Source organism: Muntiacus reevesi, chromosome 14 (assembly GCF_963930625.1).
Source record: "Muntiacus reevesi chromosome 14, mMunRee1.1, whole genome shotgun sequence".
Lineage (NCBI taxonomy): Eukaryota > Metazoa > Chordata > Mammalia > Artiodactyla > Cervidae > Muntiacus > Muntiacus reevesi.
This window is the reverse complement of record NC_089262.1, coordinates 64,185,534-64,473,891: the sequence shown is the minus strand read 5'-3', so window position 1 is coordinate 64,473,891 and position 288,358 is coordinate 64,185,534. Positions and strand designations below refer to the sequence as shown.

The 288,358-nt window shown below is 42.7% G+C and overlaps 1 protein-coding gene, 1 long non-coding RNA gene and 1 pseudogene across 6 annotated transcripts; 1 reads left to right on the top strand and 2 right to left on the bottom strand.

The window, feature by feature from the left end:
* Positions 1-91,149: 91,149 nt before the first annotated feature.
* On the bottom strand, positions 91,150-104,982 carry LOC136146435 (pyruvate dehydrogenase (acetyl-transferring) kinase isozyme 3, mitochondrial pseudogene; annotated as a pseudogene).
* A 24,108-nt stretch (positions 104,983-129,090) lies between these two features.
* On the bottom strand, positions 129,091-255,227 carry FBXW11 (F-box and WD repeat domain containing 11). 5 transcript variants are annotated; one of them, XM_065905133.1, is made up of 14 exons: positions 255,034-255,227; positions 217,101-217,202; positions 169,844-169,906; positions 166,570-166,795; positions 157,185-157,371; positions 156,248-156,338; positions 149,074-149,211; positions 146,978-147,096; positions 145,083-145,332; positions 142,126-142,244; positions 140,321-140,431; positions 139,402-139,480; positions 138,154-138,339; positions 129,091-131,531 (listed from the first exon to the last, which is right to left on the bottom strand). In XM_065905133.1, the coding sequence occupies exons 1-13, from the start codon at positions 255,076-255,078 to the stop codon at positions 138,178-138,180; spliced, it is 1,692 nt and encodes a 563-aa protein (XP_065761205.1). In that variant the 5' UTR covers positions 255,079-255,227; the 3' UTR covers positions 129,091-131,531; positions 138,154-138,177. The 5 variants fall into 5 exon arrangements, with proteins under 5 accessions (XP_065761205.1, XP_065761208.1, XP_065761206.1 ...); XM_065905136.1 differs by lacking the exon at positions 217,101-217,202 and adding an exon at positions 246,370-246,531 and having other exon boundaries at positions 255,034-255,220; XM_065905134.1 differs by lacking the exon at positions 169,844-169,906.
* Positions 255,228-255,524: 297 nt separating this feature from the next.
* LOC136146326 (uncharacterized) lies at positions 255,525-262,650 on the top strand. Its single transcript, XR_010658978.1, has 3 exons — positions 255,525-255,693; positions 260,846-260,966; positions 262,292-262,650. It is a non-coding gene; the product is annotated as an uncharacterized lncRNA (long non-coding RNA).
* Positions 262,651-288,358: the final 25,708 nt, after the last annotated feature.

Sequence of the window (288,358 nt, the reverse complement as noted above, 5' to 3'; positions counted from 1 at the left end):
ATCAAATACTGAAAAAAAAAGATTAAAAATCTAGAGGTTAGACTCTTAAAAATACAATATTAAAAACAAAAACACAAAAAATTTAAGAACTACATATGAAGTTTGCTTGAAAAATAGGGTCTTTTTTTTTTTTGCAAGGTTATAGTGAAATGAAAATGAAAATTAAGGAGTAATAGAGGAGTAGTAGAGGACTTTAAAAGAAAATAAAAAAATTTAATTAAAAAAATAGTAAAAATATTAAATCACAGCAGAATCCTCTATGACCCACCTCCCAGAATATTGGAAATAAAAGCAAAAATAAACAAATGGGACCTAATGAAACTTAAAAGCTTTTGCACAACAAAGGAAACTATAAGCAAGGTGAAAAGACAGCTCTCAGATTGGGAGAAAATAATAGCAAATGAAACAACAAAGGATTAACCTCAAAAATATACAAGCAACTCCTGTAGCTCAATTCCAGAAAAATAAATGACCCAATCAAAATAATGGGCCAAAGAACTAAATAGACATTTTTCCAAAGGAGACATACAGATGACTGACAAACACATGAAAAGATGCTCAACATCTCTCATTATCAGAGAAATGCAAATCAAAACCTCAATGAGGTACCATTACACAGCAGTCAGGATGGCTGCTATCCAAAAGTCTACAAGCAATAACTGCTGGAGAGGGTGTGGAGAAAAGGAAACCCTCTTACACTGTTGGTGGGAATGCAAACTAGTACAGCCGCTATGGAGAATAGCATGGAGATTCCTTAAAAAACTGGATAGAACTGCCATATGACCCAGCAATCCCACTCCTGGGCATACACACCGAGGAAACCAGATCTGAAAGAGACATGTGCACCCCAATGTTCATCACAGCACTGTTTATAATAGCCAGGACATGGAGGCAACCTAGATGTCCATCAGCAGATGAATGGATAAGGAAGCTGTGGTACATACACACCAAGGAATATTACTCAGCCATTAAAAAGAATTCATTTGAATCAGTTCTAATGAGATGGATGAAACTGGAGCCCATTATACAGAGTGAAGTAAGCCAGAAAGATAAAGACCAATACAGTATACTAACACATATATATGGAATTTTAAAAGATGGTAATGATAACCCTATATGCAAAACAGAAAAAGAGACACAGATATACAGAACAGACTTTTGGGCTCTGAGGGAGAAGGCGAGGGTGGGATGTTTCGAGAGAACAGCATCGAAACATCTATATTATCTATGGTGAAACAGATCACCAGCCCAGGTTGGATGCAGGAGACAAGTGCTCAGGCCTGGTGCACTGGAAAGACCCAGAGGGATCGGGTAGAGAGCGAGGTGGGAGGGGGGATCGGGATGGGGAATACATGTAAATCCATGGCTGATTCATGTCAATGTATGACAAAAACCACTATAATATTGTAAAGTAACTAGCCTCCAACTAATAAAAATAAATGAAAAAAATAGTAAAAATATGAGAATGAAACTGAAAATTAAGGAGTAATAGAGGAGCAATCGAAGACTTTAAAAGAAGATAAAAGAAAAAAAGGAAAAAAAAATTTTAATTAAAAAATAGTAAAAATATATGAAAATGAAAAGGAGTAATATAACAGTAATAGGGAATTTTAAAAGAATATAAAAGAAAAAAATTTAACAAGAAAAAAGAAAAGAAAAAAATTTTTTTAATTAAAATTTTTTAGAAAAGTAAAAATACATCTAGGAATTTCTCTGGAGCTGTTGCGGGCAGTGTGGTTTCGGTTCAGTTTCAGATAGCTCCTTGTTCCAGCTTACACTTCTCAATATCTATAGGCCCCTTCCGGTGTAGTCGCTGTTACCTGTTGCTGCTGCTGCTAAGTCGCTTCAGTCGTGTCCGACTCTGTGCGACCCCACAGACAGCAGCCCACCAGGCTCCACCATCCCTGGGATTCTCCAGGCAAGAACACTGGAGTGCGTTGCCATTTCCTTCTCCAATGCATGAAAGTGAAAAGTGAAAGTGAAGTCGCTCAGTAGTGTCTGACTCTTAGCGACCCCATGGACTGCAGCCCACCAGGCTCCTCCGTCCATGGGATTCTCCAGACAAGAGTACTGGAGAGGGGTACCATTGCCTTCTCTGCAGTGTTACCTACAGGGATTTTGATCTGTTGCACCAGTCACTTCTGAAGCGGTTCCCTTTGTTTATTTGGCTTCTGTTTGCCGGTCTCTTCAGTGTCTAATTTCCGCCCTGACACAGGCGGGTGGAGGTGTCTCTTGTTTAGGTTCGCTGGTTCAGTCCTGCTGCGGGGAGGGAGGGGCACTGCAGACAGGTATCGCTGTGTGTGGGGAGCACTCACAGTGTTCCGGCCACACTGGGTTTGCCCCCGCACGCGGCGTGTGCTTTCCCCGTCTACACTGCTCGGGCTCCAGGCTGCTCTACAGGGGGCGGGTCCTGCGTTGCGTGAGGTTCCAGTTTTTGGGTACTCCACAAAGATGCAGCCTCGGTTGGGCCTGTGTTTTGTGCCTTCCCCGGCCGGAGCAGCTCAGGCAGCCAGGAGCTTGTAGGGCGCACTCTCCCCGGGTATGGTGCGCCTTATCCCCTCCGCGGTCCCAGCCTCAGTTTCCGGGCGCGCTAGTTGGGTGCGCCTTGTGTCTGTTCTGGGGAGCCGGCCTCTAGCCGCGGCCCTCCCGACGGATGTCAACCATCCAGAATCTCAGGAAGTCTTTGGTTGGAGACTGGAGGCCTGTTTGCAGTTTGGTAGGGGTGCTGTCTCTGGGGCCGAGTTTACCCCTTTCCCCTCTCCCCTGCCTCCTGCCTCCGGCGGGGGATGGGCCAGTCCGCTGCCGGCTAGCTCTTCTCTGGAATTGCTCAGTCTTTCTTTTGTTCTGTCAACGGCAGGCAGTGTTCGGATAGCGCGCATTTCGCCGGTTAATTTTCTCTCTCTCTCTTGCGCTATCCCACAGTTGAAGTTGCCATCTCAAGTCTGCTCCCTCCGATTGCCCTCAGGGCACTCAGGCCGGGTCCTTACCCTGAGCAGTGCCGCCCGCTCCTCTCCGCTCAGTCGCCACTTACTGGTGGCGAATGCGGGCGTCTGGGGTACTTTTCTGCTGGGAGTTGCTTTTAGGCATGTAATCTGTGGGTTTTATTTATTTTTCCTCCCAGTTAGATTGCCCTCCGAGATTTGAAAACCCCCAGACCCGCCAGTGAGAGGGTTTCCTGGTGTTTGGAAACTTCCTCTATCACGACTCCCTTCCCAGGACGGGTCTCCGTCCCTAGCTCTTTTGTCTCTCTTTTTATCTTTTATATATTTTCCTACCTCCTTTCGAAGATGATGAGCTGCTTTTCTGGGCGCCTGATGTCCTCTGCTAGTGATCAGAAGCTGTTTTGCGCAGTTTGCTCAGCGTCCAAATGTTCTTTTGATGAGTTTGTAGGGGAGGAAGTGGTCTCCCCGTCCTATTCCTCCGCCATCTTGGCTCCTCCCTGTACATCTTTTTCTAGTCGACAGAGAGAAGGCAAGGAAGTTTTCGCCTTCAGCGTTCATATCCAGCTCATTACTGTAAGTCTTCACTTGGTCGATAGGGCGAGGAAAAAAGTAATGAGAGATAAAAAGATGGGAAAGAAACAGAATAATCTGCACTCAAAGATGGCATAATTATTTCTGAGGAAAACCCTAAGGGATACATAGAGTAACGATGAGAATTATAAGTGAAGTTAGAAAGGTCATATAACATACAGTCAGGGAAGCTTACGGTGACTGTCGGGTTTGTGGCCTCCTGAGGAGACAGTTTCGATCCAGGGCCAGAGATGAGGCTTGACCAGTCAGAGCTTTTGTGTAGCAGACTTTTATTAAAGTATAAAAGGAACAGAGAAAGCTTCTGCCACAGACATCAGAAGGGGGCAGAGTGCCGTGCTCATTAGTTTGGGTGGGGCTCTGTGTATTTATTCAATTGGTTACTCACTACAGAAAGGTCTAACCAGATCCACTCCCACAGCATTCATCTTAGGGTAACAGGATTAGTCAGAAGGCTCCTGTTAAGGAGAAACAGGTCCTCAAGCAAGATATTGTAATATAATTACTAGTACAGAGCTTAAGAAAAAACACACCCTTAAGCAAGGTGGGTTCTGTTGTGTAATCATTAGATCTGGACTTAAATAAGGTTAGTCTTAAAGACTGTTGTCATAACAACTCAGAGTTTAAGAAAAAAAAAAACAAACTTAATTTGACTAAGAGGAAGGAATGTAGGAAAAACAAGTTCGTCCCTTTCTCCTCCTGGGGTGCCCTGGACCCCTTTCTCCTCCTTGAGGACCCCGGACCCCTTATCAACCTACCTAAGAACTAACTCTCTCATTAGTATCCAAAAATCAATTAATTGCATTTCTATATATAGGAAGGAAAGCTGTGATAAACCTAGAGAATATGTTAAAATGAAGAGACGTTACTTTGCCAACAAAGGTCTGTATAGCTAAAGCTATGGTTTTTCCACTAGTCATGTACAGATGTGAGAGTTGGGCCATGAAGAAGCCTGAGCACTGAAGAACTGATGTTTTCTAAATGTGGCGCTGGAGAAGACTCCTGAGAGTCCCTCGGGCTGCAAGGAGATCAAACCAGTGAATCCTAAAGGAAGTCAGTTCTGAGTGTTAACTGAAAGAATTAATGGTGAAGCTGAAGCTCCAATAGTTTGGCCACCTGATGTGAACAGCTGATTCATTGGAAAAGACCCTGATACTGGAAAAGATTGAAGGCAAAAGGAGAAAGTGGCAGCGGAGCATGAGATGGTTGGAACAGCATCATCCACTCAATGAATATGAGTCTGAACAAACTCCAGGAGATAGGGAACGATAGGGAAATCTGGTGTGCTACAATCCATGGGGTCACATAGAGTTGAACACGACTTAGCAACTGAATAACAACAATATTGGAGAAAAATATTTGAAAATGAAATTTAGAGAATCCTCATACAATAATATCAAAAATAGTTTAGCAATAAATTCAATAAAAGGTGTATACAATCTTTACATTGAAACCTACAAAATGTTGCTAAGAGAAATATTAACCAAATAATGGAGTGATATACTATGATTATGGAATGGAAGACTCAGTATTATTAAAAGAGGTCAGTTCTTCCTCAATAGATCTACAGATTCATTGTAATTCCAGTCACAATCTCATCTTTTTCAGGCTGCATTAATTCATTTATTGTCAAGAGATTACCTCCAACCATAACAAGGCACAAAAATTTCACTGTAAATTTTTCACGTTCTACGTAGAAATAATTTTAAACTTACAGAAAAGTTGCAGAACTGGAAAGAATATATAGAACATTCATGTACGCTTTACCCACTCTTAGTCCCATTTGCTTTACCACTTACTTTATCATGTGTTCCCTCTCATTCCCACTCCCAAGATATTTCCTTAAAACACCATAGTTTAGTTACCAACTTCAGTACATTTTAAATTGATATGATAATTTTATCTAATCCAATTTTTATCTAATTTAACATTGATACAAAATTTTATCCAATTCTAATTTTGTCAATTTTGACTCAATAATGTGCTATGTAGAATTTGTTCTCTTTATTTTAGAATCCAATCTGGGATCAGATATTGAATTTAGCTGTCATAACTTTTCAGTTTCCTTTGGGCTTCCCAGGTGGCACAGTGGTAAAGAATCCACCTGCCGATGCAGGAGACTCTGGTTTGATCCCCAGGTCAGGAATATCTCCTGGAAAAGGAAATGGCCACCCATTCTTGCCTGGGGAATTCCGTGCACAGAGAAGCCTGGCAGGCTACAGTCCATGGGGTCACACTCAGACATGACTGAGTACTGCTCACTGCACTGATTCAGTCTCCTTTAATTTGGAATAAATCCCCAACCTTCTGCCTTATACAGCACTGATATTTTTAAGGAATTTGGTTCCTTCTTTTCTAAAATAGACTTTCCCCCTGCAATCTCCTTATAGTTAGATTCAACTTTTGTATTCCAGGCTGTGTTGCTGTGTCCTTCTCAGGTCACTGCTTCTGAAGGTAAACAACATCCATCTACCCCTCAAAGTCGATGTGAATTTTGATCATACGAAGAAGGTATTCCCCAACTTCTCTATTGTATAGTTACTATTTTTCACTTTCAATTAATACTTATCTGTGGAAAGACATCATGCAAATTTACCACTCCTCATCAAAATCCTCTCCTGGACTTAGCATCTGTTGAGTAAGTATGCTTGCCTGAATCATTTTTGCAATGATGGTTGCAGAATAATTTTTTAACTCTAGCATTCTTCATATTAATCAATCAGTCAACAGTTTTCTGCTGCAAGTCAGAGTTCTCCTTTCTTACCTATTTATTTATTATCAGTATGACATCATGAATCACTGTTTTTCCGTGTCTTATGGTTAATTGTTGCCCTTAATTATCTTGCTACTCAGATTGTCCCTTATTTGACCAGCAAGAGCCCCTTCAAGCTGGCTACAATGCTTTGTGACTTGTCCCATCATTTTGCTTTCCAGCATAACAGACTATTTCAGGCTTATCTTGTATTCACTCTACTTCAACCATGAAATCAGCCATTTCTTTGAGGATCCCTGGTTCCTTTTAGGAAATCAAGATCTGGACACAAGGTGTGCTCACTGCTCCAGCAGAATATTTTACAGAAATCAAGAGGGTGGTTCTAAAAATTCATGTGAAACTTCAAAGGGCATGAAAAAACCAAATATTGAAAGAAAAGAACAAAACTGAAGGACTTAATACTACCTGACTTCAAGACTTACTATATGTAGTAATACATACAATAATCATTAGGCTATAGGAATGGCAAAAAGATGATTCAATGGAAGAGAACCAAAGTTCAGAAACAGAACTACACATGTACAATCAATAGGTTTTCTTTCTTCAAAAATAAAGCAACAAAGCAATTGGGAAATAGAAAGAGTTTTTGATAAATGATGCTAAAACAACTAGATGTCCAAATTTTACAAAATAAAAACAAACAAAAACCCCATAACACCTACCTTCCACCATATGTAAAAACTAATTTAAGATGAATTACATACCTACACATAAAAGTTAAATCTATAAAGTCTCTAGATGAAAAAAGTAGAATATCTTCCTGAACCTGGGGAAAGCAAAAATTACTTAGAGCTCAGAAAGCAAAAACAATAAAAGAAAAAGTTGACAAATTAGAGTCCATCAAAATTAACACTTCTGCTTATCAGAAGACACCATCACAGCATGTGAATTAAGCAAGTGACAGACTAGGAGAAAACATTTGCAAAACATGTATCTGACAAAGGATTTGTACCCAGAATATGTAACACACTCCCACAACCCCAAAACAAAAATATCTAAATTACTTGGTTGTCAAAAGCTTTGAACAAACATTTCACAAAGAACATGCTAATGACCCTTGAGAATACAGCAAAGTCCTCAACATCATTTGTCATCAGATAAATGAAAATTAAAACTACAATGAGATACCTCCACATAGCCACTAACTAGGATAGCTAAACACCAGCAATTTTAAATGTTGGGTAAGATGTGAAGCGATAGAAATTCTCATACATTATTATTGGAAATATGAAATAGTACAATAACTTCAGAAAACCATCTGGCTATTTCCTATAAAGTTAATTATCAGTGAATTGTAATCAATAAAGTTGTTTACCAACCCCCCCAAAAAATATTAAAAAGATTCAATATATACATACCCTATAATCCCTGGTGGTTCAGATGGTAAAGAATCTGCCAGCAATGCGAGAGACCCAGGTTTGATCCCTGGGTCAGAAAGATCCTCTGAAGAAGGGAATGGCTATCCACTCCAGTATTCTTGCCTGGAGAATTCGATGGACAGAGGGGCCTGGTGGGCTACAGTCCATGGGGTCACATAGAGTCGGACATGACTGAGTGACAACACTTCCTTCCCTAACTCTTTCATCACTTACCTTATCATTTTATTTTTAATTTTTACCCCTTTGTAATTTTTACCCCAGCAATTTTACTTTTAGGTATTTATCCAAAAGGAATGAAAACACATGTTCACAAAAGCACATTTACAGGAGCCCTCAAAGCAGTTGTATTCCTTATAGCTTTAAACTGAAAACAACCCAAATGCCCATCAGGAGGACAGTGAGTAAACAAACTGAGCTATATTCACAAAGTGGAGTACTGCTTAGCAAAGAGAAGGAACAAAAGAACCCAGACACAAAATAATACATACTGTATGATTCCATTTCTGTGAAAATCTAGGATAGGCAAAATCTACAACACGAACCTACAAAGAAAAAAATCAGAAAAGTTTTTGAAGAAATAGATATACATATACTTCCAATGTTGATAGGTCTATACTCATATAGTTTACATAACCATCACTCTCTCTGCTATATTTGTAAAGACACTGATCAAGACCTTTTAAGTAAACAGTAACAGAAAATTCAAACTAGAATGGGCTGAAATAATAGGGAATATATGTAAATAAACAGTCCAGGATCAGACTGGGTTCACACATGGCTTGATTCAGTATCTCAGACTCTGGAATCTATTCTGTGCCTCAGTATTCCACTTTGCTCTTTGGGGCCTGCAGGTTTCCTCCACAGATGAGTGGATAAAGATGTGGTATGTATATATACAGTGGAATACATCTACAGCAACATGGATGAACCTAGAGAGCTTCACACTACGTGAAGTAAGTCAGAAAATAAACAAATACTATATGATATCACTTATATGTAGAGTCTAAAATATGACACACATGAATTTATCTATGAAACGGAAACAGACTCACACACAAGAGAACAGACTTGTGACTACCAAGGGGGAAAGGAGCGGGAGTTTGGGATTGCAGATGCAAACTATTACATGTAGAATGGATAAACAACAAGGTTCTACTATGCAGCACAGGCAACCGCAGTCAACATCCTACAATAAACCATAATGGAAAAGAATATGAAAAAGAATGTATATATAAGGTATAACTGAGTCACTTCTCTGTATGCTAGAAATTAACACAACATTGTAAATCAAGTATACTTCAATAAAATAAATTTAAAAAAATAAAAGTGAAGATTAAAGACAAAAGGAAAAGGTAGAGCCTCCGTCACCTTTCCTTGATTCTAGGCTGAGTTTGTGACTTGCTTTGGACAAGAGAATGCAGCAGAAGCCATGGTATACAGCTCTCAGACTCGGGCTCTAAGGCTGCAAGTGCCACCAACTCCTTCTTGCTTGCTTCCTGGCTTCTCCATGAGAACAGGACTGGGCTGGCCTGTTGGAGAATGAGGCACACAGAACAGAGCCCAGCCAACCCGTTTGTGCCTGGTGAGGTCTAAACATGTGAGAAAGCCCATTCAAGATTCACAAAGCCACCCAGCTACCCAAAGCTGACACAGATGCACACGTGAGTCCTGCCAAGCTCAGCTCAGCTCAGCTCAGACCACCAAACCACCCAGCAACCCACTGACTAGTACACAACAGCAAATGTTTATTGTTACTCAGCACTGAGGTGTCAATGATTGTTATGCAGCATTACTATGGTAATAGATAACTGATACACTCTCCCAAAGAACAGCAGAGATTCCCAGAGATGGCAACCATGAAGGATGGTGCTAAATTTGTAGAGTCATGGAGATGGGATCGGAAGTAGTGCCAAAATCTTGGTGCAAGCCAACGTTGTGGAGAGACAGAAACCACAAGAAGGCGGAAAGGCTGGTCTGTTGCCTCTCAGAGAGAAACAGATGCCACGCGGCACCACAAAGGGAGAAATGGGAAGAGGAGTTGCCAGACCACTTTCCAGTTCCCAAAGGCCAGCTGCACTCTGCACTTTCTTTCCATGAGAATCCCTTTTATTAATCACCCTTTCATCTGAGCTATTTTAAATGGATTTCTCTTCCTTACAGCCAGCCTTTTCCACTGCAGAGTAGATAAGTCTCAATGGTCACAATTCCACTGAAAACTAATATACATTCGTTCACATATACACGTGGGACCAAACTTTGCCCAGAGCTTGGCTAATGACCAGAAATATCAGGATATAATTGTAGGATTTATACCTATTCCCATGATTCAAAATCACTGGGGCTTCCAGATGGGCACCCTCTTCATTCTGCCCTACTTCATCTTCACCAAGCCACATGGATAGTTTGCCATCTGCTCCTCCAGACCCCTTAATCTCCAGATGTGTACAGTTAAGGCAGCCCCTTAAGCCTGAACCAAAAGTCATGACTCCTGAGAAATCTGAGATTCTGTCCTAAAGTATGACCATGCCCAAGAAAAAGTGTAGAACCTTCCAAATCTGTGATAGCAGAGTGGTTGGTCAGTTTAGCAACGAAACACGAATTCTGCATCCAGTTGATGGATGCACATGTTCTCTTTGAGTCTGAATTTCTGCACTTCCATTAGCAGGAGACCACATGACGTCGTTTCTTTTCCCTTAATTCTCAACTACAGATTCACCCACATGGCTGTTCTTCTCATCATTAAGAAAGTACAGTCTTGACGAGGCAGTAGGGTGGCTGGGTGGGGGGAGTCAACACGTCAGGTCTCTCCAATCCCAAACTTCTTGAATCTGAAAAACCCCAAACTTTCCCCCGAGGAAGCTGCATGAAACAAAATGGATTCCTTAAACACAGCTCAAACTTCCTTTAAATATCCCAGCAAACTCACAATAGAGAAGGTACAGATATTTACAGAATTGCAGCTTCCATGGATTTCTTCCTCTCTCAAATCTTAAAATGCATCTCGGCAGCGAAGTTCCCTCAGAACTTTCTGACAGTCGAGGAATGCAAGGAGAGTGTGGTGGTATCCTTTTCTGACTCAAGGTAAGGGTTAAAGCCTTTTCTCCCTCTCTCTGCGGGTGCCCCCTCTGGGGTAAGTGAACTCAGCTTTTCCGTGTTTAGACCAAACGCCTCAAATTTCTTCCTGGCAGGTGTTCATGGGTGTGAGCAAATTAGATTTTGAAAGTATTTTTGCCACGAGTCTCAGGCCCGCAATATAGGTTATATGTTGGAAGGCCGGGGCCAGCCAGTACCACCTCTCTGAGACACTGGAAATCGGGGCTGATAAAAAGGAAAGTTAATAAATTGTGGAGTCCAGAATCAGGAAAACCTGAGTTTGAATTCAAGGGCTGCGTCTCCCCAGCCGTGCGACCGTGGGCATGTGACTGCCTCTCCCTGAACCGCCCCATCCTCCCCTGGACAGCAGGTGTCCCCACACTTCTCTCACTGCGGCGTTCGGGAATCCGACAAGACGTCACATGTAAACCGTCTGGCCCGTGCTTAGAGTTTACTAAACAGTTACGTATTAGTCAGGGTTCTTGATTACAAGCTGTGTGGTAATCAAATGGAATTCATTGGAAGGCTATCAGGGGCTCAGAGAATTGGCAGAGAGTAGTGATGAAGTCTGGAACGCGGCCAGAAGCCAGGAGATTGCTGGAGGCTTAAGCAACAGGGCCTTGGTAAGGTCATGGGAAGAGACGGCCGGCACGCCACCGCGGCCCTGACTGGGGTGCCCCCAGCCCTGCCTCCCCGCTCTGCACCACTCACTTAAGGTGCCGGGCCTGAGAGAACACCTGGGTGCCCCCACCTGGATCCCACGCCCACCCCCTGGGTGCAGCTGGAGCAGATGGAGCGAGAACCGTGGAGGCCGTGGGGGCAACCGCACCCCCCAACCACGACAACACACGAGGGCAGGAGGGCGAGCCTCTCTGGGGAAATGAGGGGCTATTAGAGGGCAGGCTGGCTGCCGAAGAGCCCCAAGCCCACAAATGCTCGCTGCAGGTGCGACTATTTAAACCCAGGAGAGAAGGCAGAAGCTTCTCCACGTGACCAGGGGCAGAAGTCATGTGGCATGGAGGGAGGGTGTAGGCTTGGGTTTCCCACCAACTCCCTCTCCAGGGGTCATAGTGACCCGAGGAAGCTGAGAGGGGTAGTACGCAAGCCTCCCTTGATCTCATCTGTGACCTTGAGCAAGCAACTTCACCTGTCTGAGCGTCTACTCTGAGCAGGAAAAAGCCATGAGAGTCCAAAGAGACAGTCCACCCGGAACGAGAGCGGGCACACGTGGCAAACCCAGTAAGAGCCAGCGTGGTGATGCCAGTGCCTTCTGCACAGGCCTCCCGGCCCCCGAGCAGAGAAGCAGCGGGGCACGCTCACCGCCTCTGTGATACGGGCACGTTGCTGATGTGGGCTGGGGACAGGGCACAGTCACCCACTAAGGCTGCCAAGTCCAGCCTCCTGTGGAGCCTCCAACAACAACACATGGATATTAATGACTCCAGGAGCCTGGGCTGTGCATTTCTTTCCTAACATAAAGATGCCTTCGCACCTAAAGCAACACTCAGTTCTGTCCTCAGAGGTTTTCCAGGGACATTGAGCAACTTACCTATTTTGCAGCCCAGAGCTTCCTATCCCACCCACACGTGACTCTGCTGAAATGTCAGAGAAACCCCGGCCCAGCTCCGTGTAACCTGAGAGTTGCCCAGGGCAGCCACCCTACGGAAAGAGAATCTGGTTCAGTGAAAACATTCGAGACAGAGCAGACATACACATCTCTCTTTTTCTTTCTTCTGGAAGATGATTTTCCACAGTTAGCCACAAGATCCATTTTCTAAATGAGAAAATAATGGCTTGTATGTCGCCACTGGGAGCCAAAGCATTTATCATTGATGAACTCGGCAGCGTTTATTAAGTACCTATTCTATATGGAGCGCTCCATTACATGCCTTTAAGGGATGGCTGGGGAAGGCATGACAAACAGGATGTGCTCTGCCGCTCACTTTCTCCTGGTTTCCAGGTTTCCCACCCTCGTTCTTTGCTTCCAAAATAACACAGTGATGACTTTGTCACATCCTTGCTGGAAATCCTTTATGACTTTCAGAAACCTCTTTGCACAATTTGCAGTCTTTCAGGACCTGACTCCTGCCTGCTTCTCCAGCTTTTCTGCCTTCCCTGTCCCTCATGACTTCTACCTGCATCTACTTATTCACTGATTTCCCATCCGTTCATTCCCCAGGTACTTACTGGGCAGTCACTCAAAATCTGATACTCTGTCAGCTGCTAGGGATGCAGCTGGGGGAGACAAAAAAGTGAGATCCTTCTCTTAGGAAGCTCACCTTCTAGTGCAGCATAGATGCCAGCGAGAGAAAGAAAGAAGTAGGAGGGTTGCAGACTGTGCAAAGTGCCACACACGCAATTCCCTGGTTGTCCAGTGGTTAGAACGCTGTGCTTTCACTGCCAAGGGCCCAGGTTCACTCCCTGGTTGGGGAGCTAAGATCGCACAGCTCAGCGGAAAAAAAAAAAAAAGAAGTATCAAACAATCAAACACACACACAAAATAACACAAGAGGGTGGTGTGATAGAAAGTGACGGGGAAGGACCGGGCGCATTTAGATCCTGTGGTCAGCAAGGCAGCCATATGTGAGTGGAGAACCAGCCCATACAAAACACGTGCAGTTCCGTGGTTGTCCAACACGTGGTCCCTCCCCTGCGCACGTGCTCATGAATGCATGAGCTCTGCCTCCTCCAAGATGCCCTCTTCACCCCACCTCCCCAGTTCCTCTTCTGCCCGTAGGCTGACTCGGTATCATCTCTACAGGGACGCCAAGGACCAGCCTGAGCACCCCTTCTCTCTGCTCCCCGGATGCTCTGAGCTTCTCTCCAGCTTAACTCCGCTCCGCTGCGACACACCTTCTCCACCCCGCTGACGCCCAGCATCCTGGGAGCAGGGCCCAGCAGTCACCCCTGCCTCTTGGGGAGAACCAGGGAGGGAGGAAAAAGCTGGAGGGGACTGAGGGGGGGACCCAGATGGGGTCTGAGCTTGGTGAACATCAACCATTTTTCCAGCATTTTTTGTTTGATTAAATCCCAAAGGACATTTTTTTTTCTCCAACTCCTTTTTCCTTTAACTTTTAAGCCATATGGTTCTGATTCATTTATACTTAACTAATTACAACATTGGTTTTGTAAGAGCTATTTGATGTCCATGAGTCTTCTGAGCCCTTTCATACAATTTTCTAACCCTTTTTACTGTGAAACCCAAAGTGGTCGTTCGCCAGCAGTAAACAGCGTCCAGTGCCAGAAGGTTACGGTTTGGTCTTGGTTTGGTCACAGGGACTAGGCCTTGTGGTTACACGACCTCGGAATTTGGCAAAATGTGTTTTTCGACTCCCAGTGAAATTCTAAAAAGGTTTCTCAGTGAAATAATGAGAAGAGAACACATAAATAAGAAAAGCAGCTCTTAAAAAGCAAGGCCTTTCCCTTCAGAGAAGCCCTCCTGTGGCCACGGCTTCCTTCAGCCTTGCCCTAGAACAGCGGCCAGGAGCTGGATTGCTCAAGAAAGTCTGGAGGCGTTTGCCATTTTCGATCCTGCCCTGCCTCTTAGGATCTTAGAAAGTGGCATTTGTGTAAACAGGTAGGGTTTTTATGGGGATGCCAGTGTTCTAGCCAACTTGGCAGCCAAGCCACTCTATTTTTGTTATAGGAGATGAAAGGAACTAAAACCAGCTGAGGGCCCACTGGATGCCAGTGCTCCACCATGCCAAGGGCAGACAAAGAGGAAAAAATGCAGCCCTTGCTTGCAAGGAGTTTTGCATCCAAAGCTCCAATAATGTGCGAGGGCAATTACTATTGGTTGACCTCTTATAATACACCAGGCACTATCTTGAGTGTTTCCAGAACATTGTGTGTGTGTATGTGTGAGTCGCTCAGTTGTGTCCAACTCTTTGTGACCCCATGGACTTTGTGACCCACCAGGCTCCTCTGTCCATGGGATTTCCCAGGCAAAAATACTGGAGTGGGTTGCCATGCCCTTCTCCAGGGGATCTTCCTGACCCAGTGATCAAACCTGGGTCTCCCGTATTGCAAGCGGATTCTTTACCACCTGAGCCACCAGGAAAGCCCTTCAGAACATTATTTCAGTTGATACTTGGGATAACTTGGGAGGCTGGGGCTTTTCATATCTCCACCAGCACACGAGGAGAGTCAGTCTCTGTGAGTGTAAGTAACACGGCTGGTAAGCAGTAGAATTGGTATTGGAACCCAAGTCAGTCTAACCCCAAAGACCATAGTTCGTGAATTACAGAAAGATGTTTATAGGGAGGCCCATGGATTCTGAGAAGGTGCATGCTGGAAATCGGGCCGAAGGCCATCACTGTAAAAAGCAAAGCATGAGGCATGGCTGGGGGAGGTGGCCTGATGGAAAGACATGACCTAATGCTGCTGAAGGCCTACCAGCTGCCCAGGCCCAACGGCCTCAGGGCCCCAATCAGTCCTGTCTATACCCTCATTTTCTACAGGAAGAAACTGAGGCTCGCCGTACAGCAAGAGAAGAGAAACGCTAGAATTTGGACCCCATTCCGCTTGGCTCCAAGGTGCTCTCCATCACCAGCTCATCCTTCCAGATGTGGTGAGATTTCTCTCCCGCCAGGTTGATGATCAAATCACCATCATCTGCATTCAGCTAAAATCTATGTAAAGTGGGACGGCCCAGGAGAAATCTAAATAAGACCTGTGCAAGACAACTGAAATAAATGTTGAACAGGGAAAGGAGCTCGGCCCTGAGAGAGGGATGAAATCATGGAAACCGGATTTGGAATGATTAACAATGGGAAAGATGTATGAAATGCAATCACTCCACATGGTACGTGTGCAAAGTTCTCAACAAAAGAATGAGGAGGGAGCAGACATGAGCCAAATTTGGATGCAAGCTAAGTGAACAGAAAAGTAAAACTGTAAGACCAAATGTGTCTAGGTTGGTCAAAAGAGAAAGGACTTTCCGGGTGAGTGACAATTTGTGGTTTCTTTTAGAAAGGAAAACCTTTACAGAAGTCTGCCAAGGCCCAGCCATTTTCAAGTAGGTTTATCTCATTTCACACATTTTCTCAGTTAATCTTTATAGGCTCCTTCAAAAAGTCACCTGATTCTCATCTACATCTTACAGAGGAGAAAAATACAAGCTCAGAGACCTAATGGCTTTCCCAAGGTCACAGACCTTGAAAGCATAAACTGGATCATGTCATTGTTCTGTATAAAAGCCTCTGGCTTCCTCCCATTGTTCCTAAATAAAGCATAGACATGGCACCAGGTCCTATAAAAATTGGGCTCCTGTGGGCTTCTCTGGTGGCTCAGCTGGTAAAGCATCTGCCTGCAATGCGGGAGACCTGGGTTCGATCCCTGGGTTGGAAAGATCCCCTGGAGAAGGGAAAGGCTACCTACGCCAGTATTCTGGCCTGGAGAACTCCATGGACTGGACTGTATAGTCCATGGAGTTGCAAAGAGTTGGACATGACTGAGCGACCTTCACTGACATCTCTGATGTATCTAAAACACCTCCTCCCTCACTCTGAACAGTCCAGGTCCAAGTTCATTTTTAGTTTCTTGACTACATTGCTTTATTTTCCATTTGGGACCATTAGATATGTTCTTTCAATGCCCTCAAGAATGTTCTTCCTCTACCTCTTGATCTGTCTGGACGCTTGGGTTGTTTAAGCTTCATCTCAAGTGACTTTTCCTCCAAGGAGCTTTTCCTTGACTGCACAGTCCATGGAGGGTCCTCCCACTGCTCTCTTGGACAGAGGCCCATCTTTCATCACAGACTGTGTGACCAGTTTTATGCTGGGGAGTTTGTCGTTTCCAGGAGCTCCACAAAAGTCCCAGGATCATTAGATGACTTGTGCACTTGGCCTTGAACTTTAGTCCAGTGGAAGGAATGCTCTGATTGGTCAAGACCAGATCAAATGATCATCCCTGACACACAGATGTGGAAGGGAGGATGAGGGAAAGGAGCAGAGTCAGTCTCCCTAGACACATGGACTAAGAGTTGAGGTAGTTCCCCCAAAGGAAAACAGGGGGTGCCACTAAAAGTGTGGGTGCTGAAGATGCAGAAACTCCAGATGCCCTCCTGTGAGAGTCTAATCCACTCGAGGCAGGGGCTGCTTGAGGAGAAGACCCCTGTTCTCTTCCTCCTCAGGAGTATAATCTGATTATAAAAGGAAACTTGTAGCAACTGAACCTGCACAAAAGATTTTCCTAGCCCTGGTCCTTGGGATCCCAGCTTCCTGACCCCAGGGTGTATTTATATGAGGAAGAAGGACTCAACCTTGAGAAGCATCTGAAACAACTGAAGGGGTGGGGTGATTTCTAAACAAGACAGATCCTGGGCTAAAGTTCTGATCTTCACTCCATCACATGTCTTCTGCATGATCCTGGGCAAATCCTCTCTGAGCCTCAAGCTCCTAAGGAGTAGATATATGTCAGTAAAAATACCCACTTTGCAGGTTTACTCTGAGAATTCAATCAGTTTACATAGTAGAGGACTCCAGGTAGTGATGAGTACAACATAACACTCAGGAGACAATGATGCTGGTGATGCTGGAGAAGAAGACAATGACAGAGGAGAAAGTGGAGATCATGATGATACTGGGGCTAGACTCCAATCTTCAGATTCACGGAAAGGACCTTTGAAAGTCATCTGAGTCATTTAACTCCTATAGGTCTCTTATACAAAACCCTAAGAGATAGGATTTGATTTTGACCAGATTGGGGAAACTGAGGTTCAGAAGGAAGAAGACCTTGCCCAAGAAGCTCTTGGGCAGAGATGGGCATGAAACCCAACTCAGTTAACTTGGGTTTCTCTACCAAGAGCCTGCTACCACCCAGTAGTCTGAGGGATTCTTTCAGTCTAGCAAAGTGTAAGCAGTACCTCCACACAAGCACACCCATGAATTTGTGAGTTTATATCCGTGCACTAGAGGAGGGGCCGCTGCATTATGGGACCTTCATCTCTTTCTCTTTGGGCTTTTTTCTACCTTCTGTGAGCACCAGACAGAAGATTCTATTTAAAAAGAAAACACACACAAATTGTAAAAACCACCCATATTTCAAAAGCAATTTCACATCTGCACTGAAATTCCTCTACTTACAAACATTCACAGATAAGAACAAAGCCATGCACTAAAGAAAAAGTAGGCCAACTCTGCCTGCTCCCCACAGATGGTGTGAAGCAGTCATGCGCATCCATTTTAGTCTTGGCCATCGCGTTATTCATTAGTGTTGGCTCATGAGCTGTTTAAAGAAGTGTCTTCTTACCATGAAAAGAAGAAAGTCAAAGTAAAAACATCTTTGGATATATTTTTGAAGAGCTGAAAAGAACCAAGTAGAGCTAGAATCAATGCCAGCATATCACTGGTTCTTTTGTAAACCTCAATTTTACACAGACACATACACTGCAGAGACATATATAATGTCTCTTTGGACTGAGAAAGAAATGGAACTAGACACCACCTTTTGGACATGTGTTTGTACCTGGCTGCTTTCTGAATTTCTATCGGCAGCAATACCACTGAGCATCACCTTATTTTAACAAGACAAATAATGGTACTGTCCAGAGATAACCAAGCTTAATAGCTCACTATGGCAGACACTGTCACCTGTGTAGCAGCCATTCCCCACCACTTCCTTCCTTCCTAGTGACGGCTCTCCCTAACAACAGAAGTTGGAAATGGCAGATATTTTCTTAGATTCTCTTGCACATATAGTTCTGACCAATGAAATGTAAGAAGAACTCTCTAAGGAACACCTTGATAATAAGAAACAGATGTAGGAGGAGAGGCCTTGTGCTTCCTGCTTTGGATATTACCCCATGAAGATGTGAAGCCTGGAGCAGCCATTCTGGAACCATGAAGTCACAAAAAACCCTAATGCTGGGAAAGACTGAAGGCAAAAGCAGAAGGGGGCAGCAGAGAATGAGATGGTTAGATAGCATCACTGACTCAATGGACATGAATTTGAGCAAATTCAGGGAGATAGTGGAGGACAGAGGAGCCTGGTGGGCTGCAGTCCACGGGGTCACAAATAGTGAGACACAACTCAGTGATTGCACAACAACAAAAGACAAAAATTAACAGGCTAAAGATGGCAGAGCTGAAGGATAGAAAGATGCTGGCTTCTTGGTGACAAAGTTGAACTGTAAACCAAGATCCTGGGATGTTGGTGCCTGAGCTAGAGTAGATCTCCCATCTGCAGGCTTGCTGCTGTACCCTGCTGCCTCCACAAGCCAAAACTAATGTTAATTGAGCATTTACTAAGTGCCAGACGTTCTTCTGAAGCACTTCACATGTGTTACATTGAAATCTCACAGCAATCCTATGAGATAGATCCTAACTAACCCCATTCTCCAGAAGAGGAAATTTAAGCATCTTGCCTAAAACCACACAGCCAGTGTGTGACTGAGCCAGGATTTAAACTCCAGAGCTCAAACCTGTAACCACTTTGCTTTACTGTCTCATCCTCCTATTCCTTCTCTCCACTTTAACCTCTAAGTAGACTGACAAATCATCTAGATGTTTTTGGTAGGTACACCCGAACTGTTTCCTGACTTGCTATTGCCCACATAATGCCTTGTATATGCTTGGGAGCCCAGATGCTTGAGCTACTAACTGCCTGAGAAATCCAAGAAGTCTTCCAGGAAGAGGTTTTTTTTTTTGAGTAGACTGTTTTAAAAGATAAGTTTGAATTTGCCAAACAAATGGAACGAAGAGGGACTGTGTACTAGTCTGAGTTCATAGTTACAAGAACAGATTATGACTTTCGCTCTTTTAAACAGGAAAAGAATTCATGAAGAGGTTGCTAGGAGCTCACAGAACTACTGGGAGGAATGGAGAACCACACTCTAAGCCACAGGGCCAAGAGGTTTGCCATAAATCATGTCACTAATGAAGACCTCTAATGAAGACCTCACAATCATTGCCCCCGCCCAGCACCACAGCTCCACCACCAGGCTGGAGACGGTTCTGCAGGTCCCTTCTGCTCTGGGGAGTGGCCCCTGATCTCAAGGCCTGGTCAAGTGCATCTGACTGGCAGAGCCTGTGTCACATGCCATGACCTAGCTGCAAGGGAGGCTGGGAAAGGAGCTGTTGGCGTTCTCAGCTCCTATTCTGGAAAAGGGCCTCTGCAGCCACCAAAACTCAGAGGAAGGGCATTCAGCAGCTGGATGGCCAAAGACACTGTCAAGCTGTTTTGTGTCCACAGCAGGGGGGCATTTAAGGCAAAGGGAACAGATCTTTCAAAGGCACAGAAAGCGTGTGCCTGTCTTGGCTCACAACAATGAGATGGACGCTGTGCTCCTTAGAGCATATATTTAGTGCTGAATTATGCCTCCAGAGTTGCTCTTTGGACAGCTTGCCTTTGCATGTCAGTGTCTTCTGTCTGCAAGGGCAGACTTTGTTCTTGACGGATCTCAGAAGGCCTGGAGGGGTGCCAAGCATTCCAGAAAGATTCAACTGCTCTAAGAGGAAAAAGGAGGTAACAGTAGTAGAAGGACACAACCACAGTGCCGGATCCTTTTGTCCAAGGCCCAGCTCCCAGGAGAGGCAATTCACAAAGGATCCTGGAACATAAAACTGCCCTTTCAGAAGACAGCAGAGCCCTGCAATTCTTCTTAAAGGGCCAGCTGCTGCCTGCCGAGTCCTTTCACCCCAAAACCTTCTCCACCTGCTCAGAGCTCAGAGGGGTGGGGGTAATGTCTTCTCTAGGTCTTTCTCCCTCTCCCAGCCAATGACAACCTGGGATAGCCTTCACCCTTCAAACAGGAACTAGAAATCCTGCTCCAGGTTCTGGTCCTGGAGCCAATAAAGTCACAATGAATGAGTGTCAGACAGTAGCAAAAGCATAGCCGGAATCAGAGTTCCCTGTTGGAAAGGCACGAGGCTTCTCTGGCCAGAGCGGCGACCCATCCTGTCTGCACTCACTCTCCTGCCTTCGAGAGCAGCAGCTGTGGAAACCTATTCTCGGAGATGTTGAGGGGACATATTCCAGACAGACCAGGGAAAGCAGAAGTGATGGGAGGATCTTGACCTCCCTTATTCCCACTCAGCCAAAGTGACCCCTCGTCCAGACCCCCTTTCTTCACTCCCAGATTGGAAATCTGTGTGGCAGCCCCAGCCTGACACCTACAGTCACTCTCTGCCCCTCCCTCTTTCAAATCCAAACAGCAGCTCCAGGATACCTCCCAGACACATCACCTCTCTCCAGAATAAGCCCAAAGGTTCCCTTAATGGGACCCTGGTCCCTAGTCTTACCCTCTCTAAAGTATTGCCCCAGCGTGATGGACAATGTTTCTTGTGGTCCTAGTAAAATGCTCTTGCACAAGAAAGTACCCCTTTGTTCACCTTAAGGCTTCAGTTCTCCATCTAACGCAGCTCTCACCCCCTCAGTTGCCATTCAGCAAAGTCTGAAGACTTTTCCAGTTGTCACAACATGGGCCAGGGGGATGTTACTGGCATCTAGTAAGGAGATACCAGAGATACTGATAAGCACCTACTAAGACACTGCTAAACATCCTGCAATGCACCAAACAGCCCCCACAATGGAGGATTATCCAACACCCCAAATGTCAAGGGGGTCCAGGTTGAGAAACTCTACGTTAAGGTGAAGCTGCACAACCCAGCTTCTGACGGCCCCTCTAAGCCTCCCATGGTCCACCACAAAGGCTTGCCCACCACAGCTTCATTCACCTTGACCTCCATCCCTGAATGCCCTGTCTGTGTTCTTGTATATGATTTCAGGAGCACAGATGCCCCAGCCCCCAGCTCCCCTGCCTCAGTTCCTGAGGACGGGCTCCCTGCAGGCCTTAGAGTGCCGTGGCAATCCTCCCAGCAGAACCAGGGAGACACAAGTTCCAGTAACCCTCTCACCATTCAGAGGGTTTCTCTTTCCCAAGAGACTGGAGAGGAGCCTTCACTGGTGCCAAGAGGGAGAGATGGGCAAGTGCCCCTCTCAGGAATCACTCTGCTTTGGAGGAAAAAACACGCTAAATAGCAACAAGGCTTCAGCCACACCTCCTGCCCCGGGGCCCCATGTCACTCTTCTTGCCAGGAAGGTTAGCCAAGGTTGGGGCCCACATGGCTGTATTTCAGTTCAGTGGAGGGAACTGGGACAAAGATGGCCTGAGCCATTGTCTGGTTCAACACGCTCCTGGCCACAGCTCCCCTTCAGGCTGAGTGCCCCAGTCAAGTGGCCGACCCCTAGCCAGACCTTTCTGCCTCTGTGCTCACACTGGACTCCCTCTCTGGAAGGTGTTTCCCCTGCTAACTCTACATGCCCAGGCCTCCTATTAGCTGCTGCCCAGAAGCATCCTTTATCCCACTGTTAGAACAATTCAAAGAATTGATGCATTCAAATTGTGGGGCTGGAGAAGACTCTTGAGAGTCCCTTAGACAGCAAGGAGGTCAAATCAGTCCATCCTAAAGGAAATCAATCCTTAATATTCACTGGAAGGACTATTACTGAAGCTGGAGCTCCAATACTTCGGCTGCTTGATGCAAAGAGCCAACTCAATGGAAAAAGACCCTGATGATGCTGGGAAAGATTAAAGGCAAAAGGAGAGGGGGGGTGTGCAGCAGAGGATGAGGTGGTTAGATAGGGTCACCAACTCAATGGACATGAATTTGAGCAAACTCCTGAAGCTAACAGAGGACAGATGAGCCTGGCATGTGGGGTCCAGTCGGATCTGACTTAGCAACTAAAGAACAACAACAAGAACCATCATAGCATTTTGAAACATATTTCCAGTTGGTTTCTAGTCCTAAATTCTTCATACTAATGGATAGTGACTTTCCCGAGGGCAGTAGATCACCATTCCCCTTGAAACCCTCAGTGCCTGGCACAGGGCTGAGCCCCAGTAAATGAACAGCTAACGGAATAAATAAGCCATCTCTGCCATGATCTCTCTTCCTCTTTGCTTTCTCACAGGTTGTTCCTTCAGTCTGGGACACCCTTCCCCCCACCCATTGCATGGCCCATCTCCCCACACTAGGACGTCACCCCAGTATGGCTTCACAGAGTCACTTCACCCAAGAGGCAATTCCGATCCTGGGCCCTGGTGTGTGCCCTGCCATATGGACCAATAACAGCTGTCATCTTTTCTCACAGCCTTTCCCAGGCTTCTGCAGATGCTCTTCTAATCAGCCTCTGCTTAATCAACTCCTGGATTGAGAGATGCTCTCCACTCCTCCTTCTGTAAGAAACACAATTGATGTCCAGAGCAAGCTGTCAGGAAAGTGCCCTTCACTTTAGGCTGCCATCCTGACACTTATTCCACTTCTCTTCATCCTTTCTAGCAGAGCCCACATGCCTTTAAGAGGTTGAAGACGCCAGTCACCTGCTTTCCTAGTCTGCTCTGCGGGGTCATAGGCACAATCCTGGCCAATGTGAGCAGAGCAAGTGTTGGCTGGAGGTTTCTGGGAAAAGTTTCCTCTCTCTCTTCCTTGCTGGGTGAAGTTGTGGGTGCATGAAACTACTGCCAGATGTGGGAGCGATTCTGCACCATGAGATGTTACTAATCCTCTGCAGATGGTAGGAAGAAATCTCTGTGACCTGAGGACACTGCTGGCTCCCTGACTCTAGACTCCTGCTTATGTGAGATAATACATGTTTTCACTAGTTAACCCAGTGGTTTTCACACTGTGGGCTGTACCCCTTAATAAGGCGTGGGATTATTTTAGTGGGTCATGGCCAGCATTTTCTTTTAATGGGATAGAAAAGAATCAACTAGAATAGAAAACGTTAGATAGCATCCCACAAAGTAAAAGTAAGTCATGTTTTTGAAAATGTGTTTCAGTTCATATTCTATGCACTTGTATGTGTGGGTATACTGAGTGACAATGAAAAATGTGTTTTCTTACTATGTACTGAAGGATTATTAAAAGCAAAACTGAAAAGCTAGTTTTAGTGAGAGTCTGTTACTTGCAGCCAAATGCATCATATCCCATTCAACCACTCTTTAGCATGCCTGTGAACTTCTGCTTACAACTTGAGTTGTTTGTTGAATATGGATGGAGGTGAGAAGAAAATTCCACAATTGGAGACAATACCACGAAATTCTAGAAGGATTATATACTTGTATTAATTCAAAATATATTGCTTCTCATTTAAAAAAAAAAGTGTTTTAATGAAAAAAATTATAGAACTCCAGTCTGCAAATTCAGATCCCCCTAAAAAGACTTTTCTACATCAAAACATTGGCAAATGAGCATATATGTATATGATTTGGGCTAAAACAAAATGTTGATGGCATATACATATCATTTTGATACCATAATTTCTTATAGTAATCAAACGTTTTTTTAATTGACTGGGTACCATTCTCTATCACACTGCACAGGGAGCTTCTAGAGTATTGTTTAATATCTATATTCTATAATTGATCATAAACCATGAGAGGAGAAAACATGACCATTCCATACATCACTTTATGCCCAAGCACAGTACCAAGTACACAGGAAATCCTTAATAGGTATTATTTCAGTGGATAAATAACTTAACAAATGAACAAACAAAACCATTGATTTATTTTATTGGTTCATTTGATCCCCCACAAAAGCCTTGTGAGATAGAGGGGGCTTATATATTTTTATTCTAATATTGGTGATGAATTAATTGCGGTTCACAAGCGCTAACTGCCTTAAGCCACACACCAGTACTGAGAGCCAAGTTAAGGCCCCAGAACTCTTAACTCACGGGGTTACTCAGCTGCAAGAGGGTTATGATGTGAGGCCATCCCATTACCAGAGATCCTTCCTTACATTCCACTTCCAGAGCTTTGATTTTGTGATTGATTCAGAATGCTGAAGAGAATTCTTTTGTTTTGTGAGTCCTGTTAACATTTGGAGGGCTATTGGTGAAGTTTTATTAGGGAATTGGCTTTTTTAAGTGGGAGCCTACAGCCAGAGGCCAACATTTGTTCCCCCCAAAGGGAATGTTTCCAATTTTATAATAGCAGTTGACGGGAAAAGATTGTTTCTGACAGAAATTCACTTTACAGTTGACTTTGTTGGGTCACATCTATTCAGTCAAGTAAAAGATTCCTGATCCTGAATAGTCAACCAGTTGCTATTAAAAATCTTTATATCTTTGGTTTAGCTTATGCTTCAGTTTCCTTGAGCATCTACTTTTTTTTATTCTAGGACATGCATGGTTGCTTATAAAAGAGCACATATAAAGTCTTCTTATTCAGGACTTCCCAGGTGGCCCAGTGGTAAAGAATCTGCCTTCCAAAGCAGGGGATGCTGGTCCAATCCATGGTCAGGGAACTAAGGTTCCACATGCCAGAGGGCAACTAAGCCCGTGTGCCACAACAAAGACCTGATGCTACCAAAGAAGTTAAAGACGTTTTTAAGTCTTCTTTTTCATGTGTGTATGCTCTATGCTCAAAAATGTGGAAAGGGGCAGGCATGAGGAAGTCTTCTTGGGTGTGGAGCAAGTTCTAGATCTTGATCTAGGTATGGTTTCCCAGTGTGCACATGAAAAGGTCAAGTCCTTTAAGACCTGAGTACTTTTCTGTATAAGATACACTTAAAAAGTTTTTTTTTAATATGCCTGGTTTTAATTTTATAAAGAGCTAGAACATGGGGAATGGAACTAGCACATCCTAGAGCAAACCAGTTCAAGTTTACAAACATTTATTAAGTGCTTACTGTGTACAGGGCTTCCCAGTGGCAAAGTGGTGAAGAATCTGCCTGCCGATGCAGGAGACACAAAAGCCATGGGTTTGATCCCTGGGTCGGGAAGATTCCCTGGAGAAGAAAATGGCAACCCACTTCAGTATTCTTGCCTGGAAAATTCCGTGGACAGAGGAGCCTGGAGGGCTATAGTCCATGGGGTCAAAAGAGTCAGACACGACTGGGTGACTGAGCACACATACTATGTACAAGGCAGAGTGCCAGACCCTGGATGAGACAGATTACAATGATCACACTAATCATAAATAGTCCTTGACACAAGGTGGGGCCTCAAGAAACAGCTGTGAAATTAATCTATGAGTTAATTAATAGCTAGCACAGAGGAGTTTCCCCCCAGGTGGCATTAGTGGTAAAGAACCCGCCTGCCAAGGCAGGTGATAAAAGAGATGTGGGTTTGATTCCTGGGTCAGGAAGATCCCCTGGAGGAGGGCATGGCAACCCACTCCAGTATTTATGCCTGGAAAATCCCATGGACAGAGGAGCTTGGCATGCTACAGTCCACGCGGTCACAAAGAGTCAAACATGACTGAGGCGACTTAGCATGCACGCACGCACGCACGCACAGAGGAGTTAGTTTAAAAAGGGAACAGAGATGTACTGTCCCCTGATCCAGGAAGAAGGAAGACAAAACTGAATGAGCATACTGGTCCATGGAGATGATCAATCCCCATATAAAAATTTGGTTTTGATTCGAGAACATCAGCAGTCAGTCATTTCTGTGGAAAAGATTAACTTGTACCTGCTCTGTTCCACACCTCAAGCCAGACAATGGCAACAGCAAGCTGTTCACTGCAGGAAATGAGAAAAGAGAAATCTGAGGTTGCTCCTGTAGGGCATGAGGAAGTTACTGGACACCTCTCCAAGGAAGGGTGGGAGAGAGCAGAAATAAGAACTCAGAAGGCTGAGCAGGAAGTGCAAAGGGCAGACATCGAACCACAGTCATAGACTTCTCTTTTGAAAAATTTGTACGAGAAGCAGAAAAATATTAGACAGTACCTGAAAATGGACAATGAGACAAAGATTATTTTATTATAAGCAGACTTGACTATGTATGTAGACTGAGGAGAAAGACTAAAGGATTGAAAACATTGGGGGGAAGTGAGGCAATGGCTGCCGAATTAAAGTCTTGAATAGGGACTTCCCTGGTGGTTAAGAATCTGCCTGTCAATGCAGAGGACACGGGTCTGATTCCTGGTCCAGGAAGATCCCACATGCCTTGGAGCAACTAAGACTGCAACTACTAAGTCTGAGCACCACAACTGAAGAGTCTGTGAGCCGCAATGAAGAGCCTATGTGCTGAGACCCAACTCAGCCAGATAAATTAAACAAATAAAGTGTTGGATAAAATGGGAGAAGAAGGGAGGAAGAGCCTTTTGGAAAGGTTTCTGTCAGCTCTCAGCAATTGCAACAGACTCCTCAGTGGATCCCTGTTCTCACTCCCACCTCTCCTATTCCTGCTTCCCACTCAGCCATGGTGATCTTCCTGAAATGCAAATCTAATCACGCAACATTCCTATTTACAGCCGCCAAAACCTTCTTAATCCACGTACAAAACTCCTTGCCGTAAGCCTTGCACTGGATGACTCCAGCCTCCTTTTCTAAGCTCATCTCTCCAGTTCCCCCTTCCTCACTTCGAACCACCATGCTGGCCCATCCTCAGCTCCTGCCACAGGCCCATTTCCTTCCTGCCTCGAGACTCCTGCACATGCCAGTCTCTCTTTCTGAAATGCTGCTCTCCCCCAACCTCACATGGTTGCCTCATTCTTATCTTTTGGGCCTTAGGATTCTGGTCACCAGTTCTGATGTGTGGCACACCAGCTAGGTGTGGTACAATTCAACTCGATTCTGACCGTATCAACCCAGAGGTAGATAGTGTCAGAACCCACAGGTTAAGGACTCAGTCCTACAAAACTGCCCCCTCCCACACACATGCCACAGATGTCAATTGCAAGCCCAGGTTGTTAACCTGTGCTTCTGACTCACTAGCTTCAGATAGAAGATTTTCATGACCCCCTCCTTGAGTTTGATTAATTGGCTAGAATAGCTCATAGAGAAATATATTGCTTACTTACTGGATTACTACTTTATCATAAATGGATAAAACACAGGAACAGTCAGATGGAAGAGATGCACAGGACAAGGTATGGGAAAGGAATACGGAGATTCTATGACCCCTCCTATGTCCATAACCCTCACATCTTCACATGTTCACTAGCCTGGAAGCTCTCCAAACCTGACAGGCTGGGCTTTTATGGAGGCTTCATTACATAGGCATGATTGATTAAATCACTGACTGCTGCATGAGTCGCTCAGTCATGTCCAACTCACTGTGACTCCAAGGACTGTAGCCCTCCACACTTCCCTGTCCACAGGCTCTTTCAGCCAAGAATACTGGAATGGGTTGCCATTTCCTCTTCCAGTGAGTCTTCGCGGCCCAGGGACCAAACCCTTGTCTCCTGTGTCTCCTGCATTGCTGGAGGATTCTTTACCGGCTGAGCTGTCACTAGCCACTGGTAATTGAACTCAGTCTCCATCCTGTCTCCCCTCTCTGGGACTCAGGGTGGGAGGGGTGCAACTGAAAATTCCAACCCCATGAATTGGGGTTCCTCTAGTGGCCAGTGCCCATTCTTAGGTGATCTAGTTCAGTCACTTAGTTGTGTCCGACTCTTTGAGACCCCATGCCAGGCTTCCCTGTCCATCACCAACTCCCAGAGCTTGCTCAAACTCATGTCCATCAACTCGGTGATGCCATTCAACCATCTCATCCTCTGTCATCCCCTTCTCTTCCTGCCTTCAATCTTTCCAGCATCAGGGTCTTTTCCAATGAGTCAGTTCTTCACATCAAGTGGCCAAAGTGTGGGCATAAGTCCTTCCAAAGAATATTCAGGACTAATTTCCTTTAGGATGGACTGGTTGGACCTCCTTGCAGTCGAAGGGACTCTCAAGAGTCTTCTCCAACACCACAGTTCAAAAGCATCAATTCTTTGGTGCTCAGCTTTCTTTACAATTCACCTATCACATCCATACTTGACTACCAGAAAAACCATAGCTTTGACTAGACAGACCTTGGTCAGCAAAGTAATGTCTCTGCTTTTTAATATGCTGTCTAGGAAGGTGATAGCTTTTCTTCCAAGAAGCAAGTGTCTTTTAATTTCATGGCTGCAGTCACCATCTGCAATGATTTTGGAGCCCAAGAAAGTAAAATCTCTCACTGTTTCCATTCAGTTCAGTTCAGTTCAGTTGCTCAGTCATTTCTGACTCTTTGCGACCCCATGGACTATAGCATGCCAGGCCTCCCTGTCCATCACCACCTCCCAGAGTTTACTCAAACTCATGTCCATTGAGTTGGTGATGCCAACCAACCATCTCATCCTGTCATCCCCTTCTTCTCCTGCTTTCAGTGTTTCCCATCATCAGGATATTTTCAAAAGAGTCAGTTCTTCGCATTGGGTGGCCAAAGTATTGAACTTGCAGCTTCAACATCAGTCCTTCCAATGAACACCCAGGACTGATTTCCTTTAGGATGGACTGGTTGGATCTCCTTGAAATCCAAGGGACTCTCAAGAGTCTTCTCCAACACTACAGTTCAAAAGCATCAATTCATCTGCACTCAACTTTCTTTATAGTCCAGCTCTCACATCTATACATGACTATTGGAGAAACCATAGCTTTGACTAGATAGACCTTGTTGGGAAAGTAATCTCTCTGCTTTTTAATATGCTGTCTAGGTTGGTCATAACTTTTCTTCCAAGGAGCAAGTGTCTTTTAATGTCATGGCTGCAGTCACCATCTGCAGTGATTTTGGAGCCCCAAAACATAAAATCTGTCACTGTTTCCACTGTTTACCCATCTATTTGCCATGAAGTGATGGGACCGGATGCCATGATCTTAGTTTTCTGAATTCTGAATTTTAAGCCAACTTTTTCATTCTCCTCTTTCACTTTCATCAAGAGGCTCTTTAGTTCTTCTTCACTTTCTGCCATAAGGGTGGTGTCATCTGCACATCTGAGGTTATTGATATTTTTCCCGGCAATCTTGATTTCAGATTGTGCTTTCTCCAGCCCAACATTTCTCATGGTGTACTCTGCATATAAGTTAAACAAGCAGGGTGACAATATACAGCCCTGATGTAGTCCTTTCCCAACTTGGAACCAGTCTGTTTTTCCATGTCCAGTTCTAACTGTTGCTTCCTGACCTGCATACAGATTTCTCAGAAGGCAGGTCAGGTGGTCTGGTATGCCCATCTCTTTAAGAATTTTCCAGAGTTTGTTGTGGCCCACACAGTCAAAAGCTTTGGCATAGTCAATAAAGCAGAAGTAGATGTTTTTCTGGAACTCTCTCGTGTTTTCGATGATCCAACGGGTGTTGGCAATTTGATCTCTGGTTCCTCTGCCTTTTCTAAAACCAGTTTGAACATCTGGAAGTTCACAGTTCACGTATTGTTGAAGCCTGGCTTGGAGAATTTTGAGCATTACTTTGCTAGCACGTGAGATGAGTGCAATCATGCGATAGTTTGAGCATTCTTTGGGATTGGAATGAAAACTGACCTTTTCCAGTCCTGTGGCCACTGCTGAGTTCTCCAAATTTGCTGGCATATTGAGTGCAGCACTTTCACAGCATCATCTTTCAGGATTTGAAATAGCTCAATTGGAATTCCATCACATCCACTAGCTTTGTTTGTAGTGATGCTTCCTAAGGCCCATTTGAATTCGCATTCCAGGATGTCTGGCTCGAGGTGAGTGATCACACCTTCGTGATTATCTGGGTCATGAAGATCTTTTTTGTATAGTTCTCCTGGGTATTCTTGCCATCTCTTCTTAATATCTTCTGCTTCTGTTAGATCCCTACCATTTCTGTCCTTTATTGAGCCCATCTTTGCATGAAATATTCCCTTGGTATCTGTAATTTTCTTGAAGAGATCTCTAGTCTTTCCCATTCTATTGTTTTCCTCTATTTCTTTGCATTGATTGCTGAGGAAGGCTTTCTTATCTCTCCTTGCTTTTCTTTGGAACTCTGCATTCAATTGGGTGTATCTTTCCTTTTTTCCTTTGCCTTTCACTTATCTTCTATTCATAGCTATTTGTAAGGGCTCCTCAGAAAACCATTTGGTCTTTTTGCATTTCTTTTCCTTGGGGATGGTCTTGATTCCTGTCTCCTGTACAATGTTACGAACCTCCATCCATAGTTCTTCAGGCACTCTATCAGATCTAATCCCTTGAATTTATTTGTCACTTGCACTGTGTAATCATAAGGGATTTGATTTAGGTCATACTTGAATGGTCTAGCGGTTTTCCCTACTTTCTTCAATTTAAGTCTGAATTTGGCAATAAGGAGTTCATTATCTGAGCCACAGTCAGCTCCTGGTCTTGTTTTTGCTGACTGTATAGAGCTTCTCCATCTTTGGCTGCAAAGAATATAATCAATCTGACTCTGGTGACGTCCATGTGTAGAGTCTTCTCTTGTGTTGTTGGAAGAGGGTGTTTGCTATGACCACTGTGTTCTCTTCGCAAAACTCTATTCACCTTTGCCTTGCTTCATTCTGTACTCCAAGGCCAAATTTGCCTGTTACTCCAAGTATTTCTTGACTTCCTACTTTTGCATTCCAGACCCCTATAATGAAAAGGACATCTTTTTTGGTTTTTTACTAACACCCAAAAGGTCTTATAGGTCTCCAAAGAACCATTCAACTTCAGCTTCTTCAGCATTACTGCTTGGAGCATAGACTTGTATGACTGTGATAAGTGAATGATTTGCCTTGGAAACGAACAGAGATCATTCTGTCGTTTTTGAGATTGCATTCAAATACTGCATTTTGGACTCTTTTGTTGACTATGATGGCTACTCCATTTCTTCTAGGGAATTCTTGCCCACAGTAGTAGATATAATGGTCATCTGAGTTAAATTCACCCATTCCAGTCCATTTCAGTTCACTGATTCCTAAAATGTCGACGTTCACTCTTGCCATCTCCTGTTTGACCACTTCCAATTTGCCTCGATTCATGGACATAACATTCCAGGTTCCTATGCAGTACTGCTCTTTGCAGCACTGGACTTTACTTCTATCACCAGTCACATCCACAGCTGGGCGCTGTTTTTGCTTTGGCTCCATTGTTCCCCATCTATTTGTCATGAAGAGATGGGACCGGATGTCATGATCTTTGCTTTTTGAATGTTGAGTTTAAGCCAGCTTTTTCACTCTCCACTTTCACTTTCATCAAGAGGCTCTTTAGCTCCTCTATGCTTTCTGCCATAAGGGTGGTGTTATCTGCATATCTGAGGTTATTGATATTTCTCTCAGCAATCTTGATTTCAGCTTGTGCTTTGTCCAGCTGGCATTTCTCATGATGTATGTTGCAAGTAAGTTAAACAAGCAGGGTGACAATATACAGCCTTGACAGTAAACAAAATGAAAACCATAATCACAGAAAAGTAACCAAACTGATTGCGTGGATCACAGCCTCATCTAACTCAATGAACAATGAGCCATGTTGTGTAGGGCCATCCAAGACAGACAGGTCATGGTGGAGAGTTCTGACAAACATGGTCCACTGGAGAAGGGAATGGCAAGCCACTTCAGCATTCTTGCCTTGAGAACCTCATGCACTGTATGAAAAGGTGATCTAGGGGCATTCCAAAAGTCACCTCATTAACATAACAGAAGATACGTTTATTGCTCTCATCACTTAGGAAATTCTAAGGGTTTCAGGAGTTCTGTGCCAAGCATGTGGTCAAAGGCCAAATACCTATTTCTTATTATAAATCACAATATCACAGGACTCAACTAAAATGTTATCTTCCCAGCAATGACCTCCATAACTAACCGCTATAAAGTAAGCTTCCTAAGGCCTCCTTGGTAGGATGTTGCAAGTAGAGACAGGCTACAGTTTTTACTGCAACAACAACCAACAAATGGGTAATGTACAAAAATCATCTTAAAGACATTGTAGAACTCTGAAAGCAAAGAGGACTAGATGAGCTAAGTTCTTAATTAGGAAGAGCCCTTTCTATGTGACTGAGGTGGCCAGCCATTTTCTTACCTGGTCATATTGACAAATATGGCATTGGTTATGGATTAGGTTTTCCATTGGCAAAGAGAAATGAAAAAACAGTGAAATTGTTTTGAATCCTACTAAAACAATTTAAATGTAAATTATAGTCTATTAACACTTCTGGAATAATCGAGTAAGGGACTTCAAAAATCTGCTACACTAAAAAAGCAATAAGAACACTGGCAAAGATTGTCAAAACTAACATTTCCAGAACTCTGGAAGTTACCAAAGGCTTGCAACAATCCAAGAAGAGAATCTTGAAAGCAGAAAGAAAGCAATGACACATCCTGAACAAGGAATCCTTAATGAGTTTAACAGATGAGTTCCTATGAGAATCTATGGAACCAGAAGATATGAGAAATGGGATAATACATTTAAAGTGCTTAAGGAAAAAAACTGACCAACAACCAAGAATTCTATATTTGGCACAAATATTTAAAAACAAGGGGCAAATTAAGGAATTCCCATATAAACAAAAGTATAAGGAGTTTGTTACTACTAGGGCCTTTCCTGCAAGAAATGTCCTTTAGGTTGAAATGAAAGGTAACTAGATAGTAACTTGAAGCTATAAAAAAGGTCAATAATAAAGATAAATATTAATACAATAACAAATATAAAACCCAGTATTGTTGTATTTTCATTTGTAAGTCCATTTATTTCCTACAGGATTTGAAAATAAAGACATAAAAATAATTAATAAATCTATGTTATTGGGAAGACAATGAATAAAGATGTAATTTGTGACAACATAGTGTGTAGGGAATAGTGGAGAGTGCTACTAGATATAAAAACGGAATTCAGCAAAGTTGCAGGGTATAAGATCAACATGCAAAAATCAGTTACGTTTCTATACACTTCCAGTATATAATATGAAAAGGAAATTAAGAAAACAATCCCATTTAAAACAGCATCTAAAAGAATAAAATATCTAGGAATAAATCTAACATAATGGGTGAAAGTCTTGTATACTGAAAACACAAAATATTGTTGAAAGAAATTAAACGAGACCTGCAGAGACATTACTTTGCCAACAAAAGTCCGTCTAGTCAAGGCTATGGTTTTTCCAGTCGTCATGTATGGATGTGAGAGTTGGACTATAAAGAAAGTTGAGCACCAAAGAATTGATGCTTTTGAACTGTGGTGTTGGAGAAGACTCTTGAGAGTCCCTTGGACTGCAAGGAGATCCAACCAGTTCATCCTAAAGGAGATCAGTCCTGGATGTTCATTGGAAGGACGGATGCTGAAGCTGAAACTCCAATACTTTGGCCACCTGATGAGAAGAGCTGACTCATTGGAAAAGACCCTGATGCTGGAAGGGATTGGGGGCAGGAGGAGAAGGGGATGACAGAGGTTGAGATGGTTGGATGGCATCACCGACTCGATGGACATGGGTTTGGGTGGACTCCGGGAGCTGGTGATGGACAGGAAGGCCTGGTGTGCTGCGGTCCATGGGGTTGCAAAGATTCGGACACGACTGAGCTGAACTGCACTGCACTGCAGCATGCCAGGCTTCCAGGTCCCAGTGAGCATACCAGTCTCTCAACTGGAAATCCTAGAGGACTGTGCCCTGGGAGCAGGAGGAAACCAGAGTTACATGGAGTTTTCCCAAAACTGCAACCCAGACTCAGCTCAGTTTGATCAGGTTAAGACGATTAGTATCTATCAATGGAGGAAAAGATGACTAACCCTTCTCTGAAGAAAGACAACGTCACCCAGACACTTACAACTTTTTAAGCACAATGTCTGATATTTAATCAGTATGCCAACAGACAAGATCATATGACTGAAACAAAGTTTTAAAAAAATAGAAACCTGGTATGAACCAATACACTTCCTTTTGTTTAAACCATTTTGAAGTGGAGTTCTGTCAGACACCATAGAAATATTGTTATCTAATAAACTCAGAGGCCTTCATTGCCCTTTCCAGTCCATTAACATCATGGTACCCACAGCAGAATTTATACCACAGTTTTCCCTTCTACTTTATCCAAGTTTGAACTAGACAGAACACTTAAGACCAAAAGGTTCTGATTTTTCACTAAGACATTCTTGGGTTTCCACAACAAAAGTTGTTATAGACTTACATTCCCTGTCTTTTAGCAGCATTAGCAATCATGGCTATCAATCTGTGCGGCGCTTTCTCATTTATGAAACACTTCACAAACATTACCAAGAGTCACGGGAGTATTTAAAGTAAATATATTAGCTACTCTATTGGTAGATGACTAAACCTGAGTATATGGTTATATCTTGGGTGAAGATGAAAAAGCTAAAGGCTAGAGAGTTTAATGACTTTCCCAAGGTCACACGGAAGTAAGTGGCAGAGTGGTGTCTTGAACCTAAGCTTCCTGATTCCGTGGACAATGGGTCCAGTAGCCCTGCATTCTAGTCCTATTTCTAGTATTCATTGGCTGTAACTTTGAGACAGTCACTTAAACTCTCTGTGCCTCAGCATGTATCTGATGTGCAAGGCTGTATGTGTTGCCCTTGACCTTCCCTAACATTTTTCTAAATGCATCTAGTCCATATCCCCAACTTTAAGAACAAAAAGAACTTACTATGAGGTTCCTGGATCCCCATTGAGGTGAATCCATTCACGCCATGAAATTATGAATAAATTTTGTGTGAATGTACATTTTGTCAGGGCACATCAGAGCTCTATGACTCCAAAAGTTTAAGAATTTTGTCTTAGTGCCATGCTGGATGAGCAGCTACATACAACATGCCTTAACATGTTTCCTCCTCTCTGGTTGGATTTGCAGTTGAACATGAACTTTCAAAGCCTAACCCAAGGCAACGATAAAAGTCAGTTACAGACATCAGGGCAGGGCCATTTCAAAGGACAGTTTAGGGTGGAAAGCTTTTGCTTCCCTCAATAAAAATAACACTCATAAAGATAGTGCCTCTAGCACTTATCACTGATACCTCTATTTGGGCTTTGAGTTTCATTAATAATTCTGTCTTTAAGAAGGGAACAGATGTAATGATACCACGTGGCATGGTTCCATGCAGTTCAGATTCAACAGTGAGTGCCTCGACCCTTCTTTTCTTTTCTTCAGAGGATTTGAAATTGGGAGTTTCTGAAATTTAGACTGCGGGCCATGTGGGTTTCTTATTCCTCTCTGGGGTGGAATCAGTGCAGTGAGAAGGGGACAGAATTCTAAGAACATTTCTTCCCCACACCCCTTTCCTGTCTTCTAAAGCCCAGACTCAACAGGCAGCCCACGCATCACCCCTCCCAAGACAGTATTCCCAAGGCACAGAGGGATAGCAAAAGTAGCCAGGATCCACAGCATGGTGTTAACAAATCACATTTTCTTAATAACGCACTGTCCCCTCAGTCACATGCATGTATGTGGCATGCTGGAGATTACTAACCAAGTGCAGCTGGCCTCCAGCTGATGGCCAGGACACACATGTGTGAGTGTATGCACACACGCGCACACGCGCGCACACATACACACACACACATTTAGAGGATGCCTGCTGCCAATTTCTTGCCTGGCAAACCAGAAATATTCAGTGGTTTATAAATAAGATCCCAATCCGTCTTGGGACACTTCTCAGGTTCAGGCCCATCTGGGTCAGGGGCTCACAGGGCTCTGAGCTCCTCTCCATTCACACCCATACTCCACCCCAGCACGCCTTCCACTTCCCATAATGCACAGAGAACGCATCAGCGCCAGAGAAACATCTGAACTGGACAATTTCACAGGCTGCATCAGTGGTGTCTTGATTTGTTCTTTTTTCTCTCATGCTATTGAAATGTTATTTTTTTTCCGCTCACATACTGTCACCTCTCACCCCTCCCAAATCAACCTGTTGGAAAAGATGTTTATTTTACTTTTTCCTTGGCAAAATTTAATATCAGACAAGTGCATCTCTGATGCAGACAGTATATTCCTGGGGCATCCATTTGAGATTCTGGTTAATTAGAATTACAAATTTGTCATGCAATCCTGACATCATGTTTATGTCCTTTTGGCCTTGCCAGCAGTTGCTAGGATTGTTGTGGTGGAGGGAGGGAGTCGCTTTTCTCAGCTATAAGTTAGGATTTCATAAATAACTGGCAGTGCCTTAAAAGAAGCCTGCTCTTTACCATGAGATAATGTATGTTTTCTTTCTACTTTCTTGGAATGGGTCGTATTGGGAGCCACCCAAGTTCACTTTTAAATCATTTCTCTGCATGCCAGACGCAGCTTTTGAAGTCGTCTGCCCCAGCCCCCAGGGAAGCCAGGGCCCTGGCCTCTACCCGTGGCCCCACTATGTGCCCCGCCGCCCATAACAGGAAGTGTGTCAGAGCAGGGTGGGCACGGGGTGGCTGGGGCGGGCCCACAGGGTTCCGTTCCCCCAGACGGAAAATCCTCTGACGTGGCCTCAGTGTGCGCGTCTGGAGCTCCAGCAGGTCAGATGTCACCGCTGCCTCCAAGTCTCAACACCCCTTTGTGTCCGCCCCGCTGGCCTTCAGATGTAGCACATGGCGTAACAGCAGGCCTTTTCAAAGTGCAGGCCACAGGAAATCACATCTGAAGTGCCTGGCATGGAGGGTGTTTTTATACTGTTCACTTTTTCCTTTTTCTTTTCATCTGTTTTCTGCATTTTTTTTTTCAGTTTGCTTTTTCTCCTTGATTTATTGTTGTATTATTCTATTTTTAAACCAAGACATACTTTCCCATCAGACTCTTTAATGTAACTCATATGAAAATTAGTGATGGGTGGACCTCAAGACGGTGCAGGGGCTGAATCCAGTAGGAACTGACTTCCGAAAGTGCAGATGCTTATCTGAATCCACACTGGCTGCTGTGGTCCAGGGGAGCAGAGTGAGGAGGAGAAACAACCCTCTCACCAACCCCCTCACTAACCAATCTGATGCTCAATCATGTGGGCTCCGGCCCCTTCTGCTTGAACTTGTAGCAAATACTGTCCTTGTCCCAGTTCGTCCCCCTTCCATGGGAAAACATGGATATTCCAGAAAGGATTATGGAAGCCCCAACATCGGGAGGAAGAAAACCAGTCTGATCCAACCTAGTGTGTTCATTTGGGGATCAGTCCTTGAGAGCTGGATTTCAGAGCAAGAATGGTTGCTCTGAATGGATGCTGGTTTAAGGGTCACACTCAGGCCTCTTTGAAGCTCCCCCACGTCTCAAGGAGACCACCTCGGCACCAAAGCCAGAGAGCCCTCAGCGGAGATTCCTGCCAGCGCTGTGGTCAGGGGTGAACCTCTAATGATCTGCGCCTCAGTTAGAATCTGAATGCTTTCCTTCTAGTGTTGTAAAAACTAGAGCAACGGTTTGTCAAGGAAATGGCAGGGGCTCAGTAAAGTGGTAGCTGTTCTTACGATTCACAGGTTTGTTTCTATCTCTTCATTTAGTCTGAACTCATCTCCCTTTCCCCCGAATTCCTGCTGAGAACTTCAGTCTCCCTTTTATTTGCTTTTTATGTATCTTATGGGTCTCTCCTCCCTCTGCCCAAATCGGAGACGATAAGAAGGGTAAGGACTGTACTCCATGTGACTTGGCAGCTAAAACACAAACTTTAGCGACAGTAGTCTGTCTTCACTGCTCATGAGTGAGCCCAATCATCCATTCAGCACAGATGATTAAGTTCTTGCAAGTGCTAAGGATTCTGCAAAGAGCAGTAAAATCCTGGTTCCCACAGCAAGCACCCTGGTTCTCCCTATTTTATTTCAGCCCCAGTCGCAGCAGACATTTCAAGTGCAAAATGGCCTCACGCTGGCAGCACATCTGTTAGGTGACACTCTACTTCCTGTTCCAAGACATTTTCTGACATCTAAATGGCCTGTTTGGACCTTATGCAAATGCAGCGCAGGAGTATGAGGTTAACACGCCGGGGGTTCCCCACAGCCACCGGGAAACAGTGCCAGTGGAGGTCCCCTGCAGCCTCCTGTCCTTCAAGTAGACAGTGCTGGGAGACCTCCATACACTTGTCCAAAGTGCTAGGGGGATGGGCCCCTGTGGCCCACAGGATGATCTTCATAGTGCTCCGCAACCCCTGCTGACTTCTCTTCTCTCTCCTACTCCTCCTGCTCCCTCCCTTCTGCTTCCTCCCAAACCCTTGACCTGAATCCTTGACTCAGACTCTGCTTTCAGGAGGACCAAAGCTAAGACAATTTGTGCTCTCATAATGTTTGAAATTTAATGAGTGTAGAGAGACAATAAGTTAACAATCAACAAAGAAATAAGATAGTGTTGTCCAGAGAATTAAAATAGGCTGATGTCACAGAGAATGATGAAGGGTCTACTTTATGTTGGGTGGTCAAGAAAGGTCTCTCTGAAGCCATAAGAAAGAGCCACCCTTATGATATCCAAGAAGAGCATCCCGTGCAGCCAAACAGCTGAGATGAGAATGATGGTGGCAGAGTCTGAACACCTGAAGAAGGTCAGGGTGGTTAAAGCATGTGGATGGAAAAGAGAATGGTCTAAGATAGGATCAGAGAAGGAAACAGAGCCAGATCAAGTAGGTTTTGTATAAACCAGGACAAAGATTTTAAATCTTACTCCTAGTAGATGAGGGAATCATTGGAGGGTATTAAGCCAGCTAGTGGGACAATACCTGATTGACATTCATCAACCTCTTTGAATCTCACTTTGTTCCTCTAATTATTCATAATGCTGGTGGTAATGAAGTTTTAATGAGATCACATGTCTGAGGTGCTCCGTACAAAACCTGAAATATATGTACTCCATACGAATGTTCACTATAGCTATTATTCCTGTTCTGTGTCCAGGGCCCAAAACAAAACAGATATTTACATATTTGCTGGATGTTTAAAAATATGAATGATGGTCAGGGAAGCCATCTCATGATAGAGAATTATAGGATTCCATGGATTCAGATTCCAGCTGTGCCACTTAGTCGCTTCCCTCTTCGAAGACTCACCTCCTCTGCAAAAGAGGGAAATTTGTGTCTATCCCGTGGGACTGTTGTGAGCTAATGCATTTAACACATACAGTAGATGTGGCTTCCGGTGGGCAGAAAGGGGGCGAGGGTGTGAAATGGCGACTGAAGCAGTTTTAGGTTTCTCAAAACTCCATATGAAAACAGTTAGAGCAACTAGAGAGCAAAATCCAAAGCTTATGTACAACATTTACAACTAAACTAAGTCAAAGTGAATACCCTAAATACCAACAGCCTTAAGATCTATGTCATTGCCATCTGTGAGAGAGAAAGTAGGAGGAAGTAACAGCATCTTATGGCCCTGAGTACAGAAGAACCCCCACAACAGCCTAGAAATATTCATGAGAAGGACTTCCCAGATGGTGCTATGGTAAAGAACCTGCCTGCCAGTGTGGGAGACATAAGAGACACAGGTTTGATCCCTGGAGGAGGGCATGGCAATCCACTCCAGTATTCTTGCCTGGAGAATCCCATGGACAGAGGAGCCTGGCAGGCTGCAGTTCATAGGGTCACAAAGACTCAGACACATCTGAAGCGACTTATTATGCATGCATGCACACATTCATGAGAAAGTGCAACAGGCCAATTTGAAAACAAGTTTTCAAAACAAGTTTCAGGCAACTGAAACTAGTAGAGATTTTGCTAAATATAAGAGCATGAGTGGTATCAATAAGGGGCTTCCCAGAGAGCACTAGTGGTAAAGAATTCGTCTGCCAAGCAGGAGACCCTGGTTTGATATCTGGGTCAGGAAGATTCCCCTGGAAGAGGGCATGGTAAACCACTCCAGTATTCTTGCCTGGAGAATCTCATGGACAGAGGAACCTGGCCAGCTACAGTTCATAGGGCCCCAAAGCATTGGCCATGACTGCAGCGACTTAGCACAATGCCCATGTGTTATCAGTGAGGCCTAAAGAGACTGGTGTAGTTTAGTCCCTACAAATTCTCAAAATGGACCCACAGGGCTCCTTCCTAAGACAGGACTCCATGCCAAGGAGAAACTGCTGGATATGGAAGCAAAGTTAAACAGAACAAGAAAACACAGAGACAGGAATGAAAACACACAGATAAAGCAGGGGACAAGAGAGTCAGGAGATCTCAAACACAAAACACCCAGATAGCTTGAAGCTATCAAAGTCTGCTAAAGTTGTATCAAAAAGAAAAAGGAGTCAATGTGAAGAGATTCCCATTTGCCAAAGACAGGACAATTTGAGCAAGGCTAAATGTGGTAACGTACTGAAATCCATGAATCTGTCATTATATATTTAAAAAATTAATTGGTTGATGGGTCTAGAGATGATCAAGCAAAGTGAATTAAGTCAGAAAGAGAAAGGCAAACACCATATGATATCACTGATATGTGGGAATCTAAAATATGACACAAATGAAATAGATTCACAGAGACCGAAAAATACTATGGTTACCAAAGGGAAAAGGGGTGGGAGGAGGGGTAAATTAGGGGTTTGGATTAGAAGACACAGTCTACTACATAAAGAATAGATAAACAGCAAGGTCCTGCTGTGTGGCACAGGGAACTTTATTCAGTATCCCGTAATAAACCACAATGGAGGAGAGCATGACAATATATGACATCATACATATAAATAATATGAGAGTGTGATAATACACATACAGAACTGAATCACTTTGCTGCATACCAGAAACTAACGGGTTGCTTTTTGTGGATGAGAGAGAGGGATCCCACTTACTGTCTTGCAAACTAGACAAATAAAAGGAAACAATCAACAGTTAACCTGTCTCTCCTGTATACACTTACCAATCTGTAGATCAGGGAGGCATCTCCTTAAAATTTATTCCAGGAAATATGTAATGACAAAATGATAGTACTAGGTTATCACTGCTTTTGCAAATCCCTGGTGAATTAATGGACATGGCAGTGCCAGCATCACAAAAAGCAAAACCAGACCAAGTACTCACCACCACCTGCAGTGCTCCCAAACAGATTAAACCTGAGGCTGATGATCCAGCCTCCACCAGCTGCCAGTTTGTGGGAAATACAGGGAACAAAGAAACACATTAAACTGCACTCAGAGAAGGCAGACAGCAAAGTTCTAGTGCTGAGGAGCACACAGGTGAGCAGATCCTGGCTCCTGAGCATGTAACTTACAGGGAGGAAAGGGGGTATCGGGGAACCCATACATTAAAAGGGAAAGCATCCAGTACAGAGCAGGCACTCAAAGAACGTTTGCCCCTGGTGGTTGGATGGATGACACGTTGGTCAAACGGCTGGATGAGTAAGTGAGCTTCTCCAAAGTGTGGACCTCATCTGCCTTTGGGCACTGCTGCCTCCCCCACACCAGCACAGCACCTGGTAAACAGTAAGTGCTCAATAAATACAAGGTGAGGGGACGGACAGCTCTGTCTGCAGTGTGTTTCACCTGCACATAAGGTGAGCATCCCACTTATTCTCACAACATTCCCCATTCAGAACCCCCACGCTTCCTGCTCTCTGGGTGTCAACTATGCTGATGACACAAACTGTATTCCTTCTTTCTCTTCAAATATGCCCACTTCAACTTCTCTAGAAACTCTCCCTGATCAGCAGAGTACGCCTGGAGCTCTCCTCTCTCTGAACCATGAATTCCAGCCATATTTACTGCTCATCTTTTATATGGTAGGCTCTTCTCCCCTGGTGGCTCAGATGGTAAAGAATCTGCCCACAATGCAGGTTCAATCCCTGGGTCAGGAAGATCCCCTGGAATAGGAAATGGCAACCCTCTCCAGTATGCTTGCCTGGAGAATTATGTGGACAGAGGAACCTGGCAGGCTACAGTCTATGGGGTTGGAAAGAGTCGGACATGACTGAACCACTAACACTTCCGCTTTCACTTGTCATATTTCACCAAGGCCATCCTGATGGCCTTCCTGTGTACAACCTGAGCTGCCCAAGCCGACATCCAGGGTCCATCATGATCTGATCTCCGCCATGGCGCTCCTGTAGCCCAGTAAGTCCACCTGATGTGCACTTGTGGTCCCCCTGCCCGTGCCACTCTCCCCACTCCTTCCTCTATGAGTGAGTTCCTTTATGATTTAACTCCTGAAGAAGCCTTCTTTGGAGGCCCTCTCCGAGTTTCAGGCTGAGATGCTCTTCCACCTTCCTTGGTATCTTTTATTAAGACTTAAACTATAGTGTGATGGTCTGCCTACAGGCTGCGTCCCTCAGCAGACTTACAGCTCCCCGAAGTTCATTTGAAGTTTATTTGAGTCGTTTGCCCCCACATCCCTAGTGCCCAACAGAGCATCTCAAACCTCGTCTTCCAAGTCCCCATCAGTATCCTTTCCAATGTCCCCTGTTGAGACACAGTGAGACACACTCGGAGCACTGCTCTCCCTTGCTCGGCCAGTTTAATAAACTCAGTTTCTCGGCTGGTCTTTGTATGATCAAGAGAACCTAAGGCAGTGTCTGGCATTAGTGGGTACTTGGAAAAAATATTTGTAGGAAGGAGAGAAGAAAGGAAGGAAGGAGATGGAGGGATGGAGGGGTTATAAATGCAGATGGAGTATTGTGGACTGGGCACAAATAATGGATCAAAACTTTGGCATTTTGTTATTATTAATGATTTTTCATAAGAGCACAGAGAAGGGTAATTTGGGTTGACAAGTACATATTTATCTTTACCTTGGAGATAGTCAACCTCTTCCAGTTTACACTATTATTTCAAAGGCAGAAAAAAAAGCTTGCTTATCCTGACTTGAATTGAAAATTTACTTGAAAAAGCATTATTTTTTTATTCATCCACTCAAACACACACACACAACTCCCTTCTCCCTTTGGTAGTATAGCCTCTAACATTTTAAAAATGGTCGTTCCTTTCCACTAGAAAGGCTGTATTAGCTATTCAGGGAATACTAGCCCTTTCCTTGGACTCAAAACAGTATTTTATCCATTAAAATCTAACCAGGGTGTAGTAATCATAAAATCCAGCCACTCTGTTAGGAAGACGGATATCCTCAAAGATTTATGTCTGGCCGTCTCAAAGAAAATGTGTAAGATGGAGTTTTCTCAGAGACTTCCTGGCTGCACTCCACCCCACACATAATTTCTGTTTGTATAAACCTCAGATCAAAACTCAGGAAGGGTTAAGGGAAACCTTTCTGAACCACAGGTTATGTCTGCTCACCATCCTCGGTTGACCGTTTGGAATGAATTAACCAGTCCCTAACCAGCACCCACAACTGGTGCTTCATGGAACTAACCAAGCTCTTCAGTCCAAATGCTCAGACCATCTGGGGTCTCAGGTTCCATCCAGATTCGAGGCGAGGGTCTATTCAAAGTCATCTGCATGTCCCTATAATTGTGGTGGGAGATAATGAAAACACACCACATGATTAGTCTCCAGGATATGGTGGAGACCATTGGAAACATCAGAATTCGGGAAGGGGTGGAGAAGGGGGTGTGACTATTTTGAATGAACCTGAAAGAAAATACTTCCCGAACCTTCTTTCAGAAGGCGATTTCAGTTCCAATTTTTCATAAGGTTGGAAAAAGTTAAGCAAACGAGAACTATAGACACTTGTTTATAGAAGGTTTTTCTCTTTAATTGCTGTTTTTGTTTCATGAAAGAAAAGTCCCATAAAATAAAAGCTCATTTCTGGCTCAGTGAGGCAGTGAGACTCCTGAAAATGCCACAAAAGGGCTGACTTGACTCTGGCCAGCCGAGGAGTCCCGAGGACTTGAGCGTCTATATATTTCCATAGCAAGGTATGCGCCTTTCCCACCCTCCACCCTAAAGGTCTCTCCATACATTTGAGACAGTTTTTAAAATCTGAACTGTGGGACCGTCTGGTTGCTGGCAGGCATTCCAGACAAGTGGTTTTCTAAGAAGCCAAGTTCTGGTTTGACTCTTTGATTGGAAAAGTATCTATTTCACTAAGGGTGATAGGCCCCTGGATGCATTCTCACCAAAAAACCCATAAAGCAATACTTGAAATGCCAGCAGTGAATTGTAGGGAATTCTTTTGGTTTGCCTTCAAGGACACAAAACATCGCAAAGGTCTTCTCTTTGGCAGAGAGGGGGCCTGGCAATAGAGAGCGGGCCCAGGGTGTGTATGGAAAGAGTCAGACGTGGGAGTCAACAGACCTAGGTTCGAATCCGGAATCCGCCACCAGCGAGCCAGTCTGGCTTCAGTGGGCCTCCTGACCGCTCCTGAGTCTGACTTTCCTCTTCTGTAAAACAGGGACACTGCCCTCAGTCTCGGAGAGATGGTGGGGGCTCAGGGAGATGACATCTATGTGATTCCTTCCACCATGCTTGGTATGCAGTAGGTGCTTCATAAGAATGGGTTTGAAATCCACCAGCCCACCATTCCAGGAGAGTGATGGAGATATGCAGCCTCAGTGAGGTCATTGAGTCCCTTCCAAGACCTCCATCTGGGGTCTTCGAAGAAAAGAGAGCTTTTCACCTGCTTTCATTAGTCCAATTAACAGACTCATAAGTCATGGGGCTGGTATAAGAGCCCAGACAGCAGGGATTCTAAAGATGGAGAAGAAGTCTCTCCCCTTGGAGCTGATGCCAACAAGACGTTGACCAAAAAGTGCATACGAAGTCTTTGCTATTAATTCAATTAGACAACTAAAGAGAGAGTCAGATGCACCAAGCCACATGCCTTCAGGGCCAGGCAGGTAGCCTGCCACACCTGGTGACAGCAGGAGGGTCCAGGTCCCGTCTGAAGGCAGCTGCCAGCACCAGGGAAGTGTCATCTCGCAGGGACGTGGGCCAGTGGGGCCAGACTGCTCATTCTTCAAGAAAAGACAGAAACCTGGATTTGTATGCACAGGCTTCTAAGTTTTTAATATTGACAAGCTTTTTAAAATTTAAACCTCTGTCTGCAGGCCAGATGAGTAGGGGGATCACTGTGGTTTGAGGGTTTGACCAAGAAAGTGGGGCTCATGCCAGATCTCGAATAGAGTGTGGAATTTAGACTCGCTTATTTGGGTATTTACTGTGTGGACACTTCTTGGGAGGTGGTGTAGCTGGGTGGTTATGGACTGGGTGTCTGATTCCTCATCTGCAAAATAAGAAAAGTGAAGTCTATTCGGAGAGTGATTGGGAGGATCAAGTGAGATCAAGCTCGTTAGATTCTGCACAATCAAGAGCTTGGTTGTATTAGCCCCTTCTGATCCAATCACAATGGCTGTTGTTGTTGCTATTGTTACCAAGAGCAGGGACAGAGGGCATACACAGACCTGACACTCTTGGTCCTAGTTCACTCCATTTAGAGTGAACCTGCCTTCACACAATGGTCCTGTGGAAGAAATGATACTCCCATTTTACAGATGAGGAAACCGAGGCAGCACAGAAAAGTGACGAACCCACAAGGATTACCCAGAGAGTAATCTTCTGGAGCAAAGATGGGAAAATGGGTCTCCTGGCTCCACAGCTCACCTTCCACCTGCTCCACCCACGCCTACAGGAGCTGCTCCATGGAGTGTGTCCTGGATTCCAGGATCTCCACACCCTTCAAGGTTCTTGTGGGTTCATCTCACATAGACCCATGACACAACGTCCTTACCCTGCCCAGCCCCGCCATCCAACCCCATCAAAGGCTTCTTTGAACTGGGTTGCAATGCCCATCCCCAAAGCCCAGGAACTGTCTTGGACACAGAAAAGAGTTTCACGGTGTTCCTTATAAAAGCACAACCTGACAGGCAACTATTGTGTCAATGATCCCTCTAGTCATAATTGCCAAAAACCCAAAATATCTTAAAAAGAAACTGACTCCAGGTCTGCAGGAGCCTCGTTTCAGGCCCTGTCTACGTGGTCACTCTGTTTTTATTAACTTAGCCCGAGACCCCCAACCCACAGGTCTGGGGCGGGTCTCCTGTGCCCCCAGCTCTCCTCAAAAACCCCCTGGGGAGGGGTCACTGGGGCCGTGGGTTCAGGGGTGAGGGCAGCCTGAACTGGGGCAGCACTCTCTGCCCACAAACATCCCAGACGGATGTTTTGGTCTCATCTTGAAGCCGTTTCCACCCGAGGCGCGGTTCAGAGGGCTGATTGCCAACCCCGGACACTCATCCTCGGCCACACTCATCTGACAGACGCTGTGTGCCAGGAGTGCCGTGTATTTGTAGCATCTTTACTGGGTCTTCGCATTCATGTACCCTTGGCCATCTACCTCACTCAAATTCAAATATGCACAGTCAGAGAAGGGAAAAACACAGCCCGAACACATCCAAACAGTGTTGCCCTCCCTATAGAGCACTTGGGACTGTACCTCGGAGGCTAACTGTACTGTTTGAAAGGCTCTTTGAGCCCCATATGGTCCCGTAACAATTTCGACTTGTGCTTGAATGAGACACAGCAGTCTTCCCCATCACCATAGGGAAAGGAGACTGCACTGGGCTTTCCAACAGACATGTCTCATCTTACTTTAAACCATACGTTTTTGCTATAAGTGATTCTCTTTAAGACCCTAATCTTCATATAAGACAGTAGAACTCGGAACTCGGGCTCTGGAGGTAAATAGGCCATAACTCATATCCTATTTGTGGGACCTTAGGTGAGCCTCTTAATCTCCCTCAGTCTCAGTTGCTGCTGCTGCATCGCTTCAGTCGTGTCCGATGCTGTGCGACCCCATAGATGGCACCCCACCAGGCTCCCCCGTCCCTGGGATTTTCCAGGCAAGAACACTGGAGTGGGTTGCCATTGCCTTCTCTGCAGTATCAGGTGACCAATCTGTAAAACAGAGAGTGGGCTTCCCAGGGGGCTCAGTAGTAAAGAATCCACCTGCCAATGCAGGAGACACGGGTTCAATACCCGGATCGGGAAGATCCCCTGGAGAAGGAAATAGCAACCCACTCCAGTATTCTTGCCTGGAAAATCCCATGGACAGAGGAGTCTGGCAGGCTACAGTCCATGGGGTTCCAAAAGAGACTGACGTGACTTAGCGGAAAAAAAGAAAAAACAGAGAGTGAACGCAAAGGGCTTAATTCGACAACTGATAGTAAACCTGCAACCAAAGGGAGCAATTACCATAATTACCAAGGATCGAGAGTTTCAGGGACTTCCCTGGTGGTCTGTGAGTAAGACTTCGCCTTCCAGTGCAGGGGGTGTGCGCTCAGTGATGCCTGGTCAGGGAATTAAGATCCCACAGGCCTCAGGGCCAAAAGCCAAAACATAAAACAGAAGCAATGCTGTAACAAATTCAGTAAAGACTTTAAAAATGGTCCACATCAGAAAATCTTTTTGAAAGAAGAGTTTCACAAGGATTATCTTATGTTCCTTTCAAGAAAACTGTGAGGCAGTTATTTTTGTCCCCACTTAACAGATGAGGACACTGAGGCCTACAAGGTTGAGTGTACAGCCCAAGGTATCCAGTGCGTGAATGACGAAGGTAAGATCTATTCTCAGGACCCCTTGGCTCCAAAGCCTGGGACCCTAACCACTTCCCCATCATGGCTTCTTTAAGGGAAGCCCAATGGTAAGCATAGTCACATACAGTCACATACGGTCACATTCATGGTCACATATGGTCCTCATCCTAGGCAACTTTTTTTGGCTAGAGCAGAGTTAAACCCATCCTCCTCTTTCCTGCCTCCGCAGAAGCCCCTCTGTCTGCCAAAACCCCAGGTTCAACCAGGACTTCCAGGAAGAGCGAAGTCACAGATTTTACACTGACACCCAACGGCATCTCTCATGGCAAAGGAGATGCTCACCCTTCTGGCCCTAGAAAGACCACTTACAGGGTTCGGGGATGCCTCTAGATCATCTCTACACCTGTCCCCAGGGCCCTCCTCATATCTAGCATCCTACTGCTGCTCCTGAAACGAGTGGCTGAGCTGTCACATCTCAGAATTCTATTCCTAGGTCCATTTCCGTGGACTCCGGAGCATGAAGCCTTAGGAATTTAACACCCCCACCCCAGAATTTCTCCCTCATCCTCCAACCCAAGCCCCAATTTAACACACAACTAATGGAGGTGTGCCCTCCACACTGGGATCTGTCCCAGCTCTGTTCCTGCAGGTGGCGGCTGAAGTCATGTGCGGAAGGACCCAGGTGTCTGAGCAATTTTCAGAGCCCCGTCCTTAATTCATTTGTCTGCAGACATTATCTAGACTCCACGTCTCCCAGACAGGCCACGACAGAGTGCATTACGAGGTGAGCCTGCCTTAGTTTTCCCTCTAGCTTCCCCCCCCCCCCACACTTTTTTTTTTTTCCTTCTTGGACTCAGGGCCCAACGTCTTCTGGACATATTTTTCATTTTTCCAAATATCAATTGCTCTTTTATTCCCTCTTCGAAGCAGTGAGTAATAAGAGTTGTGTCTGGTCCTGAAATTCCGACTGAAATAAATTAGCCCAATGACCAACAGGAGGTGCCTAGAACAATAACGGCGGAATATTTGGCATATTACAAAAGAGCCCCTGGATGTCGAAGTACAGTAAGTCTAGAAGCACATTACAGAGCGACGTTGCCAAAACGGGTATGCAATGAGCCATCCAGGCAGCAGAACGCCTCATAAATTAATCCCACTTTTTTTTTCCTCTTTGGTCCACTGTTCACAGTTCTTCTAGCCCTCTGGTTAATGGGGCATGCAGAGGGGTATTTTTGGTGTGGCTGACATCCCCAGCAAGCAAGCATATGCCAAAGCTGTGAGTAAATGTATACTTTTGTCCCCTTACTCGTCTGGCATCCCAGGTGCCACTTGCTGCAGTAACAGGAGCCGAGAGAGACACAAATTTGGAGGCATCAAGCTGTGAACAAATACAGAGCTCCTACTAGGTGCCAGGCATTAGACCAAGTTCTGGGGTTCCTGCAGAGGATGGCACAGAGATCCCTGCCCTCACTAGTCCATCCGAGCTAGGTCTCCATCTCAGAGCAGATGGGAGCAGCGAGTAATAGTTTGATCTGCATCCCAATCCCTCTTTTCCTTGAAAGGATCCCCCACGCGCGAGCCTGGGCAGGAGTGGGGGCAGGACACAGCCCTGTCCCTCACTGCAGAAGCAACAGAAGGCCAGACCCTCCTCCCACCTCTTGGTAGCCAGGGGCCAGGCCTGTGACAAGGCCCAGCCTAGAGCTTTGAATCTTTAGGGAATGTCCCAGACACTGCAGTGGGCTGGAATAAGTTCCCCAAAGAAATCCATGTCCTAATTCCTGGGATCTGTGACTGTTACTTTATACCGTAGAAAAGGACACTGCAGATGTCATTAAATTCAGGATTTTGAGATAATGAGATTATCCTGGATTATCTGGGTAAGCTCCCATGCAATCCATGTATCCTTATAAGAGGAAGATTTCACACACACAGAATTTCACACACACAGAAGAGGAAGCAATGTGACCGTGGAAGCAGAGATTGGAGTGATGCGGATACCAGCCAAGGAATGCTGGCAGCCGCCACAAACTGGAAGAGACAAGGAAGGGATTCTCCTCCAGGGCCTCCAGAGGGCATGCAGCCAGCCTGATGCCTTAATTTCAGCCCAGAGATATGAACTTTGGACTTTTGGTCTCCAGAACTGTGAGAAACTTAAATTTTGTTCTTTTAGTCACCTAGTTTGTGGCAATTTGTTACAGAAGACACAGGTAACTAATGCAGACACCAAGAGAATTTTGAATTCTTTCATGGCTTTGGGATCCAACATTTGCCCCACACTGTTCTGGGTTCAGACTATTCCTGTGACATGCCCTGGCCTGGGGTTCCAATACCTACTCCTGTCCCTGGATCTCAGCCTCTCCATCTATTACTCCAGGAGCTCCCTTTGGTCCTCCCTGCCAAACTTACCTTTTCTAAATTTAGTGAGCAGTAAAGTCTTCTATTCCCTGCCTTCACAGGTAAGAACCCCGAACAGAAAGGCTGTTATGAAAATTAGGGACAAGCCATGTTTGGGCCCAGCAGAGTGCCTGTCACAGAGCAGACACACAATAAGTCAGGGTCCATAAACCAGTGGCCTGTGTTTCACCCATTCAGTGCTTTTCCCCCTAAAGTTGAATTTGTTACCAATATTTATGAGTCAGGAGATATTACATGAAGGACTAAATTTCTAGCTTCTCTTAAAAAACAAAGAAACAGAAGATCTTGCAACACTGGATCTTACATAGCCTTGGCAACAATTGGCTGGTCCTTCTAGAGGCTGTTGTTTACTCACTAAGTTTTGTCCGACTCTTTGCAACCCCACGGACTGGAGCCCACCAGGTTCCTCTGTCCATGGGATTCTCCAGGCAAGAATACTGGGGTGGGTAGCCATTTCCTTCTGCAGGGGATCTTTCCAACCCAGGGACTGAACGCGGGTCTCCTGCATGGCAGGCAGATTACAGCCTGAGCCACCCAGGAAGCCCGCCTCCTAGACATGCATGTTATAACTTGCCACAGTCCCCACCAAGCCTGTTCACTGTACACCCGGCCCACTCCCCTCATTTTATTCATTGTACAGTGCCTCCACGCCTCTGAATTTGTAAGCCTTGTTACACAAACAAGTCAGACCCCAGGCTCGGAGTGGGGGCGGTTCCAGTGGAAGACCCAGGTTGGGAGGTCTTTGCCCATGATTTTTCCCAAGGTCCGGTTTCTTCTACCCTCCAGCTAGCCAAAACGGCCTCCTCCTTTATGGAGCCATCCTGTCATTCTTCTCCACAGCCCATTAGGTCCCTCCCACTGCCATCCACGCTTGCCTATTAGACCATGTGGATCAGTTTTCTGGACAGATTTTTCATAGGAAGTCTTTGCCTTCTGAAACTACTAGAGGAGACTTGCACTGAGTTAGCAGAGAAGCTGACTCAATAAACACTGGAGAAGTACGGAAGAAAAAGGCGAGGGCAAAGGAGCGGGGAGGAGAGAGGGCGCGAGGGGGACTAACCGGGTCCCTACTTTGAACCAGACCCTATTGGGTCAGGTCATCCCAGCTGGTCCTCTCAGTAACCCCACAGGACGTACACTAGTACTGGTCTCGTTTTTCAGACAGCTGAGACTCGGAGACACCGTGACACCAGGATCTGAGCTCAGACGTGCTTGGGAGAGAGTACAGAGCACTGCTTGGTGTCCGCCTGTGCGCACGGGGCAGATTGCTCGCTTCACACAGTGTAATTTTTCCATTAGGGATTTGCCTGGAACTCTTTTTTTCACCTACACTTTTTCCATTCATATCCCCCTCCTTCCCCCCATTCATTCCCACATTCACTCAGGAAGCCTAATTCCCCAGTCCACGGCCCCTCCCTCTTTTCTCATCCCCTCCCTCTTCCTGCACTGGGTGACCCAGCGCTGGCTGGCAGGGGAGATGGGGAGACACCTCGCCCAGCACCCACCCTGCCCGAGCCTCCTGCACAACCAGCTTCTGGGCATGCGCGCTGAGGGCCGGGAGAGATGCCTGGCTTTCCTCTCTTTTCTGCCTGCCGCAGAAAATGACCCTCAGAACTAATCCCAGAAGCTCCCCAACTCATCACTGCTCTTCAGAGCAGTTTCCTGGAAGAAGTCACTGGGTTTCTAGGAAAATGTTTCCGGTTGCCTTCTCTTAACATGAATGTAATTCATTACATTCAATATGCCATAATTAGTTTAATGGGCAGTACTTGAGTGTCTGCATATTATATTTGAAACATTTCCTGGAGGTAAAACCCCAGAGGCCAGTAGCTGCCCATGAGCAAGACCATGGAGATGACACAGGTGGCCTTGTCAAGAGTTCCCAAGTGGGAGCAAGAGGTTTGAGACCTGATCCCTTTTTTTCCAATTGGCTTAGGTAGACCCCTTTCTTCTTGTCTTGAGTTTTTCCATGGAAAGGGCAGTATCTCATGGCACTCAAAACTCTGGAAGCTGGAATCAGCTCCTCAGAGTTCAGATCTCAGCCCTGCTTCTCACTAACTGTGTAACTTTGAGAAAGTTGACTTAACCACTGTGAGTCTTAGTCTCCTCATCTGTAAAATGGGGATAATAATATTATTTACCATCCAGAGTTGAAACAGCAATACAATGAGTCAATACATATGAAGCATTTCACATAGAGTCCTGAACTCAGTAATTTCTTGACTCATCTTAATTATGGATGATAAGAAGAAGAAGAATATGCTGAAGAAGGCGGAAGAAGAAGGGGTAGAGATTGTTTGACATTTCTGGATGCCAAACTGGGATGGTCATGGAGTTGAAGAAGTAAGAAGGAATATAGCTACTTTTGATATTTCAAAAAATTTCATGGGACTCCCACATCTGCTCACCCACAATAAAATCACAAAGGATAACAAGAATGGCAACCTTCTCTGCTTTTAGCTGAAATGACATTAACCCCTTGAGGTAAACTAAAAGACTTCGGAGTTAAACAGACCTGCACTCAGACTCCTAGCAGAGTGCAGGATCTTGACTACAGAGAGTAACGTCCAGACAGACTGCTGGCACCCATCTTGCAGGGCAGTTATGAGGATGAGATGAGATAATGTATGGACAGCACTTAGCATGGGCTCTGGGACAGAGTCGACACCCACTACAGCTAATATCCTTCCTTGGCTGCCCTGGGCCTCAGCTTCTTCACTGGTGAAATTAAAATCATACCACCTGCTTTTCTCATTCGACAAATATTTTCTGACCCAAGCACTATGAATACTTCACCAGACATAGCTCAGGGCCTCTCAGAAGCCACAGTTTGAAGTTGCTCATTTTTCATCCATTCAACAGATATTTTTACTGAACATGTAGTATGTAACAGGCTGCATGATGGGATTTAGAGATAACAATGGCTAATAAAACAGACTTCATTCCCAAATACCTATAGAATTATAGCCTGGAGAAGATGTAATAAAATAAAGCTAATGAAATACCTAGCATACAGTAGATGCTCAATGAATAAAAGTTATCTGGGTGCTAATCAGAAACTTTGTATGTGTCACTTTGGGAAAGTTAGATAATCAAAATGTTGACAATTAATGATGTCTTAACACATGGAATTTCTTTGGTAAATGGAGTTTTTTTAAAATATGAAGGGAATCCAAAGTGAAATATTTAAATATACACTTAAAATATGTATAGGACCTGTATGCTAAAACTTATAAAATGCTGATCGGAGAAAACCTCAGTGGTGAGGCATACCATGTCCATAGATTGGAAGATACAACATCGTAAAGATGACAGTCCTCCCCCAAGAGATCTGTAGGTTTAATGCAATTCCTGTCAAAATGGCAGCTAGTAAGTTTTTTTTTTTTTTTTTTAAGACAGACGTCTTATTCTAAAGTTTATATGGAAAGGCTCAGGCCATAGAAGTGCTGAAAATGATCTTGACAAAGAACAGAGTGGAGAAATCACTCTACTCAAGATTAAGGCTTACTGTATAGCTACAATCAAGACAGTTGGTGTTGGTATGGGGATCAATACATAGGTCAGTGGGACGAAGCAGAGAACAAGAAATAGACCCACTCAAATATGCACAATTTATTTTTGACAAAGATGCAAAAGAAATTCAAAAGAGAAATGAAAGCATTTTTCAAAAACGATGCTGGAGCAAATGGACATCCACAGGCAAAAAAAAAATTAGAAACAGAGAACAGATCAGTGGTTGCCAGTCATCAGAGACAGTGAGAGAAAGGGGCGCAGGAGGAGGTAGGCATCGAAGGGCAGCACAGGACCATTCTTCTGAATGGTGGTGACTATAGTGGTGGATGCACAAATCTAGCCATGTGACAGAATTATCTAGAATTTAAATACACACATAAATGGATACAACGAAACTGGGGAGACTAATAAGATTGGTAGGTTGTATCCATGGCAAGAGCCTATCAGAGGAACTCTGATCGGAGGATGGAACAGTCTCAGAGGAAACTGAGTAAAGGGTGTCCAGGATCTCCTACACTCTTTCTTACAACTGCATGTGAGTCTATAGTTATCTCAATATATATTTCAGTTAAAAAATTTATCATTTTTGAATTTAAAGACTTGCATTTTATTAAAGATTTGAAAATACAGAAGAAAAGGATCAGAAAAATCACCATCCTGAAATATAATCTTCCAGTGTGTTTCTCTTTCCAGTCTGTGTTTTTATATTTATGTGGAAACCAAGTCTGGGCTAGCCATCAGCATGGCGCAGGATGGGGGCCTGGCCGTCCCCTCCTTCTGTGACATCAGAACTCACAGCCTGAGAGATGCTTGGCGACCAGAAGCCAGGGAGGTGGGGGTCCCCTCTTCTACCCAGGCAGCCTGACCTGAGGCCATGGCGGTCCACCAGGTGGGCAGCAGGGGCCGAATGGCAGCCGAGAGAAGGGGGAGTCGCTGCGAGGACAGGAAGCAGGTGAGGCCAGACCGGGGGACAGGGCTCTCCTCCCATCGGGGCCCCCTTGGGCGCTCCAGGCAGACGGTGAGGCCCTCGGAGTCAGAGACAGGCTTTCAGCCTGACTCCCCCTAGAGCCCAACCTGATGAAACACAGTACGGGGACTCAGGAGCTGCTTCTAGAAGCCGTTACTGACACCTTGTCAGTTCTCCCACCACTAGCAGAAGGGATGCCCCGGAAGGACGCGGGAGTCTTGGTTAGCTTCCCGTTGTATTCCGAGGGCCTAGGTTAGTGCTTGGTGCATGACAGGTACTGAATGAGCGAATAAATGACCCGAAATAAACAGGATAGCATACGTAAGTTGGGGAGGTCCTGGAGCTGAAATTCAAAACTCAGAGAGGACTTTGTCACACGGAAAATGTTAGCACTTGTGTGCACAGTCTGGGGTGCACGGCCTGGTGCCTCTACTCCTCCCTCTTGCATGTCTTGGCATTCCCGAGAGGCAAATTTACAAATGGGTACAGTGAGACTGGAAGGGCCAGACGGCAGAGACACAGTGGGATTTGAAACCAGGTCCACCTGCTTCCAGAACCCGTAGCAAGGTGACGCTGCACTGCACCGCCTGCCAGGTGGGGAAGCGCGGGGAAGACAGACAAGGCGGCGGGGGTCAGCTGGGCTCCGCACACGGCAGACAGGGGCAGGATTTATTCCGAGGTTGCTAAGCAGCCATTGCAGGGTTTAAGCAGAGCAATACATGACTGATCTATACATGTTTTCAAAAGATTTGCTCATTTATATACTTAATACACCTTTTGACTTCTTTACTCTGGACCTCACTGCAAGATGGAGGCCATGTGGGGCTCTGGCTGTGCTGCAGTTTTTGCTAAAAAGTGTCCCTCTCATAACCTTAGGAATGCTCCTTCTAGAACAGTCACGTAAGCTCTGTGGTTCGGGGCAGGCTGACACTCTCATTGTCCTCCGAGAGCGTCACACAGCCCCTTCCCATAATAAAGGCTCCGGTGAGTCCTGCATCAAGGAGACCCACGTAACCTTGCCACAGTGTTTCCCAAACCAATTCAACTACAGAGGCCCCGCTTTTGCGTTCTTGAAAGACCTTATAGTATATATCAAATTCCATTTTACAGGGACTTTTGTAGGGGATGTGGGTTCAACCCCTGGTCGGGGAACAGATCCCACATGCTAAGTGGTGCAGTCCAAAAACAAGCCAAAAAAAATCCATTTTACAAATGAATAAACTGAGGCTCAGAGAGAAGAAATGATTTGACTCAGACTCCACAACAGTACAAGAGAAGGACTAAAACTTAATCTTAGTCCATTTTCCCTGCTTTTGACTTCACTCAGTACAAAAAACAACCAAACAAAAAGCCAACTTAGCAGCAAGCATGCAGATCAAGACATCATCCTGTAAAGCACATTGACAGAGGAATAGTTAAAGACATAGAAGAATGCCCAGACCACAGAATGTCCATCAGCCATTATAAAGAATGAACCAGTCTATGTTCTTAGATAGGGTTTCTTTGGTGCCTCAGTGGTAAGGAATTCACCTGCAATGTAGGAGACATAAGTTTGATCCCTGGATTGGGAAGATCCCCTGGAGAAGGAACTGGCAACCCACTCCAGTATTCTTGCCTGGGAAATCTCATGACAGAGGAACTTGGCAGGCTATAGTCCAAGGATTTGCGAAAAAGTCAGATACAACTTAGCAAGTAAACAACAACAACATGTTCTTAGATAGTCTCAGGGAATATTGTTAAGAAAAGAAAAAAGTGCCCTAATCTACAATGATTTCACATTGGGTGTCCACACCCAGGCAGTTCCTACCCAGATCAAAGTACAGAGCATTTCCAAAACTCCTCCAAGGCCCCTCCCAGCTCATACTCCATAACCAAGGTTTTGAGTTCTAGAATCACAAATGAGTTTTGCACGTCCCTGAATTTCATGAATTCACAGAGTAGAATCAGTGTGCCGCTTCATGTTTGGCTTTTTTCACTTCTAGTGTGTCTGTGAGATTCGGTCACATTGTTACTATGCAAATTTATTTTTATTTTTAAAGTTAACAGCAATTACAATGTTGCTAGTATATATATTTTTTAAAACTATCCAGGAAAGAAACAAGTTATGCAAATCTCTGTATCTTCTTTGTTTGTGGTGGCCAGTCTAAATCTTACTTTACAAACTGAGGTACATAAGAAACGTATTATTTCAAGTCAAATTAAATCTGATTCAACCCACATCTAGTGAGTTGGGAGGAAAGTCAATGTCGGTCACTACTGTCTCTGCCTGAATCCTCTCTCCACTTCTGTTTGCCTCACTTGGTCACTATCCCAACTCACACTGTCTGTTGAAAGCAGGAGTCTCTAGATATCCTGTGCTGAGACCTCCCAGCCACACCAGGAGGCCATGAGGAGAGGGTGCCAGGCCCCTCCCTGACTCAGACTCCCCTTCCACCTTCGCCCACCTCTCCAAAAGGCTCTCACTTTTCTCCCTCCCTGATCCTGGCATGCCCACCAAAATCTCCTAAATTATCTTGGACTGACCCAAGTGTCAGGGAGCAACGTTGTCTTCAGGGAAGCCATTTCATTCCTGCACCAAAGCCCCAAGGGGTAGACTTTCATTTCCAGCCTTCATACAGTAACTGGGGCCAAACTGGCCCTCACAGTCATTGTAAGCAGCCATAAAATTGACAAAAATATACAAAGCAACTATTTTCAGGTGAGGGCAAAGGACAGTACAAATGTACAATCGCTGAGGGAAAAAAAAAAAAAGAGGGTTGCATCAAGTCTTCCTCCACAATGGTGCGCCAAGAGCTAGCGGGCATGCCGAGCCCAGCATTCCAGCTGAGCAGCAGAGTCCGGGCGGGCGGAGCTGCCGGCCTCTGGATGACAAGGCCTTGGAGAGGAAGAAGGGCTGTGTGCTGACGGCACCCCGGCCCAGGTGGGGGTCGCCACGCTCCTCGGCTGTGGGTCAGGATGTGCACGCAAAGGATTACCTTACCCATGGCTTACCAAGGGGGTAGCTGCTCTGGGGCTGACAGCAGAGATACTGGAAACCCACTTGTGCTAGGGGTAGATGGAGTTCTGAGCCAGCTAGAACCAAGAAACTCCTTCACACCACAGGCATCCATTTGAGAGCACGCATATCACACACGTACCTGTACGCACACACACATTCTATATTCATACACTACAATGTTACTCATCAATAACCCCAAACCGCAAAACAGGCAGATGTATCAGAAGCATTATGTTGAGTAAAAGCAGCTCAACAAAAAAGAATGTGATGTGTGACTGCACAGATGTGAGGTTACAGGACAGACAAACTGGGTGGCAGAGAGCAGATGAGCTGTTCCTTGCTTCAGGGTCGGAGGAGGAGGAAGTTGGCCACAAAAGCTCATAAAAGAATTTTCTAGGATGATGGAAATGTTCTGTATCTTCACTGGGGTGATACTCCACATGTATGTGGTAGTAGGTGTGTGTTCAGTCATGTCCCAACTCTTTGCAACCCCCATGGACTGCCAGGCTCCTCTGTTCATGGGATTTTCCAGGCAAGGATACTGGAGTGGGTTGCCATTTCCTTCGCCAGAGGACCTTCCTAACCCAGGAATCGAATCTGTATCTCTTGCATTGGCTAGTGGATTCTTTACCTCTGAGCCACCTGGAAAGCCCACAAGTACAGACATAGTTCAGCCACTAAGTCACTCCGATTGTCTGCAACCCCATGGGCTGAGTACAGACGTTATGATGCATGTAAAACATGCATTTTATCATATGTGAATTACACAACAATAACATTGACTTTTTTAAAGAGCATTTAGAACAAACAAACAAAAATAAATAAATGGCAAAAGTGAGGCAAATAATGGAAAAAAAGGTAAGCCTTCCTTCTCACCAGGGACAAAGGAGGGAAAATACTGATGAAATGTCAGCGGGTCGCCCTGTTATCTAACCCCGTGGTGTCGCAGGTTTTGTAGCAAGCACATGTGACTCAGATAAATAGAAAAAGTGGATCCCCATTCCTAGCCCTCTGTGAGGGAGGCAGGGGTGCTCATCTACCCTCGAGGATCTCACCTCCTCCTCTTCTTGCCCCCAGACGCTGTTGGCATTGCTGGTCCTGGTGCTCTATGTGGGCACAGGAATATCAGGTGAGCCCTGTGGAGTCGGAGGAGGGAGGAGCCAAGAGCACACAGAGTCGGAGCGTAATCCGAAGCTGGCTGACACCGAGGGGACCTCCGCAGCTTGCCTCTCCCACCCTCTTCATCCCCCTGGGATGACCAGCCAAATGTATTCCAACTCCTGCTACTTTACCTTAGTAAGAGGTGGTGTTTGTACCTGTTTCAGGAAGAAGTTGGGAGGTGTCAGAAAGGATCAGAGAATGTAACTACCCCCAGAATCCTGTGACTTCCCAGGTAACACATTCAATAAGGGACCTTAAGCTTGGCTGAGGAAGTCTGAGAAGGCTTTCTGTAGGTGTCGTTGATGAACTGGGTCTTGAAGGCTAGGTAGGAGTGGGTCTGGTAGAGAAGGTGGGGATGCGTACTTGGGGCAGAAGGAAAGCACGACAAAGGCTCGGGGAGCTTGTAGAAACCAGCACAGTGAGAGAGGTCTACAGGAGAACGTTCAGGATACAACCTTGGTGTCTGCCTTTCAGGTGTTCGAATACCAGACCAGCGACTCCCCAGAAGAGCCGATCAAGGTCATGAGGACCTGGTTGAAAGAGAACTTGCATGTTTTCTTGGAGAAGCTAGAGAAAGAGGTGCAAGAGCTGGAGCGGCTGGTACAGGACCTGGAGGAATGGCTGGATGCCCTCCTGGGAGAGGGGCACCCGGAGGACCTCTGCTCCACCGTCAGAAATCACCTGTGAGGGCAAGGGCTGGGACCTAGGCAGGAGGCCAAGTGGAGAAGGGAGTGAATATTCCAGGAGTTCCTCTAAGGAGTGGCACTTGAAGTTCAAGGCAGCCAAGAAAATAAAACAGTTGAGACAAGAAAAACCGTTGGCACCACTGCAGGTCCATGAGGTGGCGCTAGTGGTGAAGAACCCGCCTGCCAATGCGGGGGACAGAAGAGACGGGGGTTCGATCCCCAGGGCGGGAAGATCCTCTGGAGGAGGACATGGCAACCCACTCCAGTATTCTTGCCTGGAAAATGCCATGGACGGAGGAGCCTGGCAGGCTACAGGCCCTGGGGTCGCACGGAGTCGGATGGGGCTGAGCAGCAGGGCTGAGGCACGCAAGCTAGGACCAGGTGAGACACCCTCCCGCGGGGCAGGGCTCTGGCACAGCAGCCTCAGGGCCAGCCACACGGGCAGGACCCTCCTCCCCTTCCCTGAGTCACCGCACAACATTCCTCCGCCTCTCTGAGACCACATTGTCTCATTGTAAGAATCCAGGAAACAAACTGCTTCACAGGGTTCCAGTGAGGATGAAACGTGAGTCTATACTGCGTGTTTGCCACACAATAGGTGCCTGGCAAACGGTTCTTCCTTTTTCACGCTCCTTTTCCTTCCTCCTTAGAAGTTAGCAGGAGGATGCTGATCTGGAGTACAGAGATAGTATATGGCAACTCAACCTTCTGACACTACCGGTAAAAGCATAAGTTTTCGGAGCCCTTCTGGAGAGCAAACTGGTGAGAGCTATCAATTTCACAGACGCATTTATCCCTTGACCCAGCCATCACTTCAGGGATGTATCACATATATATATGTGCACATTGTGAAACTGCACACTTCATTTCTAAAACCAAACAAACAAAAAAAAGGAACAGCCCAAATGAAAATGATATCGTCAGGGCACTGGCAAGTAACAGACATCCAAACACTGAGATCCGCTATAGCTATGAAAGAGAATGGGGAGGCTTTCCTACTGATGTGGAAATGCATGCAAGATATGTCATTAAATTAAAGAAATAAGGATCTATATTTTATTGTTGATGATGACGCAGTTGTGATTGAATACGGACAAAAATTCTAGATGGATACCACGGAGGGGGAGGCTGGAGGGAGCTGAATCGAGGCAAATGCCTGACAAGAAAGGCACAGCACTTTCCATTGCTTACTCTCACTTTCCAGTTTTCAAGCTATGTGAATGCTTTGCCCATTCAAATATTTCTTAAATAAAATTATCTACTATTTTGCTTGCAGACAAGGACTGGAATACAGGGTGTATATGCAAAAATAGTGATATCACTGGGCTTCCCAAGTGGCTCAGTGGTAAAGAATCCACCTGCCAATGCAGGAGACCCGGGTTCAATCCCTGGGTTGGGAAGATCCCCTAGTAAAGGAAACTGCAACCCACTCCAGTATTCTTGCCTGGAGAATCCCATGGACAGAATGGACTGGCAGGCTACAGCCCATGGGATTGCAAAGGAGTGAGACATGGCAGCGACTGAACAACAACAATAGCGCCATGATAAAATTATGGGTGACTTTAAATTTTTTTTTGTCTGTGCCCCACAGCCCAGCTTGCAGGATCCTAGCTCCCGAACCAGGGATCGAACCCAGGCCCCCTGCATTGGAAGCGCAGAGTCCTAACTGCTGGACTGCCAGGGAATTTCCTATTTTTTTAAAGTAGTGCCATGAGAGAACCTCTGCCTTTTGAATATTTTGATTAAGCAATGAGAATGTTTGTCTAAGATTTTCCCTTTTTCTCTTGACTTCCAGGAAGCTCAGAGGTTAGTGTCTTTTAATGGAATTATTACTGCCTTACTTTTTTTAGGTTATTTATTTCCCTCTTCTTATGTCTTTTTATTTTAATGGAATTGTTATATATCTGCCAATTACTGGGACCACCTCAAATTGTTGGGAAGTCATAAGGGTTCCAATTAAAATAATCTCAGAGGATATCTGACTTACAAGAAAAGACATAGCAATCCATATGCCGGAGGGAATGAATCAACTGTCATCTGGGTTGGGAAAAGTCTTTGCAAATTATGGTCACAGGGTGGCTGGGGATGAGAACCAGAATTTGTGTTTTCTCATTGCAGCTATTTCATCCAGAGTTGTACGTGAAAGAGCTGATTGATATTTCCTTTCATTTATGTTTACTATTACCATACAAGTTGTAGTTACAGATCAAAATTATGTACGTTCTCCGTGTACTTTAAAGGGTTCTCAGGTATAAATTTTACTACATAGAGATTTAGCCTGGAGGCTCCCCAGGTAGCTCAGTGGTGCCAACGCAGGAGACACGAGAGATGTGGGTTCAATCCCTGCATCAGGAAGATCCCCTGGAGGAGGAAATGTCAACCCACTCCAGTATTCTTGCCTGGAGCATCCCCATGGACAGAGAAGCCTGGTGAGCTACAGTCCATAGGGTCACAAAGAGTCACACAGGACTTAGCAACTAAACAACAACTAATTTCAGCCTAAGGCATATTTTAGATTCTAGCCCCTAACCAAGTTGTAATTCTATTAAATATTGCATCTGTAATATATATGTGTATATACAGAGATGCATATGTTTATATGATATTTATAAATGTATTTATATATAAAAGATAGGTTAGATGTTTGTGTATGTGATTTGGGGGATATGTGGGAAAAAAAAGTAAACAGATCCTGGTGATGGCCTTAGTCGATAAGTCATATCCAACCCTTGCAGCCCTATGGACTGTATCCTGTCAGGCTCCTCTCTCCATGGGATTTTCCTGACCCAGGGATCTAACCCAGGTCTCCTGCACTGCAGGCAGATTCTTTACCAACTGAGCCACCAGGAAGGCCAACGTATACACACTACTGTATATGAAACAGATAACTGATGAGGACCCACGGTCCAGCATGGGAACTCTACTCAGTATTTTGTCATAACCTATACGGGAAAAGAATCTAAAAAAGAATGGAGATATATATATATATATATATATATATATATATATATATATCTGATTCATTTTGCTGTACCCCTGAAACTAACACAACATTGTAAATCAACTATATTCCAATAAAAATTTCTTTAAAAAGAAACAAATATTGATTGGACCATGCATCCACCAGGCACTGGTGAATGAGATGTTTAAAGCTAATGGTGAAAACAAATGAAAAAACAAATCAGAAAAGTCAGTACAAGGCAATTTCAGAGAATAGTAAATATGAGTGGAAACAAAACCACATAGCAAATCACTGTAGTTCCAGGTGGAAATGAAGATTTGGCGTGGGGGAGAAGTGCCCAGAATCAGGATGCATTCTGAAAGTGTGATCAGCAGGACGTGCTGATGGATGAGAGTGTGGGAAAAGGTCTAGTTAGCTGCTTGCCAGGCCTGAGGACTGCCTCTCTTTTCAGCAGAAGGACCTGAGCCATGAGTCAGGGCAAGAGGGAAGAGACAGGCTCGGTCTGGTTAAAGGGAAAGTAGCCAGTTGGAAAAATGTCATGCCACTTAAGTACCCACATTTCTTCCCTTTGTCTCAGACACCTGGAAAATGAGGTCAGCATCACAAGAATTAAAAGCTTTTAATTAATTTTAATTGATGGTTCTCCCCTCCATCTCTCTTTTACTCAATAGATTTGGCAGCCTTCCTCACGTTCCCCCAGGCTCTTCTCTTTGGCTAACACTGATTCATTCTACTTTTTTAATTGATTTGTCTTACTGGTTTTGGTCATCTTCTTTTTTGTTCTTTCACTTTATGTATATTATATAATGGGAAAGGAAAACCACAGTCACTCAGATAGTTCATGTTTCAAAGATAAGAATCTGATCATCTGGACAAAAAGTCGATAAGGTAAAGTCCACCTGTGCGTTAGCCACAAGTATTTCATAAGCATGTTGTGATGATTAGGAAGCAATAAGAAAATTGTGATAGTTGACATTTAGAAAATACTTCCTCTATTCCTGTTTTAGGGGCTTGATCAAATGCTATTGTTATTTCTAGTTTATAGGAGGGGAAATTGAGGCAGGGAGAGATTACATCATTGTCAAAGTAGTATCACCAATAAATGGGGAGCCAGGATTCAAGCCCACGCTGTCTGGCATTAAAGCCCCCACACTAACCCAATGGTCTTCACAGCCTCCCTGCCACTAAGCCCAGCCAAGATAATGTCTTCTCTCTCTTAAAAAGTTACCATTTTATTGTTAAGGAATCATATGCCAATTAAATATATAAGGCAGTAAATATTCACTGCATGCTACTACATGTCAGGTACATACATAGAGAAGTAGAAATCTCATTTCTTGCCCACATACAGTTAGTCTGTCTACCATGAAGTGAAGAAACAAAGATGGAGAAAATTGAAATATCTACCTTGTTTTCAAAGCTACTGGGTGAAGTGTCAAGGGCACCTAACTAATTATCAAATGAGTTATATATTTATTGACCTAAGAGTTCAGAGAAAGGATGGAGTACTTGAATTGGCACTGACATGAAAATCTGTTAGTCCAGTTACAGAATAATGCTGAAACTTAAATTAGGCTATGGCCAAGAGGAAATCATGGGAGGAATGGGAGAAATGATAAATGATGGGTGGGGAGAGAGAGAGACCCTTCTCTCTAGAATGGGATGGGTACTTCAGCCTGAACTAAACCCAAAGGTCAGATCCCAGGTCTCAGGTAAGCTTTGGAGGCAGCTTCCTAGAGGTCTTTGTAAGAATAATTTTTTTTTTTAAAAAGCCCTTAAGAAGGAAGGACTCAGTCTCCATTAAAATTATTACAAGACCAGGAAGGTTCATTTCCAGTCTGCATGTCATATTTTTGATGATGTCAAATAAAAATGTGGATTTAATTTGTTTCCTTAATCCACAAATTTGTTCAACAAAATTGTGAAATGCACTAAATCCAATTTGGTCCAAATCTGGCTGTCAGAAGGATAATTGAGGGATGGAGCCAAAGAAGACGCCTTCAGGGGCTTCCGAATCCTCTCTGTTATACCCCCTTCCAGGAGGAGGAGCGTCCTTGCCCGAGGACAGCGTCAGGGCTTTCATCCAACAGTGTGAATATCCTTCTGAGTTGAGTGGCTGAGCCTTCAGCAGACGGCCCTCAGTCACCTGAGCGCACCTCGTCACTCAGAGCCTCAGTTTCCCGCTCTGTCGTAAGCTGCGACTGCACCGCTTTGGAGAGGCTGCCGGGACACTAAGAGGACATGATGCCAGTGAAGCACAGTGCTAGGAAGCTTGTAGGCGCTTAGAAAAGGAAGCATAGCAGAAAAGTCCAGGCAGAGCCAAACTCAAGGGCACTGGGCTTTCCTCCCACCGCCCTGTCTGTCTCTCCTCCCTCCCTCCCTCCCTCTTCCCTCCCGACCACTCTCTCCACCTCTCAGCCCCACTTGCCTTTGGGTTGGCCCCATTCTCTGGCAGGCTGTCCCCACCGTGGCAGCCACGTGGCTCCTGCAACTCCAGGCCCTATCACATCCTCTGCATCGCCCCAGGAGAGAAGAAATGCCTCTTCCCTGAGAGCCGTGCTCCGGGTCCTGCAGGTGAGCCTGGCGGCCCTCGGACCACCGCTCCTGAGCTTCCCCTCACGGCTAAGGCGAGGCAGTGCTCACATTGGCCAGACTTGCTCACATGCTCATCTCCTCTAGCCGACGATTATCCTAAGCACAGACTGAGGGGTGGGGAGCTGTGGTTCCCCAAGGGAAATCAAGGCACTATCACCAGAATGGGAGAAATCCATGCTAGGAAAAAAACTGAGGTGCTTTGTCAAAGTACCCATGACAACAATTTGTCATTTTCCTCACACTCCAGCAGGGCATAAAGTGTTTTCTCAGCTACCCCACCTCATGTAGATCTATCTGAGCTCTAGACAAGACGAGTGATCTTTTATAACACCCTTGTACACAGCCAGCAGAATTCACTTCTCCTGCCTGTGAACCCAGGCAAAGCGCACATCAGTGGAGGTGGCATGGAGAAGCTGAAAGAGCAGGACTTTGGGGTCAAACAGAGGCGGCCCAAGCGCTGCAACCCCACCCCTCCCCTGCATCGTGCCCCCAGACTGCTCACTCCACCCTTCAGAGATGCCCATAAAACGGGGCTTGTCTCCATATCTCCAGGGCCTTTTGAGAGGATTAAGTAATAACAGCCAACTTTTAATTAGTGTTTACTATGCTCCAGGCATGGTTCTAAGTGCTTTATGGGCAGCATAAAGATTTAATCATCACAACACATCCTTTCTGTGTCTTCCTTGCATAAGTAAGGTAACCAGGACCCAGGATGCAGAACCATTCCAGGGTCACAGAGTGCGTGGCGGAGCAGGGATGCAAACCCAGACAGGCAAACTCTGGGACCACGTGCTGCGACCCCACCCTGTGCTCCTTCCGGATTAAATGAGGTAATGCGCACACAAGAGCTGTGTAAACTGTAACACGCTATATAAATGTCACTCACTGTTACTTCTCTCCTCCCGCCCTGGTCATTAAGGCCAGGAGGGACCTCATGAATCTACCGTTCAGGTATTTTCTCACAGTGCTAGACGTGGTCCCTCAGCTGCACTTCCTCCCTGCCTGCCTTTGACTCTGAAGCTACACCTAGAAACCCACCTCATTCTTTTCATTCTCCAGCCCCAGCAAAGTGGCCTCTTGCACCCAGGCATTCATTTCCTCTGCAACCCTTAATGAACCACAGGGATGAGCTATGGCTACACTGGGGAGAGCGAGAACCTCTGCCCACATGGAGCCCCCAGAAGGCTGGGCAGTCAGAGAAAACGGCACCTGGGGAAGAGCTTCACAGATAAGTGGGACATAATATCAGAACCTGGCTGCTGGGTGGTGGTGAGATAGATATTCCAGAGGAACCGTGCAAGAAGAGCACTGAGCACAGTCAGGGCTGAACATACTCAGCTGTGGTCACGAAAGGAATTCTACTGCCTCATGCCCTCTGACACAGAGCTTACGACTCAATTCAGTACAACTCCCTTGGTCCCCTCGCTATGCATCCTCTGTTATTCTTGGTCTCTGCTTTATTTCTCATATCAAAACACATACTCATTAGTGGAGATGCAGTAAAAATAAAACAAATGTACATTTTTTAAAAATAACAGGCGTATAAAGACAAAAAGCAGGTGAGTGGTTGCCAGGCGCTGGTAGGAGAAGGGAATGGAGTGAATGCTTAATAGGCACGGGGTTTCCATTTGGGGTGATGAAAAAGCTCTGGAACTAGGCCACGGTGATAGTTGAACAACACTATAAGTGTGCTTAATGCCACTGAGTTGTACACTTTAAAATGGTGCAGACAATAAGCAAGAGGAAGGTACTCACATCACTGTTCATCAAGGACACGTGTTATAATCACAGTGGGACACCAGAAGAGACAGCCCACATGGGTGAGAACACTACAAATCTCATCAGCTGCTGAGGGGGTACAATATCATGCAAGCCACTTTGGAAATCAATTTGACAGTTCATTATAAACATATGTATACACTGTGTCCTGGTGATTCCATTTTAAGTATTTACCCAAGAGAATGAAAAGAATGGGCCACACACATACATGCACACACATACCACAAACACAAGACCTTGCAAAAAAAAAAGTACAGAGCAGCTTTATTCATAAAAGATAACAACTAAGGCACTTCCTTGGTGGTCCAGTGGCTAAGACTCCACGTTTCCAATGCAGGGGCCCCAAGTTCTATCCCTGGTCAGGGAACTAGATCCCACAAGCTACAATTAAGAGTTCATATGCCACAACTAAAGATCCCACATGCCACACTAAGACTGGCACAACCAAATAAATAAATTTTTTTAAAAAGATAGCAACTGGAAGTAATTCAAATGCCCATAAATAAATTGTGATTATATTCATATAGCAAAAACTACTCATAAATAAAAGAATAAACTACTAATTCAGAATAAACTACTGGAATACCAGACCATCTGACCTGCCTCTTGAGAAACCCGTATGCAGGTCAGGAAGCAACAGTTAGAACTGGACATGGAACAACAGAGTGGTTCCAAATAGGAAAAGGAGTACATGAAGGCTGTATATTGTCACCCTGCTTATTTAACTTATATGCAGAGTACATCATGAGAAATGCTGGGCTGGATGAAGCACAAACTGGAATCAAGATTGCCAGGAGAAATATCAATAACCTCAGATATGCAGATGACACCACCCTTATGGCAGAAAGTGAAGCAGAACTGAAGAGCCTCTTGATGAAAGTGAAAGAGGAGAGTGACAAAGTCGGCTTAAAGCTCAACATTCAGAAAACTAAGATCATGCATCTGGTCCCATCACTTCATGGGAAGTAGATGGGGAAACAGTGACAGACTTTATTTTTTTGGGCCCCAAAATCACTGCAGATGGTGACTGCAGCCATGAAATTAAAAGACGCTTACTCCTTGGAAGAAAAGTTATGACCAACCTAGACAACATATTAAAAAAACAGAGACATTACTTTGTCTACAAAGGTCCATCTTGTCAAGGCTATGGTTTTTCCAATAGTCATGGATGGATGTGAGAGTTGGACTATAAAGAAAGCTGAGCATCGAAGAATTGATGCTTTTGAACTGAGGTGTTGGAAAAGACTCTTGAGAGTCCCTTGGACTGCAAGGAAATCCAACCAGTCCATCCTAAAGGAAATCTGTCCTGGGTGTTCATTGGAAGGACTGATGATGAAGAAATTCCAATACTTTGGCCACCTGATGTGAAGAGCTGATGCTGGGAAAGACCTGATGCTGGGAAAGATTGAAGGCGGGAAGAGAAGGGGATAACAGAGGGTGAGATGGTTGGATGGCATCACCGACTCGATGGACATGGGTTTGAGTAAACTCCAGGAGTTTGTGATGGACAGGGAGGCCTGGTGTGCTTCAGTCCATGGGGTCACAGAGTCAGACACGACTAAGCGAGTGAACTGAATTGAACTGATTCATAGAACAGCCTGGGTGAGTCTCAAAAGCATTATCTTGCATGACATAAACAATATATAAGAATATATATTGTCTGATTCCAAGGATAATTAAACTAGGGTCACAGAAAACAGGTCAGCATTTCAGGGGAGGAGTACAAGGAAACTATCTGGAGTGTCAAGAATAGAGTGTATCTTAATATGACGTGGTGGTTACATGGGTGTTTGCATTTGTTGTAATTTATCAAACTATCTCTTTATTTATTGTATATAAATTATGCCTCAAAAACATTAAAAATAATAAAACTGTACACCATCTCTATGACTCAACAATTTTATTCCTAGATGTTTATCCAAGAAAAGAGCACGTGCTCACAAAAAGTCATGTATAAAAATATTCATTACAAGTTTGTTCATAAGAGACAAAAACTATAAATGGATTAAATATTTCAATTAAAACATAAAGATGATTAATCTTCATCTTTTAAAATGCACATTGCTAAAAAAATAGGGAAATGTAAAATGTACATTGCTTATAAGAGACACAAATATAAGGACCCAAAAAGGTTGAAATAAAAGCGTGAGAAAACATACCCATAAAAACATCAAAAACAAGTGTATTAAAAAGCAGTTATAAGTCTATTAATAACAGATCAAATAGATATTAAGACCTGAAGTATTATTACACATAAAGAATAACAATTCGTAATTATAGGAGCATTAATTCAATAGGAATATATAACAATCTTAAATTCAAATGAGTCTAATCATGGAGCCTCAAACACTGTTAAGAAATAAAATCCCATAATCAGAGCACAATGTTTAGAAATATCTCTCAGTAATTGATAACAGATATAAAATCAACACAGCTATATTAAGATTAAATAACATGAATAATAAATTTGATCAGACTCAAACCTATTCAGTCATCTGGCTTATGGCAAACATACCATTAAAAGATAGTGGGAGCAAAGTGTCTTGTCAATAAATGGTGCTAGATAAATTGCACAAATTTATGGAAAATACAGACATTGACTCTTACCTCATACTACATACAAGATTCTATTTCAGGTGAATCATAGACCTACATATGAAAAGTAAAACAAGAAGCTGCTAGAATAAAACACGGGTAAATATTTATGACTATGGATAGACAAAGATTTCTTAAAATATAAAGAACACTAAACATAAAGGAAAACATTAGTAAATTAGACTATTTTAAAATTAAGAACTGTGTTTGTATGTGTTCAGTCACTCAGTTGTGTCTGACTCTTTGTGACCTCACGGACTGAAGTCCATCAGGCTCCTCTGTCCATGGGATTTCCCAGGCAAGAATAATGGAGTGGGTTGCCATTTCCTCCTCCAGGGGATCTTCCCAACCCAGGGATTGAACCCACATCTCCTGCATCTCCTACACTGGCAGGCTGATTCTTTACCACTGAGCCACCCGGGACGCCCAAAAGTAAGAACTACTATTCATCAGAAGACGTTATTAGAAGAGTAAAAGAACAAACACAAGGGTTTTTCTTTTTTTGCGAAGATATCTGCAATGCGTATCTCCTATAAAGAACCTGTATACTGAAGATATAAAGAACTTCTACACATCAGTAAGAAAAAGAGACACTACCCCCCCCTTCCCATGGGAAAAGTTTTGAACAGGCACTCCACAGAAGGATGTACCCAAGTGGTCAATTAGTTATTCATGAAAAGCTAGTTAAAACCACAATGAGGCACCATCACCTACCGTCAGAATGTCTACACTTTTTTAAACTGATACCAAGTGTTGCCAGGATATAGAGCTCCTGGCATTCTCACATACTTCTGTGGGAGGTTAAATTTGCACAACTGCTCTGGAAAGCTGTTAGCAGGGCCTGCTGAAGTTGAACACATATATATTTTATGAACACAAAATTCTACTTCAAATGTAGATTCTCAGAAGTATGTGTGTGTATTGAAAGTCATGCCGCAAAATAACATAGAACATTATTTTTAATACTTAGAAACTAGAAACCATTCAAGAGCTCATCAACAGTAGAATGGATAAATAAATAGTATTCCATTCATACACAGATATAATGTGACTGAAAGTCAGGTACAGTTCTCTGTGACTCTATTTATATGAACTTTGGAATCAGGCAAAATTAATCTATAGTGATACAAGTCAGAATATTGGTTTCTGTTACAGGGTAATGACCAGAAGACAATACAAAAGAGACACTTGAGATGTTGGTAATTCTCTATATCTTGATATGGAAGATGGGTACCTACGTATATTCACTTTATAAAAAATTGTCAGGCTCTGCACTTAAGGTTCACGCATGAAGCTATATCATGTTATTCTTCAGTTTAAGTTCAGCAAAACATAACATACGAATAGTGCTAAAGTTTATGATAGCTAATGCCAAATTGCATTTGAGTAACTTTGCACCAATTTCCACCAGCATCCTTGTGTCCCAAACAAAGCCTCCCAAATTGTGAGCATTATAATCTTCAAAGACATTTTTTAGTTTCATTTTAACTTGATTTTATCCAGCAAACCAGCAAATACAAGCTACAATGAATCTGGATAAACGGTTTCACTTTCTTTCTACTCCTTCCTTCCCCCCAACCAAGGTGGTAGGAAGGGACAAGAAGGGAAGCTTGAGCTAAATATAATAGGGAGTACAGTTGTTCCTCAGTGTCTGTGGGGGATTGGTTCCAGGACACCCCTGCAGATACTAAAATCCATGAAGGGCCTTTGCTGGTGGTCCAGTGGTTAAAACTTCGCCTTCCAATGCAGAAGGTGAGGGCTGGATTCCTGGTCAGGCAGCTAAGATTCCACAAGCCTTCCAGGAAAAAAACAGAACATAAACAACAGAAGCAATACTGTAACAAGTTCAATGAAGACTTTAAAAATGGCCCACATAAAAAAAAGTCTTAAAAAATAAGATCCATGGATACTCAAGTCCCTTATAATACAAAATGACACGGTATAATTGGCCCCCATATCTATGGTTGCAAAATGCAGATTTTGGATTGCAAATTGTAACTGCAGATGTTGGAGGACTAACTGTACCAACAGGACTTACCACAGAGTGTGTCTGCATGGTACTCAAATGTCTTCCCTAAAGTAGCCTTGAAAGAAATTGGGGTTGGAGGCTCCTACAGACATGTGACCTGGAGAAGAGTCTCAGGCAGGAGTTAAGGGGTCTTGGTTTTAGCCCAGCTCTGCCTCTAGTTCATGGTGACCTTGGGCATGTCCCTTCCCCCTCTTTCTTCAAATGTATCTCTTCCTTCAAATGTAAATGAAGAGTTAGATTAGCAGATCTCTGAGCCCTTTTCCAGTTAGAATTGGTTATGATCACATATGATTCTGTGGGTCTGTATACATACTGTTTTAAGTGCTCTGTGAGGCACCTATGGGTACACTTAATATATGAGCTGAACATTGTATTCACCAGAATTCTTAAAGAAAAATGTATTTGTTGGGGGATGTCAGCCTCCATGGCTCCAGGTGGCTCAGTGGTAAAGAATTCATCTGCCAGTGCAGGAGACGCAGGTTCCACCCCTGAGTCAGGAAGATCCCCTGGAGAAGGGAATGGCCACCCACTCCAGTATTCTTGCCTGGAAAATTCTATGGACAGAAGAGCCTAGTGGGTTACAGTCCATGGGATTGCAAAGAGTCAGACACATACACATCAGCCTCTGAATACACAAGGAAGCAGTGTTCTTGTCAGAGGAAAGGAGATAACTTTGCTTATTTTTCCAGAGAAAAGAGGAAAGGGAAGCCATGACAGACCCACAGGATGCTGGGAGGCTGTGTGGGTTTGTAGAGCAACCCTTCCCATAGCTTTGCTGTCAGTGACATCACTAAGCACATGGCAGGCTTGGGAGCAGATTTTCTTGTGAAAATTGGGGAAAGCCTCAAGCTCCCTGCACGGACCCACGTCAGCCAGTCAGTCCCAAGACAGTACCGGCAAATGCAGGGGCCAGGCGGGAGAGGCATATCGGGGAGCACGCACTCCACTTTCACACCAAGGGCAGGGAACGGGGGCTTCAGTTTCACTGACCCCAATCTCCAGGATGCAGGAGAGAGCCCTAGCTGACAGACACAGTGTATCTTCTATAACATGTGGAAGACCGCTAAGGCCATGTACTGCCTGCATGAGACAACCGTGGGGGCAGACGCGGCTCTCCCCTCCTTCCTAACTGGAATCCTGCTCCGGAACTGGGTCTGCAGCCGCGGCCTCTCGTTGACACCCCCACCCCACCCCCCCTCCGTGGGAGGGCGCCCCCAACCACAGGCTGGATGAGTCGCTGAGTCTGGCAGTGGGTGTTCTGGCCACACGGCCCTCTCTACCCACTGCATCGGCTTTGCACGCTGGAAACCATTTCCCCCTCCCCTGATTGAAAACAAGGTTGAATTCATAATTTTACAATTTTTCAAAACTGCCTAACTCCAAGCGGGGGTGGGGGGGTGAGGGGGCGGAGAAGGGAGCTTTCAGTAACCCCTATCCGGTAGCCAAGAATTAGCAAGGAAAACACTGTTTCCCACTCTCTAATTGATGCCTCTGCCAAGGGCCCCAGGTATGCCGGCTCCTGAACACACGTCTTTGGGGAATTAGTCTCAGGAAACATATCCCCTAGGCCATGTGCACTTCCTGTCGCCTGCAGGACTCCCTGAGGCCTTCTTGATGCTAATTTTCTTAATACAAAACCATTCCTTTTTTTGAAATGAAAAATGACTTGTTAAACCCCTCTCAGGTCCCCTTTTTTCTCTGTCCTCCCAGAGAAACACATTAAAGTAAACAAACTTGAGATGTAAAATGAAAACAGGGGCCCCTGTAGCACCTGCAGGGTTTTACCAGCTCACATTACAAAGCCCTGTCTGAAGTGGCCCGAGAACTGTTTCCATTACAAATAGCCAGTTTCTCTTGAAAGTCAGGCAAAAGCCAAATTAGGCAGATTACATCAGGATCTATTTTCCTGTAGCATAAGTTCTTTGGAAACACCTGCCTGACATATTTCAGACGTGTGCCGAGGCGAGCCAGGCCCTCGGTGGTTTCCAGGGCTCGTCAGAGTCTCAACAAAAATGGGTGTTTGGGTTTCACCGAGTAAAACTGGGTGAGATGCCTGCATGGAATCTGAGTTGCTGCAGACTGACTTTCTGGCGCCTCTGAGGAGGCGTTTTAACCAGCTCTGTCCCTGCCACACTTGGTGTGGCCAAGCGAGCCCTGGCACCCAGGCAACCTGTCTCCGAACCTCTGCTGGGTGCCTGGGGGAGAAACGCTGGGGATGTGTGGTCAGGGCCCAGGTGGAGTCGGGGTGTGTCTTCACTCGGTGGGAAATGCTGAAATGAGAGGAGAGAGCAGAGCCCACAGCCTGCCGGGGAGCCGAAAGAAGCACTGATGCAGGCAGGTGCTGCTCGCGTCAAAGCCTGCTGGTGGCGGGGGCAGTGAGGGAGACAGGACCCCACACACCTCCTGGCTTTCCCTAAGCCCTAATTAACATTCTGCCCTCGACAACCCTCTCCCCATGGAGACTTTTTTATACATTTTTTTACTACCCAGTAATTGTGAATAATTGAGTTTTTTAAATGATCAGCATTGCTTAGAAAGTGTCCGGTCAAGTGGGTTAATTACAATTATGGTAAATCCAAAGTGGAATACAATCTAGCCACTCCAGTGAGTCAGGGAGAATGACAGAGATTTTTGTGGAAAAACCTCTAAGGTATACCTACCTAATGAGAAAAACAGAGGTGTAAAACAATAGAAATAAGATGAGGCCACTTATTTAAAAGGGTGTTGTGCAGGGAGCAAAGGTATGTACACAAAAATGCACAGAAAGTGGACCAGGAAAAAGGATAGTAGACTGTTAACAGTGATTACCACTGGGGGAGGAATTGGTGGGGGATAAAAGAGAGGAGAGGGAGGCTGTCATAGTCTCTTCAGAATATGCTTGAAATGTTTACAAGGAGAGCAGAGTCATGTAATACTTGTGTAAAGAGAATGTGCTTAATGAAATAATACAAAAAGTACTCCAATAAAAATTAATTAAAAAAAAAAAAAACGGTGACTTAAGACAGGACGGAAATTTAAAAAGAAATATACAGCTGACTCACTTTGGGGTACAGCAGGACCTAACACAACATCGCAAAGCAACGACACTCCAATAAAAACTAATTTTAAAAAGTACATGTACACACTACCATATATAAAATAGATAGGACCTACTGTGCCGCACAGGGAACTATACTCAATATTTGATGATAACCTCTAAGAGGAAAGAATCTGGAAAAAAATAGATATATGTGTAGGTATACAGCTTCCCTGGTGGTTCAGAAGGTAAATAATCCACATGCAATGCCAGAGACCTGAGTTCAGTCCCTGGGTTGGGAAGATCCCCTGGAGAAGGAAATGGCTACCCACTCCAGTATTCTTGCCTGGAGAATCCCATGGACGGAGGAGCCTGGTGGGTACAGCCTACGGGTTCACAGAGTCAGACACGACTAAGCACACACAAGCACACACGCGTGTGTGTAACTGGATCACTTTGCTGCACGCCTGAAACTAACACAGCATTGTAAATCAATTATATTTCAGTAAAAAAAAACTGTGTGTTGGGGGCAGTGAGTCAGCACTCCCATTGAGTTCCTAAACCCCAAAGACTAAAGAACCTATAACTGCAAGTGTGCAATGGGCCCGGGGCATTACTGGATGTTCTTGCACCCTGACTGGTCAAACACTGATGCGCGTGGGAAGCACGCGGGCCGGGGAAACCGTCCATCAGCAATGAGAATGTATCTAATGGCACGTGAGGATAGAAGCACTAAGACCCACTGGCCTGGACTGACACCCTGACTCGGCCATCCCCACGCAATAGGACCTGGGACACGTCCCTTGACCTCTCTGGGCCTCATTGTCTCAGCCATAAAATGGGGTGAGAATGGAAGTCATCTGATAAAGTGGTGGTGGGGATTAGAATAGAGAAATCAAGTGGAAGCACTTAGCGCAGGAAACGGAGCACAGTGAATAAAATATGAGCTACTGTTGAGATTGGACACATTGTAAAGTTTCTTCTTACATTTATATGTTCTAAACGAATACATGATGAGATCCAATGCAACAGAATTGGAACATTTCCCCTTAAATTAAGGATGTGGATTAATGCTGCCACTGGCAGAGTAGGACCACACAAGCATCCCATGTCTGAATGGAGCAGAACTGGGTCCTTTCATACTCATCAGAGAGCTCTTTACTCTGTAGGGAGAGACCCAAGATATGCAGACACAAGACTCCAGTGTGCCTCGGGTGAAATATTCCAACAGGTCACCCAGAAGGCCAAGAGCAGACAGCAAAGCCAGAGGAAGGCGCTGATCAGGACTCCGAAGGCCGGGGGTGTAGGTCATCTGGCAGCTGGGAGTAGCGACCTCGAGGTTTTCGAAGGAGCATGGGGAGGGGCAGAGAGGCGCTTCACCCAGCCGGGGCATCTTGCCAGGGTGCACCAGCTGTGTAAGGAGACCAGGGTTGAACTAAACAGTCAGACTTGCTTAAAGCCAGGAAATTACTGACCTGGAGAGCAACTGTAGATGACTGTCAAACACAGCGCGTGTCAGCTCCAACCTGCCTCCTCTCCCAACCAGCAGGAATCTGAACTCTGCAAACTCTGAAATCAGCCCCCTGGACTCCTTTGTCTCACACACCCCAGCCCAGATCGTCAGCACAATTCCCCCGGTAGGGCTTTTATGACTGGTGATGATGTAAGGAGGCAGAGAAAACACAGCTGGGCCTGCATGCAATTTACAGAGAGGACGCTGGGGGAACGTGTGCCTGTCCCCAGACAGCGGCCATACAGCTGCTCAGCTCCCCCCACGATGCTGAAAGTCCCCACCACCTCTCACAGAAGGAAACACGTGGTTCAGACCAACGAGACATAGCTTTCAGTTTTTAAAAAATCAGATGTAGGCATTTTAAAAGCACTGCAATGTTTGGGGTTCTCCTTCCTTGCCCCCAACATCAGTGAGTTTTCATTCTTGCCAAACTGACCCATTAAATACCACTCTCAAATCCGTCACTTTCTCGAATCCTCCATACCATCTCCTGAGTTGGGCTGCATCATCTCTCACTTAGAGTCTATAACCACCTTCTAACTATTCTTCCTGCCTTCAGTCTTGGTTCCTCTAATCGGTATCCACCACATAGCCAGAGAGATTCTCTCAAAAAATCTCATCTGTCTCTCTCTTATTAAAACCTTCAATGGCTCCCTATTGCTGCCAGAATAAAGCTTAAACTCCTCTATATGGGTGCAGTCCATTCTTGTTACTCACAGAAGTCCTGTTCTATACTCACCACCAATAGTTAACACAGAACCATCGCTCTTAGAGGAAACACAAATTTAAAGTTTTACGAGCTTTTTGTTGTCGTCGTCATCGCTGTTGTTAACCAATAAATGAATAACCTTGTATGTTTTTCTCTTTAACTGTAATATATATTTAACATATATTGCTGATTCATCATTAACACTGAACCACAGGACCATAACTCATGCCTCAATAAGCTTTTCCAAAGCAAGTATTTTCTGCATAAGACACAGGATATGATCACCCTTCTGGAGCTAGGAAAAGTAAATGGCACTACAGGACAATGCTTGGGGGCCACTTGAAACAGAAAAATCGCCATCAAAAATGGGACAAGTGAAAGTGAAGTCAGTCTCAGTCATGTCTGACTCTTTGTGACCCCACAGACTGCAGCACACCAGGGTTGCCTGTCCATCACCAACTCCTGGAGCTTACTCAAACTCAATGTCCGTTGAGTGGGTGATGCCATCCAACCATCTCATCCTCTGTTGTTCCTTTCTCCTCCCACCTTCAGTCTTTCCCAGCATCGGGGTCTTTTCCAAGAAGTCAGCTCTTAGCATCAGGTGGCCAAAGTATTGGAGTTTCAGCTTCAACATCAGTCCTTCCAATGAATATTCAGGACTGATTTCCTTTAGGATTGACTGGTTTGATCTCCTTGCAGTACCGGTTTGATCTTCTTGCAGTCCAAGGGACTCTCAAGAATCTTCTCCAACATGACAGTTCAAAAGCATCAGTCTTCAGCGCTCAGCTTTCTTTATGGTCCAACTACATGACTACTGGAAAAACCATAGCTTTGACTACACTAATGTCTCTGCTTTTTAATATGCTGTCTAGGTGGGTCATAGCTTTTCTTCCAAGGAGCAAGTGTCTTTTACTTTTTTGGCTGCAGTCACCACCTGCAGTGATTTTAGAGCCCCCCCAAAAAAGTGAAGTCAAAATCGCTCACTCATATCCAACTCTTTGTGACCCTATGGAGTGTAGCCCACCAGGCTCCTCTGTCTATGGAATTCTCTAGGCAAGAATACTGGAGTGGGCAGCCATTCCCTTCTCCAGGGGATCTTCCTGACCCAGGGATCGAACCTGGGTCTCCTGCATTGCAGGTCATGTCTTTACCATCTGAGCCACCAGGGAAGCCGTCAGAATGGTACTAACGTGGCACTAAACAGACCAGAGGAAGGACACTTATTTATAGTGCGAGAGCTGAAACCACGGGGCAGAGTGTTGCCGTGTTAGTTCTCAGCCATGAATGTGACCAGTGGACGACTCACATTTTTCATTGCTCTCTGCTGCTGCTGCGTCGCTTCAGTCGTGTCTGACTCTGTGCGACCCCACAGATGGCAGCCCACAAGGCTCCCCAGTCCCTGGGATTCTCCAGGCAAGAACACTGGAGTGGGTTGCCATTTCCTTCTCCAATGCGTGAAAGTGAAAAGTGAAAGTGAAGTCGCTCAGTCATGTCCTACTCTTAGCGACCCCATGGACTGCAGCCCACCAGGCTCCTCTGTCCATGGGATTTTCCAGGCAAGAGTACTGGAGTGGGGTGCCATTCCCTTCTCCGTCATTGCTCTCTACATGTCCATAAATGTCACAGAAGCACTGTGAGTATTAATTTTGAGGTTGCAAATAAATTTTGAGTAAGTAAATTTGTAAATATGAAATCCACAAATAACGGAGATGAATGGCATTTTTTACCATTGCTTGCTCAACACCTCTTTATCCTGTTTCCATCTGGAGCAGAGTGAACATTAAAGGTGAGCACACAACTGCACGTTCGGTCCCACTGTCCTGCGGGCTTGGCTTCAGTGACCGGTCCAGAGCACAGCACGTGGCCGGAGCACAGTCAGTCAGAGCCCTCTCCTGGGAGTTTTCTACTGGAAGTGGGAGGGAAAAGTCTTGGATTTGGGGGAAAGACTTGGAAGAATGTGACTCTGGGCTGCTGCTGACCATGTTCCTTTTTATGTTGGCTCCCGGTGGTGGGGAAGCATATAACTGAGGTAGGGAGAGCATGAGGGAAAGAGACCAGGAATTGTTGAGTCTGATTTTCCTTTACCTCTTCCCTCAAGTCCCCAGAATCCTTCAACAAACCCTCTTTCTTGCCTCTTACAACAAAGAGTCCCTACTAACACTAACAGGAGGGTCCACCCCGGCCAGGCTCCATCCCCCTTAGTTTCTGTCATGCTCTTATTTCAGAAGGGACATCCCACGACAGAAACGCTCAGAGTTCCCTGCACGTGCTCTGCAGCTCCTTACCCCCGCACTGGCTCCAGCTCTTCCCTCTGCCTAGAACCCACTTCCTTCACTTCCAACTCCCACTTCCATCATCCTGTCCTTCTCTGACCTCTCAGGCCAGGCTGTCGGCCTCTCTCTTCAGGGGCTCTGTTGGACCCAGACCAGAGTTCCATCTCTTTGGGTTTCCTGCAAAGCCCAGACCCAGCTCCTCTCCTAGTTCAACACATGACCTTGAACTTACCAATTTATAGAACTTGAGCTCCCTGAGGGCAAAACTAGTTCATTCATCATGTAGCTGGGGCCCAGTGCCCTGAGGACCCCCAGTGGAAGTGTGGCGAACTGTTGAATTTGGGGCCTGAAGTGCTAAATCCAAGACTGTTGCTACTTCTTTCCTGAGGCTAAGTGAATGCTGCCGAATTAGACCCTCATAAAACCCCTCATATCTGAGCAACAACTTGCAGCTCAGAAAGCCGTTCCACACGCATGATTTCGTACAAGGGTCATGAGAGCCCTGGGAGGCAGCTGTACCGTTCTCTCCCTTTAAGAAACAGACTCACAGAAAGAGAGTCCTGCTGTCCAGGACGCGTAACTAACCGGTAACGGGGCAAGACATGGAATGCAGGCTTCCGGCTCTAAGGCCAGTGGGTTCTGGACCATGATGAGAAGTCAGACCCTTCTTTGATTGACTGTTTGATTGATTGACTGATGTGTCTGTCAACTCCATCTCACGTGGATGAAGAATTGAGGGAAACGTGCCACATGTGGGAGAGGAGAGTGGCCTGTCCTATGCTAGGGAAACGCATGGTATCTTGGAGAAAGGAGCACCTCTTTTTTACTAGCCCCAGTCAACAGGTACTTGGTCAAAAACTCAACATAAAATAATATATTCAGCCTTTAGGGAATATTTTTCACATGTCTTAAATACCTGCAGGCCCTGTCCCATTTAGTCCTCACCGCCTTGGTGACCAGCTCATGGTTTCGCCAAGAATGTCCCAGGTTTCAAAGTCAAAGTCCTGATACTTCCCTAGTGATCCAGTAGTCAGGAATCTGCCTGCCAGTGCAGGGAACATGGGTTCGATCCCTGGTCCAGGATGATCCCACATGCCACAGAGCAACTAAGTCCATGGGCCACAGCTACTGAGCCCATCCTCCAGAGCCCATGAGCTGCAACTACTGAAGCCTGCGGACCTAGAGCCCATGCTCTGCAACAAGACAGGTCCCTGCAGTAAGAACAACACACTGCAGCAAGAAGTAGCCCCTGCTCAGAGCAACTAGAGAGAGCCCCCACAAAGCAACGAAGACCCAGCACACGCCAAAATTTTGTTTAATAAAAAAAACTAAAAGCCCTACATCTCAGGAACTCCTTCAACCATGGGCAAACCAGGAGGGTTAGGTGGTCCTCACACCTCGTAACAATGACCTCCAGGGAAGTTGTTGCTCCCAAGTTACAGATGAGGCGACTGAGGCTTAGAAGGGAAACTGGCTGCAAAGGTCACACAAGTACTGAGCAGAGGAGCCAAGGTACAAGCCAACATCCCTCTGATTCTAGAGCACTTCCCAACCCTCAGCAAGGCCTCTCCTATCAACGATGTAACCAACCAGTCAGTCATCAGGAATGGATTAGCAAAATTGAGGCGTCATGCAGGAAGAGTGGGTGTCAGGCCGCAAACATGACACAGTGTGTAAAAAGGGAAACAGTGCATCTAACCACCATTCCTTGGGCGTACATTTCTCATCTGATCTTCACTACAGTTGTGTCTCCACAGGGCTTCCAGATCAGCTAGAGGAACAACAAGTTTGACAGATGTTTTCCCCACTGAATTGGCCCATGATTTGACTGTAACTGTGTCTGTACCCGATGCCAAAACAACAGGCCAATTAATCCAACTCCATTGGCCAATACGGTGGAAAGAGAAAATAAACAAAGACGGTCGTCTCAGTGAGATGACCCAGTTGAGGACTGAATCTGGCTCGTTAATTCCCCACACTGACCAGCAGACTCAGTTGTATCAGGTCACCCTAAGGCCCTTGGCAGACTCATTTGAACTATTTGAATTAATCAGTCCTGTTGGCAAGATCTATCAGTGGCCCCTACCTTCTCAACTGTAAAAGACTAGATCAGCTTGATGATGGGAGTTGTACGCTTTCCACGTTATGTAAGGACTGCCCATGCTAAATGCTTGCTGGGAATCATTACTTTCAAAGTTCATTATGTAAGGCACTAGCTCATGCGAGCAGACCAGGGCAAAAATGACATTTAAGATATTGCACAAGTTTTAGAACTAGTGGCTCTACAAATAAACAGTGATTTTTAAAAGAAATGGGGAAAAAAGAATTTATAAACCCAATAAAGATGCAACAGGGGCCAGTGAAGATGAAAGGAAAAAATTTAAAGCTGTGGTAAGCCACCTTCTGAAGCCCTCAGAACACTCAAATCCAGAATAATTCCTCACACAGAAGAATGAAGGGTATATTCTTAGAAATGCCAACCAACAACTTACCCTCTCCTCCTGCCCCACCCATCACCACCACTGAGCTGTTTGGGTTTCATGTGTGAAGTAAGATGAAGACAGCAAAAAATTTCACTGAAGAGGAACCCAACTGTCCATTCCTTCTCTGGCCTTTTAAGCAGACTCCACCCAGATACTTATCCCAGCTGCCTGGGGCATATTATACATCTTCCTTGTTTGCTGCACACCCAGATCACACCAGCTTACCCATTAGAATAGCCAATGATGGGTAAGTTGTATTAAGCACTGACCATACACCAAGCCCTGTTCTAAGCACTTTGTATACATTATCCTACATAATCCTCACCAAATTTCAAGATAACTGCTATGATCAAACTCAATTTAAAATTGAGGCACAGAGAAATGAAATGCCATTTCCCATGGTCTCAGAGTGGTGAAGTTGGGATTTGAAACCCAAGATCTGATTCTAGAATTTTTTGTTGTGAACACCTGTTCCCCACCCCCTGGACTTTCCAGTCATTGGTGCCATATCTGGCTCCCACTTTCTGCCCTAGGTTCTCCTCATTTGGGGAGTCCTAGTTGGGAGAATGAGCTGGGACTGAGTGTGCCAGTGTGACCACAGGGTCAGCTGGGTCAATAGCTGCAAGAGAGAGGAGGTTTTTGTAAACAGCAGAGAATCAAGGCTCAGGGGTTTGCATCTGTTTCCTTTCAAGAGAGAAGCTAAAGACAGAAGCCAAAAAGAGCTAGGTATATATGTCAAATGCTTCAGAGAGCAAATAAAAGAAAACCCAATTCAAATCAGCTTGAGATAGTCATTTTATCAGTTCATATAAGAGCCTGCTCCTTGGAAGGTAAGTTATGACAAACCTAGACAGTGTACTAAAAAGCAGAGACATCCAAGGTCTCTACAGTCAAGGCTGTGGTTTTTCCAGTAGTTATGTATGGATGTGAGTTGGACCATAAAGAAGGCTGAGCACCGAAGAATTGATGCTTTCAAATTGTGGTGCTGGAGAAGACTCTTGAGAGCCCCCGGGACTGCAAGGTGATCCAACCAGTCAATTCAAAAGGAAATCAACTCTGAGTATTCACTGGAAGGACTGATGCTAAACCTGAGATGGCTCCAATACTTGGCCACCTGATGTGAAGAACCAACTCATTGGAAAAGACCCTGATGCTGGGAAAGATTAAAGCAGAAGGAAAAGGAAACGACATAGAATGAGTTGGTTAGATAGCATCACCAACTCAATGGATGTGAGTTCGAGCAAATCCAGGAGACAGTGAAGGACAGAGGAGCCTGGCAAGCTGCAGTCCATGAGGTTGCAAAGACTCAGACTCAACAACCGAATAACAAGAACAAATAAGAGCAAGTGTTGTGGAGGGTGTGGGGTGGGTATTTCAAGTTCACTTGATTCAGTGACTCAACATATCATCAAGAACTTGGGGTCTTTCAGTCTTTCCATCTACCATCCACAGTGTCAACTTCATCCTCAGGCTGGCTCTCCTGTGTCTATGAAAAGACTGTCAGCAGCAGGCAAAGCTATCACATCCTCACGAGGTTTGCTAGGAGAGGAAGAGAGCCTGCCTCCCTATGACCCTCTCAAAACAGTAAGAAACCTTTTTTTCTTAGAACAAACCCTCTGTACTCTGCCTGGAATGCATCCTGGCCCAAACACAGAGTGAACCCCCAAGGAACATTGACTGGATTGGCCCCATGAAGGTCTTTGGCTATGGGAGCTCACAAGATGCTAGGTCATCATGCAAACATCTTGAGCACATAGAGGTCATCAGTGGCACTGATGCTGGCCATGCACCTGCTCGAGTAGGATTTTGGGACAACAAATATTACTAAAGGATCAAAAGAATCATCTAAAAGAACTGCTTGTGTGTTCACACAAGACACCCCAGGGGATTCCCAGAAATAAGCAGGGAGACATTGAGGAGCCCAATGTCCTACACTGTGTGATTGTAATAAAAGTCTATGAAAATTGAATGCATTTGCACTATGAAACTGGAAAGCCCCAGAGAAAAATTAGGTTCCATTTGCTTTAATGACCCTTTGGGATCCACTTGTACCCCTCTACCTGACCCTCAGCCCTCTCCCAGATGTATTTGTCCCCTCTGGCTCTTTGCATCAGAGCACTGGGCAAGAGACGCCCTCCACTGGCATGACCTGTTCCAGATGGTCAATTATCTTGGCTACCAAGGCAGGGGAGAGGCTCAGACATCAATCAACTCAATTTATTCATTAACTTGAACAGCCCAAGTAGTGTAAAAGGAAGTTGGCTTAAGTAAATAAGTTTCTAGTCTGGCTCCAGTCATTCCAAAAAACTCCATTTCCTCTCCCTTCAGCCTAACAGTCCTCTGCTTGGATCTACTCAGGTAGCACTTATTAGGGAAAAGTGAAGCCCAGAAAATGACGCTTGTCCTCAAAATAGGTCAACCTCCCTGCATGTTTCTTGACAATCAGTCAACAGGTAAGGAGAACCTCAGCATCAGACAATGGTAGATTTGATGCTGTCTCAACACTAAGGCACTCACTCCTACACTTGCTGATGGCTCACAACTGAGAACACCCTGGGAGTTTCCCTTGACAAAGACTCTTTTTGACCAAACTTTAGTTAGCTCCTGTAAACCCCCCTCTAGACTAGACCTAAGCTTTGGGCCTCCATGTACATCCATGCCGAGTCTAGTCTTAGCAATAATCCTGCTAAATCAGTTAGCAAGAATCTGCCCCCCCAACCTGGCACTCAATACCTGATCACCCTTGATATCTGCTCAAATCCCTCATCCTTCACTTTGGTGTATATAAGTCTTTGGCCTGGTCTAGCAAGAATCCTTCTAGGAGAGTTTAGCAAGAATCTTCTCACCCTTGATGTCTCCTCTTGGTCACTTTCCATCCACTAACCTCCTTACCTTCTCCTGGGCTATAAACCCTCATTTGTTCTTATATTCAGAGTTAAGCCTGATCTCTCTCCTATTGCAAGTCTTGAAAATCTTCTTTGCCTTATAAAAAAACCTCAGAATAATGTTTTTCTTTACCACATTGAGCTAAAGGAGACTGCTTTATCCAGTTACACCCCCTCTGCCCAGAAGCCCACATTAAATGGTTGGTAGATTCAGGGCTGCCAAGGCCCAACACCCATGCCTCAATTCAGGATGCCTCTGAAGGGTCATCTCAGCTTCAGAGTCCCCAGAGGGATCAGTTGAATCCTCTTTTGCACATACATCAAAGTTCATCTTTTCATCCATCCAGTCCTGCTTCCCTCTCTCTACAGGTGCCTACTAAGGGTAGAAAGGGACTGTACTCTGAAGGAGCCAACATGGGCAAGAAGGGATCACACACTGGATGAAGGGGACAGGATATAATTGAAAAGGGGAGAGTTTATCAATATGCTCACATGCCCTTAATATACAGGATTTAACACCCTGGCAAGGATCCCAGGAGAAAGCACTAAACATGCTGCTCAACTGCTTTTAGAATGGCTGACTCTTAGTAAAGTAGAAATGCTAGAGCTGCCATCATAGATAATGGGAAAGGGGATCAAAGGACTTGGAAACATGGGCTGGATGTGTTCTCCAACCTCTTCTGCAGGTGAGCCTAGAGGATGCATCTACTGATGCAAGAAGTAATGTACTGGTGATTACAGTATCATTAGGGAGCACAGTATCATTGAAGTTCAGGGTGGCTGTTCTCCCCAGGGCCAGGGCTGATGGGAGGAGATGCCGTTGCAGGGCTCCGTGAGAGCAAGTGGTTTACAAAGTAATCAAGGCCAAGTTGTGGTGCTCCACCGGCCGAAGCCAGGTTGGAGCAACATAGTAATGAGTGGCAGGATGTGGTGGCAGCCAAGGGGGCTGGCCCCCAAGATCTCAGGCAAATAGAAAATAGAATCAGTGCCCCAGGGGCAAAAGAGATGGATCCCTGTATACTTAAAAGAAATTAAGGATGATTGATCAGGAAACCAAGGGAAGCTACATCAATAAAAAGTCACAAGCTATTGCCCAGTATTCAGACCTGAAAGCTGTCACCTAAAGGTGAGACCTCATCCTCAGGAGGAAGGACCCAGGCACATGGCAGCAAGCACAGAAGTAATTAATTCCCCAACCATTCCCCGGAGGGAACTGTAGCCATTAACTTGGTAAAATATCCAGACATTTCAAAGACCATGAGGCACCAGATCGGAGTTGCAGCCGCATCATAGTCCCCAGTGAGAGTGGGGGGCAGACGGGAGCCAGGTCACCAGAGGAGGCCCAGTCCAGGTCAGGTTGACAGTGAACCCACCTAGTGGTCATCTTCCTGGTCCTCAAGTGTTAAGCAGAATGGATACTCATTGCAGTTAGGTGAATACCCACATTGATTCCTTGATGTGTGGAGCCATCCTAGAGGAGAAATCCTCTAAAATTTCCCCCATCCCATTGCCAAGATATTAAATCACAAACAATATTACATCTCAAGCAGAGTCTTTCCAGGAGACACCCTTAATGACCTAAAAGAGCAGGTGTGGTGGTCCCCAAAATGCCTCCATTTAATTTACCAATCTGACTCCACTCCTACAGAAACCAGACAGACTCTAGAGGATGACAGTGGACCAAACTCAATCAAGTAGTAGCTACCATAGCTGCTGGCCCGGTATGGTATCTTTGCTAGAGACGACTAACACAGTTCCGATTCATAGTACACAACCCAGCTCCAGTAAATGGATTCTCTTCCCTCCCTATCAAGAAAGAGTATCAAAAGCAGACTGCATTCCCATGGAACAGTCAACAGCAGAAATTTACAGTCTTACTCTAGGACTATGTTAACTCTCTCATCCTTTTTCATAAAACAGTCCCAAGGGACCTGGAGACTCTGCAGAGCATCCCACTTATCAATGATGGACATGGCAGATATCATTGTATCAGTGACATCGTGTTGATCAAACTGGACGAGCAAAAAGCGACACATATGTTGGAGGCCTTGACAGGACCTATAAGCTCCAGACTGTGGGAAAGAAAACTTGCAAAAATTCAGAGACCCTCTACATCATTGAGCTTGTTAAGTCTTGTGGCTTAAAGCAGGCAAGAGTAGATACACTACATAAGGGATCATCCCACCCAAAATAAAAAATGGCTGCAAAGCTCACCTGAGCCCCTGACATTGAGCAGAAAGATGCATCAAGGAAATGCATCCAGCCATCCACTCATTCATTTATTTATTCATTCGTCCACCAAAAACTTGTTGACAACTACTCTGGGCGACCTGCCCTGGGCCTGAGGTTGAGATGGGGTAAATTGGGAATTTTTGATGGTGTCCCCACCTGGGCCCCAAAAGTGCTTGGATCCTGCCTTTACTACCACCACCCTCCCCCAGAGGGAACCCAAGGAGCAGAAGCGGATGAGAAACAGAGGAATCATTTGAGAAACAGCATCCCAGGTGACTCTACGAAATGCAGAGCATGATAGACTAAGTTCAAGGTCAAAGTAAGGCCACCTCTCCTTCTCCAAATTCTTTTAGTTACCTATGCCCTTCAAAATGCCCTCCTGGAAACACAGGGAACACTCAATAAAAACTCAGACTGTCTTGCAGGACAGAGGGTTTCCTGAGGGAGATATATATATATTTATATATAAATATATAAATTTATATATATATATATAAATCATGAGAGCTTATGAAGGCAGGTTGGGGATTTTCCCCTGAGTGGTGGATATTTTTGAAGCTGGTTTGTGGTGTGCACACACCCTGTCCTCTCAGGCTGCTCGGCCCCCGAGCGCTCTGCACTCTCTCCATGGGTTCTGCTCGGCGGCCACTGAAACAACAAACATCCCTCCGCTTGTACACGGTGAGCTAGAGACAGGCCAACTCCAATGGGGCTCTGCTGCTTCCAAAGCTATCCAGCAAGGCTAGTGGCGCTGGTCCACGTTCTTCCAGGTTTCAGTGGGGACAGAGGCTGAAAATTGGTCTCTTGAAGCACCCTTGGCTGAACTGAGTGAGTTCATGAAAAGAAAAAAAAAAAAACCTGGAAGAACTGCTCCAAAAAAAATTCCCACTGGGCAGCAGTGTGTCACTTCATCCGACCTTTTCCAAAGTAGGGTGACCGTCTTTACGGAGTAAAATGCCCCAAAGCAAGGGAACACTATGTGGTATAATGGAAAGTACGGAGACTTTGGTGTCAGAAGGAGCCAAATTCAAATCCTAGCTCCGTCTCTGTGTGGTCTTAAGCTATAAGAGCCTCAGTTTTCACATCTGTAAAGCAGGAATCCTAATTGACTTCTCTGATGGATCAGAGGAGCGTGCAGCCGTGAGGTGCCTGGAGCCAGTGGATTGTCTTGGAATCCCTTTACCAAAACTGGATCGGCTTTCATGGGATCAGAGTTTGTCAGAGCTGGAGAGGACCAGGCTGAGCTTCAGCTGAATATTTAATTCTTACAGCCCCCGGGGCTTCTGTCTTATGGCTGACCTCATCCAGAACGGGTAGAGAGGTCTCAAGAAAAGAAACCAAGATAATATTTTATTCAGAAGAAAAATGTGAGAAGGTGTCTTCTCCCACCACAGTTTCTGAGATTCTGCCATCACCCGTGCTTGTGTGTGCGTCTGACACATGGACCGTGGCAGGAGAGCGTGACAGAGGAAGGTGGAGAGGCTGGCCCTTGGCAGCCACGCAAGGGTCCGTGACCTCCCCCATGTGTTCCCCTGGGCCCACTGCAGGGGTGTTACTCAGAGGCTGCAGCTGCAAGATGGTCTGGAAATGCTTCCAAGGAGAAGAACATGGTGGAAGCAGTAGCTCTCTAAATCACTTAGGAACAGCTCATTCCCAAGTAACACAAAACTCATGAATTAAGAGAGCATATTAGCCCCTGAAACTGAGAAGTCCAGTGGCAGGGTAAGTTTCAGCAAACTTAGTTAGCAGCTCAGTGGTGAATTCAAGAAGCTTGTTTCTTTCCATCTCTTCCCTCTGCCTTCTGCCCAAGGCTGCCTCCGCTCAAGGTTTCCTCCCTTCTCGGCCACAAGGTGGCTGCTAGTAGTGGTGGCAAGGACATCCTAGTCCACTGAAAAAAAGAGAGCTCCTTCAAGGGAGCCTCTGTGAAAGAACAAACAAAAAGTGGGGGAGAAGCGTTCTTCTCAGAAGGCCCTAGCAGATGCTCCCCTGGGACACTTGCCAATCACAAAGTCCAGGGTACTGAGCTATGAACACATGCCAGGGTCCACCTCTGGGAGTGAGGGCTAGGGCTGCTTTCCCTTGAAGTACAAGAGATATGTGTGGACAGCACCCAGTTGAAAACTGGCGAAAACAAGATCAAAGGGGAGTGAAAGTTGGGACGCCAACAGCAGCAAATGTGCCGGACACCATCAAAAGCTTTGCCTATCCCAGATAAGGGCTTTCCAGGTGGCATAATGGTGAAGAATCCACTTGCCAATGCAGGAGACACAACAGATGTGGGTTTGATCCCTGGGTTGGGAAATTCCCTTGGAGAAGGAAATGGCAACCCTCTCCAGTATCCTTCCCTGGAAAATCCCATGGACAGAGGAGCCTGGCAGGCTACAGTTCACAGGGTCATGAAGAGCTGGACCTGACTGAGCATAACACAACAGCAGCAGCCCAGAGAGACATCAGTTCTGATTCTTCCAGCACGTCCACTGCTCTCCATTCTCCTGAAGGTAGATGAGTGAATCTGATAAGATCATCTTTCTCCAGCATAAACACGGCTCCTTGATTGACTAATGTCTTAGTTGAAAAAGGCTGTGGTCACTCAACTCCCTGGAATCACTGGTTTCCAAACTTTTTATCAAAGAGCACTTTTGTCCATGGAGCCTAGGGATGAAGAATGCTGAACAAGCTAGGTTCGGGATCACCCTCTTCTATTCTAACCTCACACATATAACCCTGGCACCACTTAAAATGAGTTTCTAATACCTGTTATTATTTGCAGACTTGATCTTGGTCTTTGACCCTGCCCCACATCCTACGTAAATGTCAAAGCCTTCAACCTCTGCCTTCACAAGTTCAGCTTCCTTGAACTTTCCTGTGGTCCAGTGGTTAAGAATCCACCTTCTAATACTTTGATCCCTGGTTGGGGAACTAAGATCCCACATCCCCTGGGGCAAGTACTGAGCCTGCCAGTCACAATAAGAGGAAAGCCCACATGCCACAAATAAGACCCAGTGCCTGCCTCTGCCATACCCCAGCTGTGTAACCTTGGGGAGACCACTTTACCTCTCCTAGCCTCAGTTTTCTCCTCTACTAAATTGCAAGAACAAGCCACAATTTAGACCAACAAAAATGCAGCCTATTAGGGCACTGGGTTGACTGTTGCATTTGTAGAATCTCTCTACTTACTATCCATAATGGCTGGAAATGCTTGACCTGCTCAACACTCATGTTAACTGAAAAAAAAAGCTCTTCTAAAGGGAATTAGAGGCCCTAACTGGACTATGAGTGGCCCCAGGCTGGTTCCCCAGAGCTCCATAATTTTCTACAGACTCTCCAAATAGGATGCTTAAAGCTAAGTTCCTACTCCAAAGCTGGGTCTGCTTACAAACATGCCTGCCCCTCAGAACTGGATTCTGTGACTGCTGCTGAAGCAGCTTTAAAAGCTGACTAAGATGTGCAGGCCTGGGTCTTCTCATTGCTCCTTCAACCTCCTGACTTTGGAAGCCTGGTTGGTAGACTCCACCAAGGCCCTGACAATGAGCAGAAAGCTGCTTTAAGAAAATGCATCCAGCCATTCTCTCACTCATTCATTCACTAAAAACTGTTGAAAGGCACTCTGGGCAACCTCCCCTGGGTCTGAGGTTGGTGGGGGTGAGGAGGGTATAAATTGGAAACTATTTGATGGTATCAACAGGGGGGCCCTAGGAAAACCTGGGCCACCAGGTTTTCCTTTTATCACCACCATCACCACCCTCCCCCTGAGGAAACCCAAGGAGCAAGAACAGAAGACAAACCAAGGAAGCATTTCAGAAACAGTATCTCAGATGACTCTTATAAAAGGCAGAGCACTCTAGACAAAATCTGAGCTCAAAGTAAGGCCACTGATCTCTACTCCAAATCTTTTTGTTGTTGTTGTTGTCAATTTTTGGAATGCTTTAATCGGCAGAATGGACATGTACAAATGAATTTCAAAATGAAATCAATGCACCTAAGAGGGAAATCTAACATGAGAGTACCTACAGCTCACAATGAGGAACCGGTCTGATGGAAGAAGGCCAGAGTCCAAAGCAGAGAGTGAGGAGGGATGCATAAGAGAGAGGAAGGGCCCTGGGATCAGAATATCAAGACATGCTCAGCTGACGTCTTCAACTTCCAGACGCCCCAAGGCCTTAGTTGTTGGTTTGGGACCAACATGGTATTTGGTCACAAAGAGCAGCAGTAGAGATCGGCTGTATCTGGAATGGGGAGGGAGGTGAGAGATCTGGGGAGGCTGCAGACAGTCTATGATAAAGCAGACGGAAGTATGAGGGCGCGGGTGCTAAAAAGGCTCTGTGTCCCCTTATGACAGGCGCCAACCAAACCGCAGCAATGTACTATCAAAAATAACTCAAGATACTACTTTAGTGGAAGCTATGAAGTAGCTACAGGAAACTTCTGTGGAAAAGGTCCAGTTTCTATGGAGAAAAATACGCATTCGAGCACTGGATGATCTATAGCGCCACATTCAGAGTTGGTGGAGGAAAGGAGCTCTTTCTGGGTGACTTGCAGAAGGCCATCTTTTCTTCACGGAGAGGACTGGAGCATTCAGTTCTTTACAAAGTTCTGTCAGCTTTCATCTTGTCCTGTTTTGCCTTGTATTCGGAAGCGTCCCTGGGCTCACGGCTGGGGTTGCGCCAATCATCAGCTTCATCTGTGCTCTTATAAGGGCGCCATGTGGACTTGTTAAAAGCCAGAAGTCTCTCAAGTGCTTCACTCGAAAGGGCATTGAAATAAACGACAGCATCAGTAACCACACCTTCTATAGAATAGAGTTTTAGATCTCCTTGAAAATATCTAGCATACAGACGAGAAATTGGCAAGCCATAACCAAATCCAACCAATGGGGCGGCTCGGGTAAGCTCCAGGCTAGGTCTCAGAGTAGTTGAATACATGTAGTGAAATAGGCGATCTATTTTTCGGAGTGGAACCCACCACCTATAGGTCACTTATCTTAGTGGATAAGTCTTTACCAGAGTAACCAGGGTTTTAACAGTTGGTACCCTCTTTTCTATCTTCATACGGTTTGACTGTTGCTCTCATTGAATTCTTGAACAACTCAAAGAGCATGGGAAAGAGGTGTGAGGGCACATAAACTACCTGAATAGGTTTGTTTGGAGCTTTGGCACTGAATTCTTCAACTTCCAGTTCTGGAGGTACCAGATAACACTGTTCACAAAGCGTCTTGGCAGTTTCACACACATCTTTCACAACATCAATGACGCTGCAGGTGGGATCAATATTTCCGATGTGTTTTGAACGTGCAGGATTGGTGTCACCGCCAAACAGAAGTGTGTGCTGGTTAATAAGCATGTGAAAGAGAAGCGGTTGGTATAAAATCAGTCCAGAAAATACTGGGTGTTACTGCTAATGAATGGATCAAACCCAAACTTCTTGTACTCAATCACTCCTTGGGCCATTGTAGGGGCCACATCATTATGTTTATTTCTGACTTTAATTAGGACTTGTAGAAAGTTATCCAAGACCCGTGGATCTTCAGGGCTCTTATTTTCTTATTTTAGAAGTTCAAAAAAAAACTCTGCATATACCAGCTCTGAACCAATCCCACCAAAGGGTGGTTAAGCAAGTCCTCCTGCAGAAGGTTAACTTCTCTCACTGTGTTAGCCAGGGGCACAGGAAGCACCTTTCGTAGGAACATGTATGAAGCTTTCTCACACACATCGTCTCTCCCTTGGGGATGCAAGCTCCAGAGCACCAGCAGTGGAAATCTCCTGGAACCTCCTGATCGGCAGGATGTGGGCCTCTTACCATCCCTAGGCCCAGGCTGTCCTGGAAACCCAGCCAGGCTGCAGAGCACCACCCAAGGCCTCAGAGTCCACAGCTGATGGATGAGGACCCCCAGAGCAGCAAGCCCACCTAATGCCAACTCTGAGGTGGGTGGGAGGGTGGGCAGGTAACTTCCTGAGAGACTGTCCTTGTCACCAGATGAACCATACCCAGCCACCCTGGCCCACACGATAGGTGTCTTGCCCTACTCCAAATCTTAATATTAAAATAATTATACTGCGGACTTCCCTGGCAGTCCAGTGGTTAAGACTTTGCCTTCCAATGCAGAGGGTGAGGGTTTCAATCCCTTCTCAGGGAGCTAAGACCCCACATGTCTCATGGACTAAATATATGTATATAACAGAAGCAATACTGTAACAAATTCAATGAAGACCTCAAAAAATTTCCACATCAAAAAATCTTAAGATAAAATAAAATCATCATATCAATGTATACTGAGAATAAATAGAAGAAAGAGAGGGGAAGATGGAGGGAGGGAGAAAAAGAGAGAAACCATGAGAGAGAACCAGGCACCAAGTAAGGCCCCAAAGCGTCCTTACCACTCACAGGGATGGAGAGGAAAAAAAAAGAAAAGTAAGAACACCCTTGATCTTGACAGCCAAGCCTTGCTCATTCAGAAAGGAAGAGATGGACTCGACCTGGAGGACAGGCAAAGAAGAGCACTTTAGGCTCACAGAATGTGTGTGTACAGATACCACGGGTGAAAAATCAAGGCAGGCCCAGGAGACTCAGAAGGTCTGGGGTGGCTGCAGCAGAGGTGCCAGAGGGAAGAAGCGGTGGGAGGAGGAGGTCTGCAGGGGCCAGACTGCAGAGGATATATTATAAACCCTACTTCTGCTGTGGCCCTCAGAGTGCGCGTTCCTGTCCCTACACTTTGGGTTTAGCCATGTGACTTGCTTTGACCTGTGGATGCTAGCAGATACGAAGAGGGCCAAGGCAAGACGTGTGCTTCCAAGATTAGGACTGCCCCCCTTATACCCTGGCCTGTCACCATATCAAGAATATGCTCTAAGCAATAGGTGATCTAAGAAGGCAGAGACATATGGAACAGACCTGGGACTCAACATACAGCCTGGAGTCAAGCCCAGTTGGGCCCAGGCAACATCTGCCACATCCCAGCCAACCCACAGATGCAAGAGCAAGACCGATCAATTCTTACTGTGGTATACCAGTGAGAATTTGTGGCTATTTGTCACACAGCAAACGCTACCCAAACAAGCCTTGTGTATCAGGGAAGACACTTGGAATTCAGCCTACATGCAGAAGTCATTCAATAATCTTATGCAGATGATCCTCTCACAACCTTCCCTGCTAAAATATGGAGTATGAAACTTATTCCCCTTAGTTCCTAGGGCAGGGCTGGACCTGTGGAACATACACACTGAATCTTGGCTGGGAAGCTGACAGGATCATGTGCTTTGGGTAATGCAGATTCCTCTGTCTGAGAAAACTTTGCCCATCTCAGCCACTTAGCCAATACATTTTTTCTATTTCAAGAACTTCGTTCAGAACCTTCCCTGAGCTGGATTAGAAGCTCCAGAAGACAAGTGCACATGGAACAAGCTCTAGAATGGACCATATACTAGGACACAAAGCAAGTCTCAATCGATTTAAGAGTATAGAAATAATTTCAAGCATCTTTTCTGATCACAATGGCATGAAACTAGAAATCAACCACAAAAAATAAATGAGAAGAAAAAGATCCAGCAGAAATTACATTATTGATTGGGCTTCTCCTTTTCTAGACTGAAAGTCCCTTTGGAGTGGGGTCGATGTCTTTTCTCTTATGTCCCCAGAATCTAGGACATGGTCTGAATGCAGTCAGTGACTGGTCAGTGTTTACTGAGTGAATGGACAAGTGACTTCCTAACAGCTCCCAGCACAAAGCCAGGCCAGTGGCCCTCATGCAACGAATGCCTGGCTGCCTGGCTGCCAGTGTTTGCCCCAATTAGTTCTCTCGCCTGTTATTTCTTTCTTTTCTCATTTAGAATCACAAACTCCCTCCTGTGTGCTACTCAGTTTCTGGTACAGTAACCTCTTTATTCCATTTTAATAATACCTAGACTATGGACAGAGTGACATAAAGGAAACCCGTGAGTCAAAACATCTATGGTAGGAAAAATACAGGTGACCTATAAAGTACTTCACCAACTTTCCTGAAGACTTCATGTTTGGACCTTATAAATCATGGGCGCCTGTCCCGCACAGGCTAAGCCAGCCGTATTGCAGCAAGCTGCCCATCTTTAAGAGGCCTGGTGACACAATGCCTTGTTGATGCAGAGTATTTATACAGAATTTCCCACATCAGTCTTGGTGTAAAAAAGGAGGTGATGTCATCAAGCTGTGAAACAACTATCATCTGTAGAAAATCCTAGGCAGTCTCTGGGACAGAGTCATGGTTGCTTATTTATTCAAGAGTGTAGGAACTGTAAGATGAACACTGAAGCTATGCTATAAAGACCAGGAGCTGCATAAATAGTCCTCCCCTATGACCCAGGAACCATTCCCCTTCTAGGAATCTATCCTAATAAAATCATCAGGGAGGTGCAAAGAAAGATGCACAAAAATTTATGTTCATAGTTTGATTCCTGGAATGGCATTTAGAAAAAAATACAAATACCCTCTATTTAGTACTATAGGGAGGTGGTTAAGCACACTAGATCACAGACACAAACATAGTGTTTTGCAGCCATTAAAAATGGCCACTGGTTCCTCTCCCTTTTTCCTCTGTCCTCGATTAATTCTGTCTAGAAGCCATTGGCTGCAGTTGAACAAGGTAGGCATCTTCAGAAGGTGAGAGCGGGGAGTTCCAGAATCCGAGTGAGGTGAGAGGTGTCTATGCAGAGTGGTGGCAGCAGCAGTGGGCCTGCCCAGCATGTTGAAGCGTGTAGGAGGGTGGGCTGGCATAGGCTGTCTCACCAGGCAGGTGAGAAGTGGGAGCAGCCTGGCATGGGGTTCAGAGCTTGGGTGAGTGGAGGAGAATGTCCTCAGAAGCAGCGGCAGGGGCAGTGGGCCAGCACGGGGCATCGGAGCCTGATCAGAGGGGCAGGGGAGGGGAGACACACCCCAGCACACCAGGTTAGAGCCAGAGCGATCAGGAGGTTGCCCACATGACTGGAGGGTGAGTAGCAGTGGCAGTGACAAGACTGCAGGAGCATGAAGAAAATAAGCTAAAGTGAAATATCTTACATTTCTCATTACTAGAGAAGAACATCATAAATATGGAAAGGCAGAAATCTGGAATCAATCTGTGGTATTGGATTAGAGATATCAGTGTGAACTTATGGAGAAAGAAAGGTAGATAGATAGATGACAGATGATTAGATAGGCAGATGACAGATAGATAATTAAGCATAAATGTGTGTTATGTATGCACATATATTCCCAACTCTGTCTTCCGAGAGCACCTAAGAGTAAAAATAGCTCAAGACAATGAGCACACCCAGCAAACAGATCTTGGTTTCTAAACACCACTTGCCATTAAAAGGTCTGTGCAGAAATGGCTGTTCGAAGACATAATTTGCTATAGGCCTGAGCATCGCTGGATATTCTTAACTTGCTGTGCTAAGAATGAAAGGATCTGGCCTGACCACTCCTTTCCGGGCCCATCTCAGAGTTGTGTTTGCAGTGAACAATCTTCAGAAGGAATAATGTCTACCTCCAGGGTGAAGAGAAGTCTTGCTTAGTACTTGCTATAAAAGCAGTGGATTTCCCAAGCTCAGTGTTCTTCAGCTGTAATGCAAATGCCATGCATCTATCTGGGCCATTTCACGTTGCTTCAGTTGGACTTGGGGGCAGGAAAATGGATTCAACTATGCTGATGCTCATGTTACTTCCTGTGTCATGAGTAATAAAGTCCTTTGTCTCTGACTCAGGCGTCTCATGTACTCTGCCAGTATCCATGAAAGAGAAACAGGCTGTCATTACTTGAAAGTAAGGTAAAATCAAATCCCAGACCCAATGATTACTGATTCCAAGGCTGGGCCAGGGAAAGTATGAGACATGCCTGGAATATCTTTTACCAGTGAAAGTGAGAGGATACTCAGAGAAAGACCGCAGCACATCAAAAGGATACAAAATGTAGTCAAAGGAGTTCTTCTTGGTCAAATCTGGGACAATTTAAACATCAAAACAAATAATGATAGTAACAGATTATAACCTATGGAACAAGATAGGAACCCATGACTTTATACTGATATAAGTAAACAAAACAGACAAAAGATGTAAGGAAGTGTTAGATGACTTGTGCAAAATGCTCCTCCCTTTATATAGAATAGAAGATAGGAACTCTTTGGTTTGCTTGCTTTTAAGAAACTATTCTCCATTTCCCAATATTTTGAGGGAAAAATATATAACCTCCTTCCTTAGATTGTGAGGTCTGGATGAGAATCTCTGTTTCAGGTATGGAGCACATGATGCATTCCTGGCCCATCAAAGCAGGCCATGCTTTTGGCCACTGGAACTAATTCAGAAACGGGCACTTGACCTAGCCTGTTCAATCAAAGTGAACCTCAAAAGGCTGTGAGAAAAAAAAATTCTTGCTTTTCCCCATTGGGCTTGAATTTGAAACAGTGGGATTTTGGAGCTTCTCAGCCATCTGGTCACCATAAAGGAAGACCCTGGAACTCTTGAGGAAACCATTCTGAATCTGTGAATGAATGAACGCTGTTGCCGTGTCTGGAGGCCCAGTAACTGGTGAGCATCCTTGATATATATTTATGTTTTTTTTCCATGCCACCAAGCAATTAACTACATTCAGTCCTGACACTATAAATCTGGTGAGAGCATCAGATCCCACAAATGAAGGGCTCAGTCCTACAAAATGGCCCCAGTTCTAATGCCATTTTCAAGTCCAGGCTGTTAACTGTTTCTGACTAACTGACTGTAAATCAGAGTTTCCCATGATGCCCTCCTCAGGTTCCAATGATTGGCTAGAGTGGTTCACAAAACTCAAAGGAATATTCACTTGCATTTACCAGTTTATTATTAAAGGATACAGCTCACTAACAGTCAGAGAGAAGAAATGCATAGGACAAAGTGTGTATGCGGGAAGGGCACTGTCCTTCCATAGCCTCTCTGAGTGCATCACTCTTCCAGCATCTCCACAAATTTAGCGACCTAGAAGCTCTCCAAACCATCCTGTAGAGTTTTTATGGCGGCTTCATTATATAGGAATTTGATTAAATTATATAGGTTTGTAAATCATTGGCCATTTGGTAATGGAACTGAATCTTCAGCCCCTCTATTCTTTGGAGCTCAAGGGATGGGAAAGTTCTAACCCTTTAATCTCCTGGTTGGTTCCTCTGGGCAACCTGCCTCCATCCCTACTGACCTAAATGCCACGTGCTCAGTCATGTCCAGCTCCATGGACTGTAGCCTTGCAGGTTCCTCTGTCCACTGAATTCTCCAGGCAAGAATACTGGAGTGGGTTACCATTTCCTCATCTGGGGGATCTTCCCACTCAGGGATCAAACTGTCTTTGGGGCCTTTCCACAAATCACTCATTAACATAACAAAAGACGTCTTTTCAATTTCTCCTTTAGGAAATTTCAAGGGTTTTAGGAGCTCTGTGCCAGAAATGGGGGGGAAGATCAAAAACATATTTCTTATTATGAATCACAATATCCCAATATGTTTTTGGACTCTTCATCCTTATGAAGTCTTCCTACAGGAGAATTCAGAAAACTTGCTTCTCCAGCCTCTTTGCACCTAGTCACAGGCCTATATTCTCCGTGCCACCAATAAAAAGTATTTATGCAGATTTTGAATATAAAGTAGCCAACCTAGGCAGAGAAGGTTGTTCAAAACACACTTTTCTGGTAAAGGTAGCAGCAGAGGCCTCTGGTTGCCTGATGGTTGAAAAGTCACATTACTGGCACCGTAAGAGCATCAGTACTGGTAGAAGCATTAGCTACACTGAATTTGAAACCCTGACAGCAATGCATGCTATAGCACTCACCACTTGGTCATCCCAGTGGCAACAGTTTTCTCATCATATTGATTCCCCAGAACTTTGAGGACATTATTTCTGGCAACTTAGCCTTGACCCCAATTCTTCCCCCTTGCGACAATTCTAAATTTCCCAGTACCCTTTAGTTAATCTCCTTTTCTGCTTAAGAAGATGCATTCAATCTCTGCTGCACACAACTGAAAGTCCTGCCTGATTCTTTTTTAAATATCGTTACCAGGAGTGGGGTAATGACAGTAACAGAACGTGAAACTCAGGAGACGAAGGACCTGATCGTTAGTGACTGAAGCAGATGACTTTTTATGCAGTGGCTAACATCTGGTCAACTTGTCTGCTCTACCATAACACTTTATGCCAATTGAGGTTATAGAGACAGAAGAAATAGTAGGAAAATTCCAGAACAGTCATCCATACTGACTGCTTCTTGCCATTTTTAACAAAATCCTAAAAGAGAGAGATGATCTCAGACAAGGGCGAGCCTGTCTGCAAGCAGGTGAAAGGGATACAGCTTTGCTGAGAAAGGCACTGTCTGACTGTGACCCAAAATCTCAACTGACCAAGAATCCCATAACTTGAAGCTTTTTAAGTGGAAAAAGTCCAAGTAACAACAGTGAAACTGCAGTGTTAGCAGAAGGCTAGATCAGGGTCTCAGGTGATTGTCTAGGCCTTCCCTGGTGGCTCAGCTGGTGAAGAACCTGCCTGCAATGCGGGACGCCTGGGTGCAGTTCCTGGGTCAGGAAGATCCCCTGGAGAAGGGAAGGGCTGCCCAGTCCAGTACTCTGGTCTGGAGGATCCCCTGGACTGTCCAGTCCACGGGGTCACAAAGAGTTGGTCACACTGAGCAATGTTCACCTTCAGGTTCCCGTCTAGACCCTCTCCTTAACACTTCTCTGTCAAATAAAGGAGGGGTGTGTGTGTGTGTGCGTGTGTGTGTGTGTGTACGTGCGTGTGTGTGTGTGTGTGTGTGTGTGCGCGTGCGCGTGCAGGCACTCGCTCAACTGTGCCCAACTCTTTGCAACCCCATGAACTGTATCCCTTCAGGTTCCTCTGTCCATGGCAAGAATACTGGAGTGGGTTGCCATTTCCTACTTGAGGGGATCTTTCCCACCCAGAGGTTGAGCCTGCGTCTCTTGTATCTCCTGCATTGGCAGGCAGATTCTTTACCATGCGCCCCCTGGGAAGCCCTTGAAGGAGGAGCATTGACCAACACACAAGGATCAAACAAGAGGAGGTGTCTCTCCACCCAATATTACTATTTTTAATATTGATTTATTTGGCTGCAGCAGGTCTTAGTTGCAAACTGTGGGATGTTCACTGCCTTGTGCGGGACCTTTGGCTATGGCATGTGAACCCTTAGTTGTGGCATGTGGGATCTAGTTGCCTGACCAGTGATATGATCCTGGGCCCCCTGCATTGGAAGCAGAGTCTTAGCCACTGGACCAGAGAAGTCCCAAGATTACTACTTTTAATGGCCCCGAACACCCAATGAATTTAGGACTAGAGGGTTAGGCAGAATACAGACAAAGAATGGGTAAGAGATGGGACTATTAAGGCTTACATGCTACATCTAGATGAAATCTTTGCTGTGGTTACTTACACAAATCAAAGACTGGATTTCTACCACATTTTTAAAATTAATTAATTTATTTTAATTGAGGCTAATTACTTTACAATATTGTAGTGGTTTTGCCATATACTGACATGAATCAGCCATGGGTGTACATGTGTTCCCCATCCTGAACCCCCCTCCCACCTCCCTCCCCATCCCATCCCTCAGGCTCATCCCAGTGCACCAGCCCTGAGCGCCTTGTCTCATGCATCAAACCTGGACTGGCGATCTATTTCATGATAATATACATGTTTCAATGCTCTCCTCTCAAATCACTCCAGCCTCGCCTTCTCCCACAGAGTCCAAGAGACTGTTCTTTACATCTGTGTCTCTTCTGCTGTCTCGCATATAGGGTCATTGTTACCATCTTTCTAAATTCCATATATATGCGTTAATATGCTGTATTGGTGTTTTTCTTTCTGACATTGTTGACGGATGCATATTTTCAAAACAATCTGAGTCTGGCCCTATGATAACCTGGAACTGTTAAACTCTAAAAATAATCTCTGGAAGTCAAACTCACACAAGAAGAAATAAGCCACTAAAGCTGTGAAGCCCCCAGAAAAGACACCCATCTCAGTGCCTGCCTCAGATGTAACTGAGATAATAGGCAGCCTCCTCTCACAACTGGACCAGATGAGTGGGAGGCACATAATCACTTGGATTCCTGGACTTCGAGATGGATGCAGTAATTGACTTTGAACTTTGGATAAAATATATAGAGTATATGTCCAGAAAGAAAGGTATGTGTGGAGGTTGGGTAACTAAAAGGATGAGCTACAGCAGATATTTTTAACTGGCCACTCAACAGAGGCTGACAACTCTCTTCCTCTTCATGTCCCCCTCGGGGCACAGCTGAAAACTATTCACCTTTCCAATCTCTTTCGCAGTTAAGGGTGGCCATGTGACCCAGCTCTGACCACTACAAGGTAAGGGAAATCGTTGGACGGAGATTCCAGGGATGATTTTTAAAAGAGACAGGCTCAGCGGATATAAGTAAGGCAATTTAACTTTTTCTTTCAAAAAAATATCAAAAATATTACATACAAAATTAAAGTCTCCTTTGACCATCCCTCAACTTTTGCCTCTTACCCTCCCCTCCTCTCCTGTTATCCGGTTGGTAAACCCCCTGCCAGACCATCCTCATGCATTTGAATATATTTGTATTTGTATATATTCAATATATATATGTGTGTGGGTATGTAATTGTGTGTATGTTGTTGTTGTTGTTTAGTCCCTAAATTGTGTCCGACTCTTTTGCAATCCCATGGACTGTAGCTTTCCAGGCTCCTCTGTGCATAGGATTTCCCAGGCAAGGATACTGGAGCAGGTTGCCGTTTCCTTCTCCAGGGGATCTTCACGACCGAGGGATTGAACCTGCATCTCCTGCACTGGCAAATGGATTCTTTATTCCTGAACCACCTGGGAAGCCCCTTAATAGTGTATAAATAAAATATAATATTGCTGGGGTTACATACATGGAATCATATTGACAGTATCATTGTATATCTTGTCTTTCTCATTCAACAATATGCGTTATAGATATTTCCTTGCCATACTTATAGATCTACCTCATTCTCTTTACCTGCTTCATAATTTTCCATAGTACAGATGCTCCACAATTTATTTAGCCATTTTTTTTTTACTGATGGACATTGAAACCATTGAGACCATTTCCAATGTCACTATTTACTTCTTAGAAACAACACTGAAATGAAAATTCTTGCCCAAGGCTCTTCATGCACATGTGCAAGTATTTCTCCAGGGTAGATACTCAGAAGTGTAATTGCGGGGTCATAGGCTATGCACATAGGCTATGCACATTTTTTATTTTTATGTCCTTTTAAAATTTTAATAGATCCTGCCAAATTTCCCTCCAAAGTGGCAGTACAAATTTATAGTCTCTCAGCTGTGCATGAGAATTCCCCACACTCTCAACAACTTTAATTTTTGTTTCTAATCTGATGGGTAAGAAATAGCTTCTGGTGTGTTCCCTTGCAATTTTCTGATGAGTAGTGAGCTCAGCTTTGTTTTCTTGATTCTTATCACAACAGGGGCTTGTTCTGGCCCCAGAAGCTCAGTGGGTGTAGGTCAAGGATCTGCATTATGTAAAGGAAGGGTATTAGGAGAGGAAAGCACCAGTCAGGTTCTCGCGTCTTTGCTGCAGGAACTCAGGGAAGTTCTTGTATCTTCCTGGTTCAAAGAGCGTGTGTGCATGCTAAGTGGCTTCAGTCAGGTCCGACTCTTCGCGACCCTGTGGACTGTAGACTGCCAGGCTCCTCTGTCCAGGCAAGAATACTGGAGTGGGTTGCCACTCCATTCTCCAGGTTCAAAGAGCAGTGTGGCAATTACATGAGACAACACACAGAAGGGATTTAGCCCAGGGGCTGGCACAGCAGCAGCAGCCACGAAATGGTAGCTACCGTTGTTAGCATCATGACCACCATCTCCACTCTACTGATGCGTGACAGGTGGCTACTGACATGGCTTCTGGTGGTCCCGCACCTCCTGGTATTCAAACCCCCCACCTCCACCCCATATAATCACTTCGTCCTGAGTGTAGGCTGAACCTAGCGAATCTTTGCACTTACTGCAAAGATTACAGCAGAACTGATGGGACATCACACCCATGACTAGGTTACAAAAGACTATGGTTCCCATCTTACTAACATACTCCTACTGCCTTCTTCCTTTGTACACTTCGATGAAGCAAGCATCCATGCGGGAGGGCCCCCGTGACAAGGACGGAGGGCCCCTCCAGCTGTCAGCCATGAGACAGAAACCGACAGCCCTTGGGGAACTGAAAGCTGCCAACGACCATGTCAGTCAGCTTGGAAGGAGACTGTTTCCCAGCCATTCCTTCTGATGACTTCAGTCGTCGATAACACCCTGACTGCTAGTCTGTGAGGGACCCCGAGCCAGAGGACCCTGCTAAGTTGCACCCAGACTGCTGAACTGTAGAAACTAAGAGGCAGTGGATGCTGTGCTTCTAAGACACTGAGTTTGGGGGTAATTTGTTACACAGCAGCAGATAACTGATACATGGCATTAGTTTCTTGAGGACTGCCTTTCTTGATCAGCAGCCTCTCTCCTAAAAACATGACAGTCATATACCCTTAACTGCAAATAAACCTGCTCAATAGTTCTCTAAAGCAGGAAGATGTTGTGAGCTATTTCAAAGACAAAGCTTCTGGGTATGTTCATAGCTGTTAACTTGATTTACCACTCCATGCTTACGAAGGTGGGAGGTGATGCACTGTGACAGAGCAAGACAGTCAGACGGACCTGCCTTTCAAGTTCAACTCGACTGCTTCCTCGCTGGGCCGTCTTGGGGCATGTCACTTCTCCTCTCTAAGCCTCCATTTCCTCAACCATCAAGAGGTTTCAAAAAAAACCCTCTTTTACCATGGGGATGCAGAGATACATGAGGCTACCAAGCAGCCAACACACAGTAGGCACAGAATCATCACCCTTTTCTCCTGAGACTTTTGACCTTGAAATGTCTGCCCCTTCATACCCAGGGGAAACACTGGAAAATATGTCACTGTAATGGTCAAATCCCAGCTCTGCTGAGAAGGGAAGCCCAGGTTTTTCATCACAGGATTAAGAATAAAAGTAGGTGAGGTGTGGGAATCCATTCGAGAATGGACAGTATTGTAAGAGAGTGTTATCAAAATGTTCAGCCCCAAAGAGAAAAAGAGAAGGGTTTGGAGTATTACCTAGAAGGCTGAGAGTTGATTTTTTCTTTCAACTTTCCAGTTAATCTTTTCACTCACCTTCTAGGTAATTAAGGGCTGAAAAGTAAAAGCCTGCTGGCCTTGGAGGGACCCTATCTGGGGCACTTTCCTTTATTTTTTTCCAAAAGAAATACTCTCTCTAAAACCACAAACCTGCACCTGTTTCCCCTGATTTAAAGGCCCCCAAAGTAATGTTTTCAATTAGTAGATGCCTTTCTTTCTAAACTTGATCGCAGGCCAAAGCTTTATAACTAAAACCTTTATTTTCTCTCACAGCCCTCCTCCAAACAAACAGATAAGAAAGAGGAGGAAGCATCCAATGTGTCTTACCTTTTGTTAACTTTCTAACTGTGAAAGTTCAAGCTTTTCCTTCAGTGGAAGCACCAATCCTTTGAAATGAGAGCGAGCGACAGCCCCAGGCCAGTCCTGGCCAGGGCTCAGACAGCCCGGTCTGAGGACGGCTTGGGAAGGACTGGTGGCAATGCCTTGAGTTTCGGCTCTGGCCAGAGCCCGCTTCTGCCTGCTCCCCTCCCCAGCCAGAGCCCTGTCTAGACAGTCAACCCCATAGATTATTTCTGTTCCAGCTCAGTTCCTTCCTTTACTCGCTCTGGAGTGATGGGGACTCACTTGAAAGGACTAGTGGCCCTTCCCAAAAGATTCTTGCGTTCTCTGCCCCCGGGATGTTTCAGCAGGGGGAGGGGATGAAAGAGGCATTCTCTGTGTTACGAAAAATGGGTGCAGAAGAGGAATGCCCATGGGAGTCATACCTACCACCCAGCACCTCTGTGGGTGAAGGCAGCTTTGAAAACAATTTAGGCAGGTAACTTTTTCATAAAGAGAGGTTTTTGAGAAGTGGCAGTTGCTATTTTCTCTTTGGGCTATTCTGCATTCAATAATGTGCTCAGTCCAATGCCCCTAGGTTGGCATTCTCGCCACAGAAGTAGAAGGGGCAGAAGTCCCCTCCCACCAACGTGAAGCAGAGCACGGCCCTCTGGACATGGAGTGACCAGAGTTAGCAAGTAATAGGATGCCCAGTTACATTTGAATCTCAGATAAACAACCATTTTGTCTGATAAAAAAATATATTTATTATCTAAAATGCAAATTGACTGGGCATCCTTTGTTTTCTCCCCAACGCTTCCTGGAAGGAATGAGCCAAAGGCACAGAGTAGGAGATGGCTCCTCGCGGCTCTGGCAGGGTTAAGAGTCCGGGAGGCACAGGAAGACCCAGTGCGGGCAGCACCATTGGTGACGACAAGTGCGCCATGGTGATACTGCCAGCAGCATTGTATCACTGGAGCCACCACGGGGCGGCGGGGGTCTTGCCCCTGCCTCAGTTTCCTCCTTCCTGCTAAGGCACATCCTCCCACCTTCCTGCAAATTCTCAGCCAAGGAATAATCAGCCAAGGAATTCCTTTTCTGATCATGCATTTTTAACTGTAGTTTTCCAAAAGGTAGCTCCTGAGCTAAAAAAAAAAAAAAAGAAAAGAAAAAGAAGTCTGTGCTCTGATACTGTCTCCGGGCAATCCCAGGCTGGGGGCAGGGGCCGAGACCCCACCCTCTGTGCTCCCAGCCCCTCAGGATGGGCTCGCCTCGGCTCTCAGGTGGGAGGTGTCCCATTTCACTGCCCCTGACTCGGAGAGCGGGGCCAGGCTGCAGAAAGGCTTGGGGTTGGCTCTAGCCACCTTCTTCACCGCTGTTTATGGGTTCACAGGAAAGGGGTCATTTATGGGGTGCATTTGAGTGCAATTGGGCACTGCCGTCCCAATGCTGGCTGCACTTTATTGCCTCCGAAGGCCAGTGCTGGCAGGGCCGGGGCAGTTTCTGTACTCAATCCTCTGCCAGTAAAGAGCCCCTTAGGCCCTCTTTTGACTGACAGCTGGTTGATCAAGCCACTAGCTAAAGAATTCAGCAGAGCATAGTACCCACCAAAAGGGAGGGGATTGTGCCCCTGTTGCTCATTGTTGGATTATTGCTGGAGGCCCCCTGCAACCACCAGGGACCTGTCCTCCACCCACAGACTCTGTCACTCCACCTCTCCCTCAGCCCTTTCCACCCTGCATCCCCCTGTTTAAAAGCAAGAGGTTCGGAGTGGCACAAATTCTGGTTGAACCCTGGATGTTTCACTCTTTTAGTATGAGGCTCACTCTCTCTGAGCCTCAGTTTTCTCATCTGTAAAATGGGGGTAATAAATGGACCTAGCTTATGGGCCACCATAAGGGTGTAGTGAAATGATGCAAGTGAGGTGCTGAAGCAACACCAGGACATCCCCAAGTCTCTGCTCAGCTTTGACCAAAGCCTGCTTCTGCCTGCTCCCCTCCCCAGCCAGAGCCCTGTCTAGACAGTCAACCCCATAGATTATTTCTATTTCAGCTCAGTTCCTTCCTTCACCTGCTCTGGAGTGAAGGGAACTTACCCCACCCTGGAAGGCAGAGTTAGTTAAGCATACCAACTCTGATGGACTTGTCTTCCTCACCTGGACCACAAGCCCACAGGCTAGTCCCTGTAGGAGGCCACAGAGAAGTCTCAACCAGTGCTGGACAACCATGGATGTAACAACAATAACCATCGCTCCCATTTATTTAGTGACCTTATGTCCCAAGAACTGCAGTGGGGATCAAAATAAAATAAAATGATGAAACAACAACAACCCTGCCCTCATGAAGTTCACGTGCTTTCTCTCAGTCAGGGTTCATGCTCACCCCATGAGGTAAGTAGTACTGTTATGCCCAATTTATAGATTAGGAAACTGAGGCTCAGAGAGGGTAAGTGACATGTGCAAGATCACTCAGCTTAGCCCACAACCAAACTAAGAATCAAACGCAGTCTCCAGAGCCCCTCCCTTTAGCACTAGTTGGTTTCACTCATGCTTCATGAGAAGGCCGTGCAGGACAGATTATCTGGCGCCATCTTGCCCGTGATGAGGATAAAGGAGGCTGAGTTAAGAGAAGTCACTCCCTACAAGTCACCAGGTTGACTGGACCCACAGCCCCAAGTAAATCCTGGTATTTATGAATCCACAGGCTGTGGTGCCCTCATCTTGCTGCCAGCAAGAACCCCTCTGAGCATCCCTGGAGAAGGCCAAGGACTAGTACATGGCAGGTGCCTCAAAAACCCGCCTTCACGGAAGGAGACTCCAAGCTTGACTCAGCTGTAATGAGAATGGGAGAGACAGAAACCACGGGAAAGCCAGGGCATCCGCTCCAGGGTCAAAAAGAAAAAATGCTGAACTGGTCCTCACCTTTTTTATATTCCTTTCTCCTCATGTTTTGAATGGCTGATGGGGCCTGACTCAGCCACAGCCCCTCCTGCCTGGTTCAGTCCACACCATGAGGGTTCAGGAAGCCAAACCCAGAAGTGGCCTCCACCTGAAATTTGCTGCTCCTTTCAGTTCCTGTCTGAGCATCCTGTGAAGAGACAGTCAGGCTCATTCTTCACAGCTTCATCAAGGACTTTTTAAAATGATTTCTTCCCTTCTTGAAAGCCTTTAAACCCAAACTACTTTGTTTTCACCTGCCAGCACCACAGCCTACTCTACACATTAGGAATGCTGGTGGTAAAGGAGCTTAACCCAGCTCTGTCCTACACGGCTTTGGAGACAAGGTGAATTCCTGCCTAACTAGGAGGAGGCTGATGCCTACTCACCTCATTGTATTTCTGTATTTACTACCTCTAGATAATGGAATGGGTGCAAATATAAGCACCCTCCTTGCAAGTTGTAATTTAATTAATGGTAGACTATCTTCATAGTTTACTTGCTGGTCCCCCTTGTGTATTACTCAGGAATTAACAAAAAGTAATAGAAAATCAATTCAACAAGTTTAGGAAAACAAAGGAGGGGGATGAGGGTTAGGTATTTCTTGGTTCATGAAACTCAACAGTCCAGGATAGTATCAGTGCAGTTACAGGCATAGCTGGATCCAGACCTCAAACAAGGGAGGACTCAGTCTCTCTCTGCATTTCTTTTGTCTAAAGCCACCCAAAGTTGGGCAAACTCTGGGAGATGATGCGGGATAGGGAAGCCGGACGTGCTATAGTCCATGGGGTTCCAAAGAGTCGGACCCGACTGACTGAGAAACAACAAAAAGCCACCCAGTCTATGGTACTTGGTTATGACAGCTCTAGCAAGCTAAATACAACTCTTCCCCGGTGGAATCCTCTCACATGCCGGCAGGAGGGCCTCTGCAGCTCCAGGTTTACATTCCCAGCTCCACAGCCTGAAAGAATCTCTCTCCCCAGCAGATCTAAAATAACAAACAAACAAGACAAAACCCAGCATGGAACCGCACTGGCCTGGACTGGCATCACGTGTACCCTCCCTGTGGCCAGGGAGACGGAAGAGGCTGCCTGGTCAGACCTGAATCTTCTGCCCACCCCTCAAGTCTAGCCAAACCACTTGGCCTGAGAGCAGGGGGAGGGGGCACCCCGCTGGGGACGGTGAAGGCAAGGCGGAGAAGAGTGCTATGGCAGGAGGTGCCAAAACAGCAGGCATCGACTCCAACCGACCCCCACCCACAATCCACCCTCGCCTGAGCTGCCTGAGCGCTTTCTTCACATCTGACCTGACCATCCTCCTCTCCTCCTTCAATAAGCGCCATTATCTTTCCCTGCCTGCCTTTCCCATTTGCTCCCTTAGGAGGCACCTCTCCGGACACACCAGAGCGCTTGATAGGCACCCTCGACTTTGGGGGCCTTGTGTTGCCACTTCCTCTATCTCAAAACATCCTCACTCCATCCTCAAGACCCAGATTTTAAAAATCACCCTCTCTGGGAATCCTTCCCCTTTTTAAGCAGACCCACTTCATTTCCAAAGCAGAGCTGGATTCCCAAGTTACATGTTTTGTCTACTGATGTATCCCGATTAGTGAAAGTGACAGTCACTCAGTCGTGTCCAACTCTTTGTGACCCCATGGATTGTATTTCCACCAGGCTCCTCTTTCCATGGAATTCTCCAGGCAAGAGTACCGGAGTGGGTTGTCATGCCCTTCTCCAGGGGATCTTCCCAACCCAGGGATCAAACTGGGTCTCTGGCACTGCAAGCAGATTCTTTGCTGTCTGAGCCACCTGGGAATATCCCCAGAGCTGGATAGGATGATGGTAAAAGATTGGACAGATTGCTGAGGTGCAAATCTGTTTGCTATGTGACCTTGGCTAAGTTAATTTACATTTGTGTGCCTCCATTTTCTCAGGACCTAGCTCCCAGAACTGGTGACAGAAATGAATGAGTTAAGACATGAAAGATACTTGGAACAGTATCTGCTACATGGAGAAGCCTAAGCAGCTTGATTACATTACCTCCTGTTGTTTAAACATATCCCTGTTGTGAATGATCTGTCCGTTTCCCCCACGGAGCCTCTGAAGGAGGGAACATCTGTCCAACACACTGGACCCCTGGCGCTCTGTAGGCTTGCTGTTTCCCCAGCACAGAGAAGGTGCTCTGAATGTCAAAACCCGAATGCAGAAATGAGTGAGTGAGCAAGCAAGTGCCCACACACAGAGCAAAAGACTCCATCGGCAACAGTGAGTAGACCAGCATCCCACCTCGATCAGCAGTCTGTACAAATCCCCACCTGCCCCTGCAAGGGCTCACCTCCGAGCAACCCCAGCCTGTTCCTCCAAGCCACCACCCTCTTCCCCCTACTTCATTCAGCCCAAGTTCAAGTGCAAACCACCAGGACAACCCGAAGAACCTTCATGGATAAATCACCTGATTACTAACCAGGTCCACCCACCACACCGTTAACCACTATTTTCCCTGCGAAAAGTAAACAGCACCTCCTCCCCACCGCCTGACCGTGAAGCCATTAAACCCAGGAAGGGTGTGTCGCCACAGCAGCCCAGAAACAACTTGAAAGTGGAAAAATACGGTGGATTTGGTGATTCAGTGGTCGTGAAGATAGCCAAAATGTTTGGTTTCAGCTCAGATGGAATCTATCCTCATCCCTACTTGGTCTCTTCTAAGATCAGAGCAGGCAGCGCCTCAGAAGATACCTGGGCAGGTTGGAAGCCTTGTGCCTCCTCCGCCTCCCCACCCCACAAAGTTTACCCAGCATTTGAGCCCCATACGCCTGGGACTGGCCCTGGAAGCGCCCACAGGTTCTGACCCAGGCAGGCGACCTTGAACAGCGCCCCCTAGAGGAAGTCAAACCTGGGCTTGAGAAACCAGGGAGCAAGGCCCCCAGCACTTGGGCGACACATTTGGCTCCAGCTTCGGGCAGCTCAGGCAGAAAGAGAAACATATCGGGCTTGCATAGTTTTCATTTTCCAACAACAGAAAGCATGTTCAAACCTCGGCAGAGACAACATTTTTACTGGAACTAGGCTGCAGAAGGAATGCCTCGGGGCACTGTGGGCTTGAAGGACGGAGGGTGACAGGGCCGTGGGCTCTGTAACTGCGGCTGCATCGTCTTTGCGCTGGCTCTTCCCCTCTCAGAACAGACACCTGCTGAGGTGGCACGGGGTACCTCCCTGGGCGGGGACCGGGCCCCTGAGAGGGCATGGAGCACCTCCTGCTGCCCAAGACTGCCGGGCCATTCCCTCCCTTAGCACTGAGGATGCCCATCCTCAGGTGTTCACCTCCATCGGTGGCAGGAAGGCAGACCCCTTCCAGGGCCTGGGAGTGGGCTCTCGTCTAGCACTCAGAGACGCACGTGCTGACAAAGCAGGAGACCTTACCGGGCAGCGTCGCCAGGCAGAGAGCAGCAGAGGAGGGCGCCCAGGAGAACTGCTCCCCGCGGGCTCGCAGTCTTGGGTTTTATGGTGGTGGGTTTAGTTTCCAGGCTGTCTTTGGCTGATCATCCTGACTCAGGGTCCTTCCTGGTGGCGCATGCATGGCTCAGCCAAGATGGATGCCAGCGAGGAGGACTGTGGGAGGTGGTCGGACACGTGGCGTCCCCTTTTGACCTTTCCCACACTTCCGGTTGTTGGTGCGGCCTTACTTCCGGCTTTAGTTCCGTGCTCCTCACTAGGACCTCCTCTAGTAGGACAGCTCACACAGGCTACCGCTGGGCCTGGCTGCGGTGGGCGGCTCCAGTCCGCGTGCTTCCCCAACACCCGCCCACCAGTGACACCGTGACAGCAGTGTCACTCCAAGCGCTGCGGGGGTCTTCCTGCCTCACTTCTGGAGTGTGACGGTTCCGAGAGAAGATGTTGCCCACTGCCTCCCACTTCATCGTGCTGACAGAATCCTGTTTTGGTAGGGTGTGCACAGCCCTAGAGGACCCATGATGGATCTAAGAAAGCCATGACACCTCCTTTCCTCTATGTTATACACTTATTTTCCCATCACTTGTAACTAAGGCTGAACCTGTTTACCCAGTGCTGGTCAGAGGGATGTCTGCTAAGCCTCTGGGAAAACTCTTTCCTCCCTAATAGGTGAAAGGCCCCTATTTTCAGCCTTGAACACCATGTGTAAAGACACGATGCTGTGAGCTGTGGCAGCCATCTTAGGACTATGAGGAAATAAGATTGGACTCTTAAAGGAAATACATGGAAGATGGCAACATAAAGAGAGTCCTTAACTCTACTCAATACTCTGTAATCATCTATAAGGGAAAAGAATCTTAAAAAAGAATAGTAGCTCTATTCATATACATAACTGATTCACTTAGCCGTGCACCTGAGGCTTACACAACAACGTAAATGAACTATACTCCAATAAAAAGTTGTTAAATAAAGAGAGTGTCCAGATGTTAACTTGGAATCATTGAACTCACCTGCAGCCAAATATATCCTAATTAGTACAACAGGTATACAAACAACACAGGAAAATTCAGTTTTGGGAAGACCACAAGGGGTCTCGCAAATAATGCCTGCTTTGGAATAAAGTGATTCTGGCTTTCATCTTTTTTTTTTTTTTCCCTAATTTGCTGTGTGTTCTTAGAAAGTCATTTTTCTCTCTCTAGCCCCTGTTTCCACACTGGACTTGTGTAAAGATGACAGGGGGACACAATGAGAAAGTGCTGGACCCACTTTCTTCCTAGTTACCAAGTTGCTGCAAGCCTCTCTTGTTCAGTACACTTCCTCCAGCTTCTAAGGGCAGGCTTAGAAGAACATGGGAGGCATCTGATAAAGTTTTATTGAACAAAAGAATAAATTCCTTTTCTTCTCTCATATAAAATGAGGTTTCAGTGGTATATCGGTTTGCTAGGGCTGCAAAAAAAAAAAAAAAAATAGCACAGACTGGGTGACTTAAATAACAGCAATGTATTTTCTTGCAATTCTGGAGGCTGGAAGCCCAAGATCAAGGTGACGCAATGGTTTCTTCTGAGACCTGTCTTCTTGGCTTACAGACGGCCAACTTCTTCCTCTTTCTTCACATGCTGTTCCCTGTGTCCTCACATTCCTGGGGTCTTTCTGTGTCCAAATTGCCTTTCTTATAAGGACATCAGTCTGATTGATTAGGTCCTGTCCTAATGACTCCATTCTAACTTAATTACCTCTTAAGAAGCCCTGTCTCTAAGGACAGTCCAGTTCTGAGATCCAGGAGGTTAGGACTTTAATGTAGGAGTTTGAGGTGGGCACAATCCATCCCATAACCATTGGTTATTGTGAAATAACCCCTCATGGTTTCTTTCAGATCTTCCCCTCATTTGGGATCTTCAATCTGGAAATGTTTCATGGAGATTATTTTGATAAATATTATCAGAGTATTTCTTTGACGCACACTGGAATAACCCTTTTGGACTTTTTTTTTTTGGCAAAGCACTTTCCATACCTCTGATCCCACTGTCTCCTGGGTGGTTCTCATTCCGCATATGAGAGAACAAAAGCCTAGAGAGGTCAACCGGCTTTCCCAAGGTTATCAGCTAATAGTTGATCGAAGGACAAGGAGCCAGGTCTGCCTGGCGCTGAACGCTGGCCTTGCCCCGCTGTCTGGTGTGTGTCTGTGTATGGTGGGGGTGGTGTCTTAAGGCAGTGTGGCTGAAGGCAGGGGCCCTGGGCCTCTCTGGAGGAAGCTCTGCTCTGAGACAGCCCCTGCCATCTCCCGGCCCTGCCCACCTTTCACTTCATGGCCCATCACATACCCACTTTCCTCACACATGTGCTCTGGTTTTGACAGGCTGTGCCTCTGCCAAGAACACCCTCCTGTACATCGTGCCCACCATCAAGATTCCCGCAGAAATGCCTACGCCCCTTTGCCTCGATCTCACTGCATAGCCCCGACCTCGACCGGGTACAATGGTGCGGCCAGTGACAGCCCCCCGGGGCCGGGAGCCTCTCCTGTGACTGTCGGGTCCACCTCGGCACCGGGGCATCCCTGCCCAGTGAGTAGGCTCTGAACTGAGAGAGGGCGGTGAGAGATGGCAGCCTGTTCCCTCTGGAAGGAAGGTTTGGGAGGAATATTTATTCTAGAAATTGGGGGAACTCAGTCAGCTGAGGGGCTGAAGGTTTGGGGAAGGGCTGCAGGGGATGAAGACCAGCCTCGGCGGTTATCTGAGGGGCAGGGGGCAGGGGCTCAGTTTTTTACAGACCTTCTTCCCTAGCCTAGAAAAGGAAGCAGCCAGCTTCACCTCCTGCCTTTGAGCCAAAAGGAGAGAGAGTCCACACCTGAGCGTCCCACATGCTACTTTCTTGCCCAAGGAAGGGGGGAAGTCCTATTTTCCTGACAAGAAGAAGGCCTAGCTCGCTTTTGGTAGAGAAATAATGACATCCAGTGGACATCCGGGTCATCCTCAGGCTCCGGTGATGGCTTCCCCGGCCAGAAGGCCTTCCAGGGCTGGGGTGACAGGAGCAGTGAGTTGAGCACTAGGAATCTGAGCTCAGATCCTGATTCTACCTCTTAAGCTGTGTGACCTTGGGTAAGTCACTTTCCCTCTCTGGGCCTCTCTGTTTCCTCCATGAAAAAGAAGGGACTCTGAAAGTCCTTTTTGTAAGTGTTCAGCAAACATGGGTGGCTTGTTATCAGTAGGTTCAAGGCTGTACTACAAACTAGCCGGGCAAGCTTTGGAATCAGACAGCCCCGGATTCAAATGCCGAATTTGTGACTGAATGAGCCAAAGCAACTCACCATCTCCTTGAGCACTTGGCTCTGCAAAACAGGTTCCCAGCTGTTTTCAGCCCCAAGGGTTGTTGCCAGTATGAGGTCGTCCTGTGGGTGCACAGGCCACAGCATTCCTAGAATATGAGAAAGCAAACAGGCCCCCACCCAGGGGCAGAGCAGGGCCATGCAGATGGCATCGCTGGCTCTTAGTGCCTGAGGAAAGCCGCCGAGAGCTGCAGGTGCCCGCAGTCCTTGAGCGGGCTCCAGCTGAAGTTCAGAGAAGTTACATGACTCATGTAAGGTTGCTCAGCCAGTCAGTGGTTACCTGCCTGAACTTTGCATGCCCTAATGCTGCAGTATAAAATATTTCTTTTCTCTTCCCTTCTTAACTAGCTCTGTGACAGGGGACAAGTGCCTCTACCTCTCTGAGCCTCAGTATTCTCATGCATGAATTAGGGCCGCGGGTCTCAGTTCTAAAAGCACGCGAGCTGTGGCTTTCACCCCGAGCACACCTGTGAGGCACACAGCATCCACGCCGCCTCCCGCCGCCTGGATCCCAGCCACCCGCCCGCCTGTCCTGGCTCTTCCGGCAGCCCCTGCAGCAAGCCAGCACATCTGCCTGAGAACACCATGGGACCCTGCTCCGGAGCCGGGGTCCTGCCAGCAAAGAGTTTAAACAAACAGAACTGCGCAGAGACGAAATGGTCCGTCGGTTGTAAAGGGTTGCGCCTCATGCTTGCGCTCTCAGGTTTCATGATAATCCAAGTGATGGTTCTCCTGAGGAGGATTAGGAAGAAAATGGTTGGGGGCTCGAAGGGGAGCAGAGAAAAACAGTTGTGGACCCAAGGCAAGCCCTGCCAAGAAAGTGGCCTCAGAGGGTCACTAAATCAAAGATGGGGGGCGGTGGCTGAGGTGGAGGAGGAAAGGAAAAGTGGGCTGTATCCAACTCTTCTAGTACCTAAGTCAGACCTTCACCAGTGAGAGAGCCTTCCACTCAATTCAAGAAGGACTACCAGCCCCCCACACCCCAAAAGCCACTGGGGTCAGAAGCTGGGAGGGGCACCTCCACAGGCAGTGAGGCAGCGAGCTCACAGGCGTTCCAAGGCCACGCAGGGAAAGCATGAGGAGCACAGAGGACAGCAGACACAGGAGGACCCTCACAAAGGATGCTCAGCCTTGGTTTGGGGAAGACAGGAGGGAGAGATGGGGACTGGGGCGCTGGTCCCAGCTGGGACCGAGCTGGCAGCTCTGGCCAGTTTCTATCAGGCGGGAATGCAGCCCTAGCGTTGCCAGTCTTCTGATTTTTTGCAAGAGAAGTAGGAAAGAATAAATTTTGTTTTTTAATGTGCAGGTTCTCAATTTTAAAACACTGGCAGCAAATTCAAGTTTGTTTTTTTTTTTTCAATACTACGTGGGCCAAACAAAATATATCTGTAAGCCAAATTTGACTCAGACCACGGGTTTGCAATTTCTGAAGTTTTGTGTCATGGTAAAGGCAATGGAATCTGTCTGGGTTCAAACCCCAGTTCTCCCATCTGCTGTGGGGTGAACTTGGACAAGTGATCTAGCCTTTCCAAGTCTCAGTTACCTCATCTGTAAAATGGGTATAATAGTAGCATCTACTAAGATGGTATTTGAGAAAATTACATGAAATGATGTCATGGAAATTCCTTGGCACAATGCCCAGCACATGGTAAGCCCTCTAGAAATGTTAGCTATTATTCATAATGCACCCAGAGGGATAAAGATAGAACAGCAGGAGTGGGCCAAGAAAACAGATCAAGCAGGTGAAACAGGGCCAAGTCTGAAAAAGCCAATCAACCATTTCCTGTCTTACTGTGTCAGGAATGGCCCTTAAGAGATTATTGTCACAAACTGACAAGAGAATATTAAATAGGTTGGGCAGGGACCTGAAAGATGGTGGCCCTTCACTATTCCTCCACCTCCTTCCAAAATATCATTGCAGTGATCTCATGAAACCTTCTAGATTGTTGTAGAGCAAAAGAGGGTTGGGGAGGGTGACCTGCAGAAGGCAGACCAGCGCCCCAGGCCTGTGGCTCGGTCGCTGCCCAGTTTTGTGATTTTAGCTGTGTCATGTCTTCTCTGAGACTTCACTTACCCATCTGTAAAATGGGCTATAAGAGCTGCTTCTCAGGATACTGTGGGAATCAGGAACAATGCAGTGTAGCATCTGATGTGAAGCTCATATACCACCGATGGGGGCTGCTATTATTGGCTACTGTTGTGATAGTCTGTATGATTAATGGGGGAATAGAAGTGCTTGCCTGACCAGCATCCACTGACCTCTTTTTAGGTAACTGTCTTGGTTTTCCCATGGGGAACCATATGTTCCTTATTCCCAACTTAATGGTTCAACTGGGGCTGGCTCCACCTGAGGCTGCAGGGACAGGCGTGTGAATCAGGCGTAGCCGATAAGAGTAGCACATCTCCTGGGCCGATGGGAAGCACACCCAGGCTCTCATTCAAACTCTGAGAAACGAGAAGCTCCCTTTACCCGCAAACCTGCTGTAGTGAGGAGTGGCCCGAGCTGGGGCCAGCGATCTATTGCCACGTGGGGAGACCCTGAGAATGAAGCCAGCAGCGAGGAGGTCAGAGCAAAGAGTTGGAGAAAGTTTTGATTCTTGATAACATTGCTTAAGCACCTGGGTCCAGCTGTGCCTGAGGCTTGCACTACGCTGGGTTATTCCATTACAGGAGCCAAAAAAAAAGTTTCCCATTTTTGTTTAGACCGTTATGAATGGGGTCTTCTTTAGCAGCCAAGAACCTCAACAGAAACATGAGACTTAAAGATGAGTTAAGAAAATGCCCCAAAGGAAATTTAATTAGTTGGTAGCTCTTATAGGATCTCTGTTCATACTCTGAGTGGGACAACACCATTCTCCTTCTTCTGAGAGTGTGCTAATAAACTGAAAGCTGTTGGTCAAGGGTTCCTTAAAGCAATGGTTCTCAGCTGGCACGGTTTTGCCCCGAGAGGACATTTGGCATGTCTGGAGATGTTCCTGGTTGTCTCAGTGGGGCAAAGGGGAGGAAATCTGCTTCTGGCATCTAGAGAAAAGAGGTCAGGGGTGCCACCCCAAACCCTGCAATGCGCAGGCTCACTCCCCTCCCCCAGCCAAGCGTGATCCCTTCCAAACACCAACAGTGCTGAGCTTGAGAAACCCAGAAGAAATATCTCATCAAATATTTTACTCCCACCAGTTCTCCTCTAAAACCATACCTTCCCTGGGGTCTTAGAGTACAACATACTTGAAGACAAAACCCAGGCTGTGAAGGAGCTTTACATATTTCATGATGTTCTCTGGAGTAGTAGTAGGAACCCAATTCAGAGAAGCTGCCCAGAGTTTACACACAGGTTAAACATCATCCCCTCCGAGGTCTGCAGCTGCCCTCCCAGCACCGTAACAACCACAGCTCACAACCAGCAGATCAACAGGATGAGCAGGCACCCTCTCTGAAGACAGAGAGTTTCATCCAGCGATACCTGCATGGCCTCCCATATCCAGCAGTAATGATCAAACAAATAAGCAATGATATAAATCTCACAAATCCAATAAAGAGAAAAGATAGCATTCCCTTTCTATCTGAGGAATATTTCTCAGAGTGTTACTCCTTTTGATCTGTTTTCTGGGTTAAAGAAAAAAGAAAAGATTTCAAAATCAAACCAGTATGGGAAACACGGAAAGCCTTCATTATCTTCTGGGTAATAACAGCATGTATTTGCATATTAAAGGCTCTAATAAATCCTACAGCTTAAAAAAACCTGTTTATCTTTCTTTAACATGGTATTCCCCAAATTCACATGAACACAGAATCTCCATTCACTTTACAATACTTGTTTAATCATTCATAGAATTACAGTCCCACAGGACACATATTGGGAAACAGTTCAAGGGAACTACAGAGAAAACAAAATATGAATGAGATGGACAAGCAGATCTGGGGAAACCAAGTCATGGTGCAAACAGACCAAGGCCCTCTGCCCAGAGGACTGTGTCTTAAAACTTCTCAGTATGGCTCATCTGAACTGCATTTGCACGTCCCTACATTTTTATGGCTCTTCCAAAAGAGGCTCTTGAGGGCTGATGGATAGTGCTAGAAAGCAGGATTGAGAGGAAAGTCAGACTCCAGTAGACCCTGCCATGATGGGTGGGATTTGGAGAAACCACCATGGAAGAGATGATGTTGCTGGGTGAATGCCAGCCTTCCTGGAGAGCCTTCTCACGTGCAGGAAGATGGAGGGATTGGCCCCTAGTATCTTAAAATCTCCAAGTAATTTCAGGAACACGTGATTCCTACATACCAATCAGTTACGTTGACCTGTCAAAGTTTAACAAGGAGCAGGGCAGACACGGGGGAGTCAGGAAAGACAGCATGGTGACCTGTGAATGGTGACCATGACTTCCCAAAGGAAGCCACCCACTCAAGGTTGCTGGGGCGGCCAGCCACTTCCCAGCGTGCTCGAGCAAGGGATGGCCACGGATCAGACAGGAGACGGGCGCCTGACCTACGGGGCGCCCCCCATTGGCTGGTGACCCATGAGGCCGCCAGTGTGAAAAACCCTGCCCAGCTGATGGCCTCTGTCCTTCTGAGTTTTAAATAGGAAAAATATGGAGTGAGTTAAGAAGGTGGCAGAAGAAAAAGATATAGACACAGCAGCGATGGAGTAAAGATGTGTGAGTTCCTGCTCTGAAGGGATCAAACAGCAAAGAGACTGCCCCAAATCCTGACCTCAGAGATTTACATGCAGAGCCAGAAGCCCAAGCCCCAGGCTGCCGACCTCCTGATCAGCAGGGCAGCACAGAGAACCTGGGTGCCTGCTATTCCTCGAAGAGCCAGTGCCAGCCTCAGGCTGAGGTCACCCAGGAAAAGGCACCATTTTAGAGCCTGCAGTCAGGAGAACTGGGACCTTAATAGTGACAGCCAGTGTCCAAATGCTGGCTGGGACCAGTCCTCAGCCAGAAGCCCCTTTGCCTCCCAAGGCATCTTTGGAGTCTGGGACCATTGGGACCTCACAGATTCTGCAGTCATGACACATTACAGCTAATGTCACATCCAGGGGCTTGCACAGCTGTCCCAGAAATCACACAGAAAGCGCTGCAAAAACACAACAATACAAAACCTTGTGCATAGGATAACAAGGTCACAGTGCTCTTGATGTGAAGGATGGGTGACTTTTTGTAGGGGAAGGAGGTGGTCAAGGTTATATATTTGTCTTAATGAAGTCATGCCAACCATGATGCAGAGAAAAACTGACTTCACTTGCCTGAATTCTGCTGCCAACAACAGCGTCCTGGAGGCAGCAGGAGCAGCAGAATTAGATCACACGGCACTTAATTTCACCCCAGACTCTAGGACCTAAGCATCAGTGACCAGTGTCTTGGGGCAGGAGTGTGAGAGCCAGCGAGACACACAGGCAGCTGGCAGGACCTCCTTGGCAACAACCCAGGAGGCCGCCTATATGTCAGACCACCAAGCAAGATTTGGGTTCAGTTCTGTCATACTCACTGAACCCCCAATTTGTGCTACACTGTTCACCGTGCCCTTACATGGATGACCCCATTTGTTCCCTCTGTAATAAACAAGTCTCTCGGCACATATTAAAGTCACAGGATAAGGATGCCTGTTAAGCCAGAATGGAGTGAACCTTGCAGGAAATTTAGAATTCAGGACTGAGACTTCCTGGTGGTCCAGTGGTTAAGATTCTGTGCTACCACTGCAGGGGGCGTGGGTTTGATCCCTGGCCTGGGAACCAAGATCTCACATGCCGTGTGGCACAGAAAATAAAATGAAATTTGGGATTTACCATTTTCTTTATTCTTTTTTTCCCTCTTACCTCCTGAAAGTTACTTTAAGAGCAGCATTATTTGAATGATGGAGTCTCTGCATTTAGACTTTTCTCTTGCCTCCTTCCTGGTGGCTCAGACCATTAAAGAATCTGCCTGCAATGCGGGAGACCCAGGTTTGATACCTGGGTTGAGAAGATCCCCTGGAGAAGGGAAAGGCAACCCATTCCAGTATTCTTGCCTGGAGAATCCCATGGACAGAGGAGCCTGGCGGGCTACAGTCCACGGGGTGGCAAAGAGTCGGACACTGACACAAAGTGACTAACACTCGCTTCCTTTGACCAGCTTGGCGGTTCTTAGACTCTAACTGGATGTCAGAGTCACTGCCCTGGGGCAAAGAGCACACGCTCTGCATCCTACACTGAATTCACATTTTCAAGGTTTTTAGGCGTCTTTGATGCTATGGTTTTTCACCCAAAGTACTCACTTTGGAATCCAAGGACTGTGAAAAGGGAGGCACTCTTGTATACCCTGAGAGTTTTGGAATCCACAAGTTTGTTCATTCAACACACATTTATCAGTACCTGCGATCAGGGCTAGGATCACAGCGATGGGCATGGATGGATCCTGGTGTGAAGGAAATCAAAAGCCCTCTGAACCCAGGCTGGGCTGGTTCAGCACGTTGAACACTCAGAACGGGCCTGAGAAGGAGGAGGGCTTAGATAGAAGTATCTGGTTCTTGATCATCCAATCACTGAAGAGCAAATAGGAGAATTGAATCCAAACCCTCTGATCTCCAAAGAGGACTCTTCTACCCTCTCCACTCTCCAATCCTCAAACGTGCACAATTTCTACATGTTTGAATTTATTTTTGGCTGCACTAGGTCATTGTTGCTGTGTGTGGGGTCTTCACTAGCTGTCGCTAGTGGAGGCTACTCTGCTGAGGTGTGCAGGCTTCTTGTGACGGCGGCTTCCCTTGATACGGAGCTTGGGCTCCAGGCATGTGGGCTTCAGCAGTTACGTCCAGCGCTGGCTCAGTTGTTCCAGGGCCTGTAGAATCTCCCCTCACGGAGATGGAATCCATGTCCCCTGCATTGCAAGGTAGCTTCTTAGCCACTGGACCATGAGGGACGTCCCTTATGCGCACATTCATAGCTACACCACCAAAGAGAAAGTGACAAGGCGGGAAACGAGTCCAGGCAGAGAGGAATTAGCTCTCACTCAGCGGATCAGGAAGGAGGTTATTGCAGAGCCGAGCCTTCAAGAGCGTGCAAAATTAGTCACTTCCCCTGAGAAATGCAGGCCCAGTGGTGGAACAGTGGCCCCGGGTTTTGTCAGCCCAGCCTCCGTTCTGCTTTGTTTGTGGACCTCAGCACCTAGGCTTTCTTTGAGCATCGGCCTCCCTTCCCGTCTTAGGCTATGTGGTTTGCATGAGGCAGACCCCAACCCCTGGGTAAGGGTGGCTCTGTGATCCAGGGCTGGCCAGTCAGAGCATCTCATTCCTCTGACCACAGCAAGAGGTTTCAGGGTGGGCACATGACCCATTCTGAGCCAAGGAGAGGAATTCTAGGGCCCTCTAGGAAGAGAGAGCTTGCCCTACCAGAGATAGTAAGAGCCTAGGATGTCCCCCAGCAGTTGCTAGGAGCCACTCGGCCACCTTACAGGGAGACAGCCTGTCTTCCAATGAGACCATGAAAGAAGACAGCCAGGCCGGCAGGGAGAGTCCCCAGAGCAGGTGACATCCTTGGAGGCCGTGCCTAAAGCTACCTCATCCCTGGGCTTATGTGTTCACCCTTAGTCCCTCAGTCGCATTGACTCTCTGTGGCTTCATGGACTGTAACCCACCAGGTTCCTCTGTCCATGGAATTGTCCAGGCAAGAATACTGGAGTGGGTTGACATTTCCTGTTCCAGGGGATCTATCTTCCTGACCCAGGGATCGAACCCATATCTCTTGTGTCTCCTGCATCAGCGGGTGGATTCTTTACCACCAGTGCTACCTGGAAAGCCAACAAATCCCCTTCTGTGAGGAGGTCGGTTTGAATTGGGCTTCTATCCTCGGATCAACAGAGTGAGCAGAGTAGAAGTAATAGCCCGAGAAGAGGTAGTTGTTGAAATTATGTTGGACCTTGACATTAATATTTGGCTGGAGATATAGAAATCAAATCTACTTTTTAAACTTTTCTTGAACACAATTTACAGGTTGGTTGATCAGAAAGCAGGATAATAGACTCTTAAGAGCTTCTGCAGATGTACTGTTGTTTCACTTCTTATCTTGACAAGGAAACGGAGGCTCAGAGAGCCAGACAGGGACCACGGTGCTGCGAGGAGCCCCACAGAAGGTGCAGTGCTGAGGAAGCAGTTGTGGATGGTGGGCTGGACGTGTGGAGGGCAGCGGGCCCAGATATGGACCAGAAGGAAGCAGTGGGCAAGGCACCCAGCAAGAGGCCTTGGGCTGGGCAAGCTTGGGGAGATCCAGTTTCAGGATCAGAGAGACCTGGGTTCACATCCTTGCTCTGCTGTTTCATTGGCAGGGTGATCTTGAAAGCCACATCCTATTCTGTGCCTGAATGCCCAGGTCTATAAAAGGGGGTTCAGTCCTGCACTGAACTGTAAGTCACTAAGCCCTCTGATCACCAAACCCAAAACAGTCTGTGAAGAGCACAAACCAAGTTCCAGACAGGTCTCCGGAAGGTTGCGTTTCTGGTCAGGGAAGTCAGGAAAAACGCAATCTGTTCACCACCGGCCTTCCCACGTCAGGCGGTAAGCTCCAGCGGGCGAGGAGATTTGTTTCACTACTGCCTAGCTCAGTACCTACCACAAGGCAGGCCTTCAGAAAACAAGTCTTGAATGAATACAAGTAAACTAATAAAATGGCAGTTACTCAAGAGTAAATAGAATACGTGCTGTGGTAGTAGTGACAAGGGCAAGTTTACGACACGCTCAGAGGGGGCTTCTCGGGGAAGTGGGTGTGTGAGCCGAGTCCTGCACGGTGAGAGGAGAGTCATAGGAGCTGCTAGGGGACCAGCACACCACGCAGAAGGACCAGCACGTGCAAAGGCCCCAGGGCTGAAATCATGACTGGAAAGAAAGCCATGTAGCTCGGCGGGAAGCCGACGTTGGAGAGGTAGGCAGGGGCGGGATCACTGCCTACTGTAACAAGGCATTTGACCCTGAACTGAACCCCATGGACAGCCATCAGAGTGCTCAGCAGGGCAGGGGTGTGAACCTACCGACTTGTGCGCTCAAGAGCTCCCTCTGCCCGCTGCGTGGTAGATAGATGTCAGCAGGAAAGACAGTAATACATGTCACACATCTGGCACACAATAGGCGCTCAGTGAACAAGATGCATCCTTCACTATCCCCAGGGCCACATCCACAAAGGCTGGGATGTATTTGCTTATTCGCTCAGTGGTGTCTGACTCTTCGCAACCCCATGGACTGCAGCCCACCAGGCTCCTCTGCCCATGGGATTTTCCAGGCAAGAATACTGGAGTGGGTTGTCATTTCCTCCTCCAGGGGATTTTCCTGACCCAGGGATTGAAACCCCATCTCCTGCATTGACAGGCAGATTCTTTACCCCTGAGCCTTCCCAATGTCCATTCCAAGTCAAGAATGTGCTCTTTATCCTCCTGGTTCAGGCTCTCTCTAGCTACCCTCTGTGTACTCTTGACGGTCACAGTAAAGCCAACAGACTCAGATCTGGAGGAAAATCCTCTCCCCTTTTTGGTTACAGTAACAATCCAGGAGCCCGGGTGGGGAGGTGCCGGGTGGGGGCGGGGGAGCGGGAGCCTTCTGTTCAATGTTGAGCCGTTCCCAACATACTTTTCAAACATTCGTTTGCTTTTGCCCAGTCTCCTCCGTAAGAGACATGCTTTCGGATGTGTTTTGAAAAATATTCCATATGCTAATGGAATGTCACCATCTGCCAAAGCAGGCAGAGCTGTTTTTAAAGGAAAAACTATTACAGAAATGAGGTATTCACAGAGCGGCACTAAAGAGCCCGACCGTCGCTGACCTGAGGGCTGACCTGGGCTGCCTCGTGTTACCATCATGAAAAGGGGGTGAGGAAATCTGAGGCCAATTAACTTTGCTCTCTCCCTCCCACCCTCTCTTTTTCTCCCCTCCCCTTCTTGGAGACATGATGAAATTTCCTGAAACAAAAACTCGCAGCCCGTTCTATAAAATGCTTTCGCCTCTGGTGGAAAAAGCCCCGATGGTCCCTTTTATCTCCTCATTCCTGAGGGGCAGACCTCGGGGCCGCGGGGAACGCTCCCAAGGCGCGAGAGAAGCGGGGCTGGCGCGAGCGAGGCTCTCCCGGGCGCCCGAGCCCTTGACATCGGGTCCGGAGAGCGTGCCCGGGTCTTGGAAGGAGAGGGAAGCGGGATTAGGCGTCCTGCGGCACGATTAGCGGACAGGCATTGTTGCCCGGAAGGCCTGGGCCGCTCGGACGGAGGCAAGTGTTTGGAAGAGGTTTCCCAAGGTCTGGGCGCGTCCTCCCGTCCCCGCCAGGCCTGCGGGTTACACACCCCTACCTTTCCGGCGGCTCCTCCCGCGCGGCCGCCGCCCGTCCTCCTGTGCCCTCTTCGCAGGGCCCGGAGCTTCCGGACGCCGCGGCAGGCCTCTCTCCCCGCCGCCGCCCGAACAGCTCCCAGGCACCCGCACCGCGCCTCCAGCCTCTCAGCCGGACTCCTCCTCCGCTCACCTGGGCACCGAGTACCCCACCGGCTAGTCTGCTGCAGGGGGTGAGAGGGTTTCCCGCCTCCAGGCCTCTGCACTTCCGCCCACCCAGCCTGGAGCCTCGGAAGGCCGGCTCCCGCCACCTATCATTGAGGCCCTGGCTCGAATGGCTCCCAGGCCACTGCCCCTGTGTAGTCTCTTCAGAGCATCTATCACGATCTGAATTTATCTTGTGAATCCATGACTGTGTGGGCAGTGCACCCACTGCCGCGGGTCCTCTGTTTCTTCTGGGTGAATGTAAGTTTCCTGAGAGCAGGGGCCACTACGTCTGCTCACATCTGTTAGAGCGGCACCTAGTGGCGCGTCGGAGACACACCCACACAAGACAACGGGGCCACTGTCAGCCCCAGCACCTCTTCCCATCAAGATTTCCCTCTCCTCAACATCCTTCCAGGGCCTCCCGGTGAGTCAGCGGTAAAGAAGCCACCTGTGACACGGGAGACGCAGGTTCGATCCCCGGGTGGGGAAGATCCCCTGGAGGAGGGCATGGCAACCCACTCCAGTGCTCTTGCCTGGGAAACCCCGTGGACAGAGGAGCCTGGCAAGGCTACAGTCCACAGATCGCAGAGTCAGACAGGACTGCAGCGACTGAGCACACGCCAGCAACGCCCCTCGCCACTGCCCACTGCTCTGCCCCGAGCCCAGGCCTCAACCCGTCTCTCTGGAATCTTGACGCTGGCCTTCTAACTGGACGCGGCCAGTGGCTGCCCACTGCCCCCAGGGTACGGCCCCCATCCCATCCTGCTCCATGCACCCACCACGCACTGTGCATTGCTGAAGGCACTCCACGCACATCTGCTAGTGACCAGAGACGCCAGGGACACACCAGTGAGAGGGAAGAGAGGTGTGCAGAGGGTCTGTCTGTTAGTGCAAGGGGACTGCACGGTGTGAGGCCTGGCTCCTCAGGGCGACTGCTGGTATCATGGTGCCCACCAAGAGGAAGAGGCTAGGCAGTGCGCTAAGAGGTCAGTCAAAAGATTCCAGCCAAGGCAGACTGGAGTCAAGCCCAGGGCTCACTAGTGAGACACCTGAGCTTCAGTTTCTTCAGCTCTGAAATGGTAATGGTATAATCACACAGGGTACTGTCAAGATGAAAGCGCTTACCAGCAGGCCTGGCGCTCACCAATGGTGGCAATTTTCATTTGTGCTGTGGTTGGTGTTAATCACTCTCTCCCCTACATCACCCACTCCCCTCAGTCCCACCGCCTACAGGTACACTGTCTCCTGTCTCCTTGGAGACACTGCAACAAGCTGAGGATACTGGCATCTTGAGGTCTCCTCCTTTTTCCAGAAATATCCCTGGCAGATAGGACAGGCCTTTAAAGCTGAGTTATTCTTAATTAAAAAAAAAAAAAAATTAACAAAAATAACTTGGTAGAAACACGATTCGACTGGTCCATCTCTCTCTGTTCCACCCACTGAAGAGCCCAAGTTCTCATCAGGGCCAGTCCTCACCGGGGAGTCCGTGTACGTCCTCATCTTTCCCCCTCAAAAGGCCCGTATAGGCCTCGGTCTGCTTGTGCACGTTTAAATTTGTCTCACATCACACCTTCCTAAACTCTAACCTTTTTACTTTGCTCTGGAAATGCTGTACCATCTGTTTAAATGCCACAGTTGAAGCTACCAAAAAAAGCTGGCATCAAAAACCTGTTATGTACCAGGCACTGTGTTAGGCAGTTTAGATTATGTCACATAAACCATAGTGATCTTAAAATACTGTCTCCACTTCCTAGATGAAGCAGCTCAGGTTCAGGGCAGGAAATGCCCTTGCCCAGGGGGCCTGCTGTCAAATTAGCTAGCAGAGGTCTGGTTTCGAGCAAGGTCTGCCAGCCCCAAAGCTCATGTTTCTTTCCTCCCTGCCATCCAGTAGACCAGTGACCCTCCCTGGATGGTCTTCATCAAGATCCAAAGGCCATGGTGTTCTAAGAGCATTTCTTCCCAATCACTAGAGCTGAGGGGTATTTGGGAGAACACAGCCCATGAGCACAGAAAGGTCCCTTGGATCCGAAAAGGGTGGAGGGAGTTTAAGTTGTAGTCGCTGAGGTCTTCTCCCCCAGAACGTCGGCTTTGAGCTGTTCCTAAGGCATGCCCACCACAGATCAAGTCTTTGGCATGGTTACTTCCCAGTTCTGCCAGGTCAACCCACCAACAGCATGTCTATTCTGAGAAATATAACCAAGCAATTCTTGAACACAGGATAAGCAGATGGCCACAACCTGAAAGCCATGGAACAAGACAAACACTTACAGGACAGTCTGCTTTCCAGGCTGCCCTGCGCGCACAGAGGAGATAATTGCTTCTGAGCTGCACCACACTTCTTCCACATGGCTTCACACAACCGATAAAAATTTTACAACACTGGATGAGGATTTCAGCGCATCTGGGCAAGTAAACACCTGAAGATGGCCCTGTTCTATTATCCCACAGATGCTGACAGCATCCGAGGTGTTAGTCTGTTAGCAACAGACAGAGTTGGGAGATGCTGGAGCTCCCAGAGGCTTCCCCAGTTAGAAGACCAGGTCGACCTTAGACCTAAGTCCTGCCTTGCTTTAGCATGAACCCCAACACAAAAGCAGGCAGCTGGTATGCACGTGATATGTAGCAAGTATAAGCATGCTACCTCTGATGTTAAATGTGACTGAAGACAGCTCCTGGCTCCTTCCTTCTCCTGTCTTTTTAAACACTTCCCCCTTTTTGATCATTTTTCATTAACCAACCAAACTGTGTGCCAAAAAGTTTATCATTAATTTGTTCCTTTTCTCTGGAATCTTTTTCATTCTTTAAGAGTTGCTGCCATCTTGGATGCAATGCCTCAACAGGTCACTGCTAAAAATGCTTAAGATGGTGTTAATTCAGAGATAGCAAACTGGTGCTTGAGTGATTGACTTATGGGTCTCCTCATAATCTGGATTTTCAGTTCTTCTTAAAAATTTAGATGAGGCATCACTATGTCTGCATTCCTGCAACAGGTCATTCAGAGCTGGTACACGTCATGTCCTCCAGGAATTGAGCTAATGAAACCTTTTATACATGAGGAAGTGAAGATCCAAAAGCGGTATTGCCACACAGCTAATTAGTAACAGGATGATCAGCCAGATGGCCCAACCTCCTTTTTCCTTACTAACTAGAAAACAAATAGGCTGAAATGGCAAAGCACCACTTAGCTTGACTGTATATCCAAGGAGTTCTATGAAACCTGAGAATTTCCATGCATTCATAGCGTGAATTTCTTGCACTAACATCACCTATCAAGGATAAAAGAAAACTAGTGTTCACTGTCTTGCAGTGACTGAGCACCAATATGTGAAGACAGAAGACAGCTAGAGGGGTGAAGATCTGGTCTGACACCCGAGCCTCTGCCCACTCCGCAGCACAGTTTAGGTTCAACATCTGCTGTTCGTAACGACTAGTCCAAGTCACCAAGAATAGTTTATCCTGTTCAGCGTTTAGTATAGGCAGGGACATACAGACCTGTGATAAACAAGAGTCATTACAGGAAAAGTCAAGAAACCGCATCAGCCTCAAGGAACTAAGTGACATATAGAATATCATTATAACCAAATACTACGCAACCATCAGCAAGAATGAGGTAGAATTACACGTACTGACACAGGCTAATCCCAATACTAGATGAAACAGGTGAAGTATAGCAGGCTACCCCAACTATTTCAGGGCATGGGGACAGCAGGTATGAAGCAGGTAGGAAGGCATTTGCACATATACATACATACACCCCTCTATGCACAGATTACTATCTGTCAGGGGATATGCAAAAAACTGGTCAGTAAGGATTGGAGGACTGAGAGTCAAGAGTGAAAGGGAAAACCACCGCATACACTATCTTTTTATGGCTTGCAAACTGGCTTTCTTTAACCACATGCATAGGCTTCCCTGGTGGCTCAGAGGTAAAGAATCCGCCTGCTAATGCAGGAGACGTGGGTTCAATCCCTTTGTTGGGAAGATTCCCTTGGAGAAGGAAATGGCAACCCACTCCAGTATTCTTGCCTGGGAAATCCCATGGACAGAGAAGCCTAGTGGGCTACATTCCACAGGGTCGCCTAAGAGTCAGACATGACTTAGCGACTAAACCACAATAATCATGTGTACTACCTATTCTTAAAAAAACTTTTACAAGAAAAATGAGTGGGAGCAAAGCTGTGTAGAATTACTCTAATTTCATCTCAAAAAAGTCCACATAAACAACTGAGCTGACTAAAGGCTGGTGCGAATCTAGTTATCAGGAAAACTCTGCAACTACTCAGGACTTCTGAATAGAATCCTGAAGATACTAACTATACTCCTTCTGCTTTAGTCCTCAGTCATGTGTCCATCTGTCGAAAGGAAAGACAATTTCATGTCCCTTAAAGGGCTGCAACTTAACTGTACATGCCCCCCAACCCCCTGGACTCAGAGGATCCACTCCCACTCTGAGCCCTTGAACACATTTAAGGGACCGTTTTCACAGTAACTTTTGAAGCAATTGAGCACTTGTAGGAAGCAAATTAGCTGGGGAGGAGATCTGAACCAGCCTCCAGTTCCTGAGGTTAAAGTCAGCTTCTAGGAAAAGGTCCCTGGGCAGGGACAGGCGTTATCTCATACCACTTCTCACAGGCCAAAAAAGAGTACTTTGCCTTCAACCTCTTGGTACAGAGCAGATGTTTCTTTCTCTTTTTTGTTTTTAATCTACAAGCTTTAATTGTATGTCACTGAATTACTAACAGCATGTTAACAGGGTTTTTTTTTGGGGGGGGGGCAGGAATTTCTTAACAGAACATCACAGTATTGCAACACTTTATTAGAACAGTATTGGCTTTGAATTAGTAGCTGAAATAACAACTGCATGAAGCCAGATCAGGTGTACTGCATGATACTCATACTTGATTTATTGACATTACTTAGCAATTTATTGGACAAAGGTCAAACTTTTTGTTTTTTATTAAGCACATTCCACAGTACAAAGCTGTCATGAATAATATCTGTACAATTTAACAGTTTTAATAGCTGTTCAGACACAAATTTATTTCAAACAGATAATTGGCAAACATAATTAATTACAAGTTAGAATTAGACTATCCCAGTGCTTTAAAACATTAATATAGCAGTAATTTACAGTTGCTCAATTATGGTTAGCAAAATAAAGTCCAGAGTACGGCTGGGAATTACTACTATAATCCCAGAAAGTCAGAATTCCTTGGGTGCCAAAGTCCCCTGCTATAATTTAGTAGGCACAATTCAAAGGTTGTGTGCATATTCAAAGGCCATGATCTCCCAAGGAACAGGAACTTCTATATTAAACATGCAAAACAACAGAAAGTCCATCCGTTCAGAAGCACTGCGTCCTCCCCGCCCCCGCCCCGGGCTCTCCTGCCCAGTCTGCTGTTGAAGCTGTCGGATGAAGAGCGGTCAGTGAAGACAACTCACATAACCACCCTCAGGCGCACACATCCACTGGATGAATGGAGATTTTTTTTTTTTACACTTTGAGACTTCTCAAAAACAGAAATTAACTTAATAACGTGTACGAGAGAAGGATGTTATTTTTTAAAAGGACAAAGGAAAACAAAAAAACCAACCAACCCAATAAGCAATCACAGAGACACACGTTGATCCCCACACCGTTCTTAATGCAAAAGGACAAAGCAGAGCCCGGGCACCTTCCCCTCCGGGGAGAGTGTGCTCTCACGGGAAGAGGTTAAGTTAACAGGAGGTTCTCATTGGTCCTTGAAAATGTTAGCGACCTTCCTTGATCTTTGGAAACAGTGGCAAAGGGCAAATCAAAACCTAATACTGGACAAGGGAAAAGGAGGGCCGACCGAACACCAACATCCTTTCCACGCGGGTCAGCGTGACGGTGCCATTCACACATTCCCGGCTGCGGTGCGCCTGGGAGCCAGGGGAGCTTGCTGGGGCCACGGCAGCAGGCACCAGGGAGGACAGGGATGGGGTTCGTGAGCCTAAGGCTTCACACCACCTGGGAGGACCCTTCCACTCAAGGCGGGCCCCTGAACCAGCCTGACCTGGAACCTGGGCTCCAACACACGAATGGGCCCTGCCACCAACCTGATTGGGGCAGGACGCACAAATGCCGGAGGCGGGACAGTCAGTAAGTGGGGCTGTCTCGCCCTTCCCTTCCCACGGTTAGTAACACACAGAGCGTGACCTGGGATGAGAAATCAGACGAGTGCCGTGAGAAGTAACCACAAATATGGAGTACTGACGAGGAAAAGAACAACAAAAACATTTACGGTACCTCTCTTATTATATATACTGCACAACAAACAAAACATTTCATGTTAAACGTCAGAAATTACATCTTCAAACAAGATTCCCATTGAAACACACACACACTCCCACACGCACAAGGACAGTGACAAAATAAAGACACCGTATGAATACTGCAGGAAGGGTCCTGGTCATCCACGTCGACCTGGGAGCGGGTTCCGAGCCCAGCCCATGGCTAACTGCGAACGCACTGTGTGTTAGTGTCTCAGGCACGGGGCCCTGACTCGAGCAACCTTGAGGTTAAACTGTTATGTACATTATATCTACATGCGGACACAGTATTTTAAATTAGGAGGCAAGCACACATGTGAAGGTGTTACTCTACTGAATATCAGGAGATGGTGGCGGGTACAGAGAACAGTTAACAGAAGAAAAGGAGCTATATCACCTGTTGGGAGAGAATATAACCTGGCTTATAGTTCTTTAAATTAAAAGAAATTGGTACAGAAAGGAAGTATATTCCAAAAAAATATTACTCAATCAATCCAGAGAAATGTTTCCATTGTCCAACATGTTCCTAATACAAGTCAGAATTCATCATGACTTGGACAGTCAAAAGGAGAATGCTAACTTCTGAAAATGAAAGCCCTGGACATTCTGGGTAGGTGTTTGGCACCCAAAATTTCACTGAAGAATGCTGTTTCTTAATATCAGACCAAAGTGCAAAGCAATATAAATTAGAGGCCAAGTCTTCTCTTGACGGTCGATTTACTTCTGCAAAACAGACTTTACGTTCCTCTCATATGAACAATTTACATTTGAAGCGTTAGATTTGTTTTCACTGGTAGGGGGAGGAAGTGGGCTTCTGTACTACTGAAAGTCGGTGAGGCTAAGGTATCCTTCTCAAAGCAGAGGCCGGAATCGGAGGTGAGAAATATCGGTACTTGAAGAGTTAGGCTGCTTTGCATCTACCCAGCGTCTAGAACCAATTCCAGCTTCTTAACTCAGCTGTGAAGAACTCCCTTAGGCATTTGGTAGCCGCATAGCCAGTAGTTCAAGACTAGGAAACCCTGAAAAAAACAGAAACAAACAAACAAAACCAAGGGAGCATGGATGGATATTCTGGTTGGATGTGGAGATATGTATCACAGCCTGTTCATCTCCACAATGACACGCGCACTGCTGTGCACACCTTAACACTGACAGTCAAATAACCAGCATCAGAACAGAAGCTGCAGACCGCTGTGAGCGTACTGTGTACCAGGGATCACATTTACTTAAACCTCACGACAAACTTCTGAGGGAGCAACTCTTATACTCACTCAACGAATGAGAGAACTGAGGCTCAGAAACATTATTTAGTTTAAAGCATTAGCCCCTAAATCCTGGGATAAACCATGATGGAAAAGAATATGTAAAAATAACATATTTATGTGCATAACTCAGTCACTTTGCTGCACAGCACAAATGAACACAACACTGCAAATAAACGAGACTTCAGGGGAAACAGCAGTAGCTTAAGTGACAGAGGGGACTCAGAGAGACGACTGGCCCCATACCCTATCGTCTTTCACACTGCTGCTGAAAGTCACGCGTGTAATATATGCTTAAAGTGACACTGTGTAATTAGCATCATCTTAAATTTATGCCACCTCTCTTATGACAGACCAAGAGCCTTTATCTGTCACTGTAAAACAAAAAATATGTAAAAGCTAGTAAATAAAGTATTCCTTCTTAAAAAAAAAAAAAAAAAAAAATTGGCTGTGCTGGGATCTCAGCTGCAGCATGCAGGATCTAGTTCCCCAACCCGGGATTGAACCCAGGCCCCCTGCATTGGCAGTGTGGAGTCTTAACCACTGGATCACCAAGGAAGTAACTCAAGTATTCATTTTAAATAGAATGCTAATAGTCAGGAATTACTTCTTTTTGAAATAAATCGTTTATAAAAGGAAAATACAATGCAGAGGGGGAGACAACTGAATGTTCTATATTGTTTTTGACCATGAACGTGAGTGAGCTACCCAGGTGGCGCTAGTGATAAAGAACCTGCCTGCCATTGCAGGAGATGTATGAGACATGGGTTCAGTCCCTGAGCTGGGAGGATTCCCTGGAGGAGGAAATGGCAACCCACTCCAGTATTCTTGCCTGGAGATTCCCATGGACGGAGCAGCCTGGCGGGCTACAGTCCAAGGGGTCGCAAAGAGTTGGACATGACTGAATCAACTTAGCACGCGTGACCTTGAGTGAGGAACATATTTTAATCAAAATCTCTACATTCACCCATGTATATAAACACACACACACACTCCTAGGCAGAACATTCATGAAACAATACTTATCATTACTATGAACAATGCAGGTTGACACTTAATATTCCTACATTTCACCCAAAGTCAAAATCCAGTGAAATGATTTCACAACCACTAATAAGTTACAATCCTTTCCAAACACTGCATTAAACCATTGGCCTGGAAGATCTAAGTCACCTTTAGGTCTAAAACTCTATGGCGTAAAAAAGACAGAAAGAAAGAGAAAGGGGTGGGGGTTGTTTTTTAAAGTTTCTGACCTGTTTTTAAAGCTTATATACTATTTAGAGGCAATTTTCCTAAAAGGTTGGTAATTTTCACTAAGACCAAGAATCCTAACAAGTCTCTCAATGAATTCAAGACAGATTCAACTTCATCTGCCACTATTTTCCCATGAAGGATATGAAGAGTACTTGAATTATTTAAAAAATATTAACACTCAGAGATGAGAAGTCAGTACTCTCAAATGCTACTAGTGGGAATTTCAACAGATGTAACTCTTCTGCAGGGTAACTCTAAGTATCAAAAGTCTTAAATATCATACCTTTCAACCTAGACACTGCAGACATTTCTAAAATTCTATCCAAAGGTAATAAAGGGTTGGGCACAGACTAAGCTGAAAGAATCATGGCAATGTGTTTTATAATAGCTAAAAGCTGGGAGGAAAATGTAAATATAACAATAGGGCCATATCCAAACAATCCTATTTTACTTTGCCATTAGGAACAATAATTTAGATAAACAGTGACCTTGCTAACAGGCAATAATTTCACAATAAGGGGGCGGGGAGGGGGGAGAAGCACAGTTATCAACCACAATTTTTAAAAGCCTGAAAGGCTACATACAAAGGAGTTAATAATAGCAAACCAAGGAATTTATTCTCTTCTTTTGGCTTACTGACTTTTACTAATTTTCAAATAATGATCCCATATTGTCTTCTAATAAAAAAGAGAGCTACTGTATACATATAGCTCTTAGAAGTCAGTAAATTTTTTAAAAAATGACTCGGCAAATAAATCTACTGCTTAATTTACTGACAGAGAAATACTCTTACCTTAAATTTTAGGGGTAAATATCTTACTGCAAGGTTAAATCATCATTATGGTAGTGCTTCTTATTATGCATAAATCATACAGTATCACATGGTAATAATTTTTTCTTGTTACAATAAATGAAAAGAACTTGGAAAAGAGCAATAAAATTTATAAAGTTGACTGCCAAAGTTGTCAAAAGTAGTTCACTTTGAAGAGACAAACACATTTGAGGTTTCAATGCTTGTGCTGCTTAAAAAGCAGATAAGATTTTTCCACTGATTTGTAACTGTGGATCACAACAACGCAATTGTTCTTAGGCTCCCAAAAAGGGGGTGAGAGCAGGGACTGGAAGAAGTAACACCAGTTTTCTTTCCACCAGAGCCAATGAGAGAGATAGCCCTGGTGATCATTATTTCATCTCTCAATCAAAGGAACCATGTTTCAGGGCAGTTTCACAAAGTCTATAAAAGTTGTCCAATTTGTGAAAGTTTACTATTGCTCTATAATTCATCTATCAAATATGCCAGAGGGGGTTGAAAACACACTATAGACGTCTTAGGTTTCATCATGTGCTTCTCTACTAGAGTGGCACATTTCAAAACTACCAAAGAGATACATTTAAGTGGCTGTATGATTCACCTACTCCTCTGATCCCATCCATTTCAGGTCGGTCACAGTTGGAGTTGTCCATGTTCTGTTTTACGCGTATCTCCAATATAGGAAAAATAAAAGCAGAGGCATTGGGATACAACAAAAGCAATGCAGAGAGAGAAATGGATAGCTTAGAATGGAAGTTCAAAATGGAATCAACTTAACAAAAGATGTGCAAGACCTCAACACTAAAAACTGCCAAGACACTGCTTAAGAGAAACCGAAGAAGATTTAAATCATCAAGAGATACACCGGGTTTACGGATTGGAAGACTCAACATTTGTTAAAGATGGAAGTTCTCCCCAAATGATCTTTAGACTCAATGCGGTTCTGATCATAATCCCATAATCTTCATAGAATTTGACTATTTCATTCAAAAATGAGTATGAAAACCAAAAGGACCTAAAAGAATCAAAACAATGTTTTTAAAGTTGACTTATTATACAGTGTGGTATTGGCAAAAGGATAGCCATAGATCATAGAACAGAACAGAGGCCAGAAAAACAACTACAAACAAGTGGGGAATTGATTTTTTGACAGAGTACTAAAGCAATTCAATGGGAAGAGGATAGTCTTTTAATCCAATAGAGCTGCGATGGCTGTAAACAAAACAAGAACAATGATATTCTTACCTCACACTATATACAAAAATTAACTCTAAATAGATCAAAGACCAAAATGTAAAGGCTAAGCTCTTACAATGATGTTGGTCCAAACATGGTAGTCACTAGCTACATGTATAGCTGTTTTAAGTTTAAAATGAAGTATAATTAAATATAATTAAAAATCCAATTCAATTTAAATGTAATTAAAAATTCAGTTCCTAAATCAAACTGGACACATTTCACAAGCTTAATAGCTACATATGGCTCATGACTACCAAAGTGGACGGTGCAACTGTAGAAAACCGAAATGAACCTAGTGAAAGAAAGGTCAGTGTTTGCTAAGGCTACAGTGGGATCACGTTCTGACTGGAGGACACAAGGGAACTTCTGGGGGTGGTAGAAATGTTCTTATCTGGATTATGGAGGAAGCTGCAGGGGTGTGTAAATTTGTCACACAGTATACTTTGAGTGGGTACAATCTGTTTTATAAAAACCACACCTCAATAAAATTGATTCAAAAACAAAAATGGAGCTTAGCAAAGGGAAAGGGAAAGGGCAGAGGGAGATGTGTACACCTAGGTACCCATGTATATGAAGAATATATCTAGTACTTTGACTATGCTAGTTTGGACAATTTATTCCAGTGTCTTCTGAGTTATTTTTTTTGTGTTTGCGGAAGGTCCCTGTATGAATACACTGCAGTTTCTTAGGCACACTCACTTGTCTATGGTCAGATTCTGGTTGGCTGAGGAGAGAGAGCACAGAGATGTCATGCTGGCCCCAGGAGTCACTCGCGCTCACGCTCACAGTGCGCTCTGTTAGACCCTGGGGCTCCAGAACAAAAGGAGCGCCACAGCCTTGTACGAGACAGGCCTGCACACCATTTCAACACCAAAGAATAAACCAGGTCAGATCAGGCAAAGAGAGAAGGGGGGGCGCTGGTCTCTACAAAGCCCTGACAACGCGAGCAAGGGGAGCAAGGGGCCAGAGCTCTGAGGAATAAAGAGGGAAACGAACAGAATTCAGTCTGGTTGGAGCACTGGGTTTTGGGGAGGGAAGAATGAGAGGCTGGGGTGGGGGAGGGTAGAGAGGACAGACGGTGAGAGCTAGAGGGTCAAAGTCCTGGTAGCTAGTCCTAGCTAAGCCTTGTTCCTGGAGACAACAGTGAGCTAGTGAAGGGCAGGGGCAGGGCTAAGACAACCACAGTTGGTAGCAGGATCGAGGGTGGGCTGAAGAGGGAGAAGAAAAGCCCAGGAAGGAAGGAGGAAACCAGTTTTCATTTGGGTCCATTCCTCCTTCCTCATGTATTTCTTTGACTTTGGGGGAAGGAAGGCTGAGGCAGGGATGAGCAAGCATTCAAGAGATCCTTGCCTTCTTCCTCTGTAATTTCCTATAATTTAATAAATGTAAAAAGTGTGGCATGTGAATTTCTCAACTGACTTGTAAAGAATCTACCCAGACAGAAAGCAGCAAGGGAGGCGGCCATTATCACGAGAGACAGCATGAACACACTTGAGACCAGCAACAGCAATGATGTCTGGGACTGAAGGGTCACTCCTGTGGCTCAGCTCCTAGAAACAAGGAGGCGCAGCCAACCCGCGGTGGCGCTGAGTCCTCCTGGGCCCACACGGCGTCCCGTCATCCTTCCGACTGACCGGCAGTACTCCAGCCAGGCACCGCTGCTCAAACTGAGCTGGCATGAAGAAAAACACTGGCCATTCCTGATGCAGACCCTTGGCCTATCACTAATAGATGGAACGGGGCAAGACCAGAGGTCAGCGCACTTTTCTTAAAGGGTCAGCGTGTGTACAGATTTTAGACGCTGTCAGCCGCATGGTCTCTGCTGCAAGTACTGCTCAACTCTGCCGCTGAAGCAGGAAAAACGCCACAGACAACAGCAGTGGCTGGGGTGGGAGAGCGCAGAGCGGACAGAGGCTAAGAGCTAGATGCACAGACACAGACATGACTGTTTCCAATAAAACTATTTATGGGCACTGGAATTTGAATTTTATATAATTTTCACATGTCTTAAAATAATACTGTTTCAAAATACTATTCTTAAACTGCTGTGGTAAGGATAGAGAAGATTGGGCAGAGGGTCAAATCTGGCCTGCTGTAGTTTGTTGACCCTTGAATAAGTTAAACTTCCTGGAGCAGAAATAAGGAGCATTTGAAAAGATGTCAACTTAGTGATCTATAAACCAGTGATTCCGTATCTTTTCACCAACAAATGTCACAATTCTACACATGGACTTTCTTTACATTTCTAGTATTCAATTAATAGGAAAATATACAATGATGGAAAGCTACTAAGCACTAAGTAATGTACATAAATATGAATTTTATTAAGTCTTTACATATGTGGTAGTACAATATGCACAACAGTATTTCTTCAATCTACAAAGTTTAGTGTGCACAGAATGCACAGGCCTCCTTGCAGAATTCTCAGCTGGGATTACTGCACCAGATGAACATGATCATCAGTTCCAAGAACACAGCCAAGGAAGGCCTCTCATCCTCTATTAACGGATAACCTTGGTAATCAAAACATGCCATCATCCATGGTTAGAATGGCTCTAAGACTGCTGGTAACCAGGGCAAAGAACACTCCAGGGTACCTGCTGAGTCTCATGGATAAAAAGTGAGTTTTAGGGGCTCCCTCAACAAACACCCTTCTTTGACTCCTCCTTCAGGGAATAGCAGTGGTGGGTGGACTGTAATAGGGGGAAGGAAAGGTAGTTTTAAGAGTCTGATTGATGGTGATTTTTTTTTAACATAGAACTGAAAGACAGGAAAGAAAAGAGAAAAAGAAGATCCTTATATTGCAAAACAGACTGGGGGGTTTTTACTGGTATTAAATTGGTATGACCTGGGAAAACAGTTTTAAAAACAGGAACCATAGTTTCTGGCACGAAAACCCACAATAATGGGGATTCTGATTCAGACCTTATTTTGATGTGACCATAAAGATCTAGCCTTATACTAGAACTCTGCAAAACTGATGCCTCTAAAAAAGACTAATCACCTTGGTTCCTATTACTTCCTCAAAAGGAAGGTGGACTCAATCAGCCAAGTTAAAAGTGGGGAAGTACTCACCTGAAATGGGTAAAGTGCAGACTGTTATCTGGAGATGTAAGTGTATGTTCTGGAGGGAGAACGGGTCTCATTCTGGGCACTGGGAGGCACATTTAAGAAATCCCAAATCAAAATCGTGTCATCGTGTGAGCTGCTGATGATCTGAAATTCATCAAACTGTAGCCGAAACACACGTCCAGAATGTTCCTGGGAAACATATCAGCTTGATGAATAAAACGAGGCCTTGACAATCCCGCCCATCTCATTACCAGGGAGCTGGCGCAGGCTAAAAATACAGCTCCTTATCCAGGTTTACTATGTAAGTCTCCAGAGCTTACTGAGCTTTGTCCTTCACCCTAGGAACACATATTCTGCTTCTATTTCAGGGGTTTTCTTTAACTTTGTATTCTAGCTTCTGGCCCATTAATATGTCAAAGAAGAAAAACTGCGTGACTGTCTCACAAAGAGTCTTAAAAAGGTAAGCAACAATATTTAATACCTATTCTTGATACACTGTAAAAGCTACGCCCAGAAGGATAGTATTTTTAACATGACCAAACATACCTATCTCAAACCACAGCCAACATCGAAATTAATGGTGAAATATCAGAAGTATTCCTATTAATATCAAGAAAGAAACAAGAATGGCCCTGACTAATGTTCTGCATATTCTAGTCAATTCAAGAAGGGAAGAAATAGAAGGTAAAACTATTAAAAATAAGAAAAAATCAATCCATATTTTCAGACAACTGTCTCCTCAAAAATACAACAAAAGCAAACAGATTATTAGAAATAATGTGCTTGGTGAAGTAAGCTTGCTAATGAGCTTGCTAAAATAAAATTAACATATAAAAACAAGTATTCCTGTATGCCAGCAATAATGCCTAGAATACAGATTGAGGGGAAAGTTCACCATAACATACAAAACGTGCTGTGTTGTAAAACACAACCCTGCCACAGACACTCATATTAGGAAATCTCTCAAACCTGCAGACAGGAAATACTTCACGCTCCAGGAGGAAACCAGTCCATCTACAAATGAGGAGACCTGCTTTCATATTTTAAGCTGTGTTAACACTCCCGAGGAAAGAGCTCACAGTAACATGAATGTAAAACAGTTTCTGGTTTTGACCAAACTAATGGAAGAGTCCACTTCTCAGAAGGAACGCTGTGAGATGCAGAAGCTTTCCCGTGAAGGGCTCAGGGAGGTCTATCTGCAGGCCAACTGCCAACACAGGGAAGCACTCCCCATTTCAACAAATCACGTACCACCAATGTGCGCAGACACAGCGTGCTTGCTGGGGCTCGGGGGTCGAGGGCAGCTTGCAAGTCCCAAACTTTGATTTTCCTAGAAAGGAGGGTGAGATCACAATGAGTGGGAACGTTAACGTTTTACACACTGTCAGGCATTTCCTTGACAGAATGGAGAGCATCTGAACTGCCTACTTTAAAAGCTACTGGGGAACCTACTGATGTTTTGACAAGGTATTTAAACCAATTACACTTGATTTGGAAGAAATAAGGACCTATACATTCTCAGAATTGCTGAAATGGTGAAGAAATATTATTTGAGGGGATACAAGAAAACAACTTCATGTTATCTAAATTCAATTCCTGACTTGATAATCTGTGTCACCAAATTCATTCACCAGGGGACTCTGTAGGGCTGAGTAGGTGCCACTGACAGAAACTAGGGCCCTCGGTGAAATTCCAAGGATACCTTTCTTCAAACTAAGCAAAAGCTGAAAGTTAATAATAGGAGTATGAACAGACCAACTAACTCAGTGAAGTATATATAAGGTCATCTTGAAAGGTTTATGGTTGTCATTTGCTCATTTTAAAAGTCATGAGGCTTTTTAAAGAGGATGTGTTCAATCTACCAAAAGAGGAAAAGAAATTTATCATTGAACTCACCATACACACACAAAAAAGCCTGGTTTAATTGAGGGCTGGGACAAGGAGCTGAATTCCTGCACAGCCTAAGCTACTCCCTTCAGATTATGATAATGGTTAAAAGCGTAAGTATAGTTCATCCTTCTGGGCCTGAGTGTTCCCACACATCAAGGGGTGTCACACCCGCCATCCACCATTACGTAGGAAATACTAACACCCAGCACGCGGCCCGGTAATACGTGGCTGCTTCTTCATATAGTTACGGCTGTGCCATATGAAAATCTGAAACACATACCCATCATAGGCCCCACTGACAATCCTCTTGTTATCAAACCGGATGCATCGGACCAATTCTTCATGTCCCTCGAGGACTCTTAAACAGGCGCCACATTCAATATCCCACAGCCTTCAGAGGAAAACAGAGCTCCGTGAGTCAGCTTCCCACACATGACCACACTAGCCACGCCATCTTCACTATCTTGGGATCCCTTATTTCTGCTTCACTCCTAGTCCACGTTACACACATTCAAACATACATGTGTGTATCTTACTCGCGGATTTTTTAAGAACTTAGGAAGAAGGCTTACTTTTCAATGTATTTCATTTTATATAGTTTGAAACTTTTAAAAATAATGTTGTTATTATTTAAATAAGACCAACAAACAAGAAATTTCAATTATATTTAGTTCCTAGGCATTCTAGTAAAGTCTGAATTGATGAAACCAAGCAGTCAAATGATCTGGGAAGGACTTTTCTAGGGGAGATGGGGACTGTAGGCTGTAAAGAGGAAAAAACATATGTGTGTAGGGGAGATGAGGGGGACGGTCCAGGAGGTGAGGCTTCCAAACCCGGCTCCTGGAGCCTGGGGGCCACGAGGCCCACTGTGACCAGGCTCAGTGGGTCAGCCGGCAGTCTCCCCTCCTGATGAGCTCAGGGACAGCCCCTTCCCACGACAGGTACAGACTGCATCCGCGGGCTACCCAGGGCACAGTGGGTACCTCTCAGTAGGTATATGCAGTGTCTTAGAAATCAGAACCCATTGACTACATACAGCCCTTTTCTCTGTATACGATTTACGTAACAATTCTGCAAATAGAGGTTTTCTTAATATTATCATGGATATATCCACATTATTTGCAAAGAAGAAATCACAGTAAACCAATCTGCACAAACAAAGCTGGCAAATCTATACTGATGTTTTCTTAGCCTCCAGTAGTAGAGCCCAGTAGCTCTTGTCACACATCCAATGACTATTCTATCCTAAGCAACAGCTCTCAACAATCAGGGAGGGTGGCTTCCTAATGTACCATGAAGACAGCCAGTCAGCACTGCCCCTGTGACTCCAGAGGTTCCCTTCCATAAACTAGACAGCAATGCACATTATTGTTTTGCAAAAGCTAAGAGATTCCAATGAGGAAGTTAAGGATTGCTTATTGTTGAAATATTACATAATGCAAAGCACAGAGAATGCAACAGAACCAAGATTAAAATTCTCAACGGACTTTTATGATATCTTCACACTTAAAGTGGTAAAGAAAACTCTTGGCAGTTATAGCTATATTGTGTCTGCTTTCATTCTTTTTTTAAAAAAATAATCTTGAACCGAATCCTTATTTTGCTCAAACAGCCAATTTGTTTATAAAAGTTACTAGCAGATGTTGGGATGGTGGAAAAAAGACCTGGGAAAATTAAGTAGATATTTGAGGAAAGTTTTTCATACAACAAAAAGTATTTAAGGATAGGCATATTTATTAGAAAGCAGGAACAAGGAGTGTTGGGGAGAAAGGCCGGAGCTCACAGGTGAGGGAAGCAGAGCATCAGACGGGAGCATCCTCTGTTCTGAGGCATCTGGGTAGTAAGGGATTCTGGGTGGAGGTGAGGTTGTAAGACCCTGTGCACTGGGGGAATCTTGCAGGAGCACCCAGGACATACACAACTCACCCACTTTAGTATGCAGAGCCAGACATACACAGAAGTACCTAAAGCTTTGCTTATCTGAAGCAGCCCCCCAACGCAAGTCTTTAGGGCATTAGGACTGAGAGAGAAGTCACCACGAGGGCGACAGTGACCCACCACGTCGGCACACCCACTCCCACCCACCTTATGGTGTTGTCCGATGATCCGCTGACAACCAGACGATCCCTGTACTGGAGACAGGCAATGCCTCGCTTGTGCCCATTCAGAGTGCGAACAAATTCACAGGTGCTCGTGCTCCATACCTGTAAGACAATTAGCAACGCTTTTAACAATGAATGCAGAAAAGTTCTCCCACAAGATACCTTAAAACAAAGTCAGAACTTCTAAGAATGACCAAAATACTTGATTAGGAAATATGCTGGGGAGGTTGGGAAACAGATTGGACAGCATAACATTTTCTTAGCTGTGGAGTGTTAAAACTGGAATGAGGGAGCTGTGAAGTCTCGAAACCTTGAGATCTTCACAAAGAGAACTTCTCCTGGAGGGTTCCAACATTCACTTGCCTACAGCGAAGGGTCTGGGCCAGATTTCACGTTTTTACGCCAGCTGACATGTCAAACCCAATGTAACTGATGCGAGAAGGCTTCACCTCTCACATCCTCCTCTTCCCCAGCACGGTTTCTCACACAGCTCCATTTGTTTTGACACACCACCCCCAATATTATGTATGAGGGATAAATAATCCCCCCTTTGTGAAGCTGTCTGCAAGACTCAGATGTCCACAAACACACTTCACAGAGGCCAAATGAGACACAAAGCAACCCGTGTGCCCTGAATTATTTCATTAGCTGCATTTGCAGTTGAATGGGATGAGTAGATATCCAGAGGCAAAAGGGTGAAGTTGTATCCCCACGTCACACTGTATAAAAAATTTACTTCAACATGGACCAAGGACCTAAATGAAGGAACTGGAACTATAACCCTCAGAAGAAAACATAAAAGTAAACCCCTGTGACCTTGTATTAGGCAACTTCTTCTCAGATATGACAGTAAAAGTACAAGTAACAACAACAACAAAAAACTGGCAAACCGAACTTCATCAAAGTTAAAATTATTTGTGTTTCAAAGGACACTATCAAGAAAGTGAAAACATGGGCTTCCCTGTTTTCACTTTCTGCCAGTGGTTAAGAATCCACCTTGCAATGCAAGGGACACCACCCTGATCCTGGGTTAAGGCAGATCCCACATGCCACGGAGCAACAAAGCCCGTGCGCCAGAGCCTGAGCTCTGCAACAAGAGAAGCACCACAGTAAGAAGCCCGTGCAGCGCAACAAAAAGTAGCCTCTGCTCATTGCAACTGGAGAAACTCCACGCGCAGCAGCAAAGACTGCCCCACAGCCAGAAAATAAAATAAATTTTAAAATGTTAAACCTTATCTGATAAGGGACTTGTAACCAGAATATATAAAGAACTTTTGCAACTGAATAATAAAAAGACAAATAATCTAAGCTTTGAAATGAGCAAAAGATTTAAGTAGATGTTCCTTCAAAGACCTTATAAAAATGGTAAGTACATGAACAGATGCTCAACATCATCAGTCATTAGGAAAATGGAAAGCAAAGCTGCAGATAGAATACTACTAAACACCTTCTAGGATGGCTATAATAAAAAAGACAGACACACACACACAAGTGTTAGTGAGAATATGGAGAAATATCTGGGCTGATATTATTCAACATCTGTTTTATAATAGGGCCCAAACCCTCTTGGCTTGCAGACACTGGTCCTGCACAAATTGGTGTGATTGAGTGATGAGTGAGTTGCCACAAATCCTAGTTTTTCAGCTTCCAGGCTATCCAATCTGAAGTTTGATGCAATCTAGTCTTCATGTGTGGAGCTAGATACTAGAATGCTGGCCAGTATAGGTCATAAAAGGAAGGCTTCTGATGAAGTCATTTTGGAAAACAGTTTGACAGCTCCTCAAAATGTTCAACACAGAGTTACCATCCCAAGACAATTAAAAATATATGTACTTGCAAAAAATCTGTACACAAATATTTATGGCAGCATTATTTATAATACACAGAATGCATAAACAATCAAAATGTTCATGAACCAATGAATGAATAAACAAAATGTGGAACATCCACACACAGAATTTCATTTAGTCATCACAAGGAGTGAAATACTGATGCATGCTACAAAGTACATGGATGAACCTTGAAAATACTACACTCAGTGAAAGAGGCCAGACACAAAAAGCCACACGTAATACACGATTACATTTACCTTAAACATCTAAAATAGGCATATTTATAGACAGAAAGTACACTGCCAGGGATCAGAGGAAGAGAACAGGGGCTGAGTGCTAATAGGCATGAGGTTTTCATGGAGGGTGATGAAAATGTTCTGAAACTAGTGAGAGTCAAACACCACTATGAATATACTAAATCCCTGAATGGTATGCTTGAAAATGATAAATCTTACGGTATGTGAATTACATCTCAATAAGGCTGCTATAAGAAGGAAAGGAAAGCTAAACGCTTTAAAAGTTCACAAGGATACAGGAATCAGCAGTGCATTTACCATGTCTGATGGCTCACCCGGGACTACGACTGCGTATCACACGTCTGCCTCATACCACATACTGAAATCCTTGGAGGCAGGGACGTGTCTTGCCCAACACTGCATCTTCAGCATAGAGCCCAGGGTCGATGACATGTCAGGCTCTCAAGGTTAGGTGAATAAATCAAATTTCAGCTCTGCCACTGACTAGCTGTGCGCTGGTCTCCAGCCCAGTCCATCTATAAAACGTGGCTCAGTAAGAGTGCTAAGAGGGTAGTGTGGGCAGTGTCGGGAAGCACCTGGTACGTGACACGTCCCGCAGGGCGCTCTTCCCACGGACAGGTCATCAACAGTGACACACTTCTTTCCTGAGACAGAGGACTGCCCAGGACCCTCTCCTCAGACCTTGCCTGTGACTCTAGAAACAAAGGATGAGCACGCCCTGATGTCTCACGAGCACGAGTGGGGGAGAATCAAGATCCTGTCAGATGTGAGGTTGGTGTAAGCCACCTCGGCTCTCTCTGTGTGCTAGAAGGGGTGGGAATAAACAGAGTTCTGACTGTGGACACACTCACTTTGATGGTCCTGTCACCAGAGGCAGACACTATGTACTTATCGTCAAAGTCCACCACGTTGACAGCGGCCCGGTGGCCGACGAGCACGCGGCGCAGAGTGATGTCGGTGGCAGAGGCCATGTCCCACACGGCGATGGAGCGGTCCTTGGAGCAGGTCACCATCAGCCCGTTGCTGAAGCGTAGGTGGAGCACAGCCTCGTTGTGGTGGATCAGCGTGTTCAGAACTTCGCCTGTGTTCACATCCCAGACTCTAGGGAACAGAGGAGCACAACGCTTAATCACGGAAACGACAAGGAAAAGATGCCAGGGTCTGTGCTCTGCGGCCAGTGTCAGTGTTAAAATTAACAGCAGGCTGGGAAGTGTGGACTTCACATGTACCTGGCGACTGGGACCTGACACCATGCTTACAAGAAGCCCCCAGAAGCAATTTTCCTATCTGTGAAGAAACGTTCAGGTGGTTTCAAAAAGGTCAATTCTGCCCAGGTATTTAGGGATGGTTTTTGCAGGCTTGTGCTGGTGACAAAAAATGATTCAAGGAAGTGGGCTTTGCAATGAGCCCAAGATGACCGAGAAGATGGCTTGGTGGCTGGGTTCCAAGCATGAGGTTCTTTATGACCTTTGGCAAGCTTCTGAGGCTATTATTTATCCACTGCAAACTGGAGACTCTAAGTCATGGTGTCTCTTCAGTCACCACACCAATCTGTTTACCCGACCGCGGTATGGACAAAGTCAGCGTCTCCAGCTCCCTTAACCGTGAGGGACAGGGCTCTTAGGGGCAATCCATTCACGTCTAACTTTTCTATAACCCCAAACCCAGAGGGTACAAGTTTGTGTGGAGGAGAGAAGGAAGAGTCATGCTTCTGGGGCTGAGACATGATCTGTGTCTGCAGGCACAGCCTGGAGCCCCGAGTCAGGCAAAGGATATAGGCGTGCTGGCGACTATCTCTCTCTCTTAGGTGTGCCTGCAAAACAACCCTCTTCAAGTCTCTGACTCACCCTAGGAGAGGCATTTCCTTCCCTCCACAGGGCAGGCCTTTCTCAGCTACCAGCAGTCCAGCTGAGGCTGTACCGTATTATCTCTAGGCTCTGGTGAACTCAACACTACACCAAAACCCAAAACTATCTGGAGTGAAAAACGTCCTTGTCCCAGGGGTTTAGGAGTAGATCCAAGTAAGGTTTCCTTTCTACTCTCAACCCCAACCAGAGACCTCAGCTTCCCTTCTACTACAGAACACGGCCACTTCCGTCTTCATCACCCGGGCCCTGTGATGGCATCTGAGAACTAGAGTCTCCACTACTGGAAAAGCTACATAACATCAACAAAGTGTTGAATGATAAAAATGCAAGGCTCAAAATTAACTATATGAGTAAATTATTTGCCTTTCTGTCCTCAGTTTCCCAAAACTACACCTATATGAAAGAAGATACTATTTACCTATTTGGAAAGGTTTCTGTGAGAATTCAATAGGAAAACATCATACAAAATATCTGGCACATTATTTGGCACATTATTAAAAGTGCTGCAAATAACTGCCTCCGATTCTTTCTAGTATCCATAGGTTACTACCCATCACACTCCTAAAACAGCCTGCCTCCTTCCTCTACCCTCTGGAGCATGGTCTCCGGGGGAAAGCTAGCTTGATACGAGGTAATGAGCTTTTATAGGAAAGCAGGCTGCCATCTCTGTAAAGTATGGGAATGGGAATAGGACCTACTTAACAGAGTCAGCTTTCCTGTCTACTTTGCTCTAATGTAGCTACACCAAAAGTGGTTTTTAAATAGAGCATACAAAAACATATACAGGGTATGTGTGTGCTTTACTGCAGAAGAGGGTATAAGCCTCAATCTCCTCATGGAAGCTTTACAAGTTCAGACTAGGGAAGCCAGATTCTCACCTCACTGTGGAGTCTGAAGAGCCAGTCACAATGACACGTTCATCATACTGGAGACAAAGGACAGAGCCAGTGTGGCCCGTTAACACTTTCAAACATTCCAAGCTGGTTTTATCCCAAATCTATTGAGACAAGATCAACCACAAACAGCAATTTAGTATATCACATTCTGATAAATGTTTTTATCTCACCTTATTTTCTGAATCATAAAACAAAACAAAGCTGTGTTCCAGTAAATAAGAGCAATAAACATCAAACAGGTGGTAAATGACAAGAGGGGAAGAGGCAATATTGAACAACTTCCAGAACAGATGTACTTTTTGTTTACTTTATACCCGTAACTACTGTGTCCATTATACTTAACAGCCTTATAAAGAGAATTTTTAAATAAACTCTGTGAAAAGAGTTGGCTCACCCCCTGGAAAACAATATGACAGTATCTATTAAGAGTCTTTAAAAACGCATACCCTTTAACCCATTACATTTGTTTACAAAAATTTTTAAATGAAAAATGTTCAGCATTTTACAAAAAATTTCACAGTAAATTATGGAGAGTTTTTAATGAGAAAATACACTGCTTTATTAAGTTATGTTTTTCGAAACTAAAAGTCTGACATAAACACTATGTATGTTTTAAAGCAAAGATTAAAAGGAAGTAAAATGGTGACAGTTGGCTCTATACTCTGAGTGTTGTTTTTCTCCCTTCTTTTGATCTTTCCAGTGATTTCCAAGTTTTCAAGACTGTCCACAAATAATGGGGAAGATGGGAAGTGATTTTCTTCGAAGACTGTATTGTTAAAAACAGATTCTGTAGACCTTTTTCTTGGGGCTTCCCTGGTGGTTCAGATTGTAAAAGAATCTGCCTACAATGCAGGAGACCTGGGTTCAATTCCTGGGTCAGGAAGATCTCCTGGAAAAGGGAATGTCTACCCACTTCCTTGCCTGGGGAATTCCATGGATGGAAGAGCCTGGCGGGCTACAATCCATGAGGTCACAAAGAGTCAGACACAACTGAGTGACTGACTAGCACTTTCACCTCTTTCTTCCCTTGTAAAAATATTATAATAATTTGCAGTGTTCCTAAAGTTGACTACAAATGGCCAATGCAAATTATGATAGTATGTTCTCACAAAAAAACATGCATGCATATATTTATAGTGGCTGTATTCGTAATTGTGAAAAACTATAAACACAAATGTCCTTCAGTAGGCAAATGGATAAACACACTGTGGTGTAACCATAAAAAGGAATGCTACTCAGCAATAATAAGGAATCAACTATTGTTAAATGCAACAATGTAGCAGAATCTCAAATGCACAATGCCAAGTATAAAAACCTAGACTCAAAAGGTTTTACTGTGAATCCATTTACAGGACATTCTCAAGAAGGCAAAATTATAGGGACAGAAAAAAAAAAAAAAGACCAGTAGTTGTCAGCACCTGAGGAACAAAATAGGTAAACACAAAGAAGCAGGACAAAGAATCTGGGGGATGGCAGAACTGTTCTGGATCCTGGTTACTGTTAGGGTTGCACAACTATCTGTGCTTATCAAAACTCACAGAACTTTACACCAAAAGAGCATATGTAAATTATAACCAAAAGTTAAAAAAAATCACACATTTTCTTAAATATGAGAAAATAAGCTACAAACAACATGAAAAAAAATGTTAGAGCCATTAAACATTAAACACAAAGAAATGATCCAGTTTATCTACTATTGAAAAGTGAATAAAAACAATACAAATTGCTGTATCATTCTTTTGTGTTCTCAACTTAGCCTTTCACAGAAACCATAAAAGGTAATGACTCTTGATTTATGTGCAAGTTAGCAACACTTTCACCAGTTAGCAAAGTAACCAAGAGCCCTGTGATACTGAGATATTCTCTACTTGCACCTAAATACAGAATACAGAAAGTGAATGTGCTTTGGAAAGGGAAAGAAGTGAGAGGATCCAGGGGTCTAGTGTTAGTAGAGAGCAGACAGCTGCCAAGATTGAGTGAAACAGATAAAAACCAATCAGGAAGAAATGGAGAGACTGTTGCATCTAGTGTTTAACATGTAACCACAGTTCTGAAAATAACAAAGTGCAGTCATTCACCTTAATAGAATTGTCTCGCAGGCCGCTGATGATCTTCTCGTCGTCGTACTGTAAGCAGTAGACGCCTTTGCTGTTCTCAGAGCGGCACTGGATCCGCTGCAGATTGTGCCTCCCACACCGCCAGTTAGACTCTATAGTCTGGAGGCAGAAAGGAGGCGACAGATGAGCGTCCGTGAATCAGCTGCTCTACCAGGGTGCAGCCTTTGGCATTTCAGGAATAGCACACCCCGGATACTCCATCTTGGTCTGATAGCTGTCTGTGGATAGGAATTAAACTCTTTTCCAAGTAAGACATTAGCCCAACAATATTTTTCCTCAAACGTTCACTGCCCATCTGGCAACTATCATAAGGATTTCCAATGAGTGTGGGTTGGGTTTGGAAAAAATGGCCTAGATACAATTCAATATGCTTAAACAATGCTATCTGCACCCAAAACATACAAACAAATAGTAACTCATTGGATCATTCTTTAATGCCAATTAAAATATTTGGCAGAAGACCACCACTAACATAAGTATATACTAACAACCTGTGTATCTATGCAAAACACTGATTGTCTTGATCAGTGAGAAAAATACACTGACAACTACCATATGCCAACTACTACAGAAAGAATTTTGTCACCCATTTCTAATCTTCCACCAGACTAAAGCTCCTTCAGAGAAAGAACGGCACATTCCAGTCCTGATTTTCATTCTTTCACCATCCATACAACACTTACTGAGATGGTGTATACTCCAGGTACTGACAGTGCCAGGCATGGGGATGAAAAGATTGATAGGAAGCATAGCACTTTCAAAGGATGCAACTGCAATCCCCAGGCACAGAGGGGCTGGGACTGGGTACACACTAAATCATGTTTATTTGATTCAATGATCCATGCATTAACCTTGCAAGGAAGTTCTCATTACTTCCCTTTTCCAAACAAGGGAACGGAGTTTAACTTGCCTGGGGCCACAAAACTAGTAACTGGGTGAGCTGGAAATCACACCCAGTTCCTTCCTGACTCTGAGCCTATGGTTCTTCTTTTAAAATATGCAGTGTCCACAAAGTATACAGGCAATGAACACAGAACTTAGAAAGATCAGTAACAACTCCACATAAAATATCAGTGTCAAATGAGTGATTAAAAACTCTAAGTGTTGCAGGACTTAAAGGGTCTTATACAGTGCTATGGCCTGAGACGAGTGGGCAAAGTTTAATGAGGAGGCGGGTCATGCCCAGAACACTAGACCTATCTCTGGTAGTGGATGTCAGGGATCTTCAGGATCAAAAGACAATGTTTCCACTAAAGACAACCAAAGTATAAATTCCTGATTCTCAAAATTAGGGGACAATAGGGACTACAATAATTGGTTATACTAGTTCAAAAGACGTATCTGAGTAGTTAAAAGCTTAATTAATTGCTTAAGTGAAGAAAGGAGATAAATCTCATCTTTATTCACAAACTTAAGCACTTAATTACTGGCTCTTTCGACATCTAACGAACCACATTTCTTATTTTGAAGGCAACAAGCTTCTGTATGCTCTAAAATGTTATAATTTACTGAATGTTATATGCCAGGTACCATGCTTCCATAATACTATGCCATGTGTTTTATACAGCTTATAATATTCATTTGATCATCATGACTCTGAAGCCAAAATTACTGTTCTCATTTTACGGAAAAAGAAATTGAGGAATGGAGATACTGATACATATATACTTAAAAAGAAAATGCCTTCTCATTTTTGGCCTCGGTACTTAGCACAGGAAGCCTGGAAATAAATGCCCTGTTCTCAAAGAGTTCCCATACATGGCCTCGAGAGAGGGCAGATCACATATTTCCAACAACCAGGGGGATGCAAAGAGGTGCCATGGAGGTCCCAAGAGTGAGAAACAGCTCATCTATCCATCTGCTACCAAATCAGAGCTTCTTAGCCATCATCATCATCTCTAGTGCATCTATAAAATGTCAGACATAAAGCCACATTTCAAAAACAAAAAAACGAAACAAAAATTTACTCCACTGTGGCTACTGCTATCAAGGCAGACAAAAGATCTGTATAAGCAACTTTATAAAAAGGGATCCAGACTATAAAGAATCTCTGAAATTGAACTCAGTGCTGGGAACCATTTAGAGAAATGCTATATTTTTAGAGAGTGAATGAGCCACTTCGGCATGCTAAGCACACCAGGAAAATTCTGACTTAAGAGGCAGATCTACTGGTAAGAAGTCTTATTCATGACCAATGACTCCTGGCAGTGGTTACCAGTGTTCAGGCTACACTCTAGGGGCCCAGAAAGTTGCTACTGAATGTGACACCATATAAACCCAAAGTATTCCAAAGATGAATACATAACCTGTCTTCTCAATATATATGGCATTATTTTAAAATTCAAATCACCATTTTTAGTTTTAAAACATACACAATTGCTTTAAAATATTATTGAATCAGTAAATAGCCTTGCTACCCTATATTTCAATGAATAGAAAAAGCACTTTTACTATCACTATTTTTTGGGGAGGGGGGGATTATTTTTTAACTTTGATATGGGAATCCTCAAACTAAAAAGAATTTCCTACATGCCCTCCCACTACTCTAAAATGTTTTCTAGAACCCAGTGACTGGGTTATAAACTATTACTGTACCTAAGGCCCCAAGGACACAGTGGAGAGAAGCTGGGTAAGGCAGCACATCAGCCTGCGGCTCCCCCATCCCCTGAGATGTCTGGACAAAGAACACTACCCAACACAAAGGGCCAAGCCAGACCTGTAGCTCCAACTCTCAAACAAGAGCCAGAGGCCAGAATCTCTCAAAAGCTCCGCTAGATAATAAATAGGCTTTCATTCTAAGTCAAGCAGATGTTAGGAAATGGCTTAGCTTCTCAAACTGAGGAGGAGTCTAATTTTCTAGAATATATTTCCAAACTTTAAAAGAAAAAGCTTACCAAATAATTTTTGATGGTCATTTTAGGAAGTTCCCATCTAGGGCTAATTTTAAAAATTATTAGGTTCCCGAATCCCCAAACAAAAGCAGCCTGTTTCAAAATGCCAGGACAGGGACACTAAACCAGACCTGGCAGCTGACTGCTTTGTTACACTCCAACCCTGTGTAACTCCTAAGACCTCACTCTTCTCAGTTCTCAAGGCCACCCACAAAAGAAAGCAGCACTTCCTGCTGACTGTGCCTGCCCAAAATACTACCTACCACTATATTTGACGACCTCAACTCTTATTAGAATGCTTATACAAGCCAGGTCTTTTTCAGAGAAAAATAGACCTTTTAAAATGGAAGGCAGCCCATTGTGGCAGAAAATACCTAGGTCAATTAGCAGTTTTGGCAAATGATTTGGGACTATTTGAGTTGCAGTTTTTCCTCCTCTGTAAAAATGAAAACTATGTACTTTCTCAAATCTACTGGAAGGATCAAATGAGATTACGTGTGTAAAGTGTTTATCACAGTGCCTACAAATGGCAACAGTGATGCTCTTCCTCCTTTGTAGAAACCAATGACCAAAAGGAGTAGGCGGCGACCAGAAAAAATCTCACCAGTTGCCAGGAACTGCTGTCTCGGTCTAGGTTGATCTTCAATGCTGATCAGCCTGAGTCCTCCCCAACCATTCCCAGGAAGGGGCTCAGCCTTCAAATGCAATTCAACAATTACCTTAATGTCAGCAGCAGGAATACAGGGCATACACAGGTGCACCTTTTTAATGATGCAGATACCTGCCTTTCACTTGGACATCATGTGGTACGGCTACCGGAGAGGAATATTTCATGTTTTTGAGAACTTTTAAAATCCCCTTACCCTGTGCAAATTTTCAGAATAACTGGGAAAGTAGCCATGATACATGGAGTATACAGCAGCATTTAAATTGGCAACAGAGTGAAAACAGATGTCTGAGTACGAAGGAATAACATTATTTTTAGAAGCCTAAACACAACTGGGTGGGTGGGCAAGTTTCGGCATTTTCTGGTTAGGACAATGTTAATATCAAGTCTGCAAACCACAAAAAAAGCTCCCCACTTTCCCTGAATAAAATGTGGTTTATTAAAAGGTGTGATACAACACACCATCATTTCACCAGTGGTCTGTTCCAAGGAGAGGGCTTCAAAGGCTTTAATCCAGAGAATAAAAAAAAAAGAAAAGGAAAAAGGCATTCTACATGAAAGAGTGTCACTACTCCGAGATGGCAGCGAGAAAAATCCAAGTTCAGGACATGAGAATTCTGACTGACTGAGCCTACTATAACAGCTCTCATCTCCCCGTCGGGGAACCCCTGAGGGCATGGGAGGACAAAAGGGGCAAAGCAGGACAGAAGGGTTCTGGACTGAGAATCTTGGTTCTGACAACGTGAGAAATGAATTAAATCACTGTGGCAAAGTGCCTAAGAGTAAGCTCACTATTAATAATGATGATGAGGGTAACAATTAAGACTCTAGAAAGCAATGGGAATATGGTTGTTTCTTTCAGGACTGTGCCTCAGGTTTTCCAGGAATGCCTTCTCAATTCAGAGGAACTCTAAACTCTCTCCCTCCCACCCTACCCCTTACCCTCTTCCCCTCTACCCCTGTGTATATATGTGTGTTTTTGTGTGTGTGCATGTGTGTGGCAAGAATACCCATGAGAGATGAACCTTTGCAGAAAGCTAAGAATTCTTATTCTCTCCAGGCTTCATTTCTTATATTTTCATTTCCTGAATAATAAGGCTTGGCTACACTAAGCCAGGTTCCCTACTCTTCTTAAAAATCAGCCAATTCCTCTTGGGTCAGTGTGGAAGGGCAAGGTCATCTGCTTGTCAGAGCCAAATATGGTAATGCACAGATGACAGGAGCCAGCACATGAACTAGAATTGTCAAAGTAGAGCTAGGAGGAGAGAAAGCAAAAGGTGCTGTGAACCAGCAACCTTGCAGAGCATATGGGAAAAAGCACAGACTCTAAGTCTGTGTGTGGTATCTTGTAAGAATTAAAAGCAATCAATAATCTATGTAAGTCACACAACACAGTTCATGAGTATACTGCAAGGGCTCAGAAGAGGGTACCTGTAATTACTATAGTTTGCTTGTGAGGACTTCACACCAGCCACATGGTAACAGCCAAGCCTATGAGTCTCCCATTTGTTTGATCCATGGACCACTGAGACAACTATTTACTTTGTGTGTCCACCCAGGAGAAGATAAAACACACAAAAGAGAAGTAAAGAACTCTATTTTGATGAAGTACCAGTGATCTCTAACGTAAAAAAAGCTGTATTGAGTGCAGAAGAATGTAAGGTTGATCACAGACTCAACTACCCACTAGCCGTGTGATCATAGGCAAGCTATTTAATCTGGGTAAGCCTCAGATTCCTCAACTTTAAATCAGGACAGGGCTTACCTTTCAAGTCTTGTCCAGAATGTAAAATGAGAAAATGCATTATAAAATGCTTAAAGTATCTATGACAAGTAATCACTCCATACGTAGTACATTATTTTTATTATTATTACCATGAGTCAATGTACCAAAGTATGAAACACAACCGTTACACTGAGAGATCTAGCCCACAAGAATCTGGAGGAGACTCTTGTGGCCTACCAGTGGGTTTTCGTCAACCACACTCTAAGAACCACTGGGTAGACCACCGTGATGCAGAGGCTTTGTGTCAAACGGGGTTTTGCCCTATAGCTTTGTTTTCCCTCACATCTGCCTCCTCCACTAACTTTAAAACATTATTTCAACCTGAAGAAATGGTTATGTGAGGTGGTGTCACATACTGTCATGCCTCAGAAAACTGAACTCATACTGTCGGTTATGATAGTACTCATGGGAATTAAAATAATCTATGTCACCAAATCTTCAACCTGATCAAAGTCCTTGCAGAGTTCCTATTAATGATTGATCTTAGAAATCATGCTTCTTATAATAAAGGACTTGCTAAATATTATTCAAGGAAATTTGGAGATATGTTATAAAGAATAGTTTGAAGGAAAAAAATTAAAAGTAATATAGTTTTTAAGATAAATGCATAAGCAGTCTTAGTAAAACTGCATAGGGTAAAAGACAATCCCTCTCACCTGAAACACACACACCAATTTAAGGTCCAAGTTAACACTATATCTCAGTTACTAACACAGTTGGAGCAATTTATTCTAAGCTTTGAACTGTCAATAAATCAGTTAGTTCCTAAATTTTAGGATTTGTCTGGCAAAAGCTTTAACTCACTTAAAGCTTTTACTTCCCTAAAAGGTTACTTTAGAGCTCATTTAAGGGAACAGAATACTCAAGACAACAGCTTGCACTTGAAATAATGATATTCCAGTCACATTCAGATTTACCATTAACCAAACAGTTCCATTAGTTCACATCACATCTGCCTTAAAAAGAAGTGGGCGGCTACAAAAAGCACGTGTTTCTCTATTAATGAATTTTGGTACAATAACTTTTATGTCCATCACCTGGGGGTGAGGATTACTTCACGTTTGGGAAGCCGAGTATAACTTTATGCGTGATACAACACTGCCTAGCAAAAGGTGAACTGTTTTTTGCCAAGGAGGAAATACTGAAGTAACCAGGACCCGCCAAGAACACATGTGAAAGAGTTAATGAGAAATGCCTGTGCATGTCTTTTCTGTTCAAGGAAAAGGGCTAAATAATAAAACCGAACTAATTAGAACACATGAGCAATATCAAACATCTCCAATGTCTCTCATCAAGTTCACAGAGTTTTACTGGTCTGGGGAAGTTGCACTCAAATCCAAAACGGTCCACGAGTGTAATTTGCTCTATAAAAACCACTTCACTATTGCTTAGAATCATATTTGAGCCCTTTTAATGGAAAAGTGTGGGAAATCTATAGAAGAAACTGAGGCTGTGCTTCTCTAGTTCTCTCGAGGCGGCTCAAAAACGGGAAACTATGTTTACCTGGAAAACGTAAAACTATGTTTACCTTGGAAATTTTATCAAATTAAAAAGGTAATTTTGGATTAAGGTTTCAATTAACTGGCAGTCTTGCAAAAGCATTTCACATTTTAGAAAAGTCAGACTTTTTCTTTCCCCCCACAAAAAGGCACTATCCACTCTGAAGAACAGCTGCAGGTTACACATTGTAACATATCTGCTCTAACACTTCACCTTAAAAAAAGATCTATTCTATGATTTTTAGATCAACTGAACACTAAGCCCACAAAAAAAGATAAATCATAAAATTACCTCTATATCCTGGATAATCTTTGGGTATAATGACCTATAAAATGAATTGGGAGGGCCATCTGTTGGTCTGTTTTTAAACAGGTACTGATCCCTGGCAAATAAAAACAAACAGATGTTACATATTTGCACATAAAAGGGTGAATTTTATTTAAACATGGTGCTTACAAAGTTCTATCTTTCAAGTCTTTGATTTGCATTGAGCTTTAACAGTTCAAAAGCAGGATTTCTGACAATTAAATGTACATGTCTGATATAAGTTCAACTTGCAGTTCTTTACATGATCCTAACTTTTTATTTTCTGAATACCCAACACAATAATCTAGCCTTTCATTCTACAGTTCAATGAAAACTGCTAATGTAGTTTTGTGAAAAATCTAACTTAGTACATATCAAATTTCTTCCTATAAAGAAAACATAGCCCGAGCCACCATTCACATCACCGCCTGTGTGTCCTAGCTGTGGCACTCTTTCTCTTTGCTAACTGGCCAGGCTGCTGACATGTACAGAGTGATAAAGCCATGTTTCAGAGACGATGGGTTGTCTCTGAAAAATCCTGCCTGTTGTATACCTCCCGTCTTGAACCAGGATCAATATCTAACAGCTGACTCTCCCTTTTCCGTATCTATCTCTTGGTAATGGTATCAACACCTAAGGAAAATGTGAAAGGAAAAGCATAAACATGTAGCTTTGAAAAGTCAAACTGTACATCAAAATACATCCAACAGTTAGTAAATATAAAGGAAATTTGCATTTCAGAAGAGGTTATTCTAACAGCTTTAACTTTCCTCCTCTCAACTCTTGACCATGCATCTTTCTCCACTTGTTTAAAATAGGCCAACACATTAAGCCAGTATTTATAACTACATTTTTTAGTACTCAAACTGACCCTAGGTCAAAGAAACTGTCTTTCAAGGGAACAAGCAACCTGAATACTTACCACCCTCTTCTTTCTGAAAGTCCCTTCCACAGAGGATCAGTGCGCACCATTCGTTCAATCAACTTCTTCCAAAGCATTCCTTCAGAGATCACTCGCTGCCATTCTTTACACACCAGCTCTGCTGCACACAGAGACCTGGCGTCCAGGTAGGAAAGAATGTTTTCTGCTATGTGATCTAAGCCTTGCTCTACAAAATACAAAAAGCAATGAAGGAATAGAAAGGGAGATAGAAATGTACCAGCTACCATTTCCTTAAAGATAAGAGGATAAAGAAATCCTGAGCCAGGAAACATACTTGAGTAATATCAAAAGTTCTGCAGATACACGTGTACATGAGTACCGAAACATACACACTTGTTTTTGGTTCTGATTTTTTAAGAAAAAGCAACTGATGGTATCAGTTCCTGCATGTGAAAGTCAACCCTGGGCAGTTCTATATTTGTCAGATGTTATAACAAAATATTTCTTTTCATTTTCTTTTACAGAACTTTATGGGGCAATGACACCCCAAATTTTACAGATGAGGCAGAGAGAGGTAAAAGGATTCACAGTTTCACAACTAGAGGATAGTGAAGCCAAGAGTGGCACTCGGATCTCTTCCTCCCAAGTTTGTATTCTTTCCCCTTTGATTTACTGCTTTTTGTAACACATTATCCCATTAATCCATGACCTGTGTGAATCCTCTAGGGCTAAGGAGACAAAAAGGTGGAACACTAACTTATATGAAAAAGCTTATGAAAAAAACACAACAATCCAAGAATTAAGTCAAGAGTACTTAGTTGTACTTCTGTCAATCATTTTTCTCCATCTCTTTCTTACGCAGGTAAAATCCTCAAAACCATGAACCACACCCTAAAAACCTCAGGAGGTTTAATCCTACACAATGCGAGTATCCTTTCAAAGACAACCAAGATTCAGCCTTTGCCTGATGTCCAAAGGTAAGACGATCCCCATGGCCAACACCTACACACTCCCATCCTGTGGTTCTGGACATGTCCTTCTGCAGCTACCAGAAATAAAGCTATCCCCAGGTCTCCTCTGTGTTGCAGAGGGAACACTAAACATACAGTTAGAAAACTCCAATTTCAAGTCTAGGTTCACCACCAAGAAGTTCTACGCCATGAAAGTAACACTTAAACAATACTGAAGCATCCCGGCCCCTTGTTTCACTACCATCTAACATGGCAGTGGCCAGTGACTATCCTTTCTCATTACCTGCATGAATCAACAAAGCTTCATGACAAGACTTTAAAGATAACAGCATCATTCAAGGTTAATATTTTCTTTTCTCATGATAAACAGAAGCAGTATAGTCACACTAACTTGACAGGGTCTAGGTAAATCATTAAACTTTCAGAGCCTCCATTTCCTCATCTGTATAAAATGAGGATAATAATTTGCCTTATTTTGATAATATAACAAGATGATGTATAAAAAAATGCTTTACAAACTAAGGTTTTCTCCCACTCTTGAGTACTTACACTGTTGATTATGGTTTACAGACCCTTCATATACTAGTTCCACTCTACACTGGATCTAATACTCAAGTTATGATCTGATAATGAAAAATAACTACATTGGGGTCACATATTTTCTTGTGCATATCATTATATTAGAGATAAGGCAATCAAAAGATTACACTGCATTCATCTAACAGCCATATCACAGTAGACTCCTAAGATGTTAGTAAGATGAACTGAAACCTTAGGCATCTCCCCATAAAATGTCTATTAAAAACAATTTCCCCTAATTCTGCATTGGTATGGCTAGGTTAAAAGGGGAGGGCAGCTTCACACAGAAGTCTACAGTTATCCTCACTATAGTTCACTTTCAAAGCTTTATCTGACCCTTGAATGTGCCTCTACAATTCTGATTCTGTCCTCCAGAAGTGTGGACATTCCACACCGGATCTGCATGATGCACAAATGTAGTAAGTCTTATTCCAAGCTGTTGGCAAACATGCTAAATGGCTCAGAACCAAGGACAGCACCCATGATTCTATATTTCCCTTCAGGCTATTATACATCCATGCACTAAATACAAGGTACCAACCCTGAGCCACCAGTTCTATAATTATCTGGACTGTATACTATTTTCCAGCCCACGTCTCTCTATTCGGTCCTCAAAGATACTTGGAGAAACTGCCCCATGAAGACACTGCCATCTTTACATTATCAGGTGAATTTGATGTGGTTACTCTTTGTGTTCCCTTGCTGGTGCTTACTACATAAAGTTGGCATTGCAATTTTTTGTTTACCAGTTGGCTCTACCTGCTTTGTGTCCCTTTTAAACATACACAACCCATGTTCACTTTGGAAAAACTCTGCCTATAAGAAAATATCTTTAAATCCCCAAACCTCACCGCTCAAGAGATAATGACCTTTGACATTCTGTACATTATATCCTTCTAGGCTTACACAAAACTACAGTCTTTTCAACAGCGAATTAACTTTTGATAACCCATTTGAGACTTCGGCCAGAATGAAATATCAAATTCAACAGCCAGTATCTCCCAAATACACCGTCTCTGGTTCTCTAGTTCTTAAAAACCAGGACATTGGCTCATCAATCATCTCTGGGTACTATCACACAGGAGACGACCAGACACAGCTGTACAAGGAATACATGCGCAAGCGTACCCGGCAGCTCTGCCTACTGGTCTGCAACTATTTCTCAGTGTTTCTCACCTCCGGCTCTGTCACTATCCTGGCACACAACATCTCCAGGTCTGCTTGTTGCAGGGGCTGTGTGTTTCCTAAGCATCTTCCTTCTTTCCTGGGCAACTTTCCTACCCTTCTAGTTTTAAAGCCATGGTTCTTAGTGGTGAGGGAAACAAGGACAAGTTAAATGAGGAGTGAAAATATGCTGTTTCTTCCCATCACCACTTCACCATCTATTCCAAGTACACTATCCCTTCATTCTTCTCATTCTTGCTCCAAATAGTGGATTATTTTATTCTGTTTTTAACTCTCCCAAATTATGTAACCATTTTGGGCAATTTCACACTATTCAAGGCTTGGACTTTTTGATAACATTCTCAAAGATTCAGGCTACCATTCTGTGTATCTCCAGTCCCCTTTCTTCCATCTGAGTGTATTTAAAATGAGGGAAATTCATGGATAATCACATGAGGTTCTACTTGTGCCTCTCCACTGACAAGATTGACAAATTATTAATCCTAACTTCAAATTTCAGAATCTCTCTACCCTCTTTGATCATATTTACTTTTACCGTCTCAACCATGGCATAATAAACTTAGCTCTTCTCAATTTTCCTAATTCTGGGGTACTTATCTGACTATCTTCTAGTTTCTACACTTAACATTAGCACACAGTCACTTGCCAAGGTTTATGTTAATTCCAATTATTAACCAAACTCTGCTAACTGGTTATAAACACACCCCTAACCAACACCCCTCTCAAATCCTCTGCTGAGAGAGAAAACAAATAGATAAGAATACATTATATGGCTGTCTTTTCAGGCCTCAATGGCTGCCACATCCCCATGGTCTGTATATTAACTGGGAAAGCTGAATCCAAACTTTCCACCTGGTTGGGTGGTCTGTGAGCTGGTTCTAGAAAGCCTGTGCAGTTATACTTGACTCATTTAGGGTTGGTGATTTGAGAAACAATAGTAGCAAAAATAAATTTCTGAATATTCTCCCCATCAACTGAGTCAGAATATGTAGGTGGTGGACCCAGGAATCTATCTTCTTAAGAATTCAGTTCAGCTTAGTCGTTCAGTTGTGTCTGACTCTTTGCGACCCCATGGACTGCAGCACGCCAGGCCTCCCTGTCCATCACCAACTCCCGGAGCTTGCTCAAACTCATGTCCATTGACTCGGTGATGCCATCCAACCATCTCATCCTCTGTCGTTCCCTTCCCGTCCTGCATTCAATCTTTCCCAGCATCAGGGTCTTTTCCAATGAGTCATTTCTTAAGAATTACCAAAGATAATTCCTACAAGCTGGGAACTTCTGCTTTATAGCAACAATATCCATTTTAGTCCTCACTGATGTTCCGCCACCTATGCGCGATCAGCAAGATTCTGCATAAGGAAACTCATTAGACACACCTCCTACTCTTTCAAATGCCACTGGTCCAATCTAGAATAGCTCAGTAAAATCTGGGGGATTTATTTCCTTTTGTCAATACTTTAAATTCACTCCATCTTTCCAGGGTGCAGCATGTTTCAGTCTCTTGGAAAATGTACTGGTTATAGAGCCATATAACCTCGTGGAAGCAAATCAGTTTTCCTTTTTGGATCTCAGTCATCCATAAGAGTAATATTAAACACTTAAAATGGATTATCTCCTATAACCGACATGATAACCCTCTGAGATAGGCTATCAATCGCCTCATTTTATATAGAAGGATCTTCCTAACCCTGTTGGGAAGGTTAATAAGAATAGGTTATTCAGGAGTCACATACAGAGCAGACACTCGATAAATACCAGTCTCTCTTCTTCCCTCTTGCAGAAATTGCCTTAGCTGGTATCACTGGTTAAGGAAGCTAAGCAGTATTCCCTTCCCTTGTTATTTTCTGCAGAGAAAACATGACATACCTTCCCTGGCAATCGCTAAGTCTTCCCTAATAGCTTGGAGTAAATCTCATATTCCTTAAATACTTAAAGAACAGGAATCACACAACCTCTATTTGGGTACCTGGGAGTAGCCACTCCCAGGAGCCATGAAGACTTTATAACTTTCTGGTTTCAAGACTATTCAGAACAAAGAGGTTACTGAATAAGGTGGCCCATTTGCCTAAGCTAAAAAGTGCTCTGAGGTGTTACAACTAAGCATTTTCTTAAAGTATCAATGTCTGGCTCTCATTTACTCTATAGTGCTGAGACTCCCCCGTCTCCCACCGCACCCCCCTTCCCAAGGCAATAAGAGGACACATTATGGCCTCGGAAAATGAGTCCAGAATACTGCACACACAGTGCTGAAGAAGTGCTGCTGGTGCTAATTATACGCACCAGATGAAGGTCTGGAAATTTTTCAATAATAAATTAAAACAATTAAAAGGCAAAATTTCAAAGCTCAGTATGTAAATAACACTGCACCAAAATGAAACTCAAATGTGTAATGTCAGTTCAATGCCCTTGACTATAGCCAGTTTCAAGACAGCTGCTTAGATCATACAATTACAGAAACTTTTATTATTTTAGAAACGCATTTCAAAGAGCAGCTGCAAAGAAATTTTCTTCCCCACCCACCCCTGCTGTCCCTTCCCCCTCTCTAGTCACAAATCTAGTTGTAAAACCTGAAGTAAGAGACTTTCTTTCCTGACAGCAACAGTATGTCACTGGATTTCTTTAACTTGGAATATACTGACCTAAAGATTCAGACTATAATGAAGTAAAATAATGCTCAGGTCACAAAGTCCAACATTTTGTTATGCCAACAGAGTGGCGCACACACCTACCTAAATGATGTCAGGATGAATCAATTCGGAAATCAGTGGGTGAATAATTAAAACTTCCTGGCAATAAATCGCATTGCCCCTGGAGAAGCAGGTGTTTCCTGCCTCTCTGGACTCCCCCCCCCCGCCCTTAAACTGTCATCCTCCAACTACCTACCAGATGCCAGGCATATTATGTACATTATCTTTAATCTTCACAACATCCTATAAAGTATTAGTATTATTCCCACACTGATAAGGAAACTGAGGCTCCAAAAAGTGAGCTCACGTATTAGCTGCAGGTGCTGGGATTCAAATGGAGGGGCTGTCAGATTCAACAACCGGCCTCTCCACTCTGCATTACTGGACCTCTGGTCCTGCATCCAACCTAAAGCCTATATTCTGGTTCTTCCACAGCTCCCAAGACCGCTGATCTAATCTCTGTCCCATTTACAGTCCGTAATGGTTTATCATCCTTACTTGGGGGACAAAGGAATAAACCATGGCCACGAAGCTAAGTGTTTTTAAAATTCTTAATTGCTCAGACACCTCACCAATACTTATCATCCTTCTTGAAGTACAATCTGTCTCTACTTCAAATGGTATAAATTTTCCCTTTAACAACAGTTCTTACAAACCACAAACTTAGCCTGCAGAAATTGACATTGCAGACTAAACATTTACCATGATTTTTAAAAAAGCATATCATAATTATCACTTTTTCCACTGAACCAAAAGGAGCCAGAGACCACAAACATTTTCCATTTTCCCTATACTGACAGGTATGATATTCACAGCAAGCATTAAAAATTTAAAACTATGGACCATTTTTATAGAATTAATGGTTTTTACAATCAAAAGAAGTCTTAAGTTGACTGTCAATTTCAACAAAGTAAAAATTCAAACTCAGGATCATCTACAGTAAAAGCTAAACATCAAACTAGAATAATGATTAGTAAGTTGCTCCACACATTACTAAATCTAAGTATGAACAAACACATGAACCTGTTTCTTCCCTAAAGCTCTTTCTTGAGGCACGGTCTGTGCTCAGGAACTAATGCCAGATTTAATCCAAGTCTACTAGACAGCAACTGACACAGTCAACTTGGCCAGCCTGTCCCCAGCTATTAGATTCATATGTATGATATATACTGACACATGTATATATGTTCAGATCAAATCCTGCTAAAACAAATAGCATTTTAACAAAAATATTTCCATGTCCCAGCTAATGGTCCATTCATTTCATGTAATATTCAGGACCACAAAATTCCACTTTAAAAGAGATATGGACAGTGCCTTAAAATTTGCTGTAATGAAAACTGAATTGTATGCAATTATACTAACCATATTTATATACATAACACATGTTCATCTGTTCTGTCTCTTCTCCAACTCTGTACACTCCCCAAGAAAAGGGGTTGCCTCCGAACTACACTCTGCAAATCAAGAGAACTTCAACAGTGCCACCTCGTGGATATTCTGTAAATACAAGTTGGGTTCTCTAGTATTCTAAAATGTGTGAGAAGCAAATTATAGAGAAAAAACAAAACAATGGAAAGTAAACAAGCAAACAGAACAGATCTGCTTGAAAAGATGGAAGCACAGCTTCATTTATTTAAAAGCACTTAACAGGAACAAGTGCAGGTGTCCACCTGGGGTGACGGGAAGCTGCTGTGTAACACAGCAGTCTCAACTCAGGGCTGTGACGACCCAGAGGGTGGAGAGGGGCTGGGGAGGCTCAAACGGGGTGTACACGCATGCCGACGGCTGACTCACACTTCTGTATGGCAGAGGCCAGCACAGTGCTGTTAGGAAATCAACCTCCCGTTTAAAATAATGTGTATATATACATACAACAAAAACCACCCTGTCTTCTCCTGGTGTGAAGTGTAGCCTGGGTCAGCAGCAGAGCATGGATGCTGGGGGTTCTGGGTTCTGAACTCTACATACACAGAGGAGCTGCAGCACATGTGCATTCACCTTACTGAGATTCACCAGTATTCTCTCTCATACAATTAAAAGTATATCTCTTTCTTTCTCTTCCATGCTCTCTCTCTTTAATTAAAAGTATGAGTTACTGAAATGGATTGTAAGCCATGTAGTCCATAGTTGGGACCAGTTTAAGGAACTGTCCAGAGTAATCTTAACTGCAAGTAATTTCAGCTTTCGCACTAACTTTTGAACCAACCCCCATCATCACCACACAGTCACAATAGCCAAGATGTGTGATCTTAGGCATTTCATCCAATTTCTCTGATCCTTGGCTTCATAACCTATCTAAGGAAAAACAGCACTGAGTGGCACCCAAAGTCCCTTTCAGCAATGAAATACTGTGACTCTAGAAAAAGAGGGTTCCCAGAAATACTAGTTCAAGAAATGAGGAAAATAATGCTATTATTTTCAGCACAAAAAGAACAGTAGGGTCAAGTTTTTCTAAGCTAACTCTCAAATATCCTTAAACACTACCACTGTAGGAAGTAAACTCACAAGTTCTGAAAGAGAGATCAGAAACCAGAGCCTGCCATGTCACTTTGCAGCCCCAGGTTTCAGGCCTGGAGCCCGAGCCCAGGTCCTGTTTACTGTGGGAAATGCTTAGACTATGGAGTCGTGATGCATTGTCATGTGTGCTTGCTAAGTCACCTCAGTCGTGTCCAACTCTGCAACTCTATGGACTGTAGCCCGCCAGGTTCCTCTGTCCATGGGATTCTCCAGGCAAAGATACTGGAGTGGGTTGCCATTTCCTCCTCCAGGGCATCTTCCTGACCCAAGGATCGAACCCACATCTCTTATGTCTCCTTCACTGGCAGGCAGGTTCTTTACCACTAGTCCCACCTGGGAATGCGCTGTAAATCAATCAGGCTAAGAGAGAAGCTCCTCTTTGAGGAGCCATCCAGAAGCTCTCACAAACGGCAGGGCTGGCAGCAATGCTACTGCTCTTTCTAGGCCAATCCTGGCATGACAGCTGTTACTTCCAGGCTACCCTGACCATGTCAGAGGAGAGTGTTCTGGCCAGCATTCTCAAATTCTCTTCAAGAGTGAAACCTCCCTATTCTACCTGGACAAATTTAAAACAAAAAAATTTTAAAAAGAGGGAAAAGAATTAACAAGTGATCAAAAAAATCAAACGGGGATGAACAGGCAGAGCACAGAGGGTTTTCAGATCCGTGAAACAATTATGTAGGACACTATAATGACAGGTACATGTCATTATGTATTTGGCAAAAGCCACAGAACGGACAACATCAAGAGTGAACCTTACAAAGCATTCTGGGTGATGAGGACATGTCAAGGTAGGTTCACGTCCTGTAACAAACGTGCCGCTCTAACGTGGGACGCCGATAGTGGGGAGGCTGTGCTGGTGGTTGCTGGGGGCGGGGAGGGGGTGGTGAAAACTACTTTCTGCTGTGAACCTAAAACCGCTGTAAAAGTAGTCTATTCAAAGTAAACAACGGAGTGGGGCGCAGTGAGGAGGGGGAGACAGAGGAGGAGAAGGACACATTCAAGCAGGGGTGAGGCAGTGAGGGAGAAGATGCAGAAGTAACTTTCAAGAAAGTCACTGAGAGACACTATCAATTTCCTCAATACCTTTCTGCCATTCCCTGAATGTCACTTCAGATATAAGTGAACATCTTAGATCTGAGGACACTTTCTAAACACTGCAGGAAAAACTACAGTAAAAAATAAATACTGTATTACAAAGGCAAAATGCAGACTGTACAGCGACCACATCAAAAAATACATATAATAGCATTAATTAATATAGCAACAGCATTAAGCAGTGGTCAACACTAGACAGATGCTAAATTATAACTCCTCTTCTAGTACCACATACCAAAATACAGTGTGTATCCCAAAGAAATGCTGTCTCACGCTATATTCACTCACTCATTCACTTTGCAAACACCCACTTGGCTCCACCTAGGCTCTGGGGACGGGCATTCCTCCACTTTTCGGTTTTTTACAGACAAACACGGTTACCTGGTAAAGCGGTAATAAAGTCCCGCTGCAACATGGGCTTCAGGTAAGAGTTAATATGTCCATGCTGGTAATGACACATTCGTGAAATAAGGTGTTCCACAAACTCCACTTGATCTGATTCAGACCACTGGTCAAAATATTTAATACACAAGTCTTTTTCTTTTTGATAGTTTCCTTCTGATGGCCTCTTTCTGGAGACGATCACTGATGATGTTCCATTACTTATCTATTTTAGAAAAACAAAAGAGTAATTAGTTTGACAAGGAAAATGAATCTAAATAGTCTTCTCATCAGAAACATATTTTTGCCGTGTATTTATACTTAAAATGCCAGTTTTATCCTAAAGCCAAACTCATTCCTTTATTAATTCAGGCAATAATTAAAAATGTATCCAGAGATCATGTACTTGAATTAGTCACTAAAGTAAATGACAAAGTCAGAATTCTTTGTAAAGTTAAGTGGTGTCCTAAATTATCTTCCTCCAAAGCTTATTCCCAAACTATGTTGTTATCAGTTAACTAATGTTGGAGAAGACCATCAGAGAAAACCTGTTAAACTCGGCAAAGTGGCAACTGACTATTAATGGTTTGTTTTCCTTCCTCAGAGTTGAAAGGTAAAGCTATATGCATTTATGCAAACAGTTCTCACACTTGTGCATGCGTCAGATAACAAAGGAGTATATTAACAGAGACTGCCAGGGGCCACTCTGGAACAGAGCCTGGATGATGCTGATGCTGCCAGTCTACAGACTGCACTTCAGAGACCTCACGCTGAAAACCATTGCTCTCTGTAACAGAGAAACCAGAAAGCAATTCAAGCTAAATAGCTTTATCTTACCTAACAGCTTCAATCGCCTCTATTATTTCCAGGGCTGCTAAACTGCTGACAAAACAGCTTATAGACTTACACTCCCTCTTTCTGATCACCGACTCTGAAAGTCACCCCAGGCAAACCACATAAGCCTGAAAAGTTCCTCATCTTATTTAGTCTGTTTGTGGATATTCCACAGACTCCTATACTAATGGCTGCATCTCTCACCAAATCTACATGGCCTATGCATACAACCAGTACATTTTTAAAAAACAAACTGCATACACTGCATCTGGACAACAATATCAAAAAAAATCCAAATCCCTAGACTGAAGCCACAACTGCTTCCGATAAGGCTCAGTAACTTCCCTGTTTATAAACAAAATAACCTCAATACTTTTGTCAAACATTTGCCAGGCCATCTGTCCATCACTATTCTGACAGCCTCTTCATGTGTAACACTAGAAGGAATAACATACAAGAGAATTTTGAAAACTGAAGAATTGTATCACAAACATTCATTAGTTCCATTAGGAGCTTATCTCAGAAGTCTTACATGGGAAGAACCAAGAGCTTTTGTTATCAGTACATCCCCTAACAAAGTAGACTGAACCCATCCCAGAAAGAAAACATCCTTTGTAAATATCCAACAGAGTCTTTGACCTTCCTTGGTAAAATATTAAAAAATCCTTCCTATCTGAAGCAAGTTCTTTTGTCGACATTTAGAGGTATAAACCTGGAAGGTTTTTATCGCCCTCCTCATTTATCTCACCACTTCCTCATCTAATTTTCTCCCCTTGCAGTCTTTGGGTGATGGAGAGCTCGCTGACGCCAGGCGCCACCAGGGCGCAGCACTGAGCGGAGAGTTTTGACGCTCCTTGTTGTGGTCAAGCATTCGTCCTGAACAGGACCAAAACATCAGCATTCAAAACAGATGAAATTACAAGTATTTGCTGTGGTGAAAATCAGCTAGCACAGGAGCATCTTTGCTGCTTTTAAGCATAAGAATGTTCACCATAATGTTATAATAAAGAAAATTTAGAAAAAAACTACCCAGTTACAGGCAACTGGTTCAAGTGAATTATAATACATCTACATAAAGTACTTACTATAAAGCGGCCATTTAAAGTAAGATTTTAATAAGAAGAGAACATGTTTATGAAGTATCAGGAACAAAAGAATTTTATATAGCATATGATCACAATAATTTGCATTAAGGGGTACCCGCCAAGACAGAGTAAAGAATAAACATGAAAACGGTAAAAGTGCCTCATCTTGAGAGAGAAAGCTGTGTATTTTCTCCTTCCCCTTTTCTTCCTATATTTTTTCATAATAATTCGCCAAAAAAACTGCATTCCTAACAGGTTAAATATAAGTATGGTAACAACTAGCATTTGTGTACTGTTTTGTAGTTCACAAAACACTTTCACACTCATTATCTCACTTGATAAGCAAAAAGGTTATTATTTCATTTTCAGAAGGGTTCCTAGCCCTCTAGCCTCCCTAGAGCACTGGTATACCATTAACTAGTCTATTGAAAGACAGATGAAAAAAAGCCTGAAAATGAAAGTGTTAAGAACCACTGTGAACTGAAAAATCAATAGTAAATTAAGAGAATCCTGTTGCAAAATACCAAGGAGGGAACAGAAGTCAGTCTGCGCACAGTTCCCCCTAAAATAACAGCATGTGCTTAACTCTACAGCACATTTTCCATTTCTGTTTCTAACCACCTGCTTGGCCCAGAGAGATCTTCCTGGAATTGCACCACTTTGTTACTTTTCATCTTAAATTTGTTGGGGACACTTTATTCTTGTTAATAACTAAACTACTCCTTTGCTTCAACTCAAATGAACCCAGAGAATATTTTCTTAATTAATCATCACTGTTTTCGGACTTAGATTTGTTTTGCCTGCAACTGTATCTTCATGAAAGGAAAACTATGTGTACCACAATGGTTGATGAAAAACATCAAATCATGAAATGCACATGCTCTCCACCTCCCACCTTACCAAAAACCTGGGGGGTGGGGAGGGACACTGGCAAACTAAAACAGAGCCAGGAGAAAAGGAAACTGAATTTAAAACAAAAAGGCAAACACTAAAAAGGAAATGGGGGGCAAGGGTGGCGGTTGGGAGAGAAGGTCAGTGCATACACTGGTACGTGGCCAGGTTCCACGCTGCTGACAAAGGACACCACCACTGCCATCTGTGCTTAGACTGTAGCCCCCAAGACTGAATATCTTTGGGCTGCAGCCAACTTCACAACCTTGCTGTAAACTCCCAAATTCTTGATAATGACACCTCCCTAAGGAACAGAAGATAAATTAGGGTGGATTCTGAAACTAGCAAAGTTGCACAGAAGAAAGAAGCCCGTGACTCTTAAGTCTCACTGAGGACAGGAGCTGAGGGAGCATCTCATCTCCAGTAAGTCGGCTGCTGTCTTCTCTGTGCGCCGTCATTCCTACCTGCCAAAGAGTACTTTTCTTTGGGGACTCATCTTCATTTTGATCCTCCATAACTGAAGTGTTCTAAGGGGGGAAAAACAGGTTATTTGAATTATGCCGAGTTTTGCAAATCCTAAATAACTACACCAAAATATAATTTTGAAAACCCAAACTAGAGTGTACCAACACCAACCCAAGAGCTGTTTGACTTATGGCTAACACATGTCATTTTGGGTCAACAGGGGTGTTTTTATCCTTCATAAATTAATACAGTTAGTGGTTGGACAAAAGCAAGCATAAACCTTCTATTTATGAAGGTTGGGTATACTGAGAAAACAGGTTGAACTGAATTATGGGAAGGGGGCTGAAACTACCTCAATCATTGCTGTTACTCTTATAACTCATGGAAAGAAGCCCCAGAGACCCACTAAGTTCCTGATGATTGCACAAAACATTTACTAGAATGCCTGCTATTCAGTAACCCACCCCAGCCATCAGCAATTAGAAGTGACAAAGCCCTGGAAGCCCCCCGCCTCTTTCTTTCCTCCCTTGATAGTCCTGTTTTTTAGGAATGGCTTTGCAACCTCCCCTAGCAAGCATGGTGGGTGCCCAGTCTTTTCCCTTAAGAGGAGGATGCTGTTAGCCAGTAACAATCTGGCTTGCCTTGGGAATGCATTAGCTTTTGATTTTTGTGTTTGCTGCACAAAGAGGCACTGTGTAATTATTCTTTCTGGTGACCTAGTCGCTCAATAGATGCCCATTAACTGGAGATTATACATGATTGGATTTTCCCTTTTGAAGCTCCTACCTAATAGCTAAATGGAAACTTAATGAGAAGGGGAAGTGGGAGAGTTGTACTCTGAAAGGAAGAACAACTCATTTATGGATGGCAGTCTCTCTCTTCCCAAATCTAAAGTATATAATTTCAACTACAACATTTGTCCCATAGTATTAGTCAAAAAGATCCTGTAGATCTGTTGAAGTTAAGTGTTTACAAGACCCTGTTTACTGCCTATAGAGGATAAACCTCTCTCTTAAATTTTCCCTCTTTTTCCTTTACATTCTTCAAGTTGTAAAATGTTAAAAGACACATACAGTATTTCCAAACAATCCATCTGAAAACACCCAATGTAGGTGGTGGCAGAAGAATCACCGTGTGACACCAGTGATCGGCAGGTCTCACAGCAGGATCTGATTAGAGATGTAGAAAGGTGAAGCAGGAAAGTCAAAGGCTTTGGAAGTAGAGAGAGAGGCAGAATGTAGGGAGGGAGGGAGGGAGGGTGTGTGTGTGTGTGTGTGTCTGTGAGAGAGAGAGAGAGAAATCCTGAGCAGGCTGTTCCATGCACAGACAAAAACAAACCACGCAAAGCCATGGGGACCGAGAGCACAGTACAGTGGCTGGTGTCTAACGGGTGTTCAAAGCTGCTCACACCCTGCTACTTTCCCTTAAGTGTTATCTTCTCACGATTTTCTGACCTCAGACTCTGAAAGAAAGATTCCAGATGCTTGCCTGATAGGGAGAAGCCACTGGCTTCCTCGGTAAAACCTCACAGCACACCAAGGCCTGCAGTGCAGGGCTCCGTATGTTCATGTTGACCGTGAGTCAGAAAGGAAGGCAGTGTGTCCAAGCATCCCAAGCAGGTCTAGAGTGGTGGCAGTAATAAACGAGCCTGAAAGGCGAAAGCGGGATGAAGAATATGGGAACAGAAGTAGTATTCCTCTCTCCAAATATTTCCCTCTTGCTGCCATCTTGGAGGAATGGATTAATAAAGGTGGCAGGTTTCCACAGTGGAACAGAGAAAGTGGAAACAGCGGGAAAGCGGGAACAGCGTCTCAGTATACCGCTGGGGTGTGACTGGTAGTTAAAAGGCATGGCAACGCGCAACATCTCAAGTGTCCTGGGTTCTGAGAGAGCGGCAAGAAGAAACATGCAGAGGTGAGCATGCCAAGTGGAGGGTGGATGGAAAAAGATGTGCAGTGTCTTGAACTCAAAACTTTAAAAATATGGGAGCCTAAATCCGCCAGAGCTATTCTGACATAAGCTACCTCAGTACTTTCTTCACTCAAGGAGGAAACAAAAAGACAGGCAGACTATACAAGAAGCAACTGTCTTTCCAGTCAGAAAATTTAATTCTTCCTTTCAGTCATTCCAAAACAGAGAAATAGTGTTTATCTACAGAGTTAAGAAGGAAACTCCCACCCCTCATAAAAATAGCAACTATTCTCTTAACGCTTGACAAAAGTGGATAAAGACATACATACAATTTAGTAAAACTGTATTTAAGAGAGTACTGTGGGGGCTAGAATACATATTTTTTCAATTTCTCTTATAAAGTCTTCAGGAAAAGATGTCAAAGGGAAAAATGCTGCAACACTGATCACAGGATCCTTTCCAAAGAGTCGTCCAGATGATACAAGAGATGCTCAGAGTAAAAAGGGTCCTGGGGTCTAATGAAGCTTGAGAAACCCTGCAAGCTCCTGTGCACGCTCTCCCCACGCTACCACCTTCTTCTTCCTCCCTTCCCACCCCCAACACAGACACACACACACACACACACACACACAAGGCACTTCACTACGATGCTAAAGTGCGTGTTAGTCACTCAGTCATGTCCAACTCTGCAACCGCATGAGTCCTCTGCCCATGGGATTCACCAAGGCAAGATTACTGGAGTGGGTTGCCATTTCCTTCTCCAAAGATATTAAAGGCTCTGTAACATCTCACAATTTAAAAAATCAGATTAGATTAGTTTACTCCAGCTCTCCCTAATTTACTGGATATGGCCACCCACCTCCCTGCTCCGCTTTACAATCTCTAACCAAGAGCTCCGCGCACTGGTAAACCCTGGACTGGGTCGGTAGCATGACATGACTCCTTCCTCCTCCCGCTTCACCACACACAGACTCTGGGAGACAAAGGAAATGACCGCTTTTGGTAAACACTATATATACCTTTCCTAGTCCCCATTATCATTTGCCACCTGCTATATGTAGGAATAAAAATGGGTGGCAAGAATAGAATTTTCTCAGAGCCACAGGTATTTTTTTCTTTTTTAATCACTTTGACTTTTATTTCTTAAAGGTTTAGTTAATGAAAGGTCACGAGTGCAAGGGTGGAGTAAGAACAAACAATGAGCCTTCCTTCCAGGAGAAAAGAAAGGTGGCTTCCTACATCCCAACCCTCATAGTAAACCATGAGGTAAGCCAATCTGAGACTTGAAATCCTCTCTAAGCCTCCGACACTTCTGGGAAAGGATTGTTCTTGGAAATACCAACATGGCTTAATCACTTCCTACCTTCTCATCATCATCTCTTTCCTCCTACACCTACTAAGAAGCACCACATGCATATAAAACACATAGCCCTTCCTACTACCAACAGAAGATAAAATCTAGCGAGAAGCAGCTAGACTCTAAGGCAGATCAACCTTAGTTCTAGTGACATTTGGAGCCAAATTAATTTCCTGTTTGGGGGAGGGGGGGGGCTGTCATGTACAATAAAGGATGTTAAGTAGCATTCCTGGCTTCTCCCACTAGAGGCCAGTAGCAAACCCCTCCCAGCCCTAACTGTGATAGCCCGCAAGCATCTCGGAATTACTGCCCAGCATCAGTGCATTGTGGTGTGTGCTGTGTGGGTGAGGGCATGCGGGGCAACAAAACTGCCCCCTCCACTCGAGAGCCACTGCTCTAGGTGTGTGAGCTCCTAAACGCTCCTTCTTGGGGAAATACACTAAAAATACTGCCATCTCAGATCTGGCCTTTCTCTCCAGGCCTCTTTCCTTTGACCCCTGTGACAGTATGCGATTTCTTTAAACACAGTCTAATCTATGGTCAAGTAATTCATGGAGTACACAGGTATCTAAATTCTGGGACAAATCCTGCTTGCCATTCAATTCCTATTCAGGAAAACTTGATATAAGTTCTTTATACTAGAGATTCTTGGGTTTCAGGGTATGCATGAGGGTGATAAATATCATGAAGTCGTACACAAAAGTGTGTATACATTCCTCCAGAAAGATCCAGAGTTTTCATTAGATCTCAAAGGTGTCTCAAATGTGATAAAATAACAAAGCATGTCTCTGACCAAACAGGAGGCCAGGGTGGCTGGAGTCTAGGTATATGTGTTTTGCTTTGATTTAAAGTTCTCCCAGTAATTTTTATGTCTATCTCTGCTTTAAAATTACTGCTAAGGCAAAATGATGTAGTCCATGTAGTACCACCATCCTAAGGAAACTGCACTGATACCATCGTTAACTCTGTCCCAACACGTGGTTATTTCCAAACTACCAAATACCATGAGAATCTAATGTCTGTCCCTTCTCTTATAAAATTTTTAGGAGAAGATGCCAAAGTGAAAATGCTGCTCTCAAGCTCACTAACCAGAGGACCATTTCCAAAGAGTATTCCAGGTTAACATAAGAGATGCTCAGAGAAAAAAGGATCCTATGGCCTAATTACGTTTGACAAATGTGGTGCATTACATGAGTGATGCCCCCACTCCACTCCCAGAGATGATGATATACTTCATTAAGATACTAAAGGTGAATTCTGTAAAGCAATTATCCTTCAATAAAAAATAAATTAATTTAAAAAAAGAGATACTAAAGGTGCTGTAATATCTCTTAGTTTACAGATGAGGCTAGTTAGTTTAACCTAGCTTTCCCAAATTTGTTGGACACGGCTGCCCCCTTTCACAGCCGCTTAATAAGAGCGCCACACTACACTGACTAGGCCAGCACCCTGGCGTGACTCCTCCCTCCTCCCATCTCACCAGACAGACCCTTTCTGGGGGCAAAGGAGACGTCCGCCTGGCTAAACACAGCCCACTCCCCTCCCACTCCCAGCCACCTTCCCCCGTCCGCTACATGGGGTCCGCCGGTAAAAGCGAAGCAGGCTCTAAGCAGTGATTTATCTTTGCCAGTAGGTGCCACCAACTAACACAGAATACACTTCACTTGGAAAATTCCCTAAAGAGTTACATAAGAGGAATCAACTTCCTACTTTAAAAATGCTACAAATTCTGCATTTTGGCTTCATGACAAGAAATGCTTATCAGTGTAAGATTCATATCAAAAACATCTCTACTCCTGAGGCGAAGCAAAAACAAAAACCAAAGCAAAACTAAAAACCTTACAGAAGACCTTAGAAAACCTGGGGCATTCTACCACTTTCTCCTGTGTTTTTAAATTTTTGGATTTAAGAAATTAAGGGTAACAGATACATGGTGCAAAATGCTATCAGACAGATTTATTTAGTCTCCGTACCAGGCTTGTTTCATCCAATATCTTTTGCTCTTCAGAAAAAATATGAAAGTAGATATTCCAATTTTACAGAAGAAATTGAGGGTCAGAGAAGTAAGTAACTGGTTAAGAGTTACACAATAAATAAGAAATGTGGGGCTCTGGTCTAGGTCTGCTGTACTCAGAAATAAATGAACTTTCTATACAGAAAAAGACTCAGGTGTTTTCCAACTGCTGGCTGTAGCCTATGAAATCAATTTAATGGGCTGTAACCAGCATTTTTTTAATAAAACGAAATTGAATCCGGGCATTCCCCTGCCCACAATGGTAAGCATAACAAAAATCACACAAAAACGCTAAAAGCAATAAGCAAAAACATTAACAGGAAAATTCAAATTAAAAGGAAAGCAAAAGTCATTACTGCAAGGAGAGCAATATTCAAGTCAAACCAGTAAATAACATACAGGGCTTTAAACCTCTCTAAAAGGCAAAAATCTATAAAGAGGATAATGTGTACTTTTATATAATGAATGAAATTCTAAAAAGTACAAAAAAATTACAAATATTAAAAAATTTAAACACCTTTTCATCTTCGACACATCAAACAGACCAACCAACAAACAACACTTGATTTTCCACGGAACATTAAAAAAAAAAAAAGACGGAGCATCAAGCCAGAGAAGAAATCTCAAATACAGTTAGAAAGCAGGAAGAGATGATATGTTTGAGACCAGACCAAGCAGAAAAGTCTAGATTTAGTCTGCCAGCTACTACTTGCGTAAACTAAAGATAAATCCATGGAACAATGACTGTTACGGGCATATCAAATACCTTTGAGTTGTTACTGTGAATGCCAGATTGGCCCCTAAACTAGCCTACAATTCTTCCCTAGTGTTAACCAACACATTGCTGGAAAATGAGATCAGTGGAAAGCCAGAAGCATTCATCTGGAAAAAACAGGAGACAAACTTGTCCAAAAAAGCAGCCCCTATCTTTCATACTACTCTTGCAACTCAGAAGGAAGTTCTATGCATCATGTATGTATCTACGCATTCATGTCTTTTTAATACAATGATTCCAGTCACCAATAAGTCCAACTTAATCAGAAATCTGCTCCTCCCTCCACACAAACATTAAAATTTAGGAACAAACTAGTTGGTTTTTTTCTACAATAAAAAGTAGTAGTAAATTTTAAATCCATTGGGAGTTTGACTGAAATTACTGTACATGATATTACTAATGTAGTAAGTTTCCTTCCAACTTGCCTAACCTATAGTTCCACTCAAGTTTTTAACGGCTGTTATTAACATTACAATACAAGATTATACCAAGGTATCTGGAAGAATAAATAAAGATGTTTCTTCCTTTCCTCACAAAATTTTTTATGCCTATGTTATTAGATTTTTAAATCTTTCTTAAAAGCTACAATAATGAAAGTAGTGTGGTACTGACAAAGTAAGATCAATGAAACAAAACAGAAAGTCAAGAAACAGATTCATTTACACTTACAATTTGCATATGATGAAGTTAGAATTTCAAATAAGGGGAAGAGGGATCTTTCAAGAAAGAGTATTAAAAATAAAAGTTAGGGACCTCTCTGGTGGCCCAGTGGTTAAGACTCCTTCTAACGCAGGGGGTGTCACAGGTTCTATCCCTGGGGGACTAGGCTCCCACATGTCACTGTGTGGGTCCAAAGAAATTTTTTTAATGAATAATAATAAAAAATGTTAAATGCTACCTCATTTCATATACCAATATATACTATCGACAAGAAGAATCAAGTGCAAAAAACTCTACAACCATTCCTAAGAGCAGCTACTAAACAGAAATAAAATTTAGATTTGACTTAAAAAAATTTTTAACTCAGATACGCTCATTATCAAATTTTAAAGACAAATACACTGGAAGAAACATTTTGATATACAGTAAATAACTTACTATATATAACGAGCTCTTGGTTAGGAAACCAAAATTAATACTTTAAAAGGCAAATAAAGAGTAACTATCAATATCGCAAAACAAGAAATTTAAATGGCTGTCAAAAATGAACAAGTACAGTAACAAAAAAAGATGAAATTTTTCACCTATCTTAAATTTGCAACTTTAAATCTTATATACTTTACCCTTTGGGAGGGGGTTACAAATTGTTACCTTTCAGAAAAAGAATATTTATCAACATGTAACTTCAAAAATTACAACATAACACTGGACATAATTTAACTTATAGCAATTTAGCCTAAAGAATTGTAAACCTACACAAAAATTGTAGCTACAACAATTTATAACATGGAAAAAGAGAAAACAATGTAAATGTTCAATACTATGATGTCATTTAAAAATATGATACAACAGGAGAAAATTTAAGTTCTTTCAAAACTTAACTAGTTAAGCTTTATTATGCTTAACTAGTTGAGCATAACATAGTGAAGAGTTCAACTCTCAAATGTAACTAGTACTCAGAACAACATAAAGTACATTACTAGGACTCCAAACACTGCCCAGTCATTAACACGCTAAGGGTAACCTCTATTTTTTTAAATATCATCACAGATTCATTTTGCCTATTTTTTAAGTTTTACATAAATGGAATCATATTGTATAATACTATTTTGAGTCTGGCTTCTTTTGCTTAAGATTGTGATTTTGAGATCTTTAAGTAGTAATTCATTCTCTTCCACTGCTGTATAGTATTTCAAAAATTATGTACTCAGTCTTCTGTACATGAATGTGTGGGTCACTTCCACTTTTGGAATTTAAAATAACTGTCATGTCTTTTGGTATATATGGATATATATTTCATTAGATCTATACTAGGATGGAACAGCTAGGTTATGAAATATATACTACCACTTTTCTAAAGTAATATTACCCAGTAATCAATACCATCAGCAGTTTATGGGAGTTCTATTGCTCCTTACCAGCTATGGGTTTTGGGGCTTTTTAATTTTTTTTCCTGGTTCTGTTTTTGGTGTTTTTTTCTGTTTGCTTAATTCTAACATTCTGTTGGGTATACAGTAGTATCTCTCTGCAGTTTTAAGCTGCATTATCCTGGTGACTAATGAGGTTGAGGACCTTTTGTAAACTTAGCCATTTGGATAATGTCTTTTGTAAAGTGGAAGTTAAAACTTTTCACTATTTTTTAGTGAAAAAAAGTCACTTTAGTGACAGTCTTTTCTTATTGATTTCTAGAAACATTACATATATTTGAATGGAGTCCTTTTTTCAAATGTATTTATTACAAAGATCTTCTCCTAATCTGTAAATTAATTTTCCATTCTCTTTACAGTGTATTTTGATAAACAGAAATAATTAATTTTAATGAAAAGTGACTTATCATTGTTTCCTTGATTATAATTTGTGCTTTTTATGCCTTGCTTAAGAAATATTTCTTCTCCTAAAGTCATAAAACTATTCTCTCGTGCAGTAGCCTAGAAGTTTAGTTTTAATTTTTATACTTATATCTAAAACTCATCTACACTGGCTTTTATGTACAGTAGGAATCAGGACTCATATTCTAAAATTTGAATGCAATGTTTTTCAAACTGCAGGTTGGAGCTCACAGTATCAATTTAAAGGATAACCAGCATTTAAAAAAAAAAAAAAAACTGAAATACGTAAGAACAAAACACAGAGTATATCCGCTATTTCATCATTTACAACATACATTTTAAAAAATATTTTAAACATCTCTGAAATTGGGCTATTTCTTATAATAATGGCAACTTACAATTTAAAATGGTAGCACTTTTTCTATATATTATTGGGTTGGGCCAAAATGTCTGTTTGGGTTTCTCTTAAGATTTCATATAAGATCATTCAGTGATGGAATGCAGTAATATTGAGGGCCGTTGTGTGAAAGAAAGTATATGTATGTGATACAGACACAAATACATATATATTAACACATACAAACATGCCTATAGTATACAGACATAAACACGTATGCTCACGTATATTAGGTCTAAATATAATTTTTACTTCCTACTATAAAAGCACTGAAGAACCCCTGGTTAAGATAATGGAGTACAGCGGGTCTCATACTGCATGTTTTCAGTTTTCTTTCAATTCTCCTAATTATATCAAAAGAGATTTTCATTCTCTTTCACTGCTGTACAGTACTTCAAAAATTATACACTCATTCTACTATAGATAAATGTGTGGGTCACTTACATTTTCATAATTTAAAATGATTCTGTCATGTCTTTGGTGTGTATGGGTATATATTTTGTTTGTTTTTAACATAAAGAACTGGTCTCTTGTTCAGTTTACTGTAACTGTGTTTAGCTAGAATTTCACTACACATTTTGTTTCTATGGTATTTTTTTTTTAACAGTAACCAATCTCTACATAGTTCCCTTTTCTGATTTTTTTTTAAAGAAATAAGATTTTAAAAATATACAACAAAAGAACAAATGGTATGCAGATTTGTCCAGAACTGTGAAGGCTGTAATCTCCTGTCTAAAATTTGTGAAATACTATCTGAAAAGAATAGTGACATAAAAAAACCATGTAAACTATATTAAATGGGGAAAAAAGCAAGTCAAAATAAGTCTGTATGATCCCATCTTTACAAATGTTTTAACTATCAAACTTTATTTAAAGAAGCAACTAGAAAAAGTGTTAAAATGCTGGCAATACTATCCCTGTAATTTTTCTGTTTTGCTTATATACCCCATCTAAATTTTCCTTAAGGAAGACACATTTCTTTTTAAAATAACAATGTGCAGTGACTTTTTAAAAACTGAAACTGAAAAAGCCAAAAGAGCCACACCAAGACCCCAGATACATATGCTCTAACTTTAAAAGACAGAAACTAGTCACTGCAACTTCCAGCAGAGTCAGATCCTGCAGACACATCTGACTTGGGTCTGCTTCCTGATCTACAAAGCGGAAGTGAAAACAGGTTCTCCCTGAGTGAGAAAACTTTAAAAGATAATCCTGGTACTTAATATGGGCTCCTTTAGTCAAATTTAAACTCCACAAGACAGAAGTGTTTGGCTGTTTTATCCATTCTGTGTTCTCAGCACTTGGAATGATTCCAGACACACAAGTAGGGTAGTATAATAAGTATATACTGACAATGAATATTACTTAGAATTATTATAGGTATATCTTCCTATTAATTGTAATGACCGAACTGGTAATCTTGTTTCTGCTTAACTCCCTTCCCATATTTTCCAAACTGTCTACAATGAGCAAGATTTCAACATGTAGGACAAGAAACCATAAAACACCATTTCTGGTTGTCACAGAAAAGAAGCAAGAAATAAAATCTATTTTCAGAAAGGCAGTCACCCGTATCACCTCCAAAGTACTCATTTACCTAGATAAAAGAAGAACACCTCATTAATTATTTGACTGTTTAAAAAGGTCCAAAACAAGCACAGATACAAGTCTGCTAGAGTCTCCCTAAGAAAGCAGAGAATGGGTGGCAGAGTGGGCATTTAAATGCTTCCTAGGGCTCTGGAAGTGACTTTGAAGAGAACTTTAAAGCAAAACTTGTAAGGTGTTTCATGTTTACTAAAGAAAGCCAGAAAAAGAAGGTGCTTTAGAAGCAGGAACAGAAGAACAGCCGACAGACGCTGAGTCGTGAAGCAGCGCAAGGAGGCAGTCAGTCCGCTGAAATGTAGAGAGCAGGCCTACAGAGCTAGGAGTCCAATGCAAATCCCAGGCTTTGCCAATTACAAACTGTGGGACTTCCGGTAAGTCACTTGACTTCTCTCTGGGACTTGGTTCCCTCTTTTATAGGACAGGGATAATACTGCCTACCTTGAAGGAAAAGAAATAACATGGGCAAACATTGCTCAGAGGAGGAAAACAATAAACCAGAAAAACATTTTTACTCTTTTGCTTCTACTATAAATTATTTTAAAAGAAACATGAAAGTATCTACTAAGGATATGAAGGGAAGTTAGAGAAATACCATACCACATCACAATCATTTCTCATATTACTGTGTTAAGGGGTAACCTGGCAGACTCAGCAAAGATTTCAAACATAAAATTTACCCAAGAAATTGTAAAGCAACGAATTATAACAATAGTAGCTACCACTTATTGAGCACACTTTAGAAATTATATCATTCAATTAAAACTAGGGAAACAAAACCAAAACCACCAAAAACTTAAGAGTAAGATGGTGAATTTAACACAATATCAATCAAATTTCCAGCAGGTTTTATTCTACTCCCCTCCCAACTCCAACCAATTGCACTGATTTTAAATTTTTTATGAAAATATATACAGTGAAGGCAATCTGGAAGAACTAAGTGAGAGAATTTACACTATGAAATATCAAGATCTACTATATAGCTCTTATAACAAAGAGAGTATTATATAGGAATAAATGTAGACAAAGGGCTTCCCTCGTAGCTCAGTCGGTAAAGAATCTGCCTGCAATGCAGGAGACCCAGGTTTGATTCCTGGTTGGGAAGATCCCCCGGAGAAGAAAATGGCAACCCACTTCAGTATTCTTGCCTGGAGAATCCCATGGACAGACAGGGGAGCCTGGTGAGCAACAGTCCAAGGGGTCGCAAAAGTCAGACACAACTTAGCAACTAAACCACCATCAAAAATTGTATCCAAACTCAGATCCACACATAAGAGTTCCCTTGACTAAATACCAAGGTAACACACTTCAGTGCAAAGGAGAAAAAAGCGCTCTTTCCCGTGAAAGACCACCAACTGGGTATTCTTATTTTGAGCTCTACCTATTCTCTCACCGAGGGGAAAAAGTATATTCTACAAAGACTGCAGATTTAAATGTCAAAGGTGAGCTTCTAGAGGAAGCCATAGATCATCTCCATGACCATGGAGTAGGTAAAGCTTTCCTAAACAGGATAACGCATCTGCTAACAAGAAAGAAAAATCTGATAAACTGGATTATAATGAGAAAGTTCCGTTCACTGAAACAATCATTAAGAGACTGAAGATTAAAATGCTCTAAAACTGATTTATGGTGATAGAACAACACTGAACTGCATACCTGAAATGGTTGAATTTTATAACATAGAAAATATATCAATTTTTAAGGAATTAAACTTAAAAGAAAAAAAGGCAACCCACGAAGTGAGAGAAGATTGATAAAACATCCGAATATTAAAAAAAGAAAATCAACCCTCACTTCAAATCAATAAGGAATGTAAACACATACACTCAACCCCCCCTCCCCCAAAATAGGTAAAACACTTATATAGGCACTTCACAAAAGAAAATATCCAAATAAAGTTAAAATATGAAAATTCAACCCAAGTGCTATCATCCAGAAACAATCACTTGCATTTTGGTTACAAAAGTTGCAAACTATGGATTTATATATATATATATATATTTTAAAAAACTGTTTGAAGCATGGTCTCTAGTAGAATTGCTTTTCACGTGTGTCATGGATATCTTTTCATATCACTGTAGACCTTCATTTTCATTTTTAATGCCAACAGTTCACTTCATCCCATAATTTACTCAGCACAGGTAAGTAGTAAACATTAAACTTTTTACTGTCACATACAACTACAATTAACCTTTATGTTTACTTTGAATAACTGCCTCCTTTGATCAAATTCCTAGAAATGTTGGATCCATAAGAACTTGTATTTAATTTCACTTCCGTTGTTTAATCATTTCTATTCACCAGAATAGAGTCCATGTCACAAGCCATAACACCTAATGGTCGGCTCTCACTGCTCACACCTCAGAACCCGTCAGAGAGACCTGCGCGTTCTCTTCTCCCTGCTGTACTTCAGTCACGTGGCTCCCAGAACTCTGCACTCATCTACCTCTCAGATCTCTAACACAAGAAACATAGAGATTTTCAGACAGAAGGAAAACCACAAGAATACCTGAATCCAGTGAGGGAATGCAGAGATAAATGAAGAGGAAAATGGTAAAAATGACAGTATATATAAAATAATATTTCTATTTTTTAATTTCTTTAAAATATAATTGACTACCTGAGAAGTTCAAAATGTTGAACAACCACAAATAAATGGAAAGTGAGCTTTTAGCCATGAACTACAAGACTCAATATTGTTATGATGTCAGTACTACCCAAAGAATCTATAGATTCAATGCAATCCTTATCAAAATTTCAAGTTTTTGCATATACAAAAAAACCCATTCTAAAATTCATACAGACTCTCAAGGGACCCTGAATAGCCAAAATAATCTTAGAAACAGCAGCAATACTATCTCACATTTCCTGATTTCAAGACTTATTACAAAGCTACAGTAATCAAAATAGTATGGTACTGGCATAAAGACAGATATAGAGACCAACTGGAGCAGAGAGCCCAGAAATAAACCCTCACATACACAGGCAAACGATTCTTTATAAAGGTACCAGGGTTAGTCTACAGGGAAGTAACAGTCTTCTCAACAAACGCTACTGGAAAAACTAGATATCCACATATGAAAGAATAAAACTGGGCCCTTACTTGATAGCACATATAAAAATTATATGTGCTCAAAATGGGTCAAAGATCCAAATATAACAGCTAAAACTATACACTTCTTAGAAGAAGAGATAAAGGAAAAGATTCATTACATTGGATTTAGCAATGATTCCTTGTATATGATACCAAAAGCTAAGACAACAAAAATAAAAATATATAAATCAGACTGTATCAAAACCTAAAACTGCTGTGCATCAAAGAATACAATCAACAGAGTGAAAATGCAACCTAAGAAATGGGAAAAAATGTTTGCAAAGCATGCATCTGATAAGGGATTAATATTCAGAATCTATAAAGAACTAAAACTAAACAGCAAAAACAAATTAATTCAAAATGGGCAAAGGACTTGAATAGACACTTCTGTGAGAAGATATACATAGTAGTGGCTAAAAAGCTTAGGGAAAGATACTCAACCTCATTAGTCATCAGGAAAATGCACATCAAAACCACTGTGAGATATCACCTCACACCTATCAGAATGACTACTACCAAAGCAACAGAAAATAGAAAGTGTTGACAAGGATGTGGATAAACTAGAACCCTTATACATTGCTGATAGGAATGTGAAATGGGGTACCTGCTATGGAAAAGTGAAAGGTAGTTCATGAAAAAATTAAAAATAGAGTCACCATATGATCCAGCAAGACCAATTCTGCATCTGTATCCCAAAGAATTAAAAGTCTCAAAGAAATATTTATACACTATGTCATGTACCAGCATTATTCACAATAAGCAAAAGGTGGAAACAGCCCAGACGTTCACTGAAGGACGAAAGGCTAAATGATGCACACACTGAGGACACTGAGCTAAGGGAAACAGGTCAGCTATAAAAGACCGCTGCACACTTCTGTTGAGGTGAGGTGTCTAGGGCGGCCAAACACATAGAGCAGACAACAGAATGGTTGCTCCTGCCCTGCCAGGGGAAGTGAGGAGTGGTTAACGAACTACATAACATACAGCAATATTAACTTTGTTAATCATGCTGTAATTATATTCCTAATACTTATTAATCCTTAACTTTGTATGAGTCTTTATACCTTTTGACAACTTTAATCTTTTTTTTTACTTTAAAATATTTTAATTTTTTTAAATTTTTTATTTCCATTGGGGTATAGCCAATTAAGTGTTGTGACAGTTTCACATGAACACCAAAGGGACTCAGCCATAAATACACATGCACCCATTCTTCCCCAACTCCTCTCCACACAGCACTGAGCAGAGGGCCGTGTGCTGCACTGCAGGTCCTCGTTGGTCCACTCTAAATATAGCAATACTGACCACTTTACTCCAAGGCTCCCACTCCATACCTCCTGACTCTGGGAACTACAAATCTGACATTTTCTCTAAGCTTGCTTGTTCTTCAGTATAACTGACCTACAACACTAGAGAAATAAACAGCTTTTGAAATTATGTATTTACACACATAAATATGACACAGTAGCAAAAATAGCAACAATTTATCAAGGACTCTATATCCTTATAGAAATAAAATGTAATATAACAAACAGCACCAAGGACGGAAGGAGGGAAGGGGAAGTATAGAACTGCAAGGTCTTTCTTCCATGTACATGAAGCAGTATTTATCACTTCAGGACAGGCTGTGATAAGTTAAAGATGTGAACTGTAAATGCCACAACAACCATAAGAAAAAAAAAAAAATTAAGCAAGCAAGGTTTAACTAATAAACCAATGGTAAAGATGAAAACTGAATCACCCGAAAACTAAATTAATCCAAAAGAGAGCAGAAAAGAGCAAAAGCAGGGGAAAGAGCAGACGGAACAAATAGAAAACAAATAACAAAGGGGTAGATTTAAAACTAAAATCTTCAATTCAGTTGTGTCCAACTCTTTGTGACCCCATGTAATGCAGCACACCAAGCTTCCCTGTCCATCACTAACTCCTGGAGCTTACTCAAAATCATGTCCATCGCATCAGTGATACCATCCAACTATCTCATCTTCTCTGTCATCCCCTTCTCCCGCCTTCAGTCTTTCCCATCATCAGGGTCTTTGCCGATGAGTGGAAAGTTCTTTGCCTCAAGTGGCCAAAGTATTGGAGTTTCAGCTTCAGCATCAGTCCCTCCAATGAATATTCAGGACTGATTTCCTTTAAGATTGACTCGTTGGATCTCCTTGCCGTCCAAGAGACTCAAGAGTCTTCTCCAACACCACAGTTCAAAATTTCTCCTGACAATCCTGATTCCAGCTTGTGCTTCATCCAGCCCGGCATTTCACATGATGTACTCTGCATAGAAGTTAAATAAGCAGGGTGACAATATACAGCCTTGACATGCTCCTTTCCCGATTTGGAACCAGTCTGTCGTTCCATGTCCAGTTCTAACTGTTGCTTCTTGACCTGCATAAAGATTTCTCAGGAGGCAGGTCAGGCGGTCTGGTATGCCCATCTCTTACAGAATTTTCCACAGTTTATTGTGATCCACACAGTCAAAGGCTTTGGCATAATCAATAAAGCAGATGTTTTTCTGGAACTCTCCTGCTTTATCAGTGATCCAATGGATGTTGGCAATTTGATCTCTGGTTCCTCTGCCTTTTCTAAATCCATCTTGAACATCTGGAATTTTACAGTTCATGTACTACTGTTGAAGCCTGGCTTGGAGAATTTTGAGCATTACTTTACTAGCGTGTGAGATGAGTGCAATTGTGTGGTAGTTTGAGCATTCTTTGGCATTGCCTTTCTCTGGGATTGGAATGAAAACTGACCTTTTCCAGTCCTGTGGCCACTGCTGAGTTTTCCAAATTTGCTGGCATATTGAGTGTAGCACTTTCACAACATCATCTTTTAGGATTTGAACTAGCTCAACCGGAATTCCATCCACTAGCTTTGTTCGTAGTGATGATTCCTAAGGCCCAGTGGAATTTGCATTCCAGAATGTCAGGTGAGTGATCACACCATCGTGATTATCTGGGTCATGAAGATCTTTTTTGCATAAATCTTCTGTGTATTCTTGCCACCTCTTCTTAATATCTTCTACTTTTGTTAGGTCCATACCATTTCTGTCCTTTATTGTAAGAGCCCATCTCTGCATGAAATATTCCCTTGGTATCTCTAATTTTCTTGAAGAGAGCTCTGATCTTTCCCATTCTATTATTTCTCTCTATTTCTTTGCATTGATCACTGAGGAGATGATCAGTCTTCCCGAGGAGATGATCAATCACTGAGAAGATGATCATCTTCCAGAGGAGATGATGGTGGAGTAGAAGAACATGCACTCATCTTCTCCTGCGAGAACTCCAAAACTACAACTTGCTGCTGAACGGTCAACTGGAGAATGTTGGGATCCCACCAAAAAAAGATACCCCACATCCAAGGGCAAAGGAGGAGCCCCAGTAAGAAGGTGAGAGAGGCGAAATCATGTTTAGAATCAAACCTCTGGGGGTACTCTTTTGCCCCCTTCTGATGCCTATGTCAGAAGCTTTCTCTATCTCCTTTACACTTTAATAAAGCTTTATTACACAAAAGCTCTGAGGGATCCAGCCTCATCTCTGGCCCCGGACTGAATTCGTCTCCGGAGGCCAAGAATCCCGCGTCTTATCATTCAGCAACAACCTTTCATTCCTTTGGGCTTCCAAGATGGTCCTAGGGGTAAAGAACCTGCCTGCCAATGTGGGAGACATAAGGGACATGGGTTCATTCTTTGGGTTGGGAAGATCCCCTAGAGGAAGGCATGGCAACCCACTCCAGTACTCTTGCCTGGAGAATCGCATGAATGGAGGAGCCTAGTAGGCTCCACTCCATAGGATCACAAAGAGTTGGACATGACTGAAGTGACTTAGCATGCTTGCATGCATCATATATATATATATACACACATCATATTTATATATATAAAATCTAGGATCAGGATCATATTAATAGAAGTTTAGAATCTCCTAATAACAGGATATATATATATATACCCTAAAAGACTCCACTAGTATTTGTTGTAGAGCAGATTTGCTAGCAGTGTATTTTTGGGTTTTGTTTATCTGGTCTTAATTTTTCTCCCATTTTTGTGGGTATTTTTACAGAATTTTTCTTTCAGAACTTTGAGTATGTCATCCAATGCCTTCTGGCCTTCATAGCTCTGATGAGAAATCAGCTGTTAATCTTATCCCTTATACATGATGAGTCACTTTTCTCCTGCCTCTTTCAAGATTGTCTGTCATATATTCTGACAGTTTAGTGTGTCTAAATGTGGACCTCTTTGTGTTTATCATAACTAGAACTTGTTAAGCTTCTTGGATGTATAGACGAATATTTCATTTAACTTGGAAAGTTTGGGCCATTGTTTTTTTGGATGTTTTTTCTCCCCCTTTCTCTCTCTCCTCTCTTTCTGGGACTTCCACTCTTTGTATGTTGTATAGTTGATGTTGTCCCACAGATCTTCTAGGCTCCATTGATTTTTCTTCTTTTTCTTTCTGTTCCTCACACTGGATAATCTCAATTGGCTTATCTTCAGAATTGCTGAATTTTCTTTCACCAATTTGATCTCCCAGTGTTTGCTTATCCTTTTGGGACTGTTTTTATTTATTTATTTTTGTTGCATTGGGTCTATGTTGCTGCTTATGGGTTTTCTCTATTGCAATGAGCTGGGGCTACTCTTGGTTGCAGCACATGGGCTTCTCACTGCAGTGGTGTCTCTTGTTGTGGGGCACAGGCTCTAGGCACATGGGCTTCAGTGATTGCAGCATGTTGGCTCAGTAGTTGTGGCATGAGGGCTCTAGGGTGTGCCGGCTTCAGTAATTGCAGAATGGGGTCTTCAGTAGTTGTGGCACGTGGTCTCAGTAACTGCGGCTCCTGGGCTCTGGAGCACAGGCTCAATAATTGTGGCACACAGGGTTAGTTGCTCTGTGGCATGTGGAATCTTCCTGGACCACGGATCAAACCCATGTCCCTGGTATTGGCAGACAGGTTCCTATCCACTGTACCACCGGGGAAGTCCCCTTCTGGGACTACTTTAGAGTCACCTGCTGAGACACAGGACACCCACTCCCAACCCCTATGGAACACTGATGACAAACCTAATCAACTGTGCAGTCTTTAGCGGCTCCTTTACATCCTCAAACTTGGGGGGCCTTTTGCAGCATAAATGGAGCCAGCTTTTCTAGGGTTTCCCCTCTCTGCACAGTGAATCCCTTGTAGCTGCTGTCCTGGTTTCTGGTGGTTGCTCCCCCTTGGGGCCCCCTTTTTTATTCAATGAAATTTCTAGTGCCCACTCCTCTATCCCCCTCTAGTTTAAATGCAGGCTAAATATTCCCCACTGGTTCCCCAGTCCTGAACCCTGTTTTATTTCCAGCCCCCTACGTAAGGCCCACCTTCAATCCTTGCTCCCATTCTTACAACCTTCTTCTCTACCCCAGACTAGGGCCTTTGGAGTAACCTTTCTGACCCAGTATAAGACACAGTCTCTCACTCCAACTGAAATAATACCTGCTACAGAAGCAGATTGAAAATTTGTGGGATTTAACTTTTTTCAGTATGGCCTGGATACCCAGCCTTACATTTCAGTTTCCATTTTTCTTAGAGAATTTCCTATAAATAATATTTGGAACTAACTAAAACACCACCTTTGAAAGAATTCCATGTTTAACACCAGTGGGTCCAGGCCTGCAGGATCTGAGTCTCTGGCACTGATGTGGCCTCAGGGCAACTAACAGACAAATCTCAGAAGGAATGATCATAGGCTTTCACAGTCCTCAGTGTTTACAGGTCAAAATAGTGACGATCTAAGAATGACCACAAATCCCTCATGTAACTTCCAAGAATGGCAAAGCTCAGGATGTAGGCAGAACTGCAAGGCCAGCTTCAGGGCTTTCTCATTTAAGTGCCCCTGACCTCAGATAGCCCGGTCTCTAAGGTGTCATAGTCTATCCCCAGAGTACTCAGTGGGGACATGACAGTTTCTGAGCTCCCAGATCCTCCATGTCCATAGGGAGGTGGGAGAGAGCAGTCTGTCTCAGGAGACCTAGATCCCAATGCTTCAGGCCTCAGGAAAGAGCTAGAATAAGAATTTAGCCCTGGGTGAAGAGAGGAACAACCCTAGGAGACCTGAATAGGAAAGCACTGCGTAGGGGATGCAGGATTAAGGATCTCCCTGCCCAGGATGGGATATTAGCAGACATTTTGTAAACAGAAGTCCCTCAGTTTCTGCACTGGAAGGAATAGTCGTCACCAAAAGTACTATGAGAACTTTTCTCATTGGTGTTGTCCCAGGATAAAAAGCAAGGGCAGGAAGGTCCCTATTAAAAGCCTACACTTTGCCAGCCTCTGTATGGAGCCCAGGCTCAGGTGAAGACAGAGTTGTCTTCATGGCATTGGGATACTGATGTTCAGGAGGGCATGGTCATTGTAGGCCTGATCCTTGTTCTCTGGCTAGCATATCCTTTGTGGAGGATAGTCTCTATTTCTTATAATGCAGGATATTTATTCTTTTCAAATCTTTGTTTCTTCTCATAGGTGAGTGATATATTCTGTCTTTGCTGAATTTTGGGTCCACATTTTGGAAATGTGGGAAATCTGGGCTTAGAGGAAGGAAGGAAGGAGTCAGCTTTACCTTATATTGAGGGCCTACTTGGGCTTCACAGAGGTGAGCAAGGCTCAGGAGGGAGGCTGACAGTGAACACCCACCCCATCACAGCTTCATTGTTCTTGCTAAGATGCCATATTTTTAAAATACTTTATTTTTTTCATAATACTGTCATTACAAAAAAATACAAAAAAACTACTATAGAATCAAACCTCTTACCCACCAGAAACACTCAGAGGGCTCAAACAAACCTTGTGTGCACCAGGACCCAGAGACCGCACAGAGACTGAGACAGAACTGTGTTTCAGCCTCTCCTGTGGAGGTACGGGTCAGCAGTGGCCTGCCACTGGGGCTCTGGATGCAGCAGACCTGGCTATGGAATAAGCCCTCTTGGAGGAGGTCGCCATTAACCCCACCATAGAGCCACCAGAACTTATACAGGACTGGGAAACAGACTCTTGGAGGGTACAAACAAAACCTTGTGTGCACCACGTCCCAGGAGAAAGGAGCAGTGACTCCACAAGAGACTGACCCAGACTTGCCCGTGAGTGTCCAGAGTCTCGGGGAGAGGTGCGGGTCGATGGTGACCTGCTGCAGGGTCAGGGGCACTGATGCATCAGTGCATGCATGGGACCTGAAGGAAGTCACCATTATCTTCATTACCTCCACCAGAGTTTGGCCTCAGGTCAAGCAGCAGGGAGGGAACACAGCCCCATCCATCAACAGAAAATTGGATTCAAGATTTACTGAGCATGGCTCCGCCCATCAGAACAAGACCCAGTTTCCTCCTAGGTCAGTCTCTCCCATCAAGAAACTTTCAATAAGCCTCTTATCCTTATCCATCAGAGGGCGGACAGAATGAAAACCACAATCACAGAAAACTAACCAACTTATCACAGGGACCAGAGCCCTGTCTAACTCAATGAAACTAAGAGTCATGTCACATAGGGCCACCCAAGACAGACAACTAATGGTGAAGAGTTCTGATAAAATGTGGTCCACTGGAGAAGGGAATGGCAAACCACTTCAGTATTCTTGCCTTGAGAACCCCATGAACAGCATGAAAAGGCAAAAAGACAGGACACTGAAAGATGAACCCCCCAGGTCGGTAGGTGCCCAGTGTGCTACTGGACATCAGTAGGGAAATAACTCCAGAAAGAATGAAAGGATGGAGCCAAAGCAAAAACAGCACCCAGTTGTGGATGTGATTGGTGATAGAAGTAAAGTCCTTTGCTGTAAAGAGTAATGTTGCATAGGAACCTGGAATGTTAGGTCCATGAATCAAGGCAAATTGGAAGTGGTCAAACAGGAGATGGCAAGAGTGAACATCGACATTTTAGGAATCAGTGAATTGAAATGGACTGGAATAGGTGAATTTAACTCAGATGACCATTATATCTACTACGGTGGGCAAGAATCCCTTGCAAGAAATGAAGTAGCCATCATAGTCAACAAAAGAGTCCGAAATGCTGTACTTGGATGCAATCTCAAAAATGACAGAATGATCTCGTTTCCAAGGCAAACCATTCATTATCACAGTGATCCAAGTCTGAAGCTGAATGGTTCTTAAATGAGACCTAAAAGACCTTCTAGAACTAACACCCCAAAAAGATGTCCTTTTCGTTACTGGGGACTGGAATGCAAAAGTAGGAAGTCAAGAGATATCTGGAGTAACAGGCAAGTTTGGCCTTGGAGTACAGAATGAAGCAGGGCAAAGGCTAATAGAGTTTTGCCAAGAGAACGCACTGGTCATAACAAACACCCTCTTGCAACAACAAGAGAAGACTCTACACATGGACATCACCAGATGGTCAATACCGAAATCAGACTGATTATATTCTTTGCAGGTAAAGCGGGAGAAGCTGTATACAGTCAGTACAAACAAGACCAGGAGCTGACTGTGGCTCAGATCATGAACTCCTTATTGCCAAATTCAGACTTAAATTGAAGGAAGTAGAGAAAACCACTAGACCATTCAGGTATGACCTAAATTAAATCCCTTACGATTAAACAGGGTAAGTGAGAAATAGATTCAAGGGATTAGATCTGATAGACAGAGTGCCTGAAAAGCAATGGACAGAGGTTCATGATATTGTACAGGAGGCAGGGATCAAGACCATCCCCAAGAAAAAGAAATGCAAAAAGGCAAAATGGTTGTCTGAGGAGGCCTTATAAATAGCTGAGAAAAGAAGAGAAGTGAAAGGCAAAGGAGAAAAAGAAAGATATACCTGTTTGAAGGCAGAGTTCCAAAGAATAGCAAGGAGAGATAAGAAAATTAAAATCTTAGTAACTGGTTAAATGTAAGTGGTCAAAATATTCTAATTAAAAGACAAGAGATTGTGATATTGGATAACTACATACAAGAAATCCACTTTAAACACAAAGGCACACTGGTTAAATGTAAAAGGACAGAAAAAGAAATATAACATCCCATGACTAATCAAAGGACACATCCAGAGTAGCTATGCTATCATTGGACAAAGCAGATTTTAGAACAAAGAATGTAAACAGGGATAAAGTGAGACACTTTCATAATGTTAAAGGGATCAATTTATCAAAACAATACAGTAATCCTATATGCATATGCCCTTGACTAACAGCTTTAAAATACATGTGTAAGAGAAAATAATAACATATTCAAAAGAGGGGAAAAAAATCCAAAGTTAGATGTGAACATTTTAACACTCCTCTCTTAGTTATGCATAGAACAAGTAGACAGAAAAGAGTACAGATATGGAGGACATGAATAACACTATCAGACAACGTAGCCTGACATTTATAGAACACTCTACCCAACAAGGGAGCACATTCTTTCCAAGTATAGATCAAACATTCACCAAGATAAATGTTATTCTAGGCCATAAAATAGGTTTCAATAAATTTAAAAGGGTTGAGACTATGTCCTGGATGACAAAGAATTAATCCAAAATTAACCTAATAGAAAAACCCTGAAATTTGAAAATTAAACAATGCATCACTAAACATGAGTCAAAAAAGAAATCACAAGGAAAATTAGAAAATACCATAAACTAAATAAAAATGAAAACTGAACATATTAAATATTGTGGAATATAACTAAAGAGGTGCTTAGAGAGAAACTGGTGGCATTGAATGCATTAGAAAATTAAAAAAGAAAGAAAATGGTCTTCAAATCAGTATTTTTCACCATAAAAAAATAGAAAATTAGCAAATTAAACCCAAAATAAGCAGAGGAAGGAAATAAGATGAGATCCAAAATTAGTAGAACAAAAAATAGAAAAACAATAAGGAAAAAAATTGATGAAACCAAAAGTCATGTCTTTGAAACAGTCAATAAAACTGAAACTTAGCCAAACTGCTAAGGAAAAAATTATACAAAAAGAACAAATTTTCAGTCTCAGAAATAAAATTGGGATCATGAAAACTGATGTTGGCTCAGGTGGTAAAGAATCTACCCATAATGTGGAATTTGACCCCTGGATTGGGAAGATATCCTGGAAAAGGTAATGGCAACCCACCACAGTATTCCTGCCTGGAGAAGTCCATGGACAGAGGAGCCTGGCAGGCTACAGTCCATGGGGTCACAAGAGTTGGACATGATTGAGTGACTAACACTTTGACTTCTGACAAACATTAAAGAAAAATAAGGGGATATTACATTATACTATATTATAGTAATATATTCCACAACTCAGATAAGAGGGACAAATTCTTTAAAAGATACAAGAATACTCATACAAGAAGAAATGGATAACCTCAACCACTATTAAAGAAACTGGTTTCAGTGGTGAATTTTATTTAGTATCTAAGGAAGAAACATATCAATTCTACAAACTCTTCCAAAAAGTAGATGAAAAGGGAACATCACCAACAATATTCTGAGGTCAGTATTATCTTGATAAGAAAAATCTACCAACAATACCACAAGGAAAAAAAAAAAAAAGACCAATATATGATTAGTGTGATTATGCTACATTCATCTGTCACACCTAAATAAACTATAAACTTAAAACTGGTGAACTTTTTTATATATAAACTAAAAATCAAAAAAGTTTACTTTTTAAAAAATTTAAGTGCTACAGAAAAACAAAAACTTTCCCCAAAGCAAACTCAAGGCCTAACTGGCTTCATAGAGAAATAGTTCAAACATTTGAGGAAAAAATAGCAGCAATCTTTCCCAATCTTTCTATTTTTAGATATAGAGAGGGTAATTCATTTTATTTCACTGGCGCTTCCCTGGTGGCTCACAGCCAGTGCAATAAGGCAAGAAAAAGAAATAAAAAGCATAAATATCAGGAAGGATCTGGATGTGTCATGACTGTCTAAAAAGAAAACCCTAGGGAATGTATAAAACAAGTAGAATTAATATGTGATGTTGGCAAAATCACAGGATAAAAAAAAGAATAAAGCTACACAAAACTCAAGCACTCAGCATAGGAATAGAACATAGGGAGAAAAATACTTAGATCCCAGGACACCCGTATGTTCCTCCCATAAGCCTTCATGAAGAGCAAAAGTAATACAAGATAACTGCAAAATAAAAACAGGTAAACAAGCAGCGGGCTGAAGACTGACAAAAAAAATCACATTAAGTGTGAAAATACTGAGAAAGAGTTCTGAATACAAATGAATTAAAAGAGGATTCAAGAGGCAAAGAAACAGTCTTCCAGGGTCACTCTTTAAGGAAATGGAAAGGCAAATGCAAGAAGCTACTCAACTTGATAAAGAACATCTTCAAAAAACCTATAACTAATATCATACCTAATGATAAAAAATCTGAAGCTTTCATGCTAAGGAACAATGCAAAGATATCCCTTTTCAACATTATGGTGGGAGACCTAGTTAATGCGTCATATTTGAAACAGAAGGAAATTTAAAAGTATACACATCAGAAATACAACTATCTTTGTTCACAGGTTACATGATCACTTATGTAGGGAAAAGAAAAACTGACCAACAAATTCCTGGAACTAAAAAGCAATTACTGCAAGACTGATATAAAGTCAACCACATTTACATATATCAGCAATGGACAAGGGGAATTTAAAATTAAGATACATTATTACCATTCACACTGCTGTCCTTTGGTCACTAAGTCACATCCAACTCTTTTAAGACTCTATGGACTGCAGCCTGCCAGGCTCCTCTGTCTGTGAGATTTCCAAGGCAAGAATACTGGAGTGGGTTGCCATTTCTTTATCCAAGGGATCTTCCCAACATAGGAATCAAACTTGTGTCTCCTGCACTGGCAGGCGGATTCCTTACCACTGAGCCATCAGGGAAGCCCATCATTTACATTAGGATGACCCAAAATGAGATATTTAGGCATAAAGCTAACAAAAACGGTACAAACTCTGTCTGACAAACAACTATAAAAGTGATGAAAGAATAGAGAGTGATATTCCATATTCACAAATGGTAAGACTCATTATTATCAAGATGTCAATTCTTCCCAACTTGATCTAAATGTTCTATGTAATCCCAACCAAAACCTGAGAGTTATTTTATGGATAACAACAAACTAATTCTCAGGTTTACATGAAGAAGTAAAAGATCTAGAATAGTCAAAACAATTAAAGGAACAGAAGAAAGTCAAAGAAATGATATTACTAACTTCAAGAATTACTATTAGGTTGGTGCAAAAGTAATTGTAGTTTTATTACTGTTGAACTTTGCTGTTTGATACTGGAATACATTCTTAAGTAAATGTGATTATGTTATACAGCATTTTAATGTACATTTCTCGCTTTCTTTGCTAATGACTTATTCAGTTCAGTTCAGTCGCTCAGTCGTGTCCGACTCTTTGCGACCCCATGAACCGCAGCACGCCAGGCCTCCCTGTCTATCACCAACTCCCGGAGGCCACCCAAACCCATGTCCATTGAGTTGGTGATGCCATCCAACCATCTCATCCTCTGTCATCCCCTTCTCTTCCTGCCCTCAATCTTTCCAAACATTAGGGTCCTTTCAAATGAGTCAGCTCTTCTCATCAGGTGGCCAAAGTATTGGAATGACTTATTACTTGGTGTTTATATTATATTTACTTTAGACTAGGGAAATGATGTTAAGAGAAAAATCAAATTTGAGCAATTTTTTTATTCAAGTTCAAGCTGGATCGTAAAGCAGCAGAGACCACTCACAACATCAACGACGCATCTGGCCCAGGAACTGGGACACACAGCGCAGTGGTGAGCCCAGAGGTCTGGCCAAGGAGATGGAAGCCGTGAAGACGGAGGGTGCAGTGGCCAGCCACCAGAAGCTGACAACAGCCAACTAAGAGCAATCATCAAAGCTGATCCTCCTACAACTACACGAGAAGCTGACAAAGAACTCAAAGCTGACCATTCTACCGTCATTCAGCATTTGAAGCAAATTAGAAAGATGAAAAGGTTCAATTATGTGCGTGCCTCATGAGGTGACCGCAAATCAAAAGAAAAATCATTTTGAAGTGATTAAAGTGAAGTGAATCATTATTTTACGCAACAAAGAACCATTTCTCGACCAGATTGTGACATGTAACAAAAAATGGACAACTTGCAAGGACCGAAAAGAAGCTCCAAAGCACTTCCCAAAGTCCAACTTGCACCAAAGAAAGGTCATGGTCACTGTTTGGTGGTCTGCTGCCTGTCTGATCCACTACAGCTCTCTGAATCCCAGTGAAACCATTACATCTGAGAAGTATGCTCAGTATGTCAATGAGATGCAGCAAAAATGCCTGCAGCTGGCATTGGTCAACAGAATGGGCCCAATCCTTCTCCACCTTTGCTCAACCACTGAAGCACAACCAATGCTTCAAAAGTTGAACGGATTGGGCTACGAAGTTTTACCTCATCCACCATATTCACCTGACCTCTCACCAACTGACTACCACTTCATGCATCTTGACAACTTTTTTCAGGGAAAATGCTTCTACAAGGAGGAGGCAGAAAATGCACAGTTTGAGTTCACTGAATCCCAAGGCATGGATTTTTATGCTACAGGAATAAAGCTATTTCTCATTGGCAAAAATGTGCTGATTATAATGGTTCCTATTTTGATTAATAAAGATGTGTTTGAGCCTAGTTAAAATGATTTAAAATTCTCAGTCCAAAACTGTGATTGCTTTCACACTAACCTAATACAGAGCTACACTAACCAAGGCAGTATGTGGTACTGCTGAAAGAACACACAAATAGATCAAAGAAACAGAAGAAAGAGTCCAGAAGCAAACATATTATAATCAGCTTATCTTTGAAAGAGGACCAAAGACAATACAATGGAGCAAAGATTATCTTTTCAACAAGTGTTACTGCACTAACATAGGAGAAAATCTAGGTAACCTTGGATATAGTGATGAGTTTTTAGATACAACACCAAAGGCACAATACATGAAGGAAGTATTTGATAAGCTACACTTCATTAAAATAAAAAACTTCTGCTCTGTGAAAGACAATGTCAAAAAAGAATGAAAAAAGAGAGAAGCCAGAGACTTGGAGAAAATATTTTCAGAAGACAAATCTGATAAAGGACTGTTAGCCAAAAAAAACCCAAAAAACTCTTAAAACTTAATAAGACCTAGAATCTGTCATACATAGTGAAGTCAGAAAGAGAAAAATAAGTATCACATACTATATGGAATTTAAAAGAATGGACATGAGTTTGAACAAACTCCAGGAGATGGTGAGGGACAGGGAAACCTGATGTGCTGCAGTCCATGGGGTCACAAAGAGTCAGACACGACTGAGCGACTGAGCAACAACAAGAAAAAAGGCACCGATGGACATATTTGAAGGGCAGGGCGTGGAAAGAGATCTGTGGACACGGGGCGGGGACGACTGAGAGCAGCACTGACATATGCACACGACCATATGTCCAACAGATGGCTGGTGGGAAGCTGCTGCGTAACACAGCAGGCTCAGCCCAGCGCTCTGAGACAGTCTAGACAGCTGGACTGGGGTGAGGGCGGAGGAGCAACAGGAAGGGGACACATGTGTGCTTTTAGCTGATTCAGGCTGTACAACAGAAACCAACACAACACTGCAAAGCAGTCTATCCTCCAATTAAAAATGAATTTTAAAAAACAACTTAATTTTTAGAATGGGCAAGACATTAACAGACACCTCACCAAAGAATATACACAAACGGCAGTAAGCATATGAAAAGATGTTCAACAGCATATGTCATATTTGATATAAAACAATGAGGTACTACTACACACTTATCAGAATGGCCAAAATCCAAAACAAGGACAGCACCCAGTGCTGGTGAGGATGTGGAACAACAGGAATTCTCATTTACTACTCATGGAAAAGCAACACGGTACAGCCACTTGAAAGTTCAGCGTTTCTTAGGAAACTAAACATACTCTTAATCTGATCCAGCAATCACGTCCTTCAGTATTTACCCAAATATTAACTGAAAACTTATGTCCACACAAAGAGTTGCTCACTGATGTTTACAGCAGCTTTACTGGTAACTGCCAAAACTTGGAAGTAACCAGGATGTCCTTCAGTAGTTGAACAGATAAACTGTGATACAGAGACAATGAAATATTATTTGGCACTAAATAGAAATAAGCCATCAAGTTATAAAACAACATGAAAGAAATTCAAATGCATATCATTATGTGAAAAAAGCCAATGTGAAATGGCTATGTATTACACTAAATGATTCCAGTTATATGACATTCTGGAAAAGGTAAAACTATGGAGACAGCAAAAATAACAGAGGTTGCCAGTGGTTAGGAGGAGAAAGGGATGAACAGGCAGAGCACACAGGATTTCCAGGGCAGTGAAACTATTCTGGATGCCACTATAATGGTAGACTCATGTCACTGAACATTTGTCAAAACCTGGAAAATGAACAAGAGTGAACCCTAATGTAAACTATGGACTCTCGATGGTGATGTAGGTCCATAGTGGTGGTGCTTTAGTCACTAAGTCGTGTCCAACTCTTGTGACCCCATAGACTGTAGCCTGCCAGGCTCCCCTGTCCATGGGATTCTCCAGGCAAGAATACTCTAAGGCAGGATGTCAATAGTCAGGGAGGCTGTGTCTGTGTAAGAATAAGCGATACATGGGAATTGGGAACCCTCTATACCTTCCACTCAGTTTTAGGCTAAAACTGCTCTAAAAATTATTATTCGGGAATTTCCTAGCAGTTCAGTGGTTAAGAGTCTGAGCTTTAAATGCTAGGGGCATGGGTTTGGTCCCAAGATCTTGTCAGTTGCACAGTGTGGCCAAACTAAAATAGAATAAAAAGTTTATTAATTAAAAAAAGAAAAGGAAAAGCTAAGCATCTTTTGCAAACCATACGATTAACAGAAAGAGAAATGGCAGCGGAGATTGTAAGATGCTGGAGGATTAAAGAATGTTCTGAAACATTCAAAGGATGCAAAGTCCCTGCTCCTCAACCTCCTGCTCCCCACCCCAAAACAAGCCATCCAGTAAAAAAAACTACCTTTTATTACACTGGCAAAAGATGTTCTTAAATTAGGAATCTTATAAAATTAACCTCAAACTGCCAGTCCTACCCCTCAAAATGTAGTGACATAGCAAATCTTCATCTACACACAAAAAAAGAAAATTCAGCTAATGAAAACCCCACACATAAAAGAAGAAAGGGTAGGAAGGAGTAGAAGAAAACCAAAACCTCAAATCAACCTTTCTTAACTGGGGATCGTCAAGATAATTAAGCTCTAATGAGTGATTGTGAGTAATTGTTTTCTTAATTTTCCTAAGAATGGTACATAGATACTATCATTTTAGTTAAGCATAAGAAAATTAAATTTATTATATACTGTGAATGTCTTAGTGCATTATGGCATACTGTACTTACAGAATGTGACTGACAAGAGTACTCCAAACTGAACTAAATATGCTCAAATATTTGATGTTATTTCTTAAAATCCCTTGAGTAAGAAAGTCAAAACTCAAGAAACAAAAAAACAAAAAAAACTCAAGAAAGAAAATGTACCAAAAGCAGAAATAAGATTTAACTCAGAAAAGAAATAAAAACAAGACTATAACAGAAATGGAAGTAAATTACAATGCCCCCCAAATGATAAATTGAAATGAAAAATGCACTAAGAGGCATTAAAGAAAAGCAGAAAAATAACCTAAGAGAATGAAAGTAAGAGAGAAAACAGGACAGAGGAGTAGCTGACATGGAAACACGGGTGAGCAAGGTGAAGAGGGTGAGAGCGCATCTCAAGCCTCGCAAGCCTCACACTTGGTCACAGCCGCCTGACTCTTCTCTTGTAGCATAAAGGTAGCCATAGGCCATAAGTAAATAAATGAGTGTGGCTGTGATCCAGTATAACATTATTTACAAAAACACGGCTGGGTTTGGCCAGAGGGCCATGTGGCAAACCACATCCTGGCCTAATGGAATAGAATGTCCAGAAATAGACCCAGGTACATACAAAAATTTAGTACATGATAAAAGTGGCATCTCAAATCCCTGAGGAACTTTTCTAAAAAACTGAAGATTAGCAGATTTATAATGCTGTGTTAGCTTCTGCTACACAGCAGTGATTCTGTCATACATATGCATGCCTTTTTTTTAATATTCTTTTCCACTATGGTTTAATTGAATATAGTTCCTTGTGATAAATATATATATTTATCATATATATTATATATGCACACACACACACAGTAGGACCTTGTTCTTTATCCACTGTGTATTAGTTTCCATCTGCTAAACTGAGGACATTTTTAATAAATTTGGTAAGTGGGTCAACTGCTCAGCTACTTGGAAAAAGATAAAATTAGAACACTAGAAAAAATATTTACAATGTATGTCACAAGTAAAAGAACTTATATACCTAAATTTTTCTTTTAAATTGAGGAAGAAAAAAATTACCAAAATCCCAATAGGAAAATGAGGAAAAGACATAAACAGACTTTTTAAAAGATATAAAAATGGCCCTTTAAGAATAGATGTTAAGGTTTACTCATAATTAAAGAGATGCAAATTAAGACTGCACATTTCTCACCTAACACTGGAAAATACTCACAAGTATGAAAAGACATTCTGTTAGTAACTGAGTGAGGAAACAGGCACTCTTGTATACTTTTGGGGAGAAGACAAATGTGTGTGCAACCCTATTAGAGGAGAATTTGGCAACATGTAACAAAACTACATAAGTAGCTTTACGTTTTCATCCAGCTTTACCTTTGATCCTACACCAATCTTTTTCTCCAACAACCCCATTTCTAGGAATTTTCCCTGAAGATACACTATAATGAAATACTATAAAAATACATAAGCCGCACAAGATAAACATGCACTGGAGGACTGCTTGTTATTTCAAAACAAAAATGCAAACTACCTATAAGGTCATATATAAGATTTTGGCTGAATATACTATTGTGTATCAACACATGGTCTGCAGTCTTAAGCAAGAGAAAGGCTTCTATGGGCTGACTCAAGAATAATTTTCAGGGTACATTTTTAGGTGAAAAAAGCAAAGTACAAAACAGCATCTACCCATATGGTACTCTTTGTGTAAGAAATAAGCAGAAATAAGAAAATAGGAATGTGTGCATCTATTCCTTAGTGAATAAAGAAACCCAGGGAGGATAAACTGGAAACTAGTGACATCAGTTACCCCACAAAAATGGGATGGAAAGAATGGAGGAATGGGAACAGGACAGAAAGCATGACAATACCTTTTTGGTTTAACTCTTACAACTGCATTAAATGCTTTATATACTCAAAAAAGTTAAATAAAATAAAATCAACAAGGACTGGGAGAGAGATGGAGTACCCACAGAAACCAATGAACCTAAACACATTTCAAATGAGTAACATAATCATTCTTAATGGCGAGGAAAAAATTAAGTGACTCTGGAACTCAGCAGCTAGAATATAGACCCCAAAACAAAAGTTAATGGTAAAGAAATATTCAGTATGGTTAGTAATCTATTTTTAAATGATATGGATAAGCAATTCTAAAACTACTCAACGTGCATTCTAGAACTGAACAAGTAAGTAAATATACTGTGGAAAACGAGTCACTGTTTCTCACTGTTAGAGAAAGGAGTTACAAATATGAAAAGGGCTACCTTAGAACACTAGAATGAAATCTATAAGGACTAGAATTGAAGTTACCACTGTAAGCTCGTAGTTTTTAATACATAGCAAAAGAGGTCTATTTTTTCACAGAGACAAAATTATATATATATATCACCTAACACTGTTGGCTGAGAGCTTACAGAAGCAATGATATCCCAACAGCACCGAGCACACTTACTGCGTGTGTGCGCACCCGCACACGCAATCGCTCAGCTGTGTCCAACTCTCTGCAACCCCATGGACTATAGCCCGCGAGGCTTCTCTGTCCACAGAATTTTCCAAGCAAATATACTGGAAGGGGTTGCCATTTCCTACTCCAGGGGATTTTCCCAGGGATTGAACCCATGTCTCCTGTGCCTCCAGCACTGGCAGGCGGATTCTTTACCACTATGTCATTCTTCACTAAAAGAGACCAAGGCTCCTTACAGCATTGACTAATCCCAGGGCTGACGATGAGAAAATACAGATGAGAAAAATTTTGTTGCAGCAGAAAGTAAGAGGTGCTTAAAGAATTATGAGGACAGATCACAAGGACACAGGACCCAGCCTGAACGTGCAGTGACCAAACTGAACAATCTAACCATCAAAATAAATAATCATATTAACAGATTAAAACCCAGTGAATAAAATAAGAAACCACAAGTTTATACCAATAAGTAAATAAACTGAAATTCTAATGAAAAGAGGACATTTACACAGTTTCAGTATGGCATCACCAACTCAATGGACATGAGTTTGAGCAAGCTCCGGGAGTTGGTGATGGACAAGGAAGTCTGGTATCACAACCCTGCATGGCAGAGTCAGATAAGACTGAGCAGCTGAACTGAACTGATTTCAAAGTATCTCTCCATAAAATACTTAATAACAAAGAGAAAAAGGGTAACTTTATAGTGAAGAAAGCTCCTTATTATTACTTACTCAAGTAATCAAGATGGCCACCATTAGTAACGAAATAAATCAGAATCATAAAGACAAAGACAGCATCACTTTTGTGATTTCAAAGATTTCCTACTATAAACTAAATCTAATCATAAGGAAACAAATCCAAATTGACAGACATACTACAAAATAACTGATCTGTAATCTTCAAAAGTGCCAAGGATACAGAAGTCCAGAAAAGGCCTGATAATCTGTTCCAGACTGAAATAAATTAAGTATGACAACTCCAGGCAGCTCATTTTTCTGAACTAGATACCTTTGCTACAAAGGACAGAACTGGCCCTCTGATGAAACTCAGAGACCAAGGACTGGATGGCAGTGATGTATCAAATGCTAACTTACTGATGTGACTCGATTAGGATTATGTAGACCATCTTCCTTTGTAAGAAATATACACCAAAACACTAGAACATGACAAAGCATTTAGTCAGCTTTATTTTCATACAGTTTGAGGAGCAAAAGGTTCTCAGTATTGTATACTTATAACTAAGCTCAACACTGTCTCAAAATGAATAAAAATAAATCTTTCAATGGCTGGTTTGCAATAATTAATATCCAACACTTCAAGCTATGGGATCCCCTAGGAAAAAATATGTGCTGAAATCTTTCGTGCCCTTTTTCACCACTACCGTCAGATGGCCTCAGTAAATATCTCAATCTAGCACTGACTGAGGACATAGCAGACTCAGTGTCTTCCCCTGGCAATTCACGACCAGTTGACAATTAGGGGTTCACCCATCTCTTTCCTTGTGAACTCCACAGATCCCTCTGTGCAAGGCTTCTGGCAAAGTTTTTACTTTGAAATTAATGAGGTGATAGTTTTCTCTGGCTACCATTACTCTAATTCTTAATTTTTCATCTCTTGTTGTCTCCACAGATGAAGGATTTAACATGTGCCTTTTACTCTGAATTTAAAAAGGAACCGAGCTCTGAGAGATTTTACAAGGACTTCAGTAAGCGACTCCTGGTTTTCTAAAGGGAGGGAGGAAGAATAGAAAGATCTTCCTTACACTAAGGTAAAGAGTTTTCATATGTCATCTGTCTACAAAAATCGGCAGCTGGTTCTCTGTACTACCAGGTCACAGTACAGCGCATGGCACACAGCAGTCAGTAAAAAACGGACATAATGTATGGGTGATACTATGTTTTAAGTATTTTCTAAATAATCTCATCCAAACTGAATGATCTCAATTTTGAATTATTATCAGAGCACCCAAGTGATTCAGTAAGAAGACACAGACTGGCACAGTTGTTATGTGTTTGAAAATGTGTCTCAAATTCTTTTTCTTGGCCAAGTATATCTAGTATTACTAGATCTTCTTTTAGTAGGCCATGGCTTAGCTGACTCAACATATACTCATATTGCTCAGAGAAGAGTTGCCATTTGTGAAGAGGCCTGTGATTTTAAGAGTACACTACTGAGTTATACAAATTAGGCTAGTTAAATTTATTCAAAATAGTAATGCTCAATCCTAGTGAGGGTACAATGAGATGCAAGCCCTCTGGAAAACAATTCGACAAGATATATACAGTATATCTCCTAGGAAAATATCCTAAGTATTTGAAAAGGCAGGCAAAGATTTGTGCAAAAAGATGGCGATTCATTTTTAATAAATAAAAGTGAAGAGTCTAAGCATCCAGAAAAATGTCAAATTATAGGATGTTCATGGAATGTGGTCATTTCAAATCATGAGAAATTTTTAATAGTAGTAAAATATAAACACAATAATTCTGAATAAGTGTACAAAGTATGTAAAGTAAAATAAAGCATATATGGTTATATAATTATATAGATACAATTCTCAAGGATGTAAAGCATATGCACAGATTAAAAACTCAAAGAAAATATGCCAAAATATTAAGAATGATATTCCCTAAATTATTTCTCATTTTTCTTTCTAATTTTATCCCAACATTCTAAAATATGTATGCATTACTTTTACAATCAGAAAAGATTATTTTTTAAGCAAAACAACAAAGCTAGTCTTCAAAGCAAAATCATTTTTTCCTCAAGAAACTCCTTCAACTCAGTTGAATACTTGAATTCAAAGAACTCAGAGAACTAAGTCCAAAGTAGTTCTGGCTATGACAGCAAATACCACTACACCATATAACCCCAATACTCCCGAGCTTAAGACAGCCATGTCCTCTTCTCCAGTTTATTCTGCCTGTTCAGAAACTATTTCACAAACAGGTGAATTTATCATGCAGACTAAGACATGACCCTTTTCTCATGGAACTTGGGGTTTCGATGGGGAGAAAGAGAATAAACAGGAGGGGAAAAAAAACAAACATGGAATATAATTTCAGGCAGTGCTAAGTGCTATGAAGAAAAAATAAAGTAGGGTAAAAGAACAGAGTGAAAAGCAGAAAGCTATTTTAGACTGGGTGGCCAGAGAAGGGCTCTAAAGAAGAGATATTTGATCATGTAAGCTACCGGTTTAACAACATAAATAGCATTCCTATTGCATAATTGGCCTAGAAAACTCTATTTACAACTTAAAATACACACAATCGTCTCTATGAAAATAGTTTCTACTTTGAGAGGCAGTAGGGTGCACTGGAGGGGCTTCCCAGATGGCTCTATGGTAAAGAATCTACCTGACAAGCAGGAGGCCTGGGTTCAATCCCTGGATCAGGAAGATGCCCTGGAGATGGAAATAGCTACCCACTCCAGTGTTTTTGCCTGGGAAATTCCATGGACAGAGGAGCCCAGCAGTCTCCATGAGGTCGCAGAGTTGGCTATGACTTAGAGAAAACCACTGAGAGACTAATACCACCAAACCAAAGCTTACTGGAACCAAAGAGACTATGCTTAAATCCTGGCTTGGCCCCTTACTTAGTAAGCATGTGCCCTTAGGCAAGTCACAAGCTTGCTTTCTCTCTGAATCTCCGTTTCCTCATGTATAAAACAGACATAACAGAACCTAGTTCATAAAACTGTTCAGAGGATTAAAAAAAAGTACATGAAAAGGCTTAGTAATATGACTGGCGTTAAATGTTAACTGTGCGATCCCTATACACGTGTGGTTCTTCTACAAAATGAGTACTGTGTACTGAATGACTTTTCATGAAGAATCATTACTAAAGCATTTCATTATCACAAGCAGACACATACCATATTTTTATCTTCCCATACTGGGGACTCGAAAGTCCAAATCACCTCTGACTAAATGGTTATTAGATACTGGTGATACAAATGATACAGCCTTGATAAGACTGGTATCATGTTTACTAATGTCACACTCACTTTTCTTCATTTGGTCATGGACTGCTTCTGTTTCCATTTGTATCCCTAACTCCAAAGTTGGCCTCTTTTCAGTCACAGTTGTAATGGTTAATTTTATGTGTCAACTCGGCCAGTTGCTTGGTCAAGCCTTAATCTATATGTTGCTGTGAAGGTTATTTTGTAGATCTGATTGGATACTACCTTCCAAAATGTAGATTGGGCTTATTTAATAAGTTGAGGGCCATAAGAGAAAACATTCTGCCTCCAGACGGTAACACCGAAATCCTGCCTGCATTTCTGCTGCTTGGCCACACAAATTTCAACTTTGCCGGTCCCCACAATCGTGTTAGCCAATTCTCTAAAACATCCATCTATCCATCTACCTACCTCGTGCTTCTGGTTCTCTCTCTGGGGAACCATGAGTGATACACTGGTCAACCTTAGAGTTGGCCCCCTTCTTTTCTCTCTTCATTCTATTATCTATGCAGAAGACAGAGATCCTATTAACATGTTAGTAGGATAAATCACTCCTCTGGTGGTGGTTTAGTCACTAAGTTCGGTCCGACCCTTGCAACCTCATGGCCTGTCGCCCACCACCCCTCTGTCCATAGGATTTTCCAGTCAAGAATACTGGAGTGGGTTGCCATTTCCTTCTCCAGGGGATCTTCCCAACCCAGGGGTCGAACCGCCATCTCCTGCACTGCAGGTAGTTTTCTCTAATGACTTCCCATCTCTTGTAAAAGAAAAGCCTCCTTGGAGTGCCCTACCCCCCACTTTCTCCATAGCACTTCTTACTACCTAAAATACCATGTGATTTACTTATTTTCTTTTTGTCCCCACTAATATTAAGTTCCAAGACAGAGTGGCTTTTTGTGCACTCCTGTATTTCCAGCCCCTACAATAATCCCTGGTACATAGTAGAAGCATCATAAATACTTGTTGCTTGAAGAATAAACAAATGAGTAAACAAAGTATGATTTTTTTTAATGTATTCTTTGTGTTTTCCTATGCTTTCCAGTTTTCTACACTGAGTATTTATTTCTACTATCATATACTGCTGAGAATAATGTAGACCAGAATAACTTTTTGGTGGAGGACTGGTCAATGTTATAAAACCTTAAAAAGTTTATACCCTTTGATTTAGAACTTTTCCAGTGAATACAACCTAAGAAATACGTACAGACTAAAACTTAATAACTTTAGTGTCCATCAGTAGGAGAGTGATTAAATTATTGTACATAAAACCTAATAAGTAAGTATACACTAAAATTTTATAATCTTAATATCCATCAGTAGGAGAGCAATTAAATTACTATACATTCAGACAATTAAACTCTACATAATTATTAAAAATGAAGATCTAGGTTTATTAATGTGAACCATATTGGTAAAAATGGGGTTATAATTCAGTACATATAGAGTATAAGCCTATCTATAAACAAAACAAAACATACACACACACACACACACACACAGAGAAATAAAATGTCAAGGAAAAAAAAAGAATGGACACTAAAAGTGAGAATATGGTTGAATGATTAATTTCTTCTTTATACTTTTCTACTATCTGAAGTTTTTGCAATGAAAAAGTATTACTTTCATAACCAGAACAATAAGTATAAATCAACAGAAGTACATAAACCAGAATTCTTACAAGCAATATAATAAAAGACTTTAGTATGAGGCATATTGTGTCATTTTTGTTGAGAAAGTAGAAAGGTATTTTCTGATGTGGTCTGAATTTCACTTATCCACCTCCCTATCCTTAAATTACGTATACTGTTAAACTTTATTCATCACATACATTATCTTATCCATCACACACACTGTTTTGGAAGCCATAAATTAAAACTGTCAGGAAGACAAGGTGTCATTTTCATTTTCCCATAGCAGAAGCTCACAACCATGGCAGCTGTGCGTGATCTCTCCAGTGTCTGAACATGCAAACGACCAGCGAGGCGATGCGGCGCTGCCCTGGAATCCGCGCTGCCCCGGAACGCCGCGCTCTCAGAACTGTCTCCAGAGCATGCGTGTGCTCACCGCTGCTTCTGTAGCTTCAGAGTCTGAGACCATCACGTTTTCAGAAAGTATGACATGGAAATGATCTTAAAAATACACAACAATTTCAATTCATAGGAAAAACAGAGGAAAAATCACTTCTTTAGAAAAATGCTAAAATAAATCGTTCTGTTTGGCACTTTGAAATTTTGAACTTTCAAAGTTTGTAATCACTAACAAGACACTTTGAAACCAGCATTATTTGTATAAAAGACAGCATGATCTACTGCAGACCACAGCAACCTCACAGAAGTTAAAAACTGATGATGATATAGGGAAGTGAAGAAAAACAAAATCTTGAAAGAGATGTGTATCAGCGGGCATTATCAGATTTAAGGAAATGAAATAAGCATATGATTTCAAACCAGTGAAGAAAAGCTGGATCAGTAAATAGTATGCAAAAAACAGAGTGGCCATTTAGAAAGAATGTGGATCCCTGATTCAAAGAATTTATCAAAGTAAGCTGCAGAAGGAACAGAAAGATTTAAATATAAAACAAAGCCAAAAACCACTAGAAGAATGGTGAAGGAAAAGAATGACTACAGGTGGCCAACAGGCACATGAAAAGATTCTCAACATTGCTAATTATTAGAGAAATGCAAATGAAAACTACAATGAAGTACCACCTCACACTAATCAGAAGGCCATCTTAGAAAGTCTACAGGAACAGGGGATAAGAATCTGCCTGCCAACGCAGGGAACATGGGTTCAGTCTCTGGCCCAGGAAGACTGCACATGCCACAGAGCAACTAAACCCGTATGCCATAGCTACCGGGCCCATGTGCTGCAACTACTGAAGCTCACGCAGCTAGAACCTGTGTGCTGCAACAAGAGGAGCCACCGCAGTGAGAAGCCCACTCACCGCAAGGAAGAGTGGCCCTGACTCAGAGCCTGCAGGCAGCAGCAAAGACCCAGCACAGCCAAAAATAAGGCTATTTTTTTAGTCTATAAATAACAAATGCTGGAGAGGGTATTGAGAAAAGGGAACCCTCCGACACTGCTGGTAGGAATGGAAATTGGTGCAGCTACTATGGAACACAGTATGTTAGGTTCCTCAGAAAATTAAAGTTACCATACCATCTAACAATCCCACTCCTGGGCGTATATCCCTACAAAACTATAATTCAAAAAGTTACATGCACCCCTATGTTCACAGCAGCACTTATTCGCAATAGCCAAGACATGGAAACAATCTAAATGTCCACTGACAGATGAATGGATAAAAAAGATGTGGTACATATATACAATACAATGCTACTCAGCCATATAAAAAAATAAAATGCCATTTCTGGCAACATGGATGAACCTAGAAATTTCACTAAGTGAAGTAACTCATAAAGAAAAAGACAAATCCCATATGAAAACACTTCTATGTGGAATCTCAAACACGACAAACATGAACCTATCTATGAAAGACACATACACAGAAAACAGCCATGTGGTTGCCAAGGGGGAAGCAGGTGTGAGAGCGATGGACTGGGAGTATGGAGTAAGCAAATGCAAACTATTACATGCGGAATGGATAAACAAGGTCCTACTGTACAGCGCTGGGAACCATATTCAATATCCTGGGACAGATCATAATGGAAAAGAGTATGAAAAAGAATGTGTGTTTGTGTGTGTGTGTGTATATATATATATAACTGAATCACTCTGTACAGCAGAAATTAACACACTGTAAATCAACTATACTTCAATAAAAAATAAATTAATAAAAAGAATAAATATGACTATATTAAAAGTAAAAATATCTAAGCATTATCAACAAAACTGAAAGGCAAAAGTCAGGGGAAAACATCTGCAATAAATGACAGGAGTTACTATATTTAAAACACAAAGAGTTCCTACAACTCAGATTTTTTTTTAAAAAGTCATTTTAGAAAAATATAAAGTAGGTATAAAGAGATAACTCATAGAAGAAAAGTAGAAATGGCCAGTAAATACATATGTATCTTAACATTTTCATTCACAGGAAAAGCAAAAAAAAAAAAAAAAAAAAATTAAACTATCCAATGCCAGCAAAGATAAATAAAAAGGGAATCTCTCATCCACTGCTTTTAGGAGTGGAAACTGACCCAACTTGTCAAAAGTACAATTTAGCAACCTAAAGTGTTTCAATGTGCACACTCTTTCACCTAGGGAAATAATCAAAGAAGTATACAAAGACTTAGCTACAATGATGTTCCACTCAATATGGATGTCTCAAAAACTGCAAAAAGTCTTGACAAAGAGGGAGGGTTTCTTAAAATCAGCAATATGTATATTAAATGGAATATTATGCAGTGATTTAAAATGATGGTAGAAAGTCTTAATTCACCATGTTACTATTTGTCATTTTTTATTATTAGTTTAATTTTGAACAAGTATTAACAAGTAATAACAAATATTATTATTTTTAATAATATTTTAAAAGTAAACCTTAAATATTTTTAAATGATATCCAGAGCTTATAGCAATAAACTAGATTATAAAGTGGTCCACCCTCCATGGAGATAATTTAGCCAATTCTATCAAAATAAATCACTGTTCATTTCGTGACAGATCACTGAGTTATACTCAACAATTAAGATTTCCATATTTATATACATTGTACTGTAATTCAGAAAAAAAAAAACTGTACTCCTCTCAAATCCATGGATGATAAAAGTTGGTGAAATTTCCACTGGAAAAAAGAGTTAGGCTTCACAAAATCTGGAGACATGTCTATAATATGATGATAAGTAAACAAAGGAGACTGCATTGTGGTTTTCCTACAGTGAGCCCATTTTCCCTATCTTAAAAAAATAAGAAAATCCCTATAATTGTAGAGTTACAAATCCTATGAATGAAAAAACTGAAATATGTAATGCTAGACAACATTAACTGTTAACATTTGTTGGGGGGATGGATAGGAGAGATTATTACTTTTCTGTAAATGGACCATTTAATAAAGAAACACTGATATTCTTTGACCAAGCAATTGTACTTCTAGGAACTTATTCTACATACCTAATTATTCAAGTCTAAAGATATACATTCATTCAAATAAAGCGCCATGAGACAAAAAAATTGAGCTCCAAAATTCCTTTAATAGGAAACTGGATATATATTTTTTAAATGATAAAGCTAACATAATGAAATATTTTTATGTCTATTAAAAAGAACAAGGTTCACATGGTCTTATATGCTGATATGAAAAGATGGGCAATGTATCTTACCAATTTGAAAAAGCTACTAATTGAAAAGTAATATGTATAATATGGTAATATTTGTATTTTTTTAAGTTTCTATCTAAAGGATAACAGGGGAACCTCCAAAGTAACACTCTGGGAAGTGAGACCTGGGTTCAAAGGAAACATATGTCTTTTATAACTTTCTATATTAGTTGTACTATTTTTAATTCTTTGAACCTTTTTTATGATTCTTTTTTTTGCTAACATAAAACAGTGATTTGTCATGTTCCTTCTTTTTTTAAAGCTATCTTAGATTTGTTTAAAAATGCTCCAGAAAAAACAAAGTTCAAGAAAGAGAAAGTTGGACTAAGAATAGCTTCATTTTGAAAACTGTTCGCAGTTGAGTTGAAAGGGTCTCTTTACTTTTGTGTGTTTGGAAATTTCCACAGAATTTCTCACATAAAATCTTGCTAAGAGTCTTGCTATCTAGTACAGCTAAATCCAGAGCTATGCCAGGTAAGTAAAAGTGTGAACGGCACTATGCTAAGCCCTCTTTCATCCTTCTCATGGTTCCAAAGTCACACTGTGGGGTTCCGCAGGACATTAAAACACCACTCTTATAATCATTTTCATCACCGTAATAACGAACAGAACCTGCACAATCTGATGAATTCCTTCCTGTCCAATAGGCAGGAGGAAGAGATCTTAAAACAGCAACAAATGTTCTCTCTGGGTGGTGAGGCTACCAACGGATTTTTTTTTTTTTTTAATAAACAATATTGAGCAAATTTTCTTATAAAGAGAAAAAAAAGTTTTTTAATGTTCATAAAACACTACACTCTACCATTGAAAGGTTATTTCAAGCCTTCCCATTATTGGCCCTAGAGTTCAACGAAACAATGAACAAGAAATAATAATTCCCCAATACTTACTAGAAAAAACGACAAAGACACTGAGTTGGAACCGCCACGTCTGACCTAAGCACCGTGGTCCTGATCCTGTTCTGGACTCTGAGGCTGTCAGGCTGGGCTTCCTCTTCTTAAACAGGGAACCCGGGGCACGCAATGAAAGAAACCAATTTTTATTCCTTCAACAGCCAGCTAATGGTAGGGTGTAGATGCTATCTCCCTCTGCTTCATAAAACCGTGTGGGCAGATATAACCATCTCCACGTAAAGGATCAGGAAACTGAGGGTCAGGAGAGTAAGACACTTGACCACCGAGAGTCACAGAGCTATTAAGCATCAGACAGAAGAGAATTGAGGTGTGTCTGCTCCAGAATCACGATTTTTTCTACCAAGCGGTCTCCCTTCTTTAAAAAATACTCTCTTGGGTTGGTAGCTGTAAGTTCCAACTGTAGTGTTCTCAGATCAGTGTGGATGACTATACACACTGGACAGAAAAGAAACGAGAAAGGCAGCTGTCAGAAAGTCCTATTAACTGCTGCACCGCATTCTCCACAGCAGGGCTTCCCTGGTGGCTCAGTGGTAAAGAACTCACCCGCCAATGCAGGATGTGCGGGTTCAATCCCTGGGTCGGGAAGATCCCCTGGGACCGGAAATGGACAGAGAAGCCTGGCAGGCTATCGGACGCCACTGAGCGACTGAACAACCACTCTCCAAACGGGGCTGGGAGAGAGGCACTGACACTCATTCACAGGATCCCTTCTGTCATCTCAGTCATCAAAATCAGTCCAACTCCTTAAAAAGGCTTATCACTAACACTCCCCCTAGCTGAGAACTTGTAAATGGCATTATCAAGAAAATATGTCACTTCCCTACACAGAACCTCTACATTCCAGGTGCATCAGCCTTCAACTTTTAATGATAAAAATAAAAAGGAATTTTTTTCAACCCCAAAATGGCAGCTGCCAAGTTAAGGTCACTCACTACAGCACGCTGCCCAGAACACTGGTTTTGCAGTTATCCAGATCTAGGTTTTTTGGTTGTTAATATTTATTTGCTTATTTGGCTGTGCAGGGTCTCAATTATGAGAACTCTTGGTTGGAGCATGAGGGATCTAGCTCCCCAACCAGGGACTGAAGTCTGGCCCCTGCACTGGGAGTGCAGCATCCCAGCCACTGGGCCACCAGGAAAGTCCCCAGATCCAGGCTTTTAACCTAGTTCTGCCACCTAAATAGATGTGCAACCTTAGGCAAGTCAATTAAATTCCATAACTTCATATACAAAAAAGCCAAACTAGACAACTTCTCCATAAATAATTCAATGAAATAACCTAGTACCTAGGGCCCAACACTTAAAAACAAGGTGGTTATTTTATGATACTGATAATACATATACAGTCATATCTGATACTTAAATGATAATTATACTATCATATATAATATGTGATAGATAGATACATGGTCTGAACTCTTGATTATATGATGTAACAATTAACTGGTTGAATCTGAATAACTGAACCAACTGAAATATTGATTTAGTTCAGCTTAGTTCAGAGGCATTCAGATATTCTAGTTCAACTGTTCTAAAAAAATGTTGAGAGTTAGTCACAGTTTTTAAAAGTAGGTATGTATGTGTATATATGTAAGTGTGTGTATGTGCATGTATATTTGGCTAACATCAGAATTTCATTACACACACATACACACCTGGACTTTTTTTGTGGTTCAGGCTGAATTTTTGTCCACAGGTTTGCTTACTACAATGAACTCCAAGAGAGCAGGGACTAAATCTGCACTGCTCATCTTTATATACCCAGCACCAATATAGGCCCTGGCACATACCAACTGCTCAGTAAATACTCACAGAAATGTATTTTCAGAAAAGCCACTCAGCAACCTCAGTAGCTTTAAGATGCAGGAGGGCTCAGGTTGGTAAGAGGAATGTAATTTCCTCCCTCCAGAGATAATCGGCAGGTTTTTCTTTTTTTCTTTTCAAACAATGACTAAACAAGTCACACACCGGATATCTCAGTAGCAAAGTTTTCACAAACAAAACTAAAATGGAAAACTCTAGAAATAGTAGCATTCCAGAGTGGAGGAAAGAAAGTCAATTTTGGAATCACGCAAATCTTGGATTCAAATGCTAGCTCTACCACTTCACAGATTAACTTGAGTCCAATCATACATATCACCTCTGAGACCCAGTTTCTACACCCAAAAAAAAAATGGGAATAATACCTACCTCCTAGGGTTGTCACAAAGCTAATATATATGAAGCCCTGACTACAACTGGTGGTGAGTGGGTTTTTTTTTTTAAACAGTTTTATTGAGGTAAATGAATGATTTTCATCTAAGTCTTTAGCATCCTTTTCCTCTCTCATAAACAGAAGAAACTAGAGGAATACATCCTGCCCAAAGGCACCTACAACACTAACTTTACTCTTGCTTTTCAAAAGGTACGAAGTATCAGCCAGTAGACAGGCTAGTTGGCTCATGTTGGAACTGTTTCTTGGTACATGTGGTCATTTAAGGGGCTCTTTCATGCAATGCCAAAGCTCTAGCACAGTCAATCAGGCTCTTCGGGTAGCCTATTCCTGCTTTTCTAGGGCCTTCTTAAAATGGGCTTGCTGAGAATATGAATGCAGAAGTCATCTTTGTGACAAAAATAAGATGTAGCTTATAAGAAATAGGCATTCTTTGAAAAAGCCCCTATTCAAATTAAGTCACTAACTTTTAGTACTTGTTTTGGATATTGGAAGTAGACAATTAACATATAAAACCAAAGAAGAAGTCTTCCAAGTTCATTTACATATGTTTACTTTCCTTTCACAAATGGAGCAAAATAGAATGATTTGCTAACTCCAATCAGCTGAGTACATATTTCACTTTACTGTGCTGCATATTCTTCCATAAACTAAAGAAAATAAAAATCTAAATAAACAAAATTCCCCAATATACCTCTGAAGACACTATTTGTTCCATTAACATTTCAATGAATATCACTCAATATTTCACCTTATTTTAAGGTCTATTGGAGGCAACGTTTATATTTTTTCTCTTAAACGATTTTCACTGGGAGAAATGAGTCAAAGAATTAACTTATCTGGGTTTCCATTTTCAAGGTAGAAACCCTATTTGCTCCCTCCCGCTCACCCCAACTCCAGAGAATTCACAATACTGCTACTAAAATATACTGAATAATGCCTTCTATTGGTCAATTACTTTTAACTGAATGCAATAAAAATAATCTGCACTTCCAGATGTCATAAACAACTACAATTCTTCACCTGCTTAAATTTCTGGATAAAAACTGGATCAATCCACTAAAAAGCAACTGTAACATTCAAGAAAGCATTTTCAGAAAAATAGAAGACAAAGATGTACACACTATTACTATAATGCAAATATCCATTATTTAGCACCAAGGAGAGCACATGCAATAATCTCAGTCTGCTGTTTCAAAAACATTTTTGTTAAAGTTATACCACATGCAGAGAAGTTGCTTTTCCAAGAGTAAATATGCATTACACTGGAGCATTACTGAAACACCCAATCCCTGGACCCTTAGAGTCCTAACTCTACTTTTCATACAGACTCTAAGACAACTGGATCTTATATTGACTTCACTCTCAAGTTAACTGTTTTCTAAAGAAAGCAATCTGAATCAATAACCACACCAATGCAGCTCAGAATGTTCACAATCCCAATATGAAGGAAATTTTCCCCCTTTCTGGCTCCCCAAGTGCATTTAAAGATTGTAAACATGAATAGAAAGATTACCTTGAGAACAGTAAAGTAAACCCATACCATCAATAAGATCTCTCTAAATCATTTCCTGATTCTACAGTGTTTTCCTCAAACAGGGCAGTCTCAACAGGATGCCAGGAATTCAATATTGCTTTTTAAAGATATATCAAACTGTCTGGAATACACAGTGATGAAAACTGAATACCGCTACTGAAACCATACTAAATTAAACACATACTTTCTCTAAATAGAGCTTCCCCAATAAAGTCACAATGTTTTCTGCCTTGACTCTTAGAATTCATCCCAATACATGAGGTCAGTCCAGCTACACTCCTGTTAATAGCTTTTATTGGAGCAACCCCTCCCACACCCTCAAAGAGTTTTACTTTTATCTGTGGAATTCTCTGCCAGCCTCGGCCTGGAAAACTGGGTGGACCCTAAGGACAGGTGTCAGATCTGGTCTTTGGGAGGTGGCCCAAACTGACAGTTATTGCCAGCATAAAGCTGTGATCTTTATAAACTTCAATTTGAGGCTTTATACTGTTAGTGATTCCCTCTCCACTCCTTTGTGGAAGGAGGGAGAGAAAGCAAGCCAAAAGGATGAGTTTCAAAATAGAAAAATCACCACTTTAATTATGAAACCCTCCCAACTCAAGAAAGAACTGTTAAAAGTAGCCAAATGGAAAATGTCAAGGTTTGGGGGGTACATGCACAACTATTAAACATGAGAATCACAGATTCAAGGTGGGGGTTGGGAGGATAAAAAGCAGGAGCAGAAAAAGAGGAGCAGAATAGGGCCCAGCCAAAGACCCATTTGCTCAGAAGGGCCCCTCTTGGTATGAACTCCTCCATGTAGGGCACCCAGGCTGGAGGAAAGCAGAGGGTTACACAGAACATTTAGCAGACTTAACATTGGATTAAACACACTACTGCAAGTTTCAACAAATGTTCATGGTATACGTAAAAACACATTTACAACAAGAAAGAAGAGAGGCACCTGGAGACATCTGACACTGGGCATGCTCTGCAGGCAACTCAGTGCGCACATGCTCTCTACCAGGTTGGCGCAGCCTAGCCACAAAGACCTTGGCACAGAACACTGCAGGGTGACAAAAAGGAAGGGAGAGAAGAAGCAGTTAGAGGCCGCACAAATCACTCCTTCACACAGGCAACTTGAATGTTAGTCGGGCAGGGGGTGCACCCATGGCAGCTTGGAGGTCAGGGGTGGTAGTCCATCAAAACTTACGGAAACCTGGGAGAGGGCCCACTTTCTGTCCTACGGAAAGGAGGTTTCTGTTGCCAACCACTAACTCCCCAGGAAGGTACAGTGAGCAGAATCAAGAGGGAGAGAAAGAATGTTTCAGTGGAAACCCATTAAAGGGAACTGTAAAGTTTGAGGGAAAAACAAGATTAGCAGTGAGACTGGGACTCTAACATCATGAGCTTAGCAGCTCTGTCGTATCCACCTCTTTGTGACCACATGGACTGTAGCCCACCAGGCTCCTTTGTCCATGGAATTCTCCAGGCAAGAATACTGGAGTGGGTTGCCATGCCCTCCTCCAGGGGATCTTCCCAACCCAGGGATCAAACCCACGTCTCCAGCATTGCAGGCAGATTCTTTACCATCTGAGCCACCAGGGAAGCCCCAGTGGTTTTTGGTCTATGTCGTATAATTACAACTGCCATCATCACATTACCTACTATGGGGCCAGGCACTTTAAATGTGTTCTCTAATTACCACACCACAGTGTCAAGAAACTGAGGTTCAAAGGTAAGTCACTTGCACAAACAGCAAAGGATGGGAGAGTCAGAACTTCAAACTTTGGTTGCCGCTATTAAAACCCACGTTCATTCCACAAAACTATGGTGCCCCTGTTATAAAAACTTTGATCACCTGAAACTTTATCATCTGGGTACAGTTTCTGCACTCCCCTAAATAAAATCACAGGAGACCTAAAGACACAGGCAAAAAGAACAAGAAAGATGAGCAATAGACTGATAGATAAAGGAAACAAAAAAGCTGATAAAAACACATCTGATTTTGAGTGTCACCCAGATCTCTGCCTTCCCAAAGGGGGAAAAAAAAACTTTAGAATAATCATGACTTTCATTTTGGACTTTGCTTGCAATGTTCATTTAACACAAGTAAGAATTAAAAGTTTATTTCATTTACCCATTCCCATTATTCTTTAAGAGCTTGCTGGTTTTAAGGGAATTAAGAAAAAAAGTAAAATATAAACAAATACAATATAGCTAGTATTTTTAAACCATTAGATTATCTGTGGTATTCAATAAGTACTTTTTCAAACCTAAGATCAATTAATTTACCCTGGCAAATGAATAATCAAAAAAAAAAAAAAAATCTGAAGGTGGGTGTTTGGGTTCAACCAAAATACTCCAGAAGTCTCAGACCCAGCCTCATAAACTTGTTTATTCTAGCTATAATTAGGATGGTTAAATATACCCACTTTCCTGGGACAGTCCAAGTTTACACCAGTCTCAGCATAACTTTCACTCTCAAAAGTGTTCTGGTTTGGGAGGTAAATTTTCTGGTTACCCCAACTACAATACAAACAAAGACCACTATGCTTGAACTCAGGTAAGCCTGGGTTCCTGCCTATCCACCACCTGTACTTTCTAGTTAAATCCCACCGATAATGTAATAGAGTATTGAGATTATTTGGAAAAGGCATTTAAAGAATACGAAACCAGTGGACTCAAATGGAATAAAAAACTGAGCAGGTTTTTGGTAATGAACAAAATACCATGTATTTCCAATAGTATGCTTCCATTTCAAAGCTTCCCGTAGCCAATATGGTAGAATTATATCACTGATACTCCAGGCATACATATGTCATCACCCCAACAATTTGAAAGAGTGCCATAAAAGATGCTGAACAAATGTTTGGATAATATAATGACAATAGCTGCCATTTATCAAGGTCTTGTTATATGCCAGACAGTTGACATAGTAAACCCTCACAAAAACCCTTGTAAGACAAGTATGATTCCATTTTACAGATGAGGAAACCAAAGATCAGGAAAGCAGAGCTTGATTTGTTTAAACAGCAACTTATTGAAGGTGCAAGAAAACAAGGGCTAATTGATGACAGAACTAGGACAAGAAGTTAATCCTGTCTGACTCTAAGCAAACATGTTTTCTTTCCACTACAACAAACTGTATCCAGAGACACCTAGCAAAACATTTAGAGCACAGAAAATGCCCAAACACATTACATGTGTATATATACGTAGATTACATAGATTATTTAATTTAAATGCCCAACATCCTCATAGTTCAATTTAAGTTCCCTTTTTGGAAACTCTGTAGTTATCCAAATCACAGAATCACTTAGACCTGAGAACAGACTTCAAGGATTACACTTGTATTCAGCAACTAATACCAAATTAACAACAAAACTCATCTGCAAATCAATTTTCATTGATTCAGTAAAAACAGGTTCCTGCTTTAGTATGTATTTACCTCAAAGGGTAAAAACCATGAAGGCATAAGGTAATGTATTCTGATTAGGTTCTTTCTGCTAATAACCTGAGATCCAAAACTTAAAAAAAAAAAAAAAGAGAGAGAGACCAACTTTCACACTCGCTAAATCAAAGAATCATGGAGTGAGCTCTGGACCAATTAGTTCAAACATCTCCCCCGCCCCCAGAAGTGAAGAAACTAAAGCCCAAAGAAGAAAAGTAGTGAGTAGTTTCCTAATCATCTAATGACCTAATTAATACTTATAAAAATATGGAAAACAACATAAAATAAACCTGAGAACCTAATTCCAAAATATTAATTATTTATTACAGGTATTTTTTAAAGCTTGACATTGAACTTATATATTCAGAAAAAGACTTTTAAAGACAGTGCAGTTTCTAAGAACTTAATCTTTATAACACCCATGGAAGATATTCTGGAGTAAAGAGAGTACTGCCAGTATTTATAACAAATATTAGAACTGCCCTACTTTCACAGTCAATTACCTTGGAGCTAAACAACCAACCACAGTGCTGAAAAATAGTTTTTACTCAACAGAAAATGCCACCCTAGGAAATACATCCATCTTTTAATAAAGACGCCTATGCTTGCTAGTCTAAATAAGGCTACTCTTAGGGCTAACAGTTCAAGAGAACATTGATCTATTTGTAAAGCATGGCTAAATGTAAAAGTTCCATAATTATCAACCTAAGAGCATTAAAATGCAGCTTTCACCACAAGCAGTAATGGATTCTTGAAGCTGCTAATTTTAAACTTAGGGACCTGGTTGAGAATTCATGTTGACTATTATGGAATAACTGATTATCCATCATTCTTTCACTGAGTAAGGCAAAGCTCTCTTCATGTGAGCTTCATAGAGGCACACCACACAATATTATCTGTTTCTTTTTTAAAAAAGCTAACAGTGGTCTATCTTTAAACTTTTGGAACATTATCTCATTATTAAAAATATCTGAAGAACTTATCCTGATACCATGGGTATTTATCAATTTTAAGAAACACTTATTGACCTACTTATTAAGCTAACAACAATACAAACTAAGCCTCTTTCCTCTTGAGATTTCAGCCTGGAGCTCAAGAGAAGCACAGTGGGATCACAATGAAGATGCTTAAGGGGTATAAAACCCCTAAGAAATGTTTGTTTTAATTTTCACATTTAGCAAACAATACTCTAATTTAGGGTTGTCCACAAACAACAGGAACTAATTCACATGGGGTTCTAACAGGAAGAGCAAATAACCAATTAGATTGATTTATATTTATATGTTGTATAGCCAAAGAAAATAACATTAATCAAGAAAACTGACAGTGTTTATTAATTTTGTCATACACACTGTATAATCAAAAACCAAAATCAGGGCCACTACGCTGAGAGACACTGTAGTGCCATAAGGACAAAAAGAATAATAGCTTTTGGCATTTTTCAAAAGCAAAGTTATTAACAGAGGTAGGAGAGAAATGTCCTAGGCTCTCTTCCTATTGCCATAGGAACCACAAATCAAAAGGGGAAAGTGGCTGCGGGCACCTTGCCTCCGATTGGCTGGCTTTGAGAAGAACTCACAAAAGCTAACTTTGGTCTGTGTCTAGATGGAATTGTTTTTGAATATCTTGCCCTGATTCCTTCTCAAAGAGGCAATTCTTTTACAAGTTACTCAAAGCGGTATTTTATGTTAATTGTCTCTCTGATTTAGAAATATGCCCTATTATAGGTTTTCCATAAATCGCTCCAATTTTTTTCTTTAAACTACTTTCCACAGACCCATTACATCTCTTCTATCTCCTATCATTGCACTTGAGATAACCAAGTTGAAGTGCTTAAATTCTACTCCATTCAACAAAAAACTTATCTGAACTTATATCTGTGGACAGAAAAACAATTAAGACCTTCTCTCTCCCCTGGGAACTCATAGGAGGGAACTTTGAGAATATGCCATGTAAATACAACACACACACACACACGCACGCACACATACACACAGTCTTAACACACCCAAAGGAGGAAGATGCCTGAACTAACCATAAAGGATGAATAGGAGGCCGCCAAGGGAAAAAAGGAGAGAAACAGATATTCCAGGCAGAATGAATAGCATAAGCAAAGCCGAGTAGCTAAGAGATGACAGTCCTATGCGAGGAACTGCAATTAATCTAGTATGACTAAAGTTTCTAAGCGTGAGCTGAAGAAAGCTTAGAGACACAGAGGGGGGCCAGATCACAGAGGTCTCCCCACAGCTTTCCATCGGACTTGAGGCTTCATCCCACAGGACAACACTCTCACACCGTGTGCTACAGCTCACCAGTTAACAGCCAGTCCTACCCAGGGGTGTGGTCCAATTTTTTTTTTTTAATCAACAGTGATTCAGTGGCAAAGAATCCACCTGCCAATGCAGGAGATGAAGGATACAAGAGTTCTATCTCTGGGGGGGGAAGATCCCTAGAGAAGGAAATGGTAACCAACCCACCCACTCCAGCATTCTTACCTGGAAAATCCCATGGACAGAGGAGCCCAGAGGGTTACAGTCCATAGGGTCACAAAGAGGTGGACATGACTGAGCAGACATAAGATTTTATTTTCCTGCAACTCAGTATACATACTGCTTCAACAATATATGTCAGAGGAATAGAAGCAGGTCATGCAACACACTGGCAAGGGTGGGGTGAGGTTCTTAAGCTAAAAGGTAGGAGATAAAGTATAATACAAGTCAACGCCAAGTCAATTCAAGCAAGCATGAAAAAAACATGCTGTTTTCTAGACCATGTGGGGAACATTTTCCACATGCAAGATAAGAGAGCAAAGACGTCTACTCAAGAGTAACACAATGATAAATATAGGAAACCCAAAGATAAAGATATACCCACTTGAATACAGAGTTCCAAAGAATAGCAAGGAGACATAAGAAAGCCTTCCTTTCTCAGTAATCAATGCAAAGAAACAGAGGGAAATAATAGAATGGGAAAGACTAGAGATCTCTTCAAGAAAATCAGAGATATCAAGGGAACATTTCATGCAAAGATGGGAACAATAAAGGACAGAAATGGTATATACCTAACAGAAGCAGAAGATATTAAGAAGAGGTGGCAAGAATACACAGAAGAACTGTACAAAAAACATCTTCACAACCCAGATAATCACAATGGTGTGATCACTCACCTAGAGCCAAACATCCTGGAATGCGAATTCAACTGGGCCTTAGGAAACATCACTATGAACAAAGCTAGTGGAGGTGATGGAATTCCAGTTGAGCTAGTTCAAATCCTAAAAGATGATGCTGTGAAAGTGCTACATTCAATATGCCAGCAAATTTGGAAAACTCAGCAGTGGCCACAGGATTGGAAAAGGTCAGTTTTCATTCCAATCCCAAAGAATGCTCAAAGTACCACACAACTGCACTCATCTCACACGCTAGTATAAGTAATGCTCAAAATTCTCCAAGCCAGGCTTCAACAGTACATGAACCATAAACTTCCAGATGTTCAAGATGGATTTAGAAAAGGCAGAGGAACCAGAGATCAAATTGCCAACATCCATTGGATCATCGATAAAGCAAGAGAGTTACAGAAAAACATGTACTTCTGCTTTACTGACTACACCAAAGTCTTTGACTGTGTGGATAACAACAAACTATGGAAAATTCTTGAAGAGTTGGGAATACCAGACCACCTGACTGTCTCCTGAGAAATCTGTATGCAGGTCAGGAAGCAACAGTTAGAACTGGACATGGAACAACAGACTGGTTCCAAATTGGGAAAGGAGCATGTCAAGGCTGTATATTGTCACCCTGCTTATTTAACTTATATGCAGAGTACATCATGTGAAATGTCGGGCTGGATGAAGCACAAGCTGGAATCAAGATTGCCAGGAGAAATATCAATAACCTCAGATATGCAGATGACACCACCTTTATGGCAGAAAGCGAAGAACTATAGTGCCTCTTGATGAAAGTGAAAAAGGAGACTGAAAAAGTTGGCTTAAAACTCAACATTCAGAAAACTAAGATCATGACATCCAGTCCCATCACTTCATGGGAAATAGATGGGGAAACAATGGAAACAGTGACAGACTTTATTTTCTTGGGCTCCAAAATCACTGCAGATGGTGACTGCAGCCATGATATTAAAAGACGCTTGCTCCTTGGAAGAAAAGCTATGACCAACTATTAAAAAACAGAGATATTACTTTGCCAACAAAGATCCGTCTAGTCAAAGCTAAGGTTTTTCTAGTAGTCATATATGGATGTGAGAGTTGGACTACAAAGAAAGATGAGCACCGAAGAATTGAAGCTTTTGAACTGTGGTGTTGGAGAACACTCTTGAGTCTCTTGGACTGCAAGGAGATCCAGCCAGTCAATCCTAAAGGAAATGAGTCTTGAATATTCATTGGAAGGACTGATGCTGAAGGTGAAACTCCAATACTTTGGCCACTTGATGCAAAGAACTGACTCACTGGAAAAGACCCTGATGCTGGGAAAGATTGAAGGCAGGTTTAGAAGGGGACAACAGAGGATGAGATGGTTGGAGGGCATCACTGACTTGACAGACATGAGTTTGAATAAGCTCTGGGAGTTGTGATAGACAGGGAAGCCAGGCGTGCTGCAGTCCATGGGGTCACAAAGAGTCAGAGATGACTGAGGGACTGAACTGAACTGAATGATAAAGATAGGAAGTAAATAGCATAAAAGTCATGTATGTTTTTATAAATATTATGAAATAAGAGTGCTTACAATCATGCAATTCCTTCAAATGAGACATCAAAAACTTTTAATATTCAAACCATTGCTAGAGACAATGATAAGACAACTAATAAACTTTTAATCAGAGAAATGACCTTTAGCAGCTGGAATGAAGCGTGTTGAAGAGAAGTGAGAAAGATAAATCTATTAGAGAGCCTAAGGACAGTCTTTTTATTTTACTACTAATGCAAATTTCTTTCAGCTAAGCTACAAAGAGTAGACACAGGGCCAATACTTACCTTCAGAAATACTTGCCTAAAGTCAATTTTTTTCCAGTAAAACTCTCACCATACCCTACTAACCGAATATAAAACAGAGTAATGAAAATATAAAACAGGTAATGAAACAGGAGCTACCAAATACAGGAGTGGGAGCAAATATCTATTTCACGGTAATCACTTGGTGATAACACACTCTCCACTGAGAATCTCTATCCAGGAGTAGGAATTTGTCCTGAAGAATGACACAGTAAGTGGGCTCAAACAGATTATATAACTCCGGCCCTCTAAACCTGGATGTGAAAGCTATAGAGCATCCGTTCAGTTTCTGCTGGAGGCGGTCCTCATCTCAAAGCAAATAAAGCAAGAATTAAAGTTGATCCAAATTAGGAACTACCCTACTGCCTGAATTCTCAGACTGCTGCTTTTCAGGAAGCTGTGGTGGCTGTAATGAACATAAGGCCACAGAGCCTTTAAGAGCCCACAACACAGGCTTCTGCTCCTATAATGTCTGTTGGCAATCTGTAAGAAACAGCAAACTCTCACCAAGTAACTGTACTGTTTTTAAAACCAAGAATCATAATAATCAGGTCATAGGATAAATGTTAATCCACAGTTTAAAGGTATTTTCCAAAGCATTTTAAAGAACTGAATAGTTATAATTTTTCATTTATAATTTCTATTCATCCATATCTTCTAATGAACACCTAGTTCATTAGTTTCTCTCTGATGAACATCTAGCACTACTGGGTCCAAGCCTCAATATGTGATAGGCTTTCTTCTCCTTTTTATTGTAACAGAATTTGAAAGTAACCATGTGACATATAACCAAGAATGTTAATGCTTTAATTCTTAGCAACTGTACTGTAGAACCACATATTTATAGATAATACAGCATACAGTATTTTCAGGATGGGATATATGTGAAAGGAAGAAAAGGGCATGGGGAGAAGGGGGCAGTGAAATAAGAAAAGAAAAAAGGATAAGAATGTGGAAAACTGAAATTTACTTTCTGCCAAGTTTTAGAGATTCAAACCCAACCAACTTGTCGTGGAATCAGAATTCAAATCCAGAGCTCAAACTTTCCTTAAAATCTACTATTTAAAAATACACTTTTAATGTCCAGACAATTCTCATCAGTCCATGTGGTCACAAAGAGTCAGCCACAACTGAGTGACACTGTGCATGCGCACATGTATACACACACAATTATCTAAAGTAAGATGTTGTTTAGTTGCTCAGTTGTGTCTGACTCTTTGCAACCCCATGGACTACAGCCTGCCAGGCTCCTCTGTCCATGGGATTTCCCAGGCAACAATACTAGAGTGAGTTGCCATTTCCTCCTTCAGGGAATCTTCCTAACCCAGTGATTGAACCCGCATTTCCTGCATTAGCAGGTGGATTCTTTATCTGAGTCACCAGGGAAGCCCCTAAAGTTAAGATACCAGAACCCAAAACTAAAATGGATCTTCACAGTTTTCTTTGGTAGAGAGATGAAGGGTAATTTTTCTTTTACAGTTTCTATTCATGCATATTTTCTAACTTTTTCTCCAATGAACACCTAGTACTTATAATATTTTAAAACTACACTGTATAATTTTAAGTAATGCTTTTTTTGTTTAACTATATAACAAATAATATAAATTATAATAAGTTACAAATAGTAACTTGACAATTTAAATAAAAACAAATTCTCTTCCCAAGAATTAATTCAGTCTGTCTCAAATACCTGTGGTTTAAAAATGTGTTAAAAGGTTGAGTGCCAGAAAAACATTTTACCTAGTGACTTTCAGAAACAGCAGTGAGCAACAAAATGATAACAGCTTATTCCTGAGTAATTTCAAAAGGGGAAAAAAAATCACTGTTGTCCACTTCACAACTACCACCCATAATTCAAAACTGTCACCAGGTTTTTTCAGAGCTCTTACAGATGCTGGAGAGAGGAAGGATTAGATGTATGCGGGGGGAAACAGAATCTCTATTCTAAGCAGGATGACAAGAACAGGATGTCAAAATAATCTATTTCCGGCATAGTCACATGGGTCCTCAGTTGTACTAGGACCAGTCTGAGGTTCAGTTGCCAAGAAGGAACAGATTCCCCTAGCAAGTTCCAGGTCAGATCAGTTTGAACCCAATCCCAATGGGGTTTGATATCCAAGATCCACAAAATCTGAAACAGGCGAGAACCAAACAACAGTTAAATTAGGTACATCTGAGTCTTTGTCAGTTAGCATCTTTTGTCCAGTTAAAGAACATTTTTCAGAACTAGGGGAGATGGCTAAACTATAAATTTAACATTTCCAATTTAAAAATGTTAAATGTACATGAAATCTACAAAAAAAGGGTAATTTGGGAAGGAGATGCAAATCTGTATTTTCAGAGTACCCACTATGTGCCAGACAGGTATAGTTACCTTGATCTCAATACCAGACTGGTATTTTAGTTTTAAAGAGGAAGAAACTAAGGATCAGAGACATCAAACCACATGCCAGAGGTCAAAAGCAGCAGACGTGCAATTCTATCTGACTCCAAAATCCCCGCTTCCTTTGCTGGACATTAAACTCCCTAAAGCAGCAATTTCCTCTGATTTATTTTCAAATTTTATCTACTTGTCACTCATTTGTATTGCTTACAGGAGTGTAATTTGTATAACTCCCCAGGTGCAACTTATCAATACACATTTAAGACTTGGAAAACATGCACATCATTGATTCAGCAATTTCATATGTGGGGAGTTACACTACAGGAAAAACTAAAAATATGCCCAAAAATACAGCTAAGAAGATGTTCACATCTCTGTCGTAAACGCAAAGGAGAGAATGCCTAACAACAGACAACAGACTGGTTATATAAATTACACATCATCCAGAAGACAGGATATGATGTATCCACCAAATAAAAATCACTTTTATAGAAGTATACTTATTGACCTAGAAGTAAGTTATATATGAAAAGAAAGTTACAAGACATTGAAAAAGTTAAGAAATCTTAAGTGAAGAAAGGTTACAAAATCAGGACTTTCGTTATATTATGATCTTATTTTATTTGATAAAATATAACACACATAAAACATAGAATTAAATACAGGAGATTCTTATTTTACTCTTTTTGCCTGCCATAGTTTTTCAGATGTAGCCAATATACAACTGACAATCCAGTACTTAAGCTTCTCACACCGTTCTCCTCCACCTTTCTCTCTTCTCATACCTTTCTCCTCTAGAATAACTAGCATTTCCACACTGTTAACTTAGGGTTCTGGTCCTAGCAACTTTTCCCTTGGGTCAAGCCCATTCTCCATTGAAGGTGAAGAACAGGTGGGGTTCAGCTAGCTATCAGAGTTTGGTCACACTCTGAGGCTACCTCGCCAGAGAAAACTCTTCAGTAACAGTGCTCCGTTTTACAAGGCTATAACTTCTAAATATCTGATAATCCAAACTTCATAACCCCTGAGAGGACTTCCAGGCGGGATAACTAAAAACTCGCCTTGTTTTGTAGCCATCCTCTGAGAACCAAGAGGCACCTGACTTCACTACATATACCAAAGCAGCAGCCCCACTCTGAGAAAGGCCAGCCTCCCCTTCTTCACCATTCCAGGCCCAGGTGCTGGCGTCACCCCTTCCATGTCCTTCCATCAACTCTCAGAAGCCAAGAAGCTTCAATCAGAGCATTTACGAAAGTACCCAGACAACGAGATCTGACTGCCCTGTAACATCAGTACTGAGCCAAAATCCCTACCCTACTTTCATGTAAGAGAGAATGCAAAGTTCATGTGTTTTAAAAAGAACACTAGAGGGAATTCCTTGGCAGTCCAGGGGGCACAGGTTCAATCTCTGGTCTAGGAACTAAGATCCCACAAGCCAGATGGCACAGCCAAAAAACCAAACAAACCAAAAAAGTGGAAAAATTCCCCCCTGATATAATGAACAATCTTATTCTTTCTAGGAAGAAGTATCACTTTCAGAAAGACGACTTAAGGAATGTTATTGCACCTACTCTCAAAGGGTCTGACCTCATTATAGTCAGAACACATCTTAACCCTATTTTAACTTTTTCACTTTAAACTGATTATTCATTCAAAAAGTTTACTGAACATGCCAATATACTAAATGCTTCAACCGACAACACAATAATTCTTAAAACAATATTCTGGTATCAAAAGTATTTCTGGAAATAAAGCGGTATCATTTCCTACTTCACTAAAGGAAGAAAGATGGCTAAATTTCTAAAGTATCAAATATTTTAAAGAAATACAGTTTCACTGCTTTCAAGAGTATTAAAACTTAAACTCCACCTATTATAATAGTATTTTAAAAATCACTTTCAAAGACTTTCAAAACTTCCACTATCTAAACTGCTTCCCACCTCATTACAGCTATTGAATGAAAGTTGGTCCTGCTAAGAAACCTTTTGGAATCAAACATTACACCATAAACAAGCCCTCTAATACTTTCTAAACACTGCTCATTTCTCAAATACATATTTTCAGAGACCTAACCATCCTCTGTCCCAAAGAAATACATATTTCAAGTTGGTAGAGTGTCACGTTTAAAATTTTATACACACACACACACACACACACACACAGACTGATATAGAAAACAACTGCAACCAAAATTTTGCTGCAGAACAAAATGAACAGCATGAAAGTAAGCTGTCCAAGCTAATAAATATAAAGGGATTTCTCCCCCTTTAATTAAACGTATAGTAAACTATGCACTTCCTCTGCTTTCTCATGTAGCCCCATTGTTCTCATATCCTAAGCTGACCTCGGTTTCAAATAAGAATGAAGTTCTGTGCCTCGCAATCCACTGGGCTCTAAGAACAAGTGAATCCGCCTTTCAGCCAGGGCTAGGACTGCCTTAGTAAGGATTCCTGCTGCTTGCTGCAGAGCGGGGATGTCTTTGATTCCCTTCACGTTGTCTATTTCCTGCAGGCAACTGGGTAAGGGGAGTTCTTAGCGCTTGAAGTCAGAGATTTCATCAAATTCTAGAGGTGAAAGGGATCTTACAGAGATCATTTTGTCCATCTTCTTAAACTGTTATTCCAGCCCAGGTCCTCGAAATGTCTCATGAGATAACTTTTGGTACTTGGCCCCTTGAAAGCACCCAGTCTCAAAAGCAAGTAATTGCTGTAAAACGCATGATACGGTAAGATTACCGTATGCCTTAGAGATTCTTTCTGCAGGAATACATTATGAACACAGGCAGACTACAATACTCCAGAAGTTCTCACACAAAGGAACTAATGAAGTCAAGATTTAGAGGCCCAATATCAATTTAAGAAATACTGGACTTCTTTGTCAAAAACCATGTTCAGCGCCACTGCTTTAACTTTATGCATGACAGCTATATGCAGTTGGTCAAGATGTTCTATGAGGAACAGAACACAGATGTCACCGTAATAGCAAATTTTTCATTAACTGAGAAAATACAGAATTGAGAGGAGGATCAGAAGACCAATCTCATACGGGCATTTCTTGCTGCATTTAAAACAAACAAACAAATAACCCATGATCCACATTTCTTTCAATCGATGAATTAAGTCTATAAAGAAAAACAATGAAATAGCCACTAAGATTGGGATATGAGCAAAAAAGGTTGAAAGGGTGATATCCCTTATACTTTGAAAATAATCAAATTCAAAAATCAAAAATTGGTCTATAAACCACAGGAAAACGCTTAAAGTAATATATTTTCCTGTAGAAATTGTACTTTATTTCCAAATAAACTAGGTATTATATTTCTAAAACAATTTATTTAAGTAACAAGCAGTTGGTAAGATGATTTACCAACTTACAATGCAATGTTTTCAGGTCCTCATAGCACCTGTACAGAGTAGGAACTCAAAAAATATTTGTTAAATTATCAAATAATTAATATGTAAAGTCCTGAAAGTTTACACACAGAGCAAAATATGATTCAGAGGCTAGAGAAGAATGTAATGTTGTAATTTTAACACTTGTTTTTTGGCCACATCACCTAATCACAGTAAATTATTCAGGAATAAGCACATAGTCTAAGTTGAATTCAGGACTTCTATGAAAGCCACAAGAACTCTCTTTCCCCACCGAGTCTGAACTTAGGATGAAAGCTGGAGCTGCCCTCAGCCTACCACACAGTATGGAGCTGGTTCTAGGAAGGACCACATTCTCTCTAGGGAAGAAACCTGAATCCACATCCACCTATGGATTTTTTAAATTTTAAATTCTTTGCTTTGGCTTAACTCAGCCTTGAGTTTTCTACCACTTTCAACTAGAAAAAAGTAATAACAAACCTTAAATATTTAGTTAATAAATAAAACAGCAAAAGCCAAAAAGGTATTTGATATGGCCAAGATCTTAAGAGATAAGGAATATCCTGCCAATGAAATATTCTTAAAACTTATATTTATTTTCCTAGGAAGTCATCTTATTCTACTAAAAGTATACAAAATGAAATGTTCCAAGAATATCTCATTCCTGGTATAATACAGATACTAGAGAAAGAAAACAAAACAAAACACATTACAGGATAAACTGACACTAAGAAGAATGCAGAAAGAAAGCACAAGAGAAAAATGTGTCCTGATTTTCCAAGGAGCTCTGAAATCCAATACTGAGAAACTCAACCCTCCTCTTTATAGGCACTTCCTTCAAATAAGCAGAGAGGTTGGCAGTATCAAATACAAACACCAATTAGACAAATGGGCTTCCCTGGTGGCAAGGCAGGAGAACTGGGTTCGATCCCTGGGTTGGGAGGATCTCCTGGAAAAGGGAATGGCTACCCACTCCAGCATTCTTGCCTAGAGAATTCCATAGACAGAGGAGCCTGGCAGGCTACAATCCACGGGGTCACAAAGAGTCAGACACAACTCAGTGACGAACACTTTCAACTATTTCTTCCCTTGTAAAAATATATCATAATTTGCAGAGTCAACACGACTGAGCCACTGAACAACAGAGGATGAGTTTTGATTGTTGTTTTACTTTAATTGATAGAGAAGCATACTAAAATCCTACAAATCTCTGGGTGTGATTACCAATTTACAAGAAATATAAGTGAGAACAAAATTATGTAGACCTATTAAGAACATAATTAGCAAAATCTAAATTTGGGGAAGTTATATAGAACAAATGACCAGTCCAGTTTCTTCAATAAACACGTGGCAAGAAAAAAGATGGGAGAGGCAATTTTTATAGATTAAAAGAGATTTGAGAGACTATTAACTGTAAACAATGAGTGAACCAAGTCTGTCTCCTGAACTGGAAAAACTACTAAACAAATGTATGAGAAAAATAAGACAAATTTCAATAGAGGACAACACGATATACCTGACCAGTCCCCGAAAAACTGTCAAGATCACCAAAAACAAAGTCTGAGAAACTGACATAGCCAAGAGGATCCTATGAACACATGACAACTGAATGTAAGGGATGATCCTGAGTGAAATTCTGGAGCAGGAGGAGGATATGGAATAAAAACTAAGGACAGCTATGGACTATCAATAATAATGCATCAGTATCAGCTCACGACTACACTAATGTAAGATGCTAATTATGGGGGAAAAAGGAGTATTTGAGAATTCTGTACTACCTGCTCAATTGTTTGCAAATCTAAAATTTCTAAAAAATAAAGACAATTAGTTTAAAAATTATTTGAGACAAGCAAATATAAATAGACTATTTGATATTAAAAAATTATTCATTTTAGGTATAATAATGGAATTGTGTGCTCTGTATGTGCATGTTTTTATCAGTCCTTTGTTTTTAAGTCTGTATCTTTAAAACAGATGCATACTGAACTATTCACAGATAGATGAATGAATAAAGTTAACAGGGTATTTTACAGCAATGTTTCCCAAGGTTTAGTATTCAAGGTGATTTCTGGTGACATGTAAAGGTGTTTTAATGTTTTAATAGTGACACATTTAATTTAAATACATATTGTAAAAATATACAACTAGCACATCGAACCCATGATTTCATAGATTTTAATTGCTTAGGTTTTCCTTAGGGGAAAAAAAAAAGTAAATGTAAGGCTAAAAAAAAAACCTAGACAGAGGCAGGCTAAGACCCCAGGTTCACAGAACAGGACATTAAGCAAGCCACCCGTTGCAAGGCGCGCAGCACCTGCTACACCCAAGGCAGACACTAGGCAAACCAGCGATAAGGAGCCAAGCGAGGACTCCAGCAAAGCGGAGAGGCCTGGGGTGAGGAGGGCGAGCCAAGTGCAGAGGGAGCGAGGGCAGGAAGCACGGACACTCGCAAAGGCAATCGGGCAGGGGCAGGCAAGGCTTCCCCTCCTCCTTAGTCTCCCCAGTACCGAGAACCTGCAGCTGCCCACCCACAACCTAGAAACGCTGCTGCCTCAGAGCCTGGAGCTCTTCAGAGTTCCAAGCTGCCACCTACCCCTCTCAAACGAAGGCGATGATAGCTAGAGGTGCGGAATCTAAGAAAGAGCACAAGGCTTTGCACAGACAGGAAGGGAGAGAAGGGAGGGAGAGAGGAAAGAAGGTCCACGAAAGAAACAATCTCTCGTTATGTGACCTCGAGCAAAAAATAATTACCTTCACCAGACTCCATTTCCTCACATGCTAAAATGTGGAAGAATTCCACATTTTAGCATGTCTATCTTTCAAGGTTATAGTGATTAAAAAAGATTAAAAGAAACAGTAGATGTAAATCTGACATTTAACCAGTGTTAGTTTCCTCCCTCTTTAGTTTGGCAGGGTGAAGGAAACCCTTGACGAATAAAAGCTGTTAGGATGAAATACGTAAAACTAGTAAAGAACAGCCTCGGGTTCTATCAGTTTTGAGCCCAAATAAAGGAGAGGAATCCTGGGGTCAGAAAATGTGAGATATGTTGGGAAACATATTATTAAAATGGCAATTATCAAATGAATTTCCTAGAGGAGATTACACGCATTTACTAAAATAACCAGACCTAAGGAAGCAACTCTCAGTAAAAGTGATCCTATTAATATTTCTGTCTCTCTCTCTCTCTCTCTCTCTCTCTCTCTCTCTCTCTCTCACACACACACACACACACACACACACACACACACACGGAAATGTGGGGGGAGGAAAGGTTAGCAGTTTATAGCAGTTGGCAAATCCCTCAAAATGACAGCTGAAGTATTACTGAAATAAGACTTTCTGGATAGATTAGAAGTCAATGACAGGTTTTAAAATCTGGTTTAGAGTCAGTGAGGGAAAGAAGGGAAGCTTTCTAATCTTCTGAAAGGAATTTCTGATGCCAAGAGCTTAATTTTCATGATCAAGTCACTTAAAACTAAGATGATATTGAAACAAAACACCAAGTATTAAATGGAGTAAAAGTATTTATTTTAAAAGTACATATGAACTTCTGATACAAGACAGTACTTCTCATTTGCCCTCCTAAATTTATTCCTTCAATCAACTGGGCAACTAGTGGTATGGTATGCACTATGTACTAGATGCTGCAAACATGTTATGAACTGTCTATGACGTAACAGACATGATCCTTGTCCCCACAGAGATTACCTTCTTAATGAAGGAGCAGACTGTCTAGTGGGGGACTATGCAATACATTCATCAATTATAATTATGTTAACAGCTGTGAAGAAAAAGAACTGAGTGCTATAAGAACATGACAAAGGGAATCTAACCCGTAGGAGTATATAGGGAGCCCAGACACACCTGAAGAAATAATGCTTGAACTCAGCCCTAAAGGACTAGCAGACATTAAATGGGCAAGAAAGGAATTAAGGCTGACCCATCCCTGATAACAAATAACAGAAGTTAACACTTGTTAGGTCAAGACAGAACCTGGCACACTGGAGGAAGGGGTGGGAGAAAATCACTGTGGCTGAAGTATGGAAATATAGAGTGAAAAGGAGCAAAGACAGACAAGACTGAGGAGGATAACGGAGGTCAAGGCTGCAGTTTCTGACTATGCAACTGAAATCACCAAAGAAATATCTAAGTAAAAGACAATGGTATCAGGAACCTAGCTCTGGTGCTCTCCACAAATAAAAGATGCTTCAAGGAATTTCTATTCAACATAAAAGAGAAAACACTGGACTGGAAAATAGCATTTACTGCATGTAAACAAAGAAAATCTACCTGAAAAGTGCAAGAAGTTCCCAGCAGAACCTCACTTCCTAGCTACAGCAACAAAGGCTAGTGGAGGCGTGTGTCCCTGAAGCTGTCAGTGAGGACAGAATGACAGATACTTAAGTGCTTCGTAAAGGCACCTTGCAGCCAGGGCAAGCCAGAGCAGGACCTGGCTTAGCCAGCTGCAGACAGTGTGCCGAGTAAAGCAAAGGCTCCTGCAGCTGGCTTCCAGTGAGAACGGCCATTTCAATCACAAAGGCGCGGCCTGGCCCAGCCACAACCAACTCAGAAACTCCGCACCCCGTGATTCATTAGGCAGTATGTGTATCTGATAAAGAACTCATTTCCACACTGTTATAAAGAGCTTCCACAAATCAATAAGAAAAAGACAACTCAATTTTTTTTAAGGGTCAAAAGATTTGAACAGGCATGTCTCTACACAAAATAGCTAACTGGTCGACAGGCAGGTGAAAAAATGCTCAACATCATTAGTCATTAAGGAAACCGTCGTGGTCCGGGAGCAGGTTGGAAAAGAATTTCCAGACATGAGACAGAATGAGAGGGAAATAAAGTTTATTAGAGTGGGAGACGCTTTTATAACAGCGGGCCAGCTCAAGGGAGAACCGACGGTGAACAGGGGTCCTTACTCCACTTTCATACCCAGGGTACAAGGAGTGGGATGGGGTCTTGCAGGTCATTTGCTGATTGGATGAGGCACATATACTGGGTAGAGGAAAGAGTAAAGAAAATACCTTCTCCCTATGGCGTAGGAGGGGAGACAGGTACACTGCTCAGGAGGGCCTGAAATCCATTAAAAGTTACAACAAGGGGGAGGGAAGGACGATAAGGGTCTGGTTTTCTGTTTCTGCATTCCAAGACACTCCTCGGTTTTTCATTCGTTTCATTCATTCATTCGTTTCTGCATTCCAAGACACTCCTTGCTCTTTCATCCTTGGGTCACCACAGAAACGTAAATTAAAACCACAGTGAGATACTATTTTTCACCTATCAGCATGGCTAAAATTGAGTGACAATGTCAAGTGCTGATGAGGATATAGAGCAACTAGAATTCTGATACATTGTCAGAGGAACTCTAAGAATGCACAGCCACTTTAGGAAAAGATCTGGCAGTTCCTTGAAAAACTAAACATACATCTACATTGTCCCAGCAATTCCACTCTTAGGTATACCCAAGAGAAAAGAAATGTCCAAACAAAACTTTGAACACAAATGTTCATGTAAGCTTTATTACCAATAGCCAAAGACTGGAAACAACCCAAATATCAGCAGGAGAATGGATAAACAAAACTGCTGTATACTCTTAAAATGAAACAATACCAAGCAATGAATAAGAACAAACAACTGATATAACAAGAATGAATCCCAAAAACATGCTGGGCAAAATAAGCCAATCACAGTAAGAATACATGCAGTATATGCATGCTGTACCCGTCTCACCTGTATGAAATTCTGAAACACACACACCTAATCTACAGTTATAGAAAGCAAGCGACCTGAAGCCAAGGATGCTGCTGAGGGGACTGCAAATGATAATGAGGGAAGTTCTTTGGGGGTATAAATGTTCTATCTTGATTGTGGTAGTAGTTATGTAAGTGTACACAGTTTTCAAAACTAAAATAGTATACCTGAAATGACTACGTTTTATTGCATATATAAGCATCAATAAGTTGATTAAATAAAACAAAACAAAAACAACAAAAACAAAAAAACCCACTAAAATGTATGTATCCATACACACTCAACAGAATGGCTAAAACGAAAAGGACTGGCAAAGCCAAGAGGATTCTGGAGCTCTCCACATTAGAGGTGGGCATCTAAATGGACAGAAGAGCTTGGGAAACAGTTTATCAGATCTACTGAAACTGAATATATACCTATCCTCTGACCCAGTAATTTCACTCTGGGGTTTTTATAACTGAGAGAACTGCTTATGTTCACCTTAGAAATGTTACTCATAATAAAAGCCAAAAATTGGAAACAAGTCAAGCAATGTATCAACAATAAAATAAACATGAACTATATACACAATAGAATAATGGACCAAGGGGGGAGAACTGTTATACACAACAAAATGGTATTTCACAGATACAGACATAACTGGGGGTGGGGGCAGAAATGTAAGAGTATGTATTAATACATGCTGTATAACTCAATTTATGTAAAATCCAAAAACAGCCATAACTAAACAACAGTAAAAAAAAAAAAAAAAAAAAGAGGCCAGAAGAGACATCTAGGAGGTCCACTGACTGGGCGAGGCACAGACGAGAGGAAGCCCTCAAGGGCTCTAGCATCTTCTCTATCTTGGTCTGGGTAGTGGCTACACAATGTAGTACATGCCTAGGTAAAAAAATCACTGAGCTGAGCACTAAGATTTGTGTTCCATACCGTTTGCAAGTTAAATACTTGCACGTGTGTGTACGTATACACACACAGAGCTGCACTTTGACCAATCGCTGTTCACCCCCGAAGCTGGGAGCCTTTCACACAGAGCCCAGGTGTGGTCTCCACCAGTCTGAGTCACTCTCACTCCCCACCTACTCATTTACATGTTCTTCACGTCTCCCTCCCTCAGATCATCTGAGCTGGCAGAGCTACTAAGTATCCGGACTAGTGGCACTGATAACAGGACTGGACAAAGTCCTGCCCTAATCAGACAGGGAAGATGTCCAAATACCTACTAACAGTATACAAGATTTTAATAAAGGTGTAACTTTAAGTCTATGGTACAATCCCTTATTGATTCACTATCCTTTTAATTAAATTCTTGCTGAGATTGGGGAGAAAACGAAATACAAGCAGCCAGCATTGGAAAATAAGATCCAGCATTACTAATATTTTGCTTGGAAGTTTAGTTTCCTAAAGTTTACAAACAACTTTCAGGAATAAAGCCATATCCGAGACTTTATTGAAGCATGTTATTGTGCATATTACAAAACTAAACACAGTGACGATGCATGAAACTATCATTACTGTCTTCCAAAATTAACCAACAGATTAAAAAATATGTGGCTAACTTCCAGAAATCATGGTTAACTTCCAGATACTGATTTATGCAGACAGAGCTTTTTACAAACTGGACTTCATGTTTTAAGAGAGTCTGATTTACATTCTTTTCAATACATACAAACTCATATCAATACAATCTACCCATTCTGCATTCAAAATGTCTTACTTCCTCCTCTTCTGCACCATCTGTTACTATCTTGTGATTTCTTCCCTGAAACATTACAACAGTCTATTAATTGGTCTCCCTGCTCCACTGCATCCTCCAACCTGACTGCCAAAGTGATCTTCCTAAAGCACAGATTTTGCTCAAACTCTTCAAGTCCCCTCTCATCTCACATTACACCTGCTACTCTCATCCTTCCCTTCCTACAGGGAGGACAAGTTCAAAAGAAAGCCTTACAGGAGCTATGGTGAACAGGAAAGGACGAGCCTTGGCTCAAAAAAGCAGCCACAACTCAGCTCCAGTTTTCAGATAAACCAGTGTTTGGATGGGAAATGTCTCAATTTTTAAAAATCTATGTGGATCAAATAAATCACATATGTGAATCTCTATCTACAGGCTACTTGTCTGTAGCTTATGACCTAAAGGATAACCCAAGATTTGATTATAATCTCTTTGCAATCTGCAATCTCTTTGCAATCTACCTCAATTCCTTCACACAAACTACGCCACAACAATCCACATAACTACTTACTCGTACCTCCTAACAGACAACACACACTATGGCCCACCAGCTACTAGTGTTCACCCACTTACCTTTGCTGTGAAATCCCTCTTCCACCCCAGTACATCCACATCCATTTTGCTCAGGCCTCAAAGGATACCTGTTAAAATTTTCCTTTATAAAATTTCCTTTCTTTTCTAGCCTCCACACATCGTATATCCACCTTTCATGATCCTTAGCAGTTTTCACATTATACTACAGCTTTTAACGTAAAAGATTGCAAGATTCTGGAAACAAGATATACATCTGATTCTGTTCTGTATTCCCGACATGACCAAACAGAACCTGTTGATTACATGATTAATAATTAATGAATAGAGCTATTTATCTGCCTATATGCATGGCAATTAGTACTTCAACTAGATGGCCATTACACAGTATGATCCCTATGATTCTGAAAATCAAAAGGCTAACAGGTTCAGAAAAATATCCCTGTAATATTAACTTTGACTCAGAACTAACATGAACCCATGATTCTATTCAAATACATATTTTAGTTCTGTCTATTGAAAAGATCTAGAAGCAACAAAACCCAACAGTACTGATTTTGGTTTCTAAGCACCATTTTCCACTAAAAGGAACCAGAGCTTCTTGGAGAAATGGTTGATCCTTGATATGCAGGCAAAGTAGAAGAGCAAGGAGCACACCAAAACTGATGGACTCATATTAAAAAGGAAGCAGGCGCTACCCTGAGGGGCTCTCATCAGCCAAATCGGAACACCCATAAAGACTGTGACTGACTGTTAACACACTGAATAAGCAAACGTCTACCAAGAGTACAGTGATACACAAAAGGAAGGAGGAGAAACAGGGATGGCCTCGATGAATGCTAGCTGATAAATACAGACGAAATGACAGAGAACCAAACTTTTGTAACTTACATTGTAATAAATGATTTCAGGCTCAGGAAGCTGAAACCACAGGGTGAAAGGCTATAATGTAACAGGTTATTTACAAGGTACCAAAATATTATTCCAAAGAGTCCTTTCTAATAACAGATGATAAGACTGTACCTTAATGGAGAGATCTGAATGCTGCCACCTTGGACAAAGGATCAAATTTAGCACAGCTCATAATGGAATAACTTGTCATTGGAGGTGCCTCCCGACATGACTCAACCCAAAGTATACTTCACCTATGATGAAGCACTCTTGTCAAAAATGTTTAAATGAGCTGCAATCAAGCTTCTCACATAACTTCCAGTTTACAGGAAGTCAGGAGCTAGAGAAGCAAGCTCAATAACACCATGAGGAAATGTTCAAACAAGTGAAGAATGTTGCATATCCTACACGACAACTGAACTGGACTTAAAAAAAAAAAAAAAAGAAAGTCAATCGCAAAAGACAGAAAAGGGCAGAGAGACTGCTAAAATTAGAAGAAATTAAAAAGACATCATAACTAAATACAAAGGGGTTATTTTGTTTGACCAAACAAAACCTGGTTTTTGTTTTTTTAAAGAAGGTGTGCTCGAAAAGACATTCTTGGGACAAGTGGAAAAATTTAACTGAGTATTATATTATGGGATTACTTTCATTTTCTCAGATAAAAATAGTTTGTGGTTTTATATTATGTATAAAATGCATATGACTATATTTAATATTTGGTTATAATATGCAGATGTATACTATATACATGGTGCATGTATTATGTGTGTGTTGGCTTTTAGAGAGGGGAGGCTATTTTTATTCTTAAAAGGTACATGCTGAAATATTTAGAGAGTGAGGTATAGTGTCTGCAAGGTACTTTCAAACTGTTTAACAACATAAAAGAGTACTTACTTGGGGAGAGGACACAGAAGGGAGGGGGGTGGGAAGAGAAGACCAAGGTGGGAGCAGAGAAAAGATTCAAATAAGGCAAAATGTTTGTAAGTACTCTTTATTATATTATGGAATTACTTTCATTTTCTCAGATAAAAATAGTTTTGTGGTTTTATGTATAAAATGCATATGACTATATTTAATATTTGGTTATAATATGGAGTACTCTTTTATGTTGAGCCTAGGTGGAGAGAGTATACAGGTGTTTGTTGTACTGCTTTTTACTCAACTCTCATATAAATTAAATTCTTCATAATAAAAAGTTATGAGGAAAATAAAAGAACAATTTAAAAAGCACCCAGTTTAGAGACAATGTAACGCCGTTACACCGGTTACATCTGTCCTCCACTATCCTCAGGAGTTTGTCCAAATTCATGTCCATTGAGTCAGTGATGCCCTCCAACCATCTCATCCTTTGCCGCCCCTTCTCCTTTCCCAGCATCAAGGTCTTTTCCAATGAGTCGGCTCGTTCCATAAGGTGGCCAAAGTGTTGGAGTTTCCGCTTCAGCCCTTCTAATAAATATTCAGCATTACCCTTTAGGATTTTAAATAGCTCAGCTGGAATTCCATCACCTCCACTAGCTTTGTTTCTAGTAATGCTTCCTAAGGCCTACTTGACCTCATATTCCAGGTTGTCCAGCTCTAGGTGAGTGACCACACCTTCACGGTTATCTGGGTCATTAAAACCTTTTCTGTAAAGTTCTTCGGTGTAGTCTTGCCATCTCTTCTAAATCTCTTCTGCTGTTAGGTCCTTACCGTTTCTGTCCTTTATTGTGCCCATCCTCGCATGAAATGTTCCTTTGATACCTCCAATTTCCTTGAAGACACTGCAAGTCTTTCCCATTCTACTGCTTTCCTCTATTTCTTTGCACTGTTCATCTAAGGCCTTCTTATTCCTCCTTGCTATTCCCTGGAACTCGGCATTCAGTTGGATATATCTTTCCTTTCTCCCTTGCCTTTCCCTTCTCTTCTTTCCTCAGGTATTTGTAAAGCCTCCTCAGACAACCACTTGCCTCCCTGCATCTCTTTTTCCTTGGGGTGGTTGAGTAGTTAATGCTGAAGAGAATGGGAAACTTTTCTTCTTACTGCATACTCCTTTTTGCGTCTTATTATAACACAGACATATATGACATATTCAAAAAAGGTTTTGATAAGTGTTGATTGTAGCTATAATGAAATCGTCATATCTCCATGCTTTCATGATCAAAACCTAATCACAGTAGAGTTACAGCTCACCTGAGAATTACAGTCTAAAGTCTGTGCATAAGGTGAAAATAGCATATAGTAGAAATCTGCCTTAAAAATCTCCTAAATATATGTCACACTGGACCAACACACCATCTCAATTATTTCTACACAGCTAATTTTCACACAAGCACTTGAACAGTTTGCTGTTTCTTCAACTGACTGACTAGTAGATGCTGAATAGCTGGTTTGTGCTCAGGCCTCCTGCTGTGATTTTAAAAATGTGTCTTACCACAGCTAGATGAGAAGCATTCAGGAATTGAGACAGGTTGAGAGAAGAGCAAATTTCCATTTCCCATTTCACACTTAATCCAGAACGTTCACTGTTTAGGTTAATTTCCCCTTGTTTTTGCCACTGGATGTAAAAAATGAATTTGACAAATCTACGAATGGACAGAGGAGTCCATTGGGTCGCAAAGAGTCGGACACAACTGAGTGACTAACACACATGCAAGATGTGTAATGACCAAAAAAAAAAAAAGATGTGTAATGACAAAATGGCTCTTTCAAAAACACATTTCAAAAACGATATCTCCTTTAATGAAATAAATCATTACAGTGGAAAAAAATATAACAATCCAAACATAATGGACTAATCTGCAGATTGGGAATAGGCTGTCACAATTCCCAGATCAATGTGAAAGAGAGTAGTAACACCTCTTGTCCAACATCATAACCTAAGCTGTGGCCCATTTCTTTATATTAGCATTTCCAGGCACAGATATAGATTCCTCAAATCTTTATTTACTCTTACTAATCTTCAGTTCAGTTCAGTTGCTCAGTCGTGTCCAACTCTTTGCAACCCCATGGACTGCAGTACCCCAGGCTGCATCACCAACTCCCAGAGCTTTCTCAAACTCACGCCCACTGAGTCGGTGATGTGATCCAACCATCTCATCCTCTGTCGTCCCCTTCTCCCGCCTTCAATCATTCCCAGAATCAGGGTCTTTTCCAGTAAGTCAGCTCTTCGCATCAGGTGACCAATGTATTAGAGCTTCAGCATCAGTTCTTCCAATGAATATTCAGGACTGATTTCCTTTAGGATGGACTGGTTAAATCTCCTTACAGTCCACACTCTCAAGTCTTGTCCAACATCACAGTTCAAAAGCATCAATTCTTCGGCACTCAGCTTTCTTTATAGTCCAACTTTCACATCCATACATGCTGCTGCTGCTGCTGCTAAGTCGCTTCAGTCATGTCCGACTCTGTGCGACCCCATAGATGACAGCCCACCAGGCTCCGCCATCCCTGGGATTCTCCAAGCAAGAACACTGGAGTGGGTTGCCATTTCCTTCTCCAGTGCATGAAAGTGAAAAGTGAAGTCTTTCAGTGGTGTCCGACTCTTAGCAACCCCATGGACTGCAGCCCACCAGGCTACTCCATCTATGGGATTTTCCAGGCAAGAGTACTGGAGTGGGGTGCCATTGCCTTCTCCGATCCATACATGACCACTGGAAAAATCAAAGCTTTGACTAGATGGACCTTGGTTGGCAAAGTAATGTCTCTCTCTGCTTTTTAATATGCTGTCTAGGTTGGTCATAACTTTTCTTCCAAGGAGCAAGCATCTTTTAATTTCATGGCTGCAGTCACCATCTGCAGTGATGTTGGAGCCCCAAGAAATAAAGTCTGTCTCTGTTTCCGTTGTTTTGCCATCTATTTGTTTCCCCATCTATTAATCTTCTAATTCCACTAAATAAAGTTAGCTACCACTTGAGGCTAAATAAAAACTCCCAAACCTTTCTTTCCCTGATCTTTCTGGTGAGCTCCCAATTGATATTCTTACTAGTTATTTCTCCTTTTAGAGGATTAACCCACAGGCAACTCAAATTCATTAACCGAACTCACTTCTTTCCTCCTCCATCCACACTCCCCAGTCTATTCTTCTAGTCTTCCCTATCTTGAAAAAGAGAACAAATATCTATTCTGGCGCCCAAGGCAAAACACTAAAATTTATATTATATCCCATCCATCTTTTACTCCTATAACCAATCCCCAAGTTTGGCAGGTCCTACCACCTACATCTCTTTTAAGTCCACCCCACCTCTACCATGCCCACTGTCAGTGCTTTGGTTCACCTTAATCATTGCTCACTTGAACTAACTAGTCCCCTTGTCTTGAGTCTCTTCAATCCATCTTGCAGACACCTGAAAAGTTAACTTCTTAAATGCAAATTTGGTTACACCACTCTTTCTACTTAAGGAACAAAAGGCTCAAGTACCAGTCCCAAAACAATGATACAGTGAGCTAAAAACAAGCTTATTTAATAACATGAAGTAACACAAACAGAATGTATCAGGCATTTTTTTATGAGTATGTTCCTATTCCACCCCACACTATAGGACCAAATTAAATAAGCTAATTAGTGTATTTCAGTAAAAAGAGGCCTCAAGGAAGCAAGGAAAATTCAACTGCCTTCTTAGAGACAAAAATGAACACAAAATGGACCCTAACAGTGACAAAAGTACCTTAAGAAAAACAAAGAGCTTCCCAGATCTGTAAGACAAGACTGCATTCAAGCTGAATGTATTAACATGCCTAAAATGAATGCCATAATCAGAAAAGGATATGGGAAGTAAAAGCAAGCAGAGAAGCTGCAAGAAGACAGAAAAATCATCCATCCTTAAAGTAAAAGATGAATGAGGTCGTCTCAGTCTCAGGTCAGCAACTATATAACTTCCCTGGTCAAGTCCATGCTAACTAAACCACTTGATTGGCTTGAGTCTTCAGGTCCTTCTAACTAGTGTTTCTTATTTGAAAAACTTAAGCTGGCATGTTGAGTAGGACCGAATAAGCAAATCTACCAATCAGAAAAGTTGACATTCATCACACCAACATGCACACATCATTATAAATTAATAAACTGGAATTCTGATTTTACATATCAGTCTTGCACAGCTGGTTAATTAATTAACATGAGTCCAACCGTGGGATTTCAGCAAGCTGACAAGATCAGATTTCTAAGAGAGTTAAGTCCAGAATCAGAGGTAAGATGAAGTTAAATTCTAAAACTGTATTTGTGGCTATTTAAATTAAAACTTAAAATCCAGTTCCCCAGTTACAGAGCCACATTTCAAATCAGTCACATGTGGCTAGTGGCTATCATACTGAACAGCACAGATAATGAACATTTCCACGATCCAGAGAGTTCTAACTGGACAGCACTGTTCTGGAAGATAACCTTAAACTAACCCTACTATGAGTCCTCTCAGGAAACAGCCTGGTAGACAGTCTTGGATGACTGACACAGAATCTGAGAGCGAGACGATCTTGTACAGAAGGTACAAAACAGATATTCAACAACAACTGTTTCCTTTCCCTTTGTAATGATTTCATGAAATCAGAATACACAATTTTAGTCTTCAGGATTTCCACCCCTCTTTTTATCACTAGATGATACTCCACAAACTTGAGGCACAGACATTAGAAGCACATTCTCTAAGCCAAACTGCCTAGATTCATATCTCATTTTTGGCGCTTAATAGATACGTGGCCTTGAACAGGTTATTGAAGTGCTCTAGCCTTCAGAGTCCACATACGCAAAGTAGAAATAAGGGTACCGACTTCACCAGCTCACCATGAAAATGAGTTTATACAGGCAAAGTGTTCAGAACTGTGCTCAATATAAAGTGCCCAGTGTTAACTGCCACTACTTTGACTATCACCATCAGCACCCTGAAGGCTCTTCACTTTCCATGTGGAAATGTGAAAAATGTGCACCCAGAAGAAATATTAACAAATATAAAGGAATAAAATAAAAGAAGGATCACAAAGCCATAGGGTCAGTCTACGATAAAGAATTTTTTTTAAGATTAAAGGAAATGAGTACTCTGGAGTGCTTAAACACCAGAAAAAGTCATGAGTTTCCTGACAATGTCTTACTTGTAAGACTGACAAACCACAGGTCAAAGCTAGTCTACATAATAAGCTCCCGAGCTATTTAAATAACCAGTGAAAACTAAGGAGGAACTGAGAAGATACAGGTTTGAGTTCACTAGACCAAATGATACTTCCCTGTATAAAGCACATTTTGGCATTTAAAGGTACAGCCTCTCCAGTTACCTTTAGGTTCACTTGATAAACTGACTTCTAATCCTTTCATTAAGAAGGGAAAGCATCAGATGTAAGTAAAATATCATGTCAAACAACGATCTGTCAGGCAGTCTCCAAGTGGAACCCCGCAGCAGAAAACGACACTTTGCTCTGACGGTATACAGACAATATGAAAATCCTGAAGCTAAAGTGCAAACTTCAGCAAGTAGCCAGATGGAAAGATCCAGAGCTTTGGAGACACACAGGCTCAAGCTTAGAGCTTGGCTCTGCCACTGACTAGCTGCATGACTTACTAGCTGTACTAACTGTACTTACTTAATACTCAAGAGCATCATTTTACTGTTTATAAAATACACATGAAGCATAGGCCATCTAAATAAGAAAACGTGTGAAGAGCCTACAGTAGTGGCTGGCACTTAGCAGATGCTCCATAAACAGTAGTTAATTAGTAAATTCTGAGAAGACTCTCCAGGAGTCTTAAGGATAAAAGACCACTACTTTACAGAGTAACGACAAAAATTATTTTGACCAGGTAATAACTATAAATCATGAGATAATACAAAATCATCATTTGTTTCCCTTACTTTCCAACTTACTCCTCAAACAAAAGTCCCTTGTTTACTGAACTGTATTTCCTGTTAGGCTGTGACTACAAACCTTTTAGGCCTATTTAATAAAAATAACTACATTTCTTACACTGAAACAAAGTTTTGACTAGCAAATACCCAACTAATCCACACCAAAACATAAACACTAAACATAAATATCTAGCATTTTTTCCTTTCTCTGTTATATTGGAAAAAGAAGTAAAGGAATTTTAAGTTTCTCTCAATGAGTCAAGTTCTACATAACAAAACAATACAAGGTAATTGCTTACCTGGACAATATTTTGTACTTCAGATCCACCAATCCAGAATGAATGGGGGTATTCCCTTTCAGACTAGTCTGAGAAAAGACAGCAGTCAAGCAGCTTCCAAGATTCTTTCCGTTTACTGTATCCAGCTTTCTTCAACAAAATCCCAAACATGCACTTCGGTAACTGTTGAAAGACAGAAAGCAATCCATACACCCACCATGGCACCAGCGGCAAAGGACAGCCACCAAGAAATGGAAGGAAGGGTCAATGGAGTGGTGGATCTGAAGCACAGAAAAAAGTTACAAGCCCTGAGTCAACGTTTTCATGTAAGAGGGTCTGCCAGAGCACTGCTCACCTCTGTGTTGAGAGAGGATGAGAAATTCTACAAAACAAAGAAGGAAACATCCCTAACATGAATACTTATTCACGACAAATAACATGCGATTTCCAAATACATGATAAAAATTTCCTCTACTATCCATATAAATTGTCCCAGATCATTCAGCTACAATGAATTTTATCCATTTCCTAAAACAGTTCCTCTACAATTACAGAAACTTTGTCAACCATAATTAAGAGGGGAGGGCTCAAATATTTCCTAATAAAAATTTATTTAAGCACCTAACAAGAAATTTTTAAGTTTGCTACACATAAGACATCTACATATCACTCAAATCTTCAACTCTCAGCTAAAATATAGGACATTTCAAAACATGTGACATAACTTTAAGAGTGAACTTCTGACTCAATAAAGGCCAATCCCCCACAATGGCCAGTCACTGGGTACACTAGGGAAAAGAAACAACATAATAAACAATTTACTAGATAACACCTTTAAACTCATAAGCCCAGTCCACATTATATCAACATTCTTTTATTACCATACCAACTCTTACAATTAGACTATAAATTCTAAGCAAACTACAAGGCAGACAGGAAAAGGTATTCAACAGGATGCTACAGATAAGAAGTTAAAAATCCAAAGACTGTGAAGCTGCTTGCAGATAAATTTGCTACTTCCTCAACTGCTACACTACTGCCAAAATGTTCCTGAAGTAACCATAAAATCTACCTTCACTGAAGGGTTACTAATGGACCAGGCATTTTACATTCATTACTCATATTTAAAAATATAAGAAGAAATAACTTGCTCAAAGTCCTACATCCACTAGGTGCTAGAGCCCATGCCCTTTTCACAGAATATGGTGGCCTCCAAAGTCCAAGGACCAGAAGGCCATGATTCGTGGGGCAGAAGAAACCAAGCTCTAAGTTAACTGATGCCAGAACAGAGAACCACAAAAATACAAAACAGTAAGTATTTCAGCCTAGCTGAACTAAAACACAACTGAACTTGTTGAGCCATCCTGAGAGGGCTAACTCCCTTAATCTTGCCACTTAAAAGCAATATCAAAAATTCGTGCAATTCTAAGGCCACAATATTAATTTTATACTCTTGCCCACACAGACTGTGTTTTGTGGCAAAGATGTGTCTGTGACAAAGAATCCCAAAATAGTTCATAGGCAAAGACTAAAGATGTTCTGGTTTTTCATGTATAGGCAAAGCATTGAAGTGACTGAAGTACCAGTCTAAGAGTAACCTCTTTATAGCAAACAGGTGGAAATATCTTAAAACCCTCAACTTAAACACATGTAAGCAAAACCACAAAGAACAGTGCTCAAGCTCTTCTCATTAGTCTAGAGCCTAAAAAACTAGAAACCCAATTTTGACAAAAAATGCTAGTGAGCTATGGCTAGTAGTTAACTGCTAGAGTAATATAGTCTGATTTTCAAAGTGTAACTCACTGCTACAACCAAAGCACAGCCACAACAATTTGACTAACAGACTCATTTCTGAGCCTCCTGCACCATCAGGCCTTTTCTTCCATTAGCGAGTTAACTTTCCCCCTCTTTCCTTCAAATAAACATTTACTGAATGCCTAATTGGTGGCAGGCCCTATGCCAGAGAAGCAAAGATTAGCAAACGCCAGAGCAGGATACTAAGGATTAAGTTCTTCATGTCCCCTGCCCCTCCTCTTTGCGTCTCTCAAGCAATCATGTCACAGAAACAAAACAGGCTTTATCATTAGTTCCCAAAACTGGCTAAGAGTTCTCAATTTAACTCTAAAATAATAATTACTCAGGGTCTTTTTTCTTACCAGAGTTCTCACTTAATTTTTTTTCTTCCGTGGACCAGTGGTTTGCTATTAGAGAACAGTTTTCGATATTCATAGCACTTAGGTATTTGCACATCTCTCTACTCACAAACTTTTTGTTCAATTTCCATGTCAATGTCCCACTGTTTCTACTTCACAGCTTTCCATTCTGTGAAGGTCTTCATTGTTGACTAATCCTGAGAGGGAATCTCCTAAAATGCTTCCTGCTGACATAAGTGAACCCGGCAATCTCTGAACTTCGTTAATGAGATCCAGGTTAGAGATACCCCACTGGACTGTCAGGTCTACCTGGCTGGTGCCTCATTTGCCTGCAAACTTCCTGTTAGGCAACTGTGATCAGCAGAAACTGAACGGAGGGTAGCGAGCACATTCTTGACCAACAGGTTTTTCCCCTTTTGTCAACGAATTCAATGAGCAACAACAGAACTCAGGAGGAAACCTTGTATCCTAGTCAGCACTTACTCTGTTAAAGGTCAAAATCACCAGCAAACAAGAATAAGAATTTAAAAATTCTAATTTCCTTGGCTAAACTAAACTGATCAAACATAAATCACTATGCTCAGTGTTAATATGAACAATTGCCAGTCTCTTTCTACCAGGATACCTAAAACAGGGTTAAAGTGGGTTCTCTCCGTAACAGTACAGGTCTAATTATGTCTAATTGGTACTTCTTAGTAATTGTATTTCCCAGATTTCCAAGGCAGTATTAACTCTGTATGATTTCATCATTTTCCCCAAAGAAGCCTCATTAAATGCATGGCTAAAAGCAACTGAATTTTAGGCCTCTGCAAAGCTTCACAATTAAGTACACGCACACATCAGGGGCAAAAACTAAAACTTTTTCTCACACCATCTGTCTTGACTGTACTTGACAAAATACGGTCCCTATACTTGCGGGGAGAGTTAACTCGGCAGACAGCTGCTGAGAGACAAGTCTTTGCAAGGTCCTTTCACATACATCTCTCATAATCCTCCCAACACTGAAGTGATACCTCCATTTTTTTTATTTTTACACACAATGAAATCTTACCAGAGAAAGGTTAACTTTCTTAAGGTCACACAGCCAGCAAGTGAAAGTTATGATACAAACTCAGGTGTTTCACCCTAGAGCCCATGCCCTTTATATCAAATCATGTTTCTCTAAGGTCACAGATCCTTAGAACTTATCAACTGCTTGGCAAGTTCACATCAACAAATATAAAAGGAATTTAGTTTCCTCAATATTCTGCTATCACCCACGCTCTGGGATGTATATAAATCAATTTGTGTATGTTTACCAGTCTGTAAATAACGGTTAAAATGTCTATGAACAGAAGTTTATGCAACACATACCACCCTTCTTTTCCCTTTAGCAGTCTTTCTCCCCTATCCATCCCCACTTGTCTTAGGAATTACCAAACAGAAATCTTAAAAAGGTTTCATAGCATGAAAAAAGAAACTCTAACATTAATTTAAATCAATATCTATTGCACACCCAAGCGCTAAACATAGTGAAGGATTCAAAGGACAATCAGCTTTAGACATGATCAAACTTTCATGATACACAGGAAGGTTTGGGAAGTCCCATATGCATTAGGAACAAGTTATTATGAGAATTAGTGATATAGGTGACAATTTCCAGAAAAGAGGATGGCTAAGACACAGGCAGACAGCAATAATACATGTAAGCAACCAACAGGAAAGCTCAACTCAACATTTACTGAACACCTACTACAAGAAGGCATTGTTGAGGAGTTTATCATTTAATAGGGGACTCAAACAGGAGACGATAATACAAGCCCAGAATATGTTAAGTGCCACAAGATAAATACAAAGGGCCAGAACTCGTTCATTTAACAATGATTAGCATGTAGGCATTGCTATCAATAGAAAAACAAAATTATATCTGCCACCATAACATAAATTGACATCAAGAAGAGGTATCTAAATTGTGTTCTGAGAGGAGAGGATGTTATCAACATGGGTGAAAGACAGGATTGCTGAGATCTCACCTAAATCAACTTGGCTGGAGAGCTATTAGGTCCTTCCCATTAATATCAGTAGCTTGAGATACATGGGCTTAGGTCAGTTTATATCAGTGCTGACAAAGGAAATCTGAAAAACAATGATCCTCCACACTTTGGCTGGAATATAGAATAAGTGAGGAATGTGAGAAGAAAAAGCTGGAAAGGAGGCAGGAATCTGAATTGCGAGGACTTCAAATGCTTTCTTTCCCTTAAGCTGTAAGTATCACCAGGTGGAACCCAAGATCCCAGGCACCTCACAGAACAGGAAAGTCTGTTTCTAAAATTCATAGGACCAAACAGTGCTACTCAGAGGAATACACGTGCTGTTCTGTAAACCTATGAAATGAGCTAGCAATTCTCCTGTGCTCCAGAGCTCTCTCAGTTTTCAGGAGTCAGTGCCAAGATGTGTGAGCAGGATCAGGTTTATCCTTATCAAATCTGAAAGAACATCTAACCTACTCCAAAATCAGGAATAAAAATTGATAATATTTGAGTCATAAGCCTCTTGAGGCCAGTCAGTGAGGTCTATAAATAGCGTGGGATTTATTTCATTTGGACCCTACCTAAGCCTTTGTCTATTTAACCTGCATTTGGTAAAGCAGCACAAGGTTAGAGGCAGATGAGGATAAGTGATGGTGACAAAGACACCATGATTTTTTAAAGGAGTCACTAAACAATCCCACTTATTCCACTCAGAAAGCCAAAGACAAGAAGGGGGGGCAGGGGGAGAGATGTAAAAAGAAAAAAAGAAAATTACTTCCAATAATGTCATTTAGTTTCGTTCATCTCTTTGGTCTTGTGGCCTGTCTGTACTTCAACAGCTCTAAAAATAGACTTGATATTATAAGTTCTTAATGAGATCCAATGTATTTTACCTATATTACTACATTCAACAAGTAATATAGCCATTCAGAGGTAACCAGAAGAGAAATGATTCACTTAAGGTCACTTAGCCAAGAAGCGAACCATTCAGCAGCTCACAACAGAGGACAAACTGCCCATTACTTGAGTAAAGGGGGAAAGGGGTTCTCTCACACCCATAGAGGAAGCAGGATTATCTTTCCCAAACCTTTAACATTAACTTTTGCTGTTTTCTAACAGGCAGGCCTAATGACCATTCTTCCAATTAGCAGGTCTGGGAATGCTTTCTAGTAATAAGGGCCTAAGCACAACTCATACTTCTAATTCGAGCAATAAATATCATGTGATACATAATGCAGCTTTCATTCTTCCCAGTGAAGTCCACCACACTAGACAAAGCCCAGTGAACTTCTGTGTATTTCCAAATGGTTTACTCCTTTTCTACCTCAGTAATATTAAGGCTAATTAAAACCAAAGTTGGTGACGGAGAGAGAAGCCTGGTGTGCTGCAGTCCATGGGGTCGCAAAGAGTCGGACACGACTGAGCAAACTGAACTGAAAACCAAAGTCAGAAGTTAAGAAGCAGTCCCACAAACTAGGTACATACTGGGCCAATGTAAGGCCACAAAAGTCATCTGATAGTTAAATTATTCACCATCAGGAATTATAAATTCAGTTGTCTCCATCAAGAGTTTACAGTGTATATTAAAGACTGAATCCTATGAGGAAGGTCAGCTGGAGAAGCACTTTTTGTGAACCTGGTCACAGGCAGGGGTAGGAGTAACAACGGGGGTTATATTTTGAATATTTAATTATTCTACCAGTTTTATTTCCTAGGAAACTGAAAAAGTGCAAGAAAAAAAAGAAGGAGGAATCAAAATCAAAGAAAGCAGAGGGATGAAGATTAAGAAATTGGTGAAACCCTGTTTCCTTTCTTTGATAGAGCACACTCTGGAATATCAGTTGAAAGTTATCCTGTTAACCATTAAGTACCGAACTGGTACAGGCAGCACAATTACAAATATTTGAGTACTGAAGCTGACTCATAAAAATCTAAAAATATTTCATGCTTTAGGCTTTCAAAATACCATCAGTTTAACCCCTTCCCCTCCTTTCATCATGTTATTTTGAAACCAATGTAAAAAGTGTTTCTAATCTAGTTCTAGAAACTATAATTAAAATGCAGTGAATACAGAAAGCCACGTGCAATTAGATTTTAAGGCATTATCATTCCTACACCTGATCCTGGATTTAGTAAATCAGTTGTTAAGTATCTGTGCTATCTATAACACTAAAATAAATACACATATGTTTATGAAACAGTTGCGTAAGAATCTTAACTGGTAGCCCTTTGAGGGAATATCACAATTTGTATATGAAAAGCCACTTTTAAAACTGATCCAGATGATTAGCTTATTATATCTTCTCTGTTAAATTTTCTAAGAATCCCACTTAATAATGTCCCTGAAAAGTCTGAAATATCTTTTCAGATCAGACAAGTACAATCATGTAAAATTAAAACGCACAGGAAGCCAGTTATATTTAGGAAGAGACTTTTTTTCCCATATCCATTCAAAGACATTAAATGGATTACACTGTACTTTAATTCTTTTGAAAAAAACATTCTAGTTCTTTTATTTTATTTTTGGCTGCACCGTGCAGCTTGTGGATTCTTAGTTCCCTGACCAGGGATAGAACTAGGGCCCTCTGCAGTGAGTCCTATCCACTGGACCACCAGGGAAGTCCCTACTTATTTTTTAAATGAATGGAAATGGAAAGAGAATTTAACAGCCAATTTCAAAGAGATACCAAGTTACAATTTTTTGCTATGCCGTACTCCTCCTGTTGTAAGTACAGGTATTGTACATATGTAAAAATATGTACTATATGTGTAATTCCATTAGGATATTTTACCAAAATAACCCCTACAAAATTTGCAGAATATCAAAAGCTTGATTACAAAAGTTTTATAAGTTGTACTGAAAAGTTACCAATAAGTGAAAATCAAAGAAAAACTCATATCAGTATCCCTTAGAAGGCAACCACACATGTGCTTGCACACACACACACACACACACACACTCACACACACACAAATCAGAAACTGCGAGAGCTTTTTTCTTGCCCTCTAATTTCCAAGACTGCTGGAGAAGTGCAGTGAATTATGCAAAGGACAGCAAATATTAAGCTGCCTCTGTGTTTACGCTACTGTACTTCCATTTTTAAAACATGCATCTCTACTCCCCAGACACCATCATCCACAGAAACCATGCAGCTATCCAACAGACTTTCAGTGTCACCATTTATTATTTATAGCATTAAATGGGGGAAGTAGCTCTGATGTCACCGACCCTACCCAGTGGAATCACTGACTCAATAAACATTTTCACACTGGAGAAAATCTGGCTAGGAAAACATTTTGCTATGTTAACTAGATTCTTTCATCTTTCTTCCCAACCCTAGGGTAGAAGAGGTTACTGTTTGGAGAGATACAAAGAAACTGTCAAGGTTTCCACAGGAAGAAAACCTGGGCATGTTCATTTGCTGAGGCAAAGACTTCCCCCTCCCAACTCTCCAGAGCCCAGTTTGATTTCCCTAATGTTCAAACTGGCAGTAACAGCTGCCATATTTTACTTTTTGAACCAAATCATCCACCAAGTAGCAAATTTTTCGTTTCTACTAGCCACTCTCTCGTGGTCCTGTTTCTAAAAACCCATTCTAGATCCACGTCCTAAGGCGGAAGGGGGCTGGCGTGTTGGGTGGGTTCAGGGAGTCTGGCCTGGCTACCAAAGGCTTCTAAACAGAAGAGTGATCGCTTCCCCTGGGCCATAGGCTCCCCCTTTCCTTTTTTTTTCTAGAAGAAAGAACTGGCGGCAGTGATGAGGACAGCCCCTCCCCCCTCCTCCCCAATTTCTCAAAGCAGCTCAGGAAAACGTGAAGTTACAGTCTCTCTTTCCAGGGAGACGGAATCCAGAGTACCTAGGGCCTTGCTCTGCAAACATCCCTCTCGGCCGAGTAGGAAACCCTTTGTCCGAGAAGCCGGACACCACAGGGGGCCAGGAAAGAGGCCCCATTTCGGTCACAGCCTCCAACCCGAGAGCTCTCCACCTCCACCCCCATAGGGCCGCTGCCCGCACCAATACAGCCCCAGGTCGTGAAGAGGGTGCTGAGACCCCTTCCGGGATGCGGAGGCCACGGCCCTGCCGATCTACGCTGTACTCTCTCCCATCACCATCTCACTCGGCCTCAGTGGGGCTGGCAAGAGCCATGCAGGCCTGGACCAGAGAAACAGGGAAGGAAAAAAAAATACCTTCCAAAGGGGGAACGGGATGCTAGAGTGAGTGTGAGCTAAGACCACAGCCTGAGCGAGCGAGGGTCGTTCGAGGGACGGGCCCAGAGATTGGAAGAAGGGAGGGTGGGAGGAAAACCGAGGGGCATGGAGGGGGCCGGGCCAGGTCCGGCCTGCGAGCTCGAGGGATCCGGAGGAACCGCACCGGGCCAGAGGCCAGGCAAGGCGGGGGGCCCAGGTCCGGGCCGAGGCGGCAGGGAAGGGCCAGGGGTGGCCTCGCGCCGGACGTTGAGGTGGGCAGGCCCGCCCGGGGCCGGTCGGACGGAAGAACGGACGGTCCAGCGGGCCGCACTCACCATGAGCTCGATGGTCTTGTCCTCAATCACCGAGTCGGGCTCCATGGCGGCCCCGGCGGCCCCGCCTCGCTCTCCCCGCGCAGCAGCGAACGGCCCGGGCGGAGGAGGCGACGGCGGAGGCGGCAGAGGCGGAGGCGGCTCTCGCACCCACTCTCGCTGCCAGCCCGCCCGGGCCGCCGGCAGCTCCGCCCTCCCCCTCGGCGAACGCAGTACGCAGAGCGAGAACTACAGCTCCCGGCAGGCGCCGCGGGGCCCCGCAGAGCGTTGTGGGAACGAGAGTCCGACAGCAGGCCACTCTCTTCTGGCTGCTCAAAGCGGAATTCGGTGCGAAAAGCAGCACTGAACTGCGAATGCGAGACTTGCAGACCTAAAGAATTAAGGGCTCTCTCAAAGTAGGGCCTCGGCAGCGCCCCAACTACATGTCCCAGAAAGCCCTGCTCTCGGGTTCTCCTTCCGGCTACCATCTCCTGACTTCCTGGCAGCCCGAGGCTACCCAGACCGGCACCGAAACTCCGAGGCAACTCTTCACTTGTCGGAGATTCTGCGTGCGCGACCGATTTCCGCACATGCGCGTTCGATGTCTGCAGCGCCCAGTCGACGCTGAAGTAGCGGCGCGGCTGGTCCGCTAACGTTTGCAATAGGGTGAAGTGTGGGCGACAGGTGGGTTCGACGTGCGACAGGAGGGGGTGGTCTTGGGGCTCAGGCGTGGGAGAGGGGCCAACGAGCGGGAGAATCTCAGGCAGAGGGGTAGGCTCTGAGAGTATAGGCGTCCTAGGAGTGAGTGTTAGGAAAGTTAGTAGGGGAAGAGAAGGTTTATGGTCTGTATGCACCACGTACGGGGAGGAACTGAGAAATGAAACGGGATCTGTGTATATTGAGCCCCTTTAATTCATTTTTCAGAAAATATGTTTTTAAACTTCCAGCCTCTGCTGGGTACCAGTGTAGGCACTGAAAATTCAACTCTGAACCTTACAGACAAGGCCTCTCTGCTCAAGGAGCTTAATTCTAATGAGGGGAAGACAGGCGTTAATCGCAAGAGTGACAGGTGCTAAGAAGGAATACAACTGGAGACTCCTTCCAGTGAATTCTGCCTTCATCTCTGTGTGAACTTTGTCAAGTCTGTCAGTACCCTCTAACCAAAGGGGAGCAAGGGCACACCGATAGCTGAACAATTTGAGTTTACTACTGGGTGCAGGAAGGGAGGACAGGCCCCATGAAGAACTGTAGAGCCATCTCAGGAGTTGTCAGGTGATTTGGAAGAGGGTTAAGGAAGTAGGGCTTCATTCCGGATAAGATGCTGTCAGGAAGTGGGGTAATTCTCTGATTAAGTATCCCAATAAACCTTACCTAGAAAAAAGAAAGGCTAGAATGAGGCTAAAGCTCTAATTGGTATAGAAGCAGGAGTCCCTCATTAGCCAGGTTGGGGGATGTTTGGTCACTTTTTATGGTTTGGACAATGTATATGTTTTATCTGTGTTCAAATGTAATAAGGAGTGGTATTGCTTTTGTATTGATCTCTTATGGTCACAGAATGGCTTTGTCTAACATTAATTGTTCTGTGAGATTATATTTAACAGAGGAACACAAAGCCTAGCTAAGACGGCCAGGTTTATCATCTAATTGCATTACTACCCGCCCGATTGTGTCAGGCCAGCTTCCAAATGTCGGCCTTTCTCAAGTGTTTTTCATTCTCTGCACCTGTAATGTGAAGGAACTAGATGACCTAGAAATCGTTCCATTTCCAAGGATCAAGTTATTAGAGTAATTTATATGCAGGCAGGACACAGTGTAAAGTTTTGTGCAGGTAGGTTTTGAGTTTCATAGTCCTTATCTGCTGCTTTCCACCAAAGGAACTGAAAGAGCACAGAATTAGAAAGTTATTGCTGCTAACTCGGTGTCTGATTTTCACCGTACTCTTTGCCTTTCTGAGCCTTGAGACGTTCATTAGTAGAATAAAGGGGTTAAAATAAATGACCTCTGTTTCAGTTACATATTGCATCTTATAAACCACCTCCAAGACATAGTAGCTTAAAATAACAGTGCTTTATTATTGTTTACATTGTGTGGGTTAACTGGACTCAGTTGGGCCCACATAGTTTAAGCTAAGGTTACTCATGGGAACGCTATCAGCTGAGAGCTCATCAAAAAGTTTCTCATCCTCCAGCGTCTCTCTTTACCAGCTTATTACCATTCAGGCTTCTGTATGGTGACTGGCTTCCAAGAGGACAAGCCCCAGTGAGCAAATGCTTACCAAGATTTGGTTGCCCACATTCCATTGGCTAAGACCAGCCAGATGGCCAAGCCCAGAGTCAGTGTGAAAAGGGCCTATACAAGGTTGTGAATTCAGAGGCACGGTTCACTGGGGGCCACTAGTGTAACAGCCAATCAAGACCTTTAAAGTGTCGGCACTTGCCACAGGTACTAGCACATGGGGCTAGGATCGGAATCACAAGCTAAATATGAACCCCCTTTATGTATGTTTGTCCTGCACTGTCTTTTTTATTGTTTCAAAGTTGACAGTTACACATTTTCAAATCTGAATTTCTAAATTGTCTTGAAAAATTAGATTATCTGGTTGTATTAGATGTGCATGGCAGTAACATGCAGGGGTTAAATAGAATTGGGACTTCCTAGGCGGTTCTAGTGGTAAAGAGCCTCCTTGCCAATGCAAGAGATCTACTGCTGCTGCTGCTAAGTCGCTTCAGTCGTGTCTGACTCTGTGCAACCCCATAGACGGCAGCCCACCAGGCTCCCCCATCCCTGGGATTCACTAGGCAAAAACACTGAAGTGGGCTGCCATTTCCTTCTCCAATGCATGAAAGTGAAAAGTGAAAATGAAATCACTCAGTCGTGTCCGACTCAGCGATCCCATGGATTGCAGCCCACCAGGCTCCTCCGCCCATGGGACTTTCCAGGCAAGAGTACTGGAGTGGGGTGCCACTGCCTTCTCCGCAGGAGATCTACAAGATGCAGTTTCCATCCCTGGGTCAGGAAGATCCCCTGGAGAAGGAAATGGCAAACCACTCCAGTATCCTTGCCTGGGAAATCGTATGGACAGAGGAGCTTGGCAGGCTACAGACCATAGGGTTGCAGAGAGTCAGACATGACTGAAGCAACTTAGCACACATGCACGTGAATAGCAATTCCCTTCTTTATGTAAAGCATGAACTCTATAGATTGCCACTGTTAGCACTGTTCCCTGTTGCCTTATATCTGCATTTGTTTAACTTGTACACTTGACCCATATAGATATTTGAGTTTGCAACCTTGGGCATTGGAACTATAATGGAGGTAACTCAAGGTTTCTATCCTTTTATTAAAACCATATCCCACCTTAAGAGGAAAAAAATACTGATATTATTGGGTCAAATTCTAGGAGCTCAGTGAGATGAAAAAGTTGTGTTTATGATAGAAATCATTCCCAAGCTGTGTAAGAGGCAAGCTGAGCCAAGACTTATCACTGTGCTCTTTCCTCTCCTCAAACAACTACTCAGGTACTTAACATATTTTTTTTATTGCTTCAGGCTTGATGGCAGCTGGCAATTAGATTTGTCATAGACAATGGCAGAAGACCTTGGGGTTTATATGACATGACAAAAACAAACTGATACAGGTCCATGATCCCTCAACCAAAACCTTGAGGTCCAGATATGCTTCAAAATTCAGAATTGTTCAGACTGTACAAACGCAGTGTGATGTACATACTGTATATATAATGTGATACTCCCGAGAGGTCTCGGACAGCATTTCATAATCAAATACATACATTTTTCCATAGCAGAGCCTGTAAGTGCCTATTAGCAATTTATAGCCTCTCAGTTCCAAATCCACCCTTTCCATGATTTGAAATACTAAGTGGGACCTTGTAAATATTTGCCAGCTGACAGTGCTTCACTTTGTCAATAGAGAGCCCTAGAGGGAGGCAGCCAAATGAAGGGTCTTCTGTTCCCTGTTCCAGAATAGTCTTTTCCTTCTTGCCTTTGTGGCACAGCAGCAAATGGCTTGCAGAACCCACACATGCACACGTGTGGTTGGAACATCCAGAGAGTGCTTCCCAGTGAGTTCAGTGGCACCTTAGCAGGCAGCTTCCTACTTGCCAGCCCCAACCTGTAGCACCTCAGCAAACTTCACCATCCAGTGGGCCATAACTATCCTCTCTCTAGTAAGGTTTGAATCTCATCCTAGCAGTGGGGGTGGGAGGATTCTTCCGAGTATCTTCCCTTGAGTACTCTGCCTCAGTCTCAAAGGTAGTGGCTTCTCCCTGTAACTGCTACTTGTGTATTCTTTGGAGTTGTCTTTATTCCAACACCCTGTTACTAGTTAATAATTTTTTATATTAAATTTTCCCAAAAGAGAGTATGGCAGATGTGAGGGTATGTGATTTCCAAGACTGGGTCATGAGAGTTTTGGGTCCACCCTTGCTCCCTCTGTCTTGGTTACTCTGGAGGAAGCAAGCTGCCGTGTCATCATGACACTTAAGCAGCCTTCTGTAATATCCTTGTGGTAAGGAACTGAGGCCACCTGCCAACAGCCAGCTCTACCTTTGCAGACCTGTGAGTAAGCCGTCTTGGAAGCCATCTCTTCCCACCCCAGTTGGTCCTTAGATGACTAGTCCTATTCAAAACTTGACCTCGTGAGAGACCCTGAGCCAAGACCCACCCACCTAAGCCATTCTTCAACTTCTGCCCTGCAGAGGCTGTATGAGATAATAAATGTTTATTATTTTAAGCTGCTAAATTTTTAGATAATTTGATAGGCAGCAACAGAAAGCTGGGAGTTAACCCCCAAAAAAGAGCTAGTTGAAATGCTGCACTTGGTGAGTTCTCTTGTAATCAAGGCACCATAAATCCTTGGTGGGGCTTTGTGTCTTTCCTTTTCTTATGTATACTCTTGAAGGTAAAGAGTGGTATTTTTAAATGGTGTGTTTTGACCTGTGCTGACTTTTCTGAAATCAAATACGTTGTAAAGAAGGATAGTACAGTGAAATTTTGACCTAACTCATTCCCAACTATGTAAAGAACAAAATTCTCTTGAAGAAGAATCTTGTGAAACCAAAGGAAAAAGTATGTTGGGAAGTATTGAAGGTAGGAGCCCCTTATTTTATCCACATGACAAGGTTCTCTGCCTTATCCATTTAAGCATAGAATCTAGAAAAAAAGATGGTTGTCATGATATCCTTGCTGCTGCTGCTAAGTCGTTTCAGTCATGTTGAACTCTGTGTGATCCCATATTAAGTACATTTATTAAGATAAAGCCATACTTTTTCTAACTTGGCTGACTGGTTTGATAGCACCACTAATAGATGTTACTAATAGATGAGGTAAATCTTTAGTTCTGTAATTTTTAAGAAGATACATTTAAAGCACATAAGGAAAAACATTTCATCAATTAATTTACTGGCAAATGTATTGAAATTAACATTTGTATCTTGTGCCCTACCAATTTTTTTTTAACTTATCAAGTTACATAAGACCTCCATGTGAAGGGGTAAAAAAAGGTTGTATTAGAGTGGAATACACTATGCCACCATGGCAAATTAACTGTGCATCATTCAGAATTCAGTCAGGGAAACAGAACCAGTAAGATGGTTACTAAGGGGCTTTTTTTTACAAGTTGACCTCACATAATTGTCCGTTTAGTTCAGCAGTCTCTGTAAGGTTGTAGTTTTTGTGTTGATGCTGGATTTTCAAGTCCACAAGGCAGGCTGTCAAGACAAGAAGACAGATATAAGGTGGGGGAGAGCAGGCATAAAAGTCAGACAAAACCTGTCAGTTCTCACTGCCCTGACCTTGATGGTCTATATGTCTTGCAGAGCCTGGAGCCCTTTGTCAGGGAACTGAACACACACACCTGCCCAGGAATTGGAGAAGCTGGAGGAGTCTCTAGAAGAAGGTGGAGTGATGGCAGACCCAGCTATTCCTCACATGAAGGAGGTGAGTGATCAAGCAGATCAGTGACAATGTATGTGGGCTACAAAATGACTGCAGTTTCACTTCCATCTTCCAAATCCTGGCATCTGGTGGCTCACCCTGATCAGAACCATAGAGGAAGAGAATTTGGAGAAATGTAGTTTAGCTTAGTCAAGCTGACGTGGTGCTCAGTTTCCACACTCTGGAAACATAGTGGCATTATATATATGTCTTGTTCATGCAAGGTCTAATGGAGTCAGCTAGCCTTCCACCTTATATTACTGTACACCATCTAGAATCCGTGGTCTCTGGTATTGCTGGGATAGAGGAAAAGCTCACCAGCTTATTCAGAAGCATATTATTCCTGCTCACTATTCATTAGTCAGTACCTAATCATGTGGCCGAAGGAAGCTGAATTTGATGAACACAAAGGAATTTTGGTAGAAGATCTGTGCTATACCAGTAAAATTAATATTCATTTCATAAATCTTGGTTAAGATTTTTTAGTACATTTCCAAGAAATGGAGAAAAGGAATTTCTCCAGTGAATATACAAAAAAATGATTTTGCTAGTCAGGTGGTTTCCAATACTTTGCTCTCAAAAAAATTGGAGGATTGAATTGAGTTTTAATGATAATTTAAGGTAATTTTGCTAACAGACCACTATGTAGTATTTGACATGACAACTTGGAAATAATCTTTTAAATTGCATGCTATTTCTGTGAGAAATGTTCATTCTTCTATGAACAAGTCTTCTTAGTACTAACATCTGTAAAAATAAAATCTAAAAATATATTTATATTTGACACTGAACCCTGTCTCATTCTAACAACAAGTAATATTCATACTTGGATATGCAAACTACTTTTTAAATTATTTGTTGATTTAAAAGATATAATTTTAATAAAATTCTGTGTTTATCTTTAATCATTTAACTTCAAATGTACTTATTGTTTAATTAATTGCATTTAATAATAATTATCATGTTAATTTAACCCAGAAAGTTTTTTCTACTAATAGGTTGACCTTGTGGCCACAGAAAATACAGATTACAGCATATAGAAGAGAAATATGATAGGGTGATCAATAAAAAACTTTCAAGCATTAAAATATGTTTGGGATAAAATTAGGATAAAATTATCTGTGGAAAATGGAATGGAAATATGAGTTCAGGGAGGGAAAAAAAGAATATTAAATTTCCTCCTATTGGAAAAGAGCTTATTCATGTGTATTTTTGAAGGATGATGGTATAAAATTGTTACTTAAATTTCATTGAGAAGAGTAATGAAACAATTTTTCAGTATCAACACACTGAAAATTCTTTTCATCTATTTATGCTGAAAATTTTAGATACCAGTTTAAGAAATGAGTAACTGCATAATGTTTGAAGATTTGAAGGGGGTGGTGACATAAGCAGAAAGGGTTGAAGATTACTGCTGTAGATCACTGTGGTGACTGAAGAAAGGGCCTTGCTACTCTGAATGCCAGAATCTGAAGCCTTCAATCTTGAACAAGACTAGACATCTGCCAAGAAGTCCTTGACCTAAATGTGAAAGAACTGGATTTGGATAATATCCCTCCTCAGTAATAATGGGGGACTCCCCTGGTGGTCCAGCGACTAAGACTTCTTGCTCCCAATGCTGGGGTTCAGTCCCTGGTCAGAGAACTAGATCTCACAACTAAGCTTGTGTGCAGCCAAATAAATAAAAATAAATGTTTAAAAAAATTTAATAACCAAAGACATACTTATTGAAATAACCATCAGATAGTCAATCCTTTTGTCCCACTTCTAATTCCTGAATAGCTGCATGCAGGCCACCCACCCTACCACTGAAGGCTGTTAAGAGTCTAACTACAATACACCTTTTCAAAATCATTTCTCTCTACTTTCCCTACCTCATGTTCTGGCTCTTCACATTTCCCTCACAGCCACATACTTGCTCGGATCACTCTCTCTGGCATTTCTTCTCCTATGCTGGGGAGGATGAGGTGGGTACTAGCAAATGAGGTAAGAAATGAGAACTGACAAGAGCAAAATTTAGAAAGTTTGGTAAGAGTTTTTTTGCCAAAGCCTATCCCAGGCCTTTCTGGAGGCTCTGAACAGTTTCGAGGGTTCCAGGTATTAAGAAATGTATCCTAAAGAATACCCTAAATTCTGAATATAGATATAGATAAGGTATAGATACAGAGGGATGAAGTTATGTAGGGATTTCCTGATGAACTAAATTCTAGCTGGAAGGACAGTTTATATGACTGAGGTTTCAGGCATGAATCCCAGTGAGTTGTACTCTTGTATTCAAGTATGGTCCGTTCCTGGCCTTATTCTGTCCCTCCCACCTGAATGGAAGTGTTGTGTGTCTGCCTTTTGCCTTTTTTCTATCTGCTAGAGGAATTTTGTAACCAGTTGGGGCTCAGAATTACCAAACTTGGAGTGAAGTGTCTGCACCAGGACCATTATCCATGTAACAGGATGTTAAAATATAACTCTTTCAGTCCAGAATTTCAGTTGTGGCCTCAAAGCCAAAAACAATAGATGGTGTCATTTTAATGCAAAGTCTTACATGAAGTTTGGAAGATCTGTGAAGAGACTGTTGCAAAAAAAGAAAAAAAAGAAAATCCTAGGAAATTCCCTGGTGGTCCAGTCGTAGGACTCTGCGCTTTCACTGAGGGCCCAGATTCATTCCCTGGTTGGAGAACTACACTCTCACAAACCTCACAGTGCAGGGGTAAAAAAACAGTTCTGCCAGCTAGTAAGCCCATCCCTGATTTTGAGGGTTTACAGGAGAGCCGTGGAGACTGATTGGCAGAGGTGTGAGCGGATTTAGAGAATTTTTCCCTCCCAGTTCTGCGCAAGTAAACCCATATGTGTTCCCTGAAGTTGCGAGACATGCGCACTGGTTCCTCATCCATGGGTGGGAAAGTAAGGACATAGGCCAAAGGCTGAGTGGGAGCAGGCTGTGGCCACAGCAGGAAATCCCTGTCTTGGGAAGGCACATACTTCCTGAGTTCTGAGGGACAAAGGTGCATGGTTTGTGGGAGCCAGCTATAGATTTCGCAAGAAGATTGTCTTGAAACAGTTGCTGACCAAGAAGACCATCTGAGGGGCCAGTGTGATCTCAACAGCTGTGCTTTGTTGGGGGAGTACCCCACAGAAAGTCAGAGGTTAAGAGAGGTTTCAGGTATCTGGCCAGAGGAGGTATGTCTCATCTGAGAATAACAGGAACCCCAAAAAGTGGCCCATGAGAGCACTCTGACATGAAATACCCAGGACATACAGGTGCCAGATTATAACTGGGCTAGTCAAGACATCTTTTCCCCTGCCTCAGATAGGATTCCTCAGATGCAGACCCTGAGTCAAGGATACTGTAAAGGGCTTTATTCAGGAGTGATCCTAGCACTCTCTAACCCGTTAGAGAGGCAAATAAGAAAGGGAAGTTGTGCTTCCAGGCAGAGTTCCTTGGAGAAGAGTTTGAGCTGCAGACTGATCCTGGTGTGGTGCTCCAGAATGTCGGTTACCCCTCAGAGTCTCAAGACTGGAGGGGCGGGAACTTGGCTTTCCTGGGCGTGGATCAGCAGGCTGCCCCTCGGTGCTTCTGGCCCTGTGCAGAGTGTCACCAGCACAGGAGGGCCATCCTCCACATAGCAGCTGGCGTGGGCCTTCGGAAAGAAAAGCACACGAAGCCAGAGAAGGAGGTTAAGGGAATCTGGGTCTGAGCACTCACAGCACCTGCTGCAGTTCACCCTGCACGCTGTTCAGATCCACTTGTTTTTTACATTAAGTTCACCTCTTCACAACTTCTTCAAGATTTGGATTGGTCAGTTTCTAGGAGAAAGATTAGAAGAAGGATGTTAGAGGGATGAGCAACAGCTCTCACTGCTGCTGTTGGTACCAAGGCTGTAAATAATAATTTGTCATCTTCCTCTCTCTGTTCTGGATTTCCTCCTTTATACTGCTATAAAGTATAGCAGTATACTTTATAAATATATATATATGCATATATATACTTTATATATATACAGTATACTTTTTGACTGTACTGCTTCTGCTACTCTAGGTGGCTTGCCTTGAAGGGTGTCCCAGATCTTCATCCATGAGAGGTCTGGGGCCCTGGATACGCATACCTTTACGAAGTTGGGATTGCTGGGATTGGCCATTCCCCATTACAGCTGGCCTGGGGGAGAACAGGGCTCTCGGAGCTGGGACCTCTGGGCCACATTTGGCCCCGGCTCTCACCCTCACTCACAGGAGAACGGAGCGCAGCCCTGCTCAACTCTGCTTCAGAGTGATGCATCACATCTACCCGGTCCCCGAGCCTTCTGTGTCCGTTTCTGTCTCATTTTGCTTCTGTAATCCCAGTGTGTCCATACTAGTTTCCTGTGGCTGCCACAACAAATGACCACAAACCTAGTGGCTTCAGACAGCAGAAGTGTATCCTCTCACCATTCTGGAAGCCAGAATTCTGAGATGGAGGTGTAGGCAGGACCATCTTCCCTCAAAGGCTCTAAGTGAGATTCCTGTCTTCCTCTTTTGGCTATTTTTCCTCTGTTTTCAGTTGTGGTGAAATAGGTGTGCGTTACCATTTTAGCCGTTTTTAAGCATACAGTTCAGTGGCATTAAGCGCACTCATAGCTGTGCCACCATGGCCACCATCCGTCACCAAAAGTTTTTTCCCAAACTGAAACTCCATAGCCATTAATTAATAGCTCCCTGTTTCCCCTTCCCAAGCCCCTGAAAACCACTATCCTACTTTTCCATCTCCGTGAATTTGACTATTCAAGGTACCTCATGAAATAGAATTATGCAATATTTGTCCTTTGAGACTGGCTTTTTTCACTTAGTATATTCTCAAGGTTCATCCATGTTGTAGTGTGAGTCCAAAGTCCTTCTTTTTTAAAGCAGGACTTAACATATAAGAAAGGTATAAGTTGTCTTCCACTGAATGTGTGTGCCACATTTTTGTTTCTTTGTCCTCCCATTGATGGACACTTGGGCTGCCTCCACCTTTGGGCTTTTGTGGATAATCCTGCTATGAGCATGTGTATATAGTTTCTTAAGTCCCTGCTTTCGGTTCTTTTGGGTATATACTCAGAAGTGGAACTGCTGGATCACATGATAATTTTATTTTTAATTGTGTGAGGAACTGCTACACAATTTTCTGCAGCAACTGTATCATTTTACTTTCCCACCAGTAACATACAAGGGCTTCAGTCTCTCCACATTCTCACCAACAACTGTTATTTTCTGCTTTTTGATGATACCTATCCTAATGAGTGTGAAGTGGTATATCCCCTGGTTTCGATTTGTATTTCCCTTCTGATTACGTGACGTTGAGTATCATTTCATGTGGCCATTTGCATATCATCTCTGGAGAAATATCTGTTCAATTCCTTTACTCACTTTTCAACCCAATTATTTTTTGTCTTGTTGGTGTTATTCTTGAGTTGTAGAAGTTCTTCATATATTCTGGATTTTAATTTCTTATCAAATATATGATTTAAAAATATTTCCTCCAATATTTTCACTCTGTTGATAGTGTCCGATGCACATAAATTATACATTTTATGTAAATATTTTTCATTTGCTGCCTGTACTTTTGGTGTCAAAGCCAAGACATAACTCCCAAATCCAGTGTTATGAAGCTTTTCCCATTTCCTTCTAAGATTTATAGTTTTAACTGTTACATTTAGGTCTTTGATCTCTCTTGAGTTCATTTTTGTGTATGGTATAAAGTAAGGGTTCAACTTCATTCTTTTGCCTTTTTTGCCTCTTCTAGCTTTTGGTGGTTCTTGGTTCCTTTTCTTGTAGAAACATAATTCCAATTTCTGTCTCTGTCTTCACATGGCCGCCTTCTCTTTGTCTCCATGTTTCTCCTCTGTGCCTGTACCTTGTAAGAAGTACATCATTGGCCCACGTTAATCTGAGATGATCTTAACTTGAGGTCTTTAACTTAGTTGTGTCTGCAAAAACACTTATCCCAGATAAGCTCACATTCTGAAATGGTGTATAGAAATATTTTGGCAGGTCACCATTCAGCCTGCTACAATGTCCATTCTAATCTCCTTTGCTACAAGCAATTTTATTACCAATGCTTTTGTTCCTTTTCCTTAGAAGAATCTTTAACACCCTCTGCCACGTCCCACGTAAAGCACTCCATTCAATGCAGTTAGCGTCAGATCCTGATCTGCTGGCTTTTTAGCTGTATCTGTTCATCATTTTCTTAGCGGTTGTTCCAGGTTTTGCAGTATACCTCTTTAACTTCTCAGTGCATTTACAGTTATTATTGTAACACCACCTAAAATATAGGAGCCTGGCAGCGTATGGATGCATTTGTCCCTTCCCGTCTTTTACGCCATGCTCAGTCACTGCAGTCGTGTCCAGCTCTCTGCGACCCTGTGGACCATGGCCCGCCAGGCTCCTCTGTCCATGAGATTCTCCAGGCAAGAATACTGGAGTGGGTCTTTTATGCCATAGGTGTCATATTTATTAATACATCTAAATACGTTATAAAGCTCACAAGGCAAAGCTCTACATTTTACTTTAAAGAGTATTTCTTTTAAAAGTCAGAAGAAAAAATAATCTTTTATGTTTATCCAGTTATTTACCATTTGTGATTCTCTTTATTCTTTTGTGCATATCCAATTTTCCATCTGGTGTCATTTCAGTCTTCCTTTAGCATTTTTTTCAGTACCTTCCTGTTGACAATGAGTTATTTTGTTTTTTCTTTAATCTGAAAATGCCTTTATTCATCATTCTTGAAGGATATTTTGGCTAGATTTAGAATTCTTGGTTAAGAAGTTTTTTCTTTCCACACTTAAAGATGTTCGCTTTTGATTATATTAACTTCTTGGGTATCCTCTAAGAAATTACCACAAATGTCATGGCTGAGAACTTATTCTCTTGAAGCTTCTCATTAAAATGGTTTGATTTCCACCACCCCCCACCAAAAAGAAAAAAGAAAAACCCACCTGCAGAGAGATAGTTTCACTTCTTCCTTCTTCCTTCCTGTTTCTGACACCTTTTTTTTTTTAACATTTCTTGCCTGACTGCTCAGGTAGGACTTCCAGTGCTTTGCTGAACATGGGATGCTGAGATTAGGTGCCCTTGTCTTGTTCCTGATCTTAAGATGAGAGGCTTTTGCCACTGAGTGTATTAGCTGTGCACTTATCATATGTGGCCTTTATTACGTTTAGGTACATTCTTTCCATATGTAATCTGTTAAGAGTGTTTATCATGAACAGATGTTAAATTTCATCAAATGCTTTTTCTATGTCTATAGAGGTGGTGTGATTTTTTTCTTTAATTCTATTGATGTGATGTGTCATGTTAATTGGTTTGTATGTGTTGAAGCATCCTTACATCCCAGGTGTAAATCTCATTTGATAATGATGAATGAATCTAATATGCTGCTGAATTTGACTTGCTAGTATTTTTTTGAGAGATTTTGCATCTGTATTCATTAGGGATACTGGTTTCTGGTTTTCTTTTCTGATAGTGTCCTTTTCTGGTTTTGGCCAGTGTGATGCTGGCCTTTTAAATGAGTTTGGAAGTGTTTCCCCCTCTTCAGTTTTTTTAATAGGACTTTGAACGTTTGGTAGAACTCACTAGTGACGTTATCTGATTGTATCTGGTTGTGGACTTGGTTTTTGGGAGGTTTTTGATTACTGATCCCATCTCCGTTGAGATTTTATGTTTCTTCCTGATTCAGTCTTGTTAGATTGCATGTTTCTAGCAATTTATCCATTTCTTCTAGGTTGTATAATTTTTTGCTATGTAATTGTTCATAGTAGTCTCTAATGATCCTTTGTATTTCTGTGGTATCAGTTGTAATGTCTTCTCTTTTATTCCTTTTTTTAAAAAACCTGTTGTTTGTTGGGGGGAGGTGTTTTTATCTATTTTTTGGTTGCGATGGATCTTTGTTGCCGCATGTGGGATTTTTCTAGTTGCGACAAGCGGAAGCTACTCTTCATTGCCGTTCACAGGCCTCTGCTTGAGCTGGCTTCTCTCGTTGCAGAGCACAGGCTGGGAAGTTGGGGCAGAGGGCTCAGCAGTTGTGGCTTACAGGTCCTCGAGCACTCAGGCTTCAGTAGCTCTGGCACGGGCCCAGTAATTGCAGCTCTTGAACTATAGATGGCAGGTTCAGTAGGTATGGCACATGGACTTTAGTTGCTCCCAAGCATATGGAATCCTCCCAGACCAGGGACTGAACCCATGTCCCTGGCATTGGCGGGCAGATTCCCATCCACTGCACCACCAGGGGAGTCCCTTTTCCTTTATTTCTGGTTTTATTTGAGTTCTCTCTTCTTGGTGAGTCTAACTAAAGGCTTACCAATTTTGTTTAGTGTTAAAAACAAAAAACATCTCTTAGTTTCATTAATATTTTCTGAGTCTTTTTAGTCTCTATTTCATTTATTTCTGCTCCTGTCTTTATTTCCTTTTTTCTACTAATTTGGACTCAGTCTATTATTTTTCTGTTTCCTTAAAGCATAGTTCAGTTCAGTCAATCAGTCGTGTCCAACTCTTTGCGACCCCACGGACTGCATCATACCAGGCCTCCCTCTCCATCTAACTCCTAGAGTCTACCCAAACTCATGTCCATTGAGTCGGTGATGCCATCCAACCATCTCATCCTCTGTCGTCCCCTTCTCCACCTGCCCTCAATCCCTCCCAGCATCAGGGTCTTTTCCAGTGAGTCAGCTCTTCGCATCAGGTAACCAATGTATTGGAGCTTCAGCATCAGTTCTTCCAATGAATATTCAGGACTGATTTCCTTTAGAATTGACTAGTTTGATCTCCTTGCAGTCCAAGAGACTCTCAAGAGTCTTCTCCAACACCACAGTTCAAAAGCATCAATTCTTTGGCACTCAGCTTTCTTTATGGTCCAAATCTCACATCCATACATGACTACTGGAAAAACCATAGCTTTGACTAGACAGACCTTTGTTGGCAAAGTAATGTCTCTGCTTTTTAATATGTCAACTAGGTTGGTTATAACTTTTCTTCCAAGAGGCAAGTGTTTTTTAATTTCATGGCTGCAGTCACCATCTGCAGTGATTTTGGAGCCCCAAAAAATAAAGTCTGTCACTGTTTCCACCGTTTCCCCATCTGTTTTCTATGAAGTGATGGGACCAGATGCCATGATCTTAGTTTTATGAATGTTGAACTTTAAGCCAACTTTTCACTCTCCTCTTTTACTTTCATCAAGAGGCTCTTCAGTTCTTCTTCACTTTCTCCACAAGAGTGGTGTCATCTGCATATCTGAGGTTATTGATATTTCTCCTGGCAACCTTGATTCCACTTTATGCGTCATCCAGCCCAGCATTTCTCATGATGTACTCTGCATATAAGTTAAATAAGCAGAGCGACAATATACAGCCCTGACGTACTCATTTTCCTATTTGAAACCAGTCTGCTGGTCCATGTCCAGTTCTAACTGTTGCTTCCTGACCTGCCTACAGGTTTTTCCAAGAGGCAGGTCAGGTGGTCTGGTATTCCCATCTCTTTCAGAATTTTCCACAGTTTATTGTGATCTACATAGTCAAAGCTTTGGCATAGTCAATAAAGCAGAAATACATGTTTTTCTGCAACTCTCTTGCTTTTTCAGTGATCCAACAGATGTTGGCAATTTGATCTCTGGTTCCTCTGCCTTTTCTAAATCCAGCTTGAACATCTGGAAGTTCATGGTTCACGTATTGCTGAAGCCTGGCTTGGAGAATTTTGAGCATTACTTATACTAGCGTGTGAGATGAGTACAATTGTGCGGTAGTTTGAGCATTCTTTGGGATTGTCTTTCTTAGGGATTGGAATGAAAACTGACCTTTTCCAGTCCTGTTGCCACTGCTGAGTTTTCCAAATTTGCTGGCATATTGAGTGCAGCACTTTCACAGCATCATCTTTAGGATTTGAAATAGCTCAACTGGAATTCCATCACCTCCACTAGTGTAGTTCGTAGTGATGCTTCCTAAGGCCCACTTAACTTCACATTCCAGGATGTTTGGCTCTAGGTGAGTGATCACACCATCGTGATTATCTGGGTCTTGAAGATCTTTTTTGTACAGTTCTTCTGTGTATTCTTGCTACCTCTTCTTAATATCTTCTGCTTATGTTAGGTCCATACCATTTCTGTCCTTTATTGAGCCCACCTTTGCATGAAATGTTCCTTGGTATCTCTAATTTTCTTGAAGAGATCTCTAGTCTTTCCCATTCTGTTGTTATCCTCTATTTCTTTCATTGATCACTGAGGAAGGCTTTCTTATGTCTCCTTGCTATTCTTTGGAACTCTGCATTCAAATGGGAATATCTTTCCTTTTCTCCTTTGCTTCTCGCTTCTCTTTTCACAGCTATTTGTTAGACCTCCTCAGACAGCCATTTTGCTTATCGCATGGAGCTGGGTTGTTTATTTGAGAGCTTTCTTGCTGCCTCATGCAGGCATTTATTGCTTCTAAGAACTTCCCTCTTAAAACTGCTTTTGCTGCATCCCATAAAGTTTGATATGTTGTATTTCCATTTTTGTTTGTCTCAAGATGCTTTTTAATTTCCCTTTAATTCCTTCTTTGATCCATTGCTTGTTGAGGAAAGCATTGTTTAACTTCCATGTGTTCGTGAATTTTCCAATTTTTCACCTGTTACTGTTTTCTAGTTTCATGCCATTGTGGTCAGAGAAGATACTTGGTGTGATTTCAGTCTCCTTGAATATAGATAAGACTTATATTTTTTTGGCCTGACATATGGTCTGTCCTAGAAAATGAGAAGTGTTTGTATTCTGCTGTTGTCAGATAGAATGTTCTTTCTCTCTAATACATGTGTGTATAAAGTATTAGAGATATATAAGATACAGTGTATATAATATGTGTATGTTGCTGCTGCTGCTAAGTCACTTGAGTCATTTCAGACTCTGTGTGACCCCATAGATGGCAGCCCACCAGGCTCCTCTGTCCCTGGGATTCTCCAGGCAAGAATACTGGAGTGGGTTGTCATTTCCTCCTCCATATACATAAGATATATATATTGATATATAATATATAAATAATATATATAAGGAATATAATGTATAATGTATATATATAATACACACACATATATATAGTATAATTAGGCTGGTTCATTTGATCCTATTCAAATCTACTGTCTCCTTATTGATTCTCTCTGAGTGATCTATCCAGTAATGAAAGTAGAGTATTAAAGTCCCCTTCTACTATCATACTGCTTTCCATTTTCTCCATTTAGATCTGTTAATATTTGCTTTATATATTTAGGTACTCCAATTTTGGGTGCGTCTGTTCGGTTCACTCTCTCAGTCATGTCTGACTCTCTGCGACCCCATGGACTGTAGCACGCCAGGCTTCCCTGTCCATCACCAACTCCTGGAGCTTGCTCAAACTCATCAAGTCAGTGATGCCATCCAATCATCTCATCCTCTGTCATCCTCTTCTCCTGCCTTCAATCTTTCCCAGCATCAGGGTCTTTTCCAGTGAGTCAGCTCTTCGCATCAGGTAACCAATGTATTGAAGCTTCAGCATCAGTTCTTCCAATGAATATTCAGGACTGATTTCCTTTAGAATTGACTAGTTTGATCTCCTTGCAGTCCAAGAGACTCTCAAGAGTCTTCTCCAACACCACAGTTCAAAAGCATCAATTCTTTGGCACTCAGCTTTCTTTATGGTCCAAATCTCACATCCATACATGACTACTGGAAAAACCATAGCTTTGACTAGACAGACCTTTGTTGGCAAAGTAATGTCTCTGCTTTTTAATATGCTGTCTAGATTGGTCATAGCTTTTATTCCAAGGACAGGCATCTTTTAATTTCATGGCTGCAGTCACCATCTGCAAGCCCAAGAAAATAACGTCTGTCACTGTTTCCATTGTTTCCCCATTTATTTGCCATGAAGTGATGGAACAGAGGCCATGATCTTAGTTTTTTTTTTTTTTAATGATCTTAGTTTTTTAAATGTTGAGTTTTAAGCCAGCTTTTTCATTCTCCTCTTTCACTTTCATCAAAAGACTCTTTAGTTCCTCTTCACTTGTGCCATAAGTGTGGTGTCATCTGCATATGTGAAGTTATTGCTATTTCTCCCAGCAATCTTGATTCCACCTTGTGCTTTATCCAGCCTTGCATTTTGCATGATGTTCTCTGCATATAAGTTAAATAAGCAGGGTGACAATATATAGCCTTGACGTACTCTTTTCTCAATTTAGAACCAGTCCATTGTTCCATGTGCAGTTCTAACTGTTGCTTCTTGACCTGCATACAGATTTCTCAGGAGGCAGGTAAGGTGGTCTGGTATTCCCATCTCTTTGAAAATCTTCCACAGTTTGTTGTAATCCACAGTCAGAGACTTTAGCATAGTCAATGAAGCAGAAGTAGATGTTCTTCTGGAATTCTCTTGCTTTTTCTATGATCCAGCAGATGTTGTTAATTTGATCGCTGGTTCCTCTCCCTTTTCTAAATCCAGCTTGAACATCTGCAAGTTCTCAGTTCACGTACTGCTGAAGCCTAGATTAGAGAATTTTCAGCATTACTTTGCTGGCGTGTGAGATGAGTGCGGTTGTGCAGTAGTTTGAACATTCTTTGGCATTGCCTTTCTTTGGGATTGAAATGAATTTTGGGTGCTTAAATATTTACAAATGTTGTGTCTTCTTTTGGGTCAACCCGTTTATCATTATGCAGTGACCTTTGTCTCTCATCACAGACTTTGTTTTACAAGTTTACCTTGTCAGATTTAAGTATAGCTGTCCTCTCTTTCTTTTGGTTTCCATTTACAAGGAGCGTCTTTTTGCATCCATTCACTTTCAGTTTGTGTGTGTCCTTACATCTGAAGTGAGTCTCATAGGCTGCTTAGATTGGTGTTGCTTTTTTATCTAATCAGCCACTGTCTGTCCTTTAGTTGGAGAATTTGGTTCATTTACATTCAAAGTAATTATTGATAGATATGTACGTATTGCCATTTTGTTAATTGCTTTCTGTCTTTTTAAAAAATTCTGCTTTTTTCTTCTCTTGCTCTCTTCTTTTGTGATTTGATGGTTTTCTGTAGTAGTGTGCTTAGATTCCTTTATCTTTGGTGTATCTACTATGGATTTTTGTTTCCTGGTTATCATGAGTCTTACATAAAATAACTAATTTTATTTATGACAGTCTCTTTCAAGTTGATACCAACTTACATTTGAATGTATTCTAAAGATCTACATTTTTATTCCCCCATGTTTTATGTTTTTGATGTCATAATTTGCACCTTTTCTTCTTGTGTATCCCTCAGCAAGTTATTGTAGTTCTTTTTACTGCTTTTGTCTTTTAACCTATACTGCCTTTTTAAGTGATTAACCAACCACCATTAAAAGAATAAGTTATTTTAAATTTTACTGAATATTTACGTTTGCTGGTGAGGTTTATACTTTCTTATGTTTTCTTGTTATTAATTATACTCTTTCATTTCAGCTTAAAGAAGTCCCTTTAATATATCTTATAAAGTCAGTTTGGTGATTATGAATTCCTTTAACTTCTGCATATCTGGAAAACTCTTTCTCTCTTCAGTTCTAAATGAAGATTTTGCTGAGTATAATATTCTTGGTTTGGCAGGTTTTTGCTTTTTTTTTTTTTTTTTATCTTTCACACTTTTGAATGTAATGTGCCACTCCTTTCTGGCTTACAAGGTTTGTGCTGGAAGATCTAGTCATAGTCTTATGAGGATTCTGTTGTACATAACAAGTTGTTTTTCTCTTGCTCCTTTTAAGATTCTTTCATTGTCTTTAGCTTTTTATACTAATTACATGTCTTGATGTGAGTCTCTCTGGGTTGATCTTCTTTGAAACTCTCTGGTCTCCTCAGAAGTTGATGTCTGTTTCCTTCCCCAGGTTAGAAAAGTTCTTGGTCAATATTTCTTGAAATAAGTTTTGTGCACCTGTCTCTCTTCTCCTTCTGAGATTCTATAAGGCAAGTGCCAATCTGCTTGATGTTGTCATGTTAGTCCCTCAACAGTGTCTTAAGAGTTGTCTTCACATCTTCACTCTGTCTTCACCTGCTCTCACTAGGTGAGCTCTGCTGCCCTGTCTTCAGGTTCTCTGATCCTTTCTGCTGCGTCATCTAGGCTGCTGTTGATCTCCTCCAGTGTGTTTTTCAGTTTAGTTCTTGTATTCTTCAGCTCTGCAACTTCCATTAGATATCTTCTGATATATTGTACCTCTTTGGTGAAATTCTTACTTTGTCCATCCATTCTTCTGAGATCAGTGAGAATCTTTGTGACCATTACTTTGAACTCTTTATCAAGGAAATCACTTGTCTCCACTTCCTTAAGATCTTTTTCTAATGTTTTAATCTTTTTCTTTTGCTTGGAATATAATATATTCCTCTGAATCTTCATTTTTATTTACTCTCTGTGTTTTATTTTCCCCTATGCATTAGATAAAACAGCTACCTCTACCAGATTGAAGGAGTGGCCTTGTGGAGAGATGAAATTTATTGTTCAACTTTTTGCTCAAGTTCTTGGCTATCTTCCCAAACCTTTGTGGTTGTCCAAGCAACCTACATTATTTTTAGTGGCTTCCTGTAGTTGAGGGACCTGCCAAGACCTATAACTGTCTCAGATGGTAGGATCTCAGCACTTGATTCAAGCTGATTGGAAGTCAGGCCCTCAGGCAGCAACTTTTAAAGTATGCAAATATATGCAGTCCTTTGGGACTGTGATTATAAACCCCACTTCCCATCAGAGTCAGCTGATCTAGACATGTCCCTGGGCAAAAGCTGTAAAAGTTAGGGTGCCAGACAAGTGTACAAGCTCCTTTCTGAGAGATACCGGCGAGCTAAAGTGAGGCAGAGGGAGAACACAGAAATACTGCCAGGTCTTCTCTGGTGGCTCAGTGGTAAAGAGTCCACCTGGCAAGGCAGGAGGCGTGGGTTTGGTTCCTGGTCCAGGGAGATCCCGCGTGCCGCGGAGGAGCTGAGCCTGTGCTCTAGAGCCCGGGAGCTGCAACCGCTGAGCCTCCGCGCCCCCACTGTTCCTGCACGTCCCGGAGCCCACGCTCAGCAGCAAGAGAAGCCCTTGCCCTGCAACTAGAGATTATCCCTTGCTTGCCACAGCTAGAGAAAAGCCTGTGCAGCCGTGAAGACACAGCACAGCCATAAATAAATAAATAAAATATATAAAAAGATACTATCAGACTTCCCTGGTGGTCCAGTGATTAAGAATCTGCCTGCCAATTCAGGGGGCGAAAGTTTAATCCTTGGTCTAGGAAGATTCCACATGCTGCACGGTGTGTTGGCCAGATCCTGTAATTTTCAGGAATGACCAGGAATCAGACTGCTCTGTGGGATTTTCCAGTTTTTAAAAGTTGATAGTTGACTCCTTTTGCTCCCAGCCTGCTCCCTGTGTGACTCACGTACAGAATGAGGATGTGTGTAGCACATGGTGGGCTCAATGCACGGAAAGACTGCCCGTGATCAGAGGCAACAGGCTGAGGGGCTCTGAGAACCCCAGACCCCGTCTGGCCATCACGAGTGCCCAGGGGACCCATGTCTTGGCACCCTTATAACCCATCTGCAGCGTCAGTGCTTGGCTGAGTGTAAACGTAAAGCCAATTTAAACTTTTTACAAAACATTTGTGTTAGCCACTCAGTTGTGTCTGACTCTTTGCAATGCTATGGACTGTAGTCCACCAGGCTTCTCTGTCCATGAGGGTTCTCCAGGCAAGGATACTGGAATCAGTTGCCATGCCGTTCTCCAGGGGATCTTCCCAAACCAAGGATCAAACCCTGGTCCCCCGCATTGCAGGCAGGTTCCTTACCGTCTGAGCCACTGGGGAAACACATAACAAGAGAAGCCACTGCAATGAAAAGCCCACGCACCACAACTTTGGCGTATCCCCCACCTGCTGCAACTAGAGAAAGCCTGCATACAGCAACAAAGATCCAACACAGCCCCAAAATAAATAATTTTTAAAATACTGTCCACCAGCCTTCAACCCAAAAGCGTACCTCAGCAGGTGCGTAGATATGTGTCAGACCAGAAGCTGCCCCTCAGGCCAAAGCTTCAGGAGAAGCAGACAGGCCCCTCTTCACAGACTGAAACTGGAGGACTGTTTCATTCTGCTGTCTCCACTGTGCCCTGGAAATGGTGGCTGCTCAAGAACTGCATCTGATTGTTGCAGTCCCGTGGGACCCAGAAGCACAAGCCCCGCTCCACTGGCCACCACAGCCAGATGATCCGGGCAGCAGCACAAGAACAGGGCACCCGGTATAAAACCGGGGCCAGCAGATGCATGTACAAGCTCTCCTCTGGGAAATACTGGCCCTCTGGAGCATGGCAGAGGGAGAGCAGGAAGATGGTGCCCGCCCTTTATGGTCTCTGGAGAAAACTGCAGCCAACCCTTAGGTATGTGTTTAATAAGAAGCTTGTCTCTCAGATAGGCTGTGAAGATAAACTAACAGACCTCTTTCACAGAAGGACTAAGTGCCTCAGTCTGTTGCCTCTCTCCTATGCCCTGGGGTATAGCTGGTTAAGAACTCTTTAATCTGTTGTTACAGTCTTGTGGGATCCATGAGCATAAATCCCACTGGCCATCAGAGCCGGGCAACGTAGAGGTAATGCCTGGGTGGCAGCAGCAAAAATCATGGCACCAAATGAGGATATAAGCTGCTTTCTGGGAGTTACAGGCAGGCTGGAGCAAGGCAGGGGGAGATTGCAGACATGGCACCCACCAGCATCTCTCTTTGGAGAATGTCTCAGTAAACCCCTCCATTTGTGTTAAATTAGATGCCTTTCTCTCCAGCCAGTGCTTTAAGATAAGCAAATAAGCCTCTTTCACAGAGTGTCTGGGTACTTTTCAATCAGTTGCCTCTATTGCTAGGCCCTGGGGTGGGAGAGTCTGTGAATGTGACCCCTTCAGAAACAATTTCTCAGTTTGCTAAAGACTTGTGAGTCTCATGAAGGCAAGCCCAGTTGGCTTTCAAAGCCAAATTTTTGAAGGGCTCATCAGTCGGGTGCAGGTTTAAAGATTGGAGTTATTAGATGAGGGCTTCAAACCGTTCACTCCTCAGGGGAAACTTGGCATTTTGAGATACCTCCCAGTTGCGGATTGCTAAGCCAAGGGTGGGGTTTATGGTAAGATTGTGTCTCAGTCTCCTATCTGCTTTAATGTGGGTTTTTTCTTGTTCACTTGATGTGTAGCCATCGCTCAACTAGTTTTGGTTTTCTCCAGAGGAAACGTTTCTTTGTGTAGTTGTAGAACTGGACTATCTGTGGGAAGACGTGAGTTCCAGCCCCTCCTGCATGGCTCTCTTTTGATATTCATGTCATTACTCTGGCTGCGCCGAGTCTCAGCTGTGGCACGCAGGGGCTCCATGGCCGCGCGTGGGGTCAGTAGTTGGGGTGCACAGGCTTAGTTGTCCCGTGCCATGTGGGATCTTAGTTCCCCAACCAGCGATCCAACCTGCATCCCCTGCGTTGGAAAGCAGATTCTTAACTGCTGGACCACCAGCGAAGTCCCCTATATTGCCATCTTGAACCAAAATTCAGTCAGATCTTTTTTGGAGCTTCACTTCAACCCACTCTGTCTTCTGGCCTCCATCTTTTCTGATAAGAAGTCAGTACTCATTCAAGTTGTTGTTCTTCTATATGTAATTTGTCACTTTTTCTCTGACTACTTTCAAGAATTTTTTTTATCTTTGTTCTCAGTAATTTGGCTGTGATATGCCTGGGGATGATTTTCTTCATATTTATTTTGCTTAAGATCTGCTGGCCTTGAATCTTAAATTTAAATCTTGAATATCCTTCACCAAATTTAGGGCAATATCAATCATTTCTGCAAATATTTTTCTGCCCCTCTCTCTCACCTCCATCTGGATATTGTCCTACTGGTCCCTGAGTCTCTGTTCATTTTTTTCCCTCATCTTTTTTCTCTCTGTCTTATTGGGTCATTTCTTTTACTGAGTCTTTCCTCTATCACCTCCGTTGTGCTATTAACTCTATCCAGTGAATTTTTTTACCTCAAATGTTGCATTTTTTTCAATTCTAGAATTTCTTTTTAAAAAATATACATATATTTATGTATATTTATGTATAAAAATATACATATATAAATATATGTATCTTCTTATTTTCAGCTATGTTCTCCTAAATTTTCATTCATTGCAAATCTGTTTTACTTTATGCCATTAAGTATTATTATAATAAACACTTTAAAAATCTCTGCTTGCAAATTTGAACATCTGGTCATCTTAAAATTGATGTCAATGGACTGTCTTTTCTCCAGAGAGTGGATCACATTTCCTTGTTTCTTTGTATGTTAAGTAATTTAGGGAAGTATCCTGGATGTTCTGAAGGTCCAATTGTAGAGACTAGATTCTGTTATAGTCTTCTGAAGGGTGGTAGTGGTGGTTTTAAGCAGAAAATTAATTTGGTTGAATTCAAACTGTAAATTCTGTCTCCTGGACATCAGCTTACATCTCAGTGCAGGTTTTTTTATTCTTAGCTGGGCTGCTATTGGCTGGCCGTGTGTGTGCCTGGTTCAGGGGTCAACTAGAGTTTGAGCAAAGCTTACACACACAATCCAGGGCTTCCCCTCTCTCACCCTCTCCTTTCTGGGATACCCTCCCTCACTTTGCAGTCCAAAGTTTGTTCCCTGGTTTTTAAGGCCAAAAGAATTTTCTTTCAGAGCTTGAACTGGCTTACATAGCACCAGCTGCACCCTACCATCAGGCTGAAACTCAGAAAAATTGGAAACTCACCTCATGCTGTTTGCTTCTTTCAAGTTTCAACTCCCCTCCAATGTATACCAACTTTTATTTACTCTTCAGTGTCTTCTGTTTTTCAGATTGGTCCTTTGTTTCCATGATGACAGTCGTTACCTGTGGGAACATCAGATTTACTTAGCATACCCAGATGTTTTCCTCTTCCATCAGCTGGTGTAGAGAACCCCCTCTCCCAGTGAAGCCCTAGGTATCAACTGAAGGAGCAGCGTTAATGGGGCACAAAACTCATAGCCAGATCACTCAATAGATGGACTGGAGCAGTGTTCTCAAGAATAGAATGTGCCATCTCTGATCATGGAAGAGGACTGGCAAACACGGTGCCTGTCTCTTAGTATTAGGAGTTACAGTAATAAGGTGTAATAAATGATAATTCCTGTACCCTAAAGGGGATGTCCTGGCATAACATGCCCTGGATCATTAAGTACTAAAGAATTGCACTGACATAGTAAGATTCTTATCTCCCAGCCTCTTGGAGCACATGGTATTACTGGGACATCTAGAGTAATCGCCCTTTCTTGCTCATAGGGTACAGTTAACGCTATGTATCCACATAATGCACCAGTGTGATGATATATGGAAGGTCCAAAAAATCAAGATTCATTTGGATTGTGTTTTGACAGAGAACAGAGTTCACAGGAGAGCCCTGAGATAAGATTGTCAGTGTATACTGTTGTCCATCCTAGGCAGATGCTTGATTCTTTCAGATCTTTCTTTATGATCAGTGTTGGAATGTTAGGTCAGTAACGACATGCTATGTAAGAGAGACCATATTACTTCCTTCCAGTATAGGTGCTATAGGTACCACGTCTAGCATAGCAGCTGCAGTGTGGCTGCCACTTAGTTCAGTTTGCAGTAGTCCACTGGCATCTGCCAAATCTGTCTGGGCTTGCAGGGACTTGGGGGTGCACGGAGAAGGCAATGGCACCCCACTCCAGTACTCTTGCCTGGGAAATCCCATGGGTGGAGGAGCCTGGTAAGCTGCAGTCCATGGGGTCACGAAGAGTCAGACACAACTGAGCGACTTCACTTTCACTCTTCACTTTCATGCACTGGAGAAGGAAATGGTAACCCACTCCAGGCTGCCATCTGTGGGGTCTCACAGAGTCGGACATGACTGACGTGACTTAGCGGCAGCAGCAGCAGGGGATGCATGCTTGGTCCTATCTGATTTTTTGCAACCTCGTGGACTGTAACCCACCAGGCTCCTCTGTCCATGCAATTTCTCAGGCGAGGATCCTGGAATGGGAAAGGTTAGTTTTCATTCCAGTCCCAAAGAAGAGCAATGCCAGAGAATGTTGAAACTACCATATAATTGTGCTTATTTCACATGCTATCAAGGTTATGCTCAAAATCCTTCAAGCTAGGCTTTAGCAGTATATGAACCCAGAACTTCCAGATGTACAAGCTGGGTTTAGAAAAGGCACAGGAACTAGAGATCAAATTGCCAATATTCATTGGCTTCTAGAGAAAGCAAGGGAATTCCAGAAAAACATCTATTTCTGCTTCACTGACTATGTAAAGCCTTTGACTGTGTGTATCACAACAAACTGTAGAAAATTCTTTAACAGATGTGAATACCAGACCACCTTACCTGTCTACTGAATGCAGGTCAAGAGGCAACAGTTAGAACTGGACATGGAACAACTGACTGGTTCCAAATTGGGAAAGGAGTCTGCCAAGGCTGTATATTGTCACCCTGCTTGTTTAACTTATATGAAGAGTACGTCATGAGAAACGCCGGGCTGGATGAATCACAAGCTGGAATCAAGATTGCCAGGAGAAATATCAACAACCTCAGTAACGCAGATGACACCACTCCAGTGGCAGAAAGTGAAGAGGACCTGAAGAGCCCCCTGATGAAAGTGAAAGAAGAGAGTGAAAAGCTAGCTTAAAACTCAACATTCAAAAAACTAAGATCATGGCATCCTGTCCCAAGACTTCATGGCAAATAGATGGGGGAAAAGTGGAAGCAGTGACAGGTTTTATTTTCTTGGGCTCCAAAATCACTGCAGATGGTGACTGCAGCCATGAAATTAAGAGACACATGTTCCTTGGAAGGAAAGTTACGGCAAACCTAGACAGCCTATTTAAAAGCAGAGACGTCACTTTGCCAACGTATCACCAAAGCTATGGTTTTTCCAATAGTCTTGTATGGATGTGAGAGTTGGACCATAAAGAAAACTGAATGCTGAAGAATTGATGCTTTTGAACTGTGATGTTGGAGAAGACTCTTAGAGTCCCTTGAATAGCATGGAGATCAAACCAGTCAATCCTAAAGGAAATCAACCCTGAATATTCATTGGAAGGGCTGAAACTGAAACTCCAATACTTTGGCCCCCTAAAAAAATAAATAAATAAATAAAATAATAATAAAATACTTTGGCCCCCTGATGTGAAGAACTGGCTCATTGGAAAAGACCCTGATGCTGGGAGGAATTGAAGGCAAAGGGATGAGGGGACGACAGCAGATGAAGGGTTGGATGGCATCACCGACTCAATGGACATGAGTTTGAGCAAGCTCCAAGAGATAGTGGAAGATAAAGGAGGCTGGCATGCTGCAGTCCATGGAGCTGCAAAGAGTTGAACATGACTGAGCAACTGAACAACAGTCACCACCCTTGCATCCTTTAAGTTTTTAGGTTAACACAGCATTCCACCCAGGAAGCAATATTGTTTGCTTGTTTTTTAATTTTTAGTGGAGTGTAGTTGATTTACAATGTTGTGTTAGGTATACAACATAGTAATTCAGTTATACATATACATAAATCCACTCTTTTTAGCTTCTTTTCCCCTATAGGCCATTACAGAGTATTGAGTAGAGTTCCCTGTGCTGTTCCACAGGTCGTTATTAGTTATCTGTTTTATGTACGGTAGTGTAAAGGCTCCCCTTCTGAACAGACTGTGTCACATCTTTTAACCAATGGCAGGAATTCTACTAACTTGAACAAAAGTTTTTTATGCCATAAGAGAATGCTTAAACATTCTTCTAAACAAAGGCACATCACTAACTTGTGAATTTGTCAACTCTGATTGTAAACCCAAGTTTTGAGCATGTTGAGTTAGAGATGTTGAATGAACATTAGGCCCTGTGAGCAATAGTAATGTTGGGTATCGTGGATTCTCTGCTGAGTCTGTATTGTTTGTGATTTATTATCTTAGCTGAGCTTCCCTGGTGGCTCAGACGGCAAAGAACCTGCCTGCAACGTGGGAGACCTGGGTTCGATCCCTGGGTTTGAAAGATCCCCTGGAGGAGGTCATGGCAACCCACTCCAGTATTCTTGCCTGGAGAATCCCCATGGTTGGAGGGGCCTGGTGGGCTACAGTCCATGGGGTCACAAAGAGTCGGACACAACTGAGTGACTAAGCAGAAGTACATCTTAGCCAGATTTGGGGCGGCGGAGGGGAAGATAGCAGTTCAGGGGCTCTCATTTGGCCTTTTCTACTACAATAGTCGTTATTACATAGGTCAAGGAACTAATATGAGGGTTCTTCCAGGTGCTGAGTATATACAACCTGATTATACATTTAGATATCAAGGAAACGATTACCAGGTATGCCAGGGAAGACTTTGGAACCACTGTCAGAAAGTCCAGAGCCAGGACTACATATATTATCTGACTTCCAGAATCCCTGCTCTAATGACGAGTCTTTGATGCGCTTTAGTTTAGGAACTTTTAATTCCTTCCTCATCACTGTCATGGTAGTCCCATCATAGTTCCTCATGTAACGTGGGCATTGGCTTTGCCAAGTATCTAAACAGTATCTTACTATTAGGATCAGTTCCAAGGCCTCTTGTCAGGATATTATGTATCGAGTCCTAGAAGAGGATCTCCATGTCAACAAGCACTGCTTTAACCACAGTAATATTCCAATACCCCTGACCCTGGTTCAGCAACCTCAGGGTGCATTTGCAAGCAAGCACTCCTGGCTTTTGCTGCTCTCTATTAGCCTGGTCCTTTCGCTCCTTTGGCGAATAATTCTTTTCCATCCTTAACTGGCCAGCACTTCCCTATGTGGGTTGTGCCAAGACATAACCCTAGTTATTGGCCTAGTGTCCAGGAGGGGATATGGAGGAAGATTTTAAGTAAGGCCAGTATTGTTTGCAGGAGGACATCTTACTCAGTTAAGGTCTTTGTGTAGTTTCTGCAAGGAAAGGGGCTGTTGTTGTCTTCTTGCAAGGGGAAGGGGTTCAGTCTTGCATGCCCAAAATGTTCAAATGGGTCTTATGGTTAAATATTCTGAAGTGCATCTTTCTGGATGTTTCTATCCCAAGTCTCAGGGTCCCACTGCTTCTCTATCAGGGGCCTGACATTTGTGTAGGAGACTTATTGAGGCTGTGAGCTAGCCATTGCTGAAGTTCTCCTATTCTTACCATAGTCTTGTGCCTGGTCTTTTGCACAATATACATTATAGCTACAGTAGATGACAGTCTTTTTTAAAAGCTCCTAGAGAGACCTTCTGACTTTTACATCTCTTCCATTCATCAATAGCATCCAGCAATAATGAACTAATTCCATCGTCTTTTACGTTATCACTTGCTCTGTATTGCGCAAGACCACATAGCCCCTTTCAGCTGTTTCTGATTCCAGTTTACCTCAGGTACATATTTTAGTGATGGTAATGTTAGGGTATGCCAGCTGCTAGTAACACTGTACTCAGCCTTAGTGATAGATCTGTATTGTCACCTGACCAGCAAGTGATCAGATTCCAAAATCTCGACCTTAGAGTCTATTTCCTATGACCACTACCAATTCCAAATGTCTTCGGGTTTTTCAGAAGTAACTATGAAATGGGACTTTGCATGTAAGTAATCTATTTAGGAAATGCTCCCAGGAAAAACTGGAAATGACTAGGAGAAGCAGGATACAGGAGGGGAAAAACAAAGCAAAAGTGTGACTTCAGATGAAGTCCCATGGAGGGTAGCTTCAGCCTGGGGCCACAGGAAAGCTTGGGAATACAGACTGTGCCTCAGTTTGTCCAGACTTGTTGCCAGGGAGCTGGCTTTCATCCTGCCACACCAGTCAGTCACTGGCTAAGGCCCATCTCTGGGTGGGTCGATGGCAATTCCTGAGCACTTCTGACTCTGCTATGGGCACAGTGGCTCCAGTAGCCCTTGAATAGGCCTTTGAAAAGTCTCAGATATGGACTGTTAGAAGGCAAAGACACAGAAGCTGGGGAAGAGAGGCCTTTAAGGGCATCTGAGTAGAGCGCCAAGAGTGTCCACTGTGAGTGTCTTACCTCTCCTTCTCTCCTCCAACCCTGGAGTGAGTGGGGAAGAAGAGAACAGAGTGGCAGAAATGAGGCGGCGGCAGATAAATTGGAATGGGCTAGGTTATACTATAGTAACAAACAACCCTCAAATCTCAGCTGCTTATCACGGTAATCTATTTAGCAGCTTATACCCCATGGCCTGTGTGGATTGACAGAGGGCTGTGCTCCACATGGTCACTTGGGGCTACCATTTTGTTCTGCAGTATCTTATTTTTTGTTTGTTTGTTTGTTCTGCAGTATCTTAAACACACAGCTTCCTGGGTGGACTTTTTTTTTCTTTTAATTGAAGCATAGTTGATGTATAATATTACATAGTTACAAGTGTACAATATGGTGACTTACGGTTTTTAAAGGTTATGGTCCATTTATAGTTATTATAAAATATTTGCTATATTCTCCATGTTGTATGAGTTTCCCAGGTGTGCTAGTGGCAAAGAACCCACCTGCCAATGCAGGAGACCTAAGACATGCATGTTCCGTCCCTGGGTAAGACACCCTGGAGGAGGACATGGCATCCCACCCCAGTATTCTTGCCTGGAGGATCCCATGGACAGAGGAGCCTGATGGGCTGTGGTCCCCGGGGCCCCAGAGTTGGACGTGACTGAAGCGACCGGGCGCATACGTACCGTGTTGTACAGTGCGTCCTCATGGCTTATTTTATACTCATAGTTTGTGCCTCTTAATCCCCTAACCCAGTGTTGCCCTCCCCACTGGTAACTCCTCATTTGTTTTCTATGCTTGTGAGTCTGCCTCTTTTTTGTTATATTCTCTAGTTTTTTGTATTTTTTAAATTCCATATGCAGAATTTGTTTTCCTCTGTCTGACTTAACGTCACTTTAGCATTGTGCCCACCGAGTCCCTCCATGTTACTGCAAATGACAGAATTTAATTCTTTTTCATTGTGTGTGTGTTTATATAATTATACATATTTACATAATTATATTTACCTACTATATATAATTATACACACACACATCTTCCTTATCCATTTATCTACTGATGGACACTTAGCTTGCTTCCATATCTTGGCTGTTATAAATAATGCTTCTGTGAACATTGGAGTACATGTAGCCTTTCGATTTAGTGTGTTTGTTTTTTCTGGATATGTACCCAGGAGCAGAATTGCTGGGTAATATGGAAGTTCTATTTTTTTTTTTTTTTTGAAACTTCCATACTGTTTTCCACAGCAACTGCACCAATTTACATTCCCTCCAACAGCGTGCAGGAGTTCTCTTTCTTCACATCCTCACCCACATTTGTTATTTTCTTTAGCCACTCTGACAGGTGTGAGGTGATATTTCATTGTGGTTTTGATTTGTATTTCCATGATCATTAGTAGTGTTAAGCATCTTTTCATGTGCCTTTTGGTCATCTACATTTCCTCTTTGGAAAAATGTATTCAGTTCTTCTGCCCATTTTTTAATGAGGTTGGGTTTTTTTGACATTATATTAGCTGTTTACATATGTTGGCTAATAACCCCTGTTGGTCATATCACTTGAAAATATTTGAAATATGGAGAATCAAATGATGCAATTGGTGAGTATCATCCCAGTCATGCCTGTCTTTTTCACTGCAAGCTTCTTAATCTAGTTCAAGCTTGATTTGGCTGAAAAAAGTTTCAGTTAATTGTGAAAGTAAAACTTAGTAACTAGATTTGCCCAAATAATTTTAGGACTTCACTCATAGCTCAGTCGGTAAAAGAATCTGCCTGCAATGCAGGAGGCTTGGGTTTGATTCCTGGGTCGGGAGGATCCCCTGGAAAAGGAAATGGCAACCCACTCCAGTATTGTTGCCTGGAGAATCCCTGTGAAGAGGAACCTGTCAGGCTACTAGTCCATGAGGTCGCAAGAGTCATACGTGACTTAGCGACTAAACCACCACCAAATAATTTTAGAAAATCATTGATATTTCCCAGAGATTTTTATCACCAAGGCATGGGGAAATGGTTTTACATAGCACAGAAGATAGACATTTATGTGAAAGAATTAAGGTTCCTAACATAAAACTGAAAAAAGCCAAAATGCCAAACTGTATAATAGTGGTTAAGTAGGTTATGTATTGATACATTCACAAGTGGGTAGGTTATTTAGCCATCTAAAGCTATATTTACAGAGACCTTTCAGTTGTTAAAATGCTCATGATATAAGGGGAGAAGTCAGGATATAAAACTGTATATGAAAAAAAAAAAAAACTGTATATGAGAATTTGCATCCCTTACCTGGGTTACCATAAAGACCCTACCTATCATCCTTCTTCTGCTCCAGTATGTTATGTTGCAGCAGTCACCTATCTCCAGCATGAAGCTGCTGTCACACATGACCTTCAGGGTGAAATCTCTGTTTCTTTTTTACAGTTTATGTATATCTTTTGGGCTTCCCAGGTAGCTCAGTGGTAAAGAATCTGCAGGAGACTGCAAGAGATGGGAGTTCAATGCCTTGGTCAGGAAGAACGCCTGGAGAAAGAAGGGCAACCCACCCCAGTATTCTTTCCTGGAAAATTCCATGGATCGCAGAGCCTGGTGACCTACAGCCCATGGGGTTGCAAAGAGTCAGACATGACTGAATGAGCCCTTTGGTCATACCTGTCTCTCCTACTTCATTTCTCTCAGCTGCCCACTTCATACTCTCAAATTTATATCCCCAGCCCAGACATTTCCTCTGAACTCCAGACCCCAAGGACTGCAGCCTGCCAGGCTCCTCTGTCCATGGAATTTCACAGGCAAGAATACTAGAGTAGCTTGCCATTTCCTCCTCCAGGGGACCTTCCTAATCCAGGAATTGAACCTATATATCCTGCATTGGCAGGTGGATTCTTTACTTCTGAGCTACTTGAGAAGCCCCCTCAGAATACACTAGCTCCTAATTAGCAAGTCTCTTCTGAGGAGCGGGACAGGGCATTCTGGCATATACCAAAAGGAGTGTGTAATAATGGACCTGATTCCACAGGCAAGAGGAGATGTAAATCGCCTTACCTTTGGCTGTCCTTCAACTATTGTCATAGTAGTCATGGTTGGAGAGGCCAGCTGGCCAAGTCTGAATAGAACAGGCGGCTCCAGTGTCTACCAGAAATTCAGTTCTCCTACCTGCCACATTCAGGGTGACCCAAGCCCCCATTGGAGAAAGGAGGGTGAATCCAGTAGGGTCTGGAGCCAGGGAGGCTCTTGGGCCCCATCAGTCAGCGTGCAGATGTTCGCAAGGAGCTGGAGCCCGTTGAGGTTGCCCCTCTAGCGTCCCATAGGAGGGCAGTCAGGCCGTTCCCCCTGCAGTGCCCCTCCTTCTGACAAAAGGCACACTCGTGCAGGCCCAGTCGACTTCTTGTCATCCTGCCTAGCCTCCTCCGCCCTCCAGGGTTCCCTTGAGGTGGTGGGTGAATCAGAGCAGCCGAAAGCTGTGTTTTATTTATTAG

Excerpts from the sequence above, each read along its gene's own strand:
- FBXW11 (XM_065905133.1), bottom strand. The coding sequence starts at position 255,078 with ATGGAGCCCGACTCGGTGATTGAGGACAAGACCATCGAGCTCATG. Across the intron at positions 157,372-166,569 it reads CTTTATTACCGCTTTACCAG|AGCAAGGCTTAGATCACATA; the intron begins GTAACCGTGTTT and ends TGTATTTTGTAG. Across the intron at positions 145,333-146,977 it reads TCTTCAGACTCCACAGTGAG|AGTCTGGGATGTGAACACAG; the intron begins GTGAGAATCTGG and ends TCTGTTCCCTAG.